This window comes from Silurus meridionalis, chromosome 26 (genome assembly GCF_014805685.1).
Source record: "Silurus meridionalis isolate SWU-2019-XX chromosome 26, ASM1480568v1, whole genome shotgun sequence".
In the NCBI taxonomy this organism is placed as follows: domain Eukaryota; kingdom Metazoa; phylum Chordata; class Actinopteri; order Siluriformes; family Siluridae; genus Silurus; species Silurus meridionalis.
Window position 1 is genome coordinate 7357263 of NC_060909.1, and position 288358 is coordinate 7645620.

A 288358-nucleotide genomic window follows, 5' to 3' on the forward strand; every position below is an offset into this window, starting at 1 on the left:
TGTAACAAATGTGTGAATCTCTGTCCAATGTGAGAGATTATCATTCATGCTCAGTTGTTGATACCGAACATGAGTCTACTTGCTTTAATGCATTACTTCTTAGTAGCTTTGCATGCCCTGCGGCTTTAAAAGCAAAATAAAGCATTCATAGGCGCTGTGCAGCTACATAAACACAGCGCTCGCTACAAATCAATTAATTCAAACTACAAATTGAACATGTACTTGAGACATGCTGTGTGCTTGGTTTTGAAATAGAAGCTCATCGCCTGTGAGAAATAGACACAACCAGTATTACAGTTTCCAGTCACACTTCCCAGCATGTCCTCCAAACAGTTTCAATCAAAAATTCCACTTGGCCCTGCTGTGCACCAAACACCTGTCAGCTCAGAATGTGATGGTTTATGCTAGCGTGAGGCTACAGCCTAGCCTGGACCAGACTGCTATATCTGTGTAGGAACATTCCTTCAATCTGACATAAATGAATTGCAGGAGCTCTGTGAGATGGCTGACATCACTCTTTTCTAGCTCAAATTTAATATGCGTACTGTGTGGAAAGGAAAAAGTCCTTATCTACTCTAGAGCTAATCTTAGCTGTTATTATTATGTAATGGCAATGCAAAATGACACTAAAAGCATTTAAAGAAATGTTGCTGAGAAATGACAAATATATCAAGTTGTTATAAAGGTTTTAGCATTTGTGAATACATGATGTAAAGTAACAATGTTTTCAAAAATATGTGTTAATAGTTTATTTTTATCAATAAACATAATGAATATTAAATGAACAGAAATACATTCACAAATGAATAAAATCTATACTTTCTAATACATTACTGTATTCATTATATGGAATCCTAACTTTCAGCCACATTCTTGGTTCTTCTCTAAAATGTTATCACAAAATTGGAGGCACACAATTGAGACCCAAACCTGCATCAGTAGTGCAATGCCCCTGAGGCCTTCTCACACTACATCAGCACTTAAGTTTAATGCTCTTGTGGTTGAATGAGCACACATCTCAACAATCACACTTGAAAATCTAGCGAAACATCTTTCCAAAAGAGTGGAGGCTATTAGCTATTATGATGCTAAACTGCATTTCGTTGCTGGGTACTTGGACTATGCAATGACAATAAAGTTCTATCTATCTATCTATCTATCTATCTATCTATCTATCTATCTATCTATCTATCTATCTATCTATCTGTCTGTCTGTCTGTCTGTCTGTCTGTCTGTCTGTCTGTCTGTCTGTCTGTCTGTCTGTCTGTCTGTCTGTCTGTCCGTCAAATTTCTATATCAGCAGCGTTGAGAGTATTTTCAGTTCTAAGTAGGTGGGGGCAGGTGGTAGCTCAGTGGTTAAAGCAATGGATGCTGAATCAGAAGGTCACAATTTCAAGGCCCTATAGCAAAACCCTCAGCTGCTTAGGTGTGGGTCGCTCTGGATAAGGGCATCTGCCAAAAGCTGTAAAAGTAAGTAGCTGATATGGTAAAGTTTTCTGTGAGGAGATGTTTAATCGCCATTTTTGTTTTTTTCATTTTGTGTCTATAGTTTCAGAAGTAAAACTGTAAATGTATATTTTCCAATAGCTTTATAAACATTAAGAGAAAAAGAAGGAGCAGCCAGTGATTGTGAAATGTCTACAGATTATATAACAATATATAGATTATATATTATGAATTAATAATATTTTAATAAATAAAACAGTTATTATTGAAAGATTGCTGTAGAATACTGTAGTAAGATAAATACAACACATGTTCTAGTCCTTAACAAAACAATTCATGAAATACATCATTGTACTGATAATTCTTAAATAGCTTCATGGTTGGTGAATAAAAAAAAAAGTCAGCTCTCAACTTTTGGTAACTCTTTTGTGCCTGTTTGCGTAGTCAGAGTAAAATCAGTTTTGCATTTCAGAAATGAGACACTTTGTGAAGCCACAAAAACATGATACTTCCACTTCCTGAGATTGTAATCAATTTAGTTCAGCCCCAACAGTGATGAAGCTGAATCACAGAGCCAGTAATGAGTCGCCTATGACTACAATTCCCTATGTATGGTGTCATGCATTACGTGGTTCCTGGTTTTACTCTCTCCAGGAAATGGTGGCAACAAATTTAGAAGCAGACTTTTCACTCTATTAGTCTTCCTGTCAGAGCCCAGAGCACAGAAGATGAATTATTTAAACTGTAATTAAGCTGAAGATTAGGATTAGTGACTGCATGATGGATCAGGGCATAACATTGTGAAAATGTTACTGAATACTGAACATTATAGAAAATATCCATGCTGGTTAGGTTCTGCTTGTTTATTCTGGCATGAAAACATAACCTTGTTACCTTTAAGAACACAATGTATTGCTCAGATAATGATGCAAAAGCATATTATTCAGTAACTGCTAGGAATTATTCTGTAGCTTCTATTCTAGACTGAAAAGAAAGGTACATTATAAGGACAAAAGTATTGGGACACCTGACCTTTCCTGCCATATGTGGTTCTTCTCCAACCACAAAGCTGGAGGCACATAATTTTACAGGACGTCTTTGGTTGTGGTATAAATACATTTTGGCAATATAGTGTATATGCGGGAATGTAAGTGTGTTAGACCAATCAAAATTAAACGCCACCTGAGGCGAACACAAAAGTCCTATTAGGTGTCTTTTTATTATTTTATGGAATTAAAATACATTTTATGCTCATTTCATATTGTCTTTAAAATGAACTGATTTAGATGTGATTTATTTCACAAGAATTTCATTTGCATTCACATTTCAACTTAAGATACACAATCTGAACCAACGTTTGTGGGCACCTGACTATATGTTTTTGAACATCCCAATCCACATTTAGTCCCCATTTACAGTTACAATAAAATTGTCTCTTCTGAGATGTTCCACTAGATTTAGAGTGTCCTTGTGGAGATTTGTGCTCATTCAGCCACAAAGACATGAGTAAAGTCAGGTACTGATGTAGGTGAGATGAGGACATCTGGGGTGCAGTCTGCATTTCAATTCATCCCAAAGGTTTTCAGTATCACTGAGATCAAAGCTCTATAGCAGGCCACTCAAGATCTTCCACTCCAACACATGTAAATTGTATCTTCATTGAGCTGACTTTGTGCACGTGGGCATTGTCATGCTGGAACAGGTTTAAGTTTAAGTGAAGGGAACACAAACAAATGAATGCTTACAGCAAGCTACAAATCAATTTCCATGAGCACATAGACAACTGTCTGTCCAGTGGCAGGCTGCTAAGAGAAGACTCAGTGTTGGTTTTCTCTCAGGTCTGTGTGATAGCAGCTAATGTAATAAGATGGCTGCTGTGAGTCATAGGTCAGCGGTAGGTGGGCGGAAGCGAGAAGAGCGGAAAGCCTTAAAGCAGTGAGGGGATAATGAGGCCCCACACTGTTCTCCTGCACCCAACATTAAGAGTTATTGTCTATGGTTTGGTGTGGTGATGGCAGAGAGAGGGAGGTGTGAATGGGCAGTTGGGGGTGGTTGGATGTGCATGTGTGTATGTTGGTCTGTTTGTGAGGGGTATGCTGTGTTATTCCTGCTTATCACATGATAAGCCCCAGGTGACAGTTCATGCTCTCACTGCTTACGTAGTACATGGTTATGTGAAGAAGAAAAAAACACTGTAGACAGAGAACACAAATTGCAAATAAACTTGGAAGGTTTAATTTTTTTGTGAATGGAAATAACGTATACCACTTCACATATGGCTTGGGTACCTCTCACCGAAAATTCTTTTGATCAGTTCTCACCTCCGCCAACTCATTCTCACAAGACTTAATTACAGTTCATTATAGGAGAATGCCTCGGACGTTCACATGGTGACTTGCATGAGAAGCTCTGCTTAAATGGTGTTGCCTGCATACTGTGCAGATGTTTATAGTGTTTCGGAAAGTTCCCCTTTCGAGAGGTACACTGAGCAGAAATTATCCCAGCACACTCACTGCATGTGTCTCAGACAAACACATTTTATGTGAGACCCATCAGTGGCTCAAAAGAAGTAACAACTGGCATCTACAGACATTAGGAAACTCTGGGGGCTTTGATGTGCTGTTGAGGGGGGAATTTGTTCACTTTTGCTGGCATGGTTCAGGTTCATTTGTATGAACTTTCATGGCAGATAAATATTGGCAAATTAAGTTTGTCTTCTAACCTGAAGAGTGAGGTCTTTGCAGAATTACTCTCATCAGAGCATGAGAGCTCACTGATTGGGTTGAGGGATAAAATGCAACAGTATAAATCGTACTATATGGTCTTTAAACTCACACTCAGATGTAATTCTATGCAAAAACCTATAGGTGAGGCATGTAACACATTAATCTCTAACATCATCATCAAAGCCATGACATCTAATCTTTTGGAAGAACATTACAGTTCCTGTGAAGTGGCAGAGTTGTACCAATAAAAAAAACCTGTTTGTTTTTGTAGCTTTCCTTTTATGCATTCAGAAGGTGTTTGTTCTTATAACAGTGTTACATGCTTTTGTCCTAAATTGGCTTTTGCCCTAACAGTTAGTCACAGTTTATGATCAGACTTTTTCAAAACACCAATTAAAATATCATTTTCCACAGTGGTTCAGAAAAATCTAAGGCCATATAAACCAAACAAGTTTACTTGGAGAAAATGTAGAAACCCTTATGGCTCTAGGGGAATCTCTTAATGGTTTAGTGTAGAACCCTACTGTACATTTGAGTGTTTCCCCCAGTCAGAAAGGGAGTCCAAAGAGAAACCTTATTTTCTGAACGCTAAGAGCTCTTAATTATCAAATGAACACTTAAAGAACCGGGCATGATTTGAGCCTGCATAGTCTTCCTGTGATAATGATGTTAGCCAAATACATTAGTAGCAAGAAGGCAGAAGCTGGAGTCTGCAATGAAACTTTATATTCTACCCCAGAGCTGGTTAGATTGGCTGTTCATGAGGATATTTTTGGATACCTTTAAGATGCAAGTGCTAAAATTCATATCGATCCCAGGTCTTTTCCAAGTCAGTCTCGCCAGCTCAAATTTTTTCAACATGTAGGTGCCGATTAGGCGCAGAAACATTCGTATCGACCATGCTCTGTTAAGCCATGTCCACCCTAATACATATTTGTTTGAAAATGCATATTTTTCTCTCCGTTTTGGCCTTTTATCCACACTGTGACAGGGTTTTCAGTCAACGGAAAAAACTTCAAAGTAGATACATTTGAAATCATAATTTTCGTGGCAGTGTGGACAGTAAAAGCGGAGGCTTTCGAAAAAGATGACACATTTGTAGTCATTGCTGCTAGTGTAGACGTAGCCTGAGGCATGATGTACTCTCCCTCCCATGTCACTTCTTTATGGACTCATGTATGCAGAAGAGGGCAGGTAGCATTCTCCTCGAGTATGTTACATTGCCTCGTGATGTTGCATGAGCAGCAGTTTCCAGCTTTACATGTCTTGGAGAAAGCATGTTAGACTTCACCTTCCCTGGCTCAGTGGACCAATGAAAGTCTCAAGATCCACCAGAATCTGCCATGTTCTTAGTGAAGACAAAGTAATATATGGATGAGTAATTAGTAGCAATCTTGACCATGCAACAACATTCAATTAAAGGGGAATGTTTCACCAGACAGTATTTGCCTATTAGTTGTAGTCTATTAACTAAATTAGTAATTGTATTTAAGTCAAGCAAAGTCCTGAGCCAAGATTTCAGATGGTTAGAGTATTTTGTTTGGCCTGATCTATCTTATCCTATTCTTTAACACCATACATTTAACAAAGCAGATAATATTGGAAATAAGCTTCTCATAGAGCTGAGCCTTATAAATATGTAAGATTTCACAAGGCATTGCTGTGACAAATGAACAGCCTGTTGATAAGATAAGCTCTCAGATTTATGGCCAGCACAACACCTCCACCATGTCCCGACAAGATTGATAGACCTCCCCTGTCTATCTCTGGAGAGAGGTGTGATGGTTATCACACATGTATCGAGCATGAAAGCTGTACAAAGTGCTTAAATATGGGTTTGTCAGAAAACTGTAGCTACTTTATCTTCCCTCTTTTGTTATCTGCTTCTTTGGAGCAGGTGTGTGGAGAACAGAACATGCATTGATATGCTGTACTGCTTGCTGTCAGCCATCAAACTGTGTTGAAATTACAGCTGTGGGATTTTTTTCACTAACGGATGTTAGTTTTTGTTCTCACTTTGTTCCCTTCTCCATCTGCCGCAACAGGTTTGATGTACCCCGCCCGCGCCATTGTGTCAGTAATTAAAAGGATATGTTGATGAATGATTTTCGACTCTTTATGAACTTAAAAGGGTCATGTCAGAGCCACGATGGCTGTCCCAGGCTACAAAGAAAAATGAGATGGCAGATGTGTTTTGTTCATTTGGGTGGAGGTTGCAGGTGAAATTAAATACATGGACATCCCTGTCTGACCCCTGAAGGCAAACTTATATGTGTGACAGGTGCAGAAAATGCTCCCAATACAATGTGACTACATGTCCTGCATAGTTGAGAAAGACCATTACATGTCAGTGTAGTAGGATTGATTTTGTGTGAATGTGTGAACAGCAAAAGATTTGTAGAAATTAATCAAAAAATGGGATGAAGTTTACGGGGAAATATTGATGCATATGATAAAATAGATAGAAGGGTCCCTGGTGGTCTAGTGGTTAGGATGCGGCACGCTCACCGCTGCGGCCCGGGTTCGATCCCCGGTCAGGGAACCAACCCCAGCCATTAAGGTTGCACAAGCCTTAGTGCCGGTCCCAAGCCTGGATAAATGGGGAGGGTTGCGTTAGGAAGGGCATCCAGCGTAAAAACATGTGCCAAATCAAACATGCGGAGGATCCTGTGGTGACCCCTAATGGGAGAAGTCGAAAGAAAGTTTCTGATAAAATAGATAGAAAACATCTGGGGATAATATTGTTACACTAATGTTTGTATTCAGATTCAGTGACTTCAGTTCAACAGATATCCCAATATTTATGCAGGGAAAGTTATCTTGGATACATCATTCAGATTATCCAAATTACCTACATGAAGTTCACACATCCAAAGTTGCCAGATTTTTCGTGAGTAGGAGCCTCCAACAGAATTTTTGAATTGTGTTGAAACACAAATTGGAAAAATAAGACTTGTAATTTATAAAACATTTAATTGTAAGAAATAGCCTTCTTTAACCAATAAAAAATATATATACCAAAAAATAACCCCTAAAAAAAAAACCCTCAAATGAGATGAGTGTTAAGTTGATGAATTGATTCACAAAAGTATTGGGACATGTGACTTTTCCAGCCATATGGTTCTTCCTCAAAACAAAATTGGAGGCACACAATTGTATAGGATGTCTTTGGATGTGGTAGCATTACATTTTTCCCCTCACTTAAGTGATTAGACCCTTTCCAACATGACAATGCCTCTATTAAGATATGGTTTACCTGGATTTAAGTGGAGGATCTTGTGTGGCCTGCTAAAGAGCTCAGACATCACACGTAATAAGTTAGAATGCTGACTGCACCCCAAGTCTCCTCACCTTGCCTACATCAGTACCTGACTTTGCTAATGCTCTTGTAGCTAAATGAGAACAAATGTCCATATAAACGCCCCAAAACTTAGTGTAACATCTTCCCAGAACACCTTCCGAGAACACCTCAACAGAAGACTTAATATGTGATTTCTTAACGTCCGGAATTGGACGTTCAGAAATCGCATACGAAGCATCTGTTGTGGTGTCCACAAACTTTTGTCCATATTGTTCATATTTTTATAAAATGAATGTACTTTTCTGCAAAATAAATAAATAAGACCAACAACATAACTGTGTCTATGGTATGAAGGAAAATCTGGTCATGAATTTATCTCTAAAAGCTCACTTTAATTCAATGTAGTCACTCTGTAGTCATGTTTATGTTTTGAATATTGACAATAAATTACATTCTAACGGGTTTTTTTTGCTCTATTGACAACCAAAAAAAAACATAAAGTGGTGTCAATTTGAAATAAAATAGTACTGGACATACTGTATTAGATTTCTCCTCGCTGGAGGAAAAACAAGCTTCAGATCAAGGAAAATAAACTTAACTGATCTTTAAAGACAGCTTCATGTTTCTCAGTAAAATACCAAATATCTCTACATAGTGCAAATCAATAGGTAGGATATGGTGTATATGAGGCTTGAAATGCAGACAAATAATCACACACATCGAAATGAAGGATCTCATATTGATTTTTTTTATGTGATAAACAGTGTGAGCTTTGCAGATGCTGGAATTTGCATTCAGTGCTGACATTTCATACCTTCTGGTAAAAGATACAAACAATGCCACGTAATTGCACCCTCCTGTTCTGGATGATATTTAACTGAAATCTGGTGAACACTGTTTTATTATTATTATTATTATTATTATTATTATTATTATTATTATTAAGTTATTTTATTATAACTATTTTCGGCAAATACATTTTTAATGAAGTGGTGAAATAACAGTGAGACAAAGATGGAGAGGGAGAAAATGATTAATTTATTTTCAACTTTACCTTTGGACCACACTGATCCCTTGAGCCCTTAAATCAGAGCATGACTCATCGTCATTTAGAAAATGCTTCACATCGGCATCAGAAAATCGGCTTTGCAGAATAATTTTTATACTCCCACTGACTGTGCTCGAATATTAGACTTGTAACAAGGAAATGCTAAGTTTCACCATGAAGCTGCTAAGCAATGGAAAAGGAGATGAACATATATCTTAGAAAAGAGGAGATAAAAGTAGATTGTGTAAGAAAATAAACTAGCATTAAAGCTACAATATATGCATGTATATATGGATGATAGATAGATCTACACATTCTCACTTCATTTCATGATATAGTCACGGACTTTAATTTATTGATTGACACGTGGACAACAGAATTCCCTCTTGTCCATAGCAACGGAGACTATCATGGGTAATGCTGACAGAAATGCAAAAGGTAGTCTTTTTTCCAGCGTATTTTATAAGAGAATAAGGCAGAAAATATACGGTGAGGGTAAGGGTTATAGAGTAATAAATGAGTGTGTCTCTAATTAACGCAGTCTCCTTAATTGGTTAAAATTTAAAGCGAATTTAAAGCAATAAAAACAAGGATAAAATCTCCTGATTAAATGTTGAGTTATGGATGGATGGATGGATGGATGGATGGATGGATGGATGGATGGATGGATGGATGGATGCCTGGCGATGCCTGGAAACAGGTAGTATGCTCTGCACTGGGTCCAAGACGTTCTGTCTGGTGACCCAAGGGCGTTCCTCCGGTCGGTTGCCCTTCCAGTCGATGAGGTATCCCAGGGTGGAGCCCCTACACCGCAAGTTCAAAATCTCTCGGACGGAGTACACAGAAGGTTGGTCCTGCAACTCCAGGGGAGAAGGATCGACGGTGACTCCAGGGTTCTCTGTGGTAGGGGTTGAGAAGGGTTTTAGGGGTGACAAGTGGAAGGTAGGATGGATGTGGTACTGGGGAAGGAGGTCGAGCCGATAGGCCACTTTATTGATCCGCCTTATGAGCTTGAATGGCCCGATGTAGCTGAGCTGCCGACAAGGCAGTTGGAGGCGCAGATCTCGGGTCGATAACCAGACCAGATCTCCTGGTTGGTAAGGGGGTGCCTCCGATCTCTAAGGATCTGTGAACCTCTAGGTGGTCCAGAGGGTTTTTTGGAGTTGGGTATGCGCCGACTCCCACACGCGCATGCCCGGAAACAATGATCTACCTCTGGGACGTTAGATGGTTCATCTGTCAAGGGAAATAGTGGGTATTGGAAGCCAAGCATGCACTGGAATGGGGTCAGTCCCACTGGAATGGGTCAGTCCCACTGAAATTGGGTCAGTCTCACTGGAATGGGGTCAGTCCCAGCTCCTGTATCTTCCGCTCTGTCTGGCCATTGCCCCAACGGTTACCCAAGCTAAACGGCGTACCATGGAGTTGATGTGTATTCTGCTAACAAACACTAAGAAGCTTATAGCAACTCAGAAGAAGAAATGTTGAAGTTAAGGACAGTAACATATCTGTACTAACAACATTCACATAAACAGCAATCAATTTGTTCTTAAATGTTCTATGAAGAAATTATATGTAGATCTGTTATAACCTGTTATATATTAAGTTTGTCAAACCAAACTAACTCTTGGGAATTTTTATTTTGTGCTTGGACTCCTAACAAATTAAAACTAGAACTATTAGTTGTTTATATAACAACTTATTAACGAAACAATTTTTTATAATACCAATTTTAGCCACTAGCAAGCACCAGAGAGATTAAGCATCTAGCACTGAAGTAGTCTTTAAATAACATTTTATTAATAGATGGTTAGCTATTGTAGCTTTCTGACAGCTTCATTTAATGTCAATGTAAGCCTGTTGTTTTCAATTGTTCGAATGTGTATGGATTTTCCACATGAAAACCAGTTGATGCCCATTATACTCAATATAAATGTATCATTAAGTATATACATAAAAATATAAAGAAAAAAGTACCATAAAGGTCTTTAATACACTGTACTGCATGCTTTTAAAGAATAAAACATGTTAAAATGTTAATACCACATCTAACAAAATTATCAGTATGCATCTGTTACCCCTTAGGCGAGGTTGGCGCATTAAACAAGAGTTCACACTGTTCAGTGAAATAGCATCAAAGCTGAGAGAAAGATAATAGCTCTGAGCAGTGAAAAACTTTGGTTTCAGGCCTTTAAAGAATGAAGAATGCATCGACAGGCTTTACAATCTTATTACAGAATGAAACAGCAACATATAATCAGACATCTTAAGTGTACTTGACATCTAATGTGAATCAGTCTTATGAATTTCTTCATCATAGGCCATATCAGTACTAAATCATTTAGCTCAATCAGTTTTTAGTTGCCAGTATTGTAGGTGGAAACTGGCATATATAACATGATGAAATTAAATGGCAGAGTGTCTAGTTATAGGCCTCTCCTCACTGCAAAAACCCTTGGAAGCCCACTTGTAGCTTTCCAACAAGCATCTAAAGGACTCTCAGACTGTGTGGAACAATATTCTCTTGTCTGATTAAACCAAGATGGAACTGTTTGACCTCAATTCTAAATGTTATGTCTACAGGAAATCAGTCATTTGCCCAAAAAACATCCAAACAGTAAAGCATGAAGGTGGTAGCATAATGCTGTGAGGGTGTTTTTTTCAGCAGGGATTATTCAAGTGGTCAGTATTGAGAGAAAGCTGAATCAAGAAAAGTACAGAGATATTCTCAATAAAAGTCTGTTTCACAGCGCTTAGAATCTTACTTTGGGCCAAAGGTTCACCTTCCTAAATGACAACAACCCTAAGCACACAGACAAGACTATACTGGAGTGTCTTAGGTACAACTCTGTGAATGTTCTAGAGTGGCCCAACCAGAGCTCTGAACACTCTGACTTGAACCCTATTGAACATCTCTGGAGAGCCCTGAAAGTGGCTGTTCACAGAACCCGACCCAGCTTGAGAGGATTTGTCATGAAGAATGGCAGAAAATCCTGTAATCCAGGTGTGCAAAGCTTTTTGTGGCAAACCCAAAAAGACTTGAAGCTGTAATTGTTGCCAAAGGGTGCCTCAACTAAGTACCGAGTGAAGGATATGAATACTTATGTATATGTGATATTTCAATATATAGTTTTTCATTATGAAGTACGGAGTGTAGATTAACGAGAAGAAAAAATTCAGTATAACAAATTAAAAAAAGTGAATGGGGTCAGGAATACTTTTCAAATGCACTATATCAATAGCAGGCAGTCAGGGCCAGAAAGGTCTTCTCTGCTGGCTTAAACTCTATTAGAATCACTGACTTAACTTTTAACATAATTTTTCCATAAAAATTTCTTAAATGATCCCCAATATTCTATTCTCTTCATTTTATAGCTTTTTTCTCCGTTGCAATGCTTCAAGTTTCTATTCAATCAGATTTCAGCCATCACATCACGTGTTGCCGGGGTCAAAGGAAACTGCCGTGAGACCTTCAGAGTCAGCAGCACGGGCGCCTGCAGCATAAAGTACATGAGAATGAAGGCTGTTGCTTCATTCGCAGATTATGAGTTGGCCACTCTAGGGGGGTATCCAGCAGGCATATAATAAAGTCAGCATTTTTACATCCTTTGATTGGATGGACGAAGCTCACAAACCTCATTTCTAGCAAATTGCACAAGCCCAAATATATTTGTGTTGATTTAATAACTGTTTTTTTCATTCCACAATGTCTGACAGGGGAGGAAAAAATTGATTTGGTTGATATGATTCCAATTACATTTACAAGACAGACTTTTCAAGAAAGCTGGACATCGTGAGAAAAAGGTCAGCCGGAACAGTTTATATCAGTTCATTACTTGTTAAACTTTTTCATGACCCATTTAAAGTTTTGTGTTTTCGTTCCTGTAGAATTTGCACAAAAACACAATTTGCCTTCATTTCAAATCCCCAGAAAAACCATAATTCACAGAAAAATGCACAAAAATGCATACAAAACCCGGAGTCGTTTTATGCCGTTAATATTGATGCTTCTGCTCGAGATGAGGTGTGTGGGTGGTGCAGCTGTGCCTGCAGTGAAAGGAGAATTGTTGAATTGTGTTCATCGGGTGCAGCACTCTGTTATACTGTGTTTCTCTATAATATTGATGATTTCTATAGCTGGTTCATCAGAATGATGGTATTAAGAGGTGGACTGATTCAGGTAGGACACACACACATTATATATATATATATATATATATATATATATATATATATATATATATATATATATATATATATATATATATATATATATATATATGTATACACACACACACACAAATATAGCAAAGAAAAAAAGTGTTCTGCCCCCTAAAATTCATCACCAGAATTCTTTGTATTTAGAAGTAGTTTCTTCATGACAATCTAGAAAAAAAGCTCCTTACTCCTTTGATTTGCACAATAATGAGCTTGTCTTAATTGGGATGTGTTGGTTGTGCATAAAATTAGTAACAAAATCCGTCACATGTCCAACGCTAAACAAGATGTTCTGACGTCAAACAAACCTCACACATGCAGTCAGGTGTGTTCTCAAATTAGAAACAGTGAGGCAGAAACAAGAAGCCAGCGCTCCTGCTCGAACAGACTGAAGAATATCAAGACAGGCAATCGCTCTTTAGCTTTCTCAGAACTTGTGGCTTGAGGGTCAGGCTTTTTAAAACTTGAGAGAAATATCAAGGGCAAAATTCCAGTAAAAGCTTAAGCAGCTTAGAGAAAGCATGCTCCAATTGCCTTGGCTTTAACAATGACATCTTATACAACATATTGTTGTCAGAATGAAACTGCAAGCGTATGGAGGTGTGAGAATAGAAAGCTCTGATGTACAAATGATCATCTGATTTTGCATGTGCAGAAAATACAATTAGAAAAAACAATACAATTTAGGTTGTAATACTTATGTGTTTTTTTCACATTCTTTTTTCTCCTTTTCTGTGTTGTAACAGATAATCTTTAGCCACCACCTACAAAATAATGACTACCACAAAGTATATTAAATACTCTATTTTTGGAACATGGACTTATGAACATCCGTGGTTCCATAACCAGCATTAGGCAAATTTATGTAACCACAGTGATGCTGATAAAAGATAATCCAAGATGGGAATATGATTCATATAAGCAACTCTTCTGCCCAGAGCTGGATTTCAAATGTGTGTGAAGGCTATGGGAGATTTACTGAGCTTGGTGTTTGGCTTGATGTATTTTACATTGAGAAACACTATGTACTCTGTAAGTTAGTGACTTTGTAAGTTAGAACGACGGCCTGCTGCAATCATTATTATGTAGATTAAGAGAGTGTGGTTCTTCAACACAGCCATAACACTATACTTAAATAAGAAATGAAACATGACACAACATTCTGTTAGAGAGAAATAATCATGGCTGAACTAGTGTGATTTATTAAAACACAAAGTGGATTATTTTGCAATATTTTAATCATAACAGCATGTCCGATACTGTTTTTATTTCATTTATGACACAGCAGTGTGAATATTTTGCAACGATCTGTTTCTTATAGTTTTTTACAATATGGATGTTACACTTTTTTAAATGTTTTTATAATGGGAAAACAGGATGGCTGTGTTTTTGTTTGTTGGACATACTGGAAACACTGATTGTAACTACAATTGGATAAAAGTATGTGGTGTAAAACGCAACATTTAGAGAATGCTATAGTAAAAGTATTGTATATCCGTTGCACATCAAGCCAGAATGCTCCATCGTGTCACTGATTATTCTCCTATAACAACATACTCACAAGTGTTTCACTCTCTATTTTCAATACATAAAAGGATTTCATTTCATTAATTTGTTAATATTCAAGTCAAAGGAAACTACTGTGCACATTCAAGATATTTTATACGGACTAAAGTATTGGGATACCTGACTTTTTTTAGCCATGTGGTTCGTCCCCACCTTTTCTTACCACGAAATAGAAGGCACACAATTGTATAGAATTTCTTAAATTTAGCATAACATTTTTCCTTCACATGAGCTTGGAGGTGCAAACCTGTTCCATGTGACAATGCTCTTGTGCACAAAGCAAACTTACATGGGCTGGAAGCTCTTAAGTGGCCTTCTATAGAGCTCTGACCTCAACCTTGAACACTTTTTAGACAAACTAAAACTCTGACAACACCCCAGACCTCTTCACATCATTATATGACTTTACAAAAGGCTTTGTTACTAAATGAGCACAATTTCAACAAACCCTCCAAAATTTTGTGGAACATCTTTCCAGACGAATGAAAGGTATTCTAACAGCAAAGGAGGGGGTTAATTGTGGAATGGGATGTTTAAAAGGCACATACAAATATTAGCGTCAGGTGTCCACAAACATTTGTCTGTATAGTGTATGATTTTTCCTGACATTTAGTGTAAATTTGTTAAATGTAAAGGAACTATATATATATATATATATATATGTGCAGCTCTTTAAACACGTTGGAGCCTGGTGTGTAAATAAAAATCACTATTTAATGAAAAAAGTTCTTTCACCAATGGTATTTTCAGCACGTTTTAACATCTTGTACATGTTGTTAATGAGTGCTGTAGCAATGAATTCTTTAAGAAAGTGATGGGGAGAAGAAAATGGAGAGAACGGCGAAGCAGTTTCGCATTCAATTTATGCCTTGTTAGTTCCAGCAAGTTTCATTCTTGCCAGGTCCCTGCAGGCTGACTAGGCTGCTGCAATCCTCCATTTATTTTCTGAATGAAAAGCTAAAAATACCCTGAGCGTTTTGTGAATGAAAGTCTAAAAATACAGCTCACATTCATCTGTTTCTTGCCCCCCTCCCTTCTCCCTCTCCCCCCTCCCTTCTCCCTCTCCCTTTTTCCCTCCCTCTGTCTGTTTCTTTCTTCCTCTTTCCCTCAGATTACTGCTCCAGTGCTAGATGGATGACACTGTATGCAGCGCCCTCTCAGACGTATTATTAATTTCCTGGGGCCAGGCTTCAAATGACAGTATACATTACCACTTGATCTATATGGAAAACCAGAAGACCTTGCTGTAAGAATTAGTCCCGCAGGCCTTGTGAGGAAAAAGGGGGAAATTTGTAAGTTTCCGATGTCATCTTCCATCTTAGCAGTACATGCTCAGATTCTCAATGGTGCCCACTTTCCCCTCCTCCCTCTTTTCTTCCATGCCAGCCTGTGATTGGATGACGCACTCTCATTCACAACTCCACCTTGTCACTGTTTAAATCACGACACCTCCACTTTCCTCGGATGTGTGTTTACACACCATGGAGTGTTAGACATTTTGTTAATTATCACTTTTTCAAACTCACCATGGTCGAGAGAAACATCAGTTCAGAAGGGGGATTAATCCCCTAATCACATTCTGCTATGTTATTACAGACCTGTATCTAAGAGCCATTCAGACTGCTTAACTGCGTTGTGGTTGTTGTTAAGGCCTTATGTGTTAAGAGTGTTTGTTCTTGATTCATTCAGGAAAATGGCACTGGGATGCTTGGAATGTAAACTAAGACCATTATCGGCCTGACCCCCGTCACACATTTATGACTTCCCGCATAACTCAACCCCATGCTGTGCCAAGGGTCCGGCACAGCAGCCTGACAACCAGCCGTCACAATATTTACATTCTGCACCTCAGCCACATAAAAAAAGACTTGCAGACTCAACAGGCAGCCCAGGAGTGTTTGTGTGTGTGTGTGTGTGTGTGTGTGTGTGTGTGTGTGTGTGTGTGTGTGTGTGTGTGTGTGTGAGAGAGAGAGAGAAGTCATCCTGAGAAAGGAAACAATTCTTTCCAGACTGGTCATCATTCAAGACGAAGGAGAATGTCATGATATCATCAAAGTAACATGAACAAAATGCATGGCATCCCTATTAATGTTTCTGCTAAATGAGGATGCTTGGGCTTAGGTACAAAGCTTATTTTTACAAGGCTAATACAATACTGCTTTCCGCATTAGCATTTACAGAAACCAGCAATCACTCAAAGGCTATAGTCAAAGACATTCAAGATTGAAAAGAAAGAGAGCCATATCAAGATTGTTAAAATAATCCTAGTTCTAGTTACACACTTTAAACTGATGTTCAACACCCATTAATTAACACCCACTAATATCAAATATGTTGCATGACGTCATCTGTTTAAATTCTTAGCATTTTTACTTATCATACCATAGACCTTACAGTGTAAGTCTATTTTAATTACTACAGAATAAGCAGTGCATTCACAAGTGAGCAGGCAAGCTCATCTCGTTTCATTTATAGCAGGTTATTACACTAACATTAATATTTCCTCTATTCTAGCCCTGCTACTTTACTTTATTATAGGTTAGCCCCATAATCACTTTACAGAAGGTTAGCCATAGCATTCAATATGGCAGTTTTACCCTACTTATTCACTTTATAATAGTTTATTCCCACCCATTCTCTTTACAGCAGGTTATCCCCACCCGTTCTCTTTACAGCATGTTTTCCCATCATTCTCTTTACAGCAGGTTATCCCCAACCGTTCACTTTACAACAGGTTATCCCCTCATTCTCTTTACAGCATGTTATCCCCACACATTCTCTTTACAGCAGGTTATCCCCACACATTCTCTTTACATCATGTTATCCCCACCCATTCTCTTTACAGCAGGTTATCCTCATTCTCTTTACAGCTGGTGAACTTCACATTACAGGATATTAGTCATGTGCTAATGTACATTATAGCAGATAACCATGATTCCCTTCACAACAGGTTGCAGCAGGTCGGCGCCCACCTAGTCACACAAATGTTAAAAGTGAATTTGGAACAACGAATATATATATATATTTTGTGTAGTCAATACTAGAAAGAAGGGGAAATAGTATACATAAATTAGATTTTTTTTACAATAAATGCATACATATACTATGTACTGTATATAGTTAAATCGTAATATTATACTCCTCACTACCTTTAACTGAGCTGCTGCTGTTTTATCCATTGTGTTTATTTATAACACATTTACACACAGTGTCTAGTCAGAGAATTCAGGAAATGTCTTGTTCCCAACCAATAATTACACAGACGCAAGCACTTTTTACAAGTCAGAAGCTCATAATTACTGTAATTCAGAGCTATAAACACATAGAATTTTCAAATCCATGTCAGTAAACCAGCTACTAACACAATTTCCCCTTCCTTTAGAAGCAGATTTGTAATCAACAGAGAGCAATGTGAGGAACATGGCAGTTTTAAAAAGAATGTAAATGCCTCAATGTTTTTAGCAAATTATTGCCCTCAAGAAAAAACTTGTAAGATGCCTTACCATTACCACTGCTGATTTTTAAGCAAGTAATGCCAATACACTGCTGGTATTACACATACAGTGTGAAGGTGAAAATTTACATTTAATTGGTCCAAACAAGTAGATGATTTATATATATATATATATATATATATATATATATATATATATATATATATATATATAGCCACATGTCTGCATGTAACTTGTGTTGTAGCTCTATGTTGTTTTGTTTGTTGTTGTTTAGTGTAGCACCAGGGTTCTGGAGAAACGTTGTCTCGTTTTACTGTGTACTGTGTACCACTGTGTATAGTAGAAATGACAATAAAAAGCCTCTTGACTCTTGACTTGACTTGATATATATATATATATATATATAGACAGTATATATAACATGGAGATTGAACACCAAAAGACATAACACCTATAAAATCTTTTCATATTTATAAAATATGAAATTATTTTACAGTTGTTATGTCTTTTGGTTGTCATTGCATTGAAGCCCCACATTACAAGATTTACTCAGAACACAAGCTCTTTTTCAGACCAATTTTTTTGTAAATAGAAGCATTTTTAAATCAGTGTGTTGGTTTACAGACAAGCCCAGCTTACCTGTTGTGTGCAAAAACAAAGAAGACATGGATAAATCCCAGGCTATGAAGACACAGCCGGCATGGATTATACAGAGTATGAAAGCCAGTGGCTTGAAATTACAATTTTTGCATTGTTCATATAAAAGAGAATTATATGTATGTTGTCCTTTCTTTATGCTACAGGATTGTGTTCATAATTGGAACTCTGGGCAACCATATACTGACCGAAAATAGTAGTAATATAACTGCTATAAAGTTATATACAGTATAAATATGTACAATACCAGTCAAAAGATTTAGACACACCTTCTCCTTCAGTGGTTCTTCTTTATATTTACTATTTTTAACTACGTAGCCAAGAAGGAGAGCATCAGATTGTTTGGAATGAGTTGGACAATTTGGAGTGAAGGAAAAGCAGTCAACAAACACTCAACACCTCTGGAAACTCTTTAAGATTGTTGGAAAACCATTCTAAGTGACTACATCATTAGGCTGAATGAGAGAATGCCAAGCGTCTGCAATGCTGTCATTAAAGCAAAAGTTGGCTACTTTAAAGAATCAAAAATCTACAACATATTCTGGGTTATTTAACGTTTTTGTTTACTATGCACTTCCATACTTGTTTTTTTTATAGTTTGGTTTAGTTTCACTGTTCTTCAGTATGAATTTACAATGCTGAAAATAATCATGAAACATAAAAAAAAAAACCTACAAAACTTTAAACTATGGACTGTCACTTTAACTGTGTACTTGCACATCACAGTGCACTTTATACCACACCACACCGCACATGGTCACTTTAAGGACAGTCACATCAACCACCTTATGTGATTACTGGTTACTGTACATTAGCATACCTTGTATCCATAAGCATACCCTGTATATACACTTTTTCCTATATATATCTTTATATATTTTACATAGTTTATTCTCTTTATTTATCTGCCTTCCTTTTTTTTTGTATTATTTCTTCTCCCCATCCTTTTCCCTCATGCCGGACAGTCGTACAAAGCATTTCACTGCATGTCGTACTCTGTATGTATGTGTATGTAACAATTAAAATTTGATTTGATATGTTATTAATTTAAAAAATAAATATCGTTGGCAGATCGTACCAAATCATTGTAGTATAAAAATTATAGAAAAAATGTTATAGGACAAAATAGAAAAAGTCACTAATTTAATGCATGTTGCAAACTGTGCTAATTGTGAAATCAATGGAAGAAAAAACATAATGAACCCTTTTTAATGTTTTGGTAAGCGACTGTTGCACATTAATTAATAGGGAAGGTCAAAATAGTTTATCATAAGTCATTGCAGTACCTGCCAGATGCTTCAACTATTTACTAGTGTAGTTAAATGATGGTGTGTATAGTATTCCAGTAAAAGTATGCTGAAATTCCTTTGGCATTTTAACATTTACTGGTACAACTTCCCATGACCTTTTTACTTGTTCACAGAAACACTCCTGCTAACAGAAACGTTCACCTTTTTTGGCTTTCTCTTATGAGGTCATCGTTTGTGTGTACAGTCAGTGTTTGCTAAGCTCATTGGACCGTTCCGAGCTTTAACTCTCGCTGAATATTTAGGAAGAAGATGAATTGCAAGGATGTAGTGTAGCCTTGTGCGTTATAGTCCAGGAATTTACAACCCCCGCTCAAGCTGCAAAGTGAAAAGATAATATTTAAATAATGACAAAGCTGAGGTGGATTCCTAACATTCCACTGTGTGTGGCCTCCCTAAAATGGCTCCAATAAAAACAGACAAAAATGGCCATGATGAGTGCAGGGATAGACAAAGCTCATCAGAGTGCGAGGAGATTTTTTGGGCCCTCCGGCAGGTGGTTTCATAGCCTCACAATTTTTGGTGTTTGGTCCGCTCAGGGCTCTTGAAATGCTAGATAAGCCTTCAGTAACTACAGTTAACTACCAACTTAGCAAATTTCAAAATAAAAAAAGTCTTTCTGATTTCCAAACATGTGGTGGATGGAATTTCTATTAATAAGTTGCACCTTTCCTTTTATCATTTTTATACTACTATTACAATCAAAGTGCTACAAAAAGAAACATAAATGAACCAGTACAGTAAATGTGTTTTGGTGCAAATTGTCAAAATGATAATAAATGCTGTACATGTAAATCTGGTGGTTCAGCAGCAGTTATTTGTGCATTTATGTCATTTGAGTGTGTACAGTACATATTCTCTGCTGTCTTCACTATTCGCTGTAGGGTCATGCAATACAAGACACATACAGATTTCTTACATATCTTTGAAATATATATATTTTTTTATATTATACGTTTTTGTAATTGCATTTGTGGGAGAAGGGAAAACATTTCATTTCAGTTTTTTCACCGCAGCCAGACTTTGGGCTTTCTAGTTTTTACTAATAATAAATTTTATTTCTTGCACAGTTCTCGATTAAAAAAGAGAAAGTAATAACAATACTGTTGCTGTATTGTAAGGGATAAAATGAACTTTGTCTCAAAGATGTTTCACAAAGTTACATGAAAAGTTAAATGTAATCTTTGACAAATTCTTGTGGTACAGAGAAAATACTCCATTTGGGGACATGCTGTGATTAAAAATTTTAGTAGTTGAATATAAAAGGTATCTTTATCACTATAACATAAATAATTACTCATTATTATTTTTACATCCATAATTGTCCAGAAATATAAATGAAAAATATTCATTAATCTTTAAAAAAAAAGTATATTTTTTTTTGTTAAAAATTGAAAGTCATTCTGAGATCAGTGTTAGAAAAATTATTTCAGTGATGCTGCATAGTTGCTATTGAGTGGGTGGCCATTTGTGTGTGTTTGTATGCATTGATGATTAGTATGAACATGTTTAGCATCCAGTGTATGACTGAATAACGCCACGCACACACACACACACACACACACACACACACACACACACACACACACACACACACACAAACACACACACACACACACGAACAATACTATAGAAATAAAAACTCTAAATAGCTGCCAACAAAAGTGAGTACAGACCTCACAAGGGTCGATCAAAAAAGCTGAGTCCTCATGCTGCGCATTAGGTACAGAAGCTGCTACAAAAAACAGACACATGGTGGTGGTAACATCATGGTCTGAGGCTGCATGAGTGCTGCTGTTACTGGGGAGATGCGATACATTGAGGGAAACATTCTGAAGCAGAATATGATGCCATGACGGCTTTCCAACTTAATAATGACCCAAACACACAATGACAACTGCCTTGCTAAAGGTGAAGGTAAAGGAGTGGCCAAGTGTTTTCAGACCTGAACCCTGTTGGGCATCCCCAGCAACAACCTGTGCCGCTCTGGGGAATTCCATGCACAGGAGGATTAAGGCAGTGCTGGATAACAATGGTGCTCACACAAAATATACAGTTTTGACATGTTCACTTGTACTCACCTGTGTTGCCAGTTATTTAGACAAAAATGGCAGTAAATTTAATTGTTTTCAGAGGACAGTAAATTCTTACTGCTATACAAGCTGCACATTTATTGACTATTCTATAAGATATCCAAGTATAGTATATATAGTATTGTTACTTGACAACATATAATAAAATGGTTGTTGAAATGTGAGCAGAGTACTCACTTTTGTGAGAGAGAGGATTTAATATTGAAAAGTAATGCTTGCAAAATATATTGCACCCTTTGAAAAAGGGAGGGGGGGGGTGAGCCTGGTGCTAAATATACACTGCCAAGTCAGCAAACAAAAGAGAAAGTGAGAGAGGGAGTGGGGGGTAAAAGAGGTATAGAAAGAAAGGTATCTGCCAAGTCCACCACATGGGGAAATCACAGGCCATGAGTGCAGGGATTTAGAAGTCAGCCAAAACAGGGAAAATGTACAGTAAATCTGAAAGAGAGAGAGAGAGAGAGAGAGAGAGAGAGAGAGAGAGAGAGAGAGAGAAATTTTATATTACTGCTTATTGGCTCTTTGAATTAGTTGATGTCCCATCATCCTTTGCAAACTCTCACGGTTTTGGCTAGGGTCCTGTTCCCACCTCCGCAGATCATCACAGCAATTATTCTGGTGAGCGTTTTATCATTCACACCAAACCCAATCAGCCAATGCTGCTTTTTTTCCCAGCCAATTCGCTCCGATTCATCCACTTCCCAAGGTAGTTTCTGTAACACTCCAGCACAAACTCTCCGAGTGCTCATAGCACTGACCTCTTTAACCTCTGGCGTTTGAAACAGCTAGCTCGCAGTAGAGTCAGTAAGACATTTACATTTACATAAGAATTGTTCAGCTGTGCCAACATCTACCCTGTGACCTCCAGGAACAATCCATAAATCACTCCCTTGTAACATTCGCAAGACGAGAAAGAAAAAGAGACAAACCTGGCTTCAGTCCATTCTTCTAGTGAGGACCTGCATGACCTATGACTTTATGCTAATAATAAACAAAAATAGCTGGTAGATAGAAGTCAGTCTTTACAGTTGTACTTTTCCACGACTTCACCAAGAAACACATTAGCCAGGCAATGGTATGCACATTCCACACCAGGTCTTGCTACTGGAGCCTCATGTTGGGTATAAAAGATACTGGTGAGTGACTGCACAATCTCTGCTAGTGGCTTGTACTCCATCAAGGCGGTTCTTCCTCAATCCTGGGTTTTGGCACAGGTGTTCTCTCCCTTGGCTTGTGGGGGAATAGGGAGACAGTAGGTAGGCTAACTGAAAAAAGCTCTTTATTTTTCTTTTGCTTTTCAGCATTTTATTTTGTAATACAAGGACACACACACAGTTATGTGGCTCAGCTCTCCCTCTTTTCTCCTCACTTAATTATTCTCCTGTCCACTGAAACACATAACAATCACATGCCCAAATTTCACACAGGTGTAGAATCCTTACCACTTACCTTCTATTCACAAGAATAGAGGGTGTTGTGTTGAGTGTTGTGCAGTGTGTGTAGACACTGCACAACACTCATACACACTGCTCAGCAATCATACACACTGCTCAACACTCTTACACTCAACAATTATACACACTGCACAATACTCATATACACTGCACAACACTCATACACACTGCACAACACTTATACCTACTGCTCAACACTCATAGACTCTGTACAACACTCATAGACACTGCTCAACACCCATACACACTGCTAAACACCCATACACACTGCACAACACTCATAGACACTGCACAACACTTATACCCACTGCTCAACACTCATAGACTAACCCGGAGTCCAAACTGCACAGTGACTTTAACTTTTATACAACAATAAGGACACTTAATAATCCATATCCTTCTCTTCCTGTCACCCCTCTTCTCTCTCTCTCTCTCTCTCTCTCTCTCTCTCTCTCTCTCTCTCTCTCTCTCTCTCTCTCTCTCTCTCTAACTCGAGTTAAACTTGCTCCTGAGGCTCCAGTGACCACTGTTCCTGCCCCTCTCCCCTCTGTGGATCTTCCCACTTCGTCCAGGCCTGCCTCTGGATTGTGTTCTCTTCGACTGGAGGCCACTCTGTGCAGCTTGGGACGGTTTCTCATCAACACCTTGGGTGTTTCCATGAAATTCCGGAGTAAGAACGGGCGCTTTGAGGATGGATTGGACTGTAGTTAATGTCAACAGTCTGCTACACTGACTCAGGATACAGTTCGCTTCTGATCATCATCACTGTACCCAGCAACATTGTATATCTGCTTCAAATGGACATTCGGTGCAACCCGGATGAGGATGGGTTCCCTCTTGAGTCTGGTTCCTCTCAAGGGTACTTCCTTATGCCATCTCGGGGAGTTTTTCCTTGCCACAGTTGCTCACCAGGGACAAACATACTTACAAAGAACATATTTACTTTTAATCAACACAATTTTCTGTGTAAAGCTGCTTTGAGACAATGTTCATTGTTAAAAGCGCTATACAAATAAAAATGAATTGAATTGAATTGAATAGACACTGCTCAACATTCATACATACTGCTCAACACCCATACACACTGCTAAACACCAATACACACTGCACAACACTCATAGACACTGCTCAACACTTATACACACTGCTCAACACCCATACACACTGCTAAACACTCACACACTGCACAACACACATACACACTGCACAACACACATACACTCTGCTAAACACTCATACACACTGCACAACACTTATACCCACTGCTCAACACTCATAGACACTGTTCAACACTCATACACACTGCACAACACTTATACCCACTGCTCAACACTCATAGATACTGTTTAACACACATAGACACTGTTCAACACTCATACACACTGCTTAACACCCATACACACTGCTAAACACCCATACACACTGCTAAACACTCATACACACTACACAACACACATACACACTGCACAACACTCATACACACTGCACAACACACATACACACTGCACAACACTTATACCCACTGCTCAACACTCATACACTCTGCTAAACACTCATACACACTGCTCAACACCCATACACACTGCTAAACACCCATACACACTGCACAACACTCATAGACACTGCTCAACACTCATTCACACTGCTCAGCAATCATACACACTGCTCAGCAATCATACACACTGCTCAACACTCATACACACTGCTAAACACCCATACACACTGCACAACACACATACACACTGCACAACACACATACACTCTGCTAAACACTCATACACACTGCTCAACACTCATACACTCTGCTAAACACTCATACACACTGCTCAACACTCATACACTCTGCTAAACACTCTTACTAATCAGTAAAAAATGTGCATGTTTTCAGTTGACCCCAAAAAAACAAACCCAGGCTGATGCAAACTACCCAACCGAAATAAACGTTGTTTGATGTCATCATGGTATTTATAGAAAGTAATATGTGGGGATGGAAGTGCCTTTTCATGTTAGAATCAAAGTACAAACACTCTACACTGGCACACCAACACTGATCATCAGACAGACATGCGTGTATAGATCCTCGGATAATTACAAATAAATAAATCTGAAAAAACCTCGAAAAATGCTTTGTCAGATTTATTTATCTTGGAGAAAAGAATAATGAATAATTAACAAAAAATATGGAGAAAAAAAATAACTAAAAAGGGGAAAAAAATTGAAATTTAATGTGTTGAATATAACTTAGAGTTAATGAATTGATTTAAAACTTCAATTATTGCACACTGTTTCTCATGTCTTCTTCTTTGTCTGTTCTGTATCACATCAACTGTAAACACATTATAGCCTTCAAGGGCTTCGAAATGGTCATGATTCCTTTCCTGTAAAAGGGATCATCTTTTATATTTTTACTCTTGGCTATATCTGACCATCTAATAAACCATTAGGCAAAACTTACAGTATTTCTCAGCTACCTAGGATCATCCTTAATATTTGCAAACAAGTAAGTGCATTCTCAAAACAATGTGTACAAACAGCACAAAATATTGGATTTTTTGGAAAAGCCTGTACTTTCCTCCAAATCCTTAGTTCGTCTCTTAAAAGTAAGTCTTTGTGTCAATGAACATTAAAATGAAAAGTCCCTTTGTCATTGTTCACAAATAAGATCATCAAAATGTTTGGTCATGTTGTCAGTATTATGGTGCATATTTTCAGAATTTCTTGATATAATTTATGGTTTGAAACACAGTGACTGAAAATGCACAAAATTCCTTCTGTTTGGCATCTATGAATTTCAGCAGCACAAATTCATTTATTCGATTGCATATTTGATTTATATTGATTGCAAGAGACCAGACAGGATTCACATTTTTACTGTACTATACAAGTGTTCAGTTGTTTCTTAGTTGTTCATCCATTTTAAAAATGTATAATTCTTTGTTTTGCTCTATCTGTATTCACTCTCCAATTGAAGGTTCGCAAGATTCACCTTTGACCTGTTTTAGAGAACTAGTTGATTATTGGTTGATCTGATGCCGTTCACTCGCCTTCATTAGTGACATTCAAGAATCATCTGCACAATTCATCAATTCAAGGCACATTTACAAAAAAAAATTGTTAAAAGTTTTTTCTCAGTTGCTTTGGAGTGTTTCTTAGATCAGAAATGAAATTCTCAAAACTACTTGTTCAACCTCCACATCATTTAGTCATTTGTGCTCATCATAAGAACATTTCTTTTTGCTTTGATCAAATTGTGAATGCTTTTGTACGTTCATTTAATCGATTGTGTACAATTGCCTGGTGTTTCCTACATTATCAGTTGTTTATGTCATGTTAATGAAAATATGGTATACTAATTTAAAATATATATATATATTTTTATTTTATTTATGTATTTATTTTTATATATATATATAAATATATTTTTTTTTATTATTTTATTGTGATAATTTTATGATCTTGAATGAATGTAAGTGTATGTATGTGAATGTATTACAGTTAGTTGACGTTATAGAACCAGGAGCTATTGAGCAACTCATAAAACATCTGAGATCATCATAGATCCAACACTAGCTTCTCCATGCCAGATCATTTAAACACTCAGAGGTCCAATGTCCAAACCCTACATGAAGTGGAATCCAAATGGCACTGGTAGGTCTCTACATTACTTACATTATTTACATACATGAGCACATAGACACCTGTGTTGGGCTACTGTAGGAGAGAGAATGTCATTCCTCCTTTCTAGAGTTGTTCGATTGGCTCTTGGTCACAGATTGGTTTGGAGGATCATCAGTAGATCACAAGTTTGAATCTTGACAATGCCACCTCAATCTAGTAGGGATGGACAATAGGGCAAACACTTTTCTAGTGCACCACTCTGAAGCCCCTCCATCTTCCAATTTCATATCTACAATTGTCCTCCCACATCTTCCCCCTGATATTTGTGCAGCCAGCAGCAAACCTGTATTTACACTTTGCACTCTATCTCTAGTCCTCCATTAGTGGCTACAGAAGCTAAAAGTCTAGAAAACACGTCCCACAAACCAACTAAATAATAACGTGCTGCTCCATTGTGGGCATTTTATGCCATGCTTGGAGTTTTACTGGTGAAACGATTGCTATTGTGACCAAGAAAACACCACCGGCCTCTGCAATCCAGTGAAAACAGTGCTGTAAGTTACAAGAATAAACAGCTGTCTACTGAGTAAAGTAATGTTGGCGCCCTTTTCTCAGAACATATCTGCGTTTGTAGCTTTGCTTACACTGTTGAGGTGAGGTTATAGGATCCAAAATTGTAGTTCAATTATACAAAGCAGCATAGCTCAATCCAAACAAAAGTTATTTTTACAGCGACGCATATTTAGGATGATTAGCACTCCATTCCGCTACTGTTTATTATCATCTCGCAATCTTTTTTTTTCTTTTTCCCCTCTCTTTGACCGCTGTGGCATGCTCTGTATGTATACGTCTGAGTGTGTGTGTGTGTGTGTGTGTGTGTGTGTGTGTGTGTGTGTGAGTGAGGATGGATCTGAGACGTGTGGGTACTGAACTGTGCTTTAGTCAGTAGGGGGAGAAATCACTCTTCTCTCCGACATTGAGCAGTTCCCTCTATCTCAAACTCCCTCCCTCTGTCTCTCTTTCTCTCCCTTTGCATCAATAATAAATGAGGATTACGCACTTCTTCCCTCACAAGCTCCACTCTTCTCTTTCTGCTCATCTTCCTCTGCTCAACAAGCTATGCACAGGACAAATTGTAGAGTAGCACTCTTTGAGACACACACACACACACACACACACACACACACACACACACACACACACACACACACACACACACACACACACACACACACACACACACACACACACACACACACACACACACACTTTGGACACACATACATATATACTAACTGACAGGTGCACACAGGCTAACATAGGCAAAGGCAGCCCAAGCCACTACCAAGACTGTGTGCTCTCGATGTTCTAAATTCAATCCGGCATTGACGTTTCAGTTTTAACTCGAGTGAACACGAGTGCTCTGCAGCTCCGTTCTCCTGACCTCTTGTTAACCGCAAGACACGACGCTCGCATGTCATGTGTGCGTCAGTCTTTTTATTGTCTTCCACTCTCTAATGGAGGGCTCGGCAAATCTGGCACCTGAAAATGTGCTTCGCAGTCCGTTCTGCGAATTAGCAAGTTGTACACCTATAGGCCCTCATCACCACTTAATCGTGGGCTCTCAGAAACAAAAAAAAGAAAAAAAGTACAAGCAAAGGAGGAAAAAAGAAAAAAATCGGAGCCTGAAAGTCCACTCAGAGACTGACATTCAATCGAACAGAACTGTCCTCAGCACTTAGTCAGAGCTTTCAGCCGCCCATCTGTGGCTTGAGAAATCAGAGATTGAAGAGTGAACGAATCAACTTCAAAGTCTTCATCAAAAACTACATGAATCTGTGCTTGAGCAGCTTGTTAAAGGTTGCAAAATGTCTAAGCAATCTGCTTTAAGTGCTAGATGACATGTCATGGAAAACACACTGACACCTGTTACTGCATGTGGTTAGCCAGGCTCACGTTTAAGTGATTGAAGCGGACCCTGAATGCTTGTTGGGACACATAACTCTCATATCATTATTGTGAAGTTCCTGCAAACTTTTTGTGGTTTATGCATTTCCCTAAAGGTGAGTTTGAAAACACTTAACCATGCTGCAGGAAGAGCGATGGTCTGTGTCATCACGAAAATCCCTGCTTAGGCCCGATTTATGGTAATAGGCCAGATTCTCCACAAATCAGGACCCTCATCCACTCCTGGGCCCGTCTAATCACTCGCGGGCTTAGCAGCAGTTCAGTCACATTACCTCGTGGTGTAATTTACTCGCGTAGCTTATCGTTTCCCCACAAAGTTTATGGAATGAGTTACGGCATGCTCCTGGATGCGGGTTGGATGGGGGGTGTTAGGTGGTGCAAGATTAATCACTGACACTCATTCATTTGGATGTATGTTTTCATTGCTGCTTCCTGCCAAGCTGCCCCGCTCTACTTCCCAATGATAAATCTTGCAAACGCACCACCAGTGCCAAGTCAGTAAACCACCACAACTCTCATATACTGTGCAAAAGTGCTCTTAAATATACAATTCATGCACCTGCAAATAATAAAATTCTTCAATCTTGTGCAATTTTGGCTTAGTGAATAACACAACACTTTTCAATCAATGTTGTAATTACAAAATGAATGTTGGCCTCAAACTACTGGTATAACTGGGAATTAAAGAATCCTAAAACTATGAAAGTTGATACAATCAATATTCTTATGCTAAATGAGGTGGTACACAATGTTACAAATGTTTAGCTATTTTCCATTTAACTTATAACACCAATTTTAAAAATCATTGAGCAGATGTCTCTGGTCTAGACTCTTATCCGGAGCAACTTACAATTCATGCAAATAGTCAAAGGTGCAGCATCTAGTGAATTTGTAAGTATTTATAACCTGGAAGGTAAGAGACAAAAGTGGTCCATGTGGTATGAAAAGAAGATTATCCCAAGAACAATGGGCAGGAGGACAGAACACACTCTGGGCTGGATATTAAACTATTTCCGGGCATCATACAAAACATATTCACATCAGGAGCAATTTAGAGTCAAGACACTAGATTTTTGTGGATTTTTGGGAAGTAGGAGGAAACCAGAGAATCATGCACAAACCCACGGGGACATTGAAAGCACCACACAAACAGTAATAATACAATAACATTTAAAAAAGTATTACCATAGTAAAGTCTTTAGAAGGGCTTTTGTGGACAGAGTAGCATACTTTTGTGAATAGAGTAGCATACACCCTTCTTTTAGTTGTTCCTAAAAGAAGGCTCAAGCTTGTTCCACCACTAGGTTATTGGCTCGTGTCATACTAGTTTAGCTGGTAGGCTAAAGCAACAATACCCTGTGCTTTGAGCATGTTTAAATCTCAGAAAGGAATAAACAATGGACCGTGAAGTTGAAGAGCAGACCATGCAGTGCAGATGTCTTTGATGCCAAGGCTCGACTGTTGAATTTGATTCTTGCTTCAGCAGGAAAACAGTAGAGTAACCACCATGACCATGGGAGTGTTATAAGAGAGACCTTTTAGAGGTTGTGAGCCAGGCAATCTAAATGCTTGTTGTTTGAAATATGGCATATGAACATTGATTATCAAGAATAGAGTTGAAGTAGATTAACTTAGTTCCCCTTCAGGAACTCGAGCTGTGTCAAAAAAGAAGCTGCACCTCTGTATTGTCCATGCTCTGAATCATGTGTATAATCAGTCCAATGGAAAGCGTGGCATCAACGGCAGATGACGTCATGACCAGGAAGTTTAAAAGCACATGGAGTGAAACCCATGCTAGCTTCTGTCGGGCGGATGGGGCCACACGGGCTGCCGACGAGTGAGAACCCTGCTGGGTGTAGGACTGGTTCTGTCTCCTTATGGCCTCGGAGCAGGATGGCGTTGGAGCCTCCGCCTGCCTCAAGTTGGCCAAACCTCTTCACCTGCAGCACTCGTCCAACATCTTCAACCAAAACATATCCAGTGATGACAGTGATGATGGTCTGGGTGAAGGTCCATCTCTGGCCCCTTCAAACCCTCATGCCCCAGTGTTGGTGGTGAAGGAGGATGTGTCTGACTCTGAGGATGGCATGAGGAGCTCAGCTGCAGGAGGAAGAGGAGGAGCGGAGTGTGGTACACTGAATGAAGCTCTGCTTCAGGAGCTCAAAGTGGACAAGTCCAGTCTGTACAACTTCTCCAAGCTGAGGAAAAACAGGAATTGGCTGAAGGGTGTGTTGCTAAGCGATGACACCATGGATTCAGACATGGATGCGGACGATTCAGATTTCTCCCTGACCCGGGAGGAGCTCCACGACATGCTGAGGCTGCACAAGTTCTCCGCATGCACCAGGGCAAAAAAAAAAAAGAGAAAAGTCTGGCTGACAATTGCCAAAAAGGAAAACCCCAAAGCTTTTAAGCAGAAAGCCTCTGCCAAGAACTTCATGTTAAGAAGTTGGCCCAGTGTATGCGTGAAGTGCGTCGAGCAGCGATCCAGGTGCAGAAGAACTGTAAGGAGATGCTGCCTCGAGCTCGACGCCTCACCAAGGAGATGCTGCTGTACTGGAAGTACGAGAAGGTGGAGAAGGAGCATCGCAAACGTGCCGAGAAAGAGGCTCTAGAACAGCGCAAACTGGACGAGGAGATGAGAGAGGCAAAGCGGCAGCAGAGGAAGCTGAACTTCCTGATAATGCAGACGGAGGTCTACGCTCACTTCATGGGTGGGAAGCATAAAGGTGTGGAGGGAGACGGCACTCAGGACGAGATCCTCAGGAAGTTGGACGAGAGCGTGGCCGAGAGGCAGATCAACATCGGCAGGGGGATTATGGTCAACTTGGGCCACGAGGACTATGACAGTGAATACTACAAATCTCAGGCCCTCAGAAACGCCAAAGAACATCATTCAAGGAAAGCACTCAGCTCTGCTTCTCTTCCTCTGAGAAGGGGGGGATGGAGATCTGTGGACCCCTAAGACTAACTCTCAGGCAGTCCTTTTCAAAAAGGTCTTTTTACAAGAGGTAGTGACCTGTGCCGTTGCTAAGCTCGAGATCGATTGGCTGGCCAATCAGCAGAAGGCTTGTCTGCTTAGTTAGCTTGACGAGCCCTTATTGCAAGCCGCATCACTGCCTCCACGCTGGGGCTTGCCTTTCTTTCCAGACCTGCACATCAATGTGTCCAACTGTTAAATTGTGGTTATGGGGCGATGCCCCAGATTGAAGAGACATTGGCTAGCTATCTCTCCCCGGGTGAACTCTCAAAGCCCCAGAGCTGCCCACCAAGCCCCTGAGAACCGCAGGTTGTCTCCACACCATGACCATACTGCAGGCCTATGAGGCCAATCTGTATCACGTGGTTAGCAAGTTCATGAACTCCGCTGTGCTATGGACCTTGCCCAAAGAGACCACTAAAGCCATTGGCCGGTCCATGGCCACCCTTGTTTCCATTGAGAGACACATTTGGCTCATCCTGTCTGATCTTTCTGACAAGGATAGGGTTTGAGCTATCTGGGGGGGGTGGGGGGGGATGGGGGTCGCCACCTTTCTGGGGGCCCCTAGAGCTGCATCAGGGCATTGCTCTGGCTATAGGCTTACCAGAGGTCAGTCTTAAGAGACTGATTCCCTCTAAGAGATTACCTGGCAGCCTGGCAGGCTTTGCCAGACGTGTCTCGGTGGGTCCTGAGCACTGTAGACAGAGGCCATATGATTCAGTTCGGTCTCGCCCTGGTGGGGCCCAAAGTGGCACCCATAAAGGAAAATAAAATAATACCACATCCAAAGACATAAAATACAACTGTCTGCCTATACTATTTGTGATAAAGTGAAAAGAATCACCTAAATATAAGGTACTACATAGAACCTTCATGGGTTTCCCCCAGAATGCAGACACTTAAATGTTTGGGGTTCTACATATGCTCACTACCCAGGTTTTGATTTTTCCTGGCTTTACTGCAACTTCAGTTTCCTGTTCTTAGCTGAAAGATGTGGGAACTAGTGTACTCGTTATCACTTGTAGCCCATCCACCATCCAAGGTTTGGTGTATTTTGCATTTTGAGATGCTTTTCATGGTTGTAAAGAGTAGTTATTTGAGTTACAATAGCCTTCCTGTTTGAAGTCTGAACTAATATGTCAATACTCCTCTCAATTGTCACATCGGCAAGACATTTCTGCTTACAGAACTGCCAAGCATTGGAAGATTTTTGTTATTTTTACACCATTTTATATTTTCTTTTAGAGACTGGAAAATCCCAGGAGATAAGCAGTTTCTGAAATACTCCAACCAGTCATGAGGCACCAGTAACCATGTTACTGTAATATCAAAGCCATGGATATTTTTGCCAAACATGAAGTTTGATATGAACATTAACTCAAGCTCCTGACCTGTATCTACATAATTTTATGTATTGCACCGCTGCTAAGTGATTGGCTGATTGGATAATAGGTTCTTAAAACATTTAAAAAGTGTGCATCTTTAAATTCCAATTGACAAAAATGAATTTTGGATAACTAAAAATGTAATTTATTCGGATTCTTCATGTCAAAATGTAAGTAATCTTATAGTAGCATCATACCTTTGTTTACATACATGTTAACGTATCATATAGTTTTGCATGCGATCGTATAACATGGTATTTTCGTCAATAATCTTTGTTACACAATATGCTTTAATTTTTCAAGACAATAATGAAACGTTTTTTTCTATCTCTCTCCCTCTCTGTGCCTGTGTTTGGACTCTGGAAGTGGGTGGAATGTGATTCTGCGGCTACTTGTCTGCCTTCACACACCTCGAACATTCTGTCCACCCCGTCTCTGCTCAGCTCATCTTCTCCGACTCATGCGAGGAGGGGGAACGTGTTAATATGATCAGAAGTCCATGTGTGAATAATGAAGTCAAGGATTCGGGAGACACGCTTCATCATCCCTAAATAGTTCGCCTATAATAGGAGTGTGTGACTCAAAAGCTATGTGTGTTATGTCAGCTATTTTTCTGCCTTTTGACATCGCTATAGGCAGAGGGCTGCACCCTGATTTTGGCATGTGGGCAATTGCAATGGAACTATATTTAGAAAGTGGGGTGTGTATCATGTGAAGCATCTCTTCTTCCTTCTCCTGGCCATCATAATTAGGAGAAAAACACGCAAATGGCCTCGTAGTCTGTTTGAAGTTAGTCAGAGTGAATGTGTGATTTATCAATTGATTTTTTTTTTCCTCCTCGGCTATGAATAACCATCGTTAATTATTGATGTGCTGACGTTAGTGATCCATTTGAATATTGTATGTGATGCAGACCTCTTTCTTCAGGCTGCCTGGCTCCTTTCTAATCTTTTTTTAAGATCCTTCCTTCACAATTTTTTCCATAATCTTTCTCTCTCTCACACACACACACACACTCACATGCTTGCACACACATAAACACACAAATAGGTTGATTGTGAGAAAAAAGACATGGAGACAAAGCAACACAGGATGAAGGATATATATGGGAAAAAAAGTGAGACAAAAGGGCATTAATGGAGCTCTGATGTCGCAGTTGGCATGCAGAGGTGTGTCGGCCAATCAGAGTGCAGCACCTGAATGTTGGGAGGGGCACAAAGGTCCATTCACAAAGCTAGCAGCAGCCCAAATAAAGCAGTGAGGTAGGAGCAGAATTCCCTCTGCTGCAGTCGATTCCAAAACAGCACACAGCCAACGCACACATAAACACCCACAGCTGTGCTGCAACCGCTCGTCGCTCACATCTCAGTTTCCATCAGTATCATATGTCTCCTGCAAGAGTGTGAGTATTTTTGGATGCAAAATGCAAAACATCTCATGTCTATGCACTATAAATAATATCAACGATAGCTAGGAGACATTTTATCCGTGATTGCATCAGCAGAATATCACAAAAACATCCTGCATGTAGATATCAGAAAAAAGCACATGCATGTTTTTATTTAATTTTTTTTATATGCGTATATATTCTCATGTGCTTTTTTATATTAAGATTCACAATGCACCTATAAAGGTGACTTTTTGGGTTCCTGAAAACACAACAACTTTAGACTTTCTAACTTTAGTGTGGAACAGAAATAAAGTCTGGGAGCCGAATTTAGCATCAGGATTTGTTACCAAGGACTGACGTAGCCAGCTGTTGCTCTGTCGTCACAATCTGTTCAGCTGGAAAGGGGAGAGATTTGTAGTTCACAGGCAACAGCCTTAAAAAAAAAGAAAGATAAGAAAAAAACAGGAAAGAAAAACTGCCTGGCACTTACTGTTCCCCGTTTTCTCTCCTCAGCTTGATATAAACACCCCCAAACTATTCCAGGTTTTAAGTTGCCACCAAAATATATATTTAACTGAATAAAAATAGCAGGCTAGTTTAAAATTCAGTGTGTATTGCGTAGGTTGTGTCTCGGATAAGCGCAGTAAAGACGCACACTGTCTTTTTATATGCAGTGGGGACCGTATGTGTCAGATTCTTTTTCTGGTATCTGAATGGAGCATGGCTTCTTCCTGCACCTTTTTTTTTTTCTTAAAAAAGATGAATGAGTGTGTCTATGTCTGTGTGTGTGTGTGTGTGTGTGTGTCATAAACTGATTTACAGTATGGCACCATGATGCCCATTAAGTTGTGTCTTTACATAACTCTTCAACTGCTGTTTGACGTCAGTGTTTGTTTATCCCCAAAGAGCATTCAGGGCCAGAGTGGGTCAGTGATACTAAAATTAGAGAGGAAAAACCGACTATAGGAAGAGGAAAGAGAGAAAGAGTGCAGGATGTGGGGAAAGAGAGAGAGAGAGAGAGAGAGAGAGAGAGAGAGAGAATGAAAACAAGTGCGGTTTCTTCAGGAGCCAGACTGAAAAGGTGACGAATATCAAGTCTGTCAGCACGCCGCAGCTTCTGACATACGGCCAATAGTGCCTATCTGAATAATTGATCAGGTGAAACGTTAGGCGGAGATGTTGCACGGTCAGCTCTCTTCACAGCAGGTGAATGAGAGAGAGAGAGAGAGAGAGAGAGAGAGAGAGAGAGAGAGAGAGAAAGATTTTCATCTCTTTAACCCCAACAAACCCCAAATATTCTAATAATCTAAATATATTGCATTTACAATTTCAAGACTTTTCCAATGAAATTTAGACCACAATGAAAGAAGACAATGTCTAACAATAAACCAAACTCAGGAATTATCAAATTTTCGATCTTAAATATGTCGTTTATACTGGTTCAGATTCTGGTGCTCTGAAGTCTATCCAAAGAATATGGCAGTGGTGGATGTAGTACACAAACCATGTACTTGAGTTAAAGTAGAGATACACTCAGTAAAGTAGTAAAAGTGTCCCCTTAAAACTTTTAATTGAGTAAAATATAAAAGTAAATGATCCTATTATCATTTTTGTCACAAGACTCTTTCTTAATCAACTCAGTTTATGTGAAAAGACTCTAATGTTACTTTCAACACACCAGTCTATTAATTAAATCATATTAATGAGTCAAACCTCCTCTTTCTTTCGGCTTCTCCCATTAGGGGTGGCCACAGCGGATCATCCGCATGTTTTATTGGCACGTTTTTACGATGATTCCCTTCCTAACACAACCCTCCCCATTTATCCGGGCTTGGGACCGGCACTAAGAGTGCACTGGCTTGTGCAACCCTAATGGCTGGGGTTGGTTCCCTGACCGGGAATTGAACCCGGGCCGCAGCGGTGAGAGCGCCGTAGCCTAACCACTAGACCAGCAGGGACCAAACATTGACTGATATCTATAAAACTACTTCACAAAAACCATGCAAATGAGGCCACAGGTGTTGTGTTAAGTAAGAGTTTTATTTAACTTCCATCATTTGTTCCTCTTAAAATGTTGTGCATGCTGTTAAACTGATGCTTAACTGGATACCACCAAACCAAGTTTAAACTTGCTGCGAACCTGACCAGTTACATTATTTTATCCACTCATAAATAAAAATAAATGACTTTTGACTTGGATTGACGTTCGCAAAATGTAGTTGAGTAAAAAGTAAGATATTTGACATTGAAATGTAGTGAAGTGGAAGTAAAAGTTTCCCCAAATGGAAATACTTCAGTAAAGTACAGATTCGTGAAAAAGCCCAATAAGTACAGTAACAAATTTACTTTACTGTTCACCACTGATATAGGTGCGGATCATGCTGCTTTTCCACCAAGACAATTCCAGTGTCTGTTCCTAACCTGTGTCAGCTAACAAACCGTTCCACTTGTTTCCACCAAAATGTTTAGGAACGCCCAGGTTCCCCAGAACTGGTTACATTAGGGGTGGATGTGATGCAGGGACAGGGGAGAGTAACACTGTTTTCTAACAAATACCATGTTGGTTGCCAGTTACCACACTGATATATCTAACTATTGCAACAGACAAAAGACACAAAATGTCTTGAAAAAGTAGTTCAGCAGAGTCTATAGACGAAGCATGCATGCTACTGGTCTTCAATGGAGATCCAAGACAAATTTGGGACCCAATCAGGAAACTGAGTAAATCTTAAACAAGCTTAAGAAGTCGTCTTATGTCAGTTTTAGGAAGAAGGGAAGGTGGTAGCTTTTTGGATAAGGCATTAAACATAAAGTATGGAAAAAATGAAGGAAGCAAGAAAGTAAGGAACAAAGAAAGGAAGGAAGGACAGAGGGAGAGAAGGAAGGAAGGAAGGAAAGAAAGAAAGAAAGAAAGAAAGAAAGAAAGAAAGAAAGAAAGAAAGAAAGAAAGAAAGAAAGAAAGAAAGAAAGAAAAAAAAGCATGTTTAAAACATGCACTGATATATGAGCTATTTAACAAATGGGTTATATAATAAATAATGCACGCTCAACGTCATTAATTCCATAAAGCATCTAGTGCAGTCCATTATAATTATAATATATGCAGTTGAATATGTAATTTTGTCAATTGCTATTCATGTTTTAGCAATTTAACGCATAATTTTTATTGACTGTACTTTATATTTCTACATTGTTTTCTACATACAACAGATTACACTGTAAACTTTCCAACACAAGAAACAATAAGAATGATACAGAATCTGAATTTGAAAATAACTAAACCAGTCTATATTTCCGAACACTAGGAAAGATTGAGCTTCAACCCGAATGGTGTGAAATTCTACCCCTGTGAAGTGTGGTGTTGATTATCGGTGCTTAAAAACCTCTACAGGCAGCCATGATTACACTCTTTATCTTTTCATTTCTTACAATCGCATTCATGCTGTCTGGCTGCTCAGGTAATAATGTGAAATGTACCACAGACTATAGAGAAAATACGACCTGGCCAGCTGATTTTACAACAGCACATGTCCTCCAGTGCAGCCAGAAATGACTCTCATCAACCATTATTGAGTGAAAGATTTGAATAGAAAAAAAAACACAGGGTCTTGTGTACACATGTACATGCACCAATTAATTTTTCAAGCCTACCCGGGTCCTGTTTCCAACACCACTGCTGGGCTAAGAGGAGTGTGTTTATAAAGCTAATTGCTGCATCCAATTGCGTATGATCAGTATTATTGCATTCAGGAGAAGCAAAACTCTTCAACTGCCTCTTCAACACAGTATTAGACAACACATTTCTTGAATGATTTGACTTGAGAAAATGATTCAGTCAGCAATTACGCCTAGATCAACAGACTGTGTTCATGTTTGTGCTTTGTATGAAATTAAGCTATTCAGGTTCTTTTTACACTAGCCATTTTTTTTTGGTTGCTGTTTGTTTTGTTTTTGTATTTGCACAGTAAAATTTACCAGCAACTTTGAGGACCTTACAGCATTAGGCCACATACCCCTGGTAAGCTTTGTTGGGAATTACGAACAAAAAGGGAAAATAAAAGGTAGGAAGAAGGAAATTGTAACTGCTGGGCTTTAGTTTGTGTGATTATTCAAATCCTGCAGTCATTAAAGTGTTAATCTAATAGTGGAGATTTGGATTGTTAATGTTAAACAAGCACTACGGTAACAGCACTAATGTTAAACTGCAACAAATGACCATAATTGCTGGAAGTAGCAGGCCTACTGTAAACATGTAAAGTAGGTATGACAATTTGTTATTTAATTATTTTTTTATTAAAATACACAATGCTTGCAAAGAGAAGGACGGAAGGAAGGAAGGAAGGAAGGAAGGAAGGAAGGAAGGAAGGAAGGAAGGAAGGAAGGAAGGAAGGACTGGGGAAGAGAGGGAAGCAAGGAAAGAGAAAGGGGATGAAGGACTGAGGAAGGAAGGAATGCTTGCAAAGAGAAGGAAAGAAGGAAGGACCAAAGGAGAGAGGGAAGGAAGAAAGGAAGGAAGGAAAGAGGAAGGGAATAAGGGAGTGCAAGAGTGTGGGAGGGAGAAAAGGAAGGAATGAAAGAGGGAGAGAGGGAAAGAAGGAAGGAATGACAGAAGGAGGAAAGAAACAAATGAAGGAATGACACAGGGAGAGAGGGAGGGAATCCCAGGAAAGGTCCAGAGACACTTTCATCTTTGAAAATAGTGGTCTGAGGCTTACATCCACTGAAGTGTAGTACATCGTATATGAAAGCTAAACAAACTGATTTTATTAATTTCTCAGTGATTGAGAGTTGAGTGTGAACTGCACAATCATTCCCAGTAGCAGAGATTTTCAGGTGAACGAGGCTGCATGCAGACACAGGCCATCAGTATCAACATCAGCAGCAACAGTAAGAAAAAACAGCAAGGCAAATGTCTAATACTAAGCTGTATTCCTCCTAACCAAAGAGACCACAGTCCTGTTGCCTTCTTAATTTCTATTGATTCACAAGACCATAGCTTGTCAAATCAGAGGTCAAAGTTCACCTGGATAAAATCGGTGGGAAATGAAATGAACCATTCCCAGAAGCAAGTGCAGGTCTTTCATGTCACAAAGCCTTTCCCCTTCACTGAATCAGCTTTAAAGTTGTGTGCTTTCTCTGACCATTTAGCTGGAAACCTCCTTTGCAGGAGATGAAGAAATTTTTTTTCCAATTGGCATCAGCTGACATAATAGAACACCAATTCTGATGTCATGTGACTAAGATGCTTGCTTGACATCAGGTCATGATAAACAACAATACAGCACAATGACAGTATTCTTTGCAGCTGAATGTACATGTGGTGTCAAAATAGTGGTGATGTGCTTTAATAAGCCAAATCACAGTTAATGACAAACAAATAAATAAATGAAATGTGAGAAGACTCTCTGTATTGTGTACCAAATATTTACTGAGATGAAAACCAGATTGTTATAACATTAATATATACTATACCTGTGATTTGAATACATATGGAATGGCAAAGTTAAATATATGGTTCTGATGTTATGCATGTGATGTGATCACCTTGAACGGAACGGAGGCTTATGTAGGCGAAGCCGTAATGACAGACAGGTGTCTGTAGTTAATCAAAGCCGGGAGTGGCAGAGAGAACGGCAGCATGACAGCCGCCGAGGGGGGCGTTGCAGGTGGATCCCTGACAATGGGAAGAGATTGATTTCAGTTATTTTTTAAGTTAAGGGTGCCAATAATTTTGTCCAGTGCATTTTTCTGGGTTCTGTGTGGAATTGTATCAGATTTGATTTTTCTTCTCTGTTTTTTTTTTTTTGGTTTGTTTGTGTGTGTTGTTCCATTGCAAACAAAAGAAACATTTGCAACTGCAACAATTTTTTGAGAGAAGGGTTGCACTTTCTGACAGAATTGCAAGGGTGCCGATATTTTTGGCCATGACTGTATATATATCACCAGTATAACATTGTCCAATAAGTAAAAATGATATGATTCTTTTCAAGTTTTAGAATTAGGTACATACAACCTCAGATGAACAAACACACATGGCATATTACATGGTGTTATTATTATTATTATTTTTTTTACCAAAATCAAGCAGAAATGGATAAACAACATGTGAAAAACTATTTACACCTTATGATTTGGTAGCTTGGAGAACTACATTTTGCAGCAATATAAAGTCATTGTGTTCTGTATGACTTTAACAGTCTCTCACATCGTTGCTGAATGTTGCCGCATGTTATTAAGTTTTGTGGGCATTTGGTTATGCACAGTTCTCTTGAGGTTCTGCTACAGCATTTCATTCAGGTGGAGATCTGGACATTGACTAGGACTTTGCAACACCTTGATTCTGTCTTTCACTTTTTTCTTTTGGCAACCCAAACAAACAAACCATACTTGTTCAGTATTTTTATAATAGTACTGTGATGAACGCTCCTATGTAACGTCAATATTTTTGCAATTTCTCTGAGCATTGCATAGCCTGACCTTGGGGTGAATTTACTGGGATGCCCACTCATGGGAGGATTCGCCACTGCCTTAAATGTCTTCAACTTGTGAATAATCTTCCTTACTCTAGAATAATAAGCTTCATATTGTTTTAAAAAAAAATGACATTATACGCCCTCCCATATGTGCAGCAACAATTGCTTATCAGATCATGGCAGATATATTTTCTCCCTGGCACTGTGTTAACACATACCTGAATACTCCAGACCAGCAAACTGATCATTCTTGGGCTATATGATGTAGGAGACGTGAGGAGGCCTAGGGTGCAGTCAGTGTTCCAATTCATCCCAAAGGTGTTTAGTAGAGCTGAGATCAGACCTTTATAGAAGGCCACTTAAGATCTTCCACTCTAAACCATGTATATCATATCTTCATAGAGCTCGCTTTGTGCACAGGTGCATTCCAAGTTCATGTGAACACAAAATTTGTTTATACAAGGTCCAAAGACCTAATATTCAATTGAGTGCCTCCAACTTTGTGGTAACAGTTTTGGAGAAGAACCACATATGGCAGGAAAGGTCAGGTGACACAATACTTTTGTCCATATAGTGTATATAAATAAATTCGAATCAAATCAATATTTGGTGTCAATTCAACATCACTTCAGCCATATTTGTAGGCAGCTTTTGAAGGAACTTGGCAGTTAGGTTGTTCCAACAACCTTGGAGAACTAACCACAGAGTGTTTGTGGGTGTAAGCTGCCTCAAATCCTTTTGTCTCTTCATGTTATCTCAGACAGATTCAATGATCATGACTCCATGGTGGCCAAAACCTCTTCCATGAAGACCACATCTGCTTGACTTCTCCAGACAGTAGATGGGTGTACTTGAGTCCAACTGGCTCCTGCCAGTTATTTGCTGATGTCACTGCTGGAAATCTTCCTATGTTGAAGGGAAGTAAGCAGGATGTATCTTTCATCTGCTACATTAGGTTTCCTTGGACAACCACTTCTTCTACAATCCTCAACATTGCCTAATATTCTTCATGCTTTATTATGCATTACATTAAAGTTTATTACAATGTTTATCATATACAATAAAGCATAAATACAGGTTTTCTCATTTATCAGAAAGTTTTACTAACTACATTAAAATGCTAACAAGAGACAGGACAGTGACATGGAAGACAAACTAGTAATCTGTTTCTAAAGGGCAAATTGTCATGAAAAGTAGGAAAAACCTGACTAATCCTCTGTTTCAATCCTCTCCCCTGTCCCCAACCTGTTTGTCATTTCTTATTGATAATCAGCTAATCAGCATCTCCTGGGCTAAGCTATTGTGGGAGACATTCTGGGTTTGAGGCATCTTCTTTCTCTAGACGATTCTGACAATGTTAACATTTAAATTAATACAGGCTGACTCATACCCCCCTCACACACACACACACACACACACACACACACACACACCCCACCCAACCCCACCTTTCCCTTCCATCCAAAGTGTGCCTAATGAGCTCAGTGTCTCAACCAAGTCACTTTTCTGATGAAACAATCGCTTAATTGTTGGCCAAATAGCTTCATTCACATTATGTTCAGCGGAGGCGTCGGGATGGTTTATAATTCCGCTGTGCGATGTAAGGAAACAAGTTAGCCACGGGCTAGCGATGACGCAAACTGCCAGACCTGAGGGCACACTAACGGGTTTCGCCTTTCTCAATAATGAAGAATTATTGCAACCTTCAGAAAGTTCATCTACAGTTTTATGGCAAAGGCGGATAATACGTGTCCTCTTTATTTACCACGCACCATGGAGGGCGCAGCACACTAAGGCATTGATAACAGAGGAAGATTACAGTGACACACTGACTAGTACCAACGCTCTATTCAATCCGTGTTTTGATGAAAAGCCAAAGCGCACGATAAAATGAATTATCCACAGCAATTTCCTGCATCCTTCCTTCCACTGCCTTGTCTGTTTCCCAGTTTAAATTCTTCTATTGGCTGGATAGAGAGATCTTTGTGGGTAGGGCTTATGTAGATATCTGTTCTTGTTTTTTGCAGATGGCAAAACAAAAGGGTATCACTTACCACAAGGAGAGTGTTATTAGGGCTACATGACACATGCATAAACCCGTTATAACAAACTGAGAAAAAAAAGTCTCCAGACAAATAAAAAGTACAAAATGTAAATCTTAAGATGCACAAAAAAAATGAAATAACATAAGCGCTTCATTGAATCTGACATAAGCCTATGCCAACATTTATAACATTTTTATTGGTGTCAGTAGGCATGTTCATTCTTATGTCAAACATAATTCATTCTCACATAATTTCATCTATTTGAATTCATGTGAAATGATGAGTGCAAACAATCAAAAACTCAACAAAAAAAATGTAAAAATAAAATCAATTCACAAACACAACATACACAACTATGTCATATGTTTCCATAAAACACCACAGAATAAATTAGGCCTACTTTATTGTTGTAGTGAGCACATGTAGCAAAGTCATTGCACTTCCATGCAAAACAAAAACAAAAAAATACCAATATATATACACACACACACACACACACACACACACACACACACACACACTGCGTGACTTTTAATTTTACATTTTACATGAGGACCAGAGAATACATACAATACCCTGTTATAGTAGTGTTAAAACCTTTTCTACTAGTTTATGTTTTCATCTTGATATTTTCATCAGGTGCTGTGAAGATTTGACTGCATGCTATTTAAACATGTCACCTTTGTTAAATTCTTGTCTTATTTTATCTTATATCAGAACAGAGATGGCAAAATTACACACATCCTTTACTTAAGAAGAAGTACAGTTACTCATGTTTTAAAGACTTAACTTTAATACTTTAAAGGCAAAATTTGAAATACTGACTACACTTTTCTCTTAAGTTAAAGTAAAGAAGTTTGGTTTCTGATATGTAGTAAAAACTAGCCATTACTACTACCTGTTTTAGTGTCACACTGGTAACTGGATGTCACATAATATTGAAATAATTATACTAGGTCTGTCAATCGATTACCATATTTAATCATGATTAATCACATGATTGTGAAGTTAACTTGTGATTAATCACAACTTAATTGCACATTTTTATCTGTTTTAAATGTACCTTAAAATTTTTTTTTAGGTTTTAATAGACTAATTGAAACAGATGTTAGAAATATATTAATTTCAATCAAAATCCCTCCCTTTGCTACTAATTATTTTATATTTATTCAATTATTTACATTACATCCTGAAATTATTCTTTACTTTGAATTTCTTTTGAGATGTCATGTTTCAATAGTTATATGTTTATTTTTTAGTGTTTTTTTGTTGGTACGTGGCTCCTTTAAGAATTACGTTCTGGTTCCAGTTGCTTTTCCCTTAGTAGCGTTTATAATAATTTTTATATCTGAAAAACAAATGACGTTGTGAATAAATGTGTGTTGCGTTAAATGTTTTAATTTCACCTCTTTTTTATTTATTTATTAATTTTTTTATATAAATGGTCAAAAAGAAAGGTGTGCTGCATTAACCGATCGTTACTGAAATGACTGCCATTAAAATGAATTTGCATTAACATGTTGTTAAGGTGTTAAATTTGACATTCCAAATTACTACAAAAGAATACCTATTGAATTACCTAATGAATGTATCCTGGGCTGAACATCCACCATTTAGAACGCAATCAGAGAAAAGCTAATGGTTACCAGGAATGTGTCTGCTTCAGTCATGTTTACATCTCTGACTCCCTCTGAGCTAACTAGCTTACATCTGTGGTGCATGATAACCAGGAAAAGATACAACAGGGGTAGATTGAAAAACTGCACAATGACAAGAAATAGGTTGATTGGCTGAAAACGGCACGCAATGAGAAGAAGAAATATCGATTATGTCACCGAATAGATTAAAACTAAAGTAACCAGCCTTGTGTGAAAATGTAAAAAGTATAAAGTACAAATATTTGTGTAAAAAATTTATGAGATAAAGTAAAAAGTAAATGATGTAAAGTATCTTCTTCAGTGCAGCAATTAAGTATTTGTACTTCATTACTTCCCACCTCTGTATAAGACACTACATTACATTTAGCAGACACCCTTATCCAGAGCGAATTAAAATTAAGCAGTTAGGTCCTTGCTCGTGAGCCCAGCAGTAGCAGCTTGATGGTGCTGGGATTTGAACCTATGACCTTTCAATCCAGAATCCAATTTCTAAACATTAAGCTACCACCTTCCATTCCATCACACTACGTGAAAGAGCAGGTCACATCACCACATTGACGTACTAGAAAGCTACTGCACTACAATGTTAACCTATTATTCTATCTAATATTATTCATATGATTCTAATCTAAATCAGCATATAAAGTATTAAGTATGATCTACTTCACCCCTCTGGTGTTCCATCAACCTGACATCAAATTATAAATTACATTTGGAAAAAGCAGCTATTGGGAAAAAGAAACAGCTAATATGTCACTTGTCAAGAAGTGCTTATGTAGATTTTCTTTAAAGAATTATTAGCAATCCAAACTATGTGACAGGTCTTATCAGATCTGGCTACGTCATTCAAATCTGATACACACCATAAGTGTCAGATGCACCACACACGTACTGTTGCTGGTAAGAAGTTATTGTGTTATAACTTGCCCAGAAGAGGAAGTTGAGTTGGTGAGGATGGTTTTTTGTGAAACGTGTTGTGTAGAAGCAGCGCCTCAAAAGCAGGCTGAATGCATTTCATTTGGCTTTTAGCATGAACGGATGACACCACCAGCTGTGAAGCAACAGGTGGCCGATGAACAATTAAAATGTGATTGGTAAGGATGTATGAGTCACGTCTCTAAACCGAACTCAAAGAAACTTAATCCTAGCTTTTATTTCCCCCTGTTCCTAGTTCTTCTTACAAATAATATATAGAATAATAATAATCATCATCATCATCAATCTTCATTATCATAATAATAATAATAAAAATGTATGATATTTTATTATTATTATATTATTATTATTATTATTATTGTTATTATTAATTATTAATCATATTATTATTACTATTATTAATTATATTATTGTTATTATTATTAATGTTATTTATATTGACAAAAATTCTTCAAGGTGTTTAAAAAAACATTTTCGTAAACATGTATAACGATGGTACATTTTAAGATGATTTATGTCCAATGATCACAGGTAAAATGTAATATGCATTCACAGTAAAAAAAAAAAAAAAGAGATTTGATACCAATTTATATTTTCTCGATGCTATTGGCTCCAATGCCGGAATCAAGCATTAGATTTCTACATTCCTAATAACTGTAAATTAATTAATACTGGTAAATCGACTGATACTGGTTCATTATTGCATTTTATTTTTGCAAAAAAAAAAAACACATTTCATAAAACAATGCAATGTGATGTAAGCCTGGTGTACGAGCAGACGGCACTAAATGACAGTGATGTGAATGTAATTAAAGATCAGTGATCGTTAGCAGCCAAAGCAAAGCTGCAAAATAGGCCTAAAAATGATCACAATTAAAAAGAAATCCAGAGGAAGTTCTACAGCATTTTTCTATAAATAATCTGATAAAACACTAAAGTGTTTAAACAGTACCTTAAACACAGAGTGTAAGGAGACAAATGTGTGAAGGTGTGTGTGCAGATGAAGTGTAACAGGTAAGCAAGAGAGCAATTCATGCCAGCGAGTATTGAGCTCTGAGAGATGCACTTTGCTTTTACAGTTTGTTCATGAGTCCAAATGCAATCATTTTAATGACCGTTCTTATTAATACTAGTTTTCCTTACTGGTCAATCATACTTATGGTATCGATTAAAGATAAAAAATGTAAAAAAATAAATAAATAATAATCAGTTTAAAAGCGAATAACGAATAATTATCGAACATACGCCCTCTGCATAATTACAAAATATACATTTATGAATGAAATGAGCTGAATTTGCATTCCTTGCTTCTTTTTTTTCCTTATGCCTCAAGCTCTATCACATTAAGGAGACTCTGGAGAGGCACAATGCCAAGGTTGTTATTTATATTTATTTTGTTTGTGCAGCATTTCTCCCATCACGCTTTTATCTTTTCCACTCTCGCCTTCCTGTTTAGCAGAAAAAGGTTGAATGAGCCATTCAGCAAGCTGGGCCAGCTTTATTGAGATACCTATTTGTGAGTAATAGCCTCTGTCGCTGGGGCAAGAGCCCCTGCACACAATGCTGACAGGATCATTGAGCCGTTGGGGCAATTTGTCCCACGACACCTCACTTTTATCAGAAGATTGCTGCTGCTGCAGAGAGAGAGAGAGAGAGAGAGAGAGAGAGAGAGAGAGAGAGAGAGAGAGAGGCACAGGCTGTAATCTGTAATAGTCTGCTTTCACATAAAGCTTTGCAAGAGGAGTGCAGGCCGGAGCCGCCACAATAGCATGTCTACTGTAGCACAATGCTGCTTTGAATTTAACACAATAAAATATTATTCGGAGCTTCAATATACTCATTTAAGAGTCTATGAAATGTAATTGAACCTAAAAACAACCCTCGCTAATTGCTAGTTAATTAGCATACCTAAAGTCTGAATCTAGCAACAGTTAGCAACTATGATGCCAAGCACAACCATGTCACTTTTTAGTGTCTTGTTTTTTTTTTTTATGTTTTTTTATGTTCTTGTTAAGCTCCCTGAATTCAGAAATGGAGATCCTGCCCCCTTTTGAAACATTCTGCCCTTGAGGACAGAATGATGACTTTTGATGATGTATTTCCATAATTTTTTTTTTTTTATATTTTGGCTGAAAATATAAAAAAAAAAAATTTGCGATGAAAACGGCACGCAATGATTCATTGATCATGTCGCCAAATTGATTAAAACTAAAGTAATGAGCCTGTTTTGAAAATGTAAGATGTATAGATATTTGTGTAATTTTAAAGTAAAGAGTTGTCTGAAAAATAAATAGTGAAGTACAGATACAGAAAAATCTACTTAAGTATAGTAACTAAATATTTGTACTTAATTACTTCCCGCCTCTGGGATGAAGTACATTGTTCCTGTACCTGAGTAACAGAAGAAATCAACTGCTTAAATATTACCCCAGTTGAAGTAAAAGTACTGCTTCAACACATTAACTTGAGAAAAAGTACGTCTTACTTTTAAATATTCTTAAGTATCACAATAAAGTACAGATCTATTAGCACTATATTTTAGTAATTTATGCACTTTTATTGAGAGTTTTTTTTTTTATTGTTACAGAGGCATTACTCCACACAAATCTTAATGTTACAGTTGTGGTTTTGTGATTATCATTTAACACATTTTATGTATTCCCTTCATAGTAGCAAGGAACTGCATTACATTTAGAAATGTTCTGGAGTAAAACAACTTTCTTTCAGCTTCTCCCATTAGGGGTCGCAACGGCGGATCATCCACATGTTTGATTTGGCACACGTTTTTACGCTGGATGCCCTTCCTAACGCAACCTGTCCCATTTATTCCGGGCTTGGGACCGGCACTAAGAGTGACTGGTTCCCTGACCGGGGATCGAACCCGGGCCGCAGCGGTGAGCGCGCCGCATCCTAACCACTAGACCACCAGGGGACCTAGAAATGTTCTGGAGTAAAAAGTCAAATATTACTCATTATTATTATTATGCATTAAAGAAATGAAAGTTTCACAAATTGAAAATACTCTGAAGACTAATTAAGTGCAGTAATGAAGTGAAAATAACACATTATCTTATATGTAAGAACACTATATGAACAAAGGTAGATAGACACCTGACAGTCATATGTGCCTCTTCCCAAACTGTATCCACAAAGTTGGAGGCACCCAATCATATTGAATGTCTTTGGAAGTGGTAGCATGAAATTTTTTCTCTTCAATAGAACTAGGAGACCAAACCTGTTCCAGCATGACAATGCCCCTGTGCACAAAGCCAGCTCCATGATAATATGGTTTACATGGGAAGATTTTGAGTTCCTGCTGTAACACTCTGACCTCAACATTACTAAACCTCTGGAATAAATAGGAAATCTGACAGCAATTTACACTCACACCCTACATCAGTGTGTGAGTTTACTAATGCACTTGTAGCTGAATGAGCACAAATCTCCACATGCACCCTCTAAGATCTAGTGGTACAGAGGTTATTACAATAGTAAATGGGAACTGGAATGGGATGTTGAAAAGCACATAAAAATCTTATGGACAGACGTCCACAGTTTTTTTTATGTATAGTGTGTGTAGGGTTTACGATTGACAAGTAGTTATGCTACTATCTTTATTAGCATTTTAAGCTGTGCAAACTGTTAGCATCTAATAGCTTTTTAAATAAGTGATTAAAATATCCAACTACAACTGACCTCACCTATAGTTTTAGCCTAATTCTTAGTGTCAGCTAATATGATGCAAGCATTGATGATGTGCATTATAATTATTATTATTGTTGTTGTTGTTGTTATTATTATTACTTTTCACATTTCAACAAATGCATAAACGTAGCTTTTGAATGCACTCGTTCTCATTTGATTTCGCTATATTTCCATCTTCATGTTTGCCAAATGAATACAGATTTCCTGTGAGAGTAGGAACCAAGAGGCAGAACAAAATCTTGCAGAACTCAGCCAGATGGCAGCCCTAATGACCAGTTGGCAAAGCCTCCTTACCTCTCCCACCCACATCATCCTTCCTCTATCCCTTCTTCGCTTCTCCTTATTAGTCATTAATGTCTTACAATAACAGTTCAATAGAACTAAATCGGAAAGGACAAAAAAAAAAAACTTTAAGTATAACGATTATATCTTTACATCCATGTTGCACCGGATGTAAAAAATAAATAAACAAATAAATTAAACAAATCCATATAGCCGCCATGTTTTGTCAACTACATAAGCAGGTTGCAAAGAAAGCACAGCTCGGCTTTAAAGAGCCCAACACTGCACTAATACATAGAATAATATGTTGCCTGTGTGTGTGTGTGTGTGTGTGTGTGTGTGTGTGTGTGTGTGTGTGTGTGTGTGTGTGTGTGTGTGTGTGTGTGTGTGTGTGTGTATTCGAGCCGAAACCACATTATTAAAGTAGTGATGAGAGGGAATAAATATACACAAACACACACACACACACACACACACACACACACAGATGCAGAAGAATGTCTGAGTGAAAAAGAGATAGAGCAGCAAGGCCACAGCCCTGCCTCTGACTCAGCTTTGCTCTCAAGGGACCCCCATACTGACGTCACACTTGCTCTGCTGCATGGCAGCATGAGCCTCAGAACTACGCACGTACACAGATACACACAAATGCGTCCACAGACACACACACTCGAATACACACACACCTCCGCAAGGGCACTTGCATGGATTAAGTTCACCATCCCTTATTTGCACAGTTATAATTACACTTGTTCAGCCTGCACCCTGCTTCATTTAAGACTAATATGCAAATGAGTGACCAGAGTTCAGATCGTGATGGCAGAGTCAGGGCAGGATTATGCACAGGCTCAGAATCTTTAAAGGTTGTGTTTTGGACCAACCATCATGCAAATATCACATATATTTCACACGTATTTTTTAAATATGTGATTATGTAAATCATATGCAATCACAATTGAAATAACGTGACTAGCATTTCGGGATTTTTTCTGTGCAAAAACAGTGATGCTGTCAAAAAGCCCGGCTCAAGACTACAGCACGGTTATTTTTTGGCATAGTTGATTGACATAGAATGAAAATAAATAAGTTTGAACTTGCTCTTAATATGATCTGATCTGATGCTACACTGGTATAAGAGAGTGTTTGCAAATTATTGAAATATCCTTGTTCTTTTTGTTGTATATTTTGTTCTTGCTTTCTGAATCCGAACCTGAAATAGCAATGTAAATCCATATACACATGCCATTGTGTGAAAAAAGTACAATTTGTGTGAGAAAATCGCATCTGGAAAATGAAAAAACCTCATGCTCTCCATGTGAAAATCTAATGTGAAAATAGATGAATCTGTTCTTGGTGTGAAAAAGCACACCCCCTACATGTGAAAAGCCCATCCCAGGTATCTACCACATGCATATTCATGTGTGACATTTTCTGCAAGCGAACTGAATTTGGGATAATACTGAAGCTTATTATTACTTAAAAACTTAAAAAAAAATACTTATTCTATAATAAGTCCTGCTTAATAACAATGAAAAGGCGCTGGGATTCCCCTTTTCAGATAATAGTTACTATACATCAACCCTGCTCACTTACAAGTTTAAATTTGCATAGCTACGGCACCAAAGGCAGCGATGTCCATCACCTGGCTTCCTCCTGCATTCACGTTCTCCTCCATTAACCAGGCTCACATTAATATTCCTCAACCTCCGCTTGATCACTCAGAAGCAAAATGGCTGGCCATGACAGGTAAACAGTGTGATAATGAGGCAGAGAAACATTAGTGTTCGCTATGCTTGATTAAAGTGCTGGGCGATCCACTGACTGCAGTGTTCGGCTCCACACTCTGTCTGACCCTTTAGTCTGTTCCACTCTCATTAAAGTGCACTCAGTAGCTCTGTGCTCTGGAGATCACTGCAAGGAAATCTCTAAAGACTCTGATTTTTATCATTATCAGCCAAAGTGTTATCAGTTACACATAATGTTACAACTGATAGTGTTTTACAGCTTAAAAGCAGATTAAAAGCCACGAGTGAAATGCATTGTTATTGATGGAAAGAAAGAAATAATACATTATCCCACACAGCAATTTTCAGTTGGTGTTAGTGTGGTGCTGGTGTGGTGTTGTGCTATTCTATGGTATGGTATGGTATGGTATGGTATGTTGTGTTGTGTTGTGTTGTTGATGTTGATGTTGTGTTGTGTTGTGTTGTGTTGTGTTGTTGATGTTGATGTTGTGTGGTGATGGTGGTGGTGTTGGTGTGGTTGTGGTTGTGGTGTTGTGTTGTGCTATTCTATGGTATAGTAAGGTATGGTATGGTCTGGTAAGGTATGGTACGGTACGGTGTGTTGTGTTGTGTTGTGTGGTGTTGGTGTTGGGTGGTGTTGTGTGGTGTTGTGTGGTGTTGTGTGGTGTTGTGTGGTGTTGTGTGGTGTCGGCATTGTGTTGTGGGATGTGGTGTGGTGTTGGTGATGGTGTTGGTGTTGTGTTGTGCTATTCTATGGTATGGTATGGTATGGTCTGGTAAGGTATGGTACGGCACGGTGTGTTGTGTTGTGTTGTTCATGTTGTGTGGTGTTGGTGTGGTTGTGGTGTTGTGTGGTGTTGTGTGGTGTTGGTGTTGGTGTTGTGCTATTCTATGGTATGGTCTGGTAAAGTACGGTACAGTACGTTGTGTTGTGTTGTGGTATGGTATGGTGTGTTGTGTTGTGTTGTGGTATGTTGTGGTGTTGTGGTATGTTGTGGTGTGTTGTGTTGTGTTGTGTTGTGTTGTGGTATGGTATGATGTGTTGTGTTGTGTTGTGTTGTGTTGTGTTGTGTTGTGTTGAGGTATGGTATGGTGTGTTGTGTTGTGTTGTGTTGAGGTATGGTATGGTATGGTATAGTATGGTATAGTATGATATATTGTGGTGTGTGATAATTCATATAAATTGAAATTAAAACCTGTAAATGTAAATCTTAGGTTATTTGTATCTATTATCTTTATCTAGTTACACATTTATAAATTATAATTCATACTCCCTTGAACAGTGTTATTGTATCCTGTAAACATTTTGTAACTTCTAATAGTTTCTTATTAAAATATGACAGGAAGAGAATAGATATTGCTTATGCTTCATTATTAATGGTACTAATTTCTAATTTGTAATACTAAAATCTATTAAAAATCTGTCACAAGCAAGGCCTGAACCGGCTGGTGCTCATTCGCATATAGGCGAATGGGTAACTAAGTGGTGCTTCATGAAAGTGCATTAATTCAGAATAATAATGTGATGCAGAAGTGTTGTGGTCAGGAGGGCCGTGGAATCGAGTATAAACAGAGCAGGTCAAGTGCTCTCATGTTGTGTGTTTGAGACAGGTATCATACTATGAGCCTTTCAGAATGCATGCAGTTAACAAAGCCTGATAGCAATGAGCAGAGCAGAGGGTGCACCAAGTTCAGCACCAGTGTAATCATCAAATTCAATAAGTGGTCCCTTTCAGAGATCAAAATGGTATATAATTATCCCGCCTGAGCAATTACCAATTAGAGCTAATTGCAGTGGCACTTGTGACTTATTTTCGAGGATTTGCACATGCCCAGAGCAGAGTGCTAGAGGTATGTATTTACATATGCTTTATCGTGAATAAAATGTAAGAGAGAAGAAGCACTTTATTATGTTTAGTGTGAAATTGAAATTCTTTGCTTAAATAAATGCAGTAATAGTGATTTGTGATAGTAGAGTATCTGCAAGAGTGAAAGAAAAAGTTTATAGGACTGTGGTGAGACCTGCGATGTTGTATGGTTTAGAGACAGTGGCATTGAGTAAAAGACAGGAGGTGTTGCTGGAGGTAGCAGAGCTGAAGATGTTGTGATTTTCATCGGGAGCAACGAGGAAGGACATGAATAGAAACAAGTTTATTAGAGGGACAGCGCATGTAGGAGGTTGTGGGGACAAAGTGGGAGAAGCCCCATTGAGATGGTTTGGACATGTGCAGAGGAGGGACATGGGGTATATCGGGAGAAAAATGCTGAGGATGGAGCCACCAGAAAGAAGGAAAAGAGAAAGACAAAGGAGGAGGTTTATGGATGTGGTGAGGGAAGACATGCAGGTAGTTGGTTTGAAAGAGGCAGGGGGGTATGGAGACGGATGATCCGCTGTGGCGACCCCTAAAAGGAGCAGCCAAAAGAAGAAGAAGAAGAAACATATTAAAAAAGCATCTTGGGGTTCGGGTCAGCCTGAACCCTCAACATCTCAAACTTATAAACATTTACAGAAATAACACAATGGGCCATGCTGTTATAGAGAAGAAATGCACCCTGAAGCACCCTGATTTTAAACAAAGAAATTATACCAAATCCAATTTTAACGTTAAACGTGCATTATGCTTTTTAATCATTTATTGTTGCATTTAATTATAATGAAAACCCACAAAAAAGTTCCCTGTTATTATTTACATTATACAAGCAATAAACAGTAACTAGATCTTTCACTACATCTTTTATCCTCTATTGAAGTAAATGAGACGAAACAGATCCGTTTGTCATTTTACAAAGCAGAGGTGGGAAGCAACGAAGTACAGATATTTTGTTAATGTACTGAAGTAGATTTTTCTGGTATCAGTACTTTACTGCACTATTTATTTTTTCACTTATTAAATACTTTACACAAATATCTGTATTTTCGACTTTTTACATTTTCAAAACAGGCTTGTTACTTTATTTTTAATCTATTTGGTGGCATGATCAATATTCTCATTGCGTGCCTTTTTCAGCCCATCAAACTATTTCTTGTCATTGTGTGGCTTTTTTAATCTACCACTGGTGTATCTTTTTCTGGCTCTCACACACCACAGATGTAGGCTAGTTTATGATGCTAACAAAAAGCAAAGCAGAAGACAACAAGAAGTCTGGGGCTGACTGAGAACAGAGACATTCCTGATCATCATCATCTTTTCTCTGATTGTGTTCTATATGGTGGTTGTTCAGCCTGGACACATTCATTAGGTAACAAAGTTTAAAATTCTTTTGTATTAATATATTAATATGATGTGAGGTTCAGTTACTGGCGTGACACTAAAACAGGTAGTAGTAATGGCTACTTTTTACTTAAGTACATGTCAGAGCCCAAACTTCTTTACTTGAGTGAAAAAGTGTAGTCAGTAGTCCAACTTTAACCAGAGTCTTTTAAAACATGAGTATCTGTACTTCTATTCGAGTGAAGGATGTGTGTACTTTTGTTCTTTTTGCCATCTCTGCTTCATCACAAAAATATAAAGGTAATGATATTTGGGGATAATAATATAATCTGTTATCAAGAAATCAGAAAGTATTGTGTCCTAAAGCTTTTCCCAAAGAGGAAAGGCGTTTTTTAAAGTTATAATTACAGATTTATGATCAAACTCTTGATGTCACCCAAATGAGGATGGGTTCCCCCTTTTGAGTCTGGTTCCTCTCAAGGTTTCTTCCTCATAACATCTAAGGGAGTTTTTCCTTGCTACAGATGCCATGGCTGGTCATCAGGGATAAATACACACCATTCACCTTCACTGTTGATTTCTGTAAAGCTGCTTTTAGTCAATGTCTGTTGTGAAAAGCGCTATACAAATAAACTTGACTTGACTGTTACAAAGCACTGGTATCTGAGACCCGAACCATAAATGTTGTGTAATAAATTCAAGATACCATCTCCATCTTAAAATTTTTTACTAATATCAGAAAATATTAAATCTGTTTATTATTATGTAGAAGGATTTTGGATTTGAGGTGTTACTATAGAAACAATCGCATGAAAGAAGAAGCAAAAGCTATATGTTTTAGTCAGAAATACTGTAAGCTGTTGTTAAAGAAAAATAGACCAAAGAAAATTAGGACATTCGTTGTAACAGCTGATCAGCCTTATGATGGAGGAAAGAAGAACTAGTGGTGTGTAGATTAAGATCACACAAGAACCCACTTTTTTTGCACTGCAATTCCTTACAGAGGAAACGAGGCGAACTCTTTCGCCGACAGCTGTAAGAATTGAGGGGGTGCTAACCAATCTGAGTACGTGTTTATTTAACAGCAAATACGCCTGAGGTTCACTAAAACGGCAAGCAGCTAATTGGTGATTTCATATACAATTAAGTCGACATGGCTCATTTGTTTTTTAATATCGTCACAATAATCAGACAGTGAAGAGGTCGAGTTATTCAATGTAATTTAGAGAGCCAAGGCCATAATAAACATTTTTTTATTTATTGACTCAATCCCATTGTGCAATTGAGCCTCAAGAACAGGTACATTAGAGAGAATTGATGGCGAGCCGTGACCGAGCACCATTCATACCTAGAGAACGAGGGCTCAATAACAGAGCCGGTCTCTGACTCATTCCATCCCCTTCTCTGGTGCTGCCTTCGCTGCAATTTCCCTTTCACACATACATCTTTCTGCCTCTCTTTCGATTTGCTCTCTCTCTCCCAGCTTCCAAATGTCAACCATGAGGTGAAATAACCGACTGGCTGACTGGATGGTAATTGTGTTTGTTAATAATTGATAGGGCGGCTCAATCCTGCCGGTGGGCTGAGATGGAGGAGGGGGAAGGGGTCGTCGTACACATATCAATGTTTTACCTGATAAAGAAGGATGGATATTTCTGTATAATTCTGTATCTCCACCTCACTAGTATAATGAAATGACACCGACTTTTATTTTAGTTTTACTGAGTGTACACAAAGTGTCCTTCATGAAAATACATGGACCTCAATTTTATTTATAATGGTTCCCATTGCAGAGCTTAGCATGACCATTACATATAACTGATTCTGTATTTCAGAATTGATATAACTTTAAACTGGGAATGAAACAACATATACTATCTAGACAAAGTATTGGGACACCTGATAGTTTTTATTCATATGTGGCTCCTTTTTTCGGATGCGGTTGCATAACATTTTTCTTTTGCTTGAACTAGGAGACCTAAACCTGTTCCAGCATGACAAAGCCCCTGTGCACAAAGTCAGCTCTATGAAGATATGGTTTGCATGAGATGGAGTGGAGGATCTTGAGTGGCCTGCTATAGTGCTCTGACTAGAGCTTTTCTATAGCCCTATTGAACACTTTTGAAATTAATTGGAATACTGACTGCACCCCAGGCCTCCTCACCTCACCTATTGTACATCAGTACCTGACCCTTGTGGATGAATGAGCAGAGATCTCCACAAACACTCTAAAATCTAGTGGAACATCTGTGATCATATAGTGTATTTATTCCCTAGCGACACATCACTTGATCAGTGGTTTACAGTACAGTTCACATATGTACTGTACATGCTTAAAATGCAGTAGATGTAGGCGTATGAATGACGTATGTGCTACAGCCAGGGTTGCCAGACATGCATGCCAAACTCTACTTAACAGACAAACAGTAATAGTATATAATTTTCTTTAAATGGTGCTTTGTTCTAAGATGATAAAATGCCATTCATGAGAATCAATGAGAAAGAATCTTGGTGGGGGGCAGCCTGATTCTTTCTGAAAACATGAGTTCCACAGATCCGAACACAACTTATAGAACTAATTTACACTAATTTACAAATCTGGTTCCCACTAATTGCCCAATGTTTAGTATGTATAAGTAAGACAAGATTTTTCCTCTAGTATAATAACTAATTGGGCACTAAACTGCTGAATTGATCTGGCTCTGAGAGAAAATGATGCACAATCATTTATTTGCAGTATTATATAGGATGGTCAATTCGACCCAGCTCTCAAAATAATTTTTGTAAGAAAGAAAAAATGTATCTATTCAATCAATTTTTCCTCTATTTTCTTGAAAGACACCAATCATTCAGAAGGTTGACTGAAGACAAGATAAAAAATTTGTAGCAGTTTACAATGAGCTAGCAATGAACTAGCACAGAAGTCATGAGCGTGTAGATTCAAAGTAGTTTAACCTACTGCAGTTTGTCAAGGTTCTTCAACACTTTATACTAATAGTGCTCTTGTGCACACACTTCATAACTTCATTGGATGATTAGATAGCGGGGGCGTTTATTTAGAGCCTCCTGATATTTGAATTTGATTTAACTCACAAATTCCCCCCTTATTAGAATTGGATAAAGGCAGGCAGAAAGAGCTTGCAAAATGTGAGAAAACAGCCAAAAGACTGATAGATTGATAGAGACAAAGAGAGAGAAGGATATGATAGGGAGACGGTACAAGAGCCAGAATTTAGTGGATGGCTTATGTCCGGTTGGACAGCTGCTCCATTATGCAGCAATTGAGGCCAACCCTGATCTCAGGTCAGCTTGCCATCTGTCCTTTCTGACACGGTCCTCCACTGGGACATCCTAGCTTTTGTTTATTTTAAGCACATCCAAACCCTTTGGCCTGCCACCACACTGGTCATCCAAGCCAGCATTCTGGCCTTTATACCTAAAGAGGTCAAGCAATTCACATCCCTCACTGTGGCTCCACCCAACTGTACATCCATCACACCGTCCATTCCGTTGCCAATAAACAAGTGTGTGTTTTCTAGCCTAGTGTGATTTATGCCCAAGTTACAGGGTGTTCCCCAGATTAATATACAACACAAGCAGGCAATCACACACCTATTAAGGGGAATTGATTGGATGGAGCTTGCATGGCTGCCAAGAACAATGAGCAGGGTAGGAGGAGTGGGGGAGGAAAGGTGTCAGATAAGGGTCATGGGTTTAAAAGGCAGTAATGATGGGCCAGGTCAGCCATTAGAAACATCTCTGGCCGACAGCCAGTAAGGAACTGGCCAGCGATTCCTCCAGTGTTCTTTTCACGTGTCCCTTGTCTACACTGCTTTAATGCACAAGTGTATAACACACACACTTTAAATTAGTCTCTGGGTTTTCCATGAGAGCTCACAGGATTACAGTGAACAAATTACTGATATTTAAAAAAAATTTAATATCTGAGTAAAGAAAGGAAAAGAGAGGTTTTAATTTAGCGTCTTTTATATTTATTTAATTATATTTTTAATAAAAATGGTCAAACAGAAATGTGTGCTGCATTAATCACACACTAATAGAATTTGTGGTGTTAAAATAAATCCTTAAAATTATATATATATATATATATATATATATATATATATATATATATATATATATATATATATATATATTTTTTTTTTTTTTTTTTCACTATTTCAAATATTGGGCATAATTAAGTTATTTATTACAGCTTCAAAACAACTTACCTTAACTTTCCAACAAAACAACAGTCCAGATAAATATTATTTACAGTATTAAAGATATGAGATGTAACTGAACAGTCAAATAGTATTACAATGTAATATAGAAAAATTAATAGTTGTGATAATGCTTGGTTGGTTTAACCATATAAAGAAATTATACTGTCATTTCAGTTTTATAAAGTCCTGCGGCTCCAAGAACTATGAGAGGTAATGATCTCCAAATGTCCCTTATTTTGAGTACATTTTACTTGCTGGTGTTATGTATAACTAAATTTATCATTTGGTCAATAGTTATAAATGCTCATTCTCAAGCTTGTCTTGAACTCTTTCCAGAAGTATTGAGTCTCCCTATAAACACTAAACTTTTAATACAGTGTTGCCCAGAAATATTATTATCATCATTAAAAGGTAGAAGCAAAGCTGTTTAGGAGAACTCTGTCAGCAGAAATGCCCCCCAAAAAGTGAAAAAGCTGACACTAACAATATAATGATGGCTTTGAAGTGGAGGCCAGAAGCACTCACATCATTTTGAAATTGGTGAAATAAGTCCGCCATGTAATTCGACCCTGCCTAGCACAGTAAAATCATTGCTTGATATTCAAGTCAGTAATCCATGACCAGTGTCACAATGTTAACACTTACAGAGAGAACACTTTCTGTGTATTTCCAAATGACATTAGTGTTTAACCAAGCAAACCGTGAGAGACATGCGCGATAACCATTACAAGCAGCCGACAAGCTCAATCCTTGGCCCTGTTAGTAAGCTAGATGACAAAGAAAGGCCTGGTTTCATTGACGGTAGGGGGGATAGCGGCGGCGCAGGGCGAAACAGCTTCATTGGCGTGGTCTGTTCTCTTCCACGGTTCAACGAGCTCAACATGAGGAGTAAATTGCAGCCCAGACAAACCTGTCATTACCCAAGGGCACTCGTTATGGCAGCACCCTGTGTTTTTCCAATTCCCCGCTGAACAGTTATACTGTCAGCCCCCCCGCATGACTTGGAAAAAAAAGAAAAGAGGGTGGGAGTGGAGAGGGGACGACCAGAAGTGAGAAAGATGCTAAGAATATCACAGGCCATGCTAGATGGTGGGTAATTTTCTCAGAGGAGTATAATGGAAAGCAAGCGTAGCTCCCGCCGTGAGGGAGATGATTCCGATCCGACTCAGTGAAGCCCCAGACACGGCAGTCGTGTTTACCGTCTCACTGACTGGTTTTTATAGTGCTTTTGGCACCTTTTGGCATTTTCTTCATCATGGTCCCTCTGTCCCTGCCTCACACAATTCAAATGTCTCACAATTCAAAAGTGGTACACTTTTAATTCAAAGCACAGGTTTATAGTAATCCACTTATTCTATTATGATTATTTCTACAATTATGAATTATTGGCAGATATGGTGGAGTTTTTTTTTAGCAAGTTCATTTTACATTTAGAAAAGGAGTCTCCAGTGTCAGCACTTTGGAACTCAGTTTTTGTAATACTGCACAACTTGGTTATTTCAAGACAGAGAAAAAGAAAGGCTGCTAAGGGACTGTCGCTATTACAGTAGCTATTAATGTAAAAAACAGGAACTAACTTTTTTTATTGATTAATTTATTTATGATTTATTGATGATCCTCGAGATATGATGCTGGGACTTACGATTTTTGGATCTTACAATAGCGATACAAGAAATTTGTTGAAGTTTCGCTCTGCAGGCAAACATAGCAGCTTATGCGGCCCTCCAATCGTGAACCAGAGTCAGAGTGTCTCCAAAATTGCAGCTCTTGTGAGATGTTCAGAGTCAGTATCCATCAAAAGTGGTACAAAGACAGAACAGTGGTGAACCAGTGACAGGGTGATGGCTGAGGCTCAATCATGCACATGGGGAGCGAAGGCTGGCCCTTGTGGTCCAATCCAACAGATGAGCTCCTGTAGCTCAAATTGCTGAAAAAGTTAATGCTGTTAATGTTTGACAGGTCAGAACTTTTTGGGCAGCAAAAGAGGGACCAAAAAAATATAAGGCAGGTGGTCATAATGTTATGTCTGGTCTGTGTATATACTGTGTAGTTTATACGGTATGGTACTGTAAATTGTTCTGGTGTTTTAAATTGTGTACTGTTGTTGTTAAATTATTAACAAATTAAAGAATACTACCCCATACTGATCACCATTTTTTAAAAATAAAAGGGGGATTACTGTATACTATATTCTCATACACTCTTTTCATCATCTATGTACAGTAGGTACTATAGGAACCTCTATGATGAGAAAAGAACACACACACACACACACACACACACACACACACACACACACACACACACAGGCCTTTCTCTGATGTCACTCTGGGAGTCCCTGCAGCTGCATCCACTTGAGGTGGGCCCATCCTGTGTGTGTGTGTGTGTGTGTGTGTGTGTGTGTGTGTGTGTGTGTGTGTGTGTGTGCAATGCCTGTACAGCATGAAGCAGCAGATTTACATTAGCATTTAGCACATTTAAAAATTAGCACAAATCTTTAACAACAATAACAGTTTTAGTTTCAATCTTGATTTCACAGATGAAAGAATTTTGACACATGCTAACGACCTTCTAAAAAAAATAAAAAAATAAATCATCACTCATCGGCACCATCAGTGTGCCAGCGTGGTCCATCTTGGTTATCGTGCATAATTAACACCAGAGCTTCACTTGACTCCTTCCTACGGCCTAGAGAAACACTCGAAAAACACCTGCTGCACGGAGACTGCCAGATCTACTGACTAATGATGAAAATATGCGTGAATTGCACCTGTGATTATGCAAAGAAAAAAAATCGCCACAGAATGACTTCATCTTTATGTATACACTTCGTTTTTGTAATAAACTAGGACAAAAGCTGAAATGATGTGTGCTTACTGAAGCAGTAAGATTTAAATTCAGCATATCCTTTATCTCTATCATTTCATCAGAAAGCAGCACATATTTAAAATTCTATATACTATATAAAATATAATAAAGACACGGCATTCAGATTTCTGAATTCTCTCCTTGCTGCAGGGTGATATGCTCAATAATTGATCACAAACAGGAATGGCAAGGAAAGTATATAGACCTGAGAATGTGCTAAAACTACACATGCAGCACTGTTTTATTCCGATCGTTTAGTCTCTTTTCTTCTTCAGACTTCTTCCACTTGGTTATCAGCAAAAAATTTTATTGGATGTCAGTGTAAGGTAGATGGCTACCCAGCTGAGCTCTCAACATGGCTGTTCTCTTCCTCAGGGTTTCATTTGCTTCCCATGAGGCCGCAGGGCTCTGCGTCATTCACAAAATTCATTCAGATGGCTGCAACCTCAAAGCCTCGCCTTCATTCAGAAATCTTTTTATAGCTAGGACTGTACCATGGAAAGGATGTGTGCTGAGAGCAGCAGGCGTGTGTGTGTGTGTGTGTGTGTGTGTGTGTGTGTGTGTGTGTGTGTGTGTGTGTATATGTGTGTATGTGTATGTGTGGGGGTACAAGAGTGTGAAGAACTGCTTAAGTACCTGATGAGAGCCTCTCTCCAGCTTTACTGCATCATCAAGGTCCGATTGGCTCCCTCACCTGTCCACACCTGACAAGACCTGTGATTGGACAGTGAAAGTGCCTGTGGAATGAATGATGGGTGTGAAGGCGTGAGCCAAACTTGGAGAAGTTTGGTTGGCTGAAAGTAACGACGTCAAAGCTCAGGGATGGTGAGAGATTGGTCAGGAGGCACAGCACGCTCTGCAAACACAGAGCTCATCACCGACACACAAGCTCATTCACAGATACGGCACACAGACCGGTAACACATTTGCTTTGGCTGAGTGATAATGACTGTGTGTGCAGGAAATATTGTTTATAGATCATCTGATTTACAGCAAAAGAGACATACAGGCCTTATGACACATCAGTAAATATCGAATAATTCAAATGCATACATATACACACAATATTAAACTAACGGAAGGGTGAAGCAAATAATTATCTAATTACAGTGGTACATTCCAAGAGTAGAGATGTATTAGTAACCAAGTAAACAGTTTGTTGTCGAGGTTGATATGTTGACAAATAGATGGGTAATCATCAGATTTGGTGTGGACAATGTTCTGCTGGGAAAAACCTTGACTCCTGGCATTCATGTGAATGTTATTTTGACACAATCCAATTACCTAAACCCTGCTGCATAGCAAGCACACCCCCATCCTGACAACAGGATTTTCTAATATCAGTAGACTCTAGACCCCTGACATGTTCGAGAAACATTGTTCATGGTGTGTTGACCTGGCCTCTAAATTCCCCAGATCTCATTCTGGACCAGTATCTGCGGGACATGCTGGTAAACAAGTCTAATCCCTCGAGGCCCCACCTCACGACTTACAGAACTTAAAGGATCCGCTGCTCATGTGTGGTACTTCCAGGTGCCGCAGCACACCTATAGATGTCTTATGGAGCCCATTATGTCTTGTGATCAGAGCTGGTTTGGAGGCACAATGTGGACCGACATAATGTTAGACAGGTGGGTTAGTGTTATGGCTGATTGAAGGTACATACCTGCATGAAGACTGCACAGTGGTGAAGCAGGTTAGCATTTTGTGTCCCATGAGAACGACTTTGGAATTAAGTTAATCTTTTCTATATTGCCAAAAGCAAAAAAACAGTTTAACATAATAACCAGGTTCAATAACAGGCTACACCGGCCAGGCATAACATTATGACCGTTTAACATTATAAGCGGTGGAGTGAATAACACTGATGATCTCTTCATCATGGCACCTGTTAGTGGGTGGAATATATTAGGCAGCAAGTGAACATTTTGTCCTCAAAGATGAGGTGTTAGAAACAGGAAAAATAGGCAAGCGTAAGGATTTGGGCGAGTTTGGCGAAGGCCAAATTGTGATGGCTAGACAACTGGGTCAGAGCATCTCCAAAACTGCAGCTCTTGTGGGCTGCTCCCGGGTCTGCAGTGGTCAGTATATATCAAAACTGGTCCAAGGAAGGAACAGTGGTGAATCAAACAGAGCCGAGGCTCATTGGCTATAGAAAAAAAATCAATATTATAGAGAAACGCAGTATAACAGAGCATTGCATCACAGAGAGGTATCTCATACAGTGAGACTAAAAGCCATCACTATAGCAAGAAACACAATCAATACAATTCAACAAGTCTTGAATACATCATCTTCAGCAGAAGCATCAATATTAAATTCATCAAATGACCCCAGCTTTTCTGTGCATATCATAAAGCATTGGAATACAAACGTTTGTAGGCCTTTAGGATAGCACGTTGAAGAAATGTTATTTATTCCAAAAAGACCTTTAGTTTTTTACAGACATTCCTTTATTACCACTAAACCATTAAAAATGGTCAAAGTATGCATGTTAAGATTTTGATATTGAGGAAAAAACAATCCCTGTCCGAATGCGATTACTGTCTAATAACTTGTAACATATTTTGCCTTTATAACTGCCTCCAGCCACTTTAATATCCTCACAGCCTCTTGGATTAAATATTCGTTTTCTTATCTTTGCCCATTCTTATGACATATCTGCTATCCATTTTTTTTGTCCATTATTTAGAACATGAAATATGCATTTATTCTTCCAGGAAACATGACGTTTTTCCGCATCATATATGCATTTAGGACAGTGAAATGTACAAATGTTTTTGAGTAGAAGATTAGATAATGGGACTATTTTCTAGTTTCCCCCATTGTAAATGGCATTTATGCTTTTACTGAATAAAACAGGTCACTGATGGGGTCTATATGGGGTTAACATGCCCAAGTTTGGTTAAGGACAGAGTATCTGAATGAAGCATTGAAATATGAACATGAATGATATATATATACAATATGAAATAAACATTGTAAATGGGGCTTGGGATTCGATGGCAAAACGTGACTTTGAGTCAAGCTCTGGGATTTACACAGAAGAATCTTGGCATTGCCATAAGCGAGGAAATTGTGTGTGTAAGTTTCAGGGTGCTTTCTGACACACTCAGGCTACTGGAAGACAGATGATGTGGCACTAATCAGGCGCAGTGTGAAAGGAGGGAAGGGGGACAACACAAGTGCATTAAAAACCATTAGCTGCCTCCAAAACCGTTACGCTCACTTATTTTGACAGATTCATGCAGCCGGGTGATTCTCTGCACAGAGGGTGTACACACACACAATTCGTCACGTCCCCTCGTACCAATTGGGCCATCCAGGCGTGACTGTACACAAGCAAATTGGCAGAGCAGGTTAGTATGCACAGAGATACAGATGCTTTAGGAGACTTTCTAAAAGAAAAAAGAAATACAGGAAGTGTTTTGATGTAATTTCCTGTGAGGAGCACATTTACCTGTGCTGTTTAACTTCCATTACACCACTGTACTTCTGAAGTTAAGCATCTGATTGGACGGAAAGTGTGGATTCATATTCCGCAGCAGCAGCACTGACAAGTCTAATCACAGGTTTCTTTACAGGAACTTGTACAGCAGATCAACATAATCTCAATCTTATTTAAAAAAATCTCAAAACAAATGTTTGTCAACAAAGAAATATTTTATACTTGTAGATATGGTCCGATTTTTCTGCTTATTTTTTATTGACTATTTTTGGAAGAAGTCTCCACCAACAGCACTTTGAATCATATATAGTTTATGCAGCCAAAAGTATTGGGACACCTGTCTTTTCCAGCTATATGAGGTTTTATTTATTATGTTACCACAAACTTGGAAGCACAGTTGTACAAGATGTCTTCGGATGGGGTAGCATAATTTTTTTTTTTTAACTTATTTTTAAATCTAGGAGACCCAAACTTTAGCGAGCTCTATGAAGATACTGATTGGTCATTGCTCTGACCACAACCCTATTGAACACCAGTGAGATGAATTGGAACACAGACTGCAACCCAAACCTCCTCACCCTATATCAGTACCTGACTTTACTGACACCCTTGTGAATGAATGAGTACAAATCTCCACATGTTCACTCCAAAATCTAGTAGAACATCTTCCCAAAAGAGTGAAGGTTATTATATAGTGTAGATTATACACTGCCCATCCAAAAAGAAAAATCACCACCTGGATGTAACTACGCAAATAGGTAGGATTGGATAATTAGTGCATGGATGATTATGTTTTAGCTGGCAACACATTATTTAACCCTAACTGATGCAGTGAGTAGCTTCTCATTGCTTAAACAACCATGTCACATCCTGTGGTGGTGGAAAAGATGTTAATCTGTTTCAGTTGGGTCAAAATATCGGCATGCATCAAGCAAAGAAAACATTCAAGGATATTGCTGATACTACTAAAATTGGGTTAAAAACTGTCTAACGCGTTATTTAAAACTGGAAGGATAGTGAGGAACCATCATCTTCGAGGAAGAAATGTGATGGAAAGAATATCTTGAACAATCGTGATCGGCGATCACTGAAATGTCTGGTGGAATCAATTCGTAAAACAAAAAAACCCCAGTAGAAATCATAGATATGTTTAATAGTGAAAGTGAGAGCATTTCCACAAGCACAATGCAAAGGGAACTCAAGGGATTGGAACAGCTGTGGGGCTAATAAACAAAAGGCTTTAATTTGAAAGGTAGCATAAAGATTGTGCTCTGGAGAATAGAAGAAGGTGGTCATGTGGTCTGATGAGTCCAGATTTACCCTGTTCCAGAGTAATGGGCTCATCAGGGTAAGAAGAGAGATGGATGAACTGAAGCACCCATCATGCTGAATGCTTACCGTACCAGCCTGTGGGGGCAGTACTATGATCTGGGGCTGCTACAGTTGGTCAGGTTTAGGTTCAGCAATGTTATGTGCCCAAAGAACGAGGTCAGCTGACTACCTGAATGACCGGATTTAATCGATGGATTTTTTTTTCTTCCCTGATGGCACAGGCATATTCCAAGATAAAGATGCCAGGATTCATTGAGCTAAAGAGTTGTTCAGGGAGCATGAAACATCATTTTCACACATGGATTGGCCACCACAGAGTCCAGACCTTAACCCCATTAAGAATCTTTGGGATTCGCCGGAGAAGACTTTGCGCAGCGGTCCAACTCTCCCATCATCTCTGGAGGGAAATAAATCTTGTGATATTGCAGAAGCTTAGCGAAAAAATGCCATGGCGAATGCGTGTCGTAATCAAAGCTAAAGGCGGTCCAACGAAATATTACAGTGTATTGAGATATAACAGAAGTAAAACTAATTTGTTTAGGTTAAATGTAATTCTAAATATTTCAAAAACAGGTTTCGTCATTCATGAATAAATTAAAATGTGGACTTTTTAACAATTTTCTTTCTTTTTTTTTTTTTTTTCTTTTTTTACACAAGGAACGTGGTGGTGTTGGAAAATATTCAACTTCAGGCTGGTAGCGATAACTCCATATCACACTACCAGCTTATTTATCATTTTGCTATGACAGCACCCATTGTGCTCTATTCCTCATCGTGTATTTTCTGCCTCTGTAGTAGATTTCCAAAACTCCCCATTCACACTTCAAACAGAAGCTCCTGTATTCCAAGGTGACTCCACCTCCACAAGCAGCCAACACCCCCCTACAGAGCAAACCTTTCCCACCATCCAAGGTGGATTTCACATAATGGAGGAAAAAAGGCTCTAATTATAGCTAATTAGCAGGAATGCAAGTGTGGATCTCATTACCTGCCCCAGGATTCTGTTGACTCATATTTTTAATTAGTACATGGCAAGGGAGCCGATGTGATGCTGGGTAGGGATGACCATATTAATTGATGTTTGGAGGAAAAGTCTACGAAGCGAACGTCGGCGAAGAAACCAGTGGGAACGCATCGCGCCCCCGTATTAGCATACAGCTGTTCTGATGACGTCCAGAACAATCTCCAGTTTCATCTAGAGGAATTATGAAGTTAAATCAAAAACTGCAATCGTCATGACTATCACTCGATCGTCCAACTTTGTTCTTGGAACTGCGGTGAACTTGAACAAGCGAATGAAACAGAAGAGGATGCTTGTGCTTATGTTGATGCAATGGTTTTGCCTTTAGTGCGTAAAAACCTCGATGATTAAGTTATCAGGGGACCAAGAATATTCATCCGAAATATAAGAAACTTTGTTGGTTAGTCACGTTTACATGACTACCACACAGAGCCAACTCTCACACCATGAGGAGAGGCAGAGCCAGAAATAAACCTGAGCCATTGCCAAGAAACAAGCCAACACACACACACACACACACACACACACACACACACACACACACACACGCTCTGCATGGTCGTTCTCTCTCCCTCTGATAGCATTACTGAATAAACTCATGTTTATATAATAAAAAAACTACAAAATTGAAAACTGAATTTCAGCATTTTATTTTTATTTGTATGTCAATACAATTTGTAATTTTTTGGAAAAAAGTAATTAAGTAAAAAGGGCAAGAACAAACATAGATTCTGATTGATAACAATAGACAAGAAAAATACTGCTTTTGTGCCAGATGTTTGCATGTGTACATCATGTTTGTCTCCTTTATCCAAATAAATACCTTTATAAAAAAGACTTTTTCTAGAGTAGAAAAAAATGAGCTTTTGAAAACAAAAAGAGGAGCAGAACTCCTGCGGTGCAGTGCGTCTCTCACGCATCTTGCTCACATTTCAAAACGGAGGTTTGAGCGCTTCGTGTCTGTCTCTTGTTAGCATGCAGCCAGCTTGTGCGAGATGCTGTGACGTCAGTCATGGACAGGGAGATGGATGGATAGATATGGGGTGTGGCTGTTAGAGGAGAGGGAGGGTCTGTTGCACTACAGATCATTGTGACCCCTGAGATTGTTTGGGGTTGGGGGGGATGGGGGCGGTTGGGGGCACACACACACACACACACACACACACCACTTTTAAATGAGATCAAGTTTAACATTATTGGTAGTGTTTAGTTTCCATGACAACCACAGGGCGATAGATATTTAGAGCAGGGGCGTTCAGATGCAGTCCAGTGCAGTTCGGTGATCTTAAGTTTGTGCACCTCGGCTTTCGAGCCTGCGGACACAAGACGGTGGCTGAATGGGAAAAGAATGAGCAAAAAATAAAGAAATAGCATGGGTGAACCAAAAAATGGTGTAAATAGGAAGCAGAGAGGGAGACGAGATTGTCAGGAGAGTCTAATATGCAGATACTGATGTTCATCATGACTCATTTTACTGATTCGACTCTTTCGGCTCGACCTGTTTATTCGATTCCTTTGATTGACCTCTCAGAGCACCATGCAGAAATCTAGCGGCTCATATTTTACAGCAAATAAAATACATTTATTCGATTACAGTAGCATATAATAAATCACATCTCTTACGAAAACGAACGAGAGGCAATTTTTTTTTGTGAATCGATCTGTCCAGCCTGATTAAAAGAGTTGTTGGGAAAGTTGTTTGTTTGCAAACCACTCATCACTAGTCACAGACTCCTGCAGAGATGCTGCCATGTTTTGAGTCACTGAGTATTTAAAGCACAATACTGATTCATGCAAAGCAGAACAGTACGAACAAGGCCGGGTAACATGCTTTTTTTTCCCCTCCTCGTCCCACTTCTAAATGCCATCTTAACACTTGTGAAGCGCTTTTTTTCACAAGAACAAAGCACTGGTCAGCTCCCTTAAGTGGACATTTGATCTGGAGTTATTTCTTCAGTTCGACAGTCTGGCAGATCGCATTTTTCAGATGTCCGATGCTGACCAGATTGAGGAAGAGGAGGTGAATCGAGTCTTAACAGAAATGATCAAGAGATTGAGACCCTCGTATTAAAAAACTTGACGTGGTGGAAAGCACAAATGCATAAAACCTAATCCGGGTCAGAACGGATTATTGTTTCATACTGATCGCATATTAATCGCAGAAAGCATGGCGCACATTCTTTTGTCGCTCCACACAAACGGAAAGGTGTTCGGTGTCTTGAAATGCGGTGTTTATGCAAAGTTAATCAGATCTGATGTGACTCAGAGTTTGAGCGAGCGAGCGAGCGAGAGAGTGAGTACAGTGCACAAGGCGCAGTGCATCACCATGGCAGCCAAAGTCCCACCCGCGTCCTGCAGGTGTGTGACTCACCCATCAGCTCCACAAAGAGACAGAGGATGCCGCAGACACAATCTCTGCATCTCTCTTTCTCTCTCTTTATCTATCTCTCTCGGTCACCCTTTGTGACACATGTCATACTGCCAACTTCCAACGTGGACATACTTCACAGCCACACACTCATTCACAAACTCACTTTTTGCTCACAGTGCAGTAACACGAAACTTATTATGGCGTCTCACTCTTTAGTGTACGGATACCTGAGTATCGCCGCTCCTGACGCCACTTTCACACGTGGCATGAAATCCTCTTCCTGATATATACCTGCTCCTGGCATCAGTTATTAGATTGTGGTGAAGGTGTAGCCTTGTTGTGGGAGGAAACGAAAAGACAAAAGCAACATTGAAAGATCGTGTTTATAGAATAAAAAAAAAAAAACGTGAGAAACATTTTGACTGGATCTCCGAACCAAGACATACTGAAATCAATTCAGGGAAAATAGTATGTAATATGGCAATGGATGTCATTAAAGTACAGTGTTGGTGTGGGAAAACCTGCTGGATGTCTCTCTGACTGGTTTCTGGAAAAATATAGCAAAATAAAGATTTTTTTTTTTTTTTTACATCTTTTATGGATTTGGCCAAACCAGGATGTTTCTTTTACATAATTTGACACTTCAAACCATGAACATACAACGACCAGGCACAACATTATGACATTATAACACTATGACCGGTGAGTGAATAACACTGATTATCTCTTTATCAAGGCAGTTGGTGGGACAAATTAGCCAGCGAATTTTGCCCTCAAAGTTGATGTGTTCAGCAGGAAAAATGGGTGAGAGTAAGGATTTGTTTAAAAGGGTCAAATTGTGATGGTTAGACGACTGGGTCAGAACATCTCCAAAACTGCTGCTCTTGTGGGCTGTTCCTGGTCTGCAGTGATCAGTATCTATCAAAAGTAGTCCAAGAAAGGAACAGTGGTGAATCGGCGACAGGGTTTTGGGCAGCCGAAGCTCATTGATGCACGACGGGAGCGAAGGCTGGTCCGTGTGGTCCGATCCAGAAGTTAACGCTGTTAATGCTCGATGGGTCAGAACAATTTTGGCAGCAAAAGGGGACCATAATATTAGGCAGGTGGTCATAACGTTATGCCTCATAGGTGTATACCATCAGAATGATGTATAAACATTATAATTTAAACTTTGTAAAACTCGCCTAAAGTTCAAATGACGTTTTTTGGTAGTAAAAGTGTTAAACGCCATGTTGTTTACGCTTTTTTTTGGTAATTGCTTTGGCTATACACATGATCCAGTTATCTCCGATCAAACAGACAAACTCTGTGAAACTGAGCATGCTTCATTAGCTCACAGAATTGTGACATTTTTATAATGATATATAATTATTAATGATTTATCGTAGTTCATGTACAGACCTTATGTCAATCATTTAACAGTAAGATAATAAGCATAACCATGGACAGTACAAAAAAAAGTGTAATATTGGTGAACCTTGTTGTTTGGTGAGCCCACTGTATCGTCACATTCCTGTTTGTGGCTGACAGGAGTAGAACCTGATGTGTTATTCTTCTGTTGAGGTCTTGAGACTCTATTGTGCTCATCATGGTTGTAGACTGTGCTGTCAGGTTGAACCAGTCTCCTCTGACCTCACTTATCATCAAGATGTTTTCACCTGCAGAACTGCTGCTTACTGATGCTTTTTTAATGTTTTTTATTCAATTCTTTGTAAACTGTAGACACTGTTGTGTTTGGAAATTAAAGTTCCTGAATTCCTCAAATGAGCCCAACTGGCACAGGCCAGAATGAATGGCACAGGCAGGTGTACCATTGCTCCTAGTAGAGTGGCATGTCAGTTCATATTTCATGTTTGTTGGTGGTAAACGTGTTAACAGCTATGTTATTTTATGCTTTTTTTTTTTACACAATTACTTTGGGTATACACATGCCAAAATATACTCCTGCAATCTCTAATCAAATAGACAACTCCATCAAACCGAGCATGGTTCACTGGCTCACACAAAACTCTGAGGTGTCCATAATGATATATGATCATATTTCATGTATAGATTTCATGTGAATAATTTAGTCATACTGTACGTCTCGTTTACATTCAGTAATTTGTTCTTATTTTTAAAAAACAATCCTGAGTGTAGCACTGCGGTCTGAGAATCTGTTCCGATTTGAAAAATACTGAATGAAAAAGGCAACTAAGCATAACCGCTAGCCAAGTAAGCAATACGCTGGTGTTATATCAGCAAATTACCCCTGGACAAAAGAGATCTGCCTGGTCAAAAGAGACAAAAGAGATCTGTATGTATTATATGGTCTTGGGATGAAAAGGATATAGTGTGACTGATCTGAACTTACATTACTGCAATTACAATAATAGCAGTTATTACTGAAGCTTACTCCTCAGAATGGCAGACCTTGTATGCACACACACACGCACAATAGTGTCAATTTGTCTCTACATAACCCTGATTCACGAGAAATGATAAGTCTTTATTGGCTGCATTTCTGTAGCAGATCCACAAAAGAATCGATTTCACTTTGAAGAGTTAGTTTGAATGCAGTCAAAAGCACACAAGTGTGTACACTGGTGTCTATATGTAGCCTATAATCACTCATACTAATCTCGCTGAAAGCCTCTTTCTTCTGTCAAAGTTTAGAAGCAGAAGCTCTACCTATCGCCTCACGGCTGCTCGGAGCTTAGCCGACCTTCCCCTCGGATTCTCCTCGACCTCCTCCTTACTGGGAAGCACAACTTTCCTTTGCAGTCTGACCCAATAGACGCTCTCTCTGCCTCCTTCCTCTTCCTCATCATCTTCATCGTCCTCTAGTTTCGTCTGGAGATGGCCACGCGCTCTCTGCCGGACGCTGCGGCGTGGCGGGGCGCTGAGGTCCTCTCCTCTGAGAAAGCGTTTAGCAATGCGGTCCTCTAGCGAGTGGAAAGTTAAGACACAGAGGCGGCCGCTCGGCCGGAGGAGGTCCTGAGCCGTCTGGAGGCCTGATACGAGCTCGTTCAGCTCGTCGTTCACAAAAATACGAATCGCCTGGAAGGTTTTCGTGGCCACATGCGAGGGTCTCTGCAAGCGGTCGCGGCGAGCGTAAAGGGCACAAGCCGGGAATGCACCTGAAGAGAAAGAAGATTTAATAAAAACTTTAAAACGGATAGATACATACAGGAACAGGAAGCATTATAGACTCAACGTGTGTTAAGGATGATTGTGAAATATATTACAAGTTACAAATGTTTTTTTTGTTCTTCCAATTCCATCTGCTTGGCATGCTTACTTGCCCTGACACTTGACAGTAAGTAGCAGATTTTTTAAACACGAATCCCTTCTTTCTTTATAAAGCGCTCAAGGATCCAGCTTCAAAAAGTTGTCAAGGTTCACATGATCTCAAACGGTGTCCATCTGGGTATTCCTCTGGGTTTTCTCCCACCTACCCGAAAACATGCCAATTCTCCGAACACTTTGATATTGTTTGTATGTGTGAATGAGCATGTGTGTGCGCGTGTGTGTGTTTGTGTGTATATATGCTGAGAGTGACTGGTCCTCAATTCTGGCTGTATTCATGTCACAGCAAAAGCTCCAGATCCAGCATAAAGTTAAAGGCTTGAAAAATGTGAAAGAATGAATTTAGGTTTCGGAAAGTATGTACAGACTTGTGCCATTTTTAACATTTTATGAAACAGGAGAAGTTAAAAAACAAAACAAAGGAAAAAAACAAAAATACTAGTAAATTAAAAGTGTCTAAAATGTCTACATTAGAATGTAAAATAGGCAATCAATCCAAATGTATCATTGCTGTTTAAAAATCAAGTATATTAAAAAAAAATATAGAGATTTTGCAATACCTACAATACTTAATCAAAGTAGTTTTGTAATAATTAATCATGATAATATCGTATTTCAATATCATATACTGATCAGCCTTTATTCTAAATAATAATTCAGCATAACCTGTAAGTTATCAAAGTAGTGATTTGGTTTGAATCTTATTTATCAAAATGAACTGATATTTTATTGGAGTCATTTAGTTTACTTTGCTCCTTTGATCCTTTAATCACCTTCATAGCATCTATGGAATCACGTGACAAATGGACAAACGACTGGGATCAGAGAACTCATGAGATAAACAACTCAATTCTGTTTCCTGTGTAATGCACTGCATTGCGTCTATAGGAGTCACGTGGCAAAAGAACGAACGACTCGGACTAGAGTCGAGAGGTAAATGACTGAATTCTGTTTCCTGTACATAACCTACGGAGATTTTGCAACGCTTTGCTCACGCAGTGGAAATTGATCGAATCGCTCTTTAAGACGGCTCGTTCTTCTGAGTCAAATTGACGACTTGTTCATGAACGACCCATCATTAGTACTTTGATATAAAGTCTGTTCATGCATAAAGCTTATGTACTACTAATAAAACTAAATCCCTAAACTGGCTTCTAATTCAGTCGTTTCCAATCGATTTCTTTTCCGAATAAATGAAAACTGAAATCACATGCGTTATAACAGAAATTATTGGTTTCCTTTTATTTAAATGCAACATGATTAATCATCTAAAGCAGATGTCTATTTGCTGCTGCAGTTAAAGGTTACTGTTACTCTTCTAAACTTGATTACTATTAAAGCTGTACTAATAGACAGTAACAGCAGCACAGTATGTGCCTGAAAGCCTGAGATTTATAACATCCATGGATTAAGATATTAAAAATGGCAAAGCAGCGAAACAGAAAATCCTGGAATATTCAACTCTAAACCACGGAGAGAACGCATTTTCAGTTTGTATTGTCATGGCTCAGCATGGGTTATGCTGCCACGGTTCTGCAGACACGAGGACTGCTGTACTAACAAAGCTCACACACAATGAACATGGCTCAGAGGCCATCATATGCTCTAAACCTGCAAACAATAGAAAAGCCTCATGAGCGGCTTTAAGATTACAGAGGCGTTTGTTTTTTTGCTGATCTTGAGGCGCAATTCGGCTTCAGTCAAAACGCTGAATGCTGAAATGTTTCCCCAGTCAACTTTCAAGAACACAAACCTACAGAGAAGATGTATATAAACTCAAATGTAGTTCTATTCAAAGTAAAATAATTGAAGGATTTGTTGAAAATGTGAAAATTTTCCCATTTCTTTTCTCACCAATTTGGCAACCTGCTCGTTTCCACTGAGCAGACAGTTTTCCCTCGTTTACTCTGCGCTTTCTTTCTTTCCTCCTTCCTACATGTGTAGCCACGTTTTTGCTCAGAAGGCATTGTTATGTGCCCTCTTCTGCATACATATATGTATGGCTAATTTCACTGTCTCTGACAAAGCGCAGGAGGAGAGAGAGAGAGAGAGAGAGTATGAGAAAGAGGGAGAGAAAGAGATAAGTAAGAGATTACTTTTCACTGTTGACCCCAGGTACCTAAACTCCCCATCCTTCTCCAGCTCTTCTCCCTGCAACCGCACCACTTCACTGCCCTCCCTCTCATTCACACACTGACCTTCATTCTTCTTCTCTCCAATACGTACCTCTACCTCTCCAGGCTCTTCTCAACCTGCTGCCTACTCTCACCACAGATCAAAATATCATCCACAAACCATGGAGACTCCCGTCTGACCTCGTTCGTCCAGCTGTCCATCACCGCTGCAAACAAGATAGGGCTTAGAGCCAATCCTTAATGCAGTCCACCTTCCACCTTAAAGCAGTCTGTCATTCCTACTGCACACTTTACTGCTGTCACACTGTCACACCCTCACATACTTCTGACACACCTGACCAATACCACAACACCTCTCTCTGCACCCTGTCGTACGGTTTCTCTAAATCCACAAACACACAATGCAACTCCTTCTGATCTTCTCTATACTTCTCTATCAACATTCTCAAAGCAAATTATGCATCTGTGTTGCTCTTAATTCTGTAAAGCTGCTTTGAGACAATGTCCGTTGTGAAAAGCGCTATAGAAATAAACTTGACTTGACTTGACTGTTCCTCGGCATGTAACCATACTGTTGCTCACAGATGGTCACCTCTTCTCACAGCCTGGCTTCCACTACTCTTTCCCATAACTTCATGGTGTGACTGATCAACTTTACTTCATAAGTCGCATCTAAAAGGACTAAAATAAAAAAAATAAAAGGAAAAATGAAAAGGAAAAAAAGAAACGAAAAGGGGCACCATTTTTATTTATACAGACGGAATTCAGTAAACCTGAAAATGCTGATTGTTTTTCAATTAATTCTTTTCTAATACGACCACAGATTACAATGTTAATAGCGTAGTACTTTGTAACTGTTTATAGTCCACTAAACAAGTTAGATCCTGTTACCACTGGGATTATAGCCGTAATAAACAGCAGATTTCTCACCAGCCACTTTTTATATCTCAGTTAACAACATAGACATAAAAAAAAAAAAGAGCTCGTCATGTTACTGAGAAATCAGAAATAAAGTCCACAGTCCTGAAGATTTCCATCGATAGAACACTGAGCTGACACTGGAGACTCCTTCCTTAAATATTAAACAAACATTTTCTTACACAAATGCCTCAATGATTATATGCCTCTTTGATAAATAACCGCACATCTGTCTATTATTAGGCTTAGATTATGTAAAGCATCTGGCATCCAGGTCCCTGTGAATGAGCCGTTACTATAGATACAGCAGGGTATTACAAGATTCATATAAACCTGTGATATGAATTACAGCTGGCGTGACTGTCTGAGCTGCTGTTATAGAAAATTAATTAACACCTTCTGACCAATCAGAGTGCCGAAGTGCTGTGTGATAATTATTCATTGTACTCCAATTTAAAGCTGTAGATTTTGTCACTGTTTCCCGTACAGACTTTCCAAAATTTAGGATTTAAAAGGAAGACCTACGCTGTGTCTGTGCTGAGGGGGGGGAAAAAAGTCTGTTTTGTGATTTCATGCACATCCTTATTAATATAAAATCTATATGTTTCAAAAACAGTACCAGAGGGCACTGTTTATGGGCATCAAGGACAGAAGGAAAAGGAGAAATGGACAGACAGCAAAAATAAATAAATAAATAAATAAATAAAAGGAGCGAGAGGTCTAGCATTGCCGTTCTCCAAGTCTCACACGTCTGGCCTTAAGGGTGAGTCATGAACCAATCAATAAAACCACATGCCCGAGCCCAATCTATTGCTTCTACACTTATTTTTTTTTTAAAGAGAAAAAAAGAGGGGAATGGGGCGAAGACAAAGAGGAACAGGTGAACGAGGATAACATATGGAGAGTATAAAATGAATAATCCAGAGAAAGGATGCTATGAGATGCATGATTAAACATTAATGGCTTATAGGATGCAGGACATGAATGAGGATGAAAATTGAAAGAAAAAAAAATTAAATAAATAAAGAGATTTGCGTGACTCAATAATTCGGATTATTTAAAAAAGAAAAAAAAAAAAGAAAAAAGAAAAGAAACCTTTTATCGCTCATTTTCTCTTAGGAGGTTTGACTCATTCTCTGTCTAAAGATTTGACGTTTGAAGCCAAGCGCATGACTCAATAAAATTCAAAATTGAAATTTACTTTTTTTCCCCCCCAGATCATTAATAGTTGGCATTTCAAAAGGAAAATATCATCATGTTGAATCCTAAGCAAGGTAATATATAAAACAACTGAACAAAAGTTTTCAGTTTGCTATGTACATGTTTATGTATATTTTTTCTGTGGTAATTCTTAGAAACAACATTTTAAAGAGAAAAATAGGTTGTACACACATGTATATATATATATATATATATACACACACACACACACACACACACACACACACACACACACACACACATATATATACACACAGTAGTCAAAGTGCAGTTTGTATAGTAGTACAGATTTAGTGTCCTCTGAAAATAACTCAACATACAGCCATTATTGTCTAAATGGCTGGCAACAAAAGTGAGTACACCCTAACTGATCACAGCTGTACGTCATGTAACCATGCAAAGCCACATGTCCTATTCATCATGTCCATGTTGTTGTCTGCGTCACAGGACCATACAAATCTGTGTCTCTTATATTAGAGCAGTTAGAGTTTGGTGCTTTGGGTGCAATTCTCTCATACTGACCACTGGATGTTCAACATGGCACCTCATTGCAAAGCACTCTGAGCATTTGAGAATTAGAATTGTTGCTCTCCATAAAGGTAGCTGAGGCTATAAGAAGATTGATAACATTCTGAAACTGAGTCACAGCACAGTGGCAAGGATCATACAGAGGTTTTCTAAGAAGGGTTAAATTCAGAACAGGGTCCTCGCAAGGGTCCATCAAAGAAGGTAAATCCTTGTGCGCATGAGGACTGCAGCATTGCTTAAGAGGTTACAGAAGCTTGTCAGTGCATAGACCAGCTGCCACACACTGTAACAAGTTGGTTTGCATAGCCTCTACTGAAGCTGGCTCACAAGAAACCTGCAAACTGTTTGCTGAAGACAACCAGTCCAAGAGTATGAATTACTGAAACCATGTCCTGTGGTCTGATGAGTCTGAAGATAAACTTGTTTGGCTCAGCTGGTGTCCAGCATGTGTTGCGACGCCCTGGTGAGGAGTACCAAGAAAATTGTGTCTTGCCTACAGTCAAGCATGGTGGTGGTAGCATCATGGTCTGGGGCTGCATAAGTGCTGCTTGTACTGGGGAGCTGCAGTTCATTGAGGGAAACATGGATTCCAACATGTACTGTGACATTCTGAAGCAGACCCAGATGCCCTCCCTTTCGAAACTGGGCAGAACGGCCGTTTTCCTACATAATAACGAGCCCCAACACACATGATCACAACTGCCTTGCTGAAGGTGATGGAGTGGCTAAATATGTCTCCAGACATGAGTCCTATTGAGCATCTGTGGGCATCCTAAGGCAGAAGGTGAGAAAGTGCCATATGTGTAGCATCCAGCAGCTCTGTGATGTCATTATGGAGGAGTGGAGGAGGATCCCAGCAACTGTGCAGCTCTGGTGAATTCTTTGCTCAGGAGGATTAAGTCAGTGTTAGATAACAATGGTGCTCACATAAAATATTCACACTTTGGACACATCTTTACTTATATTCACACATACTGACTACTCTTAAATATATCCAAGTTTAATTTCTATAGTATCGTTCCTTTGACGATCAAGGGTGTAACAATACATTTTAACAAAAATTCACGGCTCAGGACGTACCTCAGGGTTTAAGTCACGGTTCGGTTCAATTTCGGTACGGTTCGGGAAAAGAAATAAAAAACATAAAATTGCTTGTCATTTTTTATTAGTATTAACATTTGTGATCATTTATACAGTTTAAATTTTATTATTTTTTTTAAATATAACGCCTGCTTGGTTAAATAATATATAAAATAATATTTTAAAAATATTTGATAAAAAATAAAATAGAATAAATCAAATTAATGTAATACACTTTTATTGATTAAATTGAGTAATCATTTAAATTGGCACAAATTAAATTGATAAAATAATTAATATAAATAAAATAAAATTAAATAGTTAACATTTATTAGACCATATTTGGGTAATGCAGATGTGTATATCGGTGTGTGTGTGTGTGTGTGTGTGTGTGTGTGTGTGTGTGTGTGTGTGTGTTTTTACATAAAGATATGATCTACTTAACTGTTCTTCTTATTTTAGCATACTTTAACAAATGTTTACATTCCTTTCATGTACTTCATCATTGTACATCATCATTAAAAAAAAAAAAACTTAAATTTGGCAATTATATTTATTAGAGTTGTATATTAGATGTGTGAAGAAAGGCCTGTGTCAGTTATATAGAGCTGTCTTTGTTGAGAGGAGAGAAAGAGAGTGATTATCAGGTAACACCCAGCTGCTTGAGTACTGGATAATTGGCATTGCACCTTGCTTAGGGCCGGCTTTAAAACGTGCAACACCCTCCTGTCTCGAAAAAAGAGGACACTCTTGAACAAGGCTCTGCCCTCACACGTTTTAGCCTGAATAGGAGGCTAATTCTTATTCGAACCTGTGGACTGAATGACGACCTTCCTTTTGTAATACTTGTTTATTATTAATGGCCCCCTCTTGCCCGTACAGTCAAAAAGGCCATTTGAAATTCAAGGCTACATTACATTGGCCATAATTAGCCTTGTGTTCTTAGAGCTTGTGCACATGGACACATTATCAGGTTGCTGAACTGATTGTACTCTTGTTGTGTTCAACTGATAGTATGAAATTCCTAAAATACTATGATTGTGGTTGGGCTTTTATTAGCTTTTCCAAACCAAGGGAAATAAAAACATTAAAAACACAGGTTGCTTTGATTTACAGAGAGGAAAAAAACAAACCTTTAATCTTAAAAAAAAACCCTTAAATCATAAAGCTCTTAAATCAACTCTTTTCAATTATATAAATGAATTAATGCACATAAATTTCGTAGAAACTGAGAAGCAATAAAGCAGGAAGCTGAAACATGGAGGAAAATGTTTCCTGATATTACGGCGGTGTTACTGTATATACTGTATAGGAACGAGGTCACGCTGTCTCAGAGTTACGGCTCTGATCCTCCTTGTACATCCATTAGACAGGAAATAATCCTATTTGAGCACTCTTCTACACTCGGGATTGTAACTGAATACAAGTACATTACTCTAAATGAACAGATAATGTGTTTTAAACAGATACAAATACAGATAATAATAATTATTATAATAATAGGTGGAATAATATTTTTCTTCTTTTTGAAGAAAGCTTGATAGAACCTATATTTATATTCATGGAGCAAATACAAAACTCGCATTTACATGAATCATACATTTCCAGCATTTATTTATCCTTAGTAACTGACTGCTCAAATACAGACACAAATAGAGTATATGTATTGATATTTAGAGCACACACAGGATACAGATAACGGCATTGTGTTACATATTTACTCTACATTAAGTTGCTTCACTAACGCCAGGAGTTAAGGTATGATTATATATAGCCATATATAGACCAGAATTTTGGACTTGGAATCTTGTAGGCCAAACTTCAAGCCTTAATTCAAGCCGAGAACCATTCAGGATGGACTGTCTCAGTCAGAGATGTTTTAGTGATTGCTAGTGGGTTTCAGTAGTTCTATCTTGCTCTGAAACCTCACTGTGTCACAGTAATTCAGCATTTTCCCTTCAGAAGCTGGTGCATGGAATTGCACATACAGTAGACAGTAGCACAAATAGTAAATCAGATTTCTAGTTTTGAGATTTTAAAGCCTGTGGGCAGATAAGCAGAGCATCCTTGCTTGTGGGCAAAGATGGTTTTGAGCCATACATATGATCTTTTTTATATTATTAGCTTGACGAATCATATTCGGTTATACAGTAAAGACAATCACTTAAATCACTTATTCAAGTCAACTTTACAAACAAAAGGAAATATCTAGAAGAATAGCTAGCTTATTGCTGTTTAAAATGACATTGATAGGAAGCCTGAATATTCTTAATGCAGGACTGAATCTCTTGCTATGACAACAAACTGATGAGCCATCTGTGCTGACTGCATCTCACGGACAAACCTAACATATTTCTGCCGCTTTCTCTCTAGGGATGAAAAAAAGAAAAATGAGATCTGGGGAGAAAAAAAAAATGAAGGCCCTCCATCTTCTCATTTACTGTGTACAGCTAGCTCAAATTTAAACATTATCTTCCAATCGGGGATGAGCCCTGGCTTTTGCCTGTGAGACAGAACATGGAGGATCTAATAACTTTCGACAGCTCCGATTGATACTGTTTCCCTTGAAAGCTCAATAAGGACCATTACCAACTGGCACAGCCATTGTGTCGCGGAGGCATTAGGTGGTTTTATGCACAATGTTGGTGAGCAATAACACTTCATTATTAGCTCATAAATCCTGCTTTACAAAAGCAACTAGCAATGTAGGAACATAGTACAATTTGAAATATTGTCCAGGGCTTGGAATGTCTTTGGTGAACGAATCTCAGCAGAGCAAAGCTTGGCTATAGCATCGGTTTTGACAATAAAAGCTTGACAGGCCAGTGTTTGCACATTAACCACATGCAAATGTTATACCAGCAAATGTTACACCAGTGAACCAGACAACATGCGCTAAATGTGGCCAAGGTAGTCAAAGAAATGCACAATCTGACCAAAAAACAGACCAGAAATTGTACATTATAACCACAGAATGTAGACAACAGTGACTTGTGTAAAGGTAAGTATGATTTTTTTTTTTTCCAAACATTTCTAAGGTTGGCATAGTCATGGAAAAGGTTCCACTAACAAAGGCTGTAAAAAAAAAAAGACCAGGTAAAAAAAAAAATAATAAAATATATATATATAAATGTTTTATAAAAACCATTGAGGGGGAAAGTTGAAAGATCAATTTTCATCAGAATTGCAACAAGACTACACTCCAGCCAGTGATCAATAATGAACTGATTAGCGTCCCACACTCATATTAACAGGAGCAGAGGGCCAAACTCTTTCTCCAGACCACTCCACTAGAAGGTCCATTCACTGCCAAATTAATCAGCTTCGGGTTTTTTGTTGTTCTGTACATTTTTTTTGCAGTGTAAGTAAAAAAAAAGTGTAAGTTGTAGACGCATAAGAAGTATTAAACGAGCATAGCAATCAATCATCAAAATCCAACACAGCAAATTATTACAAGTTATATGACTCAATGTTACTGTTAGAATATCTAAGTGCTAAGTATAATCTCAGTGCCAAAATGATCACCAATACTGAAAGTGATATTGTCTTAAAATTATATGAGTTCCACTAATTTCTTCAAGAGATCTGTGGACAGTTCCCTGAATACATAGTTTCCTACAGTGGTGGACGGAATACACAAACTGTGTACTTGAGTTAAAGCAGAGATTTCAGCGTATTCCTCTCATAATGTTCTGCTTGCTGTTGAACTGATGCTGAAATGTATGTTGGTGATAAGTAGATACACCGAGCGCCAATCAAAACAAGTTTAAAACAGAGCGTGAGCTCGACCCTGATTGGTGGTTTGCTGCGTGTTTGGTTAAGTTTTTATCCGCTCATAATTAAAACAAACAGCTGATTTTACATAAAGTAGTTGAGTAAAAAGTAGGAGATTTGACTTTGAAATGTAGTGAAGTTAAAGTAAAAGTCTCCCCAAATCGAAATACTTTAGCAAAGTACAGATATGTGAAAAGGCTACTTAAGTACAGTAACGAATTACATTTACTTCCTTACTGTCCACCACTGGTTTCCTACAGAGGTTCTTCCACTGATAAAAACACTCACCTGTAAGATTCTTAAAAGAACATTTAAACAGGAAATTAAATGGTTCTAGATTTCATTTTATTTTATTTGTATAGCGCTTTTATTAATGGCCATTGTCCCAAATGCAGCCTTACAGAATTAAATAGATTATAAATATAAATGATAGTTTGTTAAATTAATCAGAGACAAGAAAAAACTCCCTGGGATGATCTGAGGAAGAAACCCTTTAAAGAAACCAGACTCAGAAGGGAACCCCACTTCATTTGGGTAACACTGAATGTCCATTCATTTCAGATCTATAGTTATAGTTCTTATATTTACTGTTGTTGAGGTTATCAACTGTTCAATAACTGATTTACTTTTGATAACGTTAAACTTTTTTTTTCTTCATTATAATGCTAGGAAATGTGCAATCCCTATACATTGTGATATATATATATATTATATATATTGTTCATCATGTCTTCAAGAATCATGATATGACTTTTTTGTCATTCGAGCCCACCTTAATTACAGTATTAAAAATGCAGGCCCTGATAAATGCTGGCTGTCTGCTGATATTGAATCAATTTACAAGGGAAGGTGGTTTGCGCAAATAGCGTTGGGAGGAGGGGTTCTAATTTGCATAGTCCTGCAATCTGGGCTTCTTATTGAGGGTAGATGTCTGAGGGATATTTTCTGTAAAAATATTTTGTGTAATTTTATGGAATTACAAAAACTGGAATTGCACTGATTGAGATGAATGAAGGTAGGAGGAAGTTAGGGGGTTAGTGTACGTCTGTGGTGGTGGTGCTTGGGGGTGTTGGAGGTATTTGCTATTGGTGGGTGTCACTGGAAGTGTAAACAAGCTGTGGGCTCAGAGCCAGCCATTGGGCTGGAGCTCATTACCATTCATTCTGGGCCAACACACACAAAACGGTGGAGCTGAGCTCAGGGGGGGTGAGGGATCACTCTCTGGTGGGACTATGTGTAATCTCTTGTCACACCAGCTGGGCCCATATTGATGAGAATATTAAATCTGTGTAGACTGAGCTCCTTTTCGATACGTTCCATTTAGCAGTAGCAGATACTAATAAGGGTATGTGGCCTGGCAGAAAAAAAGCATTTGAAAGAAAAAAATACAAAACTATAGCTTTGTTTAAAAATGTCATGGTTGACAACAATTAGCATGAAGAAAGATGAAAAACCTGCTGCATTCTGCGAACAACAACAGTGGTCGATTTTTGTTATTGGGGGGGGGGGGGTCTGCTGGATAAGAAAAAAAAAAAGAATCCCCATTATTTTGTATGAGGATGCAGCTGCAGAGGTTGACTAAACCCCCAAATGCAGAGAGGGGCAAAAAAGTAATTACGTTAAGGGGTACATTCATCTGCATAAGTTAACAAAAATGAAAGGAGCAAGAACTCCCATGATACCCATCATCAAAGTGGATATGACATGTTTCCCTTGTTCCCTTTTTCTCGCTCCGCCCTCTGTGCTTTGCTTTTCTGGGCAATGGGGAGGTTTCTCAGGGGACCCCTGGTAGTCAGGACCTTTCGGATTAATTGGAATAAACACTGGTGTTGACTTATTCGGCACTTAAAAAAGAAGTTTAAACAACTGCCCTCACTCACACCTGTTCTCCCGTTGTGACGCACATGCTCACTCCGACTCCACCGTCATCAGCCGAACCGCCCTCCCCTCGCTCTCTTCTCTCGTTCACTCCCTCGCTCGCTCCCTCCCTCTTTTTTTCACCTTTTTAGCAGCCGTATAGGGCTATAAAAACAGCGATTGCACAAATAAAGCGAGCTGATGAAAATAATATCGTATACAGTCATGAAACTGCCGCAAATGTTGTGTGTACATGTTGAGCCCTGTGTGGGGGTTTTTGGGTGGTGGGCAGGATTTAACATACAACAATGAGAAAAGTGAAAAGGGACAAAGCAGATATGAATATGAAATATTCAGAACAAAAAAGAGGAGACCCTGGAAAGGTGCAAGTGTAAATATAAATGTAAAATAAAACCTTTATGAAATAGCAAAAAAACACCCCCAGATGTACCCCTCCCTCTGTAGGTCTCTGTCTTTGTCTCGCCCTTTTTTATAAATAAGACTCTATTAATGAGAAAGTCAAAACTGGAAGAAGGACAAGTATTTTGCATTATAAGCGGCATTGTTCTGTATTTCTCGCCCTTAGAATCCCTCGATTCAGGATAAATAGATCCCAAAGGGAGAGTCCAGATTAATATTTCCCCCTCTCTGCCTCTCTTTGTGTATTGTTGCTTTCTTTTTTTTTTTTTTTTTTTTTTCTTTTTTTAATTAAGCGAGATGGTGTGTTGAATTTCGGGGGGTACCTGCGACAATGCTGGCCAGTTGCTGCGTCCGGGTGATGGGATATAGGCTGCGTGCCTGCACGATGGCTGCCGCGATTTTCTTGGCGTGTTGCTCCTCCCCGTACGCAGCCAGCACACACGCAAGCGCCCGCTGATCTAAAGCGCTGACGGCGTCAGCCGCGCAGGGCATGCCGGGGTACCTACGCACAAACAGGAGCCCAATTAAGCCACTTGACGTCACGAGTTCCTCGCCGACAGGAGCAAAGGCTGACGGCTCTTCAACAACAGAGCAAAGAAAGAAAAGAAAGAAAAGAATGAAAAAAGAAAGATGGAAAGAAAGAAAGAAAGAAAGAAAGAAAGAAAGAAAGAAAGAACAAACACCCTCCCTCATTTCCTCCTCCTCTTTTCTTTCCCTTCCCACTCTGGGAGATGTGGGCTCAAGATCTATAAAAAGAGCACGTGTGTGTATATGTGTGTGTGTGTGTGTGTGTGTGTGTGTGTGTGTGTGTGTGTGTGTGTGTGTGTGTGAGAGAGAGAGAGAGAGAGAGAGAGAGAGAGAGAGAGAGAGAGAGAGAGAGAGAGAGATGGTAAATAGCAAATATATGGATCTCAACCCCAATGTCTAAAGTAATCCAGCAATTAATTTTTTTTTTATGCTATGACTTGTGGAGTTCTCCATTTAAAGCACCCACATCTCCAAACTGTGGAAAGCAAGTGAAGTAGGAGAACAGAGAGAGAGAGAGAGAGAGAGAGAGAGAGAGAGAGAGAGAGAGAGACCATACATCCACAGATTGAAATTAAAGTGCTAGGTCTTTAATGAAATTAACACGTAAATTAAGAGTTAGCACTGGCTGAGTCAGAGTTGTTTAAACAGAGCAACCGATAGGCCCCGCCCCTTTCGCTCTCGTCATTCACCATTACAAAGATAATCAATGCAATTCAAAGCGTCTCAGAGTGGGCGGGAAAATGCGTAATCATTTTGCCTGTAATACTTCGATGTTCTGAGTGAATAGTCAAGCAAAACTAAAATCTGAGTTCATGGTAACTTGATTCATTTAGATTAGATAAGATTAGATTAGATTTAACTTTGTCATTGCAAATGTTACAGTACAAGGCAACGAAATACAATTAGCATCTAACAAAAGTGCATTTGTAGCAATGACAAATTAATATATGGGCAGGTTGGAAAGGCTATGATTTATGATAGATATGAATAAATAATGATAAATAAATAAATTATATTACATCAATAATGTGAATATATACTTTATCCCCAAACGTTTGCGGACACCTGGTCATAAGAATGTTATGTACTTTTTTAAGCACATCGCATTCCACATTTGTTTCCAATTTGCTCTTAAAATTCCCTCCAGTCTTCTGGGAAGATGTTCCACTAGATCTTGGAGAGTGCATGTGGACATTTGGGTTCATCAGCCACAAGAGTGCTAGTAAAGTCAGATACTGATGGAGATGAGTTTAGCAGGCCTTGTTCTAACTCAGTAGGGTTGAGATCAAAGCTCTATAGCAGACCACTTAAGAGCTTCCTCTCCAAACCATGTAAATTATGTCTTCATTGAGCTCACTTTGTGCACAGGGGCACTGCCATGCTGGAACATGTTTGGGTTTTCAAGTTCAAGTGAACGCATCATTTTATTATACCGTGTCTAAAGACATCCTATTGTGGGCCTCCAACTTTGTGGTACGAATTTGGAGAAAAACAACATATCAGGAACGGTTGGGTGTCCCAATCCCTTTGTGCATATAGTGTAAATAAACAGTACATGGAAAAGGGGATTATAAACCATGAGTACAATGGTCATGGGTAGCACAATAAGGAGATATTGCATACAGTGTTTAATAAAAGATGATGTTTAACCAAACCAGCTCAATTCTTAAGGCTTTGATATCGTTATTGATCAAAAGATCGTGGTTCAAACGTGGTTGGCTGATCATGGCTTTTACTAGATCTTAGTGCTGCATTCGACACTATAGACCATGATCTCCTCCTAGATCGCTTACAAAATTACATCGGCATTCAGGGACAGGCATTAAGCTGGTTTAAATCCTACCTGTCCGATCGTTACCATTTCGTAGATTTGAATGGAGAGCTATCCAGGCTAATGCAAGTAAATTATGGCGTGCCGCAAGGTTCAGTTCTAGGACCCCTGCTCTTCACAATATACATGCTTCCGTTAGGAAATATTATTAGAAGGCATGGAATTAGCTTCCATTGTTATGCTGATGATACTCAGCTATATATTTCATCTAAACCAGGCGATACAGCTCAATTAACCCGGATGACTGAGTGTGTTAAGGAACTAAGAGATTGGATGACCCATAACTTTCTACTTTTAAATTCTGATAAGACTGAGATTTTGCTCATCGCCCAAAACTGGTATACAGACGCCCAGCATCTCAACCTGCATTTAGACGGATGTTCTGTAACCACTAGTTCAACGGTAAAAGACCTGGGTGTTATTTTAGACAGCGACTTGTCTTTCAAAAATCACATCAATCAGGTTACAAAACAGCCTTCTTTCACCTTAGAAATATTTCTAAGCTAAGAAATATGTTGTCTATATCCGATGCAGAGAAGCTCGTCCATGCGTTTATGACCTCCAGAATAGACTACTGTAATGCGTTACTAGGTGGATGTCCTGCTTCATTAATAAACAAGCTTCAGTTAGTCCAGAATGCAGCAGCCAGAGTTCTTACAAGGTCAAAAAAATATGATCACATAACCCCGATCTTATCGTCCCTACATTGGCTTCCTGTTAAGTTTCGAATAGACTACAAACTATTACTTCTCACTTATAAAGCACTAAATGGTTTGGCTCCGTGTATCTATCCAGTCTTTTAACACGCTACAATCCGCCACGCCCCTGAGATCTCAAAACTCTGGGCTTCTAGTAGTTCCTAGAATAGCAAAGTCCACTAAAGGTGGTAGAGCATTTTCACATTTAGCTCCTAAACTCTGGAATAGTCTTCCTGACGGTGTTCGGGGCTCAGACACACTCACCCAATTTAAGTGTAGATTAAAACGTATCTTTTAGCAAAGCCTACACATAACACACATCACATCATAACCTTGTGCTCCAGAACATCTGATCACATGCACATTATCAACTTGTGCTGTTAATATCATGAACAGCAGCTACGCTAATTCCTCTCCACTGCTTCTCTTTCTCTCCCCATCCCGAGGCATCCTGAGGTTGCTCCAGCTCCAGTCACCTCCCACCTCGTGATGATTACGGACCTTTAAAGAAGTAGATGCCGAACTCACAAACATCCTGAACCATCTAGAGACGCACCAGTGCCATTTGGATCCCGCTACATGTGTGGAGTTTTGACATTGGACCTCCTGGAGTGTTTAAAGGCTCTGGCATGGAGAAGCTGATGCTGGATCTGTGGTGATCACAAATGCTGAGCTTATAAAACTCGGAGCTACTAACCATATAGACTGTTTAAGACTGCAGAAAGAACATTACTTATAATCTTATACTCCAGTAATCATGTTAGTTCTCACTCTCCAGTGTTCTGTATTGTTGAAAGATTTATGATCAAACTCTTGATGTCACCCAGATGAGGATGGGTTCCCCTTTTGAGTCTGGTTCCTCTCAAGGTTTCTTCCTCATAACATCTAAGGGAGTTTTTCCTTGCCACAGTCGCCACGGCTTGCTCATCAGGGACAAATGCACACCATTCACCATCACTGTTGATTTGTGTAAAGCTGCTTTGAGACAATGTCTGTTGTGAAAAGCGCTATACAAATAAACTTGACTTGACTTGACTTGACTTGACTTGACTTGACTTGACTTGACTTGATGGCTGACCGTGTGCTCGAACCCTGATCTTCCTAATATGGATAAGATAAGATCTGCGAAGGAGGAATTTCACTGTACCGTATATATGTATATAGGGCTGCAACTAACGCTTGTTTTGATAATCGATAAATTGGATGATTATTATAATTATTATTATTTTTTAATTAGAATCAATCGGATTGAAAAAACGCAAAAACCTCATATTGAGTTTAACCATCTTTAATTTTGGGCATTATAGTGGCTGCTTTTTTAGGAGTGTATGGGGGATTTCTCCTTTGAACTAATTCACTCATGCTGGATTGTTTCTGTAAAAAGCACAAAAAAATACAGTATTTGAGTATCAAAGGTGAAGCAATTTGTATAAATCAACATTTGTTTTTAATGATAATTGGAGATGTTGACAACCTTACTTAAAAAAAAATCAATATAAAATATAATACATCTCAGTTGACAATTTTTGTCAAAAAAAGGATACACAGATATTTTGTTCAGTTGTGAAGATATAAGCATCTAGAATATATATAGTTCATTTTATATATATATATATATATATATATATATATATATATATATATATATATATATATATATATATATATATATATATATATATATATATATATATATATATATATATATATATATATATATATAACTTCCATACCACACAATCTCAGCTTTGCATAACTTGTAGGTTACAGTCTGCTTGTTGCATTTAATATAAAATGCTCCCATGCTGTGGATGACTTGGGGGACACTTTTTTCTGCTGCCGATTAACCCTGTACTGTCCGGCATTTCGCAAGCAGCTGTGTTTTCTTTTCGCCACTTTAACCGTAACTTGAGCAGCCCAACTAATAAATAACATGGTTCGTTAACGACGAATTTCATTATTGATTATTAGCGATTTTATCGATTAGTTGTTGCAGCCCTAAATGTATGTCATAAGTAACAGCCTCTCACTAAGCATGGAATCAAAGAATATCGCAGGTAGCATTCGGGTCTTTACAGTCCCACCAAATTACATAAACCTATGTGCTCATTCGTGGTACATAGGTGAGCATGTAGGCGAGCTAAAAATGGGTATCTGTTTTCTGCCCGTTTTAATGTACCTCTGCACTGTGGAAAGCAGCATTTCAATTCGACTATACATAGATTGTCCACTGTAAAATGCTCATCCTCTACAAATGTCCCTTAAGAGAAAGCCAGTCACACAATTCTATTCTATAATTGGCAGGGGGCCTTGAGATGTAGGCGCCGCCTTGGCCTTTTTTTCGCTAACAACAAAACGAATCGTGATCTTTCTCTTTCATTACGTGAGGACATCTACGGTGGCTTTCGCAGTGATGTTTTTTTGTTACTTACGTGGGCACAAAACAGCGCTGGAAGCATTACTCAGATGGCAAGGGAAAACAGGATAAACCACCTATTCTTTCCTTTCAAGGTCAGTGGGAGTTGAATGAGTGCATCGTGGCCTTAAAGTTTAGTTGCTGATGGTAGTGTTGGGGCGACGAGAAGGATTAGCATTTACAGACTCTGTGGGCTGGGCTTCATTCGACCTGCTGGAAACTTTTCTCTCTTTCTCTTTCTCATTCTCGCTCTCTCTCTCTCTCTCTCTCTCTCTCTCTCTCTCTCCCACTCTATCTCGCCCCCAGAATAATTCAAGACTCAGTCATAGTGGGTGTTTTATCCAGTTCATTACCATGCAGCAAACTTCTGACTTCTTAAAAAGCAAAAACTTGTATCCATTATTCAATATGACAAGAGGGACATTAAATAGGTAGATAATGAGTGCTTTGTTAGACGAATAGATATTAATTCTGGCAAATAAAAGACCCCACAAGTAAACAAAGCAAATGGCGGCTATTAGCAACGGCAAACTGTTTTTCTTCGTAAATTTTAGTTAGTGTAACATTGGCAGCTATGCATGGAGACAAAGTGTGTCGCTTCGAGCTGGCAGGTTTTCACACAGTCACATTCTTCATCAAATTATGTAAAATGATGTGCTCATGGGTGGTAATTTTTAGAAAACTTGTTGCTCATCGAGTTGACTTATATCCCATTCTTCTGGCTTCCCTTCATGTTTGCATAAACAGTTTTTTTCTCGGGACTGGAGCTTGATAACGTCAGGATCGGTTGTTTCTTTTTCTTTTTTTCTAAGGGTGTTATCTCTCTATTAGAGAAAGCTTCCAGCATGTGGGTGGCTGATTCATCTTGAAACAGTCTTACAGCTTAAATGAGGGGAGATTACCATCATACTCACACACCTACTCGCCCACACTTGAGCTTGTAAATACCCATTTCACACTCTCTCTCCCTCTCCCTTTCTCCTAGCGTCCCTTTCGAGCTCATATTCCTCCCATCCCATTTCTTATGTACTTCAGGGAATGCCCTTAAAGAGAATGCCAGTGCAATGTCCCTCATGTTTGGTTTAACAGGTTTTGGTAATTGCTGTATTTCTATGGAGTGCTGAATACTTGTGCTAAACCTGCAATTAAGAACAGCTGAGAAAGTCACAGGGACTCTGGAGTTCTATGTTGAGTATTTTTCTCTGGAGTGCTTAGACATCGATGTATCACATAAAAATGTTATTAGATAATTATTTCATCTGCATTATATTTTTTGCTGATTGAAAAAACAAATTTAATATATGTTGGCAAAAAAACCTTTGGCACCTAGATGGCATCTTTTTACAAAAACAGCAAATATGGTAGGTGTAGTAACTGACAGCAAAAAAAAAATTGACTGATAAACTGGTGGTAGAAACATGAAAAAACTTTTCACCTGTCTCCATCCATTCTCATGTCCAGAGGTCCATCTTTGCTGAGAGAAAAGCCCCTCTCTGCCATGTCCATCTGCATCGATGAGCAGCCAGCATCCAACAGAACAGCATCCACATTCCTGTCTCCCAAACCAAGCCCGATGAGCAGGTCCTTTAATTCACTAAAGCGCCCAAGAATGGGCTTGACCTGGCCCCTTTAAAGAGAAAATAACAAAATAAAGAAAAAGTCATTCTTAATCTGTTTTCCATGACCTGCTAAATTCCAATCATTGGCTTCAACAGAAGCCACTCCTATAAAAATGCTCTATTTTGTGGACACCCAGAATTCTGCAAGATCAATTTCTTTGGCTAAATAAATCATGGAATTCTTACTCATCACAAAGATACTTCAGTTTTGTGTCAGAGAGGCAAAAAGTGTCCAAGTCACCTCAGGCATCAACTTCTTAATATACACCAAATCATTGGGCCAGCAAATCAAAAACTCAATTTCTACCACTGCTATGCTGTGACATTCACCTATCCATGTCTTTTCCACTTCAAAGGTTGTGCACACTGCGATTTTGGCCCCGACTTGGATGTCCGAGACAAATAAAAAAAAAAAAGATTCCTCAGCTAAAATGTTTTTCCCAAATGAAATTCTGCCCGTTTCAGAAGATTTCAGACTCTTTCCTGCAGTGTCACTTCTCAGACAACGACCGTCAAACTCAGAACCAATAGGGGCACCGGACCTGATAAATTTTAAACATCTCAGGGAAAATCTCAAAACAAGTCAGGTGGACAGTACAGCATGAAGAGAAACGTATTGAGTTGTAGAGGGAAAAGGAATGTCATCAAGGAATGTCATCAACAAAATTCATTATAAATTTTGTTTGCTGATAGCTACCATTAGTGAGAGAACCCGGGTCTAAACATGTCATGGATTGATGCGTTAAAACTTTGCATCAGTCCGTGACACGATCAGACCCGTCCTCTCGGCATTCTACTTTAGGTCCTACAGTGTGACATGGGGATCTTGTTCACACAGTCGGACAAGCAAAAGTTGCAAAGCACTATAAAAAAAATCGCACAGTGTGAGCCGCCATTAGTCTAGTCTCAGAATGCTGAGTAAAAGTTCTTCAGTGTTATGTTGTAATTCTTTGTTTTCTCACAGAAAATAGCCTGATCCCCCAACCAATGTCTTTAAAGTAAGCTACTCCCCTGAGATTAGCATTGTACCACAGGAACTATTCACACCTTACGTCTTGAAGTCTTACAAGGAGTAGGGGAAAGGAACCCAAGTCATACATAGTAATAACTTAGCCCTCCTTCCTTCTCTTGATTCACCTAACAATCACGAAGATCCTAAAATCTGTAGGTACAGTAATGACACCCAATTCTACCAGTCCTTTCCACCGGAGAACTTCTCAGTGACAGATTTCAGCATGCCTTTAGAGGATTCTCAGTTAGAATGAAGAACCATTAAAAATTCACCCTAGGGAAAACAGAGCTTATCATTCCAACCTGTCAATTCAATTTAATTGTTTTTATTTTATAGCACTTTTAACAATGGGCAATGGCGGTTTAGTGCCTATAAGTTTGTTTCTTATAATTGTAAGTTTATGCCTAATAAGCAAACCAGTAGTCCTGAAATGGCATGAGAAAGAAACCTTGAGAGGAACCAGACTCAAAAGGGAAACCCATCCTCATCTGGGTTGCACCGAAAATCTATTCATTATAGGTTCATCATGGTTGAGGTGTGCAGTTACAGGTGCATAAATGCAAAACTGCTCATGCAAGCTGTGGTCCTGAGCCATTGTAGTAGATATTAATTACAGTCCAAATCCATCCTCATAGGTCTTGAGTAGCTCAGTAACTTCAGGGATCTAAGTTTTTGAGGTGCAACCATCAACAGCTGCACAGGGTCTTCTCCAATTAAAAAGCACTTACTCTATATGTAGAGCGCTGGGATGAATTGGGCCGATCGGAAAAAAAAAAGGAGGAGGAAAAAACACTGGTTTATGTTTACTGCTCCTAACCTATTAACTATACTGCTCAGTTTGCTATGTTAGGGAAAACAAACTAAGACATGGTGGTCAGCTACCTTTCACAGACAAAGCAAAATTTATCAACATCTCGAAGATCTGGATTTGGACTATATTTCCTTGTTTAAACAATAACCATCTTAGACCTTGCCGACTTAAATTATCTATTGGTTAAACAAGGGAATAGCAATGATCAATCTGGTGCATAATGCAGTAGTATATCTAGTTCTTCTATCAAGCAGAATGTGTACATTTTGGTTTTCTTCATAATAATGAGTCCCAGTCCTAAGTTGGCCACAGAATTCGGAATGAAATAAAGAAATACTTACAGTACTTGTAATACTTACAAGACACCCACCATGCCATTGAAACACAACAGTGTTTGTGGGAATGTTGTGGTGTTACAAATATATGACTGTAGCACAAAAATAAAGGTGTTTTCCTAAAGATCATAGTTTTGTACCTCAGTTGAAATCCTTAAAAGTCATATTTTATATATATATATATATATATATATAGGTCTAACAAATGGTTTACATTTAAAAAAAGCGCTTTGATCAGATTGATTTTCGTATCAGAAATCACAATTAACAGTTTTTTCCAAAACACTAAAATGAATTGTCCAGCTTCTGAATATTTGCTCTGCAGATTCTTTCACAAGCTGAAATGACTGAAGACTCAGCTCTTTCAAAATTGGTTTTATATTGATGTAGATGCACCCTCTGCATTCTCACTCAGAGTGAGGGTTTGTGTTTTATTTTTTGTCTTTCCTTTTTCTATTCTTTTCGAGTTCCTCGACATCGTTGCATTGTATAAGTTGTTTCTATTGAACAATACTTTTTACACATTAAGAAAGCCTTACAATATTTTTACATGTTCACAGCCTTACAGTCTTGTTTGGCTGTTTGTATTGTTTTGTGACCAGTTGCTTGTAGTGCAGAGAATTAATTATAGCTCTCAGTTATAAAAAAAAAAAAAAAACCACTATCCTGCAGCTACTTCTGGTTATTGACAGAAACTTACTGCATATATTCAGCTCCATTAACAGCTAAATGCTTGGATTGCACTCTGCCTCAGTTGGATATACATTTTTATTAAAGATCTGATGAATGCACAAATGTGAAGAAAGTATTAAGGCAAGATGGGGTAGGAATTCTGAGACAAGTACAGCGCTGTGCATCACTCTGCCTCGTGCTGCCTGCAGTCTCATGGAGTCAGGATAGGAAAGAACACTGTGACAAGTGTACTTCTGCTGTAGTGCAGAGCTGGTTACCCAGTTGCTAAGGTCCTAGTGGGCATGTGACTACTGCAGTTCATAAACTATTGCTGAGAGAGATAGAGAGAGAAAGAGAGAAAGAGAGAGAGTACCAAACCAAATAAACCCAAATAATATGCATCCCACAGGGAAGGTAACAGTCCATTTGTTTATCACCTTGGAGACATGAAGAAAAAGAGAGATAGAGTGGGGGAAAAGAGATTTGCTGCAGCATACAAGTTAATTCGGCACACGCCAACACGCACTATGAATCAATGCTTGCACACACTTTAACGTGTGTGTTGCTAGAGACGGTAATGGAAATTAGAAGGCAACGCTGGCATCTTCAATCATTCAGATTGTTACAGATCGAAATTATTTTTGTTTGCACTACATATAAACTTCAAGCAGGTTGGTTGGGAAATATACTCAAATTAGAAGTTTCTTAAAAGAGTCTTACAATATAAAAATACAATAAGAGTGAATTTACTGTACTGTGATTGCTTCTCCTGTCTCGGTCATTCCCTCTTGCTGAACTTCTGTCTGACTGATGAGACACCATACATTTTTCATGTGACATTTTGTAGGTTGTTGTGCAAATGAAGCATGACCCTTGTAAACAGATAACACAGCTCAGTAAAAGAAACAGGAGAAGAAGTAGGAGAATCTCTGCACAAAACCAGGGAGGAATTATGTCTTACCTCATGGCAATCATGTTTTGATCAGGCAATGATCCCCATCACATGGCACACCAAGAGATCCTTTGCCTTCTTGCCAAACATTCGAGCCATGACGCAAAATGTGAGAGAGGGGAGTGACAGAGGAGAGAAACCTCCTCTCTGTTCGGCATGAGCAAAAGTCCTCCTTCTCTCCCACACATTTTATCCGGGGGCTCTACCCATTAGACCATGCAGTCCCGGTGCCTGCACGCCCACGAGCCAGCTTGAAAGATCAAGGGCAAGTCTGCACCCACAGCCAGGGCTTTCCTCGCTACTCTCTCCCACCATTTCTCTCATTAATTTGTCAGAGAATCTATAGCGAGGCATTTTCCTGCTCACCCACACAGGCTCACAATGGGACCCACCATGAATCAGTGGGTTCGGAGAGATAGAAAATAAGTGCTTGGGCAGCCACCTCTACCCTTTTCATTGACAATACACAGAAAATTTAAGGCCTCAGAGGTGCCAAGCTTCTCCCTGCATCCTAAGCCCCTGATCTGATAGCTTTAATGCCTTTTCCTTCACCGGGTTTTATCTCTTCATATAAACCCCCAATTGGTCAAACAATAAGAACACCAGCTAGGCTCAGACATCATTCCCAGAATAAAGGGTTATGAGATTATCACGAGACAGTTTTAAGGGTTTCCACCATGGCCTGAGGTTTTAAAAAAAAAAAAAAAAAAAAAAAAAAAAAGAATCTCAAGGCTCTAACCTCTATTAGGTAGATAACTTTTGGTGTCTGTGAAAATTCTCAAATGATGTGGAGTCACTTCAGCATGACACAACAGAGAACCAATAGTGGTTTTCTTAAAGCCTACAAGAACTTTGAACTTTGATAATAATAGATTGAAAATGTCAGTGAGCAATGGAACCTTTATAAATGCTCTGCTCGAATGATTTATCGGAAAACGGATGCATTATGGCATGCCTTGTAACAGACCCCTTCAAATGGTTCAAACACAAAAAAATCATTTAAAAGATTTGCATTTTAATCTACAAATTGGTAATCAGACAAACATCAGCAGCATTATCCCAAATAAAACGCTGAGTGGAAATTTCAGTGGTTTTGACCATAGATGTGTAAACATTGAACACCTACAAGAACAAAGCCACACAAATCATCAGCAATTAGTGCATCGTCTTCTAGGGAATTTAGTGCATAATGATGTTACTGTTAAAGACGACACCTGTGCAATAAGCAAGATCTAATTGTGTATTTGTGACTAAACTTTTGCTGACATTGTTTTTCTAGTGTGTCCTGATGTTCAATCGTTATTAGTACTAGCACTTGTATATATAGTATTTGAATAAAGTAGAGATATACATGGTAAAATATTGCTCCAGTAAAAGTGCTCCCTTTAAACTTCCACTTGAGTAAAAGTATAAAAGTATTTGCTTTCATATGTTTAAAAAGTACTATGATTTATTACAACTATAATGTTCCTATTATAATTTTTGTCACAAGACTCTTGTTTAATCACTTAAGTTCATGTAAAAAGACCCTAAGGTTACTCTTATCACACTAGCCTATTAATAGAATGATATTAATGAATCAAACACTGATTAATATCTATTAAAATTATCATGAGCCTAAAGCCTTATTTTCAACTACAACCGCAGGTGTTGTGGTAAGTTAGAGTCAGGCATTTTTCTGTAATTTCTTTTAGGTGAATTTTTAAACACATATATACTAAAATCCCTATATTGTGTCACTATTATTATTCTACCTTGTCGTATTTTTAGATTGTCCACGCCAGAACTGTCTGGTAAAAAGTTATGAAATTGGGCAAACTGGTTGGGGAGGGTCTGAGGAACATTTTGACTAAATATAAGCCATGTTCCTCTGTCAGGTCAAATTTTGCTCTGAATAAAACCCCCATCCGGACAGTCGAATTCCTCCAAATTTTTTAAGAAGCAACTTTTAGTTAACATCTATCTGCCTCTTATCATCTTTGATCCTTTCCTGTCCTAACTTTTACTACAGATAGTGACCCCATCGTAAACTGTAAATATCGCAGGTCGAGACATGGCCTAGCCTACCCAGGAATCTTAAGAAATTGGTAATCAGTATGGGGTAGTGTACTGTAATTTGTGAATACTTCAACAAATGAAAGTACATAATTTAGCAAAACTGAGCAATCTGCAGTACTGTAATGAATAAACTATGCAGTAGTTATGTATGTAGTAGCGGGTGCATGGATAAGCGCCTGGTTCACGAGTAGAGGGCGAAGCATACACTGCTACATTTGTCTGCTGCCAAAACAACCTATTTTTACAATTTTGTCGTATCGCTATCACAAGATTGAAAAATCGTAAGTCGAATCATCTGAGCTCGAATGTATTTTGAACGATGACTGAAACCTTGTATAATGGGCACTTCTCATGATTATTGCCATTTTGTGATAAATCACTTGTTGTATTCCTCAACTGAAAGTCACTCTGGACCAAAACATCTACCAAATGAATTAATGTAAATGTAAATTTGCGAGTACCTTTATGGCCATTCATTTGTATGTCACTTTGTGTGCCAGGCATCGCTAAGTTCCCCACACCAAGGTGAGTTGTTATTATTATTATTATTACTATTTTTATTATACTCAGTAAAACCTGCCTCATGCTAACTACTGAAAAAAAGGGCTATTTGTGCTAATTAATCTAACAAAATCTGCCTGCTGCATGTAAACTAAAGCACCATTTATACCAATTGTTAATTGAAGTAAAATAAGACATTTTACCTGGGGTCTATTTCATAGCTCAAAAGATAGATAGTGTGGGGAGGTAGGAAAATAAATAAATCAAATAAAAATCAACCTGCTATGCAGCTATTGCTCATTTTACCCAAGGAAGGAAACCTTGTGAAATGCCCTGCAACTGGCAGATCAATAACTGAGAAAAAAAAGAAGAAAAAACACTGATTAAATTGGGGAAAAAAGAGAATCCCCAGGCTTACATCCAGCCCCAGCACCCTGTACTGTTCTCTAATAAACACAAAGCAGTTGGCACGACACATTCACACTGATGATTAAACAGTATTAAAAAAAGGAAATGCTATGTACTTGTCATGCACCTCAATTGCTTTGCAAAGTTTTCTGGATCACGCAAAACGATTTTATTAACGAATTGAATAATTAAGTTATTACTCATTGTAATCAAGCGTAGTACAAAATGCCAGTATTATATTACAGGACATGTATTTCAAGCATATAAAGTTTGTTCTGTTGTCACTGATTGAAGATGATGGCGTCTAAATGTCTGATGACAACGACACAGCTTGTCGTGACACACACTGTCATGGCTGTTAAAGCCTAGTGTTTATGACACGTCTATGCAGGCATTATGCCAAATGACATTATGTGAGATATTTGATAAATGGCTGGATGTAATTAATTTGACAATGTGAGAGGCCGAAACGTGTGTACACGCACACACAGCCAGTAGTCATAAAATCCACACTTTTTCACTGTACTAGTGACCATGGCAACATGTGACTTGGTAGTGTTCTATTCCTTAAATTATTAGTTCAGAACATCAGTTTTATTCAGAAACACGTGATATAAATAACAGTGTTTAAATGAGAGCTGGCTAGTGATGCAGGGAAAATGTATATTTTTGTATAGTTCTGAAATCACAGAATTATGGAATGACAAAGAATTGGTTGAGATTTTATACAAAATGCTTTGCTGTGATGTTTAAATAAAGAATTTCACACACACACAATGACAGGTGAAGTGAATGGCATTGTTTATCTCCTTACAGTGGCACCTATCAAGGTGTGGTTTATACACAACAGTCAGTTTTTAAAGGTGATAAGTTTGAATCAGGAAAAATAGGCACATGTAAAGATCTGTGCAAAGCAAATAATGATGGTTAGGTGACCGGAACAGAGCTTCTACAAAGCAGCAGATCTTGGTGGATGTTTCCAGGATGCAAAACCCTATGAAAGCAAAAACATATTCCCTGCATCTATTTCACATCAACTTCAGGAACTGACCGAAGGGTGCAAATGTAATTAGATAGATAATCAATGTTATTTACTTCACGTGTCAGTAATCTGATGTTATGGCTGGTTGGTTAGTTGTGTCTGCAATTGTATATCTATTATGAACAACAATACATATCTGTGTGTAGTGATATTTGTATGTTAGTTGTATGCTCTAGTTGAATTTGATCAACTTGAACAGTTGAATTAGCAAAAATCTAAATTTGAATTTGCAAAAATTATGGGCATGTTACATAACATGGGTGTGGGAGAAAAGCATATGCATAACCCAACTCCGAATACAAAGAACTTTCCCGGCATGAAGACCGAATTCAAAATGTGGGGATTTTCTATTACAATATTGAAACATACTTGAATTTGATTGCAGATTGCATGAACGATGTAGAGGAAAGATAACTGAGTAAGTGCCTACATGTCTTTTGCCATATCTACTCTCAGAACTGCTTGATTATGATCAGAGATTATACTGAGATTTAGTGCACAGAAAGCTTTCAAAGCTGGGCATTGCTTGTCAATCCACATGAAAAACTTTGTGGTAGATTGCCTTAGAATTAGTATTATTTACATTTTCATCCAAATATAGTCCAGAAGATTAAATTGGCATTTTACGAGCTGTCTCTGTAGCTAGCTTGCTGAACTATTGCAAAGTCTTCAACCAATTGCAGAACTTTCCAGAAGTTTTTAGAAGATTTTTCTGAAGTCCTGCCTTTTTTATTGAGAAAGCTCAGCTCATTGACAGATATACGTGCAGATCCTGTGGCTCTTTATAGATCCTATTGGGTATCAATGCTTTGCGCAATACCTGGGAATGACAAGAGTGCCTAGCAACCCAGCAGGAGTGGGAGGCAGCGTGTCACAACTCACAGTGGTACAGAGAGAGTGGGCAGCACGGCAATGGGCGCTTTTGTCTGCTACCAACATCAAAACCACCTGCGAGGCCCCAAACTCTGACTGAAACTCGTACAGATCGAGTAAATGACGCACATGTAATCGGCGGGAGCAAAGCTGCTGACTTTCAAAAGGCGACTTTCTCTTTATTCACCCATAATGCATCCATTATCAACATTATCAAAAACCCATGTGTCACCGACAGTGCAACAAGCAAAGGTCACTGATGCTGTAGCTTCTTAAGAGTCCTTTCAGCATTGACATGTCCATGGCTTTCCTACACTACTAGAGTGTTTCCTTTCCCTTTTATTTCAGCGTCAGGTTCAGCGCCAACGTCTCGACATCTCTCCACAGCTCTGGTAATACGCAAAATTATCAAGAATAAGCAAAGCCCTTGCACATCAATCAGAAATGATGAACTTCTTAGTCTCATGTAAGATTTCAGATCATTAAACGCGCACATATCATTGGAGATCGAGAATACGTGTTTGTAAGAACATATGCCATTGCATGCACGTGTGCTCCAAATAAAGCACTTTAATTGCTTTAAAGGACTCGTCTATTTATAATTGTGCAACCCACATTGCTGATGTCATTTAAAGAAAAAGGTGCACAGTTAGACCAGAATGCATCTCGCCCGAATGGATCCCACACTGGTTCTGGCAGTAGAAAACAGCAACGTCTCTTTGCACACTGAGATAAAGTTGAAAACGGTTCAACAGCAAGCAAAACATGAGAGGAACAAATAATGAAAGAATCTAATTTGCATGATTTTTTTTAAGGTGAAAAGAAGGTTTTGGGCTCATGATAATTTTAATAAATATCAATGTGTTTGACTCATTAATATTCTATTAGTGTCTTTTCATATAAACTGAGTTGATTAAGCAAAGATCAGTGACAAAAATAATAGGAACATTATAGCCATAATAAATCATAGTACTTTGAACACTTAAGTACATTTGAAGGCAAACACTTTTGTACTTTTACTAAGTGAAGGTTTAAAGGGAGAACTTTTACTGTTTCTGGAGTCACACTTTACCGAGTGTATCCCTACTTTTACTCAACTACATGGTTTCTGTACTTAATCCACCACTGACTGCATTTGGTCCTTAATAAATTGGGTTATTTTCCTCTCAGTTGTTTTCACACATAGCCTGTTTATCCCTAGTTCCACATTTTAAGATGTCACTCATGTATAATGACCTCACCAGGTAGAGGATCTGTTAGAATAGATGTAGTGCATTGGAAATATGTAAAAAAAAAATGTTGATTGTTTTTCCAGACTATCATTTGCGCTTGATTCAGCCAAATGCAATTCTATCAAATACATGAAGCATTAAACAAATCCCTCTCCTGGGCATGTTTTAGAAACTCATACATGCACTGAAGTTCTGCGACCGTCCATTATGTTCCCCAACCTGAAACAACTGCACAAATGCTCAGAAATGGTTATCTCACAATGTCAGAAAAAAAAAACACAGAATTCTCTGCCATCATGAAAGATGCACACGTTCTAAAATACACTATAGGAATGACTTGTTCTTTAGTTTATCATCTTGATAAAAGGTCAATTTCGTGATTTCAGCATTTCTGGAAACTCAAATCAAGGTTTCTCTTGAGCTAAGCTACCTTAATGGAAAGATGTTAGCTCATTGGTTAAGACTGTGGGTAACTGATTAAAAGGTTGGGGGTTCACTATCACCAAGCTGCCACTCTGGAGCCCTTCGAGCAAGGCCATTAAACCTCTGAAAGTTGTACCATGGCTGTCCCTGTGCTCCGACCCCAGCTTCCCAGCAACACGTCAAAATGGGAAGAAAGAACTTCACAGAGCTGTAACGTACAGGTTACAAGTAAAACACCTTTACCCACCAAAAGCCCAGCACCCCACTATCCAGCCCAAACAATAAGAAATACATTGAATTGTGAATTCACATTCATTTGCAAAGCAGTAAACCAAGTCACCCATAACCAGTGACAAAGTACACAAACCATGCATTTGGGTTAAAGTAAAGATACAGTAGGTAAAATATGATGCCAGTTAAAATAAAAGTGCCCCCTTTAAACTTTCAGTTGAGTAAAAGTACAAAAGTATTTGCCTTTATAGATTTATATGATTTCTTACAGCTATAATGTTCCTATTATCATTTTTGTCACAAGACTCTTTCTTTATCAACTCAGTTTAAGTGCAAAGACTCTAATGTTACTCTTACCACACCAGTCTATTAATAGAATGATAATAATGAGTGAAACACTGAATAATTTCCATTAAAATTATCATGAGCCCAAAAACCTTCTTTTTTCAAACAATTAAAAAAAAAAAAATCACAAGTTAGATTGTGCCAAGTTCTACTCAGGTGTTTCTTTCATCATTTATTACTCTCAAAATATTCTGGTTGCTGTTATACTGATGCTGAACTGTATGTTAATGATAAGTAGATACCATCTAGCAGCAATCAAACCAAATTCAAAACAGAGCGTGCTCTACCCTGATTGGTGGCTTGTTAAAATGTAGTGAAGTTAAAATAAAAGTACTTCAGTGAAGTACAGATATGCGAAAAAGTTCAGTAACAAATTACATTTATTAATTTTGCTAAATGTAGTAAAAAGTAAGATACGATGGAACCTTGGATCAGGAGTAACATGCTTTACAAATGCTTTGTAGGACGAGCAAACATTTTTATAAAAAAATGTAACTTGCACAGAGCATGATGCAAACAATACGCTAACGGCTCACGCTCAACTGAGACGATGGTTCTTTCTCTCTCACTGCGTAAAACAACGGAAGCTCAGGTCAGCTTCCTGCGTATTCGTCTTGAGACCACATGTATTCTAATGGAAGGAAATTCACCTTCCAAGCAATAACCCTCCTCCCCCTTCTCCTCTCCTCCCACTTGTCTCCCTCATGCCAGCAATGACTCTTTCAAAGTGCATGTTAATTTGTTAACTTTTTTTCGGCTTCTCCCGTTAGAGGTCGCAACAGCGGACCATTGACATGTTGGATTTGGCACATGTTTTTACGCTGGATGCCATTCTTAACGCAACCCTCCCCATTTATCCGGGCATGGGACCGGCACTAAGGCTTGTGCAACCCTAATGGCTGGGGTTGGTTCCCTGACCGGGGAACGAACCCGGGCCGAAGCGGTGAGAGCGCCGCATCCTAACCACTAGACCACCAGGGAACCTGTTTTATTTTAAAATACAACTAAATTTTTTTTTTTACATGAATATTTTTTGGGTGCGTGTTGAACGGATTATCTGAGTTTACATTATTTCCTATGGGAAAAGTTGCTTTGCATTACGAATATATTGCATTGCGAGCTCTTTTCCGTAACGAATTAAGTTCGCAATCAAACGTTCCACTGTATTTGTCTTTGAAATGTAGTGAAGTCTCCTCAAATGAAAATACTGCAGTAAAGTACAGATATGCAAAAAAGCTACTTAAGTACAATAATGAATTACATTGACTTCGTAATTGTCCACCACTGCCCGAAACCAACCTAAGAATAAGTCTGTTGTCGTCAACAATTTTGCATAAAAAAAAATAAAAAATGACAAAAGAAGCTTTTCGTTGTAAGCTGTTAAGCCGGATGCATGCTTAAGTGTCCACTTTGAATAATCGAAAAGCAACAATTTCCTGCTTGCATAATACAACGTGACCCCTGACCACCTGAACAACAGCAATCCATAAATGTTGTCCTCAAATTCATTTCTCGTTTCGCAGCCAGCGTGTCAGAGAGCACAGAGAGAAGGGGATTAGAGATGTTTGCTCATGGACGGCAAACCGAATACGTTGTGTGTACACTGTATGCGGTGAGCCTGCTGTAGGATTATTACTCATTAATAAAATATGTGCGAGTAGAAATGTCCGCTTCGACAAGCATGCCGAACGCATACCGCTGCATAACTGCAGTCAAAGACGAGATGCTGATTGACTGCTTTCAACAGGGGAATGCTGGCAAAAAATAACTACAGAACAAGTCCTGTCAGGCACATACAGACCCGACACGCACAATCACGAGCGCGCGTGCAGACAAAGCCATTTCACAAAAGAGCTGGGGTGCACTGCCTTTATAGAGAGCGTGTCTGACACCGGTTTGATTGTTAGAACATTGAACTCTTCTAACAAGTTTCTTTTTTTCCCCAACCTTGAAAATCTGAGCTGCTAGAAAAGGCTTTATTTCATTTCAAATCATGAAACACTAGTATAAGCCTTGTTGCTGTATTTATTCAGAAGCTACATTAGTTATATTGGGTATGTGCCATGTATTCATCACATATACAAAAACATTACGTGGCCATGATATACACACACGTATACATACACACACACGCACACTGTACCTTAGTAACTGCTTAAGTGGCTCGAGACAGAAGGTACTGTCATCTCTGACGCGTGTGTGTGTGTGTGAAGTGCTTTTGAGTCTAATTAAGAAAAATATAACCATGTGGTCAAAAATCTATCAAGCTGTACAAATCTCAGTAAGGATGCTTTGTCCTGGATGAATTGAAGTGAGTGTGGAAAGAACTGGGCATGCTAACAGAGAGAAAAAAAGAGGAGAAGGTAAGAAAGGTACATGGAAGGAGAAAGAGGAAAAAAGAAAGGGAAAAAATGAAGAGAGATTAAGGTAAGGTAAAAAAAAATGTTTTATTATTTTGGGGAACGTATGGATAAAGGGATAAACGGATGAGGGGGGAAAGGGAAGGAAGAAGAAGAGACAGAATGGATGGGAAAAGGACAAAATAAGAGATATAGGGAAGTGAATGAAATTGTGAAAAGAAAAGGAAAAGAAAAGGAAATGAAAAGAGAAAAAGGAAAGGAAAGGAAAGGAAGGAAAGGAAAAGAAAAGAAAAGAAAAGAAAAGAAAAGAAAAGGTGAAAGTCTAAGAAAATATGAGGGGTGTCAAGAAAAAGAAGGAACCTAAAGGAAAAGGAATGAAAGACAATAGAGTAAGACAATAGAGTAAGAAAAAGAAGAGAAGACAATAGTGAGAAAGAGAAAAGAAGAGAAGAGAAGAGAAGAGAAGAGAAGAGAAGAGAAGAGAAGAGAAGAGAAGAGAAGAAGAAGAGAAGAAGAAGAAGAAGAAGAACACTGGGGTGTGTGGGCTGTGTAAAACAGGCCTGCGTACATTTGCGAGTTGCTAGTTTTCTTCAGCTCCTCTCACTCCTTGCACGAGTGGGAGTCTGAGGCCCAATTGTCACGGTATACATAGCTGCTGATGGAACACCTTGTCATAATATTCTCTCATCTCTCCCCCCTCCCACCTGCTTGTTTCACGTGTTCCTGTAGCTGCAGCAGTTCCCCTGAGACAGGTTTCCCCAGCATCGACGTAAGAGAAGGCTCTCTACCCACGCTGCAGAATCAGGAACATCTCATTTCCATCCACCCTCATATACTCCCTCGCCTGCACGAGGCTGAACGCCTTCTCTTTCTTGTCTCCCCTTTATTAACCACTATTTCTCTCTTGCCAGCTCTCTTCCCATCAGCTCCCTCTCCTCTCTCTCTCTCTCTCATTCTCTCTCATCATCATCCTTTCCCCCGAGCTGAAAGCAGGGAGAACCTGCGTGGGTGGCAGCGTCTCTCCCTGTCACTGAAGCCTTAGGCCCACATTGACAAATGAGGCATCGGGGCTTCTCTACTGAGCGTGGGTGTGAGTGGGGTTTCTGAATCTCTGCAAACACAGCAACCCTGGCTGCTAGTTAAGTGATATACACAGAAGATGGAAGAAGACTCTGGGTGGGTGTGAAGACAAGCAAAAGACTTATGGTCTGTCTATGTTCAGTAAAGAAGATAAATGCAATGCCAATCTCGAATACACAAACAGCAGCTCCGGTCTTACCGGCTCGGCTTTTAATCAAATCCTCAGCATTTCTCAAACTAGCAGAACTATCTCAAAGCTCTCAGTGTCGCAGCAATGTGATTGTTCAGCATATACAAGATGGAAGTGCAGGTCTCAACATATGTAAAAAAAATAAATAAATAAATAATTATGGCTTATGTTAATATAGATAACTACAATGATAACAGATGTGTCTAAAATATGATATTTCAACTAGTTTCTTTATCAAGACTAAGCTAATAGAAGATGCCATACCAACTAGTAAAACTTTTATAATGGGAAGTAAAAAAAAAAAAATAATAAACTCACGGGTATTCCTCTGCTAGTTGCTGCGCAAAGCCAAATGCCACAGGATCGCGGTCCACAGCCACCAAGGTCACACCTGGCACCGATCTCAGGATGGCCTTGCTGTGACCTCCACCCCCAAAAGTCATATCTAAGACAACCTGTGTCAAGGAAAAAAGGACAATCAATGAAATGTAAAGTGAGGTAACGGTGGAGCCGTAAATCCAATCATGTTTATAATCAGTATGAAATCTTTTAAACACCATTGTAACTGCACTAACAATAGCAATGTCCTCCTGAGACATCTAACTTTTCAGAGGAACAATGGAAATACAGCCTCAACCAACAAATTCTTACCATAATAAGTGGTTTAATGGTATAAGTGGTTACAAAATACATGTGTTTTGTAATCTTAACATCATTAAAGGCTTTAATTCAAAGAAAACAAGTCCTAGCCCTGGTCTGGGTAAAGGTGGATCTAGAATTAAGTCAGTATGCGGTTACAGTATGCTACATTACATACATTAATACTATGTATGTATGCAGTGATGGACTTGTCTTGAACACACTGGATTAAATTTTATATACAGTATTTAGAATTTCTACAAGAACAAACTAGATGGCCAGAAATAAGTGGAAACCTTGCCAATGGGGTTCATTGGGGTTAAGGTTAGAAAAGCTTGTCCTACTCACAATTACAACCCTCTAACTCACCATGTTGCCTAATAACGACCCATATTTCAAGCACTGAGAAAAGGTTTAAAGGTATCACAGACAAAGGCATGTCATTAGTGAGTAAGCTCAATGAGTGTTTAGTGTCTTAAATAGATATTGGTTTTTATTGATCTTTGTGTCCATTTTGAATTTGATTAAGTGAATTCTATTTTGGTAAAGTGGAAGTATCCCTGGGTAAATTCTGTCCAAGTGGTTGCATTAAAAAAAAAAGCAACCAAAAAACCCCAAAAAGGAGCACAACTGAACTTAAAATGTTTTTCCCAAAATCGCAAAATGATGTTTACAATCGTTATCAGTGGAGATGTAGGTGTGCTTCAGATGGGCATGTTGCTCTGATCTCACAAGTGATCTGAAATGTGCCAATGACCAACTCTGTGCTGTGGACACTCGTGTGAAAAGCTCACTCTAAAAGGTTACAAACCGCATTCGTGCATTTACCCATTTTATCGCTTTTCTCTTTCGCACTCAAACACTCCAGACATGCTGTCCTCTTTTCTTTTCCGAAAAAGTCAATGTATGAGTCATGGTCTCTCCTGCTGAAAAAGCTTTGGTGGGTTTAAAGAGATACTCCTGTATGCGTTTGCACTACCTGTAAACCTCATGTTACAGAGACACTCCAGCTATTATAATGACACTGAAAAGTAAAATCCCTGTAGAGGAACACATTTACAATAGGCTTGGTTCTCCCTCCAGACTCCTGATGTCTCCCTCGGCTAAACCTTGACTTGGAGATGATTTGGTGTTGTGTCTGTGACGGAGGCCTGTAAGTTACTGAACTGATTGTTCTGGTCAGGGTGTACAGATCTGTTCATGTAGTGACTGACTCTTCGTGGGTAATGCACAGGAACAAATTGTCCTAAGTATGCTGCCACGATGCCTGTTTTGCATCACCTTTTGCATAACTTGGCAGCAGTGGCTCTGACACCCTCCTGTCCCTGCTCAAATCATAACAATTATCTCAAGTGATCCAAATACAGATGGATGGCACTAAGTACACGTGGACGTGGGTCAAACGTGTCTTGGGGACATACATCAGATTTTCGGAGGTGGCAATGCATATGGTCGCATAACATTTGTAGCGTGAACACTAATGTGTCCTGATGCATCGATAGTAATCAGGGTTGAGTAGTGATAAACCTGCCTTACATACAAGCAGCATTAATGTAAAAGTCGTCATCTACTCTACTCAAATAACATTAACATCATTACTATTAATATTTGAGTATACTTTATCAAACAACAAAAGTTCCTTTAAATATCAACTTTAGATTTTATTGTCACATGTTGCATTATGGGAAAACCTACAGAATTATACTTAAGGATCACATGATCCATGATTTCCACAAGATTTGGCGTGTGTCTATAGGGATGTATGTTAATTCAGCCACAAGAACATTAGTGAGATCAGGTACTCATGTAGGGTGAGAAGGACCAGAAGGGACTCAGAAGTCTAAGTTCCAGTTCATCCCAAAGTTGGGATAGGGGCTGGGGCATTCTGCAGGACACTGGAGGTCTTTCACTCCAATCATATCTTCCTCGCTTTGTGCACAGCAGCACCGTTATGTTTAAACCTATTTGGGCCTTTTAGTTTAATTTAATAAAATATTCAAATGCTATAGCAAACTAAAATATTCTATGTGCACTTTTAAAGGCAACGATATTGGGGAAGAACCACATGTGGGTGCAATTTTAGGTTGTCTGTAAAACATTCAGCAATCATATAGTGCAGGGGTCACCAATATGGTGCCCGTGGGCTCCCGCAAGGACCACATGAGTCGCCCGGTTGGTTTAAAGGTATTTAAGTTTATATAAGTTATATAAATAAAGTTTTGCATATTGATATTTATCTGTTTCCTACCTTGTTAAATCATTGTTATACTATTATTGTTAATTCTTGTTAAACATGATCAGTGTCTTCACATAGATGAATATCATTAATTATTAATAATAACATATAATTAAAGGTAAATTGAGCAAATTTGTTATTTCAGAAGTGTGTATTAAACTGGTAGCCCTTCACATTAATCAGTACCAAAGAAGTAGCTCTCAGTTTTAAAAAGTTTGGTGACCCCTGATATAGTGTATCGAAACACAGTAACCAGTCATACGTACTGCACTGGATCACTTGCACAGCATATATTTATTGTGTAATCTGTGCTACATTCTGACAGTGCATATCCTGTACAGCATCGTTTTTACTTATCTATAATATACTGCACCAACAACATGGTGAAAACTATATATCTTCTGCCAAAATCTAAGATCATTTTAGAAGCTAGTTAAACAAAGGTGCAGGAAAAAACAAGTTACTGTCAGGAATTTCTCCTTCATGAGAGGTGTTGTTTTGCCGATTCTCTCAGCCCACTGGGCTAAGGATAAGCTTCTGTGTTGTTCTGTGTTTTTACAAATTGACGTGTGTTTTTGTTTTGAGTCTTGTCTTCACCCATATCCTGTCAGTGGTTGTCATCATCATGTTTCCTGATTGTTCACACGTTTGCAGATTGCTCTTTAATTAGTTTGTGTATTTAAACCCTCTTTGTTCGAGCGTGAAGTAGTTTACAGCCTGTCAATGCCGAGCCTTTGTTCGGTGTTACTCTGCTCCTGATCTTGAGTTTGGATTTGCCCTTGTAACAAAAATGCTAAACTGCAATTGCATTTGTGCTATGACTGTTACATGCTGTTGCAAAATCATTGAAAATTAATTTATTTCAAATTCCACTCAATGCACTTTCACTGTGCTTCAAATTAAATCTTTGAAATGCACTTTTTCTCCTCTCTTTTTTATTATACGTCTGAGTCTGGTCTCATTCAAACATCATTAAAATTCCAACTCACTCCACAACAGTGCTAATCTATGCATAATGTTTATAATAGACAATGTCACAAAGCTGCCTTACAAAGATATAAAAAAAAAATGTAGAGACCAATAAATAAGCTGGAGGCAACATGGCCAAGGAAAAAAAACTGAGACAACATGAGGAAGAAACTTTTAGAGGAACCAGAAGCAAAACAGAATCCCATCCTGACACCAGAGTGTCTAAGTGACACCAGATTGTAGAGAAAGAGAACATAACAGTATACAAACAGTATACAAATAGGCTACAAAAAAAAATAAAAAATTAAAGAGAAAGAAAGAAAGAAAACAGAACTAATTGTATTGTTCAGGATGAACGGGTTGTAAATAAAGGACCTGGAATAAAGATTGTGAACATAGGACAGTCTTAGTTATTAATGACATGCCTTTCCTTTTTCCACTTTCTCTCTGTCTTTATAGACCATAAAGAATATCCAAATAAATGACATTGGTTTTTTGAAAACAATGACTATGCAGTTGTTCACACAATAATCGCTGGAAATGCACTCAGGAGGACCTATGAAAGCAACCGAAAGTGTAAATAACAATCCATCAGATCAAAACACCCAGGAGGGATGTTGATATTTAGTCTGCTTTAATGTTATGTCTAAATGCGGCCTGTGAAAAGTTTAATACTAGATCAGTACTGAGAACTTTTGATATTCAGAGCACCAATATTAGCTTTATATCCAGAAAGGAGAAATGACATAAGACCACCCGATTCTGTAGCACCCAAATATTATGTTTTCCATCTTATTTTAAAGATAAGAGGAAAAAAAAAAACGTCAAATACATTGGTATTTTTTTACTTATTACATTTGTTGTTATAGTCTTATTGGGTACTAGACAGGAAAGATACCGTACTTTCCAGACTATAAGCCGCTACTTTTTTCCCACGCTTTGAAACCTGTGGCTTAAACAATGAAGCAGCTAATTTTCCTGGGTTTTTCCCGGTTTCACAAGCTTCAAGCCAAAAACCTGAGCCCCATAACATTAGACCAATGAAATTGCCGAACGGGTTCAGGTGAACCAATGAAACTCTTTATATTAAATCAGATGCGCTCCCACTGAATCGGGCCGCACCACATCATAAATATGGATGAGGTTCCTCTGATGTTTGACCTGCCGTTTACTCGGACTGTCAACAAAAAATGCGAATCATTTGTCACGCTGAAAACAACCGGGCATGAAAAAACACACTTCACCTGTGTTCTGAGCTGCACGGCATCGGGAGAAAAGCTTCACCGATGGTGATTTTTAAACGCACGACGATGCCAAAAGAAAAACTCCCGATTGAAATTGTTGTGAAAGGAAGGAGGAAGACAGTGAACAATGACTTTCTTGGTAGGCTACTGTTTAGATACAAGCCGTGTAACAGACACTGTCTTTCATTAAAGCCTGTGTAAAGTTCATTAGTTTCAATGTAGACAGGTGCGGCTTATTTATGTTCAAAATAAAAATCTTTGTCAAATTCAGTGGGTGCAGCTTATATTTGGGTGCGCTTAATAGTCCGGAAATTACGGTAATCATCTTTTTCGTCACTAAGATGTGAACTACGTTTCCCCCTCACTTGTATAAAACTGTTAAAGCTGCGGTGATTGCGGTCTCCTGCTCTATATTCTTTCGATGTTTAATCCTTCAAAACTTCAAATAACTGCTTGGAATAACTGCTAACTTCTGTTGTAATAGCAATCCCATTCTGCAGGCCTGCTGTTCATAGAAAACAATCAAGAACTACAAAACTAACTTGGTGCCTTTTGCAAATCATATAGTGATTAACTTCTGAAACAAGAAAAAATATCCTTCCAGGCAAAAACTGAAAGTTCCACTCCAAAGACGAGGTAATTAGTCACTTCTAAATAGATACATGTCCTTCTGTAATTGTCTACACAATGCAGGGACAGTGCAAAAGGATGTCATGAGGCATGATTTTTTATTTAATCGTGTATTGTGTATAGGTTGTGTATAGGTTCGTATGTCGCTCCTTCTTTTATTTGCAGCTGTTAAACATCTGAGGAAGTTAAATTATTGGCAATTGAAAGTCAGAGTATACGACACTCTGAAGCTGTGTGATAGATGCTTCTCATTTCATTTCCTTGATCCTTGCTCCGGTTTTCTCCCATCTTGTGAATAAACTAACTTCGGAGCCGACTAATGCAATAAACATATGTGCTGTTCATTATGCTTCTCTACGTGAGGTCAGACTGCGCAGTGTCCATAGCAACCAAAAAACCACGTCACATCCAGTTGCTGGCTTCATTATCACCTCCTATTTTGACAGGACAATTTAAGAATTGAGAAAGCATACAGTAAAGTAAATTCAAACTTTTCTTAATGCCCTGCAATACAATTGCATCTGATTGAGAGTGTCACCAGAGTTACCAGTAAAAATGGGCAATATGGCCAAAAAATTAATAAATTCATAATCACAATTCTGCAAGAAATTTCTGTGATATGGAATATACTATACTGCCAAAAGTTTGCAGACAGTATGGTATGTGCTTTTTGAGATTCACATTCCACATGTGGTTACAGTTTGCTCTTACAAAACCGTTCACTTATCTGAGATGATGTTCCATTAGATTCTGAAGTGTGCATGTGGACATTTACATTCATCATCCCACGAGGGTGTTGGTTAGGGGTGTAAAATCTGAGTACCTTCAGGAACGTATTAATTGGCGGCCTGCAAGTTAGTCTCCACCTCGCACTTTGAGCGCATTTTTTTATTATTATTAAACTTAAAAACAAACAACAATGCAAGGGATTATATATATATAAATATAAATATAAAAAGAAAGAAATTAGGGGTAGCGCAGTATCATTGTGGCGACTCACTTTGTACCTGAAATAAGATTTGTTTTGTGCGTGCATGAAAACATTAAAGAATCCATAGTGCTAGCGTTAGCTGATAACAGGAAGTGGCTAGCAGTTAACACTAGCGATATGGATTATTCAGCATTTTATTTTCAGCTTCAAGAGAATCCTGACAATTCTACATATCGAGGGAGTAAATAAATAAAGGGTGGAAGGAATGAAGACATTTGTTAAAGTATGCTGAACAATTAAGTGAAACATATCTTTAGAAAATTTTATATTAAATGTAAAACACACACACACACACACACACACACACACACACACACACACACACACACACACACACGCTTACATACACATCTGTATGTTAGACCAAATAGGGTCTAACAAATGTAAACTAATTAAGTTTTTTCATTAATTTTATTTTATTAAATTAATCATCATTTAATAATGATAATAAAATAATCATTTGTGGCAATTTAATTGATTACTCAAAACAATTAATAAAAAACTGTAAGCAATATTATGTTTTGCATTTCTTCCTCCTGAGCGTACAGAACTTACAGAACAGAAACCAAGGTTCACATTTATTCCAAGGTTGTTCAGTAGGATTAAGACCACAGCTCTAAAACAGGCCACTCAAGATCTTCCTCACCAAACCCTGTAAACCGTATCATCATGGAGCTCGCTTTGTGCACTTTGCCATGCTTCAACCTGTTTGGGCATCCAAGTTCAAGTGATCGCAAAATTTGATAGTACCGCATTTAAAAAACATATACAATTGTGTGCCTCCTGCATGTTACTTAATTGATACACTCTTGGTCAAAAGATGAACAAATCTCAAAATGGCACAAAATGGCAAAATGGTCTTAACATGAATTCACTGATCAGGGTTAAACAAATGGATAAAGTAGCTTAGCATCAGATAGTTTTTCCTTCTCACTTATTTAAATGTATAAGCCATGTGCGGAAACCTGCAGACAGAATGCTGAAAGCAGATTCAAACTTGTTTCTTTCAACATTGATAGATTCAAACAGTTGATTGGTTAATAAACTCTGACAAGCTGAATTTTACATCAGACATTATTTATTTATCATGATTGTGCATCAGACATAATTTATTTTAGACATTATTTATTTTAATTATCATGATTTTGCCTTTGCGTACTAGACTACATAAGTAAATAATCCTATTTCTAGCTTTTCCCCCAAACACTTCACGGCAGCAAAACAATCAAATGCTGGCAAAGAAGGTCTCAGGAGTGCATTTGTTTCATTCTTGCTTTGACAAATGATTTGCTGTTAATACCATTAAAAACTTTATTTTTCTATCTCAGGCTCTTTTTATTATTATTATTTTGTGCCCAGGAGTGTTAAATACAACAGAGCTGCATTTAAAAAAAATTATGATGGGTTGTGTACAAAAATAATTCTATTTTTTCTATTTAAAATATATATATTTATAAAAAGTAAAATATTATTTGACAATAATATTTATACAGACGTGGACAAAATTAATGACAGAAAAACCAACAATGGTCACTGAAATAACTTGAAACTGACAAAAGTAATAATAAAAAAAAGTACTGCTTTTTATTATTTTATTAGAAAATCACTCCTCGTGAGCAAACCTCTCCAGCTGTCTCGGGTTTGAAGGTTGCCTTCTTCAGACTGCATGTTTCAGGTGTTTCTACAGATGTTCAATAGGATTTGGACCAGGGCTCATATAAGGCCACTTTAGAATAGAGCAATATTTTGTTCTTAGCCATTCTTGGGTGTTTTTATCTGTGTTTTGGGTCATTATTCTGTTGGAGGACTCATGTCCTACAAGCATGACCAAGCTTTCTGACACCAGGCAGCATATTTCACTCCAGAATGCCTTGATAGTTTTGAGATTTCATTGTGCCAGATGCAGCAATGCAGTCCCAGAACATAACCAAGCCTCCTCCATGTTCCACAGTAGGTACAGTGTTCTTTTCTTTGTATGCTTCATTTTTGAGTCTGTGAACATAGAGCTGATAAAGGTCCAGTTTTGTCTTATCTGTCTAAAGGACATTCTCCTAGAGGCTTAGTGGCTTGTCAATATGCATTTTGGCAAATTCCATTTTTTTATGATTTGTTTTCAACAATGGACTCCTCCATTAAGTCTACTTTGGCTCAAACAGCAATGGATGGTGCAATCTGACACTGATGTACCTTGACCTTGGAGTTCACGTCTATTCTTTTTGGAAGTTGTTCTACAATTCATATCATCCATCTCTTCAATTTGTCATCAATTTTCCTCTTTCAGCCACTTCCAGGAAGATTAGCTACGGTCCTCTGGACCTTAAACTTCTGAATAATATAAAATAATAAACTGTAGTCACAGGAACATCGAGCTGCGTGGAAATGGTCTTATAGTCTTTAACTTCAACATGCTTGTCTATAATTTCCTTTCTAATCTCCTGAGACAACTCTCTCCTTAGCTTTCTGTGGGCCATGTTCAGTGTGGTGCACACCATGATTCCAAACAGCACAGTGACTACTTATTACCCTTTAAATAGGCAGACTGTCTGATAAGTTTGAAGACACCAGTGATGCTAATTACAGGGCACACTTTAGTTATACATGTCCATATGGCCAAATATATCTTTTTTAGGGGTTCAATAATTTTTGTCCAGGCCAGTCTTATTAGTTTGTTTTGTTAAATGCTTCTATTGAACCACAATTCAAAAGCAATGTCTGATTTTCATTAGTTCATTCTCAGTAAATTTTTTATTAATTATTACTTTTATTAGTTTCCAAGTTTTTCAATGACCATTGTTGTTTTTCTGTTATTAATGTAAGGGTACCAACAATTTTGTCCACGTCTGTAAATATTGCTTATATTCGCGAAATAAGCTTGTAATTTAACATTACAAACGGTAAAAATATCCACAATAGCTCAGAAAAAAACACTAACAATTTGCAATATTAATGGTATAGCATTGTGTCACCAAGCCATGTTTTCCCAGAGAGGTTTTGGATCTCAATGAATGAATGAATGAACGAACAAATGAATGATTGTCCTTCTCTAAATTCAGGAAAGTGTTTACTAGCTTTGCTAACAGAAAATTTCAAACAATCTGTGAAACATCTATAAAAAAAGAAACCTGAATGAATTAAAAATGTATCTATGAAGGTCAGGTTTTCAAGATTTTCCAACAGTCTTTCTCTACCTGCTTTTCGATAATACAGTCTGTGCTTGAATGCCACAATCTTATTGTCCAACTGATGACTCACTTAAGGGCTGTTGATTCAAGTGTCATTACACATAAAAAAAAATAGATCAAAATAAACGTCTTCGCACCATGAAAAAAAAAAAAAAGAAGCGATGACGCACATCCAGTTTATGAATGTAAAATGTTTTCACTTTTTAGCACCAAAAAAAACAGGACTTTGGTCCCTTTCACCATATTACATATTGCTACACTGCAACGGTTACGTTTTTCTTTTTTCTTTTAGCAACTAGATGTTAAGAAGCATGGGGATCGATAGTGACGTTGGTAGAGAAGTGTGTGCGCATGTGTGTGTGGTGTTTGTGCATGTGTGTGTGCAAGCTGGTTGAGGAGGTGATCGATGGCAGGCTGAGTCTCCCTCTCGTGTCTGAGACTCAGGCAGCAGATGGGGAGGGAGAGTGGGCCAGCATGATGAGTCACAACCAGCGCCATCAGCACGCCTGACGCTCCATTCAATACCACAGAAGAATACGAATAAACAAAAAAGGGATAAATAAGAAAACGAGAATACAAACAGGGAAACTGCACGCCTGGTTGAACTTGTCAATTAAAAAAATGGCAACGGAGGCATTTATTTTTACACACTTGGCAGACACTTTTATTAAAATCGACGTACTACAGAGCCGAACTGATCAAGGTTGAGGGTCTGGCTCAAGAAACCAACAGTGGCAGCTCCAGGATTTGAACTCTAACTCCCCGATCAATATTGGAGAGAATTAATCGATGAACCAGCACTGGCAGGACTAATTCCTCTATGTTCCCATTGCAAGTTTCTTTGCATCGAATGTTTTACACTGGAAATGTCGATCTTTGCGGTGACCCATATTGCACATGGAGCGCAGTCTCTAAACTTCCCATATGATCACACTGATTTCTACTTTGTTAAAGTTCTGCTGGATTATCATCAAAAATCTAGAAAAATCACTGCTGTGGCGCCTTGCTGACATAGTAATGGATGATAACAACGTGTCTGGGAAAAGCCGCTGATTTGACCGTTGTCATTTATGTCATATGACTTATAACTTATGTATACGTTCTAAGACGAGTGATCAAGAGATCAGATATTTTACTTTACACAATTCTGGGGGGGTGGGACACACACACAATATACCCGGTGTGAGCAGAATTTGAATTTTAATGACCAGAATTTTTGTGATCTCTAGAAAAAAATCACTAAAATCTAATGAATTCACCTGCAGGTTACACTTTACACATACTGTAAATCTCCAAACAGCCGTTCCTGAGATATTGTACTGAAGAGAATTTTAAACAAACAGACAGCCATACAGGGCAAAATCTGTATAACTGGTATTCATTTTTTTGTGTAAATATCTTTACACTTCACTCTCGGATGGTTATTTTCAATCAAAATATCTTTCATGTAAGTAAATCTTACTGCAACCTAAAGATTACACAAAGCCCTTTGTGATATCCATCTAATATAAACTAAGATAGACCAGAAGCTTTCAATTGGATGCGGCTAGTTTCCATCTGTAAAGATCAAATATCTACGGTGTCTTAACTGGTATACATCAAATTTGGAAAAAGAAATACATTTCAACAAGTCAAAACAAACAAAAGACCTTGGAGATTAATAATGCCTTTTTTTTTGTTACTTTTTATTAATTTAATTACCCACTAGCATTAACCCATCATCTTCATTGTATTGAAGTGCAAAGCAAAGCAAGCTGGGAACCTGAGAGACAGCATACATTGCTCTGCAGCCTAGTTCAATTACAGCTTGAGGTCTAAAATGTCATTGGGGCACTTTTGAAAAGATCTGCTTACACTTGCATCACCTGGGCAAGCCATACCTGAGCTTCTCAGCATGACTATGCATTCTTCTATGTACCGCTGTTCCACCGGAGTAACCCACAAGCCAGGATAAATCCTTTCTCCCCTGTGCCCGTGCAATTTTTCAGCAGATCTCTCTTTCGCCACAACAGGAAGAATTGCACAGCATTTTTTTATTCAAGCCACTAAGTCTAAAGAATGACGTCTAAAGATTAAAGAGGAACGAGACGCTGCAGTGTTGCGTCGAACTGAAATATCCTCCGACACAACCTTGAGATGTCAAACAGTTTGTACCTTTATTCAACCCATGGTGACACAAAAGGCAACATCACAGCATCAAACGCAACAACCGGCACCTACTTCAACATTACCTTGAACAGACTCGAAATAGCAACTCGGTATCATGGGAGCGCCTTTTGAAGTAAGATTGGAATCGAGTTACTTTGTAAAACCAGCTCCCCATAGTGTTTCTCATGATTATCAGGCTGGGGTGAGGATTTTTTTTTTTTTTGCACTAAATGTGTTTTTAAAAAAAAAAAAGACTTGTGTAACACCCCTTAAAGCGCCATTGTTAAAAACCTAAAAACCTATGCTGCGCCCCTTTAAGAAACATCCTTTTTCTACTGGCAGAGATGGACATATCAACTCCCTGAAGGATTTGGCTATAATGGGCTTGGCATTTGCAATGGTGATTTACACTGAAGTCGAAGTGAGTCATCTGCATTGATATTTCATGCTGAGTGGCGTTGGGAGATGCTAGGACCAATGCGGCTCAGGGAAAGCAGGGAAAAGGTGAGCGAAAGGCAGCGGAGAAAAAAAAACTGCCATGCCCCCGTGCTCTCAGTAAATAGAAAACTGGGATGCCACTAGTCTTAGGAAAGGATACATACTTGTCTATTGTCAAAAAGTTCCATTGCAAGGCATATAAGTTTTTTTATGGAGACAAAGTCAGCAAAACTATTGGCACTGTGAACAAATCTAAGGATCTTGACACTCAGGGATGGGAGGAAGAACTGTGGCCTTTTTAGTCTGTAGTTATTGCCTTTACCAGCAGAGGGAAGAGGAGAGTCAGAAGTGGCGGCATGAACACTTGACATGAAAAGCCTTCATGTACCAACTTGACCTCCTGGTTGCTCTACATCCATTTAAACAAAATGGGAAAACAAACAAAAAGAACGGCATGCAAAAAAGAAAAAGCCGAATTGATACCAAAGCTTGCGCTAGGGTAGATTTCCATTTTAGGATTTACAGCCAATGGCCCAAACTTTTTGATAGACATCGAGAGAGAGAGAGAGAGAGAGAGAGAGAGAGAGAGAGAGAGGCAGGGAGAGAGAGATGTTTCAATCCTCTCGTCTCTCATATGCACACAGCGATAAGCAAAGGAGGTAGGGAACATGAGAGACAGTACTTCTACCTGTGGCTCTCCTGTCCAGTTCAGTTACAGTGTGGGGGTCTAAAATGTCAATGGGGGGACTTTTGAAAATATCTCCTTACACTAACTAACGCACCATTAAGGAAAGAGATTGCCTGGAACAAGATCGCTTTTCCTCGTGGCTCAGTTGCCATGGCACAAAGTGGACAGGAGTGGAAAGGGTGCCGCGTTCCTTTTTTTTCTTTTCTTTTTTTTCACCCTCATTAGGAGTTCAGCACGTTATTCAGTTTAGGTGTAATCGTGTAGCTGTTTCAATTGCGCACGGTGTTTGTTAGGAACCCTGATTTGCAAACTGGTGGTAAAAGAGCGCTCATTTATTTTCTGAGGGTGATTTACAGTTGGCCCGAACTCTGGCATTCACTGAGAGATCGTGCTCCATCGGGAAGAAGCGTTAAAATAGACTGAAGTTCCTAACGCACAAAACGAGATTTTCTGCCTTTATATTCCGATCAATTTAAAACAAACGTTCATAAATAAATCAAGTAAAAAAAGCTTGTAGTGCGAGTTATTCCTTGCCAAACAAACTGCCGGGAAGGAGGAGTGACTGCTGACAGTTTGTAGCTACATGCCGATTGATAAATTTACACAAAAGGCGTATTTCTGCTCATCTGGTTCTCACAACCATGGATATTGTACACCAGAAATGTCTTGAGCAAAAGGTTATTAGAATTTACATTCCAGGTAAGATCTAGAGTGGGATACTGAACAATTGGTGGTGTTTGATTTAATGTTTGTTGATGGCAGCTTATTGTAAACAGCTGTCCCCAATCAATTATAATTCAATCAAATAACTATGGGATACAAAATAACAATTGTCTGCTGTCATAGAAGAAGAATAATTGACGAGGTGATTTGATGAAGCCCGACTGTCATCACTTGCATGTTTTCCTATAACAGCAAAGTGCTTTAAATCACAGCAAATCGCCAACATTCGCAAATAATTATTAATAATTTAATTGTACTGCATGCACACTTTATCGATTTATTGTTGCCTTTAATGATGTGGAACAACTGTAAAGCAAGTTTGTTCTTGGTGATGCTTATAACAGCTATAAACAGTTGTTTTATCACTGAACTGTCTGTTGCAGACAAAAAAAAAATGCTTCTTTTCTGGTTGCTAAGAAGAAAAAAAAAAAAAACCAAAAAAAACCTCATCATCATCATCATCAAGTCAAGGGGCTATTATTGTCATTTCAACCATATACATAAAGCACAGAGTGAAACGAAACAACGTTCCTCCAGGACCAAGGTGCTGGATGGAGTTCTTTTCGAATGGACACCACTCCACCAAACCACTGAAGCTGATTCCACCTAAACAGTCTAGAGATTTACTGAGTTATGAACTTAAGAACCATGACAATGGATTTGGACTGTAATTAATATAAACAGCTTACTAAAATTGTTCAGAACTACATTTGCCATGAACAGTTTTCACATTTAAGTGTCCATCAGTGAACATGAAGAAACTAGAATGAATAGATATTTGGTGTAGCCCAAACACCCAGACAGACAGACAGGCGAGGATAGGTTCCTTTTTAAGACTGGTTCCTTTCAAACTTTTTTCCTAATACCACCTCAGGAAGTTTGTTCTTGCTGTTGTTACAACTGGTTTGCTTATTAGGGTTAAACTTAGAAGGACTGGTTTATAAATGTAAAAGGTATAATTGTTATTCAGCTCTTTTGAAAGGGGAAAAAAGGGTGAAAGGTTTATACTTGTCACATGTACTTTACAGCAGCGGTCCCCAACCTATTTTGCATCACGGACCAGTTTGATGTCGGACAATATTTTTTTACGGACCGGCCTTTGAGGTGTGGCAGATAAATACAACAAAAGAAAATAAAACGACCGGTATTTTTTAAATATAATAATAAACATGAATCCACTGTGGTGTTTTTTGTTCATTTTGCTCGCTTGGGGGTTCTAATTAAGCGGTAATGTATTATGTGTTAGCAGCCGGAGCAGCCCCTTTAAGGAGGTAGCGGATGGAGGTAAGACATGTGACCGAGGCATCATGACATGCATCAAGAGTGAGTCATAGACAGATGTGGCGGAGAGAATCCAGTAATTTTCAAAAATAAAACATCGTTCAGAATCAGATAATAAATAAAACAGAAATTATTTAAGTTATGTATTCTTTCTGTGCGGCCCAGTACCAATTGACTGGGGGTTGGGGACCACTGCTTTACAGCACAGTGAAATTCCAACATCACATATCTCAGCAATGTAAGGAAGCTGGGGTCAGCTGTGTTACAGTGCCCCTGAAGCATAAAGGGTTAGGGGTCTTGCTCAAGGGCCCAAAAGTGGCAGCTACGAAATCATGGGGCTTGAACCCCCGACCTTCTGATCAGTAACCCAGAGCCTTAACCACTGAGCTACCACCTCTTCATGAGAGCTCCATGATAGGTACTGTACCACCTCTCCATTGGGACAAAGACCATTGTTGAAAACGCTAAATAAATTAAATTGAAGTGAATCACTACTTAAAACAACCTAAATTAACATAAAATTAGAACAGACAGACCTATACACAGGACATTACATAAAGTGCGTGTGCAAACAATGCAGCACTGACCAGCACACAGAGTTTAGATGCAATTTATATTTATATATTTTATACTCTTTAGTTATCTGCATTCTTTTTTCTTGATTTATTTTTCTCTCCATCCTATTCCCTCATGCTGGACCGTCGTAAAAAGCATTTTACTGTATGTCGTACTCTGTATGTATGTGTATGTGACAAATAAAATTTGATTCGATTTTTGGTGATGCTTTAGCAAAAGTTATAGTATTTAAAGAAATCTTTACAATCACCTGTTTTCCATTTCCTTTTTTTTGTAAGTTGTCGCTATAAAAATGATACCATAACAGAAAAACCACTAGCAGAATCCCAAACTACTGAGGCATGCAGTTCTAGAAAATGAGTTCTTTTTTCTTTTGTTTTACATGATTTATTCACGATTGAACTCACATTTATGATTCATAAAAATAAAATAAATAAAAAAAACTTCACTGCAATTGCTGTACAAGTCACAGCAGATTTCAAGATGGCCTCCAGAAAGAGACATGTCAGATGAAATATGTCACTGATGAATGCTAACTAAGTGGATGTGTGCAATCTCGACAATGTTCGACTGAACAAAAGCCTAACCCAAAAACCTTTGATGCTAGTAATTGGATGGTTGCCAAATGTAGCACTGTGTATAAATAGAGTCAAAGAGAAAGAGTAAAGGCTAGACAGCCAACAAGGTGCTTTGCCTGCCAAAATACAGGAAAAGCTTCTGGTAATTGCTCTGCCAAGTTGTAATAGTGTTGTTGACTGTAACCACTGATGTGTGCCGCCAAGAAGCATGAGCATGTGCTCTCTTGCCTTTGACCGTTTGTTCGGATGGGATCGTAAAGACATACGGACGATGGCAGGGAATACAAGCGGGGCTTACGTTCGATCTTGAAAGACTGCACAATGGCACTATTAGCGAATGCATAACAGATTTGTGTAAAGAATCCTTACATATAAAAGGATAGGCTTTACCATTTACCATTTTTTTTGTCAGGCAGATCAGTCTTTCGTCTGATAAAGAGGCCACAAAACATACCACATTCCTCAGCTATGTCTGCAAGTCACTATGCAGAGGGCTAAAACCCTCACAGTGAACATTAAGCCTGTGTAGAGTGTGGCTCGGCTGCTCCAGACAAAACAACACCTTCACGTGCTGGAAAAAAAACGGCAGCAGAGATGCTCGTGCTTGAAGAACATCTCACTGTCGGTGTGAATGAAGGCTGAAAAGTGACTTCACTTGTGGCATGCAAATGAATGTGAGCATGCATATACGCGTGTGTGTGTGTGTGCGCATGTGTGTGTATGTGCGTTCACTCGCTTCAAGCGAAGAGGAAAAAGAAAAAAAGGGTCATTTGACTAAAACTTAACAAGGCAATAAAAAAAATTTGTAAGCGGCAGCTGTGATGGTGATCACTTCCAGGTGTGGCTCTGAAATCCGGCAATGTGTCTGGCTGAATGTGTGCGTCTGTCTGTTTTACTATAGTGGAGCACTGTGACTTTCCATTGTCCAATCACCTCACGTCTGTCTCATCATCACGTGCACATCAAGCAGACGCTGTTACACACAGTTGGATGCCTCAACAAATACAGTAATGGGTCCAAACTGTACAAACAATTATATATTCTTTTTTTCTTTTGCCATAACTAAAAAATATTTTTAAAAATTTCTTGGAACATGTTTATTCAGAAAGATTATATAGTAAAAGAACATAAAAATAAAGGACTTATAATGAGAATTACTAAACAGATTTTGAGACAGAATACTGGATAATAATAATAATAATAATAATAATAATAATAATAATAATAATAATAACAACAATGTTCAGGGGGGGAAAATGCTTTCTGCATTCAGCCTGCATATAACATCTGGAAGAATTATAACAAACAGGAAAAGGGAAAAATTTGGCAGGTAATCTGGCAAAGTTAGAACTGATGCTTCAGTTTAAACTTTACCGTATTACGACATAGAAGCAAAAAAAAGCCATTTCAGTTGCTAGAGGAAATTTGTAATAATTCAATAAGTTCAATAAGGTTTTTTTTTATATGTCAACATACACTAGAACATCTGTGAACACACAAAAGGTCTTGTTGCTATAAATAATTCTTTGTCTTTATTTTGTCATAATGGTACACGTTTCCCCATTGTTCATGTATAAACATTTAAAAAAAAAAATTATAATAAAATCAAAACTTAAACTGGAGCTGTAATTATCTTTTATTCAAACAGAGCCAAGTTGAGTCCATGAATGTTTTTGTTGTCTGCTTTAAACTGTATTCATCTTTTCCTGGCAGCTTCAGGGGCCATAAATGAGTGATGTGGTACACAGAAGCTGGTCTGATTCCACATGGCCCAACCCAAATAATCAGCAGCAATGAGAAATGAATAAACTGTGATGTTTTCTATTATTTTATTTCTCTTACTCTAGGGAAATAACACTATACACTTGGCTTCAGCAGCCTTGTTTTATTCAAACTTACAGAATATTCTAGCACCTCTCAGGCTGAGAGAGGCTGAGAGAGAGAGAGAGAGAGAGAGAGAGAGAGAGAGAGAGATGGTTTTGCTTTGTCTAAAAGTCAAAACTCAAACTCAGGAGCAGCCTACTGATTTCTTCTCACCGGGTGCAGACTGAAAGTTTCTGGTAAACCTGGCATGTATTTTATTATTTTTTTTTTAAGTTTTTTTTTCCTTCAAAGTACATCAGGCCAAGGGATTTCTGGAGGGCCATAGTTAAGACCCGAAGGGCCAGCAATCTAAGCAAGACATAACTTAAAAACCTAAATAAATTGGCACTATTGATTGTCTTGTTTTCACAGGTGGTTAACTGCCTCGTCAGGGCTATAAATTCTTTTAAGGGCCTGTGATCACTCATACGCCGATAAACTAGAGGCTGCTGCCTAAAGTCGGAGGGGGGGTTGGAAGACGAGTTGAAGAATAGCCCTGTCCTTAAAGACAGAGAGGAAATAGAGAAAGAGGAGGAGGAGGTAAGGAAAGGCTGAGGAAGGGATTTATGTCGGGGTTGGCGCCCCCGCGCATGTCACCAGGTGTTAGCAATGACATCTACAGCACGTATCCACCTCCGTCCTAAGTCAGGGCCTGTCAGAGAGGACTGCTTCACCTACACACGTTCTCTATAGACAAGAGAGAGCCAAGTCAGAATTGTGTGTATGTGTGTGTACAAAGAACTGAGATCTCATTTGGACTTTAAGTGCAAGTGCGTGTTTAAGGGAGCGAGAGAGAGAGAGAGAGACCTCGATTTGTCAAAGTATGTGCGAAAGAGACCAAAAACGCAAGCATGTGAGTGCCTGTGCGCACGTCGTAGAGTCGACACTAATTAACATAATGCGCTCTTGTAACTTTCCTTCAGGGGGCAAAATTATAGGCAATACGCAGGTTGCGACACGTGCGCCGCCATGACGACCCCGGAAACCGGCTACAGCTTAGTGTAATTACGGAGCAGCGCATACAGAACAAAAATTGAGCCTCGACACAAAATAGAGCACACAATATGAGTCTGTGTTTGCTAAAGCAGCGAACCTTTGCCTTCTTAGCTGCACCATTAGAAAGATTATGTATTATGTCTGAATGTAAGCGCAAACAAATGATTTCCTTGGCGATATTCGGGGGATTGCGGGAAACCGGGGACTGGATGGTATTTCGTTGCATTTTTTCGGTATTCTAGGCTTAAATTGCTTTGTTCCGGGGCATGTTAAAGCGGTTGAGGTCAAAGCTGTGGCATTCAGAACGTCGACCTGTCAGTCACGTCAGCTGGTACTCAAAGCCACAATCCTCATTTCCATACAGTCGTAATATTCCCGGCACAATGCGGTGAATAGAAAAAACATCCAAACATACCTGCTAACAATATACATTGTAACTCAGTCAGACATTAAACTTAAGCCACGGTCTGTGTGTCAGAGAACAAACATGCATCTTTCTAAGGCTCTTCAGAGTAACACTAGGTAATGCTGAATTGTTTGACAGAAGCTGTGCAGTTGTGGTCCTGTCTGGTAGCGATGAATGACGGCTGATAATGAGATGTTTTGATATGAAGGTGAAGTGAACAAAATTGCCTGTATGACTCATATCCCCATCCCATGAATTATAACTCCACCGCTCGCACTTTCCCTCTCTCCAGAGTAGGAACTCACGAATAACTTCTTCTAAGCACCCGTAATGAGCGTGCCATGCCAATGCTGTCCTTTGTCATCATCTTCATCAAAAATGAGGCAAGAACGTGGAGCGGTGCCTGAATAGATAATACCCTGCATTAAAATGGTATTCCCTGCAGCGTCAATTTATCGACTGCGTATAAACCGTGTCATCGTGTTTCAGGGAGGGAGTGTATGCACCTCCTGCGAATTGAAAAGAACGAGCGGAATCGCAAAGGAAGCTGAAGAAAACGTGCGTTTCACAGGACAAACAGACGACCCATGATTACAACGAGAATCAATTCTGTGGACAAACTACTAAAAGTCTTTTCAGAAATAATAAAATTATATATATATATATATATATATATATATATATATATATATATATATATATATATATATATATATATATATATATATATGTATGTAAAGACAGGCAGTCCCTTACGATGGAGTAAAGAGTCTTAAAGAATGGAGATCTGTATGGGGTACTACACTGTAATTTGTTGATAATTTAACAAATTACAGAATATAATAATATAATAACAGAGCAATTTACAGTACCACTTTGTATAAACTGTACAGTATAATATATATATATATATATATATATATATATATATATATATATATATACAGTGAGGAAAATAAGTATTTGAACACCCTGCTATTTTGCAAGTTCTCCCACTTAGAAATCATGGAGGGGTCTGAAATTGTCATCGTAGGTACATGTCCACTGTGAGAGACATAATAAAAAAAAAAAATCCAGAAATTACAATGTATGATTTTTTAACTATTTATTTGTATGATACAGCTGCAAATAAGTATTTGAACACTCATGTTAATGTTAATATTTGGTACAGTAGCCTTTGTTTGCAATTACAGAGGTCAAATGTTTCCTGTAGTTTTTCACCAGGTTTGCACACACTGCAGGAGGGATTTTGGCCCACCTCCACACAGATCTTCTCTAGATCAGTCAGGTTTCTGGCCTGTCGCTGAGAAACACGGAGTTTGAGCTCTCCAAAGATTCTCTATTGGGTTTAGGTCTGAGACTGGCTAGGCCACGCCAGAACCTTGATATGCTTCTTACAGAGCCACTCCTTGGTTATCCTGGCTGTGTGCTTCAGGTCATTGTCATGTTGGAAGACCCAGCCTCGACCCATCTTCAATGCTCTAACTGAGGGAAGGAGGTTGTTCCCCAAAATCTCGCAATACATGGCCCCGGTCATCCTCTCCTTAATACAGTGCAGTCGCCCTGTCCCATGTGCAGAAAAACACCCCCAAAGCATGATGCTACCACCCCCATGCTTCACAGTAGGGATGGTGTTCTTGAGATGGTACTCATCATTCTTCTTCCTCCAAACACGTTTAGTGGAATTATGACCCAAAAGTTCTATTTTGGTCTCATCTGACCACATGACTTTCTCCCATGATGGTCATTGGCAAACTTAAGACGTGCCTGGACATGTGCTGGTTTAAGCAGGGGAACCTTTCGTGCCATGCATGATTTCAAACCATGACGTCTTAGTGTATTACCAACAGTAACCTTGGAAAAGGTGGTCCCAGCTCTTTCCAGGTCATTGACCAGCTCCTCCCGTGTAGTTCTGGGCTGATTTCTCACCTTCCTTAGGATCATTGAGACCCCACGAGGTGAGATCTTGCATGGAGCCCCAGTCCGAGGGAGATTGACAGTCATGTTTAGCTTCTTCCATTTTCTAATGATTGATCCAACATGGAACTTTTTTCACCAAGCTGTTGGCAATTTCCCTGTAGCCCTTTCCAGCCTTGTGGAGGTGTACAATTTTGTCTCTAGTATCTTTGGACAGCTCTTTGGTCTTGGCCATGTTAGTAGTTGGATTCTTACTAATTGTATGGGTTGGACCAGGTGTCTTTATGCAGCTAATGACCTCAAACAGGTGCATCTAATTTAGGATAATAAATGTAGTGGAGGTGGACATTTTAAAGGCAGACTAACAGGTCTTTGAGGGTCAGAATTCTAGCTGATAGACAGGAGTTCAAATACTTATTTGCAGCTGTATCATACAAATAAATAGTTTAAAAATCATATATTGTGATTTCTGGATTTTTTAGATTATGTCTCTCACAGTGGACATGCACATACGATGACAATTTCAGACCCCTCCATGATTTCTAAGTGGGAGAACTTGCAAAATAGCAGGGTGTTCAAATACTTATTTTCTTTACTGTATATATATATATATATACAGTGAGGAAAATAAGTATTTGAACACCCTGCTATTTTGCAAGTTCTCCCACTTAGAAATCATGGAGGGTCTGAAATTGTCATCGAGGTACATGTCCACTGTGAGAGACATAATAAAAAAAAAAATCCAGAAATTACAATGTATGATTTTTAACTATTTATTTGTATGATACAGCTGCAAATAAGTATTTGAACACTCATGTTAATGTTAATATTTGGTACAGTAGCCTTTGTTTGCAATTACAGAGGTCAAATGTTTCCTGTAGTTTTTCACCAGGTTTGCACACACTGCAGGAGGGATTTTGGCCCACTCCTCCACACAGATCTTCTCTAGATCAGTCAGGTTTCTGGCCTGGAGTTTGAGCTCTCTCCAAAGATTCTCTATTGGGTTTAGGTCTGGAGACTGGCTAGGCCACGCCAGAACCTTGATATGCTTCTTACAGAGCCACTCCTTGGTTATCCTGGCTGTGTGCTTCAGGTCATTGTCATGTTGGAAGACCCAGCCTCGACCCATCTTCAATGCTCTAACTGAGGGAAGGAGGTTGTTCCCCAAAATCTCGCAATACATGGCCCCGGTCATCCTCTCCTTAATACAGTGCAGTCGCCCTGTCCCATGTGCAGAAAAACACCCCCAAAGCATGATGCTACCACCCCCATGCTTCACAGTAGGGATGGTGTTCTTGAGATGGTACTCATCATTCTTCTTCCTCCAAACACGTTTAGTGGAATTATGACCCAAAAGTTCTATTTTGGTCTCATCTGACCACATGACTTTCTCCCATGATGGTCATTGGCAAACTTAAGACGTGCCTGGACATGTGCTGGTTTAAGCAGGGGAACCTTTCGTGCCATGCATGATTTCAAACCATGACGTCTTAGTGTATTACCAACAGTAACCTTGGAAAAGGTGGTCCCAGCTCTTTTCAGGTCATTGACCAGCTCCTCCCGTGTAGTTCTGGGCTGATTTCTCACCTTCCTTAGGATCATTGAGACCCCACGAGGTGAGATCTTGCATGGAGCCCCAGTCCGAGGGAGATTGACAGTCATGTTTAGCTTCTTCCATTTTCTAATGATTGATCCAACATGGAACTTTTTTCACCAAGCTGCTTGGCAATTTCCCTGTAGCCCTTTCCAGCCTTGTGGAGGTGTACAATTTTGTCTCTAGTATCTTTGGACAGCTCTTTGGTCTTGGCCATGTTAGTAGTTGGATTCTTACTAATTGTATGGGTTGGACCAGGTGTCTTTATGCAGCTAATGACCTCAAACAGGTGCATCTAATTTAGGATAATAAATGTAGTGGAGGTGGACATTTTAAAGGCAGACTAACAGGTCTTTGAGGGTCAGAATTCTAGCTGATAGACAGGAGTTCAAATACTTATTTGCAGCTGTATCATACAAATAAATAGTTTAAAAATCATATATTGTGATTTCTGGATTTTTTTTTAGATTATGTCTCTCACAGTGGACATGCACATACGATGACAATTTCAGACCCCTCCATGATTTCTAAGTGGGAGAACTTGCAAAATAGCAGGGTGTTCAAATACTTATTTTCTTTACTGTATATATATATATATATATATATATATATATATATATATATATATATATATATATATATATATATATAGGTGGTAACGGGTGCGTGAACGGGGTCAGTGATCCGGTCATTAATACAGTCATTAATATACAATAATTCTGAAAAATATTACAAATTGTTGCTTGTCAGATACATATTGCATAAGTCATGTAACATAGAGAAATACATTTTCTTATTTGCTCAGCCCACATACTCATACACACAATATGGACAAAAGTATTTGGACACCTGTCCTTTCCTGCCATATGTGGTTCCTCCCTATTCTGTTACCTCAAAGTTGGAGGCACACAATTGTATAGGAAGACTTTGGAGTCTGTAGCAGTAAATTTTCCCCTCATCAAACGTGTTCCAGCATGACAATGTCACTGTGCACAAACACAGCTCCATGAAGATATGGTTTACATGGATTAGAGAGGAAGCTCTTGAGTGGCCTCTTATAGCGCTCTCATCTCAACCCTACTGAACACCTTTGGGGTGAACTGGAACGCTGACTGCATCCCAGGCCTCCTCACCTCACCTACATCACTAGACCAGACTTAACTAACATCCTTGTAACTAAATAAGCACAAATCTTCACAAGCAAACTGCAAAATCTTGTAGAACATCTTCCCAGGAGACTGGAGGTTATTATAACAGCAAATCGGGACTAAATGTGGAACGGGTTGTTTAAAGCACATACAAATCTTATAACCAGGTGTCCACAAACTTATATCCATATGGTGTATCATAAAACAGAATACAGTAAAACAATTTACATATACATTATGTATATATACACACACATTATATAATATCCCCAAATAGATTTTGTGACTGTGACTGTTTTCATGCTTCTTACCACTTTTTTGTTTGTTTCTTTCATTCAGAATTTTAGATGTTATCTTTAAATAAATTAAATATGGATCAGTTCTGGATTAGAAATGTAATGGAAATCGGGATGAAATGTACAGTATACTTATTAACAAACTAGTAAATTACAACGCGATTAAAAGTGGAGTTTTTGATATAAAATAAGAACAAGAAGAGAAGAAAAAAGTAGTAGTATTAGTTTTTTTAAGAACTGCACAGCCTAAAGAGACTTTTAATGCAATTTGGAAACAGTAACAATGACATACTGTGGAACGCCTGATCTTGCTTGAGCTTATATCACCCAAAAAATAAAAAATAAAACAAGTGAAGAAACTTGAAGCTTAGACATTTCACTGTTACAAAGTGCTGACACTGGAGACTCCTTCCAAAAATGCTACATAATTCAGTGATCTTGCAGAAAGGCAATAACTACTACATATTACCACCTACATGCTGTTTATATGGTAAATCTATAATTCAAGTCTCCGTGCGTTGTTACCCTAGCAACAGCAGAGCATTCGCATGAACGTTTTAATTTAAACATACCTGCAGGAAAAAAGTGCTCTGGTGTGTATTGACGCATGGATACATATTTGTATGCAGGGAATGTGCGTTATGGCGAATAACAATATCATGTCTATGTTGTTTCACATTAGGATTGGATATCAGTCTGTACACAGAGCACTGATATCAGTATTGCAACAAAAAAATGGATGAAATGAGGTTCCAAAGTGGCACAACAGAAAAAAAAACACAGAAAAACATTCTATCGTTGTTAGATTCCCATAATGCCATTTTTTTCTTATGGTCAGGGGGCAAGGCAGCAAAACTAGCTTTGCTCTGGTGGTATCTGAAGCCTGGCATAACTTTCTATCCCCTGTGAAACTAGCCAGTCTGTCTTTTATGAGCTTTTGGACTAATCACGAGTCCAACAGAAATTAACCGTATTTGCTATCACAAGTAGTTTCGCCACAATAATTGCACAGCATAAAGTGTACATTGGGGTAATTCTAATGCGATATCATTTCCATAGCTCACACAAGATCTTGCATCACCAGCATGGTACAATCTACTCCATATTGCAATTGATACTGACAAATGATTTTGTTTTTTGACAACCCCCGCTTCGTTTAGTAGGTTGAAGAGTCTTGCCCATGCCAAGCAGCTTACTTTAATGCAAACAAGACAGAAGATAAAAGGGTCAAATCTGATCCAACACAATCTATTCAGCAGCAGGCCACGGTCGACTGCTGGCTTCTTTTAAAGGCTTCGCAGGAAAGCAAGGAGGGCCACGCTATCCCCTGCAGTAAACAATGCATTCTATATTTAAACTCTAATGATGGGAGAGAGGGTGTTTTAAAGGCTTGAACTACATACAGAAATTTAAGAGGGGAGAAAAAAAAAGAGAGAAGGAAAGAAGGGAAAAAAAATGGACGTCCCCTGCTGAAGGGAATTTCATGTCAGTAGATGTGGACAAAGAAGTGGCTGCTGATTAGGCCATTAGGACGTGACAAAGAGCCGAGCTAAATGAAGACATGCCTGTCTCAGAGTGATGATGGGCACAGAGAGAGAGAGAGAGAGAGAGAGAGAGAAGGAAAGACAGGAACCCTAAGCAAAAGTCAAGATAGGAAGTTGCTCCCGGACCTGTAATAACAGCACATAAAAGAATGAGACACAGCTGAATAGATAAAAAGGATGGACAGAAAGCGTGTGGGGTTGTGAAGGACACTGGGTCTGTTGGAAACAGGCCTTGGGCCTCGTGTTTTAAGACTATAGAATTTCCAACTCATGGTGGACTTTAAACAGAAAAAAAAAGTGAGCGAGGGAAAAGCATAGGATAGAAAAGCAACCTACTTACTAAGCTGGCCAAAAGCATGTGTATATACAAACACACACACCTAAGAGTTCCCTTCATTCATCCATGCAGCATGAGAATTTTCAGTGAACCAGGTCATGTGAAAGTTTCTGCCGATAGTAAGACAAGACCAGGTCACGTTATAACCTTGACCGACTTTCTGTGCTTCAGCTTCATGAAAAACAGCGAACACTGGTGCGGTGATGAGTGTTCAGAGGCAGCTTCATTGTGGATAAAGGATGGACGGCTGAGCCAGACAGTTTTCGACAAGGTTCTTTGTCTCGGAGGTAAGCACTATCCCCTGGTATCGCTTTACGGGGCTGTGCGACACCCGCGTAGGAGGAGGAGGAGGCTGGGGATAGACGACTCGAACCGTCACACTATGTCAACCTGTCATTCCTATACTGAACCCACACACCCCAGACACCAACAAATATTCATATCCGCACACTTACATAGCTTGACTTGCTCTTGCCCGAAATCGATTATAGGGGGAGCGCTAATGTCAGATAATTATGTTGTGTAATGGCAAGACGGAGTCGTGTGACGCATTTTTTTAACGACCGACAACCTTTATGTTTATTTCATTAATGTCACGTCAGCCGATCTAAATAAATTATGGCCAGCACCTCTTCCATGACACGCTGGCATCCTCTAAAGACAGGAGCAAACCATGTAAAACAAGCGTTAGGACTGTTTCTTTGCCCAATACACAAGGCTGCACTCTTGACATTGACAGGCAAACAATGGGGGCAGGAGGGAAATCATTAGCATACTCAACATATTTATCTTCTGTGTTCCTTCTCAGTAGGAGATACTGCTTGCTAAGGAATTGTTGATTTTAATGCAAAAATGCTTTATTTTCATTTCCACAATGTTTTTCTAGATATTGCACTGGAAAGGGTAATTTACATAATGCACCAGTATATCACAGGGATGACAGAAAGGTCCTATAATATCGGTATTGTAAAATAACGTCACATTATTGCAAGTATTGTCAGGGCTTTCAGTATGTCGCACTGATCGATGAGGCTTGTGACATTTCTCACAATAACAAGCTGTTAAGTTCTCGTTCATCTCGGAAGACAGCGCTTCTATCGGGATAAAAATGTTTCGTTACAGGATAAAGGGGATCAGTCCAAAGAAGTTTCTACTGGTTTGCAGTCACCCAAACCATACAAGGAAATAAGTAACTGCATGAACGAGTCACTGCATGTTCCTTCAATTTGTCGTATATATTTGAGTCGTCTTTTTCATTATCAAAAGCAAAAATAATCTTCCAATGGGTTTCTTTAACAGTTACACTTTATTGGCAAGGGTTTGCGGACACCTGGTCATAAGTATGGCATGTGGTTTTTGAGCATCGCATTCATTCAGTCCCATTTTACTCTTTATAATTCCCTCCACTCTTCTGGGAAGATGTTCCACTAGATTTTGAAGTGTGCATGCGGACATTCGTTTTCATCAGCCACAAGGGTGTTAGAGAAGTCAGATACTGATGTAGGTGAGGTGAGGAGGCCTGGGGTGCAGTCAGAGTTCACGTTCATCCCAAAAGTGTTCAGTAGGGTTGAGATAAGATCTCTATAGAAGGACACTGAAAATCTTCCTCCCCAAACCATGTAAACCATATCTTGATGGAGATCGCTTTGTGTACAGGGGCACTGCCATGCTGGAACAGGATTGGTTGTCAAGTTCAAGTAAACGCAAATATTTTATTATACAGCACCCAAAGACATTCTATACAATTGTGTACCTCCAACTATTTGTGAACAATTTGGACCATGTATGGCAGGAAAGGTGAGGGGGCCCAATACTTTTGTCCATTTAGTGTAACTGGATGGGTTCTTAGCTTTCTAAAGTGCTCTTTTGGGTGGGGTCCGCATGTGTAACTAAACACAATAACATGCAAATCTTCTTACTAATATACATATTATGAGATTTGATTATTAGTTTAATTATTTGATATATAGTGTAAATGCAACTCACTATAATGCGAATTCATGTCAAATCTTAATTTCGATGCTTATTTTTTTCAAATAATACACCATGTAGACTGTTCAATTCAATAAAATGCAAATAAAGAGACCGTTAAAAAGTCTTAATTATTTTCGTGTGCCCCAGTTTAAAATGGTCCATAAGGTTTGAGTTTGAGCTTTCCTGGCACACATCTGTATAGCTTTTAGAAATACACACTTTAAGAAAAAACAATCTAGCACTCAAAAATGTATTTGTTTCCTTTCCTGGGTACAGAAAATATACATAGGTTGTGCAGAATCCTACCAAAGAGAAGTTCCATTGCACAAACGTCTCAGAGTAGAGCCATATTACAAAACAAGAACCGTAAGCATTTATGAGCAAATACCATAGAGCAATTTGATAATTTTCTGTCAATACAGTAACAACATTGCAGAACTAGACTACCTGAAGTAAAAAAGCTTAGCAGTAAAGCTGTAAAGCATTGCCCTTTGTATTCCCTTTGTAAGATCATCTGCCAAAATACACAAGCATTAAACACCAATGAATATGAATGTAATTCAAAGTTGCTAGATATTCTTCATAAGACTGTACACGTGCCACATGAGCATTCATTATCTTAACCTGCCGAACCTTTGAACTATCAGCATAATGCTATTCAGCTAGTGTGTGCGGCTGTCTTCTCATTGCCAGGGTATAAGCCATCACACCTGTATCTCCTCCTACATTCTCTCATTTGACGCACAATAACAGTGTGTTAACCTACAGAGGACAGCGAAAAGCCTGCTGCCTGCAGCCACAGGCAAATAACTGCCATTCACCTGGGAGTGTTTGCACTGAAATCATCAAAGTTCAGGCCTACCATGACACAAATACAACGTCAACAGTTGACCTGGTTGCTTTACAATACCCTGCAAGCGCCTGTTGTTGAGAGACAGCATGTATAATAGCATGTACAGGTAGAGCTGGAGGTTGTGGCTGAAGTTAAAATAGGATTTGGAACAGAGCAGGACCTGCAAAATTAGAATTTATTTTGTGCTTCCAGATGTCTGTGCCCGATACGTCCTGTCAGTGAGCTGGTCTTCAGAATTGAGCTATGGTAACATACATCAAACTGCATCGGTTTATTGGCAAAAAAGTTAACGATGTGATGCATCGATTTAAAAAAAAAAACTGTTTATACAGTATCTCACAAAAGTGAGTACACCAATCACATTTCAGCAGCCATTGTACTGAATCTTCTAAAGGGACAATACTATAGAAATTAACTTATATAAAAGGATATATTTTAGAGTAGTTAATGTGCCGCTTGTATAGCGGTAAAGATTTTCTGTCTAAAAAGAACTGAACATACAGCAATAATTGTTAAAACTGATGGCAACAAAAGTGAGTACACCTGTGTACAAAGTGTCAATATTTTGTGTGAGCACCATTGTTATCTAGCACTGCCTTAATTGCCCAGGTTGTTGCTGGGATCCTCTTCCGCTCCTTCATAATGACATCACGGAGCTGCTGGATGTTAAACACATGCTTCTCCACCTTCCGCTTGAGGGTGCCCCACAGGTGCTCAATAGGGTTCAGGTCTGGAGACATACTTGGCCACTTCATCACCTTCACCTTTCTCAGCAAGGCAGTTGTCATCTTGGCGGTGTTGGGGGTCGTTATTTTGGAAAACTGCCGTAGGGCATCAAGCTCTGCTTCTGAATGTCATTTTTGAATACATGTTTCCCTCAATGAACCGCAGCTCCCCAGTACCAGCAGCACTCATGCACCCCCAGACCATGATACAACCACCACCATGCTTGTAGGCAAGACACTTTTTTCTTGGTACTCCTTACCAGAGCGTTGCTACACATGCTGGACACCATTTGACCCTAACAAGTTTAGTCTCTTAGTCTCATCAGAACACATGACATGGTTACAGTAATTCATGCTCTTGGACCAGATATAGTAGAAGTATACACATCCCTCACTCAAAAAGTACAGATATCCGTAATGCGGGTATAATCCGTACCGCGGGTAGTCCAGGGATGATCGCTAATGTGAACCGTTAAAGGCAAACCTATCTTGAGCACTTCCTCCGAAGCGGAGCCAGGAGCATGGAGGTACGGGGAATACTAATGGTAGGAAGTCTGGTAGATCTCTCATGGCAACGAGTAGATCAAAAGCAAAAATAATCTTTCAATGGTTTTCTTTAACAGTTACACTTTATTGGCAAGGGTTTGCGGACACCTGGTCATAAGTTCCCTGACAAAATCACACTTGCATTGGTGTGAATTTAAAAATGACAATATTAAAATATAGATGACTAGATAAATATCATTAATTATTAATAATAACATAAAGGTAAATTGAGCAAATTTGTTATTTCAGAAGTGTGTATCAAACTGGTAGCCCTTCACATTAATCGGTACCCAAGAAGTAGCTCTAAGTTTCAAAGAGGTTGGTGATCCCTGCTCTAAAGCAATGCTGCAGCACTCATGCATCTGTTATTTCGTATTTGTGAGATACTGTACATAATTATTATTAGATATGGTATACTTTAATTATTTAGAAAGTGACCAGAAATTTCTCCACTGTGGGACGAATAAAGGTATATTTCTCCTCGCTAAACTGCTGCTAAGTAAATAGTCACATAAAATACAGATTAACATGGCAGAGGTAGAGCTGCACCTTCCTGGAGACAGAACAGAAAAAAGAAGTCTAGTTTTATTGAATCATTATCTTTTTTGCACTGCAAAGGCCTGTTTGTGAAAGGGCTATGTGTTAGAATGTACTTTTTATTTTTTTATGATTTGCTGTCTGTCTGTACCACTACCTCGTATTGCATTGAATTGCATTGTGTTGAATCACAAAATTGGATTGCACTGCATTGTAATATCAATAGTATCGCATTGGTAGCTGCTTCATATGTGGTTTTTAATGTATTATTTCGTTGGCTATGCATTGGGATGCGAATTGCATCGGCCTCAATTATGGAGGTGCACATATAGAACAGACATCCATCAGCTTACTCCTTGCTTAATATAAAAAAATTGAGTTGTTTCTCTCTTTTAACAGCTGACATTGATCATGTCCTTTCAGTATTAACAATTATATTTATTGAAAAGCAGATAATGCTTAAAAAGTCCACAGATGCTCAGAATAATTTGCTTATTCATTGAATTGTACATAACAAAGTGTTCTGAAGACATGTCCATTATAGGCTGTGAGGAAAATGGTGATTAGTTTTGGTGATAGGGAACAATAATAATTAGTGATTCATGGTAATGAATTCATGTAACAGTGATTTGTTATTCCTCAATGGGAACAATAATCAGTGATTGGGTGTTTGGATAAATGGTAAAACGTGATTGGTTATTTGGAGCAAAAGTAATCTGCTATTAATTGTTTAGAACAATATTTGACTGGATTTTTGAGAACAATGGTGATCAGTGAGTGATTGTTAATAATAGCAATCAGTAAATGGTTGTCAGGTAACACTGGTGATAATCAATTGATTGTTGAGAGCAAAAGAATTTAGTGTTTGGACTTTGTGAACAATGGTGATTAGTAATTGTTTGTTGGGAACAGTGGTGATTAGTGGTTTGCTGTTGAGAGATCGATCTATGACTGGTCTTTGGGAGAAAATAGCGATCACTGACTGATCATTGGGAACAATCATGTAAAGTAATTGTCTGTTGATTAACGATGGTGATCAGTGATTAGTCAAAAAACAGTCTGACTTTACACAGTGACGATGAGTCAACTGAACCTGCTTCCTTAACTTGTTTATCCAGCAGCTGTGATGTGATCTGGACAGTGCCAAACACTCAATATCTTTGTATAAGCGTAAAAAGTCACTTGATGCTTGGCTCTCTTTTTTTAATTGCTGCATTAGGTGGGTCTATGGGTCTGAAAAGTTGTATACATATATACACACACACACACACACACACACACACACAGAGAGAGAGAGAGAGAGAGAGAGAGAGAGAGAGAGAGAGAGAGAGAGAGTAAAGAAAATAAGTATTTGAACACCCTGCTATTTTGCAAGTTCTCCCACTTAGAAATCATGGAGGGGTCTAAAATTGTCATCGTAGGTGCATGTCCACTGTGAGAGACATAATCTAAAAAAAAATAAAAATCCAGAAATCACAATGTATGATTTTTAAACTATTTATTTGTATGATACAGCTGCAAATAAGTATTTGAACACCTGTCTATCAGTTAGAATTCTGACCCTCAAAGACCTGTTAGTCTGCCTTTAAAATGTCCACCTCCACTACATTTATTATACTAAATTAGATGCACCTGTTTGAGGTCGTTAGCTGCATAAAGACACCTGTCCACCCCATACAATCAGTAAGAATCCAACTACTAACATGGCCAAGACCAAAGAGCTGTCCAAAGATACTAGAGACAAAATTGTACACCTCCACAAGGCTGGAAAAGGGCTACAGGGAAATTGCCAAGCAGCTTGGTGAAAAAAGGTCCACTGTTGGAGCAATCATTAGAAAATGGAAGAAGCTAAACATGACTGTCAATCTCCCTCGGACTGGGGCTCCATGCAAGATCTCACCTCGTGGGGTCTCAATGATCCTAAGGAAGGTGAGAAATCAGCCCAGAACTACACAGGAGGAGCTGGTCAATGACCTAAAAAGAGCTGGGACCACCGTTTCCAAGGTTACTGTTGGTAATACACTAAGACGTCATGGTTTGAAATCATGCATGGCATGGAAGGTTCCCCTGCTTAAACCAGCACATATCCAGGCACGTCTTAAGTTTGCCAATGACCATTTGGATGATCCAGAGGACTCATGGGAGAAAGTCATGTGGTCAGATGAGACCAAAATAGAACTTTTGGGTCATAATTCCACTAGACGTGTTTGGAGGAAGAAGAATGATGAGTACCATCCAAGAACACCATCCCTACTGTAAAGCATGGGGGTGGTAGCATCATGCTTTGGGGTGTTTTTCTGCACATGGGACAGGGCGACTGCACTGTATTAAGGAGAGGATGACCGGGGCCATGTATTGCGAGATTTTGGAGAACAACCTCCTTCCCTCAGTTAGAACATTGAAGATGGGTCGAGGCTGGGTCTTCCAACATGACAATGACCTGAAGCACACAGCCAGGATAACCAAGTGGCTCTGTAAGAAGCATATCAAGGTTCTGGCATGGCCTAGCCAGTCTCCAGACCTAAACCCAATAGAGAATCTTTGGAGGGAGCTCAAACTCTGTGTTTCTCAGCGACAGGCCAGAAACCTGACTGATCTAGAGAAGATCTGTGTGAAGGAGTGGGCCAAAATCCCTCCTGCAGTGTGTGCAAACCTGGTGAAAAACTACAGGAAACCCTTGACCTCTGTAATTGCAAACAAAGGCTACTGTACCAAATATTAACATAGACTTTCTCAGGTGTTCAAATACTTATTTGCAGCTGTATCATACAAATAAATAGTTAAAAAAAAATCATACATTGTGATTTCTGGATATTTTTTTTTTAGATTATGTCTCTCACAGTGGACATGCACCTACGATGACAATTTGTTTTTTTATGGAAAGAAAAACCCAGCATTAATGTTCTTCAAAGGAGAAATCCCCCATGCACTCCTCAACAATCAACCACTAAGATTTAATGTCGAAATTTAAGATAGTTGCACTCAATATGTGGCTTTTGCATTTTTATGTACACTTTTATACATAAATACCCTAATTTAGGGATTTATAAAATTAGAATAAGCAAAGCATCTATTGCAAAATTTAAAATTTTCAGCAATTAATCGAGAGAGAGAGAAAATAATTGTCCAATTCTTCAATTATCAAAATAATCGTTAGTTGCAGCCCTACAAAGCACCTTTAATGACTTTCCTCATGGGAACAAACTAGAGAACCTCTTACGGCTATTAGCTACACCATTTGAATAGTGTAGCTCCATAACTAAAATGTTTTACTTTCATGCACTTGCAAAATCCAGCACAGTATTATATTTCTCAGGTTGCTTCTATGGAGGAATACTTTCTAATAAATGGTTTTACAATTTTACCTAATACTTAACTTTGAACACAATGTCGCTACACAGATATCCAAATGTTTATGCGCTGTCAACAACAAACTACCTAACCAATAAAATAAAAAATATACAGTTTATGTATTAAAATCCAGTTCATTTGACCTGAGAAACAGGCAGATAGATGGAGTTTATCATCCTACCCCTAGAGAGCACTCTAGAAATAAAATACTGTGAAATTGTTTAATTTGCTAGGAATATTTACTTCAAGTAACTTCTGAATCACACAACAATAACTGCCAATGTTGCTTAACAAAAGATCTGAGGGAGTATTTGTTCACATCAACAACCTTTTAACACCCACCCACAGCAACCAGCCTACAGCAAACCTAATATTTCCCAATTCACATCATTTTGCACTACTACGTTTTTTGCTCCCTTCCACTAAACCCAGTTTTTCATCACTGGCCCACTTTCATCCTTCCATCACAGAGATAGACATCTCAGGCAAAAATCTTCCTTCGCCACTGATCTAAAGAGCTCATCATTGGGATTTGGAAGTCTCTTTTCTTTAAGTGCTACATGACAATAGACTTGAATGGCACCTTTAGAAATGAAACCGATCCGATATTTCACATGCTCTTTAGCCTGTGTTCTGACACCAAGACCACGTCTTTGTAGCGTCACCTAGCAAAGCGCTTTGATACCCAACACCGAAAGTAAGTAAATTGGGAAAAGGGCACAATGTAAAGCATAAAAATGGTCAATACGAGGCAATATTTCAGAGTGAAAATTTTATAGACAGTGGGAATTACACAGACAAGGACTGTGTAAAGAATCGTACAACAGTTTGTTGTTTAGATGTGTCTTTGTTGCATTGTTCTCTCAGAACCCTGCAGATCATATGCACATTAAGAACTATTAAAACAGGCAGTAAATTAGATTACCACAAACTGGTAATATGACTTGGTGATACACCAATATTGCAACTTATATAATAATTTTGAGAGGGCAAGACCATCTGTCAGTGCTTTTATAATGCCAATGATATGTTCATCGAAACTGGTCAAATATTTTACCAATCACTTCATTTTGAAAATGTTGTCCCTTTAAGAATAAACTTTCTTAATACATCGCTACTGTTTTGTCACGATGCCAATAATTTCCTTGAAAGATTTACTACAATCATCACAATATTTTTGCCACTGCAAACTTAACCCAACCCACATTGTGATCCTATTTCAACAGTATCACATCAACATACATTAGTCTGTCGAAATACACTGATCTAATCGAACCTACCACCATGACTCTATTTCCAAGTAAAGGAAGGCCTTTCGTATCTTTGTCTCCCTTTTGTTCCCACCCTCACTTTAAGTCCACCAGGTGTAACCCAGTACAGCTTGGGGTAATGCATCCAATCCACCAGCTGTATTAGAGTTAGAGCAGAAGATAGAGCTACACCCATGTGTAACTCTACAAGCCATAGCTCACCTATTATACATCACCAGCGGTCTGTGTGTGGTAGGCAGTTTAACCAGCAAGATTCACTGACACACAGTCGAACAGGTTCTCATCTCAGTTGTTCATGGAGCGCTTATTTTTGCCAATATATATTTTTAAAATATTAATATTTGCCTTAAACTTAATTTGACATCCTTTACACATTTATCATGTCTCTCTAAAATGCATCAGAATTTGAACCACAATGCTTTTAAATTCTCAAATCTGATTAATCACTTTGTGTAGATTAATTCGTCTTGCATCATACCACAGCGTTGCTGAATGCCCAAATCTGATTGGTCAGAAGGTGTGCAATATGACTCGGTCAGTAGTTCTGACTGGAACATGACCATGCTCCACATAATCAAACGCTAATAATAAACGTATTAAAAAAAAAAAAAAAACGTGTTATTGTGTAACACAATCTTTGATGTGGTGTTAAGGGTTTTTATTGTAGCAATTAAAGTTTACCATGACAGAAAAAGCTTCAGGACAGAGGTGTTTACACTTTCCGGTTCCTCGCTAAAAGAGAGAGAGAGAGTGCAAGAAAGAGATTGAAATGAATAAAAAAAAAAGAGAAAGAAGGCTGGTGAGGAAAATTTTTATTACAGCTATTACATTAGTAAAAACAGGAACTAACTTGTCTCTTAGAAATTCCACAACATTAATTGAAAACCAATAAAGTAAGGGAGTGTGCGTCATGTAGTTCTGAACTAAATATTGAAATCGCTTCATTTCAGTTTTGTCGACAAAAATAACTTTTTAATGTAATTAAAGAATCACACCTTCGGGGGGGTCTTGGCAATCCAATTCCACATTGTGCCATGTCACACCCCTCTGGCACTCATTATTTTCATATAACAGCAGAGCCTATTGTGAACCATGTTATCATTTCCATATTTGGAACTCATTCCCATCGACGTACATATAAATTGTCTTAAAATATTTAACAATTGTTTATTAAGGTTGAGCCACTTATAAAGAGACATTTATATTACATTTATGGAAGTAATCTCCAGCATCAGCACAGTGTTACCCAGCATTGAGTTTTTTTGCCTTTGGAAAAACTTCAGGAAATGACTGCCGGTCCCTCAGTTAGATCGTTCTGTTGTTGCCTCAGAATGTTTCGACACTAATTTAATCCCCTATATAAACATCAAAAGTGAGAAAAATAAAGGCTGGCGAGGAAACAACCAATTATTGCTGCAATCATGTGACAGGAACTAACTTGTCTTGAGGAGACAAGTAAATCATTATGGTTTAAGAAAAAGAAAACAGTCTTGCAATGACCCCTGAAGTGCCTTTAAGCGAAATAGCATAGTACCACTGTGATGTACATAGTCATGTATTGTTGCTAAGTTGAAAATGAACATGTGCTATGAAATGTTTGTTGGGTCCTTTAAAATCCTGCTTGTATTAAAAGACTGATATTTTACAAGATGGTAAAACAGCCACATTTTTTGGTTACATTCAGCTGCAAATAGAATGTACAAAATGGATTAAATGCTACTCATGCATGCCCATTCAGGTTATTATGGCAAGAGACGGTATTAGACAGAATAATAAAACCCTGCAAGCAATGAGCCCAGAATCACAAGGAAACGCTCATTACCTTTTATTTGTAGCGGTCCGTCATAAAAAAAAAAAAAAAAAAAAGAAAGAAAAAAAAAAAGCTTTGCCTCAGGCTCTGAGTCACTGTTCCATCCCCGTCTCAATCCCCCTTCTCTCAGACGCCCATAACCACCCGAGACACCTGCTTCACACTGGCAAAATAAACTGTCATACGTTATAATTCCCGTCACATTATGACACGATGGCCGCCCATAACAAGTGAATCCAATTAGAATTCAATCAGCAAGAGTTCACTAATCAGGAAACAAATGATCATAAGTCAAAATGTCCAAAAGTGCAAGAATACACCCTTTTTGGCTCCTTTGACATTAATGTACAACAAACACAGCAGTGGCTCTGTATTTAAGAGTTCTCAATCAGGTGCTTGAGGCCAACTGTGGCACTTTAATTAAACCAGAGGCAGTTTCTAATTAGTCAGTCCAGGCTACGGATGGTCAAAAAAAAGCTCCGAGTCAGGACGCTGAGTCATAAAGCAAAAAAAACAACAAATAAATAAACTTATTTTCTCTTGCGTTCTCAGTCGCACCATCTACACTCCTCACTAAAACAGATCTGCCCCTGAAGCGGGAAAAAAGAAAACTAAAAACAAAATTATGGGTACAGGGTTTCAGCATTCATGAACACTAGGTTTTCCTGTATTTTTTTTTCCTGTGTCAATGCTGATAATAAGGAAAATTATCAAGCCAAAAGCTCAGAAAAGATCACAAAGGTCACGCCGCTTTCTCTCCTCGGAAGCATTCATCGATAGCTTGATGTCACAACATGCAGGAAAACACAATGAAACTGTACGTGTGCGCCGTAATACATACCTGCCCTTCAACTGCCCTGACCCACTCACCATCACCCAATCAACATTAAGTGAGATAACAACATTCTGCGCCCTGATAAACCAACAGATGTGTGACTCCTGGTGAGCCTTCAGCACAAATCTGCTGCAATAAATTATGGAGCATGATAATTGAAATAACAACATGCCTGCGGTTTTTGAGCTTTTCCCCCCAATCAAGGCCATCGCTTTCTCCAGCCCGATGAGTCATTGCTTGATCCAGCTGTCCATAGGGCATACATCTGATTAGCACGCCCACGCTCACACGGTAGGCGCAAATGTAAATATTGTAACAAACCCTTTCGTGATAACTTTGCTTCTGTCTCGGCGAGGCTTTGCTAAATTTACCCGAGATCCTTTCAGATCTTTTCGAGATTTTGGGTAATGGAGAACGCACGCTCGAGTAACTGTTAACAAAGCCTCACATCAGGTATGCTTTTCCAGAAAGCGTTATTCAACTCCTTTTCTGCAGCGAGGAGTCATTCACATCATTAGCGTAATTATCTTTCACATCATTGCACATTGAGCTTGCATCAAAGGAGTGTGTGTTTTGCTTCACATTCAGACTAGCAGGCATTTCGGAGAGCATTATCTAACCAGAAATGTCAAGGTTACAGGAAGAACGAACGTCTCCATTTGGAATACTGGAGGCCAAGAGTCCAGACTTTTCAGGGGGGAACTAGAGTAAGAATTTGCCATATACATGGGAGGATATGAGTTTTTTTGTCAATCATGATCATTTGTCCAATAGAGTATTATTGTCCCTTCTTTGTGGGATGGCATTTCTGTTTGACATGTATAAAGTGTTCATGTACATGGCTCTCCTCCAAACATGTTCACCTGCCATGTAATGTTGCATAAGGAGCAATTTGACAAATATTGTGTGGCCAGCTTTAAAGGTCTCAGAGAAACCATGTGTAATATTTGACCATTCAGACTTGGCACTTAAACAATAGGTGAGACTCAGGGGGTGGAAAATTGGGATGCACATTTCTTCAAACTAAACTTTCCTAAACTTAGTACCTTTTAAAAAACGGTTGATCAGTGGCCTTTTTGGGCTGAGTGCAATTTAAGATAAGAAAAGATAAGATATATAAATAAAAATAAAATATAAATAAAAATATGATTAAAAAATAAATGGAAAAAATAAATGAAATATTTGATATATATTGAGGGTGTAATGAAACTGCCATTCATACCAGAAAAGGGCTTTTGGTCCGGTACACACGTGCCCCGAATGCAATCCTTTTAACATGCGGAACATAGTTTTTTATTATTACAGTATTCCCCCGTTTTCCTGCGGTTCGAATTTCGTGCCTCTGGTTTATCGCGGATTTGGGTTTGCCACATAACTAATTAGTTTGGCTGATTTTTCCAGTTCTCTCGTGGATAGCACGACAGACCAAAAAACTTATAGGGAACTGTTTTTATTGAGTTTTATGTTGAAATAATGAAATGTATTAATAAAAATATAATTATTAATTATAAAATGAAGTAAAATGTTAATACAGTACAGTACTGTATACATAAAATAGCATTTTTGGGGTGGCGTCTGTTTATCACGTTTTTTTGTTTATCGCGGGAGGTTTGGAACGTAATCACTGCGATAAACGGGGGATTACTGTATCACCCTTGAAAACATAGACAACAATGTCAGGGGTAAGAAAAATTTACTAGAGTTAGCACAGTGTCACTACAGTGTGGCTACTCACTCCGTGCCGGAAATAGGATTAGTTTTGTTCGTGCATGAAAATGCTAACCAGGAAATTCCTAGCGGCTAACAGTAGCGCTATGGATTCTTAAGCGTTTTATGTTCAGCTTCAAGAATTTCTCCTAAAAGGAGAAAATTCTGAAAATTCCACATATCGAGGGAGTGAATGAATGAAGGATGGAAGGAAGGAATGAAGACATTTGTTAAAGTGCTGAAATAAGCAGAGCAGTTAAGTCTAAATTTTATTTTATTGTTTTAAAATTTTTAACTGTTCAAATGTTGATCACAAATAATAATAATAATAATAATAATAATAATAATAATAATAATAATAATAATAATAATAATAATAAACTGTGTTAATAAAAAACAATAAGCAATTTTATGTTTTGCATTTTTACTAAAATTTACCCGAAACGTGACTTCATAATCAAGGTACGTACCGAACTGTGAGTTCTGTGTACCGTTACACCCCTAATATATACAAATCTATTAGAAAATATAACACGTGCTCAGGAACTAAGAACATATTGTACATAATATTTTGCACATGATGTGATATTGCACACAATACGAAATTGCACATGGTTTTATATTAACGTAGATTGTAGATATTGTGAGATTTTGATATTATAGCACAGTGATACTGTCCGTTCATTGTGTCGGCTTTGCTTCCTACTGAAAGGGGAGGAATTATAGAGTTTGATGGCAACTGGTGGAATCTCTCTGATTATTACATGCTCAATAATTTTCCGAATTAAGTGCAATGGCGGGGCAGCACGCAACACTGCTGCCTTACAGTTCACAGTTCAATCCTGAAAGTGGGGTAATAGGACGTGGAGTTCTGTAAGTTCTTCCCATTTCACTGTGGGTTTCATCTGGGTTAGAGGGTGTCCCATCATGGACTGTTGTTTACATTGTTTAAGGGCCCAGCAGTAGCAGCGTGGTGGTGCTGAGATTTGAACCTATGATCCAATGCATTAACCACTGAGCTACAACCTTCCATCTCACCTCATTTCACACTCGCTCTGAATTCACCATAACCCTGACCTGGATAAAGTGATTACTGAGGACAAATGAATGAAGGAGTTTTCATGATATCCTCTGTAACTCAACAGAAGTTTGGTAGTACCTTATTTTTGTTCTTGTGAAAAATGGATTTAATTCCAGTGTCTCTGATGCTTTTTTTTGTGCTGTTTTGCAGCACAAAATGAAGGAATACCAGGGGGCTCTCATGTTAAATTTAGGCCCAGAGTTCAAGAGCTATTCGAACCGTAAACTACCTCAAAGGTTTACAAACAGGAGGTACGGACAGCTTTTCCCAGAGAAGTCAAAAATTGGTATGTTGCCACGCGAAACGCTCGAGGACTCCTGCTGAGCTCACGCTAGGAGGCAGTCCCCTCTGTTCCAGAACAGCCACCTGGTATGAGCGCAATACATTTGGCTAATGAACTCGTGGACTCTGTTTCATGCCGCGCCTCCACCGCCGTTGACGATTTTCTATTCATGAGGGTAATGAGAAGTGGGGATCAGAGAGACTGTGAGAGAGAGGAACAGAGAGAAAAAGAGAGAGAGAGAGAGAGAGAGAGAGAGAGAGCGAGAGAGAGAGAGAGAGAGCGCAGTGTTCATGGTCACTGATAACCCCACACCAAATTCGCAACCTTACGAGGCTTGAGCTTAATATCTGACAGTCAATCAGCTCCGCCATCCCTCGCCAGAGTGTTTAATTACAGGGATCAATTATTAACCAGCCTTCTCTTTCAGCAGGACACACTCCTCCAAAATAACACTGCACCAGGCCAAAGGGGATGAAGCAGAAGCCTCCGACCCACAAGTGGGGCTTGTATTCCTTTGGAGAAAAAGCTTTCTGCCACTGAGATCTATGTACATTGCCTTTGGACCACAGGATAATGAAGACAGTGAAGTGTAACTCCCAGGTGCTGAAAACATTATCACTAGAACATATCTTGCGTGCAGTCTTGAGGTAGAAGCTTGACATGACGTCATTGCCTGTTGAAAAAAATAACACCTGGCGTCGCTGTCACCGGGGCTTTCGTGCATGGCCTCTGGGTTTATAAATACTTTATGAACAGTATTTAAGATGTAACAGAGAATGTTCAACACCACCTGTTGCATGCAGGAATATTCTAGTAAAAGTCCAGTAGTGTAATGCTTAAGTTAATTTAAAAAAATGTTTACATAACAGCACATAAATGACAAAATACACAAAGTTTTTTTCGGTCTTATGATGACGGTAGCGATACCACGAAATTAATAATATTTTAAGTTTTGCCCAACAGGCAAATGTAACAGTGTATATGAGGTAAGATACGTTGGGACGCTGCTAGGATGATCGCATGCTTTACTCTCGCAAGCGGTCGATGGAGTTCAGTCGTCTTCTTTTAGAGCGTGTATATTTTTCCTCGCGTATATATTAACTCACACCTGCTGCCACAAACAAATACACTGTAAAGTTTATCCACTACAATAGTATAAATTGCTCCGTTTAGCTAAATGATGTACTGTAATCTATTCAATTATTAACAAATTACACTATACTACAACATACTGATCACCGTTCAAGCCATCATGACATTTACATGACTTTCATAGACGCATCTCCATCGTAAGTCGGGGGCTACCTGTATAGGATGAAATTGACCGGACCATCACATCCATGTCTGCCCATTTATTTCAAATTAATAGTCCTGGTTTATACCAAAGGTTTTTAGTATGATTGAGGTCAGGGCTCCGTGCAGGACACTCAAGTTCTTCCACTTCTTTAATCTCACTTTGTGTATAGGGATACTGTCAGAGGTTTAGGCCTCTTAGTTCCAGTAAAGAAAAACAGCAAAGCTACCTTATAATGAAATTATATGAAATTGTGATCGGATAGCTAGCCAGACTTTTCTAAACCTATTCTGCCTGAATAAAAAGTTAATACTATATAATTAACTGAATTACCGTAATTTCCGGACTATTAAACGCAACCAAATATAAGCCGCACCCACTGAATTTTACAAAGATTTTTATTTTAAACAAATACGCCGCAGGTGTCTACATTAAAACTAATGAACTTTACACAGACTTTAATGAAAGACAGTGCCTGTTACGCGGCTTGATTTGGTGGGAGCGCATCTGATTTAATATAAATAATTTAATTGGTTCACCTAAACCCGTTCGGCAATTTCATTGGTGTAATGTTATGGGATTCAGTTTTTTTGGCTTGATAAATTAGCCGCTTGATTGTTTAAGTCGCGGGGCTCAAAGCGTGGGAAAAAAAGTAGTGGATTATAGTCCGAAAATACGGTATGTACCATAAAGCACTGTTCAATTTTTATATAATACATTTTTGCTTCTACAAAAAAAAGAAAAGAAAAGAATAGAAAAATGCCCTCCGAAATTGACAGCTAAGCTTGTGATTTACAAGGTCAATGAAAAAAATCTAATATATTATTTTAGCTAATCTTCTCAATATTGCAGTTAATTATACTTGATTAATTAAGCAATCCTAAGAACATGCCCAAGACTACAATGAGTCATTTTGTGGTTTATAGTTGAAATGTCAGTTGATCTGATGGCTTTACTTAATCCTTCATAAGACTTAGGCTCACAGTTTATTAAGCATGAACAACTTGTGCATCACAGGTGAGGCCCAAAACATGTACACTTACAATTTTTAACAGTTAAACAGCCGTTTGTTGTATTGTCTTAATTTTTCTGTTTATCGCTCAATTGGCCGCATTTAAATAAAATATATTATCATTATTAAAATAGTACTTTTGTATTTATAACAGCAGTGAAGTGCAAAGGATCTAAAAGCATATTTATCATTGTAGCATGTTCTCAATCCCAGCTGGAGAGACCTATGTAAATGGATTCAGAAGCCGTTTAGACACTGAGGCTTGAGGGTTAATGATCATGACCTTCATCCAGGCAACATGTCACACTAGAATGAAATTGCCCTTTAAGATTGATATAGGAGGATCTCTTTTCTCATATCCATCCGTTCGCTATTATTAGAAAAACTGACTTCAGATCAGTAATGCATGTCTTCCATTGACAGCTCGTTAATCATCACCGTGCAGGGTAGCCAGTCCCAGGGCTGAGGATTCCCTCTCGCTTTCCCGTGTAGGCACCCGCTGGACCACCTGCGTGGAACGTTGAAAGAATTCCGCAGGGAAGGAGTGCAGGAGATTCCAACAAGCAATAAAACAAAGCGAATCTCTTTCCACCAGGGCGTGCCTTCGCCATGTGGGAGTGGATGCAGCAGAAACCTGTCGAAAGTGAGGTCATTAAATAAGATGCGACCAGACAGAAAAGCCTCGGCTGACTTTAATCGTCCGTGGGCAGACTTTAGGGGGATGCCGTGCAGTGAGGAATCCATCATAGCAGGGAAGTCGGATCGTGGGTGAACCTGCCTCTGTGAAAAATGGCTCTGCAGCCGAGATGCGATACTACAAAGGTAGGCACGCCATAAGTCTTCGAGAAGAAGCATCAGGAAGAGACATTCGCCTGGTAATCAAAAGGTGAGGTCAATAGTTAGTGAGTCAGTGCATCCACAAATCCACGAACCGCAACGAGAGTGGACACCAGTGAGTCAGGAAATTCATGTGAACTTTGATTTGCTCTGCCTACTCACTCAGGTAAGTCTCCGATTAAGATTCAGCAGAGGCATCGTGACAGGAAGGGGGTTAGCCTAGGATAACAGGATTTGCAGTTTTTCAAATGCTTTTTTTTTTAAAAAAAACAAGCCTAACACCAACCCCAGTGAAGCCATTGTACGCCATGACTCATACGACTGCGGACGTCCGTCAGCAAATATGCAGCCACAGCAGCTATCCAAACAAATGACAGGGAGTCAAATGGACTCAAATGTAATAACAAAAAAAAAAAAAAAACGTCACAGCATTTGTTTGAACAGAAATCTCTTGGGATCCCAATGGTTCGATCCTGTGTCTGAGTTACTGTCAGCGTAGAATTTCCCACGTTCTCCTACTAGGTTCTCTGGTTTCCTTCCTTTTCCCAAAAGCGTGCCAGTGGATTAATTATTTACACTAAATTCATACCCGAGGTATGAATGAGTGTGTGGATATGGATGTGCATAGTGCCCAGAGTGTATTTCCGCCTCACACCCTGTGTTCCGGGGATAGGCTCGGGATACACCGCAACCCTGACCACCGGGAAGTGCTTACTGACAAAGATCATGATGATGATGACGACGTCTCTGGCATTATAAGAATTCTCCGCCAGAGCACTTAAATGACGCATACTGCGTCACTTCACAAGACAGAGCAGAACTGTAATCGAAACTGTAAATGGCGGAAAAAAAAAAAACAATCTCAAGATGCAAAGATCATTAATAACGGAGAGAAATCAACTGGAAGCCACGCATCCTGAAAGCCTCCGTCACACTGGCTGCATTGGCGCACGAGGCAGAGAGAAAATGACTGCCACTGTGTCACATCTGGTTTCATGATTGGGCCGAAACAGCAAGGAATGAAAAAACCTGAACCTGTGAACTCCCCCCATATGAATCTGTTCCACTCAGTTAGGTTCCATCTGCACTGAGATTGGGCCCAAAAAGAAACAGGACAAAATGAAATGACATGGCAAATGAAATCTGCCTTACTACATTTTCATTTAGCACAAATCTGTCCCTAACAATATCACCACTGAATGAGACACTTGCACTGCTACCGAGTTAATTCGCAAACAGCAGGAGGCAGGACGTGCGTTGCGTCCATCCACAGATAGGTTTGGTGTTCTTCAATCATAAGATAGGGTCTGAAGGTCTGATGCAGGATGGAGAGCGTTTATTTCTTTATGAAACTCCTTCCCCGCTTGTGTTTGGTGTCTCCTCCTCTGGCTCGTCGTCTTCCTCCCACACTACTCTGCTGTAATCAAACCGTCGGCCCGCTGCCTTGTACTGCCCATTATTTAATTAGCCAAATGCTACAAACGCATCCTGATGGCTAAGATAATTAGAGTAAAATGGTTATCCACACTGGCCAAGTGGATCTTCAATTCTAGGTGAATAGAATAATATCTAATTGTGGCAAATGTAATCTTTCGCAGCCTAATTTGGCAGCTAATGAGGCGGGTATAGTTTGGGCAATTTATGGGTGCAGGTTAGGAAACAGACGCCCGCCTGACAACTAGCAGCTCTGTCTTTCCCCATCCCTAGTTACCGACATAAATCCCACAGCCCAATAAATTCATAATAGAACAAATAAGAAGAGCGGAAACTGGGGCTCACTTACAGAAGGCTCAAATCTTTTCTTCTCCTAGGCTTCATTACACCTAGTTCCAGTTTCCTGTTCTCCACTGTGTAATATGTCCATGAAAAGACCTTTCTTCCAAAGTGAAACTAAATGAATACCCACTGATGCCCAAAAAATGAAATTATCACAGTGCTTCCTAGAGGTGCATTCACTCTCCGCCAGACATTCTGATGGGATGCTCCTTGTCGTTTGGGTCTTTTTTTGTCAATTTTTCAATGTTTTTAGACCTCTGAATATTGGCTAATATCCAAAACAAATCCGATAATAACACCCCTTAGTAACTATGCCATGTCTGCGATTTCATCATGAACAGCAAGTTAGAAGAAAGATCAAATGTGAAAGGTTGCATGAAACTGGGCAAATCTGTCACAGAGCATTTGACATGACAAAAGTGTTGATGTACAGCGAAGCTGCAATGAGTTGTTTGAGGTGTTTTGAGTGGTACACACGCTTCAAGAGCTGAAGAACTTCACTGGAAGACGACGAGAGGTCAGGAAGACCTTCAACGAGCTCAACCCCCGAAAATGTCAAAACTATTCGGCAACTTGTGCATGATGATAGTCGGAGAACAGTCCACATGATCCCTGGCTCCGGACTTCACCCTCTTCGTGGAAATGAAGATCCACCTCAAAGGTCTGCGTTTTGATATCAATCCAGTGCGAATCACAGAAGGCGCTTGACAAGCTTTGTAAAGAAGACCTTCAGGACACATTCCAGAAGTGGTGCTTGGAGCGCTGTATTGCTGTGAAGGGGACTATTTTAAAGGTGCATTTTTGTAAGCAGAGCTAGTCTCAAAACTTTTTGATATCACCGCTTAAAAGTGGTCACAACAGCGGACACAATGTGCTAAAATGCTATTTAACAAATCCTTTTATAACAGTCGCACGCAAAAGTACCTTCGCTTGGTCAAAATGAGTGTTAAAGCCGGTTTATATGACTCCATAAACCGCTATATAAAACGTGCTCTTTATATTTATAATACATGCTAATTGGTACACGACTTCAATCTGCCTTGTGTTTCTTGGTGTGACTTTATTTAAAGATGATTACATGTATTAGGCAGTGTTGGGTAATAAAATTTAACAGAGTTTCTGTAGATTTCTCAAAGTCATAATATTTTTTAAAAGTATTAAGAATGAAATTAAAGACCTATATCACAACATCAAAAACACACACAAATACGTTGTTTGCAACTGGCATTAAACAAACCCTAAATTCTTTTTTTCCAAGCCAAACATCACTAAACTTGCACCTCCCCATATCTGAAAAAAAATCTGTTTTACCTCTGTGGTACAATCCAAGAGAGATTTGTGCGAATAACAGAAAGCTGACCTGCTGTTGCATGTTGCTCTAATTTGTAGTCATAATACAGCGAATTACATTCGGACTAGCGAAAGAAAGAACTACAACACCAAGCAATCAAACAAAATAAAACTCTAAAGTGCTGCATTTCAATGAGCATTAGAGCTAGTGCTACATGGACATCGGGAAATTAAGACCTGTTTAAAATTATTTAAGAGCTACAACAGAAAATTTAAGAGTTGTAGACTCTAGAAACCCTGTATAATAGTAAAGATAGTTCAGCTACCTGTTTAAACACAGATTTTGTAAGAAACAGCTCCATTGAGTTGACTTGAAAGAAAAAAGAAACTCCAGGTAGCCAGGAAGAAATATATAACTTCATATGTAAAATAAATTGCTTGCCAAGTTCTTTAATAGTATGTTTTTAGTCAGTCAATAAAATGGGTCCACTTAATAACAGCTTCTAGATTTAAATAAGAAAGTGAAAAAATGCTACATCCTGCATTGCATCCAGATTCCCATAAAAAAATATAAATAAAAATGTAAAACCTCAGCGCTCTTAAAGATGTGTAACAACGGGGGCCTGCAACTGTTTAACAATGTTTCTGCTCTCTCCATTCATGCCTCAGTGTCTGAGGAAGAAACAGATTAGAGCAATGTAATCTGTTTACACACATTTGTGGAATCCCCATATTTCTGCCAGCACAGGGTATCAAGCTGATGGGTAAAAAGGAAGAGAATCCTCCACCTGTGCTGCTCTCAGTGCACTGGATACCTGCGTGGGAGGCGCTCGACCGCTGAAAGCCTACATTTACCCACTTTGGCATAATTGCGGCGTTTACTCTCGGCCCGCCTAAGTGCTCCATTCATGCCGCTTCGCCTCGTCTGACGAGAGCCTCCGCGCAGGGGTTGATTGCTTTACAATAGCAGATCAAAATATGAGTGATTCCTCTCAGGGATCATAGAGCGTGTTTGACTAACACTATCATTAAGTTGTCCATCAAGCAGCACACACAGAAGGCTGAATGAATAAAAGAGTGGGGAGGCTCATTGTATTGGCAGTAAAAGTACTGATGGTTTGTTTATTCCCGATCATTAACTGCAGCGAGCTGTTGAAGAAATGATTCTGCTCGAAAATATCAATTACCGAAATTATTCAATTGCCTCAAATTGAATACAAAACACTGGTTACGCTTTTGCTTCGTGCCGCTACATTCCTCTGCGTTCAACCTATTTCCTCCTAAATCTGTTGCAGGCTGGTTAAACACATTGCAGATTCTTTGATCCAAGAAACACCAGGGTCTTTACTTATTGGTTAAACAGAGATTCCTTTTGTTGGGTTGTTTTTGTTTGTTTTTTCCTCTGAGAGTCCTGTTTTCTAAAATCAACTCCACATAGATTTTTGAACAAACTGAGCTGAGAAAAAAAAGTTCTGTCTGAGGACGTCTCTGGAAATATTAGATACTCTAAACCCAAAAGCTCCAGACTGAGAACAGGTGAAGCAGCCTCTTAACCCTGACAAGCGAAACATGAACTCCACATCTGTGCTGCAGGATCCCAGCAAAAGCATGAGCTGCCTGGTTCTGCTTTATTTAATTGCCTAAATCTATCCAGGCAAATTTTGGCAAGCTGTCGCTGCACCAGTTGGCCCATGGGCGGATGATGGTCAAGTTGAGAGATGCAAACTTTAGTCAGGAGTTGCGTGCTTGACTCACTCACTAACTGACCCGAGGCCTCCACCTGCAACGGCAATGCTGCTTATCGTAGGACCCAGAGAACTCCTTGCTGAGCTGCTCACCATAGCAGAAGGCCTTTTGACTCATGCCCATATGGCCTGCTAGCACGTTAAGAGCACGCCAAGGTCCCTGCTAGCGCCACGCTACCTCGCCCGAGCAGATCGGGAAGCCTTCAAAGTTTTGGTGATGAACAAGTTCCCTTGCAGCACGACTGCATGTGGTTACTAAAGGAGATGACAAGTCAACAAGCCGCCTCCGAGTTCTCCCACGTGCACACACGATTACACAAACACAGAAGTACAAAATCACACCCCGGACAAGATATTATTTGCACCATGCTAATTATTATAAAATGTCTACACGTCAAAGAAGAGTTCGTCAGTATTCATCCCTTTATTAGATATCTATCAAGAAGTTATGCCGAACATTTCAAATTGTTAAAAAAAAAAGATAACGATAATGCACAATTCAAAGTCTTGTCTTTCAGCATTATGGTTATCTGCCCTAAAATAGGGGGATACAGTCAGGGGTTTTTTCTCCATATGTCTCCATATTCACTATGGACAAAAGTATTGGGACCGCCAACCTTTCCTCCCATATGTTGTTCGCCAAACTGTTACCACAAAGAGGCACTCAACTGTATAAATTGACTGTAAAATGCCACCGTATGAGGAGATTCAGCTTCTCGTGGTATCATCAGGGGCTCACAGAACCATATTTACATCCACAACAAGGGAATTGGTGAGTCTATGGGGTCTGCTAGTGATTCACTAATAATGACATAATCCTATTGGCCACTACGTCAATAGGATTTCCAACTTTATTTAAGGAAGAATTTTATCCTGGATCTGAGTTTCTCCTGTTTTTCAGCTTCTTTATTTCCCTCTGTTTTGTCAATTCACTATTGAATGCTTTAAATTCAATGCTTCATAAGGTGACAGTGTGTCTTTCCTGGTATCTTATTGCGTTTACACATAACTTGATAAGTAGTAATTTATTTATTATTATTTATTATTAATTGCATTCGTTTTTTTGTGGAAAGTCTTGCATGTATTTACAGTATCTCACAAAAATATGAGTACACATTTTTACACCCGTTTAAGTAGATCTTCTCAAAGGACAATACCATAGAAATGAAACTTGGATATATTTTATAGTAGTCAAAGTGCAGTTTTTATTTCAGTACAGATTTACTCTCCTCTGAAAACAACTCAACATACAGCCATTATTGTCAAAATAGCTGAAAACAAAAGTAAATACACCCTAATTGATCACAGCTGTACATCGTGTAACCATGCAAAGCCACATGTCCTATTCATCATGTTCATGTTTTTGTCTGCTTGACAGGACACATTTGTGTATCTTGTATTAGACCAGTTCAAATTTGGTGCTTCGGTGCAATTCTCGCATAAACCAGACGTCTGAGTGCTGTCAGCATTGCTTTAGAGGTTGCAGAAGTGGAAGGTCTGCTTGTCAGTGCTGTAACACAAGTCAGTTTGCAGGCTGTCATCCCAGAAGGACTCAAAAGAAACCCGCAAACTGTTTGCTGAAGATGACCAGTCCAAGAGTATGAATTACTGGAACCATGTTTTGTGGTCTGATGAGACTAAGATAAACTTGTTTGGCTCAGATGGTGTCCAGCATGTGTTGCGACGCCCTGGTGAGGGATGCCAAGAAAATTGTGCCTTGCCTACAGTTAAGCATGGTGGTGGGGGTAGCATCATGGTCTGGGGCTGCATGAGTGCTGCTGGTACTGGGGAGCTGCAGTTCATTGAAGGAAACATGGATTCCAACATGTACTGTGACATTCTGAAGCTGAAGAAGATGCCCTCCCTTTAGAAACTGAGCCGAAGGGCAGTTTTCCTACATAATAACTTCCCCAAACACAACGCTAAGATGACAACTCCCTTGCTGAGGAAGCTGAAGGTGATGGAGTGGCTAAGTATGTCTTCAGACCTGAATCCTATTGAACATCAGTTGGAAATCATTAAGCGGAAGGTGGAGAACCGCCACATCCAGCATAATGACTAATCTAAAATATATCCAAGTTTCATTTCTATAGTATTGTCCCTTGAAAAGATACTTAAATAGTTACTGAAATGTGAGGGCTGTACTCACTTTTGTGAGATACTGTATATTATAACCCCTTTAACAATTAATTACTGTTAAATTCCTGCGTAAAAGTGACCATGTGAAGAGGAAATGGGATGAAAAGCAACAGTAAGCACTTAAAAGTTCTTTACATCTGGTGTCACATACAGTGGTGTCTGTAAAAATACATGCTGTTTATGACAAACTTTCTTTACAAATAAAAGTGCCAGGATGTACAAGTATGCACTCACTGCAATAATGTTTCTGTAAACTGGACCACAAAGTTCTAGTGTTATTGGTCACTATGTAAGCACTATGCACCTATGTGTTGTATTACTGTGTGAACAACACCTGAATCCTACAGAAAATAAAGGAGAGACAAATGAAAAAACAGAAGCTTCTGACCTGGCCTGGTTTAATGTCCATGTATTGTAGGACCTCTTTCAGCAGAACTGGAGTGTGTGGTTTATGGTCAGCCTGTAAAGACGAATGCTTTGTGCTTCTGCTGATGCAGTCTGGTGTGAAAGGAGAAGAACTGGAGCAGAAACGTTGAGGCTGGTTTGGCTTCTTCCAGAAAAGGCTACGAGCACACTTGTGCACTCTCCACTTTCCACAAGACAGGCGCAACAACACGCCATGACAGAAGAACGTCATTTGGAAACTGAAAACGAAAAAAAATTAAAATAAGCTTGAATCTAAAACCCGAGATCTGCAGAAATGAAGGCTGTTTTTTCCACAACATCATGAGCAAGTAAAAACGCATACAACCGTACAAAATACTAAGAACACAAACCCCAAATGACATTTTTACAGACTTTTATAGTTCTTTCCTAATCAGTGAAAAAGAGTTGCACCAACCATCTGCTGATTAAATTTAGTAACATTTATTATTCACTATATTGATTCATTTACTATATTAACCTCATTTACCACAATTTAAGGAATGTGTTCAAACTATATTTACTATTAATGATTCATTCATTCAAATTTCTAATTTTATTTGACACATACACATTCATTCAAACTTCCAACAGCATCCAACATCTAAACATGAAAATAGGAATAGAATATAAACATTCAAATTAAACAAATACAAATAAAATATATATTTAAAAATTGATAAGCATATTAAAAGTAAAACTATAGAGAGAAAAAAAAGCTTAAGAATAAGATAGATAGATAGATAGATAGATAGATAGATAGATAGATAGATAGATAGATAGATAGATAGATAGATAGATAGATAGAGATAGATAGGAAAATATATATATATTATGTATATAACAATAATAATAAAAATTATATATCTGTCAAGCACATTACGACAAATAAATTAGAACCAAGTTAGACATTTTATACCCGAGATGTGTGATATTTTAATAAACAACTGCAGACACACAAAGTGTACAAGTCATTTAAGTTTTATACATGAAACACAAACAGCAAACCGCACAATATTTTTCTAAACAGCTAAATTTTTTTATATTTGAAATTGCTCTTGATTTTTACAATGATTTCAGATAATTCGAAGAACAGCACAAAATTAATTATACTTTTGTCATGCTCCCTGTGTCAAGCTCCTTTTGTGTTACCGGGATGGTGGCCACTGTAACGGAATTGCAATTACACAAATGGTAGATTCGGCAGATTCGGTAGATTGTGTCGCTGTAATCTGTAATTACATTGTAATCTCTGATCTCTGGGTTAAGTGTAGAATACAGGAAACAGAGAAAGAAAATATTGAACAAACACTGATATCTTCTGTAGCTGTCAAAGTCTGGCTCAAATTTCCTGAACATAAATGTTTGGCATATGGAAACTGGTGCTTTGACCTCTTCACTGGTCCAGATTTCATTGGATGACAACAAAATTTAGCACATTCAAACATCTTAAGGTTTGTCAGTGTTTAAAGTAAACTTCAAAGTTTATCAATTTCATTTAAATAAAATACAGGAGGTGAAAAAAATCCATATGAACAAAATATTTAAAAAATATATGCAGCAAAACACACACACACACACACACACACACGCACACACAATATGGACCAAAACTAATCTACAGCGCCTGACCACGTTTTAAAGTGATGAAGTGCTTGATTTATTTACAAAACAGCTACTGACATACTTCAAAAGCAATTTTAGTCAAAATGGTAGAACAAAGAGCAGCAAAAATTCTTCTAAGTGCGTGTAGACTTCAACAAGGATGACGCTGCGTTTTTCGAGAGTTACCAATTAAAGAATTTGAGACGGAGGTAGATCTGAAAATGACCAAAAACAGCAGGGTTCTTAAAAAAAGAGAGCCGATTGCTCTGAATGATTACCTGTCTGATGTTACAACTTTCTCCCTCATCTAAATAAATGAAGAGTTATTTTTCTCGTTCTCAAGCAAGCGCCCATTAACTGATGCTACTCCAGCTCAACCTGGGGAGGCGGGACAAACACTTTCTAGAGAGCATTTAATTAGACAAACACATGACTAGTACAGGCATCAAAAACTCAGTTTGCAGCGTTTCCAAAAGTGGTGGACAGTGAGGAAGTAAATATAATCTACTTATCACCAGCAAACAGTTCAGCAGCAGTTCAACAGCAAGCAGAACATTAGGAGAAGATTAAATGATGATGAAGAAACTCCTGACTCTAAACAGCACCCGTGGCCTTATTTGCGTGACTTATTTATTTTATTTAAGTCGCGGAAAATAAAGTTTTGGGCTCGTAATCATTTAAATAGATATCAATCAGTGTTTGACTCATTAATATCATTCTATTAATAGACTGGTGTGCTGAGAGCAACATTAGAGTCTTTTCATATAAACTGAGTTGATTAATAAAGAGAAAAATTATAATAGGAACATTATAGCTATAATCATTCAGGCTAGATCTGAAGGCAAATACGTTTGTACTGTTGCTCAAGTGAAAGTTTAACGTGAGCACTTAGATTTTTACTAGTCATATTTTACAGTGTATCTCAAGTACATGGTTTGTGTACTTCGTCCACCACTGGTTTCAAATCATTTTCCTGGAAGTAATAAATTCTTAAACTAAAATGTGATTCTTGTTTATTCAGTGTCTATTATAATGGTGTCTATAACGCTAGAGGACACTGGTCCTCAGCCCTGTGCGCGAGGACACTGGTCCTCAGCCCTGTGCGCGAGGACACTGGTCCTCAGCCCTGTGCGCGAGGACACTGGTCCTCAGCCCTGTGCGCGAGGACACTGGTCCTCAGCCCTGTGCGCGAGGACACTGGTCCTCAGCCCTGTGTTTTCTGTGATTGTTGTTGTATGTAGCACCAGGGTTCCTTTGGAACGTTATTTCATTTCACTGTGTAATGGGGTTGAAATGACAATAAAAGCTTCTTGACTTGACTTGACTAAAGGACAGGTATTAAACATCTGGAAAGCACAATATGGACTTCACGTCTATTTGAAAAGCTCCTTAAATACACCTACACAGTAGGCGATTTCATCCAACTTTAATTGACCCAGTGCACAAAACAGTCAGACTTTTTATAACCTCTGGCATCTCTTTTAATTTGCAGCTGTCTCAAGGACTGATTGTGTCCTTAATTATTTCTTTTGATGATGCTTATGGCGGCACACTAAATAAATATATCAATAAAAATCCATGCGTAGTGTTGTGTATGTATTTATGCGTGTATATATATATATATATATATATATATATATATATATATATATGCACTCCATATAATAATAAGGTGTAAAAATGTGTAAACTCACTATCTACACAGCTACAGCAGGAACAAGCAGGGGACCATCACACCACTCGGCAAGATGCAGCGGCATGTGTTTTCGAACTGTGCACCTTTAAATTGTTCCCGGATGCAACGTGTACCGAATTCGCGTTCCTACTGCATCCCGGAAATTGTTTTATTATAATTGTTTAAAATCCCTATTCCTTATTTAAAGCGTTTCACGCGTTTTATGTTTTATAAATATTTAAAGAATCTTTTCCTTTTCTCAGGCTCTAAACTTATCATATAAACCATAAACATGGAATATCAATTCATTGCATAATCTGTTTCTTGAATATATACTTTACGTTTTATTAACTATTAATGACGTTTTGTTAATTTTTACATCATACTTTTAATTATTTTACTGACGTTGGTCGTGGCTTTGACGTCACGGTGTTGCAGCCCCGGACCTAAACAGGAGGCGTCACGTGACGTGCTTGCCCTCTCGTCCAATCAGAAGCCGCGGCTGCTGCGTGGCTTGTGTTTGAAAAATTTCGCGCTGAGAGTTGCGCCTGTAAAACCGTGCGCTCCGTTCACACTGATATGTACTGCATTAAATAACCACTTCCGCGCCTTGCTGTGGATTTTGTATTTGTTCCGAGAGGTAAAAACTCTACGTTGTTTTATAAACGTAAAATGAAGGCTGACTGTCGTGTGAGAATGTCACCTATGCTAGCTTAGTAGCCACGAAGCTTTCCATTGAAGCTAAGTCAAGCCATGCTAGCTTGCTAGGATGCTAAGAAATAGAGCCACTGTTTCATACGTTCAAACGATAGAAGAGAAGAAGAAGAGATTTTAAATTAAATAATTAACTTACATTTAAAAATAAAGTGTGTTGTCCTGTAAACTGTAAAATAATGATTGTTGCTTGCATCTTTGCAGCTTTTGTATCTTCATGTACACTTTGCAATAAGGCCGGCTAATTATCTGCACGAGGCCCTGGTATTGTCAATAATAATAATCATCATTATTATTAACAACCTTTAATTATTTGTATTAATCCATTTTCCTTTAGATTTCTCTGTAACGGAGTTAAAAGAAATGCAAAAGTTTTTACCCCCATCACTATGTTTAATGAGTGAATAAAGGTTCATAACACTTCATTTCTATATTAATATAACTAGATTGACAGTTGTGGGGGGACAAAAACATATTTTCTAATGAATAAAATTATATAATAAATAAATGTAAACAATAATAATAAAGATTAATGGATCTATAATATAAGGCTCATAGGGTGCACAAACTTTTGCACGCAGCCGTAGGTCAGTGTTATTTATCAGGCTTGCGAGTGTTTGATCTGAAACATCGCATCGATTGTATGATCTGAGGACTCGGATTGTGGATTGCTCAGAACGTATCCATACTGCAGATGTTTTCGTTCTTCATCTCATCATCGTTGTGTTTTTTTGTTTCAGCGTTGAAGTAAACCAGAGTCGCCATGTCGGCAGGAGAGGTGTGCAGCCACGTAAAAGTGGTGGTCCGTGTCCGCCCTTTCAATGCCAAGGAAATGGAGGGAAACCTTCAGAAAGTGGTGCGTGTGGTAGACAACCACATGCTCGTCTTTGACCCCAAAGTGCAGGAGGTAACGTTTTTCCGTGGTCAGAAAGCAGGAAACAGGGATTTGAGGAAAAGGGTGAATAAAGACCTGAAGTTTGTGTTTGACAACGTCTTTGGGGAGGATTCGACGCAAATGGAAGTGTTCGAAAACACCACGAAGGGGGTAGTCGATGGAGTCCTGAATGGCTACAACTGCACAGGTGAGACGTTTCAGCTCCAGACTAAAAAAAAAAAAAGGTTAGACCATCAGCACTCGAGTGGTTGATTAGAAATACAGAGATATGCAGGTTGTAGCATTCAGTACAATATGATCTTTCCAGGATAGATCAGCAGATTGAACCCAGATTGATTAGCAGAGCTTCAGATAAATACCGTGTAGAAGGGAAACAAAGTATCTCACACACTTTCAGGTATCAGAGCTCTAAGTAATGTTTATCTCGTGGTGGTCCTCTAGTGTGATGAGAGTCTGTTTTAAAGGGAAGCTTTTAACAGCCTAAAACACAGTTCATGTTTTCATTGAAATGTTTGTGCTGCAGTTTGAGAGTCTGGTGTTCATTTGTTAGTAGGGTAGCAAAATTCTGGGTATTTTCAAGCCTTACCTTGGGAATAAATGGGGAATTTACAAAATTGCAGGTTTGCCAATAACAAGGAACCTAAATAAGCTTGACAAAAGAAATCTTGCAGGATAATCTTCGATAAAACAAGATTGAATGCAATTTCTGTTACATTTCTACTCTGCCCATTCATCAATCACATGCACATGTAGTGGCCACACCCCCTACATGCACTGTGCATCCCTCCATAACATAACACATCATTTCTTGAATCCTGCACACACGCTAATGTCCATCTCGCTGAGCATTCACATAAATTACCTAAAGATCACTTCACTTTGTTATGCCGTGTGAAAGCTATTGTGCAACAACATTGTACTAGCAATTAAATCAGTCAAAATTATCTTTTTTTTTACATTTGTATTATTTGGCATGGCTGATTATGACCAAGCAAAATGTTTATATTTGTATATGATTTTTTTAATGTAAATTCCCACAAATTTGTAATTGATTCCCATAAAATCCTAGTAAATTTCCAACTTGGCATATTCCCAAAATTCCCCAAATGAAAAGTTTCTGGAAATTTACCAGCTCTCCGACCCCCCTTTGCACCCTATTTGTTAGTAAATGATGTATTTCTGTTATTCCTGTAAGAAGTTACACTCACAGGAAGCTGGCGAGCATGGTTTCAGTGGCAATTGGGGAATATTTCAAATATTTTAATGACAGTAATCCACCGCTTTACCGCAGTTCGAATCTCGCGGAATTGTATTTGTCACATAACTAATTCATTAGTTTGGCTGATTTTTCACGTCTCTCACGGATGGAACGATAGACCAAAAAACTTATAGGGAATTGTTTTATGGAGTTTTACATTAAAATAATGAAATGTATTTATATACATATAATTATTAATTAGAAAAATGAAATGTTAATACAGTACAGTACTGTATACATAAAGTAGCATTTTTGGGGTGGGATTACTGTATAACATATAGGATAATGATTTAATGTTGCAGTTGGACAGTCTGAAAGACTAAAGCAGTGCATTACAATCTTTAAACAGACATGATTTCCAGCTTTCATCACTTTCAGCAGGTTGTCGAACGCCAAGATTCCTTCAGCTGCAAGGTGCTATATAAGACAGCGCAGAGTTACACATGATAACACTAAATGAATACATACATTTGGAAGACACCAATGAGAAAAAGTTTGTTATAAGTTTGTAAATAAACCCTATTTGGATGGGGATTTAATTTATATCGGGTTCTGGGAAAATTTTGTACCTTGGTGCTGATTTTTATTGCACTCTGAGGTTTTCTTGCTAGAAAATTCTGGGTAGATCATTTATTAATTACATTTTTTTTCAGCCGGACTCGCCCCCCTGAACATTTTAGTCTCATATGAATGCATGTGTGTGATTTTTCTGTCCGGATGTCACCCCGTGTTGGAAAACTTGCAGGAAATCTGCGCAAAAAGCTAGGGTCTCTTCTTTAATCCACAAACTCTTTGACTTTTGGAATGGCCTGTGATCACATGGCCAAAAGTCCCCTTGATAAAACAATTAGAAATCAGAACCGGGCTTAATATAGTTTTGTGTCCTGTGTTTGTGTAAGAGCTGTTCAGTGAATCAACAGCACATTTTTATGACATGAACGCAATTTTTTTACGTCAATGGAAAACACAACAAACCCCATGCAGCATTTCACTATCAGGTCACTATAATAAAAGCTGTAATCTCATCACTGCTTGTGTATACAGTGGACGGAAGGCCAATCTGCAATCTATCGATCGGCTGAGTGTAGTGCTACATACGTAGTGAGAGAAATGAAATCGAGTACCTTTTACGTGATTAGTTTCACTCTGAACGCAAGCTGCTTTGAGACATTTTTCTGCTATTTTTTTTTTTATACCCTTTATAGGTATAAATGTGCTTTCTGTACTTTGCAGAGGCACTGATGTGCATATAATTTGCACAATTACTGTTTGAGAAAGAAGGAAATGTAAAAAATTGAAAGACCTAAATGATCCGACTCCAGGCATGCGAGTACACGCCTATGTTAAGAATAAAGGGCTTGAATTTGGCAACCAGGGTGTAGTTTAATGCTTGCCATTTGGTTTTCTTCTACACGCATGCTTGATTTACTTCACAAATAATAATTGAGCAAGTGCACTGACTCAAAACTCATCAGACTCATTGTAGTATTCTACAGTGACTGGCAATCCCTCTAGGGGCTCACATGTTTGGGCTTTTGATGGATGCATGTTTGTGCTTTGCATGTGAATGCAAGCTAGAGAGAGTGAAACAGTAAGTAATAAACTACAGGCGCTATTGGTGGGAATGCTAAAGTTACACTATATGGGCAAAATTATTGGGACCCCTGACCTTTCCTTCCATTTGTGGTTCTTTTCCAAACTGGTAACCCAAAGTTGGAGGCACACAATTGTATAGAGCAGTGGTCCCCAAATTTTTTTTTGCACCAAAAACCGGTATTTTCTAAATATAATAATAAGCGTGACTCCACTGTGTTGATTTTTGTTTATTTTGCTCGCTTGGGGGGTTAAATTTTGCGGTATTATATTATGTGTTAGCGGCCGGAGCAGCCCCTTTAAGAAGGTAGTGGATGGAGGTAAGACGTGACCATGGCATTCTGACATACATCGAAAGCGAGTCATAGACAGATGTGGTGGAGAGAATCCGTGAATTTTCCAAAATGAAACATCGTTCAGAATCAGATAATAAATAAAATGGAATAAATGTAAGTTATGTATTCTTTCTGTGCGGCTCGGCACCAATTGACTCACGGACTGGTGCCGGGGGTTGGGGACCACTGGTTTAGAGGGTCTTTGGATGCGGTAGAATACAATTTTTGTATTCCAGGTTTAATTTTTCACTTGAACTTGGAAACAAAACGTGTTCCAGCGTGGCAATACACCAGTGCATAAAGCGAGCCCCATAAAGATACGGTTTAGGTGGTTTGAAGAGGAAGATCTTGAATGTCCTTCTAAAGAGCTCTGAACTCAACTTTACTAAACACCTTTGGGTTAAATTGGAACACTGACTGCACCCTAGGCCTCCTCACCTCACCTACATCAATACCTGATTTTAACACAGTTGTGGCTAAAGAACACAAATGTCCACTAGCACACTCCAAAATGTAGTGGAACATCTTCCCAGAAGAGTGGAGGAAATTATAAGAGCAAATTTGGACTAAATGTGGAATGCACATAACATACTTATGACCAGGTGCCCACAAACTTTTGGCAATATAGTGTATTTTGTGCTTTTCTGTTCAGTTTTTGATTGTAGTGAGAAAACTTGCGTGCAATATTTCATCAGAGGAATCGTATAAGTAGTAGGATCAGTTTTTTAGATGTAGTAGTGTGCTGATTAGACGGGGGTAATGGTTTTATTCATACTTAGGCACCGATTGAAAGATTAGCTTTATGAATAGTATTTGGGGTTTGTGTGGGTTTTTTTTAAGCAAGCAGTTCATGAAGGTTTTCTTCACATCAGTGTACATTTATTGTTATTTTAAATGCGGAACATTTCTACCATGTGCAGGTATGGATTTAAATTGAATTACATTGAATGTAATTATTTCATTAAAACAATTGTGTGTGTTTGCGTAGTGTTTGCTTATGGAGCTACAGGAGCTGGGAAAACTCACACTATGTTGGGCAACAGTGAAGACCCTGGTGTAATGTACCTCACCATGAAAGAGCTATTCAACAGAATGGACCTCATTAAGGAGGAGAAAGTCTTTGACATGGCTTTCTCCTATCTAGAGGTAATGAAGAGATTTTCTGAAATGCACACTAATGCGTGTTTGTGTACTTTTTGTTGTTGTCTTATTATTGCCATTATTATCATTAGCAGGGGTGATGCTGCATTTGGTGTAAGTAACATTTAAAATTTACAACGGTCTTACTGATTTTACATCCTGTTTTTTTATTGTTATTTATTTTTTTTGTAATTGTCACTGATTAATTTAATATTGAACTTTCACTACATATTGTGTATTACATGTATTGTGTACATGCAGCATATTAATGAATAGACTGTAAGATTTGTTGAATGTCCTGGACTTTACACAAATCCAATCTTCCTCGGTCTCTGGCAGGGTTTTAATAAACATGCTTTCCATTAATGTAGCATTATTCATTATGAACCACTGTTGCTTAATCAACAGGTTTATAATGAGCAGATTCGGGACCTCCTGGTGAACTCACCTCCTCTGGCTGTGCGAGAAGACGGTACAAAAGGAGTGGTGGTCCAAGGCTTGTCTCTACACCAGGTATGTGTGAGATTACAGATCAAAAACCTGGATTCAATAGTTCAGTGGTGAACATTAAGCTTGAAGTCTGTGGTTTTTTTGAGTGTATATATGTTTATATATATATATATATATATATATATATATATATATATATATATATATATATATATATATATATATAAAATATATAAAATATATAATGGAATGGAAAATATCTGTAATGAAATCAAAATGTAAGATTTTTTTATTTGTCACAAACATAGTTTTATGCAGGATACAACATGCAGTGAAATGAAAAATCTTGAAACCCTAACGCTAGCACTTTCTGGTTAGCGGCTAATGCTAGCGGCATTGCCTGGCATTGTCTTGATTATTTTCAAGGAAAAAAAAGGAAAAGCTTAAAGTCTAAAATTGAAAACTAAATAAAAAATAATTTAGGGTTCGTTTAAGACCAGTTCCTAACAACGTTTGTGTGTTTTTGATGTCATGATTTAGGTCTTAAAATTCATTCTTAATGCGCTATAAAAGGTCTTAAGTTTTAAAGTTGACTTTGTGAAACCAGATATCACAGAAGGATGGGATGGGAGGGATGGATGGATGGATGGATGGATAATACATTTATATATTAGATACTATTATTATTAGCATGAATAAGTAGGGAGCAAAACACTTTAGCCAATTTAAACAGTTTATTCTTTTTTTTATTTTTATGAATTGTACATCATACTTTTTTATTGAATGTTGTTGAATGACTAAAAATGTCTGCTATAATCAGAAATGTTGATGTTGTGATTAGCTGTGGATTAGCAGCAGGTTCTGGCCAGTTAAACCCTTTCTGCAGATATCTGATTAAACCTCATATGAGTCCCTCAACAAATGTTTGTTCATGTTTGCGTTAATTAAATATTATTCGTGATGCGCAGATATGAGACATAAGCTGTGTGGTTCAGGAGGAAAGGCTAAGTTTGCACATAGTGTTTGAATAATGATCATGAGTCATGAATGTTAATGAGTTCTGTGTTGATTTAAATGGTTTGTGTGGTTTTTTTATGGGTGATATAGCAGAACGATCCCCCCATTCTTTCTTCATTACTTGTCTTATCATAATTACTCACTTAATTAGGTGTATGTGGATGTATCACTTGTATATTGTTCATCCTCTTGCTTATGAGACTGTTTCACTCGTCACCGCAATAACAATCAGTGAATTTAAACAAGAGAGACTACACAACCTTTTGACTAATCTCCCGCTCTCGGTTTCTGAATCTTTGCTAATCTCCGACTCTCATTTTCGGAACCCTTGATAATCTCCCAGTCTTACTCCCATGAACCTCCACTCTTAAAACAAGCCCTGCAAAGAAAAGTCTCCGTTATTAAAATGTGAGAAATGTCATTTTGGAGTGCAGTACAGTGGGCACAGGAGGGAAATTACGCTTTGGTCTGTAGACGTTTTGATCAATATGGGACTTTTAATTGTGTAGCGCTCAGGTGGGTTTACGCTCATGGTTGGGGAAGGGGGGGGGATTTGGTCAATTAACTTTTTTTTTATCCAACTGACGTTGGTATTCCTGTGTGCGATGTGTGTACTTGTGCCCATTTACCATCTCTCACCTTGATTGACTTAACCACAGAGTGTGTGTGTGTGTGTGTGTGTGTGTGTGTGTGTGTGTTTTTGTGTTGATCTCTCTGCTTTGTAGCCCAAATCCGCTGAGCACATCCTTGAAGCTCTGGATTACGGTAACAGAAATAGAACGCAGCACCCCACTGACGTGAACGCCTCATCCTCCCGATCTCATGCAGTATTTCAGGTAAAATAGGCATCTAACCAGAGCGCCAGACAAAACACACTCTTTAAATGCACACTCATAATGGAACAGAAAAGGTTTTATGGCGAGTTCTACACCTTTTTTCCACTTTTGTTCCATTTTTTTCCCCCACAAATGTCTTCTCATGCACCGTTCTTCTTCTGCTGTATTAAAAATAAACTAAAAATAGATTTCCTTTTCATATCAAAATGTTTATCATGTGCACGTGTGAAAGGTGTTTATAAGCACGACTGCTGTAGTTGTCTTTCTGTTTTCTGATTTCAATTTATTTGTTTTTTATTTCAATTACACAACGTATGTTTGTAACTTTAGTTTTTGCCATGAAGATGACGTGGCATTAAGTCTGTACTAATACTAATCCTTTCTATAACCATATTAAAGATGAAGTTATTTTTGTATGAAATAAAACATAAAAGGGCGAAATAATCAGCGACCGAATGCTGACTATTGCAGTTTTAATTTATTATGGGACTAATTTATCAATTATTATTTGTATTTAATGTTTTATGCTTATAAATCATTATATAACTGTTAAACCAAGTTCAATCATTTGATTTAACGTGCAGCAATTTAAAGGATCTAGATATTTAGTTTAACAGCACTGGGATATTTTACTGTTTATATCATTCCATAAAATTACAAAACAAGCAACAGTTTATTACACTGTAACTGTTACTACACTTATTACATGCTGTCATCAGTCTATGACTGCCTTTAGGAATAAATTTAGTTTATTTAAAAAAGAAATTAGAGCCATTCACAGCCATTTTAAGAAGAAAAAGTTAAAAATGTTATTTATATTTATATAGAGGTAGTCCCGGTTCGACTTTACAATTACTAAATCCATACGACAAAATTGTAAAAAATATGTATAGGTTATATATATATATATATATATATGTGTGTGTGTGTGTGTGTGTGTGTGTGTGTGTGTGTGTGCGCGCGCGTGCATGCTTCTCCATCACTAGTCTGTATTATGTGGATTGGTCGAATGGGAATATAATTGTTGAGCATTGGCTACAGAAATGTATCACAATAAGCACTTTTAATAGGATTACAGCATTACTGTCTTTCTTGTACTGTTGCATAATGTAAATGAGTATTTCCTGACCAATCAGATTGGCGAACTCAACAGTGCTGTTGAACACTCGAATCCGATTGGTCAGTAGTTTGAGACTTTAAGCACGACTTTTGTTTCTAGTTTTTACCAAACAAATAAACCTTAAGATGTGTTATACATGTCACATTACTTTGCTTCGCTTGTCTTCTGGGCAGATCTACCTGAGGCAGCAGGATAAGACAGCCTGTCTCAATCCAAATGTGCGTGTGGCCAAGATGAGCTTGATTGACCTAGCCGGTTCAGAGCGAGCCAGCGCCACCAACACTAAAGGTGCACGTCTCCGAGAAGGAGCCAACATCAACCGCTCTCTTCTCGCCCTGTCCAATGTCATCAACACACTCGCTGATCCGAAGGTAACTTTCACCTACAAGGGCAGAAAAGCCAAATTTGCTAAATTTCGCTATTCTTGTTTCCAATATGGCTGATCAAATGAAATCATCACAATTGTTAATAACTTCCAAGACTGAATATTTGAACCCTCAGAATTGCTGTTCTGTATTCTTCTACAGATTAATAACTTTTTATGAAAAGAATTGCTGACATTATGTATTATATACACTCTCTTATATACATCTTATATCTGTGGGGGTTTTCTTGGTAAAATGTCTAAAATCAAAAAAATCTATTTTTTTGTCCTTAAAAAGTCTTAAATTTGCTGTTGTAGGTCTTTAATAATTTTTAACAGGTCTTAATTTTCTGATGTCTTTGTAACGCTACCTCTAATGCTTATTGAACTGCTCCAGCAGCACTTTCAAATGTTTTTATTTATTTTATTTTTATTTTTTCTGGGTGGTGGTTTCTTTCGCTAGTCCAAATATAATTCCCTGTCTTGTGACTACAAATGAGACCAACGTGAAACAGCCAATCAGCTTTCTGTTATTGTAATCTCTCTTGGATTGTACAACAGCCATAAAAATGTTTGTTTCTTTCGGCTATGACAAAGTGCAAGTTTAGTGATGCTTGGCTTGAAAAGAAATATTAATTTAGCACTTGGTTGAGGCCAGTTGCTAGCAACGTATTTGTGTGTGTTTTTCTCGTCGTGATATATGTCTTAAATCTCATTCTTAACGCTCTTTAAAAGTCTTAATTTGACTTGGTGAAACCTGCAGAAACCCTGTATATATAGTCACATGTACACTATTATGTTTGTCAGGTTTTACCAAAATTTGTTCAAAACATATTACCGGTTCCTGCTTTACTAGACACCCTGTAGTTTTCCTAAGCATCACATTATTGTTGTTAATGTATGTAGAACATTTTCAAAGCATTTTGACATTGAGCCAATTTGTTGGTATTTGTCATTAGGAGACTGTTGTGCTCTGAATGTTATTCGGATTTATTGCCGTTCTGTTTTTCCAAAATAGGGACAGAAACTCTTGATTTTAAAACAGGGCTTTTGAATTGTAGGGAAAAGTTGTGGCACGCTCTTCCTGGCATCCGCTCCCAGGATATCAGTCTCCGACTCTCCACTTCTCCTTTCGGTCTGAACTGATGCTATCTGCACTGGGAGAGCTATAGTTCTTTTAGCCTTGCCTCTATTGTCTACACTAATCCCTCTCCTTAGGGGCCTCTGTTTGTGTGTATATGTGTGTGTGTGTGTCTTTGCATACGTGTGTGTGTGTGTGTGTGGGATCCCTGTCTGCACACTGCTTTTGGCTCCAGAACGCCGCCGCCACACACTCTTGTGTTCAGCCGTATCCGGATTTTCCCGTGCCGAAAGGGATGGAGAGTAATTTATACCCGATCCCATTAGTGCGTGACTGCTATAGATTGTAGTCTCACAAAATGCTGTTAAATCTGCCTGTAAGTGTTTCATGTCATTAACTGTGATAAACTGCGTTTCTGTTTGTTTTCGAGGACTTGCCACGGCTCAGCCAGTGTGTACACAGGTTTTTCTTTTGCCCTTTTCTCAATCTCGTTATGCGGATAATTGTTTTATTCGGGCTTAACAAGATCCATTTAGCCATTCGTATCGTCAATAGGCATGTGCTAAAATAATAACATGCCAAACCAAATTATTAAAACAATATGCGGAATACTGGCAGATTAAGATAAATCAAATGTAGACCTGGCGACCTCTGATCTTTAAAAACCAGCCATGTTGATTGTGTCTTTTTACACTTATGGCATTTGGCAGACACAGTTATCCAGAACGACTCTACAGCATTACATACAACTAAGCTACCACCTCCCTGTGTTTTTATTTTTTTTTTTTGTTTTTAATAAGGGAGCGTATAACAAGGCTTGTGGATGGGTGGAGCAGGAGATCCCTTCATTACATAGTGATAATCAGAACCAGACTTTGGTCAGGTCTAATTTAAACTGTTGAATAGTGGAGGCGGGATTTCACCCCGGGGTGGGGTTAAGTGTTTTAGCAGCAGGTAAACTCGTCGACATGTGCCTGTGCTTGGAAAATGATTTTGTACGTCTGCACGACCGGGTTGAAGGACTTTAGGAAAGTTTTGAATTTGCTTTCCCGAACCGATGTCTAAGTCATTTTCTCATGTTTGTTCGCTTTGTTTATTTGTCTGAACAGCACAGAGCCTTGTAAGGTTGTCTGATAATCTTAGCCCCTGTGTAAGTTTTTTTGTTGTTGTGGTTCTTGGTAGTGCTTTGCCTCTTTTTTTTATTTTTTTTTATTTATTTGTTTATTTTTGCATCCAAGGTGTTTGTTTTTGTCCACAGTTTGTTTATGATATATTGCCTTTCCCAAGAAGACCAAGGATGGCTTTACAAGTAACAAGAACAATCTGTAGAAAACCTACATTAGTAAGCTCAACTCACAACTGTAAATAATTATATATATTTTTTTTTACATTCATCGGTTTTATAATATGTTAATATGCTGGGAATAGTTTTTTGGAACACTGGTCTAGTTTTTGTTTAAGTCTATATGTTTACTATATGCATGTCGTTATATGCACTGTTACTAGGGCAGCATTTTTCCCTCGTTACAATATCTCTATCAATATCTGCTCAATGATCCGTTGTAGTATGCTGCAATTAAAGCAGAACTGTACAGTGCGTGTCCGAGGTATTAGCACAGGGGAGTAAGGTGAGCAGGTTTTGTCCCTGTCTCTGGGCCTCAGTGCAGTGTGGGTTTGTGGGTATTGTTTTCATGCCATCTGCATACATTAACCTGTCACACAGACGTCTCGTCTTACCCATGCCTCAGACAGGCCACTCGTACACACCGAACACACACCACAAAGCCAAACATCGCCTGCTCCCTATAGACTCTTAGGAGTGTCAAAACATGCTGCACTTCAGGGTTTAAATATACAAGCGCATCAGGTTGAAAGATTTAATATGCAATGAGGGGATCAGTTCATCATAAGTGCATGTTTGTTTAAAGAAAGAAAATTAGGGATTGTGGAATGGATTAGGGACTGAGATTCCGATTTTCTATGCTGGTGGATTAAAAAAATCTAACAAAAAAGTTCAAATATAGTGGAAAGTTAACGATTACAAAGCTCTTGAATAAAATGACAAATATTATTGTACACCCTTTTGAAATAAATCTGTACTGAGGTGATCTATGGAAATGAGTTTACAGGTTTTTTTTTTTGGCCTGCATACATTTTGAGAGCTTAATGTGTTTGTTTTAATCGAAGCCTGGTGCTTTTCTAACTACAATGAATTTAGAAGAAATTGGATCAAACCATATTCGTTCTCTCTTAGACCATTCTGATTCTATACACTTATTACACACTCATCAACACACACAGCAGTCCAAGATGCAGCGTGTAGTTGTTTCGAATCAGCTCCCTGTGAACTGGAATCACCTGCAAACCCTGCCATATGTGTGCAGGGCTGACTGCTTCTTTAACACACCCAGCCATGCAATCATTCAGTCATAAAACTCCATGCTTGTTGAGTTTTCAACTGAGCTGTGGGATTTCGCTTGGCATTTTAGAACCTGAGATCGCCTTGGGTCAGCCACTGTGAAACGTGACTCACTTGTGTGTAGATGCACAGAGAAAAGGAAGACATGAACCTCATTTCTAATCGTGTATTACAATCCAGTGCTATCCAGTGCAAATCAATAGCCCAGTGCGCAGTGCACTTTTAACGGGCATGTCAAGCCTCCTGTCTCAGTCAGAATCGGAGCCCTGCTTTAATAGTAAAATCATGCTCTTTTAATCCACAAATGTGTCCATTGAGCCATATCTTGTAAATGAAAAATTGCTGGTGGATTAATTGATTGCTTACTTGTTTTTCTGGTTTAGAGTAAGAAGACTCACATCCCTTACAGAGACAGTAAGCTGACGCGGTTGCTGAAGGACTCTCTGGGCGGGAATTGTAGGACAGTGATGATCGCAAACGTTAGCCCTTCGTCGCTATCGTATGAAGACACGCACAACACACTCAAGTATGCCAACCGGGCCAAGGAAATCAAGTCCACAGTAAGATCAATTCACACACACAAAAACGCACTGTATAAGTGCTACATGTGTAGGTGTGTATACAGCACAGCTTATAAAAAAATGCTTATGAATCATGTTATTTATAACTGGTTTGATGCACAAACCTGAAATGTAATAAACAGTCAGCCACTGATGTTGAACATCCATAGCAACACAGAGCCACAATTTCAGTAACATGTTTTTAATTATATTCAAATTAGATATAAAGCAGCAATAAATCCATGACGATTAATTTAGGGGGTACTCACTAACAAAGTGCACCATGGTTATCTAGCACTGCCTTAATCCTCCTGGGCATAACATTTTTCAGAGCTGCACAGGTTGTTGCTGGGAAGAGGATCCCAGCAACAACCTGTGCAGCTCTGGTAAATTGTTCATGTCTCCATAATGACATCGCAGAGAAAAAAAAACATGAGCACAAACGACACACAACTGCTCTCACTTAGGGTGTACTCACTTTTGTTGCAAGACATTAATTGCTGTATGTTGAGTTATAAGTAACCAGTAAATCTGTACTGCTTTACAAACTGCACATTGACTACTCTAAAATATGTCCAAGTTTCATTTCTGTAGTATTGTCCCTTGAAGGTCTACTAAAATGCTCTCTGAAATGTGGCGGGTGTACTCACTTTTGTGAGATACCTTGTCGCTACTTCTGTTTTCCATCAGGACCAATGAAAAGTCTGGACAGTACACGCTTTCATCCAGTTTTAGTACTTAGAGGTGTCACCTGCCAGTGTGGACTGGGAAAATTCTGGGAAAAGTTTTAGACAGCAGTCAACCAGAGCGATGCCTAGTACAAGTGAAGCAAGCTTCATGTGTGCAGATGAAAAAAAGAAGAAAAAAAAAAGAACCTGAGCTAAATGAATATCTGGAAATGAAACTAATTTACATATGAAGGATGAACTTATTTTCCCAACCCTTGACTTTAATTTATTTATTCTTACTTATTACTATAAATCTCTTGGTAATTACAGTATATTGAATGAGAAAAGGGGTGTAAAGTTGTAATTGTCAGGATAATGGGTCAAATAATTGCCCCTGGAGCGAATAATAAAACTACTTATGCGTCACAGTACACAGAGAGAACTAGAAAGATATTTCGAGCTCAAGTATTTCCACGAAAACTCCACCATATTGACTGTTTATGGTGTTTTTAATTCACCACATATGTGAATGCATACGTCCTAACTACTTCATACATCGTAGAATTCACTTTTGACAAATCTTTGAGGTAAAAAAACGGAACATTACCAGGACAGATATGATAAATATCTAAAAGCGTGCATGTCGAAATGTGAGAAGTATGCACTTCAGTAACACAACACCACATCGGGTCACTGAAACGAGAGAGAAAAGAATCACTCGTATTTTCCGATGGCCAATGATCATTTTGGCTGACGGGATTGAAACCCAGTATCTATTGCTGCTGATATAGTGGATTTTGGGGTGTTTTTCTGCTCACCACATTTGTACACAGTGGCTGTTTGAATTGTTGTAGGTTTATTGTCGGCTCAAACCATGCTGCCCTTCGCTGATCTCTCTTATCTACGAGATGTTTCCGCCCGCAGAACTGCGTCTCACTGGATGTTTTTGGCTTAACTTGCCAAACCGTAGACACTATTGTGTTTGAGAATGCCAGGAGGGTAGCGGTTTTTAAAAAATAAGCCCGAATGACAGTAGCAAAGCCACAAGAAAAAAAAAAAAATAAATCACATTTTCTCCTATTCTAATGTTTGGAGATTAATTGAGCTGATTTTATGCATTGTACTACTACTACTACTTGATCGACTAATTGGATAATTGCGTGAATAAGGAAGTGCATGTATCCAAAAAAGTGAGTATGTATCTGAAATGTCAGAACTGAGTACTTCTTTCTCATGTTTCCTGCAGCTGAAAAGCAATGTTGTGAGTGTGGACAGTCATGTCGGACAGTACGCAGTCATATGCGAGAAACAGAAAGCTGAGGTAAATATTATATAATTATTATTATTATTGTTTGGTCATGTCTACATTTCACAATTGCCCTTTATTGTGTCTGCTGCCAAACGAACCTAGAATGCAAAAGTATATCATGGCTCTCACTGCCTATATGTGTAAATATGGTCTGTTTGTTTTGCCTGGAGAGATGGGTGAGGTGAGACCAGACTCACAAGTGTGTTTGTGTTTGCAGATTATGCTGCTGAAACAGAAACTGAGAGAGTATGAGGAACAAAAGATGGAGGCTTCTGTCTTCAATCCAATCTCCAGCCAGAAAAGAGCTGAATTTGAAAAGTAAGCCATATAGCTTGCTTATATCCATGTCGTTACGCAAGACATACTGAGCATAGCACCATATAGCTGAATCCAGTTTGTTTGTTTATTTTTTTGTGTGTGTGTGTAACATGTAGCTTCTTCTCAACGCCGTCCTTTAAAACTTTTAATGCGCATCAATAATTGATGAGTTCGACTACACAGTACAAGACTTGAGGTCATTGCAGGTGGACGTCTCGGTTTCCCTACATTTTTCATCAGACCCACTCAGCCTGGAATTAAGCCCTTCATGTTTAATCGTCTCTCTCCCGATGCTTATTCAAAGATGGGAATTTTATCACAATGCTCATTTCTCTCCGGTTACATCTCCCTATCCACCTTGATCGTGAGGCGATTGTCAGCCAGGGCTGCAGCGCCATCCGTGAGACAGAGCTAGAAAGAGAGGAGGGGAAAAAGCCGGGGGAGGGGAGGGGTGAGAGTAGGCGGCGAGGGAGGAATGAATGAGTCTTACACCTACGCAATTTCATTCACCAGCGTTAGAATTCACAACTGGAAGGGAGGGAGGGAGGGGAGGGGTTCAGAAGGGAGGAACGGCGGCACACTCCTGCCTGCATTAAATATGCTCCAAACACAGAAAGCCGCCGGTGGCACCACTGCACCTACGTCACTCTGACCTTTCTTGCTCTTTCTCTCTCTTTTCTATTGCATTTAAAGCATTTTTCCTCACACTCTCAACTCCCACCTACGCAGCAATACCTTCCTGCAGTGACTGTGTGGGTTGTGTATACGTTTTGCGGATAGGAGGAGGGCACTTGAGCATTCGCTGAACCTAGTGAATGAACTCGGAGTTCCAACTGTAGCTGAAAACTTGGATCGAGGAGCTACTAAATGGCTCCGCCCACCGGAAACACCAAACATAGTCCATGATGCAAATTTCTTTGGCCCGGATGCTTCCGGCTGTTTTTCCCCTGCATTCCTGTTATTAAAGGCTTCTTTTTTTTTTGTCAAGGACTGACAGCAGAATGCTTGAGAAATTGTCCAGCACAAAAACCCCAATCAATTGGCCAAAACAATGGGGGGGGAAAAACAGCAACCATTTCTGTGGGCTTGTCCATGTTTAGCAACATAAAACCCATCGGTATGTGACATTTTGGCTGTGTTTATAAAGTGTTCATCATGATGCTGTCAAACAAATCATACATATATTCGCCATCGTTGTGTTTTTCAATTCAGAAACCTATTTAACTCGGCTAGATAGTGGTAATTAATGTTATGGAAAAATATAATAATTTAAACCCAGAATAATGCATCTGATAAAAACTTGGATATGCTACAGTACAATATTGTTTAGATCCTATATGTCCGTGGTCCCCAGGCCGCGGACCGGCACCGGTCCGTGGGTCAATTGGTACTGGGCCGGGCCGCACAGAAAGAATACATACCTTACATTATTTCCGTTTTATTTATTATCTGATTCTAAACGATGTTTTATTTTGGAAAATTACCGGATTCTTTCCACCACATCTGTTTATGACTCGCTCTTGATGCAGGTCATGATGCCTCGGTCACATGTCTTACCTCCATCCGCTACCTTCTTAAAAGGGGCTGCTCCGGCCGCTAACACATAATACATTACCGCTAAATTGAAACCCCCAGCGAGCAAAATAAACAAATATTAACACAGTGGATTCACGTTTATTATTATATATAGGGGAAAAAATTTTTTATGCCGGTCGTATCATTTTATTTTGTTGTATTTATCCGCCACATCCGCCGGGCCGTGAAAATATTGTCAGACATCAAACCTGTCCGTGGCGCAAAATAGGTTGGGGGCCGCTGCTATATGTGATATCAGTTTAGCATTCTATTCTATCTTGGGGCTTTTTTGCATCTGAGTATTCTGGTATTCCTGATTGAAGCATCTGTGCATGCTATGGTAGATGAGAACTATCTTCCGTCAAACAAATCCAATGTGTGTAGTGCAGCAGGTGGTGGGAATGAGCAGCACTGAGCTGTGTTACAGCACCATAAAGCTTGTTTAGATAAAACAAACCTTAAAAAATGTGTGTTTTGAGAAAGTCAATAAGGAGAGTGCTTTTTATTTTCTGGTCGTTTAAACCTACCTGATCCAGGTAAATCTGCTTCTCCAAGACGCCAGAGCTTATGATTTGTTCAACCTTATTACTGGTTTAAATCTGAATGTACATGTGACTGCCCTTCTGCAGACGCTGTTTGTCTATGTTAGCAGTTTACACAGGCCTCCACACCCTCTTCATGTGGGAGTAGCTGTTGACTCCAAATAAACTAGCTCTATTGTACTCGCACCATTTTCAAGGACAACAGAGGTTTTAGATTTCTTTGCTTTGTGTACGTTGCTTTGGGCTGCAATTTTTGGATTTTCAACAATACCGACATTGTGTGGTATTTTGTAAGTGTTTATATAACCACATTATCTTTTAGTGTCACGTAAACATCCAACTAGTAATTAGAACAAATTATACAAATATACATTGTAGCACTAGGCTTTTTTCTTTTACATAGGAACCTTGTGAAATAGTGTTTGTGTGCGCTCTTGTGTGCTGCAGAATGTCCGAATCTCTGCGCAGCGTGTTTGCCGCGCGGCTGTCGCTACGTAAGGAGCATTTGGAAATCGAGAAGCAGTTGAAGGAAAACTGTCTGAGGCTCAGTCACAGGGAGGAGTGGCACCAGCAGGGCCTGCTATTCTTCCCAGATGACAAAGCAGAGAAGGTACCAGTTTCACCCTTTTACACACGCTGCTGAGCACAAAATGAGGTCGTCCGAGGTCGTGTTGTGCTTTTACATTTTATCACGGCCTCTTAAACGATTAGTTCAAAAGCTATTGTCTGTGTGGCATGTTTCTTCTTTTTTTTTTTTTCTTTTTTTTTTTTTTTTTTTTTTAGGGCTGGAGTGAAGTTGTACAAGTTTTTGAATGAAGTCGGGTTATGAAGTCTTTTATCATCAACTGATGTCAAGTCCGTTCTGGGACTGAAAAGTCTGCATTCTTTTTGTGAGAATTTTACATTGTGTGTGTGTGTGTGTGTTAGGCCACCTGTAAGTTCGAGCGTAAGCTGGCGGCTTTGCAGTCTCAACGGCAGCACCTACAGAGGCGTTTGCAGGAAAGCGGAAAGCACTTCGAGGAGAATGAAGGTTGGCTTCACCGCCTTGAAAATGAGATGAAGCTACTTGGGCATGATGGACACACTCCAGAGGTTAGTTCCTTACACAGAGATAATGATAATTGTGTGTCCCCCCACCACTACCTTAGCTTATCTGCTTGTATTTTTTCTCTGTGGATGAATGGATCTGCATCCTTGTGCAGAAACAGCAAAGAGGGTTTTGTTTGGGGAAACACTTGAATAGAAACCAAAAGTTAACTCAGAAAAACTGAGATCGATGCTCCCTATGCCGCTTTCTCTTTCTCAACCGCTTCCTGAATCATTTCAGTTTCTCACTCTTTTTTTTTTTTTTTCTTGCTATCTGTCGCTCTTTTTCTCTTCTTTTCCTAGAAGCAAAGCATCGTAGCGATGCACCCTCCAGTCCCAATGTCCTGTGATCCGCTTGTGTTTCCGTTTCTGCGTCAGAGGAGAGTAACAAATTCCGCAGAAAGCGCGTTCTCAGAGAGCAAGTGAAAAACAAAAGCCGCACTGAAACACATCAGCGGAGCTGAGACATGCCGCTATTGTTTTTGTGCCAGCTTTTCTCTCGACCGGTTTCTCGGTATAGATGAGGGATCGTTACAGTTTTGATCCCTTTTAGGCCTAGAAATTTCCTCCTGCTGTCTCATTGTTCTTGTCTGAGCTGCCCATGTCAGTGCACTACCCCCACTTTACTTACATGGCTATTTGTTTTTCCCTTCACCTACCATGAGTGCTTGGGGGACTGTGCACTTTTTTTTATTTATTTTTACCTGTTGTTGAGTCCATTTTATTCATTTTGTAAAGTCTACAATGCCATGGGCTTGGCCAAAGTTAGATAATTGGCCTATATTAGATATTAGTATTTGTCTACTCTTCTTTTTATGAGCTCACTATTTATTTATTTTTTTTATCATTATTATTATTTTTTTTTTTTTTTTTTGGGTTGTCCACTGTGGGGGCAAATTTACTTCTGATTTAAAAAGATGAAATGGCAATACACTATTCTGTATTTCTATGGCCTCTGATAGATATTGACGATTTAGCATTAAATAGTCAGAATTTCCTCCTTGTAATACTACTGAAGAAATATAGATAGTCAGTAGTAGCCTATGTGTGATGCACAGCAACACGTGAACTCACCAGTAATATCTCCACTGCCCATTCAGAACCAGAACACCATAATGTGCTTATTTATTTGCTTTGCATATCTGTACAGCCTATTACAACTCTTTCAACATGTCAAACTGAAACTTAGTTGATACTGATCCTGTTTTCATTATTTTCTGTTTTCGTGTGTTTCTGTGCACAGGAGCTTAAAAAGGAGCTGCAATGCCACAGACTGGAGCTGCAGGTGGCTGATTTGCACCAGCGTATCGAGTACATGCACTATCTCACCGGTTTGCAAGACCAAGAGAACAAACACACACACAAGTAGGTAGCAAATCCTGACGAACAGAAATACACAACACACACATACTATTTGCTTATTACAAACTTTTCGTTTACATATTATTTCATAAAATTCAGTATAACTTATACTGTCTAGTTTTGTTGTTGATTTTTATTATTTATATAAAATGTTGTTGTTTTTATTATTTATTTATATATATATATATATATATATATATATATATATATATATATATATATATATATATAATTTTTATTCTGTAGTCTTTTTTCAATCTAAAACTGGATTATCTATTTATATTTAATAGATGTAATTTTTTTGCCCCTTAATACAATAATAGATAAGTGTTTAAAAGTAAATTACAAGTAAATGAATAATTACAGTTGGTATTGTCATGGTACACTTTTTTCTGAGAGAACACATGTATCATCAGAGTGTAACATGGATATTCGGCAGTTGAATGTTAATATATTTTACCAATATATAATTTATTGTAGAAATAATGCCCATACTGCCCACTCCTAGTCTCTGTTAACATTCAGTGCTGCTTAAGGTTATTCTAAAAGCCTTGCAATTCATGCAAAATGTTCCCCCTCTCTTTCCCAGACTGGTTCACGCTCTTCTTCCTGTCTACCGCCGCCAGCGCCTGGCCCTGCAGGCCGCAGGCATCTGTACAGACGACACAGGGCAGGAGGAGCTGGAGCACCTGGTGCAGAGAGAGCGAGGCGTGGTGTGGGCCGACCAGGAGAACACGGAAGAGAAGGCTGAACCGGACAAGGCCACTGACAACTCCTCTCTCCAACCCATCCTGTCTTTCTCTCACCTCATCACTCACCAGAACACGCCATGCAGTGAGTGGTGCAAAGTGGCCTCCTTTCATTGCGCGCTCCGTACAGCAGGAAAACTTTAGAACAATTACAATGTCATTATCAGAGCCACATCAGGACTGATTAAAGTCAGTCAATTTGTGTGTGTGTGTGTGTGTTCAGTTATTTAAAAACAGCAGTTTTATAACTGGACAGATTTTTAAGGGAAGCACACTTTTGCTTTGATGATGGCATTGGACGTGGAAGGTGAAACATATGATGTTTTTCTCTGTCTATGTGTGCATAATCAAAAATGTATGTGAATTCATTGCATATTAATTACTCAGTATAGAGCAGATGTTTCGGTTTTCATACAGAGGACACACATTATGTAAAAATGTGTCTTAGAATATTTTTGTTTATCACATTAAAACTTAATTCATTCTGATAGTTTACCAGTAGATTTGTTTATTTGTGTGTAAAGTTTAATTCTCAATTCCCTACAGGTGCAGAGAAACGCACACGTCCAAACTGTCCACCAAAAGGTAAGTGTGTGTGAGTTTTCTATTTGTGTGTGTGTGTGTGTGTGTTGTCACTCTAGTTCTGTTTTTCATGCTCCCATTTTATTCTCTGTTTAATTTATTACTTATCTAACATCTTTTTAATTTATAATTCATTTGTTATTCTTTCATAATATTCAATATAATTTGCATTATTCAGTCACTCCAGAAAACCTAATGTAAATGAGTAGTTATAACTAGAACAAGCAGAATTTACAGTCACATTAATATAACTAACAAACAAAAAATGTAACTTTTAATACAAAAGTAATGCAATAGTATGTTTGGAGTGAAGTTGTGTATTGTGTATCAGTGGGGTTTTTTTTGTATGCTTTGTTTGCTTTATGATTTTTATTTAATTTTTATTTAGCTGTGATTATATATTACTTATGACTACAGCTGTGTATGAAGTGAAGTACAGTACACGGCTCCTTGTTTTCGTCATATTTTTTGTTGTGTGTCAAAGCTGTGCCTTTGTCCCTTCAATCTTCTCCTCAGTTTTCCCCATAGTGTGCATCAACATTCAGCTTCAGCCATTATTCCAAGCACGAGTGACACTAGCATCACTCATGTTGCGTGTGTACGTGTGTATTTGGGTAAAACGGAGGGAGACGGATACAGAGACGGAGGCAAACGTTTTATTGACGATTGTAACGTAGCATGTCGCTCTGAACACTTACAGCTTACTCTTTAACCGCAGAGATTTAGGTTTGTACTGCTATGGTCTGTGTGTAATCAACATTGAATTAAATTGAATTGAATATCCACAAATGAAAAGGGTAATTATCAACCGAGTAAATTAGCAAGAATGAAGATCAGACAAATAATTTTCAATTAATGCTCAAATTCCACACTGGGAAAAAAGGCCAGGATTTGATACATAGTTCCGTCACACAGCTGACTTAATAAGCTGACACTTTTTTAGTGTATAAAGCAAAAGAGGGAGGAAACCTTTTGGGAAATGGTAGATGGAGTGAGTTATGGCTGAGTAAATTGGCAGTAATGATATTTGCTGTAGAACAGGTGTTACTCATTTGATTGAGTTGCATTGTGGGGAAATACAGGAACACACTAGGTCCCAGTTGGGGCCTGCATTAGGCGAGAGGGAGAAACATAAAGCCAATGAGGCTGAGAAATGATGGTAAAAAAAAAAATCTCCGGCATCGAGACTTAATAAAATCCTTATATAACTGACTTCTACATTGTGCATTAGGAATAAATCTTAACGCTTGGCCAATGGATTTATTTTGTTCTAATCAATAGTTCTCACTATTAGCCAGGTTACCTTGTGCTACTTTTTTTATATTCATATAATATAAAGGTTTTGTAAAAATGTGGTTAATCCGTCATACTGGAATACATTTAATAGAGGTGATCCCTTTAAAAAGTACTCTTGCTGTTTCCTTGCTCTTAGCCAGGCCACATTTTTTGGCTTTGGAAATAAAATCTGGTTAATCAGTCACCCTGGAATACATTTCATATAGCCGACCCCATATTTAGACTCTGTTTTTCCTCCTGTTACCCCAACAGGTTTATAATATTAAATTGATGTGAAATATATCCAATTCCAATATCCAAACCCTGCTTTGAAAATGCCTTCTTATTACTTCTACACTTTATTGCCAAAAGTTTGTGGACATCTGGTTATAAGTATAGCGTGTGCTTTTTGAGCATCACATTCCACATTTAGCCCAGTTTGCTTTTATAATTTACTCCACTCTTCTGGGAAGATGTTCCACACACTCGAGTGTGCTAATGGAGATTTGTGCTTATTCGGACACAAGGGTGTTAGTAAAGTCAGGTACTGATCTAGATGAGGAGGCCTGGGTCCATAAGTCAGTGTTCACATTCATCTCGAAGGTGTTCAATAAGGAAGGGTTGTGTTCAGAGCTCTATAGCAGAAGGTCTTCCACTCCAAACCATGCAAAGCATATCTTGTTGGAGTTTGCTTTGTGCACACGGGCATTGCCCTGTTGAAACAGGTTTGGGTCTGCTAGTTCCAGGGTTTCCACGGGTCATGGAATTTCTGGAAATCATGGAATTTTAAACAGTCTTTTCCAGACATTGTACATTAGGGAATTTTTATATTTTGTTTGTCATGGAATATCAGGGATTTTTTTTTTTATTATTCACTTTAAAGTTTAGCTTCCATTTATTAAAATGTAATTTTTCTGTATCGTGTTTTTTATTTTAATGTGTTGTTTCGTGCGTTTTGCTCATTGTTATGGTGAGGCCATTTTTAACACCATTTTATTCCCTTCCTGTTTGTTAACTGGCAGTCAAATGCATACCAAGCTGTAGCTGTTGACTAAGGCAAACACATCAGAAAAATGTCAATTTCAAGAAATGACCACTTCAACACCTGTTTTTTAAAACTAGATGACAGAAAAGCTAAATGTAAAGTTTGTAAAACAACTATCAAGCTAACAAATATGGGGGAGGGAGTACTTTGCATCCACGCAAACAGTAAGAAGCATGCCCCCCCGTATGCCCCCTGTATGAAGCCGCATAATCTTCGTCCCAAGTGCCCATCACTGCTCTACTGCTGCCTCCCCAGATAGCTCCAAGAGACAGCTAATGAAGCCGCTCACACCTTCAGACATTAGTGTGAGACACAGTGGAGCACGTCTCGGCTTAACACCAGCAAAGACGCTGACTTCTTTTTTCCGGCTGCTCCCGTTAGGTGTTGCCACAGCGGGTCATCCGTCGCCATACTACTCTGTCCTCTACATCTGCCTCTTTCAGACCAACTACATGCACGTTTTCCCTCACCACATCCATAAACCTCCTCCTTGGTCTTCCTCTATTTCTTTTTCCTGCCGGCTCTATCCTTCACTCCTGGCACACTTTTCCACCCACTCCACCCAGCCAGCACTCTTTTCTTCACTTCTTAACACACTCTCCATTACTTTGCACTGTTGACCCCAGGTACCTAAACTCCTCATCCTTCTCCACCTCTTCTCCCTGCAACCGAACCACTCCATTGCCTGTCCTCTTATTCATATATATATATATATATATATATATATATATATATATATATATATATATATATATATATATATATATATATATATATATATTCATATATATATTCATATATAGTCTTACTCCTACTGACTTTCATTCTCCTCTCCAGCGCGGACCTCCACCTCTCCAGGCCCTCCATCTTCTCCACCTGCTTCCTACTCTCACCACAAATAATATCATCCCCACACATCATAGTCCATGGAGACGCCTGTCTGACCTCGTTCGTCAACCTGTCTATCACAACTGCAAACAAGAAAGGTTTTAGAGCCGATCCTTGATGCAGTCCAACCTCCACCTTGAACTGTCCTCCAGTCTGTTGTTACTACTACACACTTCACTGCTGTCACACTGTCACAAACCCTCACAAACTTCTCTGACACACCTGACTTCCTCATACAATACCACATCTCCTCTCTCGGCACCCAGTTGTATGCTTTCTCTAAATCCACAAACACACAATGCAACTCCTTCTGACCTTCTCTATACTTCTCCATCAACATTCTCAAAGCAAATAACGCGTCTGTGGTGCTCTTTCTCGGCATGAAACCATACTGTTGCTCACAGATGGTCACCTCTTCTCTCAGCCTGGCTTCCACTACTCTTTCCCATAACTTCATAGTGTGACTGATCAACTTAATTCCTCTGTAGTTACTGCAGGTCTGCACTTCTCCCTTATGCTTAAAATGCGGTACCAGCACACTCCTTCTTCATTCCTCAGGCATCTTCTCACCTTCCAGAAACTTGTTAAACAATCTGGTTAAAAACTCCACTGCCATCTCTACTAAACATCTCCACGTTTCTACCGTTATGTCATCTGGTCCGACTTTCCACTCTTCATCCTGTCAATCACTGCTTTCACTTCCTCCATACTAATTCTATCCACTTCCTGCTTTACAATATCCACACCATCCAACGTTCTCTCTCTCCATTTTCCTCGTTCATCAGCTGCTCAAAATATTTCCTCCACCTTCTCAACACACTCTCCTCACTAGTCAACACATGTCCATCTGCATCTTTAATTGCTCTAGCTTGCAGCACATCCTTTCCAGCTCCTTTTCTCCTTCTTTAGTGTCTAACTAGTGTCCAATACAGATCCTCATATGCCTTCTCCTTGGCTTTCGCCACATCCCTCTTTACCTGTCGACGCATCTCCTTGTATTCCTGCCTACTTTTCTCATCACTCTGTCATTTTCCAATCCTGTTTTGCCAACCTATTTCTCTCTATACTCTCCTGAACTTCCTTGTTCCACCACTATGTCTCTTTGTCTTCCTTTCAATTTCCAGATGTCACACCAAGTACCTTTCTAGCGGTCTCCCTTATCACTTTTGCAGTAGTTGCCCAATCGTCCCACACCTCTTCAACACCACCGAGCCCCTGTCTGACCTCTTTCCTGAATCTCACACTACAGTCTTCTTCCTTCAGTTTCCACCATCTTATTCTACTTTCAGTCCTCACTCTCCTCCTATTTTTCACCTCCAAAACCATCCTGCAGACCACCATCCGGTGCTGTCTAGCTACACTGTCCCCTGCCAACACCTTACAGTCCCAATGGTCATACAGGTCAACAGAACAAAGTGGTATGTAGCTATAATGTTAGCTAGCTAGTTATAACTAAAAATAATTTTCAGAGTGTAGCTTTTGTTGGGTAGCATAAATGGTCGCTGACAGAATTGAAAATGTAGCTAATTAGGTTGCGAGCTTATTACTGTTATCTCTTGACCAATTCTTAGCTCCTGCAATTGGTATTTAGTCATTTATTTAAACTCTAGATTTGTGTAAATTTAACGTTATTACGTTTTCATTAATGTTGTATTCATGTTAAAGGCTAATTGAGAAGATTGACATGGGCCTTGCAAATGGATGTATTTAAAATACTATAAGGCTATAGCTGTTTTTGTCTGCTCAGTGCTCAGCACAACATCGGCCTGTTATCCGTGCAAAAATTCAGCTTTTTAGTCAGTGAAAGTCATGAAGTCGTCATGAAATTTGACATTTGGCTTAGAATGGGAACCCTGTAGCCCAAACTGTCACATTGCATCCAAAGACGTCCTATACAATTGTGTGCCTTCAATTTTGCGATAACAGTTTATTGAAAGAACCACATATAGCTGGGAAAGTCAGGTGTCCCAATACTTTTGTCCAGATAGTGTGTGTATATGTGATTTTCTTCCACTCCGTTTTCTTTTCATTACGCATTGTTCAGGTAATTCTTAATTGCAGCCATGTTTATGTATTCTTCTTCTCTTCTGGTGATTTATTTTGCCATCTCGCTTGTTTTCGCTTAAGTCCATCCTCCTTTGCAGTCTCATTTTCCTCTACTCTGAAAGAAGCTCACTGTCTCCCCCTCCCTTCCTCTCGTTCTCCCCCTCACGGCCCCACCCCGCTCCCCCTGCACTTCTAGTCTCATTCATAAAATCGATGCCGTGCGGAAGAGTAGGGGACAGGCGGCGAGCGGAGGGGCTCAGTCACGTACGCTGTGAAATGCAGCCGGATCATCAGCATGGCGAGATGGAGGGAGGGAGGGAGGCAGCAGCCAGGCGACCCTAATCCGAGCCGTTCACTCCTCCAGAAATAGAACTTCATGCATGTATTAATCCCGTCATCCACAAATACAGCATCCAGAGCACTCTGGCGTGTATACACACACACACACACACACACACACACACACACACACACACAAAACCTCTCAACCTTGTCCATTATTACACCGCTTTTCTAACACGCAGTCTTATATCATCCTGCAGGGAGTGTTTGTGTTTGTGCGCATGGCGCTCATAGAGCCCAGTGTGTGTTATTGTCCTTCAGCCCCAGTGCTGACGTAGACGAGCGCTGTTTTCCATCAGAGAGCATCAAACAGGCCAGCTAGGGCTCAGCTCACGTTTTAACACAAACCGGTTTCCCCTACACCGCCGGGTAAGGGTTCACGCACCAGTTAGAAATTACAGCGACCTGCTGTCCGTTTCCTGGATGTCCGACTTTTCGAGAACGATAGCAGCTCTTAAAGTATACAGCTACTGTTTTTCTCAATCAGTTTCTCTTTGTATGTCTGCACATGTTCTCTCCTCCCCCGATCTTGTCCGTGAGTCAGTATGCAGCGAGAACGTGACGTGTTTTTCCCACATACTTCAGCGCTCAATACTCGGTGTCGGACATCTCCAACAGTGCTCAGCATCCTGAAGCTTCCCAATGCCTGTACACACACACACACACACACACAGAGCGCATGAAAGTCATTACCCACGACAGCATGTGTTTGTTAAATACCGAGCCTGAAAAATACTTTTTGATTTGAGTTTTTTTCCACACACACACAAGCCTCTGTGTTTTCTCGTTCTCATTCTCTTTCTATCTTGAGCTCTCTCCCACTTTCCTCTCCAGTCAGGTGCACTGCTACTGACTCATCTGGCCAGGTGACAAAAATAGCTAAATTATTCAGTAGTGGATGCATATAGAACTACTCCGGATAGGAGCATCGACTCTATGAATAAACCCAAGCATATGGAATATAGAGTGCTAGCTTCTTGAAGAGGGACTGGGAGTAGCATGAATGAATGTGTGAGTCATCATCCTCCTTCATTGGTGCGTGCCTGTACTTCGTGTACTGTCTTAAGAATGAAGGAAGAGCAGCTCGGTCAGGATTTTGTTTTGTTTTAAATTGTTCGCCTTTTCCACCTGCGCATTCATTTGCGGAATTTGATGTCGAGTTCGCATGTGCACAGAGCGAACGCAGAGCTGCGCAACCTTTTGAAAAATCCTCGCTTTAGCACAAATCAAAACGTGCGTATGACTACTGAGCGCACACTTATAACGTGTCTACAGGTGATTCATTTAAATGATGTTGAGTGTATAGAGTGTGTGGCAGCCCGACACGGATTTTTACAGCCATTAGACATGCATAAAACAAGAGCACGACATATGGATTTGCATTTTAAAGGACATAAGTCATGTGTGTCACAGGTCTGGCATGGATTTGGAAGTGCACATGCATAAAACTAGCATTGGTATAGACTTATAGCGTCTTTGTATTTTCTATACTCCAATTAGGTTTGGGAGTTTTAAGATTAAATATCTTTCATTTGTTGGTTGTCATAAAATAGTGCAGACTGTGCTGAAAATACGAAGCACCTGTTTAATAGGCAAATAACGAAAATCCAGTAGAAAAAAGGAAACCGGGCAAACAGTTTCCAATAGATCTGGAACTGACTGATATGGTACACTTTCTTTCCTCCTAATTTAAACCTAAATTGTGCTTTTTTCCGAAAGCTTAGAAGTGGATGCACATCGTTTCTGTGAAAGGCCAAGACCATGGGTTAATGCATAGCTGTCTGCCTTTAGCTAAACCTGAATGTTCTTTCGTGGTAAATTGCCTAATCAACAAACCTAACAATTTTATTAAGACATCCATCTTATTGCACTGCAGGTTCAGTCTGTGTTACACTATCTCTTTTGCCTGACTTTGCTTTGTATTTATTTTTCTTCTGCTTTAGAAACAGCTATCATGTATATATAATATTATTATTATTATTATTATTATATATTTTCTTTTTTTTACCAAAATTTTTTCAGGCCCCATCCCTGGAGAGGAGCATGCATCCGAAACTGTGCCTAAAATGCCAATCAGGAGGAAGCTAGCCATTTCTCCTATAAAGCCTGCATTGACTTGTGAAGGTGCAGCGTTAGCTCACTGTCCTCCAGGCCTGCAGGAGGTGCTGCGTCAAGAGGGTGTGTACCCGCTGCCTTATACCCCTGAGACACAGGCCTCCAGTGCTGCTCCAGTCTCCATACACCCTGATTCTACGTTCGATGTGGTTGTAGACGAAAACGCAGAGGAGACGACTCACGTTAACAGCACCGTAATCCTGTCTCCCAAATCACCCGATCCTCCTGGAGGTTCAGGCCTGAGCCAACTCCGTGTGCTGCGTGCCAATAATGCCATCGAGGCTTCTAAAAGGTAAAGAAAGAGAATCACTCGAAATGTTCACTTTATGGAGCTGAATTTACACAAACATTGTCATTACGTAGCTTTTACTGAATGACCAAGTTGAAAGACTGCGAGTAGTAACATTCCATGGTTTGTAGGTTAGAGATTCCTTCTCTTCTTGACCTTCGAAGATCCAAACCTTCCTACATGGCCATGACATCAGCAGCACAGGGAAAGCGCAAGCTCAACTGGTGAGTGTCTGTCCGTTAACTGGTCACTAGCCTGGTTATAGGACTTGTTATATAAAACAAATTGTATTTGTTGCCTTTTTTTTTTTGTTATGAATAAAACCAATACAAATGATGCCCAGAAATATGATTTTTTTTTTTATTTTTATCTCGGACACGTAAATGAGTGAAAATAATAGCTAACATTATCCAGTGAAGATGGTTTAGTGTGTTAAGAGAGAGAGAAACAACTAATATTTTGTATCGCATGTGAACTATAATTACCTCCCCTAAACAAACATTCAGCCATATCATAATGAAGCTGATGTTTGTAGCGCAGCAGGTGGCAGGATTTAGAATGATGGTGATAGATTTCAGTTGCATATGAAATGCTGTTTTGTTTTGTTTTGTTTGTTTTTTTAACTTGCATTGCTTTGTTTATGTTTGTCCACTTCTCCAGCTTTGGAAAAGAGATCGGCCCAGAAGCCCCACAGGGTGCTGCAGCTCCCAAACGTATAAAGCGTGATCCCTCCGACACCACCAAACCACTCCGTGTGCGCCGTTTTGGAGGTGAGCGCGGTCTTTCGTACAACTTCCTTCACATACGCCACTCTTTTAACTAAATCCCATCGCTGACCTCTTCAGTTAATCTCAGAGTTAGCTTCCAGCTGTCCAGAATACACCCCTTTGGGCTTTGTCCTTATTTCAGAAGTGAAGCACGAGCATCCCTCGTGGCTTTAGAATCTATTATGTTTGTTGAAGTGCTAATGAAGTGTTGGGGCTAGGCCACCTGACAGCTGTTAAACTCTCAGCCAGAAAAAGAAATTCCCAGGCTCCTCCCATTCCCACCGCCTCTTCCACATGAGGTCTCTTTTTCCTGTCTTCTTACTATTAATCCATAAATCGCTTTCGACCTTCCTTTCTTTTCAGAAAACCTTAAACGGTTTATTGTTTTGTTTTTAAATTTCTTCTTCATGTCGTCCTTCTGCGCTTCAGCGTCGTCCGAGAACGAGCCCAGCAGGAGAGTGATGCGCAGCATCTCCGAGGGAAACCTGCACCAGCTCGTCCCTCAGAAAGCCAAATCAACTTTTCTGGGCCCCGCTGCCTTGTTCAAGAAAGTCACCAAGAGGATGTGAAATAATTCCAGCATGACCACTTAAACACACACAAGCCTTATGCACTGATCGCTTATTCCTCTCTCACACACCTCTCCATATTGGACATTGTGAGGACCTAAAGGTTTAAACTGGACTATGTTGATGTAGTAAATGTTTTCTTTTTTTTGTTTGTTTTTTTAAATGTACAGCTTTTAAAATGAAAGTAAAATAACTTTGTATATAGAAAGTTTCAATCTAGTGACGTAAAAAACCTGTGATGATTTTGTTCTTAGCTCCTCATGCTTAATTTTTTTCCCATCTAGAGAAACATTTTAAAATTTCCCCTGTAAGGAAAGCAATTGTAATAAAAAGCTCTGGACTCGTTTGTGCAGCTGCTTGTATTGGATTCATTTCTTCAGAAGTTATTGATAATTTTCTCAAAAGATTTTACTTATTTGATCATTTATATGATTCTATCAAATGGTCGACTGGGTTTGACTTCAGAACTTGTTTACACAATGTTGTCTGCAATCTTGATTAAGGTCTCTGGACTGGACACACTAGCTAATTACTATTGCGTGTAGTACCACCACACTAGCATCACTTTTTATATTTAAATCCTGATTTGACTTATCTTTGAAATTGAAGAGTTGATAATTGTATTAATATTACTTCAATTTAATGATAATATAACTTCCACTCTTTACATTTTATTTGCATTTATGGCATTTGGCAGATGCCCTTATCAAGAGCTACTTACATTTATTCATTCATTCATGCAACTGAGCAACTATTGGGTTAAGGGCCTTGCTCAGGGGCCAAAGAGTGATTGTGTGGCTGGGATTTGAACTCTCAACCTTCAGACCACCTCGCAGCCTGGAAGTGTTAAAATTATATGCTACATGGTTTTATTGATCCAGAGTGTTCCAATAAATCGAGATGTGCCGTTTTCGCCCATCCAGCTGGTTCCTTTGACGATCCAAAGTACTGGATGTGATTTTTACACCATATAAATGGAAAAAACTTTTTTCTTCTCAACCTCTGACACTACCAACAAGCCACAGAGCATCAAATATAATGATATGTTTTTCTGGCAACAGTTTCAAGATCTTTGCTTGATTGGCTAAGCATACTTAACGTTCCATCACAATTAGCATTTTAGAGCAAAGTGTAGTTTTTTTTTTTCTTCATGTTTTTACAGAATTCTGATGTGTTTGCTGGCTACAGGAGAAGGGTCTGTGATTGAACAGCTGTAATTTGGATCTGATGGCTTCATTTATAGCTGCATTGGCTTTATAACCGAGTCTACAATATTCCGTTAAATTGTAACATTAACCTTTTAAACCCCTTGATTGATAAACTTTTTTTCAGGGATTTCCCAGTTAAAGAGGTCATCACAAAAGCACAATGTTCCACCAACAGAAAAGTAAATTCTCTGAAGTTGAAATGTTTTTTTCCTTCTTATTATTTGCTTCCACTAGCAGATAATTCAACATTGCACCAATTTTATTTAGGTGAACTGACGTGGAAAACCGGCGGATAGAAGACTGCTATAACTATTATATTTGGTTTGGTTTGTTCTGGTACAGTTGAATTATATTGTTATTAATTTTTTGGTTTAATTGTATTTGTTTTAATGACTGCAACTTAATTAGACTGAAATTAATTGAAAAAAAAGAAAATGAAGTACAAATTTACAGCTTTTACATTTTTTTTTGTCAAATTACTAAAATTGCCACACAAAAAAAGCTTGCCGTGATCTATTGTAATCATTTTAAATGGAATGATTTTGTATATTCAATCTGTGGGGGGCAGGCTTTTGACCCTGTCCTGGTTCCCACTGAGAGCATATCAATAAAACAGACATTTCCTGTGGGAGTTCAGAAACCCTGCACCAGCAAAATCATCGACTCCAAGTGTGAGTCCAGACGCTCATTTAAAAAAAAAATCAACAAGAAGGAGGTAAAGAAAGTAAAGGGATCAAGTGTGGAAGAGAACCAGAAGCTTGTTCACCCCATTCTGCTCTGCAGGGTTTCTATGGTTTCATTGTGTGTTAAAGCTCAATGGCAAAGCAGTTTGTGTTTATTGTAAAACATTACTTCATTTTTATATCAAGCTATTTTTTTCTTCTTCTCAGGAACAAAACAAGAACGATCTCATGGAGCACTGTGAGAAATTCCGAGAAAAAGAATTTTTTGTGCCATATACAACGTTCATCTCTGTTCATATTGATCAGTTGGTGGAGTTGAATGAAATGTAGACAAAACAGTAACGGGAGCTCGGCACTATTCTCCTGAGTCATTTATTTTTTTATATTTCCACTGTCAGTCATCATCGAATCGGATGTTAAACGTGCATTTGGACATCTGCATCTTTCCATCTTTGAGCGTTGTAACTATTGCTTCAGAGGAAAAATATCTACATTTTGATGCAAGTTTCACAATTTGCGTTTGGTATCTTAGTGCAGCTGCTTCAAGGCCTGAACAGCACTCATACATCTCTCTTCAATCCCCGCTCTCTTTCGCTCTGTCACACTAAGTCGGGGATGAGAATCTTTTCACTGAAGCTCTTTTGTTTTTTTTGTTTTTTTCTTCAGAAAAAGGGAGGTCTTGAATAAAGTTTATTAACTTTTGTCTCAACCAATGAGGCGGCTGCTGGGTTTGAAACCGCGTCCAATAAGGCAGACCGAGAGGCCGGAGGCGGACGTTGCTTAGCAACTGCAGGTAGAATCTAGGATCATGTCGAAGTCATTGTCTTATCTTAGATCCATGTGAGACCTCACATGTTTATTACTGTGGATCTGTGTGTGTGTGTGTGTGTGTGTGTGTGTGATAGTTATGGTAAAAACATTTTTGTGACAAATGTTACACAAAGCATGCAAAGTTACTTATTGGTTTAAAGGGCAAAAATCACAACAGAAAGTCTCATGTTTCTTAGCCGTTTAGCAAAATGAGCCTTCGTAGCCTTTAGGTTTTTGCACTTGCAAATGTGTGCCAATAACAAAAGCACTCCATGAGTTGGTCCAATGGTTTTTGCTGGATCAATGAAACCAGTTCATGCTGGTTTTGTGGCTGGAAAGTGTAATACCCTCAAAATATTTCAGGAGTCGATACACATTTGCAAACAGGACTGTTAGCAAACTAAAACTAACACTTTATAAACCCTATATAGCTGAGTGACCTGTTGATTTTCTCCTTAGTTAGCATGAACCCTCATTTCAGCTAGACAGTTATGTATTTTGCTCATAAGAACCCAGCGATTGGGGCAAGTGAGGACAAAACAGTGTGACAAGGCAAGCGCTGATTTCGAACAGAGACTTTTGAGGAGTGTTGCTGCATTTTAACTCGCACTCTTCTCATAACAGGTGAGTGGCGGAAGAAAACGCACTCATCCTCCTACATGCCGACGTAAACAGATGCGTGCGCTCCTCCCACGATGCGACACAGCATCGTTGTCGCCCCACCTCCCCCCCAACCCCAACTAGCCGCTTCACAGATGCCATCCTTTTGTCCCCAGGTAATTACAGCAGCGTCTCTGAGCCTACAGCACAATCCGGCCTTGAGCACTTTTCATCCCACCGGCACGCCAAACATATTTAACACACTAATATAACGCCTTTATTCGGCCTGCTGACATAAGACAGGATAACTCCGGATTCAGGATGTGGGTCAGGGGTCATATTCTTATCAAGTTACATGAACTGAGCTGTATGACATCAGTGTGTAAATAATTAGACCATGTTGACTTGAGTGTGGGTTCAGGTTCTTATGTTCATGTTTCATGAGTATTTATTCATTACATAAAAAAAAAGGTTTTTATTAAACATTATTGTAGGCTTGAAAATTAATTTGCTTATTTAATTATTCTGTATTATCATTGTTTAGTAGATATTTTGCCTTGCTTTCATTGGCTTATTTTGATGTGTCTTCCAATTAAAGGGTGTATATAAAACTTTTGTATGGTTGTGATTTCAAAGTGTTTCCAAGTCAAAATCAAATGAACAGAAACAGACATTTAAATATGCACTACTATGAGAAATAAAAAATAATAATAAAAAAAACTATGTTTTCTATTTTGTTTTGTTATTTGTTACATTGTCTATTTTATTTTGTTTTCAATTAATATTAATAATAATAAAAAAAAAACACATTGTAATATATTAGCATATCCCTATATTAAGATATTTGGTGAGAATGGGTCTGACGTCTAAAATGATATTATTCTATTATTTTATTTTTATTATTGTTGTTCTTGTTATTCTTTTTGTTATTATTTCAGGAGTTGTATAGTACTAGTATTTATATCCAGTCAGGTTTAGAATTATTTGAGCATTGACTAAAGTTAGTGTTGTTCAGCTGTCTACCACTAAACAATTGCAATTTTTGTAAATAATTATTTACGTTAACTTTTTTATAAGTTATTATTATTTTCCTTTAAGGACATTTGGCGGCTCAGCTGTTTAATAAGTAAATAAAAGATAAAGTTGTTTCAAAGTGTGGCTTTTGCATTTGAAATCTGTTTCCTGTTAACCCTCAGTATGAAGTCCAAAGAGCTGTCATCACCAGTGAAGACTGAAAAATCGAACACACACATCAGAAAGTTCGAGACAACATTAGGTGTGACCATGTCAATTAGGTACAAAAGAAAGAATGCACTGGTGAGCTCAGGAACACTAAAAGGCCCAGCAGAACGCAACTGTGAAGGAACAGAAGAATTCGTTCCCTGGTGAAGAAAAAACCCTTCAGAACAGTTGGACAGGTCAAGAACATTCTCCAGGGGGTAGGTGTATCTGTGTCAAAGTCAACAGTCAAGACTTCACCAAAGTAAATACAAAGGGGTTTAAACACAGCATTGTAAATTATTGGAGTAGTCTCAAAAACATTATAGTTATAATCCAAAACCATCTAGAAAGTCTTTACAGTTCTGGAACTATATCCTATAGACAGATTAGACAAAGACCAACTTGTACCAAAATGATGGGAAGAGAAGAATGTGGAGGAAGGAAGGAACTGCTCATGATCTGAAGCGTACCACCTCATCTTATGGCATGGGGGTGTATAGCTGCCAGTGGAACTAGTTTCTTTTTACTTTTTTGATGATGTGACTGCTGACAAAAGCAGCAGGAAGAATTCTCAGGTGTGCAGCGTTATATTATCCACTCAGATTCAACCAAATGCTTCAAATCTGCACATTGCCATTTAAGAATGACCTGAAACCTATATGAAAAGCAATCCATGACATTTTATATTGTGTATATTTATATTTTTAAAATATAAACTATTTTCTTTTAGCTAGCAAAGCATAATGTCACTGTCCAAATATTTATGCATCTGGCTGTATTTTAGTTACAACTGCAAATATAACTACACCGTAATTATATACAATTCAGTGTGGATTCCATTCTCCTAGGATTCACTAAAGATCCACACAAAAATAAATGAATATATATCCTGAGTCTAATCTTACAAAGATCATCATAATGTAAATCTTGTCAATTTCAGTCTTCTGCCCTGCATGATTGAATTGAGTTTTGGGTCCAATCGAGATCCAAATGATAAACAAATATTTATATAAATATTAAATTAGAAGACATTTTATGAAACAATTTAATTTTATATATATATATATATATATATATATATATATATATATATATATATATATATATATATATGTGTGTGTGTGTGTGTGTGTGTGTGTGTGTGTGTGTGTGTGTGTGTGTGTATATTTCATAAAATGTGTTCTATTTTAATATTTATATACATATTATAATATATATATATATATATATATATATATATATATATATATATATATATATATATATATATATATATATTTAAAATCGCTACAACAGACTTTTTGAAATGCATTCAGGCACATTCAACTCTGTAATAAAAGTCAATTTATTTCCTCACTTGTTTTTTCTTGAATGTCAGTGATATTGACGATGAGGTGAGTTTGAAACAATGCTGTTGTGCAAAAAAATTAAACCCTTCATTAAAAGATATTACTTTTTGTAGATGGTTAGAATGGTACATTTTTCATTTCTTAATTTTTTTTATTTATACACCATTATTTTAACAATGTGTGTACAAATAAGATTATGAATACGGATTTGCATCGAATTGAACCGATAAATGCCTGTTTTCTTTGATTCTTAAAAGAATATATGGGTGATGATCAGAAGAATCGGACAGAATTTTTTTCACCTTCAAATTTCCAGCATCGTGCAAGAAACCTGGTGCAGCATCTCTGAGCAATACTTAAGAAGAAAAAAAAGGTTGGTAATGAAACAGTGTATCATACACTGATTGTTATCGAGTGATTTAGGATGAGATAATGGAAGCAAAAAGAAAAAGAAAAAACAAATCAGAAAACTGTAATGAAGAGAATGTGAGTGATATAAGTTAAATGCTTGTCGGATTGAAGATAATGTAGAAAGCGTGATTTGATTTGTACTACCATGAGAAACTAAACCAGAAATAGATGTTGACTCATATCTGCCCTTGGTGACTCTTGCATAAAACATCTTGATGAGCTGCAAGTCCTTTGAAGATCAGTCAGAGTGGTTTCTTTAAGTCAAACCAAGGATGAAAGCCTTGAGGATAAAAAAAAAGCTGTAATAAAACACTGAAAAACAGGGTGTAAAATGCATCACATTCATCCACTTTTTATATTTTGGAGGGTTGTTTGGGGGGAAAAGAATCAAATTTTTTAAAGCATTTGAATTTATTCATTAGTTTAGCATTAATCATGCATTGTGCTATTATTTAATTCCAAAAATATTAGTATAAAGAGTCACGTATTAGATATGAATTACTTGCTAATAACTGTGCATATATGTCATTAATCCAGCTTTTGTTTAAAAGCTCTATTTAATATCCTCATGTTCTCTTAGTAATTGCTAGTTTCTGGAATTGTGAAGGCGATAATAATGGCTGTTCTTATTTGTATAAGTAATGAGCTCTATTTTACAGTGCAAACTCCCAAACACTAAGTGTTTCCTGTATGCTGGGGAAAATATGAAATGAACAGAGTAAATCTGAAAAGAAAAAGAGAGCTTATTAAATATTAGCATTATATTTCATAAAAGTTCCATTTCAAAATATTGGCAAAATGTGAGATTATGGGTCATGTCCTGTACCTTTCAGTAGTTATTAAGAAAAAGCAAGTAACAGCTACAAAATGAGGCATAAGAAATATGAGAACGTACTTTATTCATATTAAAACACGAACAAGCGTTTTCCAACAATCTTTAATTTTCAATTTTCATGCAAATTTATTTGCCATGATTTATCATTCGTTCAGTTTTTAATTATGATTCATTTTCTATAACAGAAGTGCTGACCATTATTTATTTTATTATATTACAGTTCCTATGGGGATATGGTGGTCAAAAAGTCTTGTTTATATTTTTCGACAGTTTTGATTTAAGTTTTCTTGTTCAAGAATTCATCTCATTTATATGGGTTTGGTCTCTGTAAAATCTAATTTTACATAATGTTGCCTTCTTTTATATCATACACTATCAAGTCTGCCAACAACTTAACATACAGGTCAAAACGAATTAGATGATTTTTAATCTTGCCTTAGATTTTTATACGACTAGGTCAAGGCTCCCTTTTGGCCAAACTTGACTTAACTACATCACTACAATTATCATTACACAGTGACTTATATGCAATACAATAAACAGGTTGACTGATGATAAGATGAAGTGTTCTTTGATAAGTGCTTTATTTTTGGAAGGAGTCTCCAGTGTTAGTAGTAAAGCTGTAAAGTTTCCTGACATTGGAAAATCTTCAGGTTGGAGGAATTTTGCAGATTCGCAGTTTCCAAGTAACATTACAGACAAAGTCTTTTTTTTATTTGAAATCTTTTACCTAAAGAAAGTTCAGAGTCTGGTGAAGAACTAACTTTCTACACCATTATATACATAAAAATGTCAGCATGTTTTTAGTTAATAAATATTAACATTGGCAAATTGCGTTGAGTTATTTGGTGATTGCAGTAATTCTACTTTGTGTCACACCACAATAAACCACTCCATTGTTGATTATTTTCCAATAACAGCATGATTTAATAATGTTTTAATCCATTCGTGGAATAATGTGGTTGCCAATGCTGATTTTTTTGTCATTTGGAAACAGATATAATGTACAAATATTGCAATTATGCATCATGTAAATGGACATTTTTATCAAAACAGATATTCTCATAAGTAGAGAAGTAGAAAAACTGCAAAACAAATTCATAGATTGCTTCATTTAAAAAAATATCTTTAATTTTCTATAAACTTTCAGCCCGGTCTCACGAAATGTTGTGAAATAGTCAGGAAATGTAATTTATTGATACGTGTTAATAGACATGAATTTCCCTCTTTTTTTCATGTCTATGAGGACGACTTTCTATGCAACGCATTTCAATAGACAGTATTTTGGTGCCTCACCAAAGTTTTCTCTCTGCTACTGGATGCCACAAACGTTTTTTTTCTTGTTTAATTTTTAATCTTCAAGCACTATTACTCAACATTTAATCAGGATGATGTTATCCTTGTTTTTCAGTGTTTCCGTCCAGTCAAAATACAGTAAATATATTCTCCCGGTTAATTAAGGAGAAAGGGTTAATTTAAAAATGTGGAAAAAAGATTACCTTTGGCATTTCTGTCAGCATTAACCATGATCCTCTGCCTCCATTGCAATGGAGACGGAGCCAGACGAGTGACACAAAAAAAGAGGGAATTTCATTTCCATGAACACGAATCAGTAGATTAAAGTTTGTGACTATATCCTGAAATGCCGTGAGACTGTTTTGAACTTTATGTAAACTTCCATCGTACTGATTTTTGTGTTTCGAATATTATATAACTGATTCAAATATATAAATGTCTATGAGAACCATCACTAGGCTCCAACCACAATTAACTATGCTGATTCAATTCATCACACGTGAATTCCAGGGTAAGAGATACGCCGACGCTTTGGAGGTGAGAAATGGTTTGCCTTTTCCAGGAACATAGAAGGCCACAAAAGGTCACAGGAGGTCAGGACCTGAATGGAGCCTCCACATGAAAAACAGCAGTCAAGAGATATAAGATTCAGATACTAGTTTATAAAGCATGCATATTGTAGGCTGTTTGCACTCATGAATTATTTCGTGTTCTTGTTTTTGCAATTCACTGCAGCGTATTTTAAATACATCACAGCTTTATATGTATCTGTATAACATTTTAATTAATTGATTGATTGATTGAAGTATTACATGGATATGAAGAGCAACTCAATGAGCAATTCTGTGAAAGACTTCAACTGCCCTATGCTGTGTTTATTGCCATCCTCTGTGAGTGGAAAATATTCAAATGGATGGTATGGAAATCTCTGGATGAGCTCTGATTTGAAATGTAAAGCAGGGTCTCCAGGAGATGAGCTGGCACCCTGCTGCACCCTTTCCACAACTCAGCCAGATATCCGAATTCTGTGTGCAGCGAGAAATCAGCGGATCTGGAGCAGGTGTGGAAATTGTACCGGATCAAATGGGACCTCCGGTCCGGCACCCACCTCTTTGCAACCTGAAGGTAAGTTGAAAATGGATAGAATCTGTAGCTGTGAGGGTTATTTCTCAAGGACTTTGGTTATCACTATACAAAATCCAGAAACAACATAGAAAATTTACTGCCTGATCTGTTCCTCAAAATGTAACAAACCTGTAGAACTGAATATAGTTTGCGTTCTGATTTCTGATGACTCGAATGTATTTTCACGACTGTACGTTTCGCTGAGTTTTTGCCAAAAGAAAGCTCTCGAGAGCTGGGAACTAAGAGAAAACAATACAGATGCCATTCAAATATATTCAAACAAACCTGACGAAATGCCACAGCAACCTCATTGAAGAGGTGAATTACAACAGGCAATGGCCCTTAGCATGGAACTTTTAAATCACGGAAATAATGTGTCGCAATTAGGTTACATGGCGAATAAGTCCTCTGGGAGATTTGCCACAGAAAGAATGTCGCAGTCAAAGTCACAGGGGTTTGACCATGACCTCTACAACACGGTATGAAGGAATTTGGGAAATGATCCTCCCTTAATTGTGCATGTTTGAGTCAAGAAGTCAATAAATTAGGCTGTTGTAAGGAGTGCTGCATGTTGTTTTGCTTTAGAATTGAATTTTAAAGAAACAAATAACTACTATTAGACTCATCTTGAATTAGAACAAACCATAGCCTTTTTCAAATTGACCCAATTTTTTTTTTTTTTATTTAATCGTTCTCAATACCCACCCACTAGCTAGTCCTCAACATTACATAACATTGGGGAACATGAAGGCTAGCACGTGCTTCCTCCTGAACATGCCTAGTTGGCTAGCTGGCTTCACTTGCTCTGATTGACCAGGCAGAAAAGATTGCCTTTTATGGAAAACTAAAGGTACTTTATTTGCATGTTCCAAAGCCTAGGTGTTGCAATAGGTGTCCCAAATCTCTCTTTTTACAAATACTACAGTGGTCAAAATATTCCTGTATTTTATACCTTTAATTTCAAGTCATAAAAATGTACAACCAATAGCCCAACCCCAGCCCTTACTTTTCATATCAGTTGAGTTGTGCAAATGTTTATGAATTTGCAAGCATGCAACCATGTTGGCCACAAAGGACACATTTCAAAAGCTAGCTTTTAGATTTGTCCTTTATATGTATGCATCATTTACTATCGTATGTACTTAGCAGTTGTTTTATGTCTAACTAGTTCTAACTAATACTTCTACTGTGATTTTACATTACATTACTCCTAAAACAGTAATGGTAGATATTTACTTGTTAACAAATTACCAAATATTAACTTGGATAAAAGCTTTAGTTTTCATTTGGTGCTACAATTTAATGTCAAAAGAGTAAATTAACCTTAATAAAGTTACTTCTTATTAACGTAATACTTATTAACATTCACTCAATCAACGTTGATGGTGTAATTGTCACAAAGTCATTTAATCAGTTTTATTAACAAATCAGCCATAACTTTAGTCATCCTTGTCTAGGACCTGTTAAGGCCACCAAGACCCATCAAAGCATAGCCTTCACAAAACCTCTAAAGGTGTGCTGAAGTATCTGGCACGCAGACATTAGTAGCAGGTCCCTCGAGTTGTGAGGGCCTCCCTGGATTAGACTTGTTTGTCCAACACAACTCACACATGCTGGATTGGATTGAAATCTAGGAATTTTGAGGGCAAAATCAACAACCTGAACCCTTTTATGTTCCTCAAACCATTCCTCAACTATTTTTGTAGTATGGCAGGGTGCATTATCTTGTTGAAAGAGGACACTGCCATTAGGGCAAATGAATACGAGTTGCCATGTAGGGGTGAAACTTGGCCTGCAACAATGTTTTGGTAGGTGGTACGTGTCAAAGTAACATCAACAGGAATGCCAGGACCCAAGGTTTTTCTCAGCAGAGCATTGCCCAGAACTTCACACTTCCTCAGCTTGTCTTCATCCCATAGTGCATCCTGGTGCCAGCTCTTTCCTGATAAAAAAAAAATGTGATTCATTAGACTAGACCATTTTCTTCTAACGCTTCATAGTCCAGATATGATGCTCACGTATTAATTTTAAATACTTGTGATGTTGGTGTCAAAATGGGCATTGTGACCACAATGCACCTACATGGATCTGTACAAATCTGGTCCTTGTCAAACAAACTTTTCAAATTCTTACTCTTGCACGTTTTTTTTTGCATTCAACGCATCAACTTTAAGAACTGATGATGAATTGTTTATTGGTGACCTAAAATTTCCCATCCATTAACAGGTGCCACAATAACAAGATTATCAGTATCATTTGTATGTGATACCTGTAAGTTACAGCTGATCAGGGTATATTTCCTACAAGCAGCATATCCTAGCTGTACAACTGAAGTGAAATCAAATTTCGTACCAGGTTGCTGACTTTGCTTTTGGAAGATACAGCTTAGCAGCTTCTGTTGAATAGTAATGACACCTAAATATTGGATTCCTCACTTAAACTATTAAACAGAGACAGAAGATTTCTTAGAATAGCTGTCAGTTGTAGCTTTCTAATGAGGGTTCTACTTGGAAACAGGGCTGAAAAAGCAGCCAGGGTGTGTTAATAGTTTCTAAAACACACTTGTTGCCATTGTTTTGACTAAGAACTACGTGTTACGGTCAACACCCATCATGCTGAAGAAGTATGCTGACATCTGTTAAACAGTTCCCCGTTGCTAACATTTTGGTAAAACGTGCTGTGTGTTTGTGTGTGTGAACCAGTTGTAGATTGGGGTGTGTCTTCAGTCAAAGTTGGTCTAGACAAATCAGAAGCAAGTTGTAGCTGTGAACTAACATTACACATTACAGTCAGCCTATCAGGATACGACACATTAAATACACATTAAATACACATTAAAAACCATCTTGAATCAGCAACACATATCAAAATGACGTTTGATGGACTTAAAAAAATGTCTTTGTGAGTGCAGCTTAAAGTTTCCCTGTGGAGCAAACCAAAGCATGTTTTAAATCCCGGGTGCTGAATGCGAGCTTCAGTTACATTGTGTAATAAAAAGTGCAGAATATATTATGTTAAAATTCAATGAATCGAAACAAAATAAGGTATTTAAATAAAATAAATGTAATAATTCTTTTCAAGAGAAGGATCAGCACTGAACAAGTTTTATATTCAAATATAAAAGAAAACCCAGATGTAGGAGCAGCAGCTGAAACACATGCTAAAAAAAATCTTTCTTGCGCTTTAAAAAAGAGTTTATTGTGGTACAGTGTTGCAAGACAGCTAGTACTGCAAGGAGAAAAGTGATGGTGTGACAAAAGTGTTTCATCACAATGTTCATTTTTATCGCTATATTCTCTTTTTTTTCTCTTCACGCCCAAATATATCTTTCTCCGCTACACACCATTGTGGCCCTGGGAATTATTTTTCAACAGGCATATGGTTTCAAGCGCAAAGATCTTGATGCGGATGAGTCAGGCAGACTCATTCCTGTTACGTTTTATCGTCATGGCATCCAGACAGAACCATGGCTACGGTTTCATCCTAACACGAAGGACGTTTTAAAGTTTGACAGAGAAATAAGGCACGGCTGTTTGTGGCACACGGTGTCACTTTTCTTTCGGCCTAGGTGTACTGGTTTGAGTATTGTTCACCTTCCCCCTTTTATCCACCAGCACCTCGACATTCACCGCGAGTGACTCAAAGGCACATGTCCCTCAACACACGTTGACATTTGTCGAGGGGATGACAAACAACATCTGCAAAGTCTCAATGAGTATGAAAAAAGAGAGAGAGAGATACAGAGAAGAAAAAAAGAGAAAAAGAAGAAAAAAGTTTCTTTTGTTAATTTATTTCTTTTTCTGTCTTTTTTACTTTCTTCTGCTCCACTTGTGTTTAGCTCATAGCAATTAACTAATAAAAACAATATCAAGTACATATCTGCAGGTTAGTCAGACACTATCTTAATTTGCAGCGGGAGGCAAATAAACCTGGTGATGAGTCAGAGAATTACGTTGAGAATAGATCCGATGTTTTTTTCCGTACGAAGACACTGAAATCATGTACCACTTCATATACGGCTTCTAAACACTTCTACAATCTTTTTTTTTTTTATCCTACTAAAGAAAAATCTCCTCCCCAAATTAAGAGTCTCTATGAATCATCATGTTAAAATCCACTTGACACTTTTAAAAGAGACAAAGCTGCCGTGAAACTCATATGCACTGTATCAGGCACACATTTTACCTGAAAGCATATGAAAAATTATGTGAATATGTTCTGATCATATATTCTGATCATAGATCACGAATCTAACTAATAACAGATTTTGTATGTTGAAATGAAGTACTTGAAATACTATATTTAATTCTGCATAGTATTTGTCTGAATTTTATAGTTACAAAAGCTTTATTTAAAGCTGAATTTAAAATTATTTAATAAATCTTTCATTTAATGTACAGAAATTCAGAAAAGCATTATATTCTACAACGTGTATTAGTTAAAAGTTGCTTTCGAAACCGGTGTAGCCTGTGTCCTTTTTCAGATCATAAAAATAAAAATGATATTTTAATTATTATTAGTTCTAAACATAGTCTGCATTATCAAATTAGACTCAGTTTCCCTGTAAAATTAAGATCTTAACTATTAGAGACAGACGGATAGAGACAGAGAGAGAGAGAGAGAGAGAGAGAGAGAGAGAGAGAGAGAGAGAGAGAGAGAGAGAGATTGTACAATATGGCCAATTTTATGTTTTATTTTTATATAACTATTATTTCATGAGAAACCAGTAACATAAGAACATTGTATGATTTGTAAAACTGAATAGCAAGCTAAACACAAAGGTAACACAACCTAATCATAACCCTTATTTCTTTTTATAAAATTGTGAATTGTGAAAGATATTTGTGATAAAAGTGATAGACCGGGACAATGGCATATTCCATAAAGAAAGGTTCACACTGATTTTGGAATAATCTATTGCAAAAATGTGAGTGATACAAATAAATTTGACTTATCTTTTTTTCAGACAAATATATTTTGTATAAAGAAGTGCAAAGGCTAATAAAAAGATTGCCTCACCCACATAAAAAAAATTACCTTTTTTTCATCAGCCTCTTTTTTATTGTTATGAATATAATCGAAACTATGTTGAGCAAAATCCAAAGGAACCTTATGTAATTTTTCTATTAGTTTTTCTCAGTTGCTTTGGAGCATTTCTCAGATCAGAAATAAAATTCTTAAAACTACGTGTTCAACCTTCACATTATTTAGTCACTTGTGCACATCATGAAAGCATTTTTCATTGCTTTGATCAAATTGCGAATGCTTTGTACATTCATTTAATTGATTGTGTGCAATTCTGTTCTGTCATATACATACCCATCCCTTTTTGTCAATTAGTATACATATATATATATATATATATATATATATATATATATATATATATATATATATATATATATATATATATATATATATATATGTGTGTGTGTGTGTGTGTGTGTGTGTGTGTGTGTGTGTGTGTGTGTGTGTGTTGTTTTGAGAATGCACTTTCTCTGTTTGCAAATATTAGGGATGCAGGAAATCTATAAGACATTATTCTTTTAATTTAGCTTTATGTAAAATAGAAAAAACTTAATTATAAAAAAATACATTCTGCTGGTTATATTTTTGACAATAAAATATTAGATACAACATTGAAGAAATTGATGTACTTTATTTTATTCTTGGTTTTATAGATAGCAGACAATCTGATCTACAATCTATAGTCTTGTTGAGAGTGTCTCAGTTTTATCAGATTGCTGCAACTTTGTTTAAACGAAGAATAAAAGAAATGAAGAGTGTGTGTGTGTGTGTGTGTGTGTGTGTGTGTGTGTATGTCTGAGAGAGAGAGAGAACTGAAATCGAACCCTATAGCTGTAAGCCTGAGAGTTGCTGAAAGGATTTTGATGCAGTAATATTATCTCTCTGTCCCAGCTCAGGCCACACAAAGGTGCGCAGCCAAGCGCCAGAGCAAGGCATGTCATCTAAATGGCGAAGCCTTCTTTTGCAGTGTATTACATCCAGTTGCTTTGTGCTGCTTGAATTTGGCTGGGAGACAGCACAAAGGAGGCAGTTTGTTCGCCCCCGACAAGCTTGCTTTTATATGCGTCGGCTCTTTGATGTATAGAGAGGGAATCATTTAGGTCCGGGATATCCCTCGCCGAGTGCCAGGGAAGAAATCCCACTCCTGGAGTATGATCCTTAACAATCCCCGGCCTTTCAGCACTCAAAGCTTTTATTCACTTTAAGAACCTCACTTTCCACCATTGTGTCTACTATCTGTTATTTGGAGATAAAGAGGAATACTAGGTGTGCTCCCTTTGCCATTGAGTACAAGTGTACGGCTAAGGTCTGTACGGAAAATTCCAGATTTGGGTTTGTTGACAGGTAAAAGGCGATGCATATGTGGTATAAAGTCTATACATTTTCAAAAGCTTCACATTTCAAAACGACAAGCTGTAACTCTAGTCTTTCATATTTTCCCACAATTGCTTTTGGTCACTCCCCAAAATCGTCTTCATCATTAGCAGTATCGCTTTCTATCATTCTACATGTTGGGTTTTTTTTGGTCCTGGTTTCATTGCACAGTAGTCCAAGCTGTATTCATAATGTGGACTGCTGAAGATTAGGTGTACACAAAGATGCAAATGAACCGGTCCTCACTGCTGTAGGTTTGTAGTGTCCCAAGCTTGACCAAAGAAAAGTATGCAAATAGAGCTAGTAAAATATACACGCAGAGACACACACTCACACTACCTGCATCTTTCATGTAATGGCAGTGATGAATATGAAATGGACATTAATTTAAGACAGAAACACAGTTAGTTGGATATTTGAGTGGGCATGTCCATTGCAGGAACCTTTTCAGACCATCAGGCACTGGTAGCATTTTTCGGAAAGAAATCAAAGCTGGGTTTTTTTTTGTTTTGCATGTATGATCAAGTTTTTAGGTTCCTGTCTGACCCAGATCTAATTGAGTCAATAGTTAAAAGTGGTTAAAGTGCCAATTATATCTCTTTTTACTGGCTTTTTTAAAACCTATGTTTTTATTGAAGCAGAAAATTGTTATATATTCTAGTGGGTGTGGTATGGTGTTTTGTCGAATCATTGGTTTTAGTAATAGTGTACATTGTCACACTCAAAGTTACTTTACAAATCAAAATACAAAAAAAGTCCAACAATGCCATAGCGCACATGGACACAACAGCCTCATAACAAAACTATCTGTTACTGATGAGCGCAATGAGCACACTCAAATAATTCACTAACTATTAATTTAACATTAAACAGGTTAAGTATACTGACCCGGCATAACTTTATGCCCACTGATTAGGCATCACATAATGACCATCTGCCTAATATTGTGTTGATCCCCCTTTTGCTGCTAAAACAGTCCTGACCCATAAAGCATTAACAGCATTAACTTCTTCAGCAATTTGAGACACAGTAGTTTGTCTGCTGGATTGGACCACACAGCCTCCGCTTCCCACGTGCATTAATGATCCTTGGCCACCCATGACCCTGTCGCCGGTTCACCACTGTTTCACCACTGCAGACCAGGAACGTCCCACAAGAGCTGCAGTTTTGGAGATGCTTTGACCCAGTTGTCTAACCATCACAATTTGCCCCTTGTCAAACTCGCTCAAATCCTTAAACTTACCCATTTTTCCTGCTTCTAACACATCAACTTTGAGGACAAAATGTTTACTTGCTGCCTAATAGATCCCACCTACTAAAAGGTGCCATGATGAAGAGATAATCAGTGTTATTAACTCATTGGTTATAATGTCATAATGTTATGCCTGGTCAGTGCAATCAGTAACTGCACTAAGTCAAAACATTTATTATATCCTCACAAGGATTATGTTGCTTGGTCCCTATAGCATGACCTCAGCATTAACCTTCTTCAAGTTTGTTGTGTTACAATTCATACACATCACACCCAGTTGACCAAGACCTGAAAACTCTGGTACATCTTCAACCAGAAAACAAGGGGGACACTCCACCAAACCCAAAAACAAACAAGTAATGTAACACTACACAGCAAAAAAAAATACACATGGGTGTTAAAGCTGCACAATATGCTCTCAAAATAAAATACAGAAACTAAAAAAATACTGGATAAGAAAATTTACCAGGGCTTTGTTATGTTCACTAAAAACCCACTTGAAATTCATGTTGTGTGCATGGAGCTGATTCTAATAGCATATAGTCTAAGAACGTAGTCTAAGCACCATAGCATCCATGACTTTCCAGACAGAACCAAAAATACAATACAAAATAATATAATTCCTGGAATATTATTTAAAATAGAATTTGACACTGCACGTGATTTCTATAGATCATGTAAAAATCCTTTAATGCACTATATACAAAAGAGTATGTGTTAACATGTTCACAGTTGCTATATTGTAGTTGTTTTCATGGTAATATTGGCTATTGGCAGAACATAGACTTTTTTCTGAAACTTGTTTGGAATAGTTCCTGAGCAATTACTTCCTTCCATTTCCAGAAATGAAATTACCAAGAAGAATCTTTTTTCTTCCTGAGATTCTGCATTGCTCTGTAGTATTTCAGCTTGTAAAAAACAGTTTAACTTGAGCTGCACATTGGGTCATTATTTCAAATATCAGTGAAATTGTACAATAGTAAAAAAAATAAAATGTAAATGCCACCAGAGCAGCCACCAATTCCCCCCTTAGCTACTTAGGGCAAATATAAAAGCATGATTTCTGGCCTGACTCTCGCACTGATGCTGAAGTGTTTCACTCACGTTGCCAAGCGGCACAGCAGCCGGTTAGCAGCCAGCTCATGTCACGTCGATATATGTAAAACATATTGTGTAGTTGTTCTGCTAGCCAGACGATATTGCTCATTTGTAAAGAAGTGACAGGAGTATTGTGCTGCTTTAACAACTACCTGATATACAGTTACACTTGAGAATGGTCACTTTCATCTTTTCTTTAGGAGATTAAAAAAACCCTGCATATCAGGTTGGCACTGATTAAAGGCCTAAATGAAGGCAAGGTGAGAACGTGATGCAGGAACAGCTTTGATATAAATGATATCAATGTAGCTTTAACCATAACAAAAGATCCTGTCTTGGCTTTGGTTGATTTTTTTTTCCGCCTTCATGTTACTGTATGATGGCTGTGGGGAAAAAGCATGTGCTGTGTTGATTTGTTTTTTAAGTTAAATTTCCGGTCTTCTCCACAAACACTGGCCTCATTAGCGTTGTGGTTGTTGTGTGACTCATGACGATATATAGCTGCACTGCTCATTTCACTCAATATTTGATTACTAATCAGGAAACAGAGCAATAGAAGCAAATCAAGTGGTGTGTGTGTGTGTGTGTGTGTGTGTGTGTGTGTGTGTGTGTGTGTGTGTGTGTGTGTGTGTGATTTACAGACTGTGTGTAACAGTATAACACTTTACTTGAAAGAAATGTAATTCACATATAGTGTGCCCTTCATGGCAAAACGACATAGATGTAAATAAAGTGTTTTTTTATATTTTCTTTCCATCCATCACACAATGGCAAGAACTTGCTTTTTCCTAATAAACACCAAACCAGCCAACTACTAATATAAATCCATTAATGGAAACAAAAGTTATAATAATGCCATAAGTAGCCTAAACTAAGCTACAAAGGAGCGCTCAATTGTCTTAGCATACTAATAAGTCAGCCCCATCTTATCTCAGCAAACATCAGCGTCTCAGGTGTAAGGATCATTTGCATCAGAAGTCATCTGTTCGAATGATTGTTTAGGCAGATTTCTGTCGGTTGTCAGCGGAAGCTTTATAGGCTTCAATAAACCCTACAAACCTTTCCTCAGGTAACCGTCAGTGTTGTCTAATGCAATTTATACCACACATATGTTACCTCCTCAGGGTAACATATGTGAACCTGAAGGTGTGGATTAATTTGACAGCAGTTCCATTTGAACATAAATGACGTTTATAATAATGCACTCGTTCTAATATACTATCGTTTCTATAGTAACAGCACATTCGCAGGGACTCGTACACCAGACGCTGCGTAATCTAAAACTGATAATAAACGGATTAGGAAAACATATTGTTTACCAAATAACTTTTTTTCTGCTAGGAGACGTTTATTTATTAACCTTAATGGCTTGAATTTTGGATGTCGGCTTTGTGCACCATTCAGTAAGTTTTCTAACAACGTCTACAGATTAGAGAGCTTTTGGTTTCTTGATTCCATGATAAACTGTTTAAGTATTTTTGTATTTTTTTTTACTTGAATAGAGAGTGGAAAGATAGCCTTATGATGGAATAACTGTTTATTGTTTGCTTATTATAGCTGTTTATAGCAACATTTTGTATTTTATTTTTTGTAACAAATTACAATTTATTTTATTCTAAATATAGCTTTATTCATTAACCTTTATAAAATTGTATTATTTTATGATATGGGTATTTATCATTATAAAGCTACTGTGAATTATTTAGTAATGTCAATTAAACTAATGATTTTCTAACCAATACATTTAAATACATTTAAATATTCCCAAATACACAGTGCAGTGAAGGTTCAGGGGCATCAGATAGAAAAAGCTTATTGCAGAGGCATTTAGTTTTGTCCACAACACAACACTAACACTACATAAGATTGACATATACACCTTGATTAGCTTGCATAGGCGTACATGTGTTTGTCACTTTATGAGAATACAAAGTGGCACGCATATTTTTTTATATTAACATTTGGTTATTATTATAACCAAATTATTATTAACATTGTTTATCGATTAATAATGCATGATGCCCAGGTTTCAAAAATGCACTTGAGAGGGTGAGAAGGAATGAGTAAGAGATTAAAAGATGAATGGAAGAACAAGTGATGCTTATTCAGCCGAACAGTCTGTCCCTGAATCTCTCCCTCCCACCCCCATTACTGCCAGAGGTTATTTTTACTGCCAGGTACGAGTAAGTCATGATGCGCAAGCCTCATTACTGATATTTATGGAACACAAATTGAAACGGAAAAATGATACAGCATCCCCCCGAGGACCCATCCACTCTTAATAGTTGTCGGTAAAGGCAGTGAAAGGAGGGGGTTCAAAACTGCTGACGGGTGGAATTCTTTCAGCCACCGCACACTTCACATCTCGTAATGATTCTGGAGACCAGATGAAGCCCAGATGTAATTAACTGCCACAAACAAGCATGCTCAGGTGACCTGTGTAACAACAACAACAAAACAAAACTGTGTCTACAGACAAAATTTGGAAATAATTCTATAATCTACGTCCAAAAGCCTGCAGGCTCACATAATAGCAGTGTAGAAGGTGGGATTATTCTATAGTACAGTTAGACAGTTAATAGACAGTTAACAAAAAAGTATTTTTTAATCAGTTATAAATAAATAAATGAATAAATAATCATCAGTTTCATCAGTCAAAATCTTTCAAAATGCCTTTTATCCCTTTTGCCTTTAAATTTAACCTCTAAATAATTTTAATTTGTATGAATTCATTGAACACTTGGTTTTGTTTCATGGATGTTCAAATCTTTATTTATGTTGTGAGTGTTGTAGTAATCAGTTAATACATCAGAGTGTTAGGAAATGCAAAACTTCTAATCATGATGTTTTAAAAATCATTTTTGACCTTTGAGCTGACTTTTTTTTCCCATTCCCAAAAGCAACTTGGCAGCAAATGCAGTACAGTGTATTTCTCCTTGAAAAAATATTTCAAAATTTTTATTAATAATACAAGCCTTGTCCTTGATCTCTAGGCCATGTTTTCTTCTCAGTAGTCATGTTTAATTGATGTGTGTAACTCTACTGATCAGTTCAAACTTAGATCCATTTGTATGTAAACCAGCTCTTGAGATATCACTATTTTCTGTTTTAAGAAATGCTATTACATAGGTGTAACATATCTGGGACACTGGGGACTCTGGGCACATGTTGCCACCACTTTTTGAACATGGAGTCTATTAAACATGGAGACTTTACAATGTCTAGTGGAAGCTTTATACTGGGAGATATGAGTAGCTGTCATTACATATGTCCATTCAATAAGTATATTTCATATGTTTTTGTTTGCAAAATCTTCCTTGTAACGAGATCAGAATGAAAAAGAAAAATGGAAGCAAATTTTGACAAGAAATAATGCAATGCATCAAAAAGGCTTTTTTTCTCCATCTCCATTCACGGTTCCATTACATTTCCAAACAAAATTACATGTTGTAAACAGTGAGAATCATATCTCATCTTGTTTCAAGCTTAGCTACTAATACAGCAGGGAAAGGAAGAGCATCACCTGAAAGCTTTGCAGCCCAGTCCAAGCTTATGACTCACAGGGGCAGAGATGAGGACAGACACAGAAAGACAGGGACACAGGCAGAGAAGCAGAAAGGTGCCTCAGAGACCAGACCTTTCACTGGCTTTCTGGCATAAAGCAGACAGTGACAGAGACAAGGCGTCTGTAATGTCAATCATTTTATTATTTAGAGCTTTGTAAAAAATTCACTTGAGAGATCCACTGAACGGCGTATTAATGAAAAATTAAAACAATTCCCTGGTCACAATTCTGATAACGTGGATAGTATGTACATTTCATGAACCAACATTACATTAAAATGCAAACACAAGATGAAAACAAAGTGATTCAAAAGTTTCAAATCTGTACATTGATTATTAATGTGTAATTACCTTAATATTACCTGATTTAAATAAACCTGCATTGCAATTAGAGCTTTTTTACAATCGTTATGTATTTATAAAATAAATATTGTTAATATATGTGCTTACACAAAATTAACTCCAAAAATGTATTGTAAATAGTGAATAGTGAATACATTATTATGAATGAAAAGATGTGTTTATATGCTCTAAATGGATAGTAGAAATACAAATACAAGAGAAGTTGCACTTAATCTAGAAAGTTTGCCACAAAGGTTCATCAAGGATTTGTTAAGACTAAAGGTACACATAGGAATTACTTTTATCTGTCACTGATATGAAGCTCACAGGACAAAGATCATGTAAATTCACCCTTAGTGACTCCCTGAACAGGTTTGTGTGGTTTAAATTAGATCACTGTTTGGACTATAGGGACTTTTCGAGCCTTTTGCGGTTCTTCTCCAAACTGTTAACACCAAGTTGGAGGTGCACAATTATGTAGGATGTCATTAGATGTAATAGTATACGATTTTGCCTTTACATGAACAGATCTATGCTGTTCTGTACACAAAACCAACTATAGCCAAATATAGTTTACATAAGTTGGAGTTGAAGATCTTGAGTGACCTGCTATAGAGCCCTGACCTCAACCCTATTGGACACCTTTGGGATGAATTGGAATGGTTGCTTCACCTTAGGCCTCCTCACCTCACCTACAATAATACCTGATTTTGCTAAAGTCCTTGTGATTGAATGAGCGAAAATCTCCACATCCACACTCCAAAATCTAGTGGAAAATCTTCCCAGAAGAATGGACCTTATCATACCTGTAAATGAGAAATTTGGGGGTATTTAAAAAGCATACACAAATCTTGTAATAAGGTGTCCACAAACTTTTATCTATATTATGCATATATACTACAAAATTTTATATTTTTATAAGTATGCTGCTCAGGTACAAATAAAAATAAAAACAGAATTTAAAACCACAGTCTCTACATATCCAGCTGAGATAGATTTTGAACTTGAGTGATGTAACTGAGGCAGGCAGAATTCATCCATACTGACATTGATGGCATTTCCCCTCAACAGTATTTTATTTCTAGTGTTTTCAGTATTTTCAGAATTTCTTTTTAAAATTTTGAATATTGATAGTCATGTATTTATACTTGCAGAAAGAAAAACGGTGTAGCAAGGTGGTAGGGGAGCTGGTAGCAAGGTGGTTAAAGCTTTGGACTTTGTACCCGAAGAACATGAGTTCAAATTGCTGCCACACAAATCCCTGCTACACCAAGGCACTTTAACCCCATAGCTGCTCTATTGTATGAATGAGATCAATGTTAGTCGCTTTGGTTAAGAGCATTTGCCAAATGCTGTGAATGTAAGGTGAAAGTGATAACTGTGCATCCTTTAAAGGATAATGTCTATGTAATTACTGTGCAGTCTTTTGTGTTCTAACATGATAACACACCAAAACCAGTAGCAACCCACAGGTAGTCGTCGATTTACAACCACAATTGGTTCCGACAGACCGGTCGTAACACGATTTGGTCGTAAGTAGAGTAGGCTATAAATACACAGTACTGTGAAATGATGTTATTAAAATCTTTAAGTAGTATTTTATCATAATTTTCTTTCATTCTTGTTATACTGTATATATCATCATTGTCTTTGTTCATTTTATGCCATTTGTATTATCTCTACACCATTTTGTTTCTTACTGTCGTAATCGTACCTAGCGATAGGTCGTAAGTCGACGACTACCTGTATAGTGTAGTCAGGAATTCTTGAGTTCCTGATACACTCAGTCAAAAAAAAAAAGTTTTGGAAATTGAAAGCCCACAGAATATTGTGATCTATAACACACATGAAATGACTTATTGACTAATATCATTAAGATTGTTCAAATATATAGTTTATGTGTAACAAGCAGGCAGGAAATTCAACACTATTTTTAATCTATTAAATAATACTATATGTTTAAGCAAAAGAAACATATTGTTCTTAACAATAATTAGAACACCCACATCCAAAGTATTTACAAGTTTCTTTTCACTGATAATCCATCCTTAGCCCAAATACTGATTATTTCGACGATTCGACTTTGATGCTTTGTGAGATCTTCAATGCAATTAGTTGTCCTGTAAGATATTTAAGAAGGATGATGAACCAGATAGAAATAAATATCAGAAAAGATCATCTTGCTCAAAATACAATAATTTAATTTGTGATTCCTCGCCTTAGCAACCAACCTGATCTCATGAGAAATTCACATGAATATGAACAGGGCATCTGATTAGCTACATTATTATTTATTACTGATCTAAGTTCATATTTTAATCAAGTATCACTCTTTCCTACTCACAACTTTCCTTTCATTTGAACTCTTTCCTGTAACTTTTACATCAGAAGATGGTCAGAAGATGTTGATTAATATTCTATAAAAGTAGCTCTGACAGTAGTGCTGACTGTAATTCAAATTATATTTTTTTATATTAACATGCTCATTCTGGTAATTATTGTTGCTATAGTAACAGCTCTGTGGTGGGCACTCTATATAATCTAAGGATAATAATAAACAGATGCAAATTGTGATCAAAATAAAATAAAAAATACTGTACATAACAATAGCCCTGTTTATTTATGAAAAAAAAATTTAAGTGTCAGCATTTTTATTAAACAGGTCCTATGCTTTAGAAAAGTTCTCCAGGACAGGGGACATTTTGCTTTTCTGTTTCTGAGGAAAGATCTATTTATAGCTGCAATTACTTGGGTCATAGGTCAACTTAACTTGTCACTCCACAACTTTTAAAGTGTAAAATGTTAAAAAGCACAACTTCTTGTTCACTAATGAATTCAAATTGTAAATACTGGCCAAACAGTACATGATGTTATTAGATGATAATCAACTTCTTATAGCTGAATGCTGTGTTTTTCGACTTATTTATTACACCTATTATCTAGTTTTATTTATTTTAAAGCAGGTTAATTCCATACAGCATGAATAAATGTGAGTGTGTGAATAAAGTGAGTGAGTAAATGCTTTTCACCAGACGTCCCTATAATATATAATACAAAATGATTTTGAACTGAATATTTATTTATTATCATTATATATGTCAAAGCAGGTATTTGTCCTTTGTAATTATGAGTCAATAAAATAGCAAAACAAAACATTTTACAGTGTCCTTCAAATATCATTGTCAAATATAATTATATTTTTGAGTGGGTTATATGTAATATGCAGGGCTTTTACATGATAGTTATATCTAGAGCAGGGGTCACCAACGTGGTGCCCATGGGCACCAGGTAGCCCGCAAGGACCACATAAGTAGCCCGCGGGCCTTTTCTAAAAATAGCTGTTTCCTACTTTGTTAAATCATTGTTGATACTTATTATAAGAAATCATTAGCATGTTCAGTGTCTTCACATAGATGAATATCATTAATTATTAATAATAACATATAATAAAAGGTAAATTGAGCAAATTCGTTATTTCAGATCAAACTGAAAACTGTGTGTATCAAACTGGTAGCCCTTCACATTAATGGTACCCAAGAAGTAGCTCTCAGTTTCAAAAAGTCTGGTGACCCCTGATCTAGAGTTATATCTTTTACAAACGTCACAAACGAATATGTTTGCAAATATTTTAAAAGGAAAAAAGCATTACAAATGGTTAAAGTCATAGTGGGAGACAGAGTCAACATCAAGAGCTTCACTGGTTCATTAAAATTCATGTGCTGTTCTCTGAACTCAGGTTGTTTACAAGCACTTTAAAAAGTAACATTGTTCAATATTTCAGGTTCAAACCCTATCATACTCATTATTGGTCTAGAGTGAACGCTCATCTTCATGTTTGTGTATGTTTGCAAAATGTAAAGCATGAACAGTATTCAGTTTGTTAAACCGTTCTCACAGTAATGTTTAATTAGTGGAATCCTAACTCTCAATTCAGTTTGATTTGTGCAGCACTTTTACCAGTAGACATTGTCACAAAGCAGGTTTGCAGAAATCACTTTAGTGATTTGGATCCCTAATGAGTAAATCAGACTACAACAGCAGTGAGGATTATACACTGTTTTTTGGAAAGAGAACATCTTTGCTGATGTCCCCAAACCCTTCATAAAGGCTATAAGTGCTTGAGAAAAGCATTAAATCTATTTTGTGCTTCCAAAACCCAAAAGCTGAGTTATTTGGTGTATTTTTTATTTATTTTTGTCATGATTTCCCCTGGCTCAGAACACTGAGATAAGGGGCCAATCAAGAAGTATTTAATTTACTCTTTGGGCTTTTTGACTTTTTAATTGCTGTAAAAATAATTACCAATAATCAATCATAACTAAATATTGGTAAAAATAAATCCAATGTAGTAGTTTATACCTGATTTATGTTAATTTTGTCTATGTAATGTAGACATTAAGTCAAGACATGTTTAGTAGCACAGATCTGATTGTGCTTTCCCTTAGACTGCATATAATATAATAATCCTATTACTTTACCTATATTTACCAAAGCAATATGCAAATGCTATTCCTTGTATATGAGTTCATTGGCAAAACTTTTTTGTTCTTACAATTTGTTTTAACCATATTCTACAGGTTTTTGAATAAATAAATAAATAAATAAATAAATAAATAAATAAATAAATAAATAAATAAATAAATAAACATGAATGGAATTATGAGGCTACTAAGTGGCACACCAGAAAGATTTTCTGGAGATTGTGAATTTAAATCCAAATGATAGTCACAGTCATCTGTGGCCGAGAGCCAAGGCTGCAAAAGATAGCAACAGGTAGTGACTGTTTTACGCTGTGTGGTGAAGTTGGCTGGCTTCATGTGTCTCTGAGGAATCGTGGCTTAGCCTTCACCCGCCCAAGTAGTAATTGCATAACGGGAGAAAGTTAGAGAAACTGTCTATGCATTATGCTTGTGATGTGATGGCCAGGTGAGTTAAACTCTGAGAAATATTCAATAAGTGTTGCCATTTATGTGATCAGACAATAATATAATATGTAAATGTGTGCTTACATACAATATATCACACCTTGCTTTTTCTTATTCATGTCATTGGTTGATTAACATAAATTTATTTCGTTTCCCGTTTTAGATGCTGCTATAAAGTAGTTCAGAAGAAGCATAAACCCACCTGTATGATCTTACCTTTGCTTTATCGTAACTAGAGCTATGAAGCAACATAGTTAACTAGCAATGGAAATCTATATCTTCTCAAATCTTTAGAAGATCTCTGTTAGATCAAATTTAAATCTATATCAAGAAACCTGCTTTAGACTGTATCTAGATCTAAAGAAATTCAGACTGATGTAGGACAAAATGTGACTTCCTGAATTCTTCAAGATTCAAATTTTATTTCTCAAATGTACAGATGTCAGTGACAGTTTGTACAATTAAATGCTAAAACGAGGCTTCATGAAAACTACAGAAAATATTACATTTTAAACATTAAACAATATTAAACAGTAAGAAGAAAAATGAGATAAAAGCATGGTATCAAGTTGGCATCATTTACTGAAAGAAAAGTGTGTGTGTTTACATGAGTGAATTTTGTAGTTTACTTCACCTTTATAATTGTACTGGAAACTGGAAAATATGAGGATGATATAAGAGTTACAATGATGTTGGTCGTTTGGTATCTTTTTACTGTTACAATAACCTCCACTCTTTTGGGAAGGCTTTACCCTAGATTTTGAAGTGTGACTGTGGGGATTGGGCTCATTCAACCACATAAGCTTTAGTGAGGTTAAACAATAATGTCTGATGAAGCAGCTTGAGGCACAGTCAGTGTTCTAGTTTATTCCAAAGAGGCATTGCAATGCTGGATCAAATTTGGGCCTCTTAGTTCCAGTAAAGGGAAAACTGATTGCTTCATCATGAATTCTATACAATTGGGTGCTTCCAATGATGTGAAAACAGTTTGGGGAAGAATCAAATATGGATGGGATGGCCAGGTGTCCACATTCTTTTGGTTGGATAGTGTATATACTGTATATGGAAAGAATGGTGTAACAGGTAGTATTCATTCATCAGTATTCTCAGTGACCTCGCACGGTCCTCCTTAGTGTGTTGTGTTTGATCCTAAGCTTCACTTATTGCCTATTCAGGTTGGTTGTCTCGTTGTATGCTGTGCTGTTGGGTGGACTTTCATTCCAGCTGTATTCCAGCCAAGTCCCAGGATAGGTTCCAGATCTATTAAAAATAACAAGATGAATGAATGAATAAATGAATGAATTAATGATTGAAGAATGAATGAATGAATGAATGAATGAATGAATGAATGAATGAATGAATGAATGAATGAACGAATGAATGAATGCATAAATGCATTTTTAAGTTTCTTATCAAGTGCTTTAAAAAACCTTCAAATAATGCACAATAAAATGAAACCAGAGCAGTAAACAAACTCTGAATCATGTAAGATTGTTACTATGGAGCTTTTGCCTAAAAGTGAGTGCTGTATAGCATTAATGAAGTGTACGCAGTTTTCCCTACAACACCGAACAAATCAATAAGATTTTGTTAAAAGTGTCTAGTGGCTATGATGCCTTCACGAGCTCTTGCATGCAGCATTTATGAATGATTAAAAAAAATAAATGAAATCATGCGCTAATGATCTGCTTCAGCTCATCAGCATTCTGGCAGACAGAAAGAGAGCAGGTCAGGGGCAGGACCTGGTAGGAGAGGACAGAAACGGGTAGTATTCCAGCTGACTGGCATTCAGAAGGCACTATCTGTACACGAGAGGTGTGGGGGAGGGCAGGGGTGGCATGCAGAGCCATGAGTGAGTCAGCCACGTAGCCTGTGAAAACTGTGGGAGAGAAGGCAGAATGGAGAGCAAGAGAAGACCAGAGCGATGCTGTGAATGCCACTATGAGAAGAAAAAGACAAAGATGGCTTAGTGTGAAGGAGGTATTCGACTTCACGTTATGTGAGTCTACTGACCGTCCACGGCCGCCTACGTTTTAAGAGATATGATTAATGTTGTCGTAGCATGATATGATATTTAGCTGTGTTCATCAGCACAGCCCACTGAACTTGACCAACGTGACACCCTCCCCCCACCATCCATCTGCATCATCTTAAAAAAACGGACGTTGCATGCCGTCGTCCCTCCGTCACACCCACCACCGTGTGAACACGGTGATCAAAGTTGACCATGGGGCACTGCTTTGCCCCTTTGCCCCCATGCTAGGATCTTATATGTCTCAGGTTTCAATACATGATAGTGTTTGTGTCGTGTAAGTAGAAGAGCAATGGCCCGATAAACTGGTGTCATGTCTTATAATCAAATCGTACCTTACATGGCTTTGTTGGGGTTCAAGTTGTGTGAAGTTGATGAAAGGTGCATGGGCATCCCTGACAGACAAGAAGTAATAAGGATGTAATACAACATGCTTAGAAAAGCAGAAAACTTAATGTCTGATATAAATAAGCATGAATACCATTAATACATTAGATTTTAGTATGTCTTTTTTCTTACTGTGTGTATTAAATATCTGACCATAGGAATCAGCACCAGATATTTGATGTAAGTGAAGTGTTGGGTGATTCTTATTGAAAGTGTGCATGTTTATGTCTCAGTTTATCCTTTCTGACGCATGTGTGTGTATGTGTGTGAGAGTGTGTGTGGGTGTGTAGGTGTGTCGTGTGTGGTGTGTTACCTGAACACACACACACACACAAACACACACTTGCTGTGACTGTGTGAGATTTTCTTACATACTGTTTCAAATATTTTCCAACTTCTGCAGGAGTTCATCCTCGGGTAAATACCACCTATTACTCATAATACTTCCCAGCACATTTGTAAGACACATGCAAGCATATCGCCTCGTCACTGCATAACAATTAGCTGTCTTGAACGCACACCGTGCGACTGATGGAATTTTCCTGATAACGTTTTGCGCTCGGACCTCCTCGCGACTGCAAAATGAACCGTTGCTCCTGTTGACGAGACCAAAAAAATAGGCAGAAAGAAGGAAAGAAATAAAGATAGAAAGGGGCGCGGGGGAAAACAGAGACACCGTTCTGCACGTTCTGTACAAGTTGCGACCATCGTTGAGTATCGACGCGGACTTCACCTCCGGTCTTGGACTAGTAGGCTACTTAAGCAAGGAGGCGTAAAGACAGCGGTGCACAGATGTGAGTACGGCAAGTACTTTTAACATGCGCTTTCCTCCGCTCGCCTTTCAGCAGTGTCGCTTAAGGCTTTAGGCAGCAACAAGTCGCCCTAAAACTTTAGTCTGACTTGACGCAAGATAGGATCTTGGACCCTGGAGAGTTGTTTTAGCTTTTATTTTTTTGCTTATACCTGACCCAGGTCCATCTAATCCAGCGCGCGTCGTGAAAGTGCGCGTGAAGTTTGACATTGTGACGACATAATTATATTAATGATATGAGACGGCGGGTCACATCAAACGAAGGCACTTGCACGCGGGAACTTAACTTTTATTTTCTTTCCTGTCAGCTTTTTTTTTTGTAATTGCTCTATCAGAGAGAGAGAGAGAGAGAGAGAGAGAGAGAGAGAGAGAGAGAGAGATTTTGCTGGTCCGTTTCGCTCGCGCGCGCCAAACTTCATCGCCTGGGCTTGATTTCAATCACGTTAGAGCGTTCATCTGAGTCAGTTTACCTCCTAATCCTAGGCAACATATCAGCTATTTTTGGGGGGGTGGGAGTTATTTATTCGCGTGTCTTTCTGTCTCACTGTGTGTTTTTGTTTTTGTGGGGTTTTTTTTTCTTGACTTGTTTGTCCTGGCGACAGAAAGCAGCTGAGGTGTCAGGGAGTTGAAAGCACTTGGATATTGCAATAGGGGGTTATTAGATTCATAAGTCACCCAAGTGGTGGGCGATTTACTGAGCACGGCAGAAGTTCTCATATGATGACTTCAAACAAGACACATTACCTACCGGCATCTGTTGGAGCGTGTGGATATTAAAACACTGGTTTCTCCAGCACGGCATTGGGGGGGAAAATGGTAAGTAGACAGGACTGAGCCACGCTTGCGGGATAAAACGTGTATTGACAGTGCTTGTTGAATAGGACTCGTAGGAAAAATAAGAACATCAGTTGGATGGGTGGTCTCCTGCTTATGGACGACAGGAATAAAGGCTAATGACATTGTGTACTATTGCCAGCAGCAGAACTTTGCTCTTTAGTATTATTTTGCTTTGGATTTAGGAAAAAGAAGGGAAGAATCGGAGTCTGAAAGATACTTTGAGCCACCTAGGTAGTGAAAAGTTCAACACTTTAATAGGCATGTCTTCCTCTTTTGCGCAGATGTGTCTGCTTTGTTAACGGTGGGAATTGTGTTTTTTTCATTAAATGTTTCTACTAAATGTATGTGTGTGCGTGTGTGTGTGTGTGTGTGTTTCTTTTTTCGATATCAGTGCAGTGTAAAAGCAACATGTGTAGACATGTCGGTGTGCCCTGCAGGACGTGAGCGGTGCTGCGCATCAAAGCGCGTTACTGAACGGGACCTGTTACGGTGGGATTTGGGGGACTCCTGTTAGTGGGAAGACGAGTGGTCTTAAGAAATAAGTGCTTCTTTTGTATAAGAAAAGCATCCGGCAGTCAGCATGTGATCAAATATTTACAGGACGGGCTTGGCATGGATATATATTCACGTGACGAGGCGTGGGGAAGCAATAGAGTAAAGCAATATCGAGTGACACTTAACGAAAGTATAGATTTTTTTTACTGAGTAACCTTATAGCGTTGCTATGATTTCAGCACTTTGGACAGAGGCACCGGAGTCGCTAAACGGACTTTAACACAGGACTGGACGTCTCCTGTTGTGCTTTGCAGATCCTTTTGCCAAAGCTAGGGAGCTGATTCACTTTAATTTTAAACAGCTTTCCGAGGAAGCCCCTGTGTACAAGAAGAAAAAAAACGAAGAGAAAAAGAGAGCGCGAGAAAAATAGAGAGAGGGAGAGAGAGAAGAGAGATTCAATAGAGAGCTTCTTGCTTTGCTTTGCTTTCCTTTTTTCTTTGCTTTGCTCGGAGTTTGGTGGACGCTTTTCTCGTGGTGTGAAAGTTGAAGTGGTTGCGCTGCTTCTGCTGCTGCTGCTTCTTCCTTCAGCTCCACTTGGTGCGCAGCGTTAACTTTGGGAGATGCGAGTGTTGCTCGTGGAGATCTAACCACTGATAGTGGTTGTCGGCTCTTAAACAGGTAAGAAGCGTTTCCGTTTCCGATCCACTGCAGCTTCCAAGCCTGTTTTGCGGGGGCTTGTCTCTACTCCAGTACGAAATCGGGTCTTTTTTTCCCCCATTATTTGAAGTTTGATTTGTGGTTATGAAAGGTACCGTCACGCTGCTGAGAATAAGGTTATGACTAGAGATGATGCTTGATGAGGGGGAGTCTGTACAGAGAGAACAACGACTTATGAAGCAAATGGTATAATAATATCTTAAGATATTTATCTATACGTGCATTTCAGTTGTTTTACTCAACTAACCTATATGCTGTTTTTCTTTCTTTCGAACGTGCAGCAGCTGCAGTATGTAGATTCTGCTGATTAAAAAGTTGCTCCAGTTTATGGGATCTCGGGATGTTCTTATGAGTCATTCATGAAGATGTGGTCCTGGCGTTTGTTTAGATCACGTTTTTCAAGTCATGTAATAATTCATACATGCTATTTGCTGGATCATCAGAGCCCCTGGGTTATTTTTTGGTTGTTGTTTGTTTGTTTTGTTTATGTGCGAATGCAAATATTCTTTTCTTTCTCGTGCCACAATGAATCGTGACGTGCTTACATGCTTTTTTGTTGGTTGTGGTTGGAAATGGGAATCTCATATAAACATCTATCTATCTATCTATCTATCTATCTATCTATCTATCTATCTATCTATCTATCTATCTATCTATCTATCTATCTATCTATCTATCCATCTGTCTGTCTATCTGTCTGTCTATCTGTCTATTGCTGGCTTCCCGCTGTGATTATCGACCAGTCTAAATATGGTTTCATTAGCGTAGATATATAATTAACCCTTTGCGTCGTTCCTGGGTTCCGGTGCAGTTATGGATATCTGTGTAATCTGTGTCGGAAACTGTGTCCTCGCACTCCGTCCTCTTGCTTATGTCTCTAAAGTGAGTTTTTATTTTGTGTTTATTTTTAGTTGTTTTGTTTTTTTTTTACTACAGACGCGCTCCTATGTTTCATTCATGCCGGGATTTCCAGCCCTCATTCCAGCATCACCTGCTCCATCCTGGCTTCCGCGCACATCCGCACAATCACATGGAGAAAAAAAAAACACATAAAAACAAAAACAAAAACTTCTGTTCAAACTATTAAGGTCCGACAAAACCATGATGGCCTGTCGAAAGGTTTTTTTTTTAGGAAAGTCGCCTGTTTATTTTTCTCTAAACGGAATAAGAATTAGGATAGGCGTGGTCACACAGCGCTGTTTGTCACGGCTCGGTAGATGGAGGCTCCGATAAGATTTGCCCGATAAGGGGAAATGGCTGAGACACAGGGGCTTGACGCGAGCGGCGGAAAGGAAACGGACAGAGAGAGAGAGAAAAAGAGAGAGAGAGATGGGGGAAAGAACGAAATCGAACGGGTCGGCGTTTTGAAACGGAAAAACCTCGTTCCCGGTTTGGTGACTTTTGATGTCGAATAAGTTGAAATAATTTGTCTCGGTTGCAGAGAGAGAGAGAGAGAGAGAGGCGATATGGATCCTAGCGGCGCTCCTTATCCTTTTCTTTCTTCCGCTTTTCTTTGTATCCGCTCTTCTGCACCATGCAAGACTCATGGCTTCAGCCAAAAACTGCCTACATCCTTCCTAACTAGCATGTCAAGACAGTAGGTACCTATTATTTTGACATGTTCTTCAGGACGGTAGTGGGCGGTTATGGATGTAACCTGTGCTTAAAGGGCATAGCGGCTCTATTGCATGCATTCAGGCAGCAAAAGCCAAAAAATATCTGCAGCTTCTCCAGCTTTAATCAGGAGGTCATCAGGCGAAGAATGTCTTTTTTTTATTATTATTTATTTCATCTGCATTTTAGATCTTTATGATCATATTCCCCCCATCACCTTTTGTCCGCGGCTCACGAGCCTCATTCGCGTTTCATCTCGGGTAAAATTTAATTTCTCCATTAAAATATTTGTGTGTTTGTATAATTACTAAGCACAATATGATAGCGTTTAAATGCATTAACCATTTAAGATGTGCACTCATGCACAATTAGGCAGCGTGGGTCTTTTTTATTGAACAGAATGTCTAATAGTAAAATTGAATCCTGTTTAATGTTGAATGTTGAATGTTTATTCACTTGTTAGTCGAAGCATTCCTATTGTGCATTGCATTATTCCTTGATAAAATGACAAGAAATGTGATATGATTGCAAATATGGGGATGGATTGTTTGCTTTGCTATAACGAAACCATGGTGGGTTTACGGATTAAGGGGTTTATTTGCGGTTTTTGGAAAAACAAAACGGAACGTGCACTTATAACACGGGCTCAATTTCAATTGGCTTTTGTGTATGCATGTGTGTATGTGTGTAGTCTGTGTATGTGTAGTTTGTGCTTTTTAAATATAGCTCTTCTTTTTGGAATCGTGTGTTTTTCCTCTCTCTTTTTTGAGGGGGATTTATTTCTTACTTTTTGCTTTTTATGAGAGAGAAGGATAGAGCTGTGGGTTTATGGTGTGGGTATGGGTGTGGGCAGAGGGGAGGCGAGGAGGCAGGGAGGGGGGGCACGACACACTTTGTATGTACGAAAGGTTTTTCTTTTTTTTTTTTCCTTTTTTTTAATAGAACTTTCTGCAATGTACGTCATTGGACCAGTCCATAAATGGGGTTGTGTCATCTGAACGAGAATCTCCCTAGCTCTCTCTCTCTCTCTCTCTCTCTCTCTCTCTCTCTCTCTCTAGCTCTCTCCGCACTCTAAGCTGCAGAGTTAGGGTGGGCGAGCATCCATAAAAAATCTAAACAATGGTAGGTTTTATTCCACAAAAGACTGGTTTAAATATACTGAGTCGCTCTCTTTATATATATATATATATATATATATATATATATATATATATATATATATATATATATATATATATATAATATATATATGACAAGAGGGTAAATGTCGCGTATTCCGTTAATTAGGCCATTTTTATGCAGTTTTAATTAGATGACTGGATATGGGCACGCGCGCAGAATAATTTGGCCATGATAAATGTCGAATTCCTCAGGGATATCTGGGCACAGCAATGAAAATAAGGAATAATCTTACAAATGCGCTAAAATAATAATAATGATAATGATAATAATAATAATAATAATAATAATAATAATAATAATTATTATTATTATTATTATTATTGTGTGTGTGTGTTAGTTTTTGTTTTTTAAATAAAATCTGTATCTTTGTTTCCTGGCACAAAAAAACCCAATCCGTTATTCAGCCAACACCTTGAAGGGGCGGAAGAAATGTATTTTAGGATTTGACGCAGCACAGCTGACAACTTAATATAGCAGGGTAATTTGGACATGTCTACTGCTAAATGTGCTAAGAAAAAGGTGAAAGCTGCTTCGAAGATGGATTTTTTCCCCTCATCTGTCACAGCCTTGCAGCTCAGCTTTGATAGATAGCAAGAGAGATGGAAATGGTGGTGTGAATGGATGCCTGGGTGAATCTAATTGGTGCAGCTTTGTTGATTCCTTTGGACCTCTTATTACATCTTATTCCATTGTACTAGATGCTCTATAGTGTATTTGGAGCAGCTGTATATTTTGTGTGTGAGTGTTTGAGCATTAGAGAGATTCTACCTTCCACTGCCACTAAACATGTACACTATAGATGGCCTATTCATGGCAATGTTCAGATTTTCTTGTTGTCTCCATCCCACCTGTGTGTTCTCATCTGTGGCATAAAATAGAGTGATTCTCTCTGCAATGTTGGAGAGCTGGAGAGCAGCACTAGTGCTGGTGCCTGGCAACTGGGGCTGCACCACGGAATCCTCTAACTAACTATTCGCCAACGTCACTGCTCGGGTATGTACGCAAGATGCCTCTCGCATGCTTGCCTGTGTTGTACCTTTGTGTTGCTGGCACCCGAACTTGTGTGTGCGTCTGTGTGTGAGAGTGAGCTAGTAGGTGGGATGGTGGGATGTTTTTGCGATTGAGTTGGCATGGGTCTAACAGAATTGTTGCAAAGGCGGCTCACTTGGCTATTTTTCAGTGTATTTTTAGTGCACATAACACGACTCACTTAGATAGCCCTTGGCTGACTGAAATAGAAAGTTTTCATGTTCTTTGGATGGAATTTTAGGTGTAGGATTTCATGGCTGAAGCAACAGTGATGATTTGAAGGGAAGCATTGCGAAAACAGTCTATTCAATTATCTATTAAATATTAAGGTACAAGCCACAGGTGCATCAGAGTATGAGTCTATGCAAGAAGTGTCTAAATTACCAATGGGTCCAGCAGGATAGGATGGTGCAGAAAGCGCATAGCCTTTTGGATTCAGTACCAGGAGAGGCAATGTATGCCATGAGGAATTGATTATAAGCAAGCAATATTTTACAGCTGAACAAAGCTACGGGATGTGTTTGAGTTAATGCTCAGCTTTTTATTGCTTGACATTGGTTATGGCATGGTCCATTAGTTTTGGTTTACTGTTGTTGCTGATAGAGACCCTGCAATCTTTCAGTACAGAGAGAGATGAGAGATGGTGGAGGGTGGGGTTGAGTGAGTCACCCCCCACCACCACCACCACCACCACTACTGCCATCACCACCATTCTCTCCTTTAGCTTGGCTAGCAAAGTGGAGTCAGGTACCCAGGATCAGGCACAGCATAGCATGGGGAAAGAATTTCATTAGCTGTTTTATTGATTTCTGTGGGGTGACACAGTTAAAATAAAAGCCAGAATGTACACTAGTATGATATAATAGAATGAAAGAACATATGTGCGCATACACACAAAACATTCAGCACATTCTGTCCAACAGGAGGTGAAAGAGAATTTTGAGTCATGGATGTTTGTGGATAATGTTCTTGTCTTTTACAGTTTTTATTCCTGTTTCATTATGGGATTGCCTTTAAGTCCATGTTAAATCCATGCACAAAGGGTCACTTACCTCTCTTGGGAATTGTACCATTATAATGGGACTGCTTTTAAAAAACATTGAGCCAGAATAAATATTTAAACAAATGTAATAGCACAAACTGTGAAAACCTTTGTGTAATCTTTGCTAGCATCTGACAAAAAAAAAACCTACAATAATTCATGTAGTTGCCGTAGATTTTTTTATGTCGCTGCTCAAATTTCCGTTACCTACTCCTTGAACCATAAAAGACACATTCCAACCTTGATTTTATGTTAGAAAGTTGATTCATAGATTGTTGCACATGACCTTAAGGGCATTGAAGATATTTTGACAAGGAAGTGCCTCACCTCCCAGGAGAATCGTGCTGGGAAAGTCTGGATTCCTGAGGAAGTCCTGCAGAGGAACGACAGAGAAAAAGAGATTTTGAGAAAGCTGAGGTGACGTCATTAGCGACCCGACCTATTGGATAGAGACACGGCCATCGCTTCTGACGCCGCTCCGACTCTCTCAACATTCGACGTAGACCTCTTCGCAATCTTCTGCCGAGCACGACTCTTCACGACTCTTCATCGCTGGGACAAGCATCATGACCATGGAGAATTCCACTGATATGTGTTTATGCTTGAAAACAGGATTAGGATGTATGCATAACTTTAATAAGCATTTGTTGTTGAATGAAACACCTATAAGTCACTCAACATTAAACAAACATATGTGTTCCCAATAAGCACTTCTCTGTAGCATCATAAGAAACTTTGTATTTCTGTGAGTCATGCCACTGTGCAGCTGGTATTGTGCTGTATTTGCAGTTTTGAATGAGACCTATGGGTTTGTGCACCTAATGAGAAGCAGGGTGATTTATTTATGAATTACCTGGCTGGAGCAGCCTTGGCACGCTGTGTCTGCATCAGATGGGAGGGGTGTGTGTGTGTTTATGTGTGTGTGTGTGTGTGTGTGTGTGTGTGTGTGTGTGTGTGTGTGTGTGTGTTTGTGAATGTAAAGTTTGAATTCGATTTTTTTTTCCTGTCTCGAAGTCATGTCGCTCAGCAATTGCTGATGCAACTCTTTGTCACCCAAAGTTTATCATCTCCTCCTGTGATCCTATGAGTAGTAGCTATATTCATCTCAGCTTAAGCCTACAGAGATTTAAACACGGGTATAAGCACGAGTGTGTGCAACTGGGAAAAGGCGATAGTACACATGTATCAGCGTTTGTGTGGATGCATGTGAGCATATTTGCATATATACTGTGATTGTGCATGGGTGATGAGCTTGCTTGTGTGTGCGTGCGTGTGTGTGTGTGCGTGCTTATGTGTGTGAGTGTGTGTGTGTTTCAGAGCAGATGTTAGCATCATATCCCATGCTGGGACCAGCTACATCTCAACCCCTCAACCTCATTACCTCAGACAGAGAATAATCACAACCTCCACACAAGGGTCTCATCGAAATAAATCTCACACTAGAGGTCCAGTAGGTTCAACAAAAGAATCACAAGCAGCCGAAAAAAAAATAACGAAACAGGAATTATTAAAATGAACAATTCCAATCTTGCCAAAGAAACTGCAAATTTACTGTGTTGTAAATACAGGGATGAAAATACCAAAAAGTTATTTAAATTTTGGGAAATCTGGGAATATTATCAGGTCTTGGTAGGTTGAAGGGTAAAAACGTGACTGAAAATTTCCTGGCTGCTTCGACGTATTTGACAGTGTGATATTAACCCTTCTGATCAATTTCCATTGATTTTATATGGGTGCTGAAAAAAAAAATATTGCTTGCATTTTTCTGTGCAAGCATCTGGCACACAAGCTCTGCTTGCAGGTTATCAAGTAGTTCAATAGACATCTGACAATAGTTTAAGATATCAGGTACAGGAGATCACCAGACAAGAATAGGACCTTGATGTGGTGGAAAGCAGGAACTTCACTTTGAAGCTGTTTTTTTTTTCTTTTGGAATCACAAAAGCAACTATCCATTTTCACAGGAGAATCTATGGTCCTTTCACATGAAGGTGTTTCATTTGAGCCCATCCTGTGTCCACTAGAAAACAATGGCACCCTGACTGGGTGTAGAGCAATGAATGACCCCCTTGAGCTTTTTCAGCAACATGCACAGACGTTACCAATTCGGGAAACAAAAATCTATGGGGAATTTGGATTTTGATTTTTTGCAGCAAAAGCTAAAGAAAAAAAGCATTATATGCGACCAAAAAAATGTGCGCTTACATGCACGTGTAAAACGTGTGCATCATTTATATAAAATAGAACTGTGAGGCATTTCATGCAAATGTTCTCTAGGCAAAAAAAAAAAGTCCAAAGTACGACTCGAGAGTTGAGAACGGATGGCGCACAGTGTCCCAGGTTAGTGTGCGGGTTTAAGATGTAGCACCACGCCACTTTCGGTTTTATACGGCTCGTGCGAGCGGCCGACTCGCTCGAGTCACGTGCCTCTACGTCACTGAGCAGCGAGGTACCGGAGTCGCGCGGAATGAAGCCGTCATTTCAAGTTCGGGAGCTCTCGCGGTGTGCATTCAATCCGGACCCGAGAGTGTGCGTGTGTGTGTGTGTGCGTGCGCGCGTGTGCGTGTGTGTGTGTGTGTGTGTGTGTGTTTGCGTGCGCGCGCGTGCGTGTATGTATGTATGTGTACCGAGCATGCCGTCCAGGGCGCTTGAACCGACCAGCGAAGGATCCGCTCAGTCATGGGAGTGCATTACCTCGCCCGTGCGATTTCCGCCATCAATAATTTAATCTATCTGCTCCAAAGCTGAAGAGACTGACGACAACTCGGCGCTGCTTCCCTGGAAAAAAAAAAGAATAATAATTAGAGAAAACAGCGCGAGGAATTAAAGCTTTGGGGGGGAGAAAAAAAAGCTGGGGACTTTTTTTGATCCTAATAACCATCCCAGATGACACTGTCCCGTTGAATGGTCTCTCTTTAGAACTGGACAGTGAACTAAAGGTAGGTTTTTTTTTGCTTTTCGTGCCGAATTGCTTTGGTTCTACTTTGTGGGAAAGTAATCAACATATTTTGAGCGCGCGATCGCGTGCATGGGCAAAAAAACCCAAGTGTTTGTTCATGCATTAAGGAGAACATCATTACTATGTTACAGAATAGACAGTTTGTAGAATCTAAATATATTACAAAAATTATGATATATAACCCACTTCTCACCTGAAACATCATGTGTTTGCAACTTTATTATCATTTTGCATGGTCAGTTGTGGTCCTAACATGGTTTTGGAAGATGTAGAGAAATGTAGTTGTGCATTTAGAAGTTACTACACTACATGTAGAAGTAGAGTTTGGTGCACTCGTTCAGACTTTCATAGGAAACTTGAGCTCAGGGGTTAGGCTTACAGTGCAGTCTAGCTTTTCCCCCACAGCCTCATCAACTCTCCAAGGTTTCACATCCAACTTTGTGTGAATTTGAGTGTGTGCGCCTGTGCGCGCGCGCGTTACAGAACATCACTGTAATCGCATTGAGCTCTGAATTTCGTGTTCCTGGGACTCGTTACTATGTAACGACTTATCAATATTTCTCAATAATGAGTTATTACATTTTAAAGTAGCTTGTTTATTATTGGTTGGTTGACTAAAAGGCGGAAAACTATGTGCTGGTGCATTTTAGGGTATTTTATATTTTTTTTGCTAAAAACTCCAATTTGTCTGCTTCACTTGAATGTACAGTCCAGAACTTTCACGTTTACATATTGAACATTGTTGTTTACGTTGTTTGTTTGTTTGTTTTGTATTATTATGTACAATAAACTGCTCGTGTGCATTACATACGAGGGACCCTCGCATACTGAGAATAACATGTGTAGACAAACGCGCCATCTAGCGTATAAACGGGTAAATTCCCAAACTGCACTTTGGATTATGTTGCTAATTGTACCTCAACGCTGATGTAAAAATGTAGTATTACTAATTGTGTTGGATCAAAAGTGGACACAATTCTAGTCTGGGTTTGGAAGTGATCATGTTTCTACAAGCACACAGTTGGACATGTTCTCAGTAGCTAAAGCCAGAATGTTCTCTAGCCTAGTTGAAAACAACACCTATCAGCATCACAGTTGGCCAATCTTGGATGATATTTCCGAGGCGGATCCTGCCAGTGCTCGTCCTTTCTCCTGTTACGTGAAGAGCCGAAACTTATACATTAATCATCAGTGCACTAAAGTTTAATTTGGTTTGGTTCCTTGCTTTCCGTGAGGCAGCAGAACTCCAACTATGTAGCCTAAGAACTTCAGAGGGGAGCAATTAAGCTACCAAATAAAGTCAGACCAAAGTAAATTCAAAGGGTTCTGTGACATTTATGCTGAAGAATGTAAATGATATAACTATGCACCCTAAAATTCCCTAACTGTGGCTTTTCCTGCTAGTAGAGCGATGAGGAATTTGTTTATATGCGCTACAACTGTTGCAAACTCTATGAAACAGGATGTTTAATTTCTGTTCTTCGACCGTTTCGGGATAAAAGCCCGATGATTGAAGGAACAAGCGGTGTAACAGCCATAAAAGAAGCTAGATGTCAGGACCCTAGCATATCCTCTGTCATGTTCTGCGATTGTCTGCAGCACAGCTGTGTTACATTGTAGAGGAAACCACAATTACCTGAGGATGTACTTCAAAGGATCTTGCTTTATTCTTAAGGTCGCTAACATGGAGCGAGATTGAGCCAAGTTTTTTACAAGCATTCTGCCATTGGCTGCTGTTTGATCCCTTCAAAGATTATCATTAGTCTGGCCTGAAGCTACAACATATCAAAGCCAAGCAACTATCTTAGTGGGTTTGTTTAGCATCAAATCAGTGTGAGATTGGTGTAAATTGCTGAAATTTCATGTAAATAAAATACCTTTAAGCTGACTAGTTTTTAGATGTTTTAACACTGGGATTACTTAATTATGTACTGTATTTATCGGAACACATTGCATGAAATACCCATAGTAAAATTTAGAACAGGACTTTACATATTGGTTTAGAAATATTGGCTTACTTTTATCAAACAGCTCACAGGTTAAAAATTCTAAAATTTCTCTTAGAAAGTTGACCAAAGCAGACTAGTTGACACAGAAGACTATAAAACACTGAATATTCTTTGTATACTACAGTAAATGGATTTTTAATGGTGTTTATTTATCTTTAATTCTACCATGCAAAGCCTAGCCAAAAGGTTTGAGGCCATTTTAACTTTTCAAACACTAATGCCCCCTGGTGGAACTCCTTTGGAGTAACCACCTAATTTGAACACTGGCAGGCTTTTTTTTTAATTGACTTTTTCATTTAGAAACCACTTGTTTTTATTAACAGAAATATAGAAGTAGGGCTTAGTCTTCTTGACTGACAGTACCTTCTCGAGATCCTTTCTTGTTATCTGTTTTAGAGTTTGTTATAACCTTTGGTGAGCTTTAAAATAGTATATGGCATGTGAAGAAAAAGAAAATCCTTTCATTTGTTGATTTTTTTTATTTCCACCATAAAAGCTGTTATTCCCGCTACACTTTCATGTTAACCAAGCTTCATCTGGCTGTCATGGAGGGATTTCTTAAATAATCCATGCATGGCAGGGAGATTTAAGCAAATAGAGCTGCGAGGAACTGGGAGTGTGCAAAGCAAACCACCCTGTCCTACCAGCTTCTGTCTAAACAATTGAGCAGGTGCACGTTACTCTTTACCACCGGCCCCCCATCCCCTCCCAAGTAGTAGTGCTGCCACTCATGTGCAAGCAAAGATCAATCAAATTTAGCAAAGAAAAGTGTCTGCGAGTGCTCCCGCTAAGCCCTCCGGTGTGTGTGTGAGGACACATTATTAAATACAGCTGTGTAGATATCGTGTCATCACTATACATTCATAGTTCTTTTGTAGACAGAGGTATCTAAAGGTCACCTGAGGCTTGAGGGATACTTCTATAGAAGGAGCTCTGGCTGGTTGGAATGCTATGTGTGCCATATTCAAAAGAATATAAATGCACCTGGCTTCCATGGTGATAGAACAGGGATCACAAAGAGGTGCATAAATAAACGTCTACAGTCCCACCTCTGTTTACTCCACAGCACGTCATACAGACTGTACCCCCACCTCCTGAACATGCACACATCATGAAACACCATGTTTGCGTTATATTGACCGGATATTGATATTGCAACCGTTAGACGCAGTTCAGAGGGAAAGACACACATCAAACATATTAAAGCGGAACAATGTGTCCATGGAGGTAATTTGGTTTCCCCCACCTTCTGGTTTGAACAAGGTCTCGCTTATTGCAAGCTCGGTCCCCGAGCAATAAACTGATTCACCATCTAGATTGCGTTTTAACAGGAAGGTGATTGAGAGCATAATCCATATTGATTCGCTGGATGGAAACAGGAAATAGCAGGGTTAGAAATAAAATTTGTTTGTTGTTCCTAGTGAGAGGGGACCCCAGAGGAATGGCAAGCAATTGCAAGCTGATGAGTGGCACAACCCCCTCCATCCCACCACCGCCCCCCCTCCACAACACTCCTCCTTTCCATCCTCCACCTCCCTCCCCAGTCTGCCTTGGAGACCTGGAAGAGACGTCATCAGGGTTGTTATGCTGAGAAATGACGCTCGACATCATACCCCTGACCCCACCCCACACCACTCTTTCGCCGCCTAAGAGTTGTGGATTATTAGATGCCGTGTTGTCTACATTCAAGGCTTTCGGTCTCCAGTTACTTTAGTTTCAAACTACACAGTCCACGCGCATGTGGCGTTTAAGACAGCCAAAAGATTGCGCTGATACAGATATCCATCATCAGTTACGGTGCGGTGAGTTACCAGGACCATATGCGCTTATTAAAAGCAGGTCCAAGCAGGTGAGATAGAGCTGTGCCAGGTTTATCAAGTTTTACTATCACCCCCAATAATGGTGTTATATTATCTATCATTCGATAGCACTTGCAATTTATATAATACCTTCCTCATCAGAGGGACAACAGATGTTTGGTAATTGAGATCAACCTGAAACTGGGGCAGATGCTGGGCTGTGGCCGAGTGTGTACATAAAACCCACATTAGTGCCATTCAGAGAGGCGGAGAGAGAGAGAGAGAGAGAGAGAGAGAAATAGAGAGAGAGAGAGAGAGAGAGAGAGAGAGAGGGAGAGCGCAAGAGGATGCTGCCAGAAATACATCTGTCCCTGAAGGTGCAATACATTTGGAAGTATTTCAAAGAAGTGAGCAAGTATGACATAAGACGCAATCAAGTCCTAATCCTCGGCAGCACTTTAAAATCCTCTCCGAAGTTTCTGCGGAGGTAATTGCTGACAGTGTAAGAATTTATTTATTTTTTTTTTTTCCATGGCTGGAAAAGCTGATGGGCTGAAGTATCTTTTCGTGCCTGCAGAAGCAGCACATACACACATTTTCTCTGTGCATTATTCGATTAGGATTGATCCGTCCTCTAAAGCTGTAATCCCAGCCTGTTTTTAATTTATTTATAGTTTTTTCAATGCTTGTTTTTGACTAGGTGGGAGAGAAGAATTAAAGGATCTCCTTCTCTCTTACCAGACACACACACACGCACAAATGTATGTGCCCACACTCCCTCACACACACACACACACACGCACAGACATGCATGCGTACACCTCGCCAGGTGAAACGTCACAGAGCAAGGGGACTCAGCGCTCATTAAGGGGAAGGCTGCAATATTCTGAATCGAGACCATGGGACTCCCAACTCGCCTATTTATAGCTGCCGTGTCTCCATGGCAGTCACCGCTGCGCTGGCAAATCGCAGCCACGGCCCCAGACGCCAATTAAGAATGAAACAAATGCCTTTTAGAGAGGGGCGTGCCGCCATGTCTCTCCCACCCTTCTTCAGTCTCTTTCCGCTCCATGAGTGCATGCTCTCCATGCCTCTTCCGGAGGATGCGCCGAGTAGATGGAGGACGCCACGCAGAGAGCTGGCCGAGCTGTGCTGCGACGTTGGCTATTTTTAAAAGCACCCCCCCTTTACGCACACACACACACACACACACACACACACACACACACACACACACACATACATTTGCACTCTCTCTCCCCCAGCCCCTCCTCCTCCTCAAGAAGGAGAGCAGATGAGGGATGTCTTTTTCTTGTTGTGCTGGTGTTTTGGATGCTTCCCGTGCTATTGTTTGTGAATGTTGCGGCGAGTTTTGGGATGTCGACGGACATGATGAATTCCTGTGACTCATAGGGGCATCAGAGAGGTAAGAAAGTGGGGGAATAGACATAGAGAGAGATGAAAGTGAGAGGAAGGATATGAGTGGCAGGCTAGAGGGGCAGTACTGGCTTTCTCTGCATTTTTCTGTTGGGGGTCTCGAAGCCTGTCTTTTTCCTGGATGTGTGAGATGCGTCCATTGGGCATAGAGAAGTTTTTATGAATGAATATATGAATGAATGAATTGGTGCACTGGTGAATGAATGGCATCCATTCTTTTTCTCTTGTAAACAAATTTCCTCTGTCTCTTACTCCCTGTATTATAATTAACCCTGTGACCTCTACATAGTCCATGCTGTTTAGTGATGTCTCAGGATTTTTTTTTTTAAGCAAAATAAATGTAGAATTTTTAAACACTTTGGATCTGTAGTAGCGAATGTAAGCAATGCAGGGTAGAATTTTTCTACTGTTCTTTTAGATCTGAGGATTAAATGTGAGACCACGTTTGCTGTTGGAGGATAAGTAGTTCTTAAACTGTCTGTATACATTAAAACCTATCTGCAAATCTACCACACACTGGTCAGCAGCACTTAACATCAGCCAGGGTTGCGTTAGTCTGATGGGATGCTGAAGCAGAAGAGGAGAGTGAGAAGGGAGGCAGGAGGGAAGTGAAGGGAAGAGGGAGTGGGTGAGAGCCTCTCATGTCCTCCTAATGATACTCCTGAGCATCTGTATTTAGCTGTGTGTATGTGTGTGTATGTGTGTAAGTGTGTATGTATGTGTGTGTGTGGGGGGCAGATCCGGTGTGATGCGTCAGTAGTGCCAGCACTCCCCTGAGCCTTGATTGCCAGGAACTAAAAATGCAACAAAGAAATAACAAGTTGGCATGTTGTTGGTTTGGTTGCTATGAAATGTGAATCTTGGTTTTAGGTCTGCAACTCTGATCCCAGCTTACATGAGAGCGTTGGATTCCGGGGGGACTTCCATTGCAAACGAGACAACTAGCACTTTGAGGAAACAGAGCTAATTGACAAAGATAACAGAAAAATAAGAAAAAAATCACTAATAATTAGCTGTCGTTGCAGGATGAACATGGTTGTTTTGTGCTTGTTCTTTGAGATGAATGACTTTAAAATTTAAATTTCTGTTTCTCTCCATCCCTCTCCTTTTTTTCTCACTCCGCTTTTTGTCCCTCCCTGAACCACCCCACCCTACACACACCTTTCCCTTTCTGTCACTATCTTCAGTTCCAACAGGTCAGAAGAGTGATGACCATCCTGTTCCTTACTATGGTTATTTCATACTTCAGTTGCATGAGAGCTGCGCCCATGAGAGAGGTGCCGGGCGTTGTGGGGGGCCACCGAGCCGAGGGCTACCTGGGGGCCGCCCGGGGCCATGGGACTCCACCGAGCGGAGGAGCACTGCCCTCGCTCACGGACACATTTGAGCAGGTGATCGAGGAGCTACTGGAAGTGGAGGGGGAGGCAGCACAGGGCCAGGGAGGGGGGGGTCTCGGCAACGCAGCCACGGCCACGGCCGAGTCAAAGGACATCGACACGTATGCGTCGCGTGTGATGATCAGCAACCAAGTGCCTTTAGAGCCGCCGCTGCTCTTTCTCTTGGAGGAATACAAAAACTACCTGGATGCCGCCAACATGTCGATGCGGGTGCGGCGCCACTCGGACCCGGCACGGCGTGGCGAGCTCAGCGTGTGCGACAGTATTAGCCAGTGGGTGACGGCCGTGGACAAAAAGACGGCTATCGACATGTCCGGTCAGACCGTCACCGTGCTTGAGAAGGTCCCGGTGGCCAACGGGCAGCTGAAGCAATACTTTTACGAGACCAAATGCAACCCGCTGGGTTACACGAAGGAGGGCTGTCGAGGAATAGACAAGCGGCACTATAACTCGCAATGCCGGACAACCCAATCGTACGTGCGAGCCCTCACCATGGATAGCAAACGGAAGATCGGCTGGCGGTTTATACGGATAGACACTTCGTGTGTATGCACATTGACCATTAAGAGGGGGAGATAGTGTACACAATGTATAGATTTTATTGAGAGTTCTAACAAGAGAGAAAGAAAAAGAGTAAATATCTATTTGTATATATACAAAACAGGGTAAATTATTCCGTCAAATGAAAATTTTATGGACTGCATGTAAAAAAAGATGAAGTTTATACAGTAAAGTGATAATACAGTCTATTTATTGAACATATCCATGACCTTGTAAACAATTAAAAAAGATCTGATCAGTCATTTGCTCCCAGTTCAAATTACTATATCACATTCCGCAAGACGTTGTGGTTTTTTTTTACGTTGCCAAGAACTCAGATAGGAGGAGATATTATTTAAGCTAAAAAGAAGAAAAAAACATGCATGCTGCTTCAATTGTGAATTGAAAAAAAAAAAAAAACTGTCCACTTTCAGAAAACAAGACCACTATTACAACCAAAAGATTCTGTTTACATTCTCAGCAGTGACAGGACATCACAAGTACTTTAACTGTTTCCTATTCTAAACTTCTCAAGGTTATGTTTGAATTACATACTATGTCAAGGTGCTGTTGTCAAAGCTTTGCTGTTTATTTTTTTATCCCCACGAAATGGAATATGAAAGAAAAATACTATAAAAATTTATATATATATATATATATATATATATATATATATATATATATATATATATATATATATAAATATCATTCACATGTTCTGAATTAATATAATTCATTTTGTATGTTGTGAAGTTGTTTGCAATATTAAATTGAAATATTTGAAGAAATAAAAATGACTATAGGCAAGTGAAAAACAAACCCAATGTCAATAAAGTTTGAGCTCTCCCTTTACAGGTATAAATTCAGCACAAACTTCAGAGAAGACATGATTATCTTCCTTCAAGTAATTAAACTTATAGCTTGAATCAAGTTTTGGGATCAATACCCACTTTATATTTTAAAAAATCTTTTTGTGTGCTTAAGTAAAACAAAACATTTAAAAAGGAGACCAAGTATTAATGGCAATGACAAAATCATATATACATATAGGTAAAAATTAAAAATACACACAAATCAGTGTAAATATGCAAAACAGCACCTGCTCTCCAATCCTCTTTCATACCACGTCCTGCCCAGGCTGAGAAGTGGCAATGCCCAGGTAAGGTCCGCTCTGAGTGTGGAACTTAAATCCATCTAATATGGTGGTGGTAGGTGGTGTTTCTCCTTCAAACACTGGTCATAGGCTATCATTTCTATCACAAGTACATTATCTTTGTCCTAGAAAAAAGAGATCAGCAAGTTCAACACTCGAATACACTCTACTTGACATCTGATCTATCTTTGTGCACAGACGAACCTGTTTCAGCTTATAGATTGTTATCAGACCCATGTGTCTGAAGTGTTGATGCAGTGTTGCAAACAAGATACAGTGTGAAAGTAGATACCCTAGCTGACTCTGTTTATTTAGAACACTAATATTAAACATCCGTAATCCGTAAAAATAAACGATTCAAATCCACAGATAAATAATATGTACAATCCCAAGCACACAAATGTTCTTTGACAAGAACTTGAAAAAAAATTCATATCCGTTGTTACAGATCAAGCATCATTTTACCATCTCTACATATAATGGTGTCACTTTGATATTAGTTCACTGTCCTTTCAAATACTTGCCCGAATAACGAAGGGCATCATACAAACAACGACTCAGACAATTTGACGTCTGAAAGATCCAATTAATTATCATTTTAAGTTTGTTCCTGCTATTAATATGATCAGGACAGGCCAGTCAGCAATGCAGTATAACTGTGTTTCTCAATGCTTCTTCTGGAAAGCCACAATCCTGCACATTTTTCAACTCATCAGCTAATTAAGAAGCTTGAACCACACTGAATTAGGGTTAGCCACAAAGGAGGGAAAACACTAACACATGCAAGGTGGCGGTACTCCAGGACCTGGATAGAGAAACACTGCTACATGTCTGAGCTATTTTAGTAAGATTCAAATTGTCCCCAGTTCAAAGCAGTGCCTGGTGAGACACCCAAAAGAGCCCTGACCCATTTGCCATGGAAGTAGGCCACTCCATGCATATGCCTATTCCTTTCAGATTTATAGTTATATGATTATTTTGTGAGTGTAATCAAATAATAGATTGTAATAAAGGTCCTTCTTAGCTGAGAAGCATGACTGCAATATTATATAAAGTACAGGGTAGGGAAAGGACTGATTTCTAAAAGAGACATTTAGAGTCAGTTGTTAATCTTTGCTACAGAAACAGAAAATACTAGAAGAAATAAACAAAATTAAACAATTCCTAATAGTAAAAGTAGAAGTAAAAACCAAAAATAAAATATAATAAAACTAATAGTAAAACAAACACTAATGTACAGTCCCCTAGTTTTGTAATGGAGCGACTGCGCAAATTGATGGAAGATGGAAATGTTACCTAGAAGAAAGCAAGCAGCGTTTATATTTAATAATAAAATATTATATAATATTTATTAATAAAATATTCGCTCCATAGAGCTCTGCCAGTTGTTCAATTATATTATTCAAAATAAAAATGCACTAATATGTGTTTTACAAAATGAGGGGTTTTTTTGTGCCTTTCTGTCTCTGGGACAGAATTGTATGCGCATTTCCTGCGCAGACAGGATGCGCTGAAACTCTCCCGTTAATCTCTTCGCATTAGTGCTTAGCCACTTGCTACTAAAATAGCCGAGAAGACACAGCGAAAGCTGCACACCGAGCCATTCCCCGACCAGAAGTGGACTTTCCACGGCTGCAAAAATGGCCTCGCTGGGGGAGACGGTGCGATTAAAAAGAGGTAAGTAGTAAATAGGGATAAATTATTCACGCTTTTTGCGTCAGCGACGTGATCCGAACAGACTGGCAACGATGCTAGTCTTCGACACCTCTAGCTAGCGCTGCTAGCACTGTTCATTTGTTTTAAAGATAATATCAAATAATTAATTATGTTTTCCCAAAGGAGAATCGGACCTCAAATCCGCTATATATATATATCCTTATAAATCAAAATTGTAACAGTTCATTCACCTCTTTGCGTATAATTGAAGGCGTTACCGAGTAGCTAGTTATTGTGCGCGAAGCTACTTATAATAAAGCGAGACAGAATCCCAAATAGTTCATGAATTTATTAATAAGGGACTTTGTAGGGTGTAAATGCCGTTATAACATACCCCAAGAAGTGTATTTACGTACATATAAAGTAATGGGATTGGGTTTGATCCCTGGAGCCCTGCGATACCATTAACCATAATGATCATATGGCAATATGTTAAATCTGTTTGGATCAAATGGGTTTAATGGTTTGGAGATACAGATCCAGGATATATTCAAGGTTAGTTTGCATATGTCTTAATTTGGCATAGATCTATAGTTTTTAAAGTAGGGTCTAATAATAATAATAATAATAATAATAATAATAAAACGCTAATAGTTTAACACTTTATTTTTTATCATTTTGCTACTGTGTAAAACAGTTCATAAACAATGCTGATTACCTATAATGGTTAAAGTTATCATCATCATCATCATTGAGCTTTCACTTGAACCTCATTAACTCAATATAAACAGCCAGTAAATAAAATAAATAAAAAAAAAACAATTAAAAGCAATGAGACTTTCACCCAAATATTACTATCCACACTGTGATAGTTATCTATATATTTTTTGCCTAGTTTGATTATGTTCATAAAAGATGGCAAAATCTGTCCTGAGGAGGACTGTGAAGAGTATTTTACACTTAAAGTGGTCTGCGGCTGCAAAAAAAATCTTGCGACCTCCTGCTGCAGATTATCTGTGACCGCTGTATATCTGTCATGTCAATCACCATGGAAGGTGTATTAGGTCAGACTAGTCTTCTTTTTTTTTTTTTTACATTAGTTTTGTAATAGTTAAATGGGTTCAACATTCATTTATCCATCCATTCATTCATGTTTGAGACTCTCTTTATGAAATAACTTCCATGTTTTTACATACAAGTTAGTAATGGAGAAAAAAAGAGTTCTGTCTGGCATTCACCATCAGATCTTTGCAGGGCACTTTTATAGAAAATGTCTAAATATCAAGCAGATTGGTTTTTGGCAATGTGACCATTAATGTGTGCTGTATAGCCTCAAAGGGTAAATATAAATGCTCAGAAGCAGCCAATAATAGTAACTTTTATAAACTTAAGTCCAACATTCCTTGCCAAAAAAAAAAAAACTTCTCTCACCATGGAAAAGGTTGGATAGTAAGGCATAACAGGTAGATTTTTCTTGCCTCACAGAAATCTTCTCTTCCCAGACATTTCTCGTGCCATAGAGTTGCTAGACAAACTCCAAAGAACAGGAGAAGTACCTCCTCAGAAGCTGCAGGCTTTACAGAGGGTTTTGCAAAGTGAGTTCTGCAACGCTGTACGAGAGGTAAGCATCGCAATGTGTCGTCGATTTACAGCGAGTAGCATATGGGACCCCCCCATTTTATTAATAACTTTGGTAAATTGTCAATAGTAATTCGACTAGCTATCAGTCTCCCAGTAGTTCTTCGAAAATGTTTTTAATAAATGTTCAAAATGTCAAATTAATTCTCATATTTAAAATTATTACTTATTTGTTGTTGTGAAAGCTTAAATATGAGTGTGATTTTTCTGGGGTCAATTTCGGAAGCAGTTAGGGCTGGCCAATTATTTTATCATATAATATTTACATTGTGGTAAATGATTAAATATTTTTGTCAAATCATTAACATATCCCCTATATTTTTCTCACATTATATTGGTCTAAACACAGTTGTGAGGTGGTTATTAAATGTAGAAATCTATGCAATTCATCTTTAGAACTGGTTTTAGCTTTTCAGAGGAGAGATTTATTTATTACTTCAAGTAGAAAGTGCCTCAGCGTCTGTCCGTGTCAGTGTTTGTCTTGTATTAACAACTTCTTTTTTTAGTTTTTCGTTGCAAAACAACGACTGTACACCTAGTGCTGAAAAAAAAAGGTTCAATCCATTTCAGTTTAAGACTTCGTTTTTGGACGTTATTACAAACAACATGCAGAGTTCACTAGGTCATGTTCTGTTGAGCATCTTTTTCACTAATCAGCTTTAAGCCAAGTGATTCAATGTGTGCTGCCAAGTTCATGTTCGCAAAACGAAAGACCAGTTGAAATCCACAAATAGTTTCTCCCATCCAATTTTTTTTTCAGGAAAGTGGGTCTCAGATGGCAAGTGCCATTACTCGTGTAGTTCGCTTAAGACTGTACTGGCAGTTGAGTTAGTTCTTTCCTGCTGCTTTGTCATCTGTCGTTTTTGTACCATCAACCTCTAGAGGCCAGAAACGCAGTGTGGTGCAGTCCACAAACCATTACCTCATAAGCATGCAACCCAGTTCAAGTTGCTAAAAATGTCAACGTGTATTGAGAACATGAAAAGGGGTGGAAACCCTTAGTTCTTTAACAAGCCAATGCTTATAGCTGTAATAAGGTTTGGTGCAGCTTCTGGACATCTGACACTAGAACTGGTGCATCCTGAAACACTTATACCATTTTGTGTTATCCTACACAGAGTACATTTTGCACCACATGATCCTGGTTTATCCAATTGTGCCATGTGCTAGACTTGATGGAGTCGGTCATAAGCAACAGATGTGTTCGCGAGGTCACACTTATAATTCACTAAAAGGAAAATGCAGATTATATGATGTTAAACATCTGTTCAAGGGCTACTTTTCGTCTGAAGTGTCTGTGCATTTGGGCTCTCAGGTTTCCTGTACACTTTGCGGAAACATGCCAGTAGGTGTATCAGGTACAGTATATTGCCCCTAGGTGTAAATGAGTGCAAGCATGGTGGTCTAGAATGTACTGATGTTCTGTTCAGGACGTTTTCCCACCTCACACAGTGTATTTCCTGCTTCGACCCTGACTAGGATAAAACAACCACTGAACAATGAGTTTATTTACGCTTGCAGCATTACCATTTATTTACCAAGTTAAATGGCCCATTGACAACTTGGTCTTGACCCAAGCCTACACATTCTCATCATCTTCATGCCTGAGAAAAGTTCAACTCTTGTCTTATCTCTCAGCCTACACACTCGCTTGTTATAAGCTCCCCTGCAGTGTAGTGTCTGCGTCAGGTACATGATTATAGTTTTCAGAGTGATGACCTAGTTTGAGCTACTCTCCCACCATTGATGATGACCATGAGGATGATGGGGTGTAATAGACGAGCTCTACCTCAGTAGCTGATCAGCACCCTGGCTTCTGAATGACTCAACAGTGCTATCCAATTTAAAGCTGTTTATTCACTCCTTGCTCCACACCTCTAAGGACTTGCACTCATGGAACATCTTAAAATAGAAGTGCAAGTCTATGATCGGGTTCCACCTGCATTTTGAGTTATCTTCCTAATTAACCGATTCTAGAATAGCCTTGTTCCTCAGAGATGCTCTTGTAAATACTCGTCTGGATTTTGCATTAATGCACTAGATAATGCATTAATTTAAACTGGTGGACTTTGGGTAGCAGGGCTTTAGAGCGGATATATCATATATGATTTTGATATATATATATATATATATATATATATATATATATATATATATATATATATATATATATATATATATATATATATATATATATATAATCATATATAATTGAACAGATTGACATTGACTGTGGCTTTTTTGTTTTTTGTTTTTTGTTTTTTTTCTCCTGTTTACAGGTTTATGAGCATGTGTATGAGACAGTGGACATTAATAGCAGCCCAGAGGTTAGAGCTAATGCCACAGCAAAGGTAAACTAAATGATACTGTAATCTGAACGACTAATGATAGTTATTTTAAAATGACATGTCAGACCCTTGATGCATGTCATATTGTAAGGAAACAATTGGTTTAATTTACTGTATATAAATACAACGGTCTTTAATAACTATCTATATATAAAATGTGTGAATAAAATATGTACTTATGCTTGCACTTTAGCATTCACACTCTGCATGTTTCCCAGGCCACAGTGGCAGCATTTGCTGCAAGCGAAGGCCATTCCCACCCCCGCGTGGTGGAGCTTCCAAAAACCGAGGAAGGCCTGGGTTTCAACATCATGGGAGGAAAAGAGCAGAACTCGCCCATCTACATCTCTCGCATCATCCCCGGAGGCATTGCCGATCGTCACGGTGGCCTCAAGAGAGGAGACCAGCTGCTCTCGGTCAACGGAGTGGTATGTAGGCGGCTTTGATGAGCGTTAATATCTGAGCGAAATTGGAAACGTACCAATTCCATTGGATTCAGAAACAGTATTAATGCTATTACATTAGAAGATATTCACATTTGTTCAGTAGATGAGCCTGTTCTCTGTAAACTTTTGTTTTAGAATTACTTGCATGTGACTGTAGGCCATATCACAGTTTGGAGCTCATGTTCACCTGGATGTAGTATTAGCTGTAAACTTTTTCTGTAGTGTTTGCAGAATGATTATACCCTGTTATATCCAACTAATGTGGTGTTTCTTTTCCCTGTTCATTTTTCTACCCTAGAGTGTGGAAGGAGAGCATCATGAGAAGGCAGTGGAGCTCTTAAAAGCAGCTCAGGGCACGGTCAAGCTTGTAGTCCGCTACACCCCAAAGGTTTTGGAGGAGATGGAGTCTCGGTTTGAGAAGATGCGATCTGCCAAACGCCGCCAACAGAACAGCTACCCACAGTAGGGTAACCTGTCTGTGGCTCTTTTGTCATGTCTCTCTCTCTCTCTCTCTCTCTCTCTCTCTCACACATTCTTTCTGCCCAGGGACATATACAGCACTTCTTTTTTCTGCTTTTATGGAATTTTCTAAAACTTTCCAGCCAGTTTGAGCACGCTCTTTTTCACAATTTTTTGAAAATAAACACTACACCCCTTTTTTTTTTTTTTTTTTTTGTGTGTGGTTACACTCAAACACGATGACATGCAATGTACATCACTCTGTGTCAGATGAAGGTTAAGGGGTCAGGATTACAAAGGGGACCACCACAGATTGGCTTCTGAGGTTTAAATTAAAGGATAAAAGTTGAAAAGTGCCTCAAGAGCTGAAAGAAAATTTTTTTTTTTTTTTTTTATAGCTCTTTAGAGCCATTTGGGTTCTACGATATTGTATGTTACATATACTGACGAGAGCAAAATGAATGTACATTTCATCTTCTAAACAAACACTTAAATTTGAGATGAGTGCAATCAGGGCATTGGGGGTAGGAACAAAATGTGTCATCAGGTCGGCTGGAAAGCTACGTCACACTGCTCAACAAGAAAGAACACTATCATTACTTTCATGTCGTATCCTTTGTTTTATTGTATTGTAATTTTAATAAAATAAAAAAAAGATGTATTTCATGGGGTTGGAGGGTGAATATTTTCACACATGATAATGCTTGTTTCACTGGGTTATGGATTGTGCAAAAAAAATATATTTTTTTTTTTTTTTTTACTAGTTTCTAGATTTTTGTTTTGTTTAAGAATTGCAATTCTACAGCATAATAAAGCAACACGGTAATATAAAATGTTGGACTGGTGCTGTAGATGTTAAGCACTCACCCCCTTCACACTAAAAACTTGGGTTAAAATATTTTATTGAGATTTATTTCTTTTAATTATACCCCAGACATATTTTGTAGCATAAAAATTATATGTATATGCAGTCACTTAGGATCTAGCTAGTCCTATTTGGTTTTTTTTTTTTTTTTTTTTAGTACATTTAAATAGTAGTTGCTGTTTTGTTTGTTACTATTTTTCAGTCAACTTCACTGAGTCAGATACACTATTCAGTAAACACAGCGAAGAATGTATTCCTCATCCTGCTCTTTCATTTAATTGCAATATTTGTACCAATTCAGAAATCATTCCACGGACGATTCTCATTCTTACACTTGTTCCGTGTACTCATGATGATCTAAGGCAACAATTTTAAATGTGTTTTAACCTCAAACACACATTTTGACTGTCATGATTAAAAAAAAAACGTCTCTTATTCGTCTGATGAAATATTAAGCATGTTCGTTAATCATGGAGAAATGTGAGGGGAGCTGGTCTGAGCTTTAGCGGGGGGGCTTCTCATAATTCAAGCAGTTAAATTTTTCTTGTAAAACATTCTGGAAAATTGAAAGTCAGATGCTTTGTTGTTCTCTGATGTTTTGAGAGCTCAGGTTGCATTTCTCCATCTTTGACTTTCCCTGACATATCACGACCTGAGTTACACTAAGCAATAAAGCTTGCTCTTCTTTCACCAGCCCCTCACTATTACATCTGTGTCACTGTTCACTTTTTGGAAGGCTTACATGCTATTTTTGTAACAACATTTTCTTATGATGTTTTGCTTACCTTATTTTGATAAATTTTAGTCACTGGATCCACTTTTTCCAATGAATTATTTTTATTACTTTTTTCTGAGGACGTCCCATCGTTTCTTCGAGTACAAAGACCAAAATGTGCAATTTTTTTTTTTTTTTATTTTTTTATTTTTTAAACCGCTATTTGATATCCTGTTTAATGTCCAGTATGCTAATTTGGGAATGTTGCTTTAATGAGCCTAGATATTAATGTATCATTTGACATTGCTCCTCTTTCTTGGTGAGTTGTCTTATGTAGACATGTGATGTAGCTGCATAGACTTAAAGATTTCTACCTAGGTTTATTTCAGAGTAATGATTTCTGGCTGCACAAAATAAATAACACAAATATTGGCTTCTTGCTTTTCTTACTTTTTTTTTTTTTTTTTACATTTTTATATTGAATCAGATTCGTTTGGTGCATTTCCCTGCTTTTCCGAATTTTGTATTTAAATCTAGCTCGAGTGTGTTTTCAGGATCCATCTTTTAATTTTTTTGACATTCATTTATTTCTATGCCTGTCATTATACATTTTAACACTAGGGGGCACTGTGAGCTAGTATATGTTTGCAGTGGATGTTTATAGGGATTCTGAATATGAATTAATTTACCAAGGACAGTGATTTATATATTTATATCATTATATACTTGTATATTATATAATTTAAAAGTTAGTAAGATCAGTGCAACAATTACAAAGCAAACACCTTCAGTTACTTGTCTTATTTATGGCTTGTCTTCATGTATATTTCTCATGTGTAGTCTTAGTCTCAGGTTACAATTCCAAGAGCATGCCTCTTTAGAGACCCATTAATAACGTTAAGGTGTGAGGCATTAGAAGTGTGTTAATGATGAAAAATAAGGCTGTTGACAGTGTGACAGATGGATGTTCTACTCAGCTCCACCCCCTCCACTTTCTTGCACGGTGTACTACTGTCTTGAGAATACGTATGTTTCACTTGAGCTATTCTTACTGTAGGCGATGTACAACACATGCTTGTTGTGAAACACTGGATCCTCACCCTAGAAGAAAATCAAGCCTACAAATGGGATTTGGGGACTAACACTAACACTGAAGCTAGTAAGGCTGATGTTTTACCGGTTGGTGCATGAGTGTCGCACACGTACACAAAGCTTTTTTTTTTTTTTGTATTTGATGTGGCCCATGTCTCAATAAGTACAGGGACAAAAGTGACAGAGCATATATAGGGTTGGTCAAAAGTGCACATTCCCAGAGCATGTGTTACAGTGATGCTTGTAATAAAAAGCAAAAAAGCAATCGTTCGTCAGGTGACTGAGAACGTCAGTGCATGACGCGATCAGACCCGGATTCAGCAAGAATAACTACATAAAATTCATACACTTTTTTACACAAATATCTGTTCTTTGTAATTCTTACATTTTAAACCAGGCTTGTTTAGTTTTAATCTATTTGTTGACATGATCAATATTTTCAATATAGCAGCCTATTTTTCTTGTTATTATGCAGCTTTTTCAATCTACCACTGGTGTATCATTTCCTGGTTATCACGCATTGCAGCCGTAGGGTAGCCTAGTCTGAAGCTGACAACGAGCAGGGCAGAGGGCAACAAAAAGTATTTTTAACATGGATGAGACCGAGGGAGTCAGCGATGTAAACGTTCCTTTTTTTTTTTTTACCAGATAATCATCTTTGCTCTGCTTGTGTTCTATATGGTGGTTGTTCAGCCTGGATACATTCATTAGATAAAAAATCTGAGATCTTTTTATATTAATGTATTAATATATTGTGAGGTACAGTTACCTGTGTGACAATAAAACAGTTAGTAGTAATGGCTACTTTTTACTTAAGTACATACTTTTACTTTTTACAAGTTCAGAGCCCAAACCTCGTTACTTTAACTTGAGTGATAAAGCCTTGTCAGTACTTTAGATTTTTCCAGAGTCTTTTAAAACACAAGTATCTGTACTTCTACTTAAGAGAAGGATGTCTGAATTTGTATCATTTTATACTATGATGGACAAATTCTGTCAAAATGGACATTGTTTCTCCCATGCTGACTTTGCCCCCATCTACAAGTATGAGAGCTCACTGAATTATTTTGATGAGTATAACAATTATGTAAATGACACTAACTGTAAAAAACATACACCTTATTTCCATTGATAGTTTAAGAGTGCATTCTCTCAAATCTTTAATCTTTCAAACACCACATGAGGTAATAACTTTTAAAAGGTTGGTAAGTCACGGCTCCAGTAGATCCAAAGACTTATAGAATGTAAACCAATTTGCTTTAGATCTTTTGGAGCATTTGGTGTCCCAACAACCCAATAATATTTTATGTAGTGTATTAAACTGTAGTAGATGTTTCAAGATACACCAGACTGCTTCTGAGGCTGTGGAAGGTAAAACACAAAAAGGCTTTTGAACAATGTTGTCAAAACACGACATTCATTCATTTGCGTCGGAGTATATCACAAACGAAAATCACTTTCTGCTAATAGGAGCGTGTCATGAATTGCCCAACGTATCTTAAACCAAGAACAACAAATATGCAATGATTGTCATTCAAAACAAAGTGCAGCCTTGGGACGGTACCAAAAGCCACAATAAATCATTATTCCTCATAGCTTTTTAAATATGAAGTAGTTTATTCATTGATGACTCTAATTCTGACATGTTCTTTAATGTCCTGCATGCCTGGGCCATGTTACAGACACCTGATTCTTCCCAGCACTGCACCAGTGTACTCATGGTGGAATTCCAGACACGTCCTGTCATGCTGTTCATGCTTGTCTATTAACTGTGTCCACTTTAGCTTTCTGCAGGCGTTGTTAAGTTAATGGTCAGTGCAATTGGAGTTATGCTGCTTCCTCTTATGACTCGAACATGAAAGACTGCTATAACTGTGAATCAAATGTATTTAATTTAGTGGAAGGGTTTACTTTAATGGTGTCGTTATCGAGGATAATTCCGGTTTGCATTGGCCGGTTTTTTTTTTAAGAGAAAAAGCCCCAGTCTGAGTAAAAACAAAAAAAAAGATTTGTTTTATTTTCTAGTAACAAATGATGGCGGATTACGTTGCATTATTGTGCAGACAAGCACTTCTGCATAATTATTGGTCATGAGAAAACACATTAAGAAATAGCAGGGCTGGGGCTGATTTTTGTCGAGCCAAGACTGTAGGCTTATTCAGTCTATCAGTGGTAGTATAGTGGGGGCAGGAACATAAGCATGGTGGATTATTTACTTCATCACTCCTCCCGGAAAATACCTTTGGAGCAGAACCTTTAGTAGCTTGCATATTTTTCACAATAAAAAAGGACACGACGTTTTTTCTGTTCACAGTATTTGGTTTTTAAGGGAAACCATCATAAAGTGATAGTATTACAGACTTGATAGACTTAAAACCAGAAATCACAAAGGCAGCAGTTAATTTTTTTAAATATATATATGTAGTAATTTTGCTGAACTAGAAAAACATCAGTGGTGGGCACTTTTACTGTGCATCAATCAATCATTTTTTAATAATTTATTATTCATTAAAATTACATTACAACATACTTCTAGGTACAAGAGAGAAAACACTATATAAACTAAAACAGTGACGATTATGCAGATAAAACCATTAACATATTTACCACATAAAATTAAATGATATAAACACAAGGCACAAACAGTAATGAATGAAATGTTGAATGGATTTCCAGCAGCCAAATTACATAAAAGCTTTGGGTGTGAGCATAAAGTTGAGTGACCACACAAACACAATAAATTCTTTCTGCTTTATACTGTAACCTCTGACATGTCCTGAGCTCAGCGGGAAGCCCGGAGGGATAACAGAGTCCCTGCCATGTCCACACTCGAGTGTGGACTCAATCTGAGCAGCTCACTTCTTTGTGTCCTCTTTGGTAATTGGAGCTGAAAAGCAATGGCAGAAACATGAGAAAAATTATGTTTATAACATGACTGAGAATTTGAAATTAATTCATTGCTGATGTAAAGAAACCAAATTGTTTAAAGTAATCATAAAGGTGTGATATTTTGGAAATAATATATTTTATAAAAAGAATCCATACTGGACCTTTGGAATATATGCCGAGTCAGGGTTTCTCAACTACCAATTCACACTGTTCTGAAAAAATGATACATCTATTTAAAGTCTCTCTTTGTGGCCAGTTGGTTCCAGTCCTAGAAAACCAGGGTCTTATGTACGTGAATAGGGAGAGACCCAAAAAGAAATAAAAAACCCCAAATTTTACAGTTGGCAAAAAATGTAAAACATGAATAAATAATCTTGCTTATAATTTATTTGAAACATGACTGGTGACTGAAATGTATTGTGTATATTGTGCACTTATACGTTAGAGTATCACGTTACAGAACTCATGTCGAGGCACTTTTTTTTACTACAGATACTTTAATATTTCTCACATAACGAGTCCATTATAAAAACACATTTTGAACACCTTATGTCCTGAATCTGTGTGTGTGTCAATGTACACATTTAAGAATACAGCCTCATTTCAAGCTTGTATTTTAGGCAGTGACCTGAAATTCGGCAAGGCGGCGGTGTCCCTGAAACAGTAGCTGAGAAACGCAGCACTCGGATGCATTCTTAGGTTCAGCTTTTAAAAGTTAATCATCCAAAAATAAAAGACATTTGATATATGCCAGAATACTCCATGTTTCTTTGATATTTATTAATGAAAAAAGTTGTTCAGAGCCAGTCATCAGTCTCTGGATTTCATTTTATGATTAATAATTCTAGACTTGAAGTGAATATGAAGGAAAACTGTGACTTTGTCATAGAGTTCCTTATTTTCTGATCAGCCTTGTTGAAAATTACCACCATAAAGTAACAAAAAATGAAACCAGTGGATGGATTCTGCTTTTATGGCAGCATATATCTACACATACAATGCACAGACCCTTGAGATAGAGAGGTATATTATACATATATGATGATTGTCACTCATATATTCCCTCATATTTAACTGTATGCGCTACGGTAAAACAGTAAGCAGACAGTTATGCAATTAATTATTTGGGGTTTATCAAACTAACAAGACACGTGTCAGTCTGCATGTGTTATTTGCGTTGGACTATGAATTTAAAAAAAAGCCTAGGACAATGTGAGGTACTTACACCGAACCTCCAGCTTGCACTCCACAGTGTCTTCTCCACTGGCATTAACGGCTTTACACGTGTACACGCCTCCATCGAATGGACACGGCTTCCTGATCTCCAGGGTCAAAACGCCTTGCTTGCTGAGCATGCGGTACTTGGCTTCATTTGTGATGTCCATCTTGTTCTTGTACCATGTTATTTTGGGCTGCGTATTAAAATGAACAGTAATATTCAAGGAAGTCGGTAGCAGTTTTGGACTGATGGTGAAATTTACAGTTGAAATTGGCTGCTTGATTTATTATAACAAGCAGTATTTTAGCTAAAGAGCTTTTGTATACAGATGAAAAATAAAATGATAAAATGAGCCAGAATATTGCTTCCTGCCTGGTGTTTCAGCTATGCATACCTTAGGAATGCCTCTTACAGCACAGCTGAGAGTAGCATTGTACCCTGCGATGACTGAGCGGTTCACCAGCGGGTGTGTGAATTTGGGTGCCTCTGAGAAGTCGTGATCTTTGTAGTTGGGTGGCTTGTAGTCAATGCCTTACATTAGAACAAAATCATAGTATTCAAGTAAAATCATGATGTCTGTGATGCTGCATGTACAAGACTAATATTAAATGAATATGAATAACCATTTGTAGTGTAAAGACACACATCCTATATCTGTGCCTGACTGACTACATCCAAATTTTATAGTCAGGGGTCCACAAACTTTTGTCCATATAGTGCACATATGAAATATTTTATATGTCAATAGAAAGGATTATTGCTGTATAAATGCAGTTCCTCTCACCTGTTTTCTGGATGTATGCACTGTCTTTAGAGTTGCACGGCTCCAGACTCAGGCCTACCATGTTAATAGCAAACACCCGGAATACATACTCGTTCCCCATGATCAGGTCAGACACCACACAATGGGTACGTCGATACTGCTCGTGAACCGTGTACCACTCCTGTCAAACAAATACATGTACAGTCGTGTGTAAATATTAGCACCTCCTTTATTCTTTTCAAAAGAGTATTCAAAAGTTTGGAAATGCGACGTTCTTGTTTGAAAAGCAACAAACTAGGCAATAATACAAGAATTGGACAGAGAATGAACTGGAAGAAAGTTCTGTGGTCAGTTGAGTCCAAATTGGACATTTTTGGCTCTAACATGACTGTTAATATGGCAGTCTGGTAAGATGTATCCAGATTGCCTCACAGTTACTGTCAAACATGGAGGTAGTTACCGGACCTACTGTATATCTCTGCGTCAAATCGATCTAATTATTTCTAGACATTTTAACTCATTTCAAGCTCTAAATAGACTTTTGGGAGATAATTTGTTGGCAAATAATTTTTCAACTTTAAGCACTTATTTGTAGAAAGAAGAAATATAATTGAGTAAGAACAAGCTGAATAATCTTACATATTAACTCAAATATTGTAATGATAAATATTAGAATATTACATTTGCCTATATTCAAGTATATAATAATGCAATTACTTTTTATAGCAATGTGTCATACTTCCATGACAAACAGAAAGCACAATGTACTCTGTCCTAAAGAAACTTGTGGGCAATACAAACTCCTTTCATAAATGTTAAATGTGGTATAATGATCGATACCATTGACACCATTGTGGTTTAATGACCGATACCATATGCTCGGCTGTGCCTTTTAATATAAAAAGGCTGTAAATATGTTCTATCTGCTATTTCCTTAATGGATATCATTTTTGTTAGTTGTCATATCATCATGCAACATACTCTAATCCTTATCAAGCAGTCAATATTGTATATCATCTTTTAGAAATATCTAACCCTCAGCATTAACCTTTAATGTTTCTGTCACATTGCCCATGTATTAATCTAATAGCTTTTAGCATGACAATGTAGGTTGAATGAGTAGTCCATAGTCCTAAAGAGCTTTAATATTTAGCAGTAGGATGTCTCTGGTTTCTGACTTGGATATTGTCATGTGAAATGTGATGATCCCGAGCTCCCAGCTCATTGTTCTTTATGCACTAAGAGTAAATGTGCCCTAATACAGATGAGTGGCGTAAGTCTTATCCAGCCACTAACCTTGTAGAGAGCAATGAGAGGAAGAATGTGCTGTCAGAGCTTAAACTGGGCTACTGACGAGGTGGGGGGTTGGGGGTAAGTGTGGGACAGATCTGCCCCATGCTGAGGGTGGTAAAGATGCTAATGATGGACAGTTGCAAGACATTTTGGCAGTTCAGGTTCCAGATGCTCTAAATGCTTTCTTGTCCAACAGAGGCATCCGAAGCAAGTAGCCAAGCATGTCAAAGGGAAGGTCGAAACCCAGAGTACTACACCACTTGCACATACTGTACATATATTGCTCAATTATAGAAGCATGTTTGGGAGGTGAGCTACTTTTCCTGATATGAGTCATATTTGTCTTTTGGTTTGTCTTTCTCCTACTCTCTTTCTATTATAAAGAGTGACAACTTGCTCATTTTTCATAATGACCTGATGTGCTACTTGAGGTCATTTTACAATGAGTAATCCATCAAAAAAATAGATGGTCAAGGCATTCAGAGTCCATGACCCATTCCACTATTTCAAGAACTTCCCCCTCCCTTCCAATAATTAATATGCACAGCTATGACCATGCCATATTTGCATTGCATATATAGCACTACTAAGTAAATAAAATACCCAGCTATACCATGGTTTTCTTGTCAGCTTTCTGGATTGTGTAGCCGGTGATATCACAGTTGCCATTGTCTTTGGGTGGTTTCCATTCCAGTGCCACATTGAAACCCCATACATCCATTATCTTCAAGACTTCCGGAGAACCAGGAAGGTCTGGTAGTGCACAGCATAATTATTCAAACAAATGCCGTTCATACAGAAATCTTATAGTGTTTTAAAGTAATGAATAAAAAAGCTTATGGGAAACATGAAACCTGAAGTGGTTTGAGATGAGATGTACATAAGAACTTACCCACAATCTGAATGGTCACAGCAGCCTTGTCCTCCATGTTCTCAATTTGGACATGGAGTTCATATACACCAGAGTCTTTTCGCGCTGTCCTCCTGATGAACAAGATGCTATCAGTCTCACTGTTTCTCACGCTCACTTGCTTCTGGTCAAGAGGCTCACCATTTTTCATCCAGGACACTTTTGGTCTTGGTTTTCCCTTAAAAAAAGAAGCTGTTCAATTCACTTATTTTTGTTTCAATGTATTGTAAAAGGCAACTGGTTAAATGGTTATGGTATTTTAAATTAGTGCTACATGCACACCCAGGACCCATGTGTGTGTGTGTTGTATTCAAATTACACATGTCCCCTGCGTGCTTTTTCAGCTGCGGTTCAGATTTGGTGTCATTAACACATATCAAAGCTGTCGTTGATGGGCATCTACTATCATCAGGTTTCAGCCACAGGGCTCTGTGTATTTATAGTTTTTTTTTGAGACAACAAGAACAGGCTCTTCCTGTCCTAATTAACCCTTGTTAACACACTAGTTACCATTTAAGTCTGGCAAGTGCACTACAGTACATTCTTGTATACAGTTATATTGCATAAAGTATTGACCCTGACATTGAATTTGATGAGCTTTTATGTCAGGAAGGACAGTTGATTCTTACCTGGAATGGGATCACCAAGTTAACAGTGTCTCCTACTTTCTTGATGATGGTCTGGCGAAGATTGCGAGGGATCCAAATTTTTGGACGCTCTGTTAGAAGGTAAATATTACAATCTGAGAATCAGGAAGTGACCAAGGAGATAAAACTGCTGGTTTTCCATTTGAGCAAAATTTCCCTGTGGCATTAATAAAGTATTGCAATATTGATTTTGAAATTTCAGAATTTATGTGTCTGAGCGGGGTTTCATCTGGTTCTTCTAGTTTTCTCACATTTCTCAAAAACATGCCAGAAGGTGGATTTTCAATGATATATGTGATCGTGTGCATGCATGCTGCCCTGAGATCAAACAGTATCTCATTTAGAGTGTATTTCTGCCTTATAACTAAGCATTTATTTATCACTTATGGCATAACAGATCTCCCAGCATGGTCTTTAATCAGATAAACATGCTACATGTCATTGTTTTATCAGAAATAAGGGGCTCCTGGACCCAAAAATAAAAAAAACCTCTGTAATAGTAGTTTAACATTTATAGGTCAGTAAAGCTAATTTTCTCAACCAGGTATTTTCAGGTTAGCATGCAGTCTAGGTAACATCATCAAAACACGGTGTGATCGAACTTTCTCTTTCCACGATGCCAGGCTTTCTGCTTGTACACGTCAAATTAACTCGCCCAGCTGATACAAATAAAGGTAAAAAAATAACATATCAAATGGCGAAAATGAGATTAAAAGACAAATGAAATTATAAATGTGCCCTATAAACCTAATAATAAAGTTTATGAGAATAGTTTATGGAAAAATATGTCTATGACTCATACAGACTATTTCAATGCAGAGCTATTTTTTGGGCAATAATAAGAGTCATCAAGTGAAAAAACAAGGGGTCATAATAAATCTATGTAACTCTGTCTATTAGAACAATTTAAACCTGTTACTGAATTTATTTTATTTCCAGGCCTAAAGAAATTTGGTCAAGGACTGTATCCAGCCCCTGGGCTTTCTGTTATACAGACCTGCTTTAATGTAATTGTGTATCTCTTACTCATGAAAGCAGGTGAATGCTAGTGGCTGAAAGCTGATCAGGAACAAGTTGGTGATTGCCTCAGTGAAATAAACGTATGTTAAAACAATAAAAGCTTTTGTAAAGCACTTTATGTAATGTATTGCTGCAAGTTAATGCAACTAAATGCAGCTAAAATTGCAGTAAAGGCAGCAAAGAAATGCAAATTTAGTTTTGCAATTCCCTGTGCTGTATGAAGAAAACCTGACTACTACATTTAGCAATATATATGGGTTTTTTTTTTCCCTTTGGTCTAGATCTTGATGCTATTTAAAATATTTAGAATTTTCTGTGGTAATACGTACTTGCTATAAATGCATTATGTAATGTCTACAATGGATACATTTACCTATTACCCACCTATTCACTTATATGCAATGTTAATTCAGTGCATATTACACTCACGCATGATCTCACGGATCGTAACAGCCTGGGACAGAGTTGCAGGAGGACTGGGGCCAGCCATATTGTATGCCCGTACACGGAATTGCATCTTCTCTCCAGTAGGCAGGTCACGGATGATCACAGAGTTCCTCTCGGTAAGACCCTCAAATGCAGGAATCCACTCATCAGCTAGACAAAATGTAAAATAAAGCAGATGTATAAACAGGTCTGCATAAATGTAGATGTAGTCCAAGCAGACACATTGCTCCTGGTGTGTATTTCCAACATTATTCATATTATACATTTGTTCATTTCGCATTGTGCCTAAGAACACCGTTACTTGTTACATGTAACATATGCTTTTTCTTGGCTTAATCCAAAACAGAATCAGAAAGTTTTTTTTTTCTTTTCTGGATACACTGGGTTCACGAAAGATATTCCAGATACACAGTCTTAAAAGTATAGGAGTGTAAAAGCAGAAAAATTACACACAAGTACAGTTAGTACTCATTAGTTGGAGTACAGTAGCAAGTTGATGATTCCTAACTAAAAAATAAAAAATATCTGTACTTAACATATTTCGAAGTGACATGTAACTGAACTAAAAAATTAATACAGTAATCCCCCGTTTATCGCAGTGGTTAGGTTCCAAAACCGCCCGCAATAAATGAGATACCGTGATAAATGGACGCCACCCAAAAATGCTGTTTTATGTATACAGTACTGTATTACCATTTTACTTCATTTTATAATTAATAATTATATGTCTATTAACACATTTCATTATTTCAACATAAAACAATTCCCTATAAGTTTTTTGGTCTATCGTGCTATCCACGAGAGAACTGGAAAATCAGCCAAACAAATCAGTTATGTGGCAAATACAATTCTGGAAAAAACAGGGGGCCTGAGATTCGAACCGCGGTAAAGCGGGGAATTACTGTAATTAGAAATCAGGGTTGTTTACTGTGACACTACATTCTGCAAAATTATTTAGACATGAAGACTATGCAGTCACACACTTACTGCCTTCCTTGCAGTATTCGACCCCATAGCCTTCTATCGGAGCAGAGCCTATTCTCTCTGGAGTCCTCCATTTCAGAGAGATTGTAGTGTCACTAATGTCATCCACAGACAGACCGATGGGTTCACTGGAGGGGGCTGAGGGAAACACAAAATTAACTGAATTTAGTGGACAGAAGATGTTGAGACTTGGTACATCGAAATTTAATTCCTTTCATTTTTTTTTTTGTATGCTTGCAGGATTCTAATTCAAGTGTTAAATGAAACCTATTGTTGACTCCAGCAGGATTATAATATTAGACTTCACCCTGGTGGTGTCATTTATGCAATCTGAAGGTCACAGGAAGCCTAAAATAGCTTGTAATTTTTTCCCCTTGAATTAGGATTAGGATGTGCTCAATTAAAATCATTGTATGCACGGTATGATGTAGAGATTTGATTGAAAAAACAGCTAGTGTGAAAGTAGAGCAATACCTTAGAGCCATAATTCCACTAATGATAAAATGTACTAAGTTTATAATTATATTCTCGTTTTAAGCAACCATTTTGACATGTCTGTCTCTACACAAACTAAGTAAGATTCATTTTTTGTGAATAATTCCTCTAATATATTTTAGCATTATGGGCTTGTCCAATGAAAAAAGACTCTTGGATCAAAAAGTGGAATGTTCAGTTCAGCCCATTCTATGTTACTGTGGCCCAGTATCTAAATACATTTAGCATTTAGTCTATATTTAGAGTAGTTTTAGACAAATACCATCACCAAAGTAGATTTTAAAGTTGAAAATAATTATTTTATTTTTTTATTAGGGGGTCTTATAAGCATGGTGAATCCAGGTTCTTAAAGAGGTATCTAATGCATGTTGTAGATTACTACATTTGAATTTCCAGGAATATTTTGTTGTTGGATTTGTTTATTTACAGAAATATAAATACAGAACAGCTTGCTGTATAGTGTTAGAGAGGAAAATTTGATTCTGCAATGTAAATTTATTAAACAGAAAAAAGGCGCTGCATTGCTTAGTAATTAAGCTCTCAATGCCAAAATAGAGAACCCAAAGTCTTTGCAATATAGATTTTTTCAGGACTTCAATACTACATTCTTCCAATAGTCAGTCTGAGGAGAACAGCTGGAAATTATTAGTCAATAAAAACCAGAGGTCCTAGTCTGGTACATCTAACATTATATTTGAGCTAGCCTTCGTGGCCTTGAGTTTCCCATTATAGATTAGCATAACTGCCATTGTTTGAATAAGCACAAGTTAAACTTGGGCTGGTGTTGATAAGGACCTCTCCAAGATACTTTTATGGACATGCATTCAGGACAGAAATAGTTCACATGTGGCATTATCCCATCAGGTTCAGGTATTGTGACAATACTGTGGAATGCTGGAGGAAAGATTCCTTAGGATGAATTCGGAAATTGATCTTTGAAAAAAAAAAGAATGTATGGAACTAAATGGCATTCTTCTTTTTGATGTTCAATAGTATGGAAATTGACAAAATATTGTTGGAATATATTCCTGTCAAAGAAACTGAAGACAAAATCTTAAATTACAGTTTTACAGAGGTTTTCAACACAGAGCTATGAAATGATGCTAAAACATATGCACATACCCCAGCATTCTCCTACTAAATATACAAACTAATTTATCCCATTAGTATATTACTGAGAAAATCATTTTGATAGAGCGATATTAGTTAGTCAAAGCCAAGTCAGACAATATGAAAGGTTTTCTTGATCATACAAGAAATTTCTGTGGATATACCAAAGTCTTATTTAAACCTAAGGCATGCATTTACTAACATTCCACAGGGGGTAAGTAATATTAGAATGAAAGCCTACTGCCGACTGGTTCTGACTCAGGTTCAGGTTGGGGGGCAGGTTTTTCGGCCGGGGGTGCTCCATCCAGTCCTAAAGGTACCCCTTCTCTTGACACTTCTTCTCCATTAACACGCGGTGCAGGAGCTTCTCCTTCTGCAGAAACAAGTTCCTCATTTGGAGGAACGGATACTTCATTGGCTGTATCTACTAAAGGAAGTGCTAGGACCTCAGGTTCTTTGACTTCTGTAAGAGAATCTGTAGGACGATCTGCAGGTGGTTCTGCAGGAGCATCTGCTGGCGCCTCGTTCACTGTCTTTTTTTCCGCGTTTTTTGGAAGCATAGGCTTGGTCATCCTGCCGGTGGTTTACTTCGTCACTGCACACGGGACTAAACTTTGCGTCCTCCCACTTCACTCTGTAGTCAAGCAGCCTGTGTGTGCCGTACGCCTGGACATAACCTTATGCTAAGATTATTTATAGTAGAGGATGCCAAAAATAGTTTCCTAATCTACTGTATTGTGCTGGACATCACATTGCAGTGATAACTTTACCAGAAACTTTCCAACCATATAAAGATATAACAAGGCAGTAAAAGTATCACATATTGATAAATTGTGACTTATGTCTTTATGTCTTTCAAGCTGAAGTACATATCCTGAATAGGGTCCTATTTTAGTCATTGAACAACCACTCTCTGATGAGATGACAGAGCTTTGAACATTGGTATGATGACGTGTGGCTGAGCGGCTCCAGGTGTCCAGGAAAGAGTAGCATCCCTAAATTGGCAACAGATGAATGAAGGGTCTCTTTGACACAAACATGCTTGGCACTACCTCAAACTGAAAAACCCCTCCTCTCTTAAATTCTAAGCATATTGCTGTACCAGCAATAATATCGTTCCAGTTTTGACACAAGAAACAATGGCTAGTTTATCATTCTTTAGGGGTTTTAACCCGTGAAGAGTGAAATAAAACCTAACCCTGGTTTTCTGATCGGCTTTACATGCCCAAATTTTCCCTCAAATTTTACACCAGTGTTTTTTCAACCTAATCTAATCAAACAGTTACATAAATATGTGTGACAAAATGTTTGAAAAGCTTCCAAAAATTAAGCTTTAAACCTTTATAATTTTTGCTTTTAGAGATAGAACTACCGTTTCAGAGGAAATATTTTTAAATAAACAGAGAAGTGTTTCTGCATAACTGTACCACAAATCCAAAAGTATTTTTTAACCCTTTTTGCACCAGCATTGAAAATATTATTATTTATTCTGCTTATTTGTTTGAAGTTCTGATATTGCAATACCCAAAATATGTACACTTTACCACTTAACATACATATATCAGGATGTACTTCTGTAAAAACTTTTAGTTTAAACTTGTCATTCATCATATGTCAAATGGTCACCTTTAACCTGTTTGATGTGTTTATTTTATTTTGTTTTTGATTGAAACATAGATGGGTATAATAAAGTTTACAGGATTCCCTCATTGTTTATTTAAGTTCCTTCGTTTTAATGGGACATTTGAGATAAATAGTATTAATTTGTTTTATTTTTTGGGAATTGTTGTCTTGAGCAGAGTCTACCACATGAGTGTCTAACCAGAAACGAAAGCAATTCCATAAATTATTAATGCAAAATATCAAACATTTTTCTATAACCAAGTATTGTTAGTTATGAAACCAAGAAAAGAGTAATCAAACAATCAGGCCTATGTCATGGCAGTGTCAGTTCACTGGTTAAAGCGTTTGGCTACTGATCAAAAGGTAGATTCAAGTAAAAGCAAGCTTGCAGCATTAACCATGCAAAATGTCTCAGCCAAAGCATCAGTCACATATAAATAAAACTTACCAATAGGCACAAATGGCTGGGAGGCAGGACTGGGCCTTGACATGCCAATACTGTTCACAGCGTAGACCCTCATTTCATAAGCCATTCCTTCAATCATCCTCTTAGCTTCATATGTGGTCTCTTTATAGGGGTCAAAGTTCAGACGCATCCACCTGTAGCTCTTTTTCTTTTTTCTCTCCAGTACATAGCCTTAAAAGACATAGGATCATAGGTAAGCTTTTTAATGTGTTGCATTTCAAACTACTTTAATGCCTAAATAGAATAGGATGAATAGGAATCAAATTGGATGAATGTTTTTATATGAATGCATTTACCCAAAATTGGCTGGCCACCATCAAACAATGGAGGGTCCCACTCGACTACACATGAGTCCTCACCAACACTGAGGATTCTGGGAGCTTGCGGTGGATCTGGCACATCTGGGGAAATAAAAAAAAATCTCATTTAATAAAAGTCAAACATCAGTAGCCATATAAATAAAATGCTAATACACAGAAAGGTATGCTAAGTGGCTAAACTTTCAGAGTCACATTTAACACTTACAACACCTACTCTTAAGAAAAAAGGGTTACTTTGGATGTTTGGAGCTTCTCAGATAATTTATTAAGCTTTGATTAAACAGTGTGTACATGATACGAGTAGTGCATTTAAATATCTTACCAACAACTTTCACATGAATATCAGCTGTATCCTCCCCTGCCGGGTTCCTCACAGTAACAGAGTACACGCCTTCGTCCTGACGCTCTGCCCCCTCAATAGTCAAGATGCAATGTCCCCTTGCACTCTCTACATGGACACGTCCACTCGCATCTGTCAAGACCTGATAAACCAAGCATAGTTTTTTTTGTGTAAAATAGCAGCATAAACATACGTTGAGCACAGTTCCAATTTCCAGACCGAGGGACAGTCAGTCAGGATGCAGAACGAGAGACCGGATGAGGTGTTGAAATGAAAATAAAACATAGCCTATTAAGTCTTTACTCTATTCTTTTCTTACCTTTAGTGTTCTTGTGGTGCCACCAAAGGTTTGCTTCATAAACGAGTATAAAAGCATGCGCTCACCTGATGCAATCAGCAATCAGTATAGTATACGAATGCAATGCATGTGAACACAATGCTGTTCAGAAAAATACTGCTATAAAGTCAAGTAGAAATTATGATTTTAAAAAGTAAACTGAGCTTTCTTGTTAATTGGTTAGTATTAGATATTAGATCATTACAAATACAATGCAAAATCATTATATAATATGATTCATTATTGTAATCATATAATTATTACTATTAATGATTTCACTGACATTTTTTAACCTTATTAGCGTTCTGTCATGTGATGTAGGTTTGACTTTAAACAGATAGGAATTGGACCAAGACAGTATCACAATGCAGTGGCTGCGACAGTAAAAAGACAATAAAGACAAAGGTCAGACGACACTCTCATAGCAGCAGCGGCGGAGGACAACCAAAGTGCACATAATAACAAGAGATCGTGGTGGCTTTATTGTTTTAAAGGCCAATAACTCACTTCACCATCCTTCAAAGTCCAGATGAAGGCTGGTTCCCCTTTCGATTCTCCCAGTGGGTTTTTAGATTTATCCTACACAAGCAGAGTAGAAGTAGTGAAGCCGTGGTTAAGATTAAAATGTTAAGATTAAGAGTTGACAGGTACAACTTTCAGTATCCTGTTCCAATTCAAACCTTACTGAATGTGACTTTCCATGACATCAGGAAGTGGTTACAAAATTTTCCCCCAAACGTACCCGTGTGCAGCTAAGAGCTTAGCTCTGAAGCCCTCATGCTAGGACTCCTGTTTGCGTTTTAAAGGAAAATGTTTATGTGGACTACAGTGCAGCGTTGCTTGTTAATAGCCACTTTAGTTGACTCCTGAGACACTATCATGGCATGACTATTTGTGCACATCTTTATTGCTTTCCTATAAATTAATGTAAATTCATGAGACATGTCACCTTAATCTACAGTAAGTCCTGTAGGTGAATACATTTTCAGCAAAAAAACATAAAAAATCATTGAACTGAATGATTTCGAAAATTCTAGAATTCTAAATAAAAGTGTGATTTTGTATCTGAAATTTCGAAAGACAACATTTTGCAAAACAGGCTAGTATCCTACTCATTGGAACATAATAATTAACTGAGAAGAAACTGGTTATATTTTTTCTGATGTGAAAAAACCTCAGAAAAACGATGAAAATTTAATAATAATTAATATAATAATGTTTTATTTGTTTGGGAAAAAAATACATGTATCAGCTTGAGTAGAATCTAAAAAGTGAAGTGGCATAACCACCATGTCATCTGGGGCAAAATTAACAGTACAGGTTTATCAACTGATATTTTAAAGCTTTTTAAATACAGTATAAACTTCATATCGGTTTCTAATAAAGTCTGGTAAAGTGTGTTACCAAAAATAAAAAATGAATATTAATAAGAGTGTAGTATATATAGAATATCTCATGTCCAATAATGCCAGAAAACCAGAGAATTTTTGGAGATGTATGTTAATAATAGAACTCTACCAACCTTATCTGACTTGGTCCAAACCACTGTGGGGGCGGGGTCTCCGGTGATTGGCACATCTAGTCGCAGCTTGTTTCCAGCCACAACCAAAATAGTAGATGCTGCAGTGTGGCCAAGACAGTCCAAATGGATCTTGGGAGGATCTGAATGTTAGGGTAGTGGAAGAATAGAATTCTTACCCATCAAATGAGACAAATATACTTCAGAAAAATGTTTTTTTATTTTTCAAAAATCAATCTGACTTCAGTGTGGAAGTATATTAATAGCTCCATGTTTTCTTTACAAATCCATATTTGGAAAGTGGGCCTATGGGACCAAATGATACAAATTTGTGCTGTTTTTCCAGGGTGCCAATATGGTTGCATTTGATCTTACAAAAGATTTTGGGTGATATAGACTTTCCTTATTTAGCTACATAAGCCTTATAGTTTCAAGAGCAAGTGAAATGGCATTAACATTGAACACTAAATAGGTCTTAGATGATCAACTACCATTGTTTTAAGTGAAAAATTGTACAATTTGCCAAACTATTTATCTCAGGATAAGTGCCCTATTTACCAACTGGCAGAAGTTCAACACTGAGTCTGTACTGTGTAATATTTTTATTCTTACCTTGTCGAGGGACAAAGTCGATCTTGACCTCTAAAAAACATAAATGAAAATGATAAATGGAAATGTTATACTGTTAAGCAGGCTGAGGAATGATGGAGCCATTAAATAAAAAATCTGAAACTTAAGTACCCAAAAAGTTCAGTTTGGCAGAAAGGTTGAAAGCGTAGCCGTCAGGGATAAAGGTGTAGTCGGCTTCATCCTCAGGACGCACATCATCAATAGTGAGCTTATGAATTCTGGAGAGACAGAGAGTATATCAACTTTTACATTTTAACCGGAGCGGTTCAAATCCAGACCTGGGAAACTAGAGTTCAGCATAATTTTATGATTTTCTTGTTCTGTTGAATTACATGTCTCTGAAAAGAGATCCCACCAAACAGTTCACCAGGACCAGCACTGACCACAATGAAAATAAAAAAAACAAGAATTAAAACCTCTACAGTTTTACAAATGCAATGGACCTTTTGTAGTCTTACCGGCCAATGTGTGTGATGTGGGTTCTAGCATCAGGCTTCACCTCCACTCCATTTTTGTACCAGGTTCCTCTGACGTTCTCGTCTGACACCTCACACTTGAACACTGCCTCTTCCTTAGCTTTTACTGTCAGGTCAGCAATGCTCTGATACACTTCCAGTTGCTTCTCTAAAGGCCCAAAAGTACAGGCATTTGCAGGGAAAATAAAATGTCAGTTTGTTTATACTGATTAAATAAAAAAAAGAATTAGCATGAAGTAAACTTGGTTTGTATTAATGAATATGATTTAAATTATAACCAAGAAGCCAAGAACTGATGGGAGTCAGTGGAGAAATGGCTAAATAAATTATCAAAGATCGAAATCGTATAAATAGGAAATAAAATTTTTTATAAACAACAAACTGGTTTACTACTCTAGCAAGCATTAATTATACAAATTGGCCAAACTGTAATTACTGTTTTGTGTATGGTTTATGTTTGAGCTTTTGTATTGGATTTACTGAAGACATTTAATCAGGTATGAATAAATGAATGAATTAATACATCACACATTGTTGTCACACCTTTTAGTATTAAACTACACTTGAATGTTGAAAAATGGTATCTTTATGATTCCTCAAATCACTTTCACTCTCCAAAACAACTTGCATTGTATTATTATTATCAGAGGATATACATGATTGGAAATAATTGAAATTTCCACATAGTATTATGTTGCTGTAGCCGACACAGTAAGACGTTAGATTATTAAAGATTAAGTGTTAGATTATTAAAGAAGAGTCACTGGGCAGCGATTAACTTCTTGGCAGACTGGCAGAAGATCAGTGGTGCTGGACAGCTGCAAAACTGGCAGGAGATGAGAATTGGGTTGCTTTTTTTTTTAACAAAAAAAAAAAAAGAAAGAAAGAAAACGAGCTGGTATAAGTACACTGGACATTGTAATCTCAGTTCCTGGAGTTTCCAGTAGCAACAGAGCACAAAGGTCACTGAGGGTTGCGCTTTAATTTTCTTACACTTCAAATGTTGTTATATTTTAAGAGCTAAGTATTTAAAGAAAAGAGTAATGGACATCAACTTGTGCACAGTTATTGAGAAACAGACCAGGCTAAGAATTTGCTGATGACGTGTAAGAAGGCAAGAAAACTGCTCACAGACACCTGCTCAGTTCAAATATATGGCCTTTGCCATCTAACAATAGCTGGCATCTGTGCATTGTGCACGCTCTAGCCATGTGCTATGGGCCTGTCAACCATGTTTACGGGGCTGACAAACAGAGGTGATATTTGAGTGACAGGACCACAAAGAGGCGGGGTTTAAAGGAGATAGCATGACGTGAAGAATACCCAGTGGAATTTCGCAGGGTTTATTTTGGACTACAGTTCAGTCCACTGTGATTGACAAGTGGCTCATTATGCATCTGCTTCGGACTGACAAATAGCTTCAATCTGACTTAAAGCTAAAGATTTCACAGAAAGAGAGATGTCAGTCATGATACATTTTTTTTTTTTTTTACCCCTTTTGATAGATGGATTTGCAGTCATATAAATTTGTTTTACCTACAAACCAACAGAACTAGTAGTGAGCAGAATTTTTCAAGAAGGAGAACCACAAGAGAAATCCACCAGTACTAAAATAAACCCCTCACCCTGCACCAAGAGCTCAGCAAGAGATTGCCCTCCATTGGTTTTAACTCGGTAGTGGCCACAATCCTCCTTTGTGACATCGTTGATGATAAGTGTGTGTTTGCAGCCGTCTTTCTTGAAGCGATACTTGAAGGATTCATCTCGAGTAAGCTCCACTCCATCTTTTTCCCTGAAAATGTGAAAAGTGGTTATAAAACTGACTCACTTGTTTTTTTAACCGTGTCCTATTTCTTTAAGTCTTTTTTCATAATAATGATTGTAATCAATGTGTAGACATTCTATCAAGCCTTTGCACTTAAAAATGAAACAGTACATTGTGTTTTTATAAACCAACACTCATTAAATTGTGCTTTACAGACCAAGACATTATGATATAAACCTGGATAGTGTACATGCAAAGTATGACATTGATGGATGATCATATAATCCTCCTCACACCTCATCAGGTTAAAATTATTCACGCTTGAATTCATTAATTCTTGAGACACTAACAATAACAAGGTCTCAAGACTGGCCGGATGAGATTGAAGCGACCTTAATCTTTTTTCATTTTCTAGTTGACGTTTCTATTCATATGTATTGCTATATTGCTAAGAAACATTTTATCAGACTATCTAGCTCCAGAAATGTGTCCTCTGTGGCACATTAAAGGCAGTCGCCATGAACCAATGGTGACTTTCTCATTTTGGTTGAAGGACACTGCAGAGCTGCTAAAAGGCCGACATGACCTTTTCAGAGGGCTGATAATTTACAGAGCTGCTGGGTGATATACAGCCTTGGATCCAGATCAGGTGAAGCCACGGCTCATTCACTCACTCACTCATTCTCACACACGCAGAAACACACTCACACACACGCTTCTACACCACCCTCTCTATTTGTCAGCCAGGTTGAGTCAGCCAAGGCCTGGCAGCAGCTCTGGTCTACAAAGGACTTGCATGCCATCTTCTGGACATTTGAGGAATCTCACACCTCTGCAACAACGTCTACTGCAAAGAGAATCGTTCTTTCCTTATCGCTTGTCCTGTGACAATGTAGTTTAATTTTCACCCATTGTCGTGCTTGTGTTTGGGTGTCATTTTTTTGATTTAGATGTGTTCAACAGTGATTATATTCATCAATCAATGATCAAAATCTCACCACTTGACATGAGCTCCTTCTTCAGAGACCTCACATTCAAACTCTACTCTGTCTCCCTTCATAGCCATCTGATCCTCAAGATTACGCAGGATCAGTACAGGAGGCTCTGAGAAAGAAATGAAAAGATGAATCTCAAACTTTAGAAATGCTAAAAATATTTCTGCATTGTGTTAGCACTCATCATCAAGTACCTTTCACAAAGAGCTCAGTGAAGCTTTTTTCATCTCCCACGATGCAGGTGTATGCTGCGTCATCAGCCAGAGAACAGTTGTTGATAGTGAGGAAGCGTTTGTTCCCCACACTCTCAAAGATGTACCTGAGGGAACAGAAAAAATGTGTTCTTTTTCCTTCTCTTCTTTGTAGATCGAGACAAAACCTTCCTACACATAAAGGCTTAGGAAAATCTGATACATTCGAAATATGGCATGACTAGCGTGATACAGTCTTTCAACATTTCAGTTCACCAATTGGACAAATTGCTGGTTTTCAGCAAGAATAAAATCAAGTGCATCTGACACACTAGAAAACTAGCACTATCAGGTCTGAGTCCAGAGGGTCCTTGAAACAATTTATCACACTAGACACTTTTTCACGAGTAGACAACCTGGAGAAACTCACTTGCTGCGGGTTTTGGATGAAGTGAAGCACAGAAGCCGAGCCATCCAGGGGCACACAATTTAGAAAAAACAGAAGACAGATAAAGAAATGATTCATTATCTCTCTCTCACTTACAAGTAACACGTGTAGAACGATTATATAATTTCGATGTCATCAGTGATTGCAAACTAAAGCTTAAAATTAAATATTGTTCGATGATTCTGTTCTAGTCATAGTGGATTTACCTTCCTGTTTTTTGGATCTCCTGTCCATTTTTTAGCCATTTCACCTCAGCATCAGGATTGGCTACCTCAATCTGTAGCTTAATCTTGTGTCCCTTTTCAACTTGGTAGGCTGGGTCCAGCTTTTTCAGGAATGCTGTAAAAGATTTATAGGTTCATACTGCAAAAAAGTGCTGAACAGCTCCTCAGGGTGCTATGTACATAAAGTCTTCCCATTCAAATGGTGTTAGATGGAAACTTTGTTAGACAGAATCTTTTATATGGTTCCACAAATAACTTTTTTCGTTTTTTACCTGAGGGACAGATCAGAGATCTTTTAGGGTACAAGAGTGTAAGCTGAGAAATGCAAGTAGTATGCAAAAATCCTTTATTAGAACCACAGAAAAATTCTTACCTAAAGGTACCAATAAACTTTTCTATTATAACTAAAGCATTCTGATGCAAAGTGGTTCTAATGTGTTTGTTAATTCTACTGTGTGTACATCATTTGTGTCAAGCAGTGCTCTAATCACCGGGATGGACTGGATTGTGAATAGTTAGACTATATCAAAAGTAACATAGAGCAAACATTGCTAGCGTGATGCTAACATCAGCATGTGGATGGCAAACCAGATGTGCATCCAGACACTTACTCTCTACATTTGAAGATCGCACACCAGAGGACGGTACATAGTACAAACAACAAAATAAATGACCTCTGGTTTATATATTGCAGTTTATATATTGTACAGAACTGTTAATTACTGCAACAAATATAATCAGTTCATATCCATTCATTCATTATTTATGCTAATTCACAGTTCCTTACACAAAATGTAAAATACGTTCATATGTACAGTGGGATCCAAAAGTTTGAAACCACATCAAAAAAAATTTAAAACTGGAATCAAACAAGTATTTTGAATAAGTAATATTCAAGATTCTGCACTATTTTAGGTCTATATTTAAATGTAAGCAAATTTGTGACATTTATTATGTTAACTGCTTTGAATAAAAGGCTTTTCTATTTTTTTTTGTCCACACTGAAGGATTTGATCCAGTTTTGCACAAACTTGTCGAGTCCATGTAACAAACCAAACACTAAGAAACTGAAATTTATGTTAATGTTTCAAAGATTCTACTTTTCACACAAGTTATACTTTTTATTAAGTTATTTGTCATGAAGCTTTATCATTAAAATAGAAAACAAATGCAATAAATTATATGATATGATAGAACATAACATATTTTGTTCAGTTTTCTTCACATTTATACTGAATGAATTGTAGTACAGTGCTTAGAAAACTAATCATTTTTAAGAAGGAAGCATAGTTTTTAGGGTTCTCTGCAGATTCAGTCGGTTTTTCCAGAGGGACAAAGTAAAGCTAGACTCTAGCTTTTTGTTTTTCAGGAATTAGAAGGAACGTCAAGTCCAGCTTTTTTATCTGTCTGTCTGTTTAAAGGATCCCTAAAACATCCCTTAGGATGGGAGTGGAAGCTATGAAAGAAATGTAAAACAGAAATGACATCCTGACACTTTTTCATTGTTTCATTGGATTGTGTCTCTGGGGAAACCCCTCATATTTTGATATAGAACCCTGCTACAGGGAGTTTTTCAGAAAGCAGCTCCACCACCACCCTGCTTCAACATCCCCACCCCTTTACCTTATAAAGTAAATTCTAGACAAACCTGCGCTCTTCTTCTCCTCCTTTTTCATCTTCTTCAATCTCTTAAGCATGCCTCTTAGATCTGTAATGCCATACTGGAAGGCAATCTTCTCGTACTCAGAGGGCGGAGCCTTACCCAGGATTTCCCATACATCCACTCCAGGCTCGTTGCTCACCTGGACCATGCTGTGGTCAGAGACCAAGAGGGTCCGGTCTGTTATTGAAGGCTCATTCAGATAGATGACATTCAACACATTTGAATTTATGAATTTAAAATCCTTTTCTTTTACATTTCAAACAGAAGATTATTTTAGCGCAAAGCTGCAAACATGGCCACTGCTTTCAGCACTGCTGTTAGAACATCATCCAAAAGCAGATAGCAGAAAGAGGGAGGAAAACAGAAAAGAAAAGCGCTTAGTAAATACTGTATGTACAGGGATAATTCAGTTCTTACCGTTGGCCACTTTTTATGAAACTGCTGCACTTAGTCAGAAGCAGAACGCAAGACATGACAAGACAAACCAGAGCAGTTTAGTGCACACAATTCAGCAGCCCCACCAATAATGCGTGGCACATCTTATTTAATTTGATAAGAATTTTGATTAAAAAACTCTCTTGTGCTTTAAAAACAGTGTTTGTGATATTTAACATTTGTGATATCAGTAAAACCGATGGTTGACATGGTACTATATTAAATTCTACATTTCAGGCAAAGGCAGTAGTTATTTACAGAAACTAATGTAGACATAAAAGTATTAGCCTGTGTTGTGAGTTGAACTTGGTGGAATTGTGGCGTTTAAACGTTTTGTGGGAAACATCTGTATGTTTCTATATCCACATTAATGTTGTTTTACATAATGCTGAGTTTACACGTGTGATTAAACAGGTCTATCCATGCCAGTATTGACACGTGAACAACTTATTAATAAAAAGTGCTCTTAAAGTGATTCTTGTTAAATTTAGACGTATATGTAATTCGTGACTCAATCATGTGCTCTAATTATAAACTGGACTGGACTGAGAATTGTGAATAGTTAGGCTAGTATCAAGGAACGCTATCTTATAAATATTAGAAACTATGCCAGCGTGATGCCAACATCAGCATTCATCATGCGTATAGGAAAACCAGATGTGCATCCATTCAGTCACTTACTCTCTACATTCGAAGATCACACATGAGATGAGAGAAAAGAGTACAAACAACAAAAGGAATGACCTCAGTTTATTAACTGCAGACCAAATATGTGTACAGAACTATCAATTACTGCAACACATATAGTCAATCCACATGCATTAATTCTTCATACAAAACTGAGATCATTACATTTTACCATGACTTATCAGACGACAGCATGGTGATAGAAACATCTGTAATAAGATGGCTGTAAGTATGAAAGATGACCAGTTTCATGCACAAAAAGAAACCATCAGTGTCCTTACAAAAATGTGACATACTTTATTACATACAGTACATAAAGTATGATTAGTAAGGAATAAAACTTCGACGATAAGGCGTGCTGTTATGCGCAAAACAAAACACGGCGGCTTGTACTGGCATATAAAATTGAAATGGGAATCTCTATTACAATACCCCTGGGTTTTTTTTTTTGAGAGTACATCATGTAAGTCCTTGTATATGTTGTAACTTTTCGCAATTACTATTCAAGTCAAAACTTTCTTTTGTTTTACACTTTTTTAAAGCCTGCAGAATGCTCTTCTGTGCTTTTCCAAATACAGTTGGCATTTTGCCAGAATAAAAGGTATGCCCATGACCTTGTCACCAGTTCACCACTCTTCCTTCCTTGGACCGTTTTTAATAGATAATGACCACTGCAGGCCCGGGAACAGCTCACAAGAGCTGCAGTTTTAGAGATGTTCTGACCCAGTCAATAAGCCTTCACTATTTGGCCCTCTTGAACTCACAAAAATCCTTATGCCCATTTTTTCTGCTTGTAAAACGTCAACTTTGAGGACAAAATGTTCACCTGCTGCTTAATATATCCCACCCACTAACAGGTGCCATGAAAAAGACATAGTGTTATTCACTTACTGGTCATAATGTTATAATGTCTTTTTTTTTTTTTTTTTTTTTCTGTTACTGCACTGAACAGCTGGTCATCATACAATGTCACGCTACTGCATTGTCAATTTCTGTGTATTTTGCACTGCTTTATCCACTACGCATTTTTGCACCACCATAACCCATGTTTTTGATTGCACTACTGAATATTCCACCCAAATTTATTCTGCATATACTGTATCATACTTACATTCATACTTGTACACATCTACTGGATAACATGTCATTTGAGCATGTTACCAGGTATATGATCCATATATATATATATATATATATATATATATATATATATATATATATATATATATATATATATATATATATGGATCATATACCTGATCGGTGTATGCATGGTATACTCAGATATAAATTAAAGTATTAGTAATACATCAAAAAAAATTAATTATTAATATATTTTCATTTACTCCACTTCTCTGTGTCAAAACTCTGTAGTATATTTAAAATGTTTTTATATTTTATATGATCCATGAGACAAACACTTGCCAGTGTTTGCTCAATATTTGGAAACTCACCTCTTTTTAAGTAAACCGCTGAAGTCAAGCTCTCCTGCATCACCTGCATCCACGCTACTGCAGCATGAAACCAGCCACAAAAGCACATAGAGCATAAACACATTATATTTGACATTTCTGTTACAATGTGTTTTATTATTATTATTATTATTATTATTATTATTATTATTATTATTATCATCAATACGATACATTGACCAAAAACATTGTGCATTATGCATTTACACAACACAAGTGCAATACATATCATGGATACACATTACTTTATATTATACTGAAACTGGTAAACCAAGTAATTAGTCTGTCCCTGTGAACTAAATAAAGTGATAATTCATGTAAGGTTCATTATTAAAGCTTACACTTTAGCACAGAGCAAATCTATTTCTTGCTTTGAAAAAGCTCTTCAATTATGGACATCAAAGTTGAAAGCTCGGACCTTGATGTAGAAGAAAAGTTACTTCAAACCCACTAGCTGATCATTTCAACTTTATCAAAAGCCAGAGAGCCATGTACAAAAGCAAGAAAAGGGCTAAAGACCATTTCTCTATACATTGCTTTATATATTATAGAAGATGATCTTGAATATCACATTGCAGGATGAAGAAGGAAGGCTGACAAGTTAAATAGAATTAATTTGTGCAACTGACACCACTGCTTTTCACAATGTGCCAGTCACAGTGAAGCGATCCTTCCACAGGAAGTAGGAAGAGTAAATTATTTCATTTTAACAAAGCGTAGAAGCATTGTATTACAAGCATTTCACATCTTTGCTATTATATGTTGATCTGTCCCACAGGACCTGCACTATTTTAGACTAACCACTCTCTCAGTCACTGGAACTACACTTGTAAAAAAAAAAATCAGTGGATTGAAATACTATATTTATTTAACTATTTAAGGCCAAAAAGGAGGGCTGGATATCTGTAGAAGTAAAGATGAAAAGTGAAACAGACATAGAATGAGAGAAAGAAAGAGCAGATGAGTGAGACGTTCTTAGAGCGTGACTCACAAAGGAACATGTATCAGTTATACAAGTCAACACTCTTTAAATGTTTTCAGTCAGAGAGATAAAAGTGAAGACAAGAAAGGAATTTAAAAGGGAAAGTCAAAGGAAATTAATATTAAAAACCAAAACAGCCTCCTTTTGGTAAGATGTTCATTCAAGTTCATTTTCCCATGAGCTTTCAACAGATGAATACACCTTCTACCATTGCTGTAAACCCCATTAGCTTCCTGCCTGTTGCTGACATTCTCTTCTTACCGCCTGCAGTTATGCTCCTGAGTGATTAGTATGTCCAAATAATGAGATGATTAAACATGGCTTTCCACTTTGATATCCTACTTCACATAACCACAAATAGCACTAATTATTTAACACCAATTACCTATCAACTCACAAAGCCAAGTATAGAAAAAAGGACCACTCACGTCCGTCTGAATGCAGCACGAATGTCAAACCCCTCCACCGCTTGAGCTTCTGTAAGGTAATTAAAGAGAGAGCAATCAGCTAACTTTATATAATTGTACTTCAGATGAATACTTTAAACTGTTACACAATGTTTAAGCATCTTCTCCTAGCAAACAATTTTAGCTGTTGAATTGTCTTAAGTTGCTATCATGTTCTTTCTATTACACTTCTATAATACTGAGTAGACGACAATAACTGGAGCAGATAATTACATCCTCAGGGGACATTTTCATTCATTTTCATTCATTTCAGTCATGAATATATGATTTCTTTTTTCTAGGACTAGGACTGTATTGATATGCTTTTCACAACCATCTGTTTTGCACCAACAATTTTAGTATTACAAAACTTTAATAATATAAAAATTCCCACTAGTAAGGCCACCAAAAGCCCCAAAATGGATGTTCAGCATGTACTGCAGACTTATTGCTGGACAAGAACTCTGCTGTACTGATGCTCACCATGCACAGTCAACTCGAAATTACAGCTGTCAAACTTGTCTCTGGATGACACTTCACATCGATATCCTCCTGCAAAATTAGGTTTGGCTCCAATAATGTTCATCTCAAAGGTATACACCTGTGAAAAGACAGTCGGACAGTTTTCAGTTTAATTAGATAATCCATGTCACATCTGAACTAGCTGGAAGTTTATTTAAAGTTTCTTGTAACTACATATTGATTTGTAACACTATTTAACACAGTCTTTATGTGAGGCACAATACTGCAATTTCTGCAAGATAACTAGTGCAAAGTGACGAGGTTTCAAGTGCAGAATTTTTAAGTGCAAACATGAAAAAGACAGAAAAGACATTTTAATGTGTGTGGATCACCATATAGACACAGCCCGATTAGTTTAGTTAAGCATCAACTAATATTAGTTCAAATGTTTTAATTTGCCTACATGCTTGCAAAATTATATTAGTTTATTACTCTTTTGCTGCCAAATGTTTGCAAATTGTTGCATAAACCAGTGGATGCAGAATTGCACCTGACTGTGCTGAAGTTTTGCAGTTACATTTGTGCTGAACATTTTTAACATTTTGAAATAAATATCTTAAAACATAAATAAAACTGTTATAAGATATTGTGGAACAAAGTTCATTTCACACCTTGATGCTGCGGTCATAGTGCTCTTTCAGTTGCAGGTGTTTTCCTGACTTGCTGGCCAAGTCCATCCATTTTCCTTTAAACCATCTGACTGTGGGCTTTTTCAGCAGGGACTCACCACACACTTTTGCTACAAAGGTGATGTTCCCACCTGTGGATGGATGGATGGATAAAAGTATTTTTGCATTCCAGCTTATACTGTTTTTACCATATGCAGCACGATATGACCTGTAAATAGCTAAAAGTGAGACTTTTAAATAGCTAACATCCATGTTCATTAATACCAAGACCACCAGCTTGCTGAACCCTATGACATAGTTACCAGCTAAGGAAATTTAAGGCTAGCACATACTTCCTTTGAGACATATGATTCAAGCTTCAACCTGCTGGTCATGCTAAGTCACAAGAGAGCTATGCATTGTTTGCCCTCTTCTGTATATGTGAACTCACAGATTCCCATTATTGACTAGTGTAGCTATAATTCACAGGGAAAGAAATGTGCCCTCCCACCCAGAGAGAAATTTTGATCCCCTGGATTTCTAGCTATGTAATGTCTGAGAGTCAAACATATAAATATAGTGTGAACCATGATCTGTTGCTCTTAAGGGGCCTGTTAGGCCTGTGGTACCCTTGTAGAAACTATCAGGAAAAATCCTATGTAAAGCTCATATACAGTATGTGAACTGATCAGGCAACGCTTTTTGCCCACCGATCAGAAATAACATTATGACCACCTGCCTAATATGTTCAACTTTTGCTTCCAAAACAGTCCTGACCCATCCATCATTAACAACATTGAAGCTGTTTGAGCTACAGTAACTCATCTTTTAGATCGGACCACACGGGCCAGCCTTCACTCCTCATGTGCATCAATGAGCCTTGGCTGTCCATGACCCTGTCACCACTGTTTCTTCCTTGGACCACTTTTGATAGATACTGACCACTGCAGACTGGGAACAGCCCACAAGAGCTGCAGTTTTAGAAATGTTTTGACTCAGTTTGGCCCTTTCGAACTCACTCAATCCTTATACTTGCCTATTTTACCTGCTTTGAACACATAAACTTTGAGGACAAAATTAACTTGCTGCCTAATATATCCCACCCACTAACAGGTGCCATGATGAAGAGATAATCAGTGTTCACGTTTTTATACAGAGGTCGCTAAATTTGGCCATTACTCACCCACAGTCACCTCCCCACTCTGTGGTTTTTCTGTAAAGAGTCCAGTGAGGTCCTGCCTCGTGTCAGGGTGCTGGTTTTCTGAAAGTGAAATAATTGTAAGTATTAGAAAAGGAACAATACATGGTAGATAGTAAGGCTATTAAGGACTGGTTGTTAGAAATGATTTTCATTCATTTGATTTACCATCATGTTCATTGTGATGGTCTGGGGCATCATTTTTGGCCTCTGAGGATTTGGCAGGAGGTTTAGAGGAAGGGGAAACAGCTGCTGGACCATCTGCTGGGGGATCTGATGGAGCATCAGCAGGGGGCACTGCTTTAGATGGGGTTTCTACTGGTGCTGGAGCTTTTGCCTCTACTGCTTTTGCTGGGGCTTTGACTGAAGAAAATAATCATAGCCTGCTATGAGTAAATGATGGCTTCATCTGAAAAGTCTTGAATTAATATATATGATGGAAGCAATCATAGTAAATAAAAAAAGTCAAGTTATTCAAACATTGTTGATTCAATTTAATACAAAGTCAGAGACATTCTCAAAAGTTCTGACTATGTAACAGTCATATCTAGCTATCAGTGTATTTGAAGCCAAATCTAGACTATTAAGTATTTATTCCTCAAATATCGCTCCAGTGTTTTGCACTCTGTGACTATCAGTTTTTCCATGAAAGCTCATGCTTGTTGCTGTCAAGAGCCTCTCAGGGAAGCAATCTCCAGAGCCAAAGGTCATCAAGGTTTTGACTGCTGTGGATAAGGCCTGTTATTAATAGTGCGGTGACGGGAAGGGCAAAAGGGCTCTGTCTGAAAAGTATGTGATCTAAGTTGTTGTGTGTCGGAAATTGGGTCAGAATCATGCTGAAGGTGATTGAATGTTAGTTAAGTGGAATGTCAGTTAAGTGGAATCACACAATGTAGCAGTACATTGGGCTGTGACAGCAGTGCTGCGTGATCATCCAGGTGTCAAGTCTTGGCAAAATCAAAAAGTGACAGTGCAAAGGGGATTGAAGTGTGGTCAGGATACAAAATGAGCACAAGTACCAAAAATCTTCGGACCCACCCTCTGGTTCTTTGATCTTAAGCTCAAATTTGACTTTGGAGCCTCCAGATATAATCGCATATCCTGTCGCATCATCAGGCCCAACATTGCTAATGGTGAGAAAGTGCTTGTTGCCTTCTGCTGATATTGTGTATTTTATGCTTCCTGTGATGTCTCTGTCATCTCGCTGCCATCTTACTTTAGCGTTTTCCTTTTCAGTCTGTGCTTCAAATATCACTGTGGCCCCAACCTCAGCAGTCTGATATTTTGGTTTCTTGATGAATGCAGATGCTGAGAAGGACAAGGATGATGAAGAGGAAAGACATACAAGGGTTCACTTGTGTACTAATGGGACATCTGTCAAACTTTTTAACATGAACTTCCTAATTAAAGGTAAATGACAGACACAATATAAGCAAAGATTCTTCATTTAAAAGGCATCAACACATCTATTACTACAAACCATAGCTTAAGAAGCAGCTGATCAGTTGCTGAATCAAGGCATCTTTCAGAAATGGAGAAAATTCTTAATTGGCTAGTGTAGTTAACAGTACAATAGAGTGTGCTAAAAGTATAGTGTGATCTGCATGGCTTGACTAAATACAAGGTTTACACAAATCTTTAAATCATAGATGCCCAAATTAGGGCTTGTGGGCCAAAGTTGGCCTGTGATGACCTTTGATTTGGCTCGTCATGCCATATATGAGAAGGGGGGACTTTTGAAAAATAAGCCCCAACTTCATGTCTCTCATTAGAGGTCAATGAATATCTGCTTCACTGTATCATATAATAATGGATTGTTTCTTACTGTACTATAAGTTTCACTGAACTAGAATGCTAAAAATAAAACTGCATTAGTTGACCAGATTAAATTGTAATTTTTTCTATGTATGTATTTATTTCAAATAGTATGAAATTGTTTTAATATTTTATTCTAACAATCATTTTGGTACTTTTATTTTAATATAATATTTGGCATTTATTTTTACTCCACAGCCCTTATTCAAGTTTGATGTTTGGACCACCAAAAGAAAATGTTTGGGCCCTTTTACAAATCAAATGAATGCATTCCCTCATTGTCTTGTGTGGATGTTCAAACTACATTTTTTTTCTATCATGTGGCAAATGCATGTATAGGAACTAAAACTATGCATACAAAAACCTTAAATGGTAACAAAAAAAATCAAGAAACAACAAATCTCTCCTCCATTTTGAAATTGAATGGTAAAATGAGAAAACTTCACTCAAACTTCTCTAAAAAATAAATAGGAATCTGAACCTGGAGGTCGTAGCTTAGTGGTTAAGGATTTTGGACTTTGGACACCAACTTGCCACTCTTGGGCCCCTGAGCAAGGCCCATAAACCCATCGCTGCTCAGTTGTAGGAATGAGATAACAAACTGCTCTGTGATGAACTGGATCACAAGGTCAGAAACTACTACTAGTAAAGAACACCTGTGGCAAGTTTTACATGATATATGGAAAAGTATTTCAGCTGAATTTTTGGAGAAACTAACTTTCCACATGCCATAAATATGTGAAGCTTTTATTCAAATGAAGGGAGGATTTTTTTTTTTAAATAAAAATAACATTTAACATTTATGTTTGTTTGGTCAAAGTAAATCTTCATAGTGTTAAATGACAGAGTTTGTTGCATTTAACAAAAGGAACATGAATGTGTCTGTCAAAACTATAGAAGACTATGTGTTTCCAAACCTTTCACAGGCTCTGCACACTTTAAATTCTAGTATGTAGAAATGTAAATGTGCATACTAAAATTTGCACACTAACCCATCTGCCAAATGCCATGAATGTAAATCTAAATGTAAACTTGTCGTTAAAATACATAAATGGAAGCGTTGCAGGTTTTGCACGTTAATTTGGCAGTGCATAGGGAAAAAAAGGAAGAGAAAGAAAAATGTTCAGCTGCAATTAACACTTGGTTGATCAAGTTGATAAATTGAAATAAGACATATACAAAGGCTCCAGATAATCACATTTACTAGATTAAAAATAACACCCATCAGTTTAGTACATACAGATCATTTCACAAATGACATTTTCTAATGAATATTTAATTTATCAATTTCATAAATAAAAATGTTATCTTAATTTTGGTATTATGAGAGAACAGATATAATTCTTCCTTTCGTACACAATCAATGAGCCCCACTATAGAGTAGGACTTCAAAAAATTGGTTAATGCTCATAAAGTTCTTCCCCACGGAAATCTTTAGTAAAAGGCGAAAGATTTATACGATATGAAGAAAAACAGAGTACAATAACCAACAACACCGTTTCCCCCACATTCCTAATAAAAGGGACATGTTACACAGTGAGGGTAAATGTGGCATTTCTTCTAACAGTATATTAATAGGTTAACTTTAAATATATTCTTGTTGAATAATGATGTTCTCTGATATTTCTAGATGTTCTCTTTAAGTATATGTATTTACTGTTTCAGGTTTTGTACTTTTACACATGTTGCGTGTTGTTGCGACTCACCAATGAGAGGCCCCAAAATTTGCATATTACAGAAGGGATTGCTGGGATACCGTTTATTTGGAGCTCAGTGTTTTGTAGACCTCTAGTGGAGGAACTTAGGTTGGCAATTTTATAGTTTATTTTGTATTTATATATGCAAATGTACATTATACAGCTGTTTAATTAAATTATATATGTTAGGTGAGAGTAAAGAAAGTACTAATTATTTAATAGTTATAACAGTTTTAATGCATAGAGAATCAGTTAAAGCAGCTTATGACTGTATCACTTTTCTGACACACTGTTTCTTTGTTCGTGTCACATTTGTTGATAATTTAAAGGTCGTTTAGGTTATTTATCTTAATAACAAATGTACATCAGTTATAATTCTCTTATTCTTATTATGTATTATTGGGAAAAGGGCACAGTGCTTAAAGTTAATTATAGTAGCTATAAACATAAATTACACCTTCAAAAGTCTTCAAAATGGCTATATATATATATATATATATATATATATATATATATATATATATATATATATATATATATATATATATATATATATATATATATATATATATAAATAACAATCATTTTGTAATAATACATAAATAACTTTTAATGCTGTTTTAGATCAGATTATAAACCGAAGAAACGACAGGGAAGCAAAAAAATAAAAAAGGTTTGTGTGGGCGGGTCGATCCTAATATCAATCCAAACGTTGGTATTGGTATCGACATTTTAGTTTAAAGTAATCAAAGAGCAGACAATTTGTCTGAATGCGCTGCTTCTCAAACATCTCGTACGCACACGTTGCTCATCCTCGTCTCAGCAGCTGTTTGGGTTTCCTTTCATCACCTGACTCATGTGCATGTGACGAGAGATGACCAGACAAAAGAGGAGCATCAGCTTGAGTTATTTTACAACTATAAATGAGAATGTTGCAAACTACAGTGTGGAAAGCCATTCACTACTGTGGCAACACCACCAACTATACAAACACTAAAAAAAAAGCACTGCAAAAAATAAATAAAAAAATTTAAATAATAAAATCCCTCAGACAGACCCCCAGCAGTTCTTTCAGAGGGTAATTAATATTCAGGTACAGTAGCTATAGCGGTGCTGTGGTCATACCAGAACTTCAGCATTAGATAATGCTCATGTTATTTAGCAGGCTGATTCAATATAGACTATATTCTGATATTAACATATACCCAACATCTGTAATCCAAATTAATCATTTTCCTGGAATACATGTAGCTTAAACCTGAAACAAGAAAAATGACTGAATATCACTTGTGAAACTTCAACTGTGAAAGGGACTCCTGTATTTAAGATAGACTTAATTCGTTTCCTATTTCAAAAGCTCCCCTAAAGCTATGGATATTACACGGAGCCTTGCTGAAATGCTTGTAAAAGACCTGCAACCTAATCTAAGTTTTCAATCCTTTGTTTGATAGTAATTTTGTGTAAATCTCATGTTTATAAATTCAGTTAATTACAGTAATAAATAATGGAATCTCATAAGTCAGGGCATATTGCTCTACTCTTCAGATGAACATGTAGGTTCAAGGGCATACTTTTGAAAGTAAAAAAGGTTTCAGTAACGAGAATAATGGCTATGTATTTACTAGGTATTAGATCTATACCAAATTTTCAAGGATTGAACACGTATTAAACCACACTAACCACAAGTATTCTAACTACACAACATTTAAAAGAACGCTATGAGACACAAACAAACCTATTTAAATGCAATAAATTTAACATACAGAACAGATGAACATGATAATTCTATTCTTTAGACAATTAATGAGCCCCACCATAAGGCAGGACAATAAAAATTAATTTATACTCATAATGTTCCTCCCCACGGAAATCTTTAGTAAAAGGCGAAAGATTTATACGATCTGAAGAGAAACATGAGTGCTGAATTTTACACTCTGAAAGCCCATGACCCCAATCAAGCAAATATACTACACTTCAACGGTAACTTCAATATGTTATCATACAATAAGCATATTATACATCGAATATTGCGCTACTATGTTAGTAATAACGCACATGTTGTTTTCATACAGAAAAAATTAACATTTTACTATTTTAAACCTTTAAAACATCCCTAACAAGAGGCATGCCGGGTAGCATATGCAAATCTGACCCACTACTAACCAATCACACGAGACAGAAAAGGCTGTCGTTTTAGAACCTGAACCCGGAAGTCACATTAGCCGCGCTAGATTAAATGTTTTAAAATGTATCTGAATAGAAATTGCATTGAATAGAAAAACATTTACCTAGCGTCGTGTAAAGCAAGATCTGTTCAGACACGCTACTATCGAAGGTCAAGGTCACATCAAGAGAAATTAAAACTAGGGCTTTTAAGGAAATCGTGGTAAAAATTTACCAAAGTGTGTACGGGGTATTACGGTAACCACTTGTCTTCAACCGCTTCCATTTTTTTCTTAATTGCTGCAAACCAGGTACTTTGTGACAGAAAAAAATTGTTGTGTCCAAACAATTTACAAAAAAAAGAGTTGCAAATAGACCCCTCGAATCAATATTTGAACTAATACGAGTATTAGTATCCTCCCCTCTCTTTCCAGCCAAATGGTTACCGTAAAACCCGATGTACACTCGCATTAGGGTTTCTCTCTCGTCTGGCTTGAGCATGGTTATTACAATTCAGTAGTATTTGTTAACAATGGATATTGTCCCTATGCAGCTTTGCAGGGATAAATATGTTAAAAATGTGAATTTATGTGAGTTTGGTTGCTATAAGTTTATCTCTAATAAGCTAGTGGTGACACTGTCAAGGTAAAAACTCCCTGAGATAGAAGATGTAGAAACTTTTGAGGAACCACACTGAAAAGGGAATCCATGCTCATCTGTGTGTCATCGATGTTTATTCATTATATGTATATTTATTTATAGTTGAGGTGTGCTGCTCACTGATGGGCACTTAAACCCATCAAACAATTAAAACCCATTAAACATCTGCATTAAAATTGCAGCTGTAAGCCATTGTATAGACTTTATATTAATATATATATATATATATATATATATATATATATATATATATATATATATATATATATATATATATACTAATTAATATAAAGTCTATACAATAACTTACTAAACTTTCTATATCTCTGGACACTCTCCTTCCCTGCTGTGCTGCTGAAGATGGTTCCAAATGACCAGCCTAAAGAACCATCCTCAGCAGCACAGCAGGGAAGGAGAGCGTCCCACGATATAGAAAAGCTCTTAGTGCTGCTAGATCAGCATTAACTTAATTTTCAGGGAGCATGAAGACTAGTTATTTGTAAACTGGAGAAGTAGAATACATTTATATATAACATTTACAATGTTAGACACTCGTGTCTCAATCTAAAATGATCTCACTATTTAAGCTACATGCTGCAGATATTTGTTGGAAAAAATAATTAATTTTAGAAATGATTTAGTAAGAATACTTGCTTAAATATTGCATGTTCATTATAAAGACTGATATGAAGTTTATTCCACATGGATTGTTAGTAAGGTTTAATGGTCTGTTAATGGGTCTCTATGGAGTTCGATCTGGTAACAGTCTGTCTGTTCCACTAAAACAGCCTGAAATTCCCTGTATTGTGTCACAAGCAGTCCTGTTCAAATATAGAAAGCATATGTTTTCCATTAATAAATGCACTCAAAGCACTGTGACCGACCTGCACGTAGCTATGAGCAGGATTAGCTGGACTCTATTTCAGTGACCCTGCAGGCATTAGAAGAATGGCACTGTGCACTTCAGTCAGGCCCTTAGCTATTTGATAACCAGTGGCATCCACATTTTGTTTTTGTTCCCCTGCCACAAACTATGTTGCACAATTAGAGGAGGTAAAATAACACTAATATGTGAAACTGATAAGAAAGCATAGCAAAAGTGGAATGTCCATATGTCCATAAGTACATGCACCCTTTTGTAGTGACTGGGAAATATGGGACAAAGATTTACAATGTCACAAGGGGCACCTAGACTCAAGTGAGGATAGACAGGCAGCTGGCCTGTTTCATCTGATAGTCCATATACCCTTTGAATGTTAATGTTGATGGATGTGTGATACATCTGTGCTCCTTAGACAGCTCTGTCATCCAATATCCAATGCAACAATACAGGATTTCATTGCCAATGAGTGCAATACAATTGAATAAACAGCAAAAGCAACAAAAAAAAAGTTTTCTTATATTAGAAATGACTAGGAATAATATTGCTATGTAAAAGGAAATGCAGAATGGCAATACAGATGTGTTTTTTCTTTTGAATGTAAAACCATAAAAAAGAAACTGGAGATTGTGACGGAGGATTTGCCAGTTTATCACACATTATTACCACTAATACAAACTGCTTAGTCACATCACTAAAAGCATCGTAGTAAAGTAGTTTGAATACTGTGGGTCTTAGCATACAAAGCCACATAATAACTCATCGGACAAGTTTGACTTAGTATTGACTTAGTATAGTATTAGGCAGTTGGAGGCTTGTCAGCGATATGCGCTGTGGTTTTTAAGTGATGGTGTGAGTTCTATTATCGCTGTCTTTGGAACGCTACAAGAAATGTCACATCATTTAATTATTAAAGTGCTGCAAGTGATACACTTCTAACTTGTAAAGGTAAGTAGCTAAACTGCCAC

At 38.2% G+C, this 288358-nt stretch overlaps 5 protein-coding genes and 2 non-coding genes across 19 annotated transcripts in view; 3 read left to right on the forward strand and 4 right to left on the reverse strand.

The window, feature by feature from the left end:
- Window positions 1-72398: 72398 nt before the first annotated feature.
- Window positions 72399-162074, reverse strand: mettl15 (methyltransferase like 15). The gene is made up of 6 exons (XM_046840881.1): window positions 161982-162074; window positions 158648-158903; window positions 107088-107224; window positions 92061-92252; window positions 85476-85654; window positions 72399-73050 (listed from the first exon to the last, which is right to left on the reverse strand). Exons 2-6 carry the CDS (start codon window positions 158894-158896, stop codon window positions 72602-72604), a joined length of 1206 nt encoding a protein of 401 aa, XP_046696837.1. The 5' UTR covers window positions 158897-158903; window positions 161982-162074; the 3' UTR covers window positions 72399-72601.
- Window positions 162075-162446: 372 nt separating this feature from the next.
- Window positions 162447-193623, forward strand: kif18a (kinesin family member 18A). The gene is made up of 18 exons (XM_046840986.1): window positions 162447-162602; window positions 163417-163758; window positions 167746-167903; window positions 168306-168410; window positions 170090-170200; window positions 171494-171691; window positions 175568-175744; window positions 177659-177733; window positions 177939-178039; window positions 180604-180766; window positions 181084-181248; window positions 182486-182607; window positions 183194-183438; window positions 183900-183938; window positions 191554-191938; window positions 192067-192159; window positions 192596-192705; window positions 193132-193623. Exons 2-18 carry the CDS (start codon window positions 163440-163442, stop codon window positions 193269-193271), a joined length of 2706 nt encoding a protein of 901 aa, XP_046696942.1. The 5' UTR covers window positions 162447-162602; window positions 163417-163439; the 3' UTR covers window positions 193272-193623.
- A 9086-nt stretch (window positions 193624-202709) lies between these two features.
- bdnf (brain-derived neurotrophic factor) lies at window positions 202710-240940 on the forward strand. Of its 10 annotated transcripts, none has more exons than XM_046840108.1 (2): window positions 202710-202809; window positions 239930-240940. In XM_046840108.1, the coding sequence occupies exons 1-2, from the start codon at window positions 202768-202770 to the stop codon at window positions 240716-240718; spliced, it is 831 nt and encodes a 276-aa protein (XP_046696064.1). In that variant the 5' UTR covers window positions 202710-202767; the 3' UTR covers window positions 240719-240940. The 10 variants fall into 10 exon arrangements, with proteins under 10 accessions (XP_046696064.1, XP_046696069.1, XP_046696065.1 ...); XM_046840113.1 differs by lacking the exon at window positions 202710-202809 and adding an exon at window positions 223420-223605; XM_046840109.1 differs by lacking the exon at window positions 202710-202809 and adding an exon at window positions 224051-224438.
- A 2411-nt stretch (window positions 240941-243351) lies between these two features.
- On the forward strand, window positions 243352-249045 carry lin7c (lin-7 homolog C (C. elegans)). The gene is made up of 5 exons (XM_046840119.1): window positions 243352-243509; window positions 244991-245109; window positions 247406-247477; window positions 247693-247902; window positions 248219-249045. The coding sequence occupies exons 1-5, from the start codon at window positions 243473-243475 to the stop codon at window positions 248384-248386; spliced, it is 606 nt and encodes a 201-aa protein (XP_046696075.1). The 5' UTR covers window positions 243352-243472; the 3' UTR covers window positions 248387-249045.
- Window positions 249046-253534: 4489 nt separating this feature from the next.
- Window positions 253535-288358, reverse strand: part of mybpc3 (myosin binding protein C3) — a 37429-nt gene continuing 2605 nt past the window's right edge. The window contains exons 2-33 of one of the 4 annotated variants that reach the window (XM_046840103.1): window positions 281214-281483; window positions 280344-280538; window positions 280161-280238; window positions 278981-279129; window positions 278331-278448; window positions 277830-277878; window positions 276402-276458; window positions 274942-274944; window positions 274243-274266; window positions 273811-273974; window positions 272774-272776; window positions 272145-272277; window positions 271921-271923; window positions 271494-271618; window positions 271303-271408; window positions 270165-270331; window positions 268522-268687; window positions 268175-268281; window positions 268046-268075; window positions 267437-267576; window positions 265560-265719; window positions 265214-265318; window positions 264900-265088; window positions 261227-261361; window positions 260222-260389; window positions 258755-258843; window positions 258108-258303; window positions 257829-257968; window positions 255944-256103; window positions 255554-255690; window positions 255166-255352; window positions 253535-253938 (exon numbers count right to left, since the gene is read on the reverse strand). In XM_046840103.1, coding sequence (XP_046696059.1) covers window positions 253907-253938; window positions 255166-255352; window positions 255554-255690; window positions 255944-256103; window positions 257829-257968; window positions 258108-258303; window positions 258755-258843; window positions 260222-260389; window positions 261227-261361; window positions 264900-265088; window positions 265214-265318; window positions 265560-265719; window positions 267437-267576; window positions 268046-268075; window positions 268175-268281; window positions 268522-268687; window positions 270165-270331; window positions 271303-271408; window positions 271494-271618; window positions 271921-271923; window positions 272145-272277; window positions 272774-272776; window positions 273811-273974; window positions 274243-274266; window positions 274942-274944; window positions 276402-276458; window positions 277830-277878; window positions 278331-278448; window positions 278981-279129; window positions 280161-280238; window positions 280344-280538; window positions 281214-281483 — 3785 coding nt within the window. In that variant the 3' untranslated portion in view covers window positions 253535-253906. The remainder of the gene's footprint in view (window positions 253939-255165; window positions 255353-255553; window positions 255691-255943; window positions 256104-257828; window positions 257969-258107; window positions 258304-258754; window positions 258844-260221; window positions 260390-261226; window positions 261362-264899; window positions 265089-265213; window positions 265319-265559; window positions 265720-267436; window positions 267577-268045; window positions 268076-268174; window positions 268282-268521; window positions 268688-270164; window positions 270332-271302; window positions 271409-271493; window positions 271619-271920; window positions 271924-272144; window positions 272278-272773; window positions 272777-273810; window positions 273975-274242; window positions 274267-274941; window positions 274945-276401; window positions 276459-277829; window positions 277879-278330; window positions 278449-278980; window positions 279130-280160; window positions 280239-280343; window positions 280539-281213; window positions 281484-288358) is intronic. The other 3 variants (XM_046840105.1, XM_046840104.1, XM_046840106.1) reach the window with 3 other exon arrangements.
- Window positions 283357-283470, reverse strand: LOC124380244. Its single transcript, XR_006924642.1, has one exon. It is a non-coding gene; the product is annotated as a U5 spliceosomal RNA (small nuclear RNA).
- LOC124380245 lies at window positions 285495-285608 on the reverse strand. Its single transcript, XR_006924643.1, has one exon. It is a non-coding gene; the product is annotated as a U5 spliceosomal RNA (small nuclear RNA).

Bases quoted from the DNA above. Each gene is read 5' to 3' on its own strand.
- mettl15 (XM_046840881.1), bottom strand. From the start codon at position 158,896: ATGACGTTCTTCTGTCATGGCGTGTTGTTGCGCCTGTCTTGTGGAAAG. The intron at 107,225-158,647 runs GTCAGAAGCTTC...TCCTTGACACAG, and splicing joins TGGACATTAAACCAGGCCAG to GTTGTCTTAGATATGACTTT. The intron at 73,051-85,475 runs GTACCCCCCGAA...CTTTCTCTTCAG, and splicing joins ACTGGCCAGCATTGTCGCAG to GTGCATTCCCGGCTTGTGCC.
- kif18a (XM_046840986.1), top strand. From the start codon at position 163,440: ATGTCGGCAGGAGAGGTGTGCAGCCACGTAAAAGTGGTGGTCCGTGTC. The intron at 168,411-170,089 runs GTATGTGTGAGA...TCTGCTTTGTAG, and splicing joins AAGGCTTGTCTCTACACCAG to CCCAAATCCGCTGAGCACAT. The intron at 183,939-191,553 runs GTAAGTGTGTGT...AAATTTTTTCAG, and splicing joins TCCAAACTGTCCACCAAAAG to GCCCCATCCCTGGAGAGGAG.
- bdnf (XM_046840107.1), top strand. From the start codon at position 227,360: ATGCATTCAGGCAGCAAAAGCCAAAAAATATCTGCAGCTTCTCCAGCT. The intron at 227,546-239,929 runs GTAAAATTTAAT...CACTATCTTCAG, and splicing joins TCATTCGCGTTTCATCTCGG to TTCCAACAGGTCAGAAGAGT.
- lin7c (XM_046840119.1), top strand. From the start codon at position 243,473: ATGGCCTCGCTGGGGGAGACGGTGCGATTAAAAAGAG. The intron at 243,510-244,990 runs GTAAGTAGTAAA...TTCTCTTCCCAG, and splicing joins GACGGTGCGATTAAAAAGAG to ACATTTCTCGTGCCATAGAG. The intron at 247,478-247,692 runs GTAAACTAAATG...CATGTTTCCCAG, and splicing joins GAGCTAATGCCACAGCAAAG to GCCACAGTGGCAGCATTTGC.